Source organism: Astatotilapia calliptera, chromosome 7 (genome assembly GCF_900246225.1).
Source record: "Astatotilapia calliptera chromosome 7, fAstCal1.2, whole genome shotgun sequence".
Classification (NCBI taxonomy): Eukaryota; Metazoa; Chordata; class Actinopteri; order Cichliformes; family Cichlidae; genus Astatotilapia; species Astatotilapia calliptera.
Window position 1 is genome coordinate 4,039,654 of NC_039308.1, and position 218,274 is coordinate 4,257,927.

At 41.1% G+C, this 218,274-nt stretch overlaps 11 protein-coding genes and 1 long non-coding RNA gene across 17 annotated transcripts; 7 read left to right on the top strand and 5 right to left on the bottom strand.

Moving 5' to 3' along the window:
- The first annotated feature begins 1,321 nt into the window (after positions 1–1,321).
- On the top strand, positions 1,322–66,829 carry ndrg4 (NDRG family member 4). 5 transcript variants are annotated; one of them, XM_026172574.1, is made up of 19 exons: positions 1,322–1,385; positions 5,016–5,089; positions 37,478–37,568; positions 39,900–40,058; positions 45,448–45,486; positions 54,161–54,266; positions 56,858–56,978; positions 57,618–57,680; positions 58,095–58,155; positions 58,247–58,333; positions 58,439–58,495; positions 59,060–59,163; positions 59,294–59,350; positions 59,724–59,775; positions 63,674–63,721; positions 64,335–64,370; positions 64,518–64,569; positions 64,754–64,792; positions 66,127–66,829. In XM_026172574.1, the coding sequence occupies exons 2-19, from the start codon at positions 5,016–5,018 to the stop codon at positions 66,279–66,281; spliced, it is 1,401 nt and encodes a 466-aa protein (XP_026028359.1). In that variant the 5' UTR covers positions 1,322–1,385; the 3' UTR covers positions 66,282–66,829. The 5 variants fall into 5 exon arrangements, with proteins under 5 accessions (XP_026028359.1, XP_026028360.1, XP_026028361.1 ...); XM_026172575.1 differs by lacking the exon at positions 64,754–64,792; XM_026172576.1 differs by lacking the exon at positions 39,900–40,058.
- Positions 66,830–71,973: 5,144 nt separating this feature from the next.
- On the bottom strand, positions 71,974–94,436 carry LOC113025132 (olfactomedin-4-like). 2 transcript variants are annotated; one of them, XM_026172580.1, is made up of 8 exons: positions 94,273–94,436; positions 78,184–78,406; positions 77,969–78,091; positions 77,662–77,880; positions 76,872–77,025; positions 74,736–74,963; positions 72,780–72,948; positions 71,974–72,522 (listed from the first exon to the last, which is right to left on the bottom strand). In XM_026172580.1, the coding sequence occupies exons 2-8, from the start codon at positions 78,235–78,237 to the stop codon at positions 72,075–72,077; spliced, it is 1,395 nt and encodes a 464-aa protein (XP_026028365.1). In that variant the 5' UTR covers positions 78,238–78,406; positions 94,273–94,436; the 3' UTR covers positions 71,974–72,074. The 2 variants fall into 2 exon arrangements, with proteins under 2 accessions (XP_026028365.1, XP_026028364.1); XM_026172579.1 differs by lacking the exon at positions 94,273–94,436 and adding an exon at positions 88,092–88,150.
- A 10,180-nt stretch (positions 94,437–104,616) lies between these two features.
- On the top strand, positions 104,617–109,140 carry LOC113027222 (olfactomedin-like). The gene is made up of 5 exons (XM_026176842.1): positions 104,617–104,672; positions 104,784–104,942; positions 106,761–106,973; positions 107,206–107,338; positions 108,110–109,140. The coding sequence occupies exons 1-5, from the start codon at positions 104,637–104,639 to the stop codon at positions 108,955–108,957; spliced, it is 1,389 nt and encodes a 462-aa protein (XP_026032627.1). The 5' UTR covers positions 104,617–104,636; the 3' UTR covers positions 108,958–109,140.
- A 3,849-nt stretch (positions 109,141–112,989) lies between these two features.
- LOC113027260 (olfactomedin-4-like) lies at positions 112,990–116,099 on the bottom strand. The gene is made up of 7 exons (XM_026176881.1): positions 116,046–116,099; positions 115,804–115,926; positions 115,517–115,735; positions 115,120–115,273; positions 114,287–114,514; positions 113,558–113,726; positions 112,990–113,478 (listed from the first exon to the last, which is right to left on the bottom strand). The coding sequence occupies exons 1-7, from the start codon at positions 116,097–116,099 to the stop codon at positions 113,043–113,045; spliced, it is 1,383 nt and encodes a 460-aa protein (XP_026032666.1). The 3' UTR covers positions 112,990–113,042.
- Positions 116,100–119,246: 3,147 nt separating this feature from the next.
- On the bottom strand, positions 119,247–125,391 carry LOC113027254 (olfactomedin-4-like). Its single transcript, XM_026176876.1, has 6 exons — positions 125,270–125,391; positions 121,436–121,654; positions 121,039–121,192; positions 120,718–120,945; positions 119,925–120,093; positions 119,247–119,799 (listed from the first exon to the last, which is right to left on the bottom strand). Exons 1-6 carry the CDS (start codon positions 125,366–125,368, stop codon positions 119,364–119,366), a joined length of 1,305 nt encoding a protein of 434 aa, XP_026032661.1. The 5' UTR covers positions 125,369–125,391; the 3' UTR covers positions 119,247–119,363.
- A 2,723-nt stretch (positions 125,392–128,114) lies between these two features.
- LOC113025133 (uncharacterized) lies at positions 128,115–133,150 on the top strand. The gene is made up of 2 exons (XM_026172581.1): positions 128,115–128,872; positions 128,947–133,150. Exons 1-2 carry the CDS (start codon positions 128,702–128,704, stop codon positions 132,583–132,585), a joined length of 3,810 nt encoding a protein of 1,269 aa, XP_026028366.1. The 5' UTR covers positions 128,115–128,701; the 3' UTR covers positions 132,586–133,150.
- Positions 133,151–140,412: 7,262 nt separating this feature from the next.
- LOC113027340 (olfactomedin-like) lies at positions 140,413–143,323 on the top strand. Its single transcript, XM_026176959.1, has 5 exons — positions 140,413–140,451; positions 140,562–140,720; positions 141,377–141,589; positions 141,726–141,858; positions 142,476–143,323. The coding sequence occupies exons 1-5, from the start codon at positions 140,413–140,415 to the stop codon at positions 143,321–143,323; spliced, it is 1,392 nt and encodes a 463-aa protein (XP_026032744.1).
- Positions 143,324–150,752: 7,429 nt separating this feature from the next.
- Positions 150,753–153,353, bottom strand: LOC113027248 (olfactomedin-4-like). The gene is made up of 7 exons (XM_026176869.1): positions 153,294–153,353; positions 153,048–153,170; positions 152,761–152,979; positions 152,511–152,664; positions 152,166–152,393; positions 151,450–151,618; positions 150,753–151,370 (listed from the first exon to the last, which is right to left on the bottom strand). Exons 1-7 carry the CDS (start codon positions 153,345–153,347, stop codon positions 150,935–150,937), a joined length of 1,383 nt encoding a protein of 460 aa, XP_026032654.1. The 5' UTR covers positions 153,348–153,353; the 3' UTR covers positions 150,753–150,934.
- Positions 153,354–161,067: 7,714 nt separating this feature from the next.
- LOC113027245 (olfactomedin-like) lies at positions 161,068–165,092 on the top strand. The gene is made up of 5 exons (XM_026176865.1): positions 161,068–161,107; positions 161,222–161,380; positions 161,975–162,187; positions 162,324–162,456; positions 163,856–165,092. The coding sequence occupies exons 1-5, from the start codon at positions 161,069–161,071 to the stop codon at positions 164,716–164,718; spliced, it is 1,407 nt and encodes a 468-aa protein (XP_026032650.1). The 5' UTR covers position 161,068; the 3' UTR covers positions 164,719–165,092.
- Positions 165,093–167,817: 2,725 nt separating this feature from the next.
- LOC113027240 (olfactomedin-4-like) lies at positions 167,818–178,795 on the bottom strand. Its single transcript, XM_026176860.1, has 7 exons — positions 178,742–178,795; positions 178,496–178,618; positions 178,209–178,427; positions 174,054–174,207; positions 168,927–169,154; positions 168,338–168,506; positions 167,818–168,258 (listed from the first exon to the last, which is right to left on the bottom strand). The coding sequence occupies exons 1-7, from the start codon at positions 178,793–178,795 to the stop codon at positions 167,823–167,825; spliced, it is 1,383 nt and encodes a 460-aa protein (XP_026032645.1). The 3' UTR covers positions 167,818–167,822.
- Positions 178,796–185,960: 7,165 nt separating this feature from the next.
- On the top strand, positions 185,961–189,392 carry LOC113027339 (olfactomedin-like). The gene is made up of 5 exons (XM_026176957.1): positions 185,961–185,999; positions 186,096–186,254; positions 186,755–186,967; positions 187,104–187,236; positions 188,463–189,392. The coding sequence occupies exons 1-5, from the start codon at positions 185,961–185,963 to the stop codon at positions 189,308–189,310; spliced, it is 1,392 nt and encodes a 463-aa protein (XP_026032742.1). The 3' UTR covers positions 189,311–189,392.
- Positions 189,393–209,376: 19,984 nt separating this feature from the next.
- LOC113027351 (uncharacterized) lies at positions 209,377–211,504 on the top strand. Its single transcript, XR_003273029.1, has 3 exons — positions 209,377–209,485; positions 210,739–210,844; positions 210,935–211,504. It is a non-coding gene; the product is annotated as an uncharacterized LOC113027351 (long non-coding RNA).
- Positions 211,505–218,274: the final 6,770 nt, after the last annotated feature.

Below are 218,274 nucleotides of genomic sequence, written 5' to 3' on the forward strand. Positions count from 1 at the left end.
CAATATCAGGCTCTGTTTATTCTCGGGCCGGCAGCGATGTAAGGTGCCCAAAAAAGGGGATTATGTGACCGTCCCATATGCTCTCCAATCCTGTAAACAACACACTCCCATCTCTGGAACACGGGGTTACAGATGGAAGGTGGACAAGTTTAAATTGCAGGCCTAAACTTAATCTTTTCCTATAAACAAGTCTTACTGTATTCAAAGCAGAGCTGAAGTCAGTGCTCTGCCAGAGACACATGGATGATGCCGCTATCAGTGCCCCTATCACTTCATGCCCCAGTTGCCCAAACATGGTAAGCTCCTCTGACGCTTGCTTTACCCAGACAAAATAGCTCTTCTGTTTGCCTGTGGGCTGTTGGGTTGAGTGTGTGTGCGTTTGTGTGTGTCTGTGGGCGTGAAGACGTCTGAGAGCCGTGTCAGAATTGGGCGTTCAGAAAAGGATACGTTCTTCCAGATTTGGATGGATGTATTTTCATTGCTTGGTTTCAAAATCACGAGTAAATTCAAAGCTTGCCAGCTCAGGGCTGCAGAACGGCACCGGTGCAGAGCCTGGCTGGTTCTATAGGTACAACTTACACGTGTGTCACGTGTAGGCAAACAAAAACGAAACAATTACACATTTACAGACTCTTAGTAGTTCTCTCGAGAACCACTAATTGAAACAACATGAGTGAATTAAATCATTAATCACAGAACATTAAAGCCAGGAAACAGATCGTGCTGAGTAAAGACTTTACAGCTTTATCTTCACGAGGCTGAGATTTACAGTTAGAATAATGTTTGGCACTTATTTAAACTTAATGTCAATGAATGTCATTCAAACACGCTTGTGTTTATATATGCCCCTCCCCCTGCACACAGACACAGTAGAGCAGGCACTATAGTCATCCTTATGACCTCCGACTCTGCAGTGCACCTACTCGTGTGTCCTGCACACCTGGTGAGTTTGAAGCAGATCAGATGACTAGTTGTTGAAACTGGCGAGGAAAAAAAAAGACTTCTGGATTTTTGGTATGATGAACAAGATCGTTCCCACGCTTTCCTTCTAACCAGACTCACTTTGTTATACTTTTACCAGCGTCTTTCTCCTTCATCCTTCACTTCTCTCCTCGCTTCTCGGTGCTGTGATTGTCAGCGTGCTGCATCATTGGTGAAGCCACGTGCTCTGTGTTTATCATCAGGAAGGGGAGGGAGATAGAGGGAGGGAGAGAGAGAGAGCTCTTTCTCTCTCATTTCTAGTGCGACCACAGGAAGACACACACATTCACGCACAAACACTCTGAGACGTACACTCAGCCAGTCTGTAGCAGCCTGAGGGACGGACACAGAAAACACAGCTACACCAGACTTTGCGGCCACAGAAGCTCTGAACAACACCACAGGTACCGTAAAGCTTTGTCTGCCTGGATTGTGATATTGATTCAACAGTTTCTACCTAAGTGGCAAACAGTCATTTGCAGGTGAACTCTTTGAGAAGCTTCGTGTTTTGACTCTACCCTCAGCTTTGAGCTCGGATGCAGTGAGCCTGCTTTGTGTTTGAGGACTAGAGGAGGAGGATGTTAAAATGAGGACAGGAATTTTGGCACGGTGTATGTGAATGCTGCTGCTGGAGCTTTGTGCTTTTTACTTTTCCTCTCTCTCTCTCTCACAGACACACACACACACACACACACATATACACACCCCTGTTTCCAGCCTCTGCATTGGTGAGAACAGGATGTCAAGAGGTTGAATTTATTGACCCCACAGGAACAAAAGTGCGACATTTAGAAAACCAGACGGGATTATTATTATGTATTAAACCCAAAGCCTTTGCATTTATATTGTATTTCCCTGGTTTACAGTTGGATTATAAAGTTGTAGTTTAAAAAAGTCTTGATGCTTTTAATAATCGTCTCATTCTGATGTGTCTGACTTTGGCAATGGCAGGGGAGGGAGCGATGCGTGCTAAAGAAAACAATGCTGGATTTGAAGGAGATTGAGTCAGCTGGATGATGAATCGACAGTAGGTGGAAGTCATAAAAGTTGATTGAATCTGGTGCAGGCTTGTGATCGCATTTAAAAACTAAGAACCATATAAGACAACATTAATGTATATGCAGATTTTATCAGAACTCGGTGAGGTTTGCAGCGTCACACCAGCAGCAGAATGAACAGATGAACAGATTAAAGAGCATTTTTCATATCCTTGAAAAAGCAACAGTGTTGATGTCTCATTTTTATTTGCACCTCTTACATAATTTCTCTATCAGATCAGCAAATGCACTTCCCTTATCATTTTCTTGCAGTGCATCTTTTGCTATGTTCAGATTTCAAGCTACTACAAAACTTATTGACTCGTATTCTTCCTGCTGCTTCTTGAGAACATGAAACAGCCGCTGAATCCGAGCTGGCCTCCCCTTCGGGAGCGGGTCTGTTTCTCAGCTCACAGTTTATAAATAGATTTACAAAGAGCAATACGCTCCTGCTCTTGTTCATCACGAGCCACACAGCAATGCTAGCTCACACCTTATCGCCAATCCAGTTAGTCCATATTTGGCCAGAGGGGATTTTTGGGGATATAGATTTATCACATTATTCCAGAATTTTCTACAAGTATGAACAACATGAGTTAAAATCTTGCTTAATTTCCAGTGGAAGAGATGCAGTTTTGGGTTTTTCTTATAAATCATGTCACCTCCTGCTACTATGCTCCGATTAACAGCTCATAATTATCCGCAATTTTACTGCTCCCTACATCCAACTTACTATGTATTGCACTACAACTCAAAGTAAAAAGGTCACTATCCCCTATAAAAAGCACAATAAGGGTTACTACGTGTCCAAAATGGCAATAAGATACGAGCGATCCTGCTTCCATGTTTCACCTGCTGGTTCTAACCACAAGTTCAAGCTCTGACTTTACATCTTGTGGACTTCATGAAAATCAAAGGTATTGGGAAATTTCACAGCCACGCATCTGTGCAGATGAAAAATTTAAGACAACCTGTCAGATCAACAAAGCATATGAAGTAGTAGGAAAGTCCCAATACCAAGCCCCAAGTCAGAGGAGCTTTAAAAGCTAGCAAGCAGCCACTGCTTAGGAAGCTAAATGTAATTAGCACAGTTCTGACAGTTCACGACATCTGCATAGCAAACATACAATTGCACATGCATAAAGCACAGATATGAATCATTAAGGACTTAACACTGACCAGCCCATCCAGGGTTAGACTTAGTGTTGTTGATGTTATTGTTTAATTACATGCTAAATGGGGAAAATCCTTTATAAACTACAAGATGATAAATAGATAGAAGTCAGATAAAAAATGGACATTGCAGTCACATGACTCTTTTAATCTTTTCAATTTGTTCACCTTGAATTCATGATCAAGGTAGGAGGTGAAGTTTTCTAACAATCTTATGAAAACCCTAAATAGGAAAAGATCTCACGTAGAATTTTCCAATTGATTTGAAACGCGCATCTACTGGGAGGCTGATGGATAGCACTGGTGATATTTTTGCTATTGTCAGCATAAACTTCAAGAGTTTTCACACCTTAAAAACCTTTTAGCCACAATTTGATCTTCATAAAGCTCTGACTAGTTCAAATCACTTTACTTTGGTCACAAGTAAATTGCTTGAAACAAAGCAAAGAGAAAAGTTTGACTTTTGGATGGGGATCACTTTATTACTTTGAATTAACAGATAAGAAATAAGATAAGATAAGATAAAACTTTAATAATCCCTCGGGTGGGTTCCTCTGGGAAATTCGGTTTCCAAAAGCACAGCACTGACAGAAGTTACAGTTACAGAATATTATATATATATACACACACACACAAATATATAAATACAGAGACATATATAAATAAAATATACGAAGGGGATAAATAGAATAAATAGGAATAAAAATAAAAATACAAGTGAATTGCACATTTCAAGTATGGAGTCTATTGCACCGTTGACTATTAACAAAAGTATTGCACAAAAGGTATTGCACAGTGAGGTGAAGAGGCACTACAGCTTAGAAATAGAGTGCTGAAGTCAGAGGCTACATGTTGTGAGATTTGACAGTGTGGTTACGTGGTGATCTCCTCTCTAAAATACAAGACAAACACATGAAATCACATACTGTACTGTTGAAATTATGCTTCTAGAACATTTAACTATTTAGTAAGGAATGCTAAATGGCTAATTCCCCAACTTTAACCTCTGAGCAGAACTTAAGCTGACTGTGAGGTGCTTAGCAGTCACATCAGCTCTCAAGTTGGCTAAACACTTTTATTCTGTTAAGACATTTCCTTGTACAAAACAGCAAGATTAACCTAAATTTCAGATGGGGGTAACAAAACTATGCCTTAGAAGAGATGTCGGGTATGTGAAGCTTTCATTGCTCGCTTTCTTGTTCCTTCTGTTTGGAAACAACTCTTCTTGCTCTTTGGGTTCTTTGCACCACTCCATAGCCCCCATCTCCCTCCCCCCAGTGGCATTTTCAATAGCTAGACAATGAGGCTGGCACTGAGAGCGAGCCACTGCAAAAGCAAAACTGTTATTACCGTGTTTTGCATGCTGATACATTTCCCCTTTGCGTCCCCATTTGTGTTGGATCTTTGCTCTAACCCAGTAGCATCCTTGTGTCTCCTGGAAACTATATCTATATAAATTATAAAGGGTTGTTGCATGTCTTTCTGGCCACTATTAGAGGCCAGTAAAAGTCAGTTGATGTATTATTAGAAACCCCATGGCTTTTTTATTGATTTGAAAATCTGACTAATTAAATATCACTCACCTAATAACAGAAAAGTCCTTTTCTATCATTTAACCTTTACATTTTTCTCCCTAATTTTTTATGACCATTTTCTTACTGACCTCTGTCGCCTGTCTTATTATTCCTTCTGTCTGTTCTCTGTAGCTTTGCTGCATGACCTTTCCTCTTATAACCTGTGAATTTTATTATTGCCTTTGCACCTGCAATGCACCAACGCTAGTACAGTAGTTCTTGTCTCTTGTATTTTTATACCTGCTGCTAGATGGGGCCTGGATTGTTTTGGAACTTCCCTCCCAAGGCTGGCTGCACGGTTCCACAAAGCCTCCTGCAGACCATGTACGTAGGATCGTAAAGCCACTGTACCTACCTACCTACATAACCTACCATACTGTACCACATAGGTCTCTCCTTTATCCAACCCGAGTGGATATACATCTATGGCATTCTCTGTCCATTCGCCCCATTCTGTCAATCAGTCAGACCAGTGTTTCAAGCATTCATTCTGCAGCAGCCAGCAAATGCCCATAAATCCAATCAAAAATCATAATTCTGTTGTTAAACAAACATGCATTTGACAGGAGCAGTCCATCTGCCATATATATATATATATATATATATATATATATATATATATATATATATATATATATATATATATATATATATATATATAAAAAATTTTTAAATTTTATTTTTTATTTTTTTAAACTTTTTTTTTTTAAGAAGAAAAAAACCACACAACAGATACTGGAACAGATACTAGGAATTAGGCCGGGAATAACGCCAGACTCTTGAATTGAAAATTCTCTCTACAACCGTTGGCAAAAACCTCATCCAGGTGACACACCGCGTGGTATGAGCCTCTTCCAGCGTGTGCAGTTTGCTCATCCTTCAGCCTCTTCATCGCTTTAATATGCATATTTTTAAATGCATCACTCTATTTAATTCTGACTGTATAGAAAACACCCGAAGAGTTTAAATTCAACCTGTAGCTGGGCTTTTGCTAAGCTCGTGCTTACAGGATGCTAATACTACTGATTTAAATGACAGTGAATGATTTCCTATATACCATTATTTGTTATCTTACCACTGAATTCCCATACTGTTTTACATCCCATATTATTGTATCCTAGTTCTTATATGTAGGCTTGATATTTGGATTATATCATAAATTCTAAATAAAGAATCATAAATCAGTACAGAGATGTACGCAGGAATGCACTAATAGCTATGAACTTCTTCTTAAAGGCTGCTGTTGTTTAAGGATTGTAGTTTAACAGATTAGCAGCTTTTAGAAAACTTGGGTTGTACGTATTAACAGTTATTTATTTTGATGCTTGATAAGGAATCTTGGCTCTAAATAAATACACAATCCCAAAATTGTGGTGAAAAAACAAAAAACAAACACACAAGATGCTGGATTTCACCTTTCATAACATCAGCTGAAATTTGCTTGTACAGCTGATCCTAGCCTGGTCACTTTTGTCTTGTGTTTGGGCCTAACTGATTCAGTTTAATGTGATTAAATACTCCCGTCAGTTTTGTTGGTTCACACAACAATCCTTTGCACATTCATATTTCTGTAAAGTTTCAGTTCCATGTTGGAGTCTATGAGGCCTGACTGGAGATGAATCTTTCTCCAAACTGCTAATGTCACTAAAGCATATCAGCATGCCCCGTCATCGCACACATTGTTTTGTTTTTTCCCCTCGGTGTGTGTGTTATGTTTTGCTGTCACCCATTAATTTTGAAATGCCAGCCCTGGTGCTGACTATCCTGTGTGACTGACTCATTGTTGATGAAACTCCATGTTCCACACATCTCTGCATGCATATTAATGCCTCTTTGTTGCAGAGCTTCACCGTGTGCTCAAAATATAGTTTGCAAACAAAACCGAGTATGCTTCTAAGGAATATCCCTTTAATGTCAAATGATTCAAAGCTGTATCACCTCACGGTAACTGCAGGATTAGTTGAGTATTCTGTCTTGTGAACAACTGAAAAACCTTTTATTGAGAATATAGTACAAGGAGAAGCTTCATACAGTGAAAGTAAGTACATCTACATACAGCTAGAAACCTGTGGACTTGAATGAAGTACACTTGTAGGAACAATAATAGCACTTTTTCAACATAACAATCAGAATAAAATGAGTAAATGTTGCGATTTATCTTTTTTTTAATCTATTTTGCTGATATTTTTTATTCAAGAGCTACAATCATTAAATTAGCTAATGTATCTCATCAAACTATACTTCCCATTAATAGATTTTATTAGCTCAAAAATACATACGGATGAACACTGGTGGACTAAAAATGAATGGAAAAACAGCAGATGTATAGAATAAGTTTTCAGCAGCGATCACACCTTTTAAGCCCTGAAAATTTGATGCATGTCCTGTACTTAAGATGTTAAGAGGGCTCAAGCATGTTCGTAAAGTATCTAATTTCCCATGTATTTCTGGAAAATATTGGAAAATATTTATAGAACGGTACAATTTTCAGTTGAATTTATTAAATATACAAGAAGTATTATACAAAAAAAATAAATCAGCTGATTCCGAGAAGTGCAGGAGGAGGCACTGACGAGTGCCTTTCATGGAGTGCCTGTGGCTATATTGAAAAACTGGCTGAGAAGATGAATCCCAGTGTCCAGAAGCTTGGCAGCAGAGGAATATTCCAGCATGAGAGCAAACCCAAGAAAAAAGAGTTTTCTAAAGAAGCAAAAGTGACAACTGTGAGCTGGCTGAGCATGTTTTACCGAAGAAAGGAAGAATTCCTACTGTGTGACCTTTAATGTCACACAAGAACAAACACCAGAGACATTAAATTAGACAGACATGCCTCTCAATGCACCATGAATTAAAATCTATGGCAGAACTCTGTAACAGCAAACATGTTGTTCCAAAGGAAAAATGTGCCTTTTTAATGCCATTTTGAGACAAAGTCAGCAAACAGATTTGTCTGGTGATTCTATGCATGTAGTCTTTATGTTCCTTTGAAATGAATTAAAATAATTGTCATTTATTTTATTTGTAATCACTGCCCAAATACTCAAAGAGATCCTTCAAAATAGAGCCTAGGAGCTGAGATTTGCTTCTAGAAGGATTTCTTCTTGGAGGCAAGCAGTTACTGTGACAAGTTTGAAACATTTGATACCAAAGCAACATCACTCTGGGGTTTACTCACTTTTCCTCCTGACTGTAAGTCATCTTTTGTAAAGAGCAAAATTTGTGGGTTTTACGCTGCAGTATAAAACACAGAATGTTCATGGTGTATTAGAGTAAAAATGATCCGATCGATAAGAGAATGCTGCTGCTTACATACTGGCTATTGAATGCCAGCTCTGTGCTACTCTGTGGTCACTAATGGAGGGCATATATTAAAAATGGAGGCTGGCACAGCACAAGCAACAGCTTCATATAATATGCAGAAACATGACTTTGCCCTCAGGTTCAGATGTAAATCAGTAGAAAACTGGACACACCTCTCATCAGAAAAGCAGCAGGAGAAGTACGGAAATAGCGATGTGATCATTTCTTGATTACTGATTAAGCGTTAAGTGTTGGGTTATTTGTCTAGAATGAAAATAGTATCCTGACATATCAGGAAAATAATCCATCAAGCTAAAAATAAAACATGTGGCGTGTTTCTCTTGCACCTCCTCATATTTCCCTCAAATGGCTGTCAAGCAGCAACAAGAGGACAATTCAGTCTTCAGTTATTAACGCTACAATGTTACAGAACGAAAATGTGAATGTAGAAATATATTATTGAATATGCAACCTTTTTGTCATTAAAAATATGAGAAATGCATTGTTTAAATATATTTCTACATTTCTGTGCATTCTTTTTTATTTGGACGGTCTCTATCTCTCTACATATCTCCATGCACACTGCTCAAAAAAGTGAATCTGGACCAGAGCATCACTGAGCTCCTGAACACCTTCAGGTGCAACCTGGAATGATTGGATCAAAAGATGGATTGAACAATAATGTCCCACTGGTGTTCGATTGGCTTTAGGTCAGGCGAGCGTGGGGGGAGGTCAGAGGTATCAATTCCTTCATCCTCCAGGAGCTGCCTCATACTCTGGCAACATGAGGCTGGGATTGTCATGCACCCAGAGTAACTCAGCACCCTCTGTGCCAGCGTAGGGTCTGACACTGGGTCCAGTGATTTCATCTTGATATCTACCTGGCCTCTAGGGGCCTGTGAGTCCCTCTGTGGACTGTCTACAGGAATCTCCTCTGTGCTCTCGAAACTCTGCTGGGTGACAGAGCAAACCTTCTGGCAGTGGAAAGTTTTGATGTGGCATCCTGGAAGAGTGGACTACCTGTTGCACAGGTAGTTTGTATACCCTAACCCAGAGGTGTCCAAGTCCAGGCCTAAAGGGCTGGTATCCTGCAGGTTTTAGATCTCACCCTGGGTCAACAGACCTGAATCAAATGATTAGTTCATTACCAGGCCTCGAGGGCCGGTGTTCTGCAAGTTTTAGATGTCTTGATTTAACTGACCTGATTTAAATGGCTCAACATGTCTTGAAGTTCTCCAGAGGCCTGGTAATGAACTAATTGGACACCCCTGCCCTAACTAAATACAAGACCAGTGAAACAACAGTCAGACAAGATGAGGAGGTAAACATGTTAGTGGCCTCCACCTGTAAATTTCATGTTTTTGCTGGTTGTCTCATTGCTGCCCCTCTAGTTCACCTGTTTTTATTTAATTTAAGATCAAAACAGCTGAACATGATTAACAACCCTCTCTGTTATGTAACTGATAGGATCAATACCTCAGAGGCTTCACTGACTTGATGCTATAGCCTGACTAAAAGATATTCCTTTAATTTTTTTGAGCAGTGTATTTATTCCAGTATCAGTGGGCGTATGGTTCTACACTCAGTCTAAAGCAGGACCGGTCAGCTTAATGAGCAACAAATCGACACAACACAGACAAATGACGACACATCAGAGCACATTAAGTCCACACAACAACACGTGTATTAGGGCGATTGTGGCTTAAAGAGTTGGCAGTTTGTCTTGTAACCGGAAGGTTGTTGGTTCGAGCCCTGGCTCGGACAGTCTCGGTCATTGCGTTCTTGGGCAAGGCACTTCGCCTACTGGTGATGGCCAGAGGGGCTGATGGCGCAATATGGCAGCCTGCCATGTCAGTCTGCCCCAGGGCAGCTGTAGCTCACCTCCACCAGTATGCGAGAGTGAATAGTGGAATTGTAAAGCACTTTGAGGGTCTCGAAAAGCGCTATATAAATGCAGCCCATTAAATTGTTAGTGTTACCCAAGTCTTTAAATAATAGGCATGTACAACACTTCTAAGACTTTTATGTTTATGTAACTCTAAAATGATCTAAACATCTGAACATTAAATAGATTTAAATGTGACAAATATTGACAATTTAGCTCAGAATTTCCATCTCAATGCCTGTTTGGTGTAACACCTCCAGTCTCAGTGAGGTATAAAATGCAGGGCCAATCACTGCTGTTGGGGTTGTGGGTTATGGCCTGTCTTGCAGTGGTAGTGGCATTAAACCCATGCGTCTGTGGAGGAAGTGACTGCGGCTTGCTCAGGAAACATTCATCCCTTCACCGTGGGTCATTGGGCTTCGCTTCTTGACATCGGGTTCTCCGTTCGGTTCAGGAAAGAATCCACCGACCGCTCCCCTCCCCCATCAGTGTACTGCTGGTGACCACACGCTGTCTGCCCGTCTGTCCTGCTGGCGCTCGTCCTACAGCGCCGTGGGCGGACCATAGAAACACAATCACTAGAAGGGACATTTGGTTGCATTTTTCAGCGCCGCTGCCGGACGATCCAACTGTGCCATTCAGCATGAGCCAAATAAATTCAAGTCATGACGTGTGAATGTCGGTGACTAAAATACAGTGGATGATGATAGTGCTGGGCTGTTAGCAGGTTCTAAAAGTTCAGTTCTGCAGCATCATGACATAACTGCGAGGAGGATGAGACGCTTGCAATGTGAAGGAAATATTTTTTAGAAGAAGCCCCAGAAGAGCAAACGATGCAGAGCCACACTCAGTGAAAACCTTGAATCACGTCAGTCTCTTCATATAAGTTACACAAACAACTCTGGCAGCATTTTACAAGTCCTAGAACCTTTCTGTTTGGGGGAATTGTCACGCTGGAAAAGGAGAGGATTTTTTTTATCCAACACCAAAAGAACACAATGAAAAACAGCCCGGGGCCTTTATTCCTCAGTCACCGTGAACACCTGCCGCTGTGCATTCACGTAAAACTCCTGAGGCAGTGTCCCATCATCAGTGTCCATCAAAGTTTGCAGGTAAAGAAAGCAACGCATCACTGTCTGGGGAAATGTTTCCATAGCCTGCAGCGGGTCTCGCGCTGCAATGTGGCTCATCAGTTACACAGAAAACTCTTGTCTCGATGCATGCTGAGTCATCCCGGTATGAAAATCCCAGAAAGCTTCCTTCATCACACTGTAGCATTTTTATTGGGAGAAATACAAAGTGACTTCTTCAGTCTCAGACCAAATGTTCCTCCCACTGAAAATGCCACATCCAGGTGAACAGAGAAGGAAATTATAAACCACAGGACAAATCATTAAAACTAGGAAGTTCACAGATGTTCTACTGATGCTTTATGTTTTTCCTTTTCAATTCACTTCAATTCAATTTTATTTATATAAAAAAAACAGTCCTTCATGCATGTTCTCCTCAGCCTCTGACTTTGCAAAGACATGAAAACAGCAAAATCAGCAAACACTGAGAAGCGAGCTGTAAGACTTTAGTATTCAACACCTACGAGCTTTGGTTCAGTGTGAAGAGCTGCTCGCCCTTGGGCTGTTGTCCCTTTGGGAGTCTTTGTTTAAAACTTGTAGCAGTATAATGTTATTATTTAGGTCATGATTTTACACAGTGGTGGAGAATAACAGCTACAGGCAGCCGTATGTGTTGCCTCAGCTTTTTTTTTTTATTGCAGCTGTTCGACATCAGTTCAAGTTATCTTATTCAACTTTCTGCAAACTTGCTGAGTAAAGTTGCAGCTGTGAACACACCCCTGTGTGTGTGAAACAAGGTGATGATCAAAAACAAAATGTTTACTCAGCCAAAACTGCTGGAAGGAAAAGCTAAGGAGGACCCGGTACAGTGCCTCTGAACATGTCGTCGGTTCCATTACGGGGGAATTAATGAGGTGAATAACTGTATGTGCTGTGGGACTCAAGTGGGTTTCACTTTAATCACTGATCACACTTCAGGCAGTGCCAGCTCCTCATCCACCCAAGAAACTCCTTCAAAGCTGGGATCACATATCAGAATGTACATCAGTGTGGCATTTACTTAAGTTATGCGTAAAAATGATGGCATGCAGACAAAGTCAAAGTCTTGCATCCCTCAACTGATGAATAATAATGTCAGCTCTTAGATTGAGATGAATCAGAGATAAAGCTCATTCTCCTTCCCAGGCTGTGAATCTCATCACTTCCTGCAAATAGAAACTGAGAATTAATGGGTAAACATCCTGAATGGTGATTGCTGGAGGAGTTGAAACAGCAGGGCAGCAACAGTGCAGACATGTCACAGGGACGTGGTCACCAAAGTAGGAGGCTGAGTTCAGTGCATGACCTGAAAAGAGTGAAGCATGACACAGTGCAGCTCGAGTTGCCCATGCAAATGTACTGAGACATTCACCAGGGGGAAAAATACAACACAAAGTTAAATTGGTCTCGAACTGAATTCTGGTGCGAGCTGAAGATACTTTAAAGACGCTTAAATTTGTCTTCAGAAAGCTGCCAATAACCGGAGTGTTTCGTCCTCTTTGCAAATCTAAACTAATGTAAGCGTTATCATTTCACTGCTGCGGTAAGTCCAGCTCTCGGGAGCATGACCCTGTCACACCCTGACTCTGACGTTCCCGCTGAGAGATGAGGTGAAAATAGAGCTCTGAGCGAATGTGCTGTCAAACGTGTGAGCTCACCACTGTGCGGCCGGACCCTCCTTACATCCTCTATGCTGGTTTTCCATTTTAAACTCACCCTGTCTGATTCAGGTCACATTACGTTCTGAATATCCTGAGTATGAATGCACTTTACTTATTGTCTCTAAGCTGCTTTTCTGACTCCAGAGTGAAGCATTTTTTGCAGACGCAAAGCTTTCATCTGATTTCTCTGACGAGGAAACTTTTTCTGCCAGAACAGAAAGTGCCGCTGTGTGTTTGTCTGGAGCCGATAGCTGATATTTAATATTTAATCTTCCACTCCTTTTTTTTTTTTTTTTTTGCCTTTCCCGTTTGGCTCTTTTGCCATCAGAATTGTTGTCTAAAGGCAAAGAAAGATGCCCAACGGATTTACTTTACCAAACTGACCATCCCAGCCTTGCCGTAATGGTCCATTTGATTCACCTTTTATTGTTTATTTTATTTTCACTTACTGAATACGGGACAGACTTGACTGGGGGAAAGAAGGGGAGAAAGAAAGAGGGAAAGAGAAACAGCTGAGAAGAGGGACGGGGGAGAAGGGCAAAAGACAAAAACCAACAGAATGGGCAGAGAAAAAAAAATGCATATATCGATCACCTGGATCACCTGCTGAGAAAGAAAAAAGAAAGCAAGCAGAAGAGAACAAGAGTAATAGAATAAACAACATCACAATGATATATGGGAATATGACAGTAAATACTAAATGTTAAACATTATTGTGCAGCACATAAGATCAACAGAACACAGTGTGCTTTGAGGTAGGAGCCAAAAAGGGTGTAGTTTGTGGGTGTGATCACCCGTGTGTACACCTGTGAGCATGGACGCGCTTGTTTTTAAAAGGTTCCTTCATGTAATAATCTGCTAGAGGGTGTGGGGGGGCCACAGCCCCGTCCTCCAGGGCATGAAGCAGGTGTGGAGGAGATCAAAACTCCAGACATCCAGAGGCCCCCAGAACACAAGAGACCAAGGAAGACCAACAGAGGGGCAGCCGCGCCACTGTCCCGGAAAGAGCTGAGGAGAGTCCCAGATGAGGGCTCACTCAGCAGCCGCGGAGCAGAAGCCAGGGGGAGTTGCAGTGACGCGCCCATGAGCTCCGCCGGCAGCCAGCTGCGCCTGAGTGACCGAGCCCCAGGCCGAGAGGCCGGGGGCACCCCACCTCCGAAGTGGCCCCAGCGAGCCCCAGGCTCCAGGCCCCGATAAGCGGCCGCCAAGGAGTGAGCCGGTGTGTACCTGGACGCCCATCCCCGGACACAAAGAACCACCAACTGAGGGAGTCCGCCACTGGCAGGGGAAGTGGTGGTGGGTGGAGATAGGCCTCCAAACCTTGGAGGGCCTGAGGTGTCCCCAGAGAGGTGGCGTCTGATACCTAACCTGACATATAGACACAGACATACAGGCACACACAGACACAAACATCCATTCCCACCCTCATGCTCTCATATGCACTTACTCCACACTCAACCAACGTGGAGACAGACATAAAGAGACGTTGTACACACGATCACACTCCCCAAGCGTACTCTACAAACCGGGTCTAGGTACCCTTGCCCCTGGAGGGGGGAACTGCACCCAGACCCAGGTGGTGTTTCCCTTTTCCCTGCGGTGGGGAGAGGCAGACCACCCCGACTCCGCAGCAGCAGGGAGGCCCCACACTCCAGACCGCAGTCGGACGGCCAACTCCTCCTCCTAGTCCTAGCCCCCCTGCTCCAGCAGGTCGCAGAGAACGGGGGTGAGAGAAGACTCCAAACCTCCCTCCACCCGCTCATTGTAATGTTGATGCATGTGTGTTCTAAGGTGCATTTAAAACCCAGGAGGGCATGGAGCTACCTGCCAGAGAGCAGCAGGTAAGCGCATAGTCCCTCCTGCTAGCCCTCAATGTCTACGTGTATTTAAAATTGAGAGGTGGGCAACGATGCCAGGGGTGGGGTGTACACCCTGATGGTACTTTGGACTCCGTGTATCGTGCCCACCCCCAAGATCCTATATGTATGTGTAATGAGAGTGTGAGTAATGTGAATGTCTAAGTTGTGGGATAAAATTGAGGCAGAGGCAGCCAGAAGGGGACGGGGGACGGGGGGGGGGGGGGGGGGGGGTAGCCTCCTCTGCACCCTGGTGACATACCCCTACTCCAAGGCCCTGCATGTGTGGGTGGTTGTGGTGGAGCGGGAAGAGGGAGGCAGCTGGAGATGGGGAGGGAAGGAAGGGAGGGGCAAGTGACCCCTCCCTGGGGCCAGCTCCCCCGCTGACCCCAGTAGGCACCCCCATACTCCGCGACCCGCCAGGGAAAGGGGGCCCAGGCCCATCCAGACCGGGCCCAGTGCAGCAGCGCCGCTCGGCCCCACAGAGCCCGGGACAGTCCACCCAACCCCACCACAGAGAAAACTGCACCCACCCCACCATCCACTCATCTTCCAGACTACATAAGACAATAAACACCCAGGCTGAGATCTTCCTCCACCTCTCCTGTATCTCCCCCTCCTGCAGAGGGAGCTCCTGAGGAGAGGAAAGCTCCTGCAAGATGTGACAATCTCCCCCACCAGTTGAAGAGCCCCCCAGGTGGCTCGACGCACCGGCGGCACCCTGCTCCAGGGCTGGGCCCCCATGCACCCACCCGCCCACAACCCCGGCAACACACCAACCAGGACCCAAGCCCCCGAGGCCCGGTCCGGGTCCCAGCCCAGAGACGGAGCGCCCCCAGAACCTCACGCCCATCCCGGACCCACCCAGGGGCAGCCAGGCTACCAGGTCAGTAACCCACGTCCGTCAGCACAGACCCTCCCCTAGCCCCGCTGCACGCAGCCGCGAGGAAACAGTCACCGGAGAGCCAACAGAGCCCCTAACCGGACATGACCGCTACCCCGGGTAATCTTCCACTCCTACATTGATAGCTTGGCTCTGAGGTAGCTTCTCAGCCATCTCCAGACATTCAGCAGCTATAAATATTTAAAAGTCTCATTTCAAATAGTGGAAATAGCTCTGTTACTAATTGTGAGTTAAAAACAGTTTTAAGAAATGTTGAGATTTTTTTTTCTTTGCATTAAAAAGGAAGAAGATGCATGTGAAGGTGTGTTTCTCCACCCACAAGCCAACAGCATAGGTAATGGAGATGAAAGAGATGTTGTGAGTTGTAGGAGTGAATGCTGGGTTGTGTCAGCAAGGATTAACATCTGCTGGAAGCTCCTTTAGGAATTGCATCTACTTAGCTCAATATCATAAAAAAGACAAGATCAAGTGAACAAGGGATGAAACAAGGCAGCAGATACAGGACGAGATAGATGGCTGTTCGGGGACTGGGCTGTGCTGCTGTTTAACATTTTAAGTGGCTTCATTTCAAAATCTGAGACATGTTTAAGCATTTTGATAAATGACATACCAGTTAATCTGCCCCAGAGAGGTTTTTGGAATCAGGTAGTGAAGCAGTCGACAGTGTACTAATGCTCACATTCACTGAAGAACAAGGGATGCAAGATCCGGTGGAGCAAAGCTCAGTGAAGGTGACTTAAAGCAGAACACCAGGAACGAGACTTTTATTGATTCTAAGCTTAAAACAACTTGTTTTGTATCAGGACTGAAACACAGCTATACCATCTTTTTCTTCTTAAGCAGGCTGCCATTAGCGATGCTCCCACAGGCTCCTGATAGCTAGTTCTGGTACAGTGCCATGCAAAAGTGTACACAAGCCTGTTTTATATCAGGCTTTAAAAATGCTTTTTAATGTTTTAATTTTAACATTTTAACAAACTGAACTGCAAATTAATCTACTGACATATAAAAAATTATTTTCTCCTAACTTTTTTCTGCAAAAATCGACCACAAAGCCTCATTTTTAGCACTGCTAGCAAAATCTCCTGTGCTTTTCAGTCCTCATTGCTTTTAAAATGTTCAGTATAGAATATAAAACAGATGAAAATCCAGAGAATTTCATTAAATTCAAGCATAAATGGCTAACCAGCAATGTTCAGCAACACCCTGTGACTTCTTATATCCTCAAAAAGTCTAAATATGCCACAAAACCCTAATTTAAAGCTTGGCTGACATGGTTTAAATTTAAGGCAGTCAAAGTTAAACTGAAGCTTAGTGTTTGAGAGCAAGGAAGCTTAAGTCTATTCAGTTCATCATTAATTCCAGAGATACTTGTCAAATGTAAATAAATTCATAAATATTGGACAGATTTGAAGTTTTACAGATCTAAAAGTGAATAAATTCATCCTTGAGTCTAAGTGAAACTTTGTGCCAATCGAAGTCCTTCGGGAGTCCTAGAGATATTTCTTTTGCAAGAATGGGATATTTGGCAGAGTCAAAATGCAGCAGCTAGTTATGTGAAGCTCAGTGTGCTCATATTGAGGCTAGACAGGAAGCGGAACATCAGTTCTGTGAGGATTCTTGTTGGCAGTTACAGAATCACAGCAGAGCTCCTTTTGGACAGATTTCATCCCTGACTTCCACCTTTGTGACTGAGCGTCCTCATTTATTAGCAAACATTTTTTCTTCAAACTATTTACATTTTTTCCTCCTATATCTATCTGTCTATCTATAGATAGATGTGTGTGATCACAGTGAAAAAGGAGAAGGGTTAGAGACCCACATCCATATCCTTTGGTGGGCAGTGTGGCAGCCATATGTCTAATTAATACACTCGAGCAGAGTCGGTAACCTTGTATCCTCCGTGCAGGAGAGGAAGCTGAGCCTCAGCACTTTTGCTCAAAGTGTTGGAATCAGTGACCGAAAAGCCTTTAGGGCACGTTGAGCAAACTATAGCACTACAAGGCGGGGAGTACATATAATGTGACACTTGCACATCACACCAGTGTTTCTGCCTCACTGCTTTTTATTAAAGGGGCTTCTGCTGGTTTATGTTGGCCTTGTAAACATTTAAACATGGTTTTTGTGACACTATGTCGTCATATTTGTCCCTCTGCTGTCCTGTGCTGTCCCACTTTCCAAGCATCGATTGAGCGAGTGTCCGTCAGATCAGATGGTTCCCCTCCACATGGCAGTGCAATTGATTTCCTGACAGGAAGCGTCACTCTTAGCCTCTATACTGTAACTGCATCCACTTAAAGTGCTTCACTGTCACTGAATGACTAGACCTGCGACACAGTTTCCAACCTTCCCCTCAGAGTTGCATAACTAACACAGATACAGGAAATCCGTGTGTAGCTTTACTCTCATGACGGTTTGTTCCAACTGTAGCAGCAAAATGTCCAGTACCTGACAAACTTGAACTAACTGAGTTTTTAGCTGCCTCAGGCCTCATTCAGATGAGATTCACAAGGGTTTTATTGTTATGTTCTCTGATCACTTTCTATAAATATCAACAGCCAAGATTGACTCCTGGTTTTCTGTTCATGTAGTTTTTATCGCACCTATTTTCTGTTTTTTACCTACATTATATTAGTGTATCAATGCAGACAGTTTTCTCCAAGTTGAAAAACCACTATTACCACTGACGTCTAACCCAGACTTAGGAAATGATATGACAGGCAAAAGAAATAAAAGTTATCAAGAGAGCAAAAATAATTCAGAATCTTTGAAAATTAACAAAGTTAATTCATATACAATATATCAGGGAAATGCTGTACTTTGTGTAATACAAATTTGTACCAAAAGGTGTTGCAATAAATCATTGAAGATGCCATTGCTACAACGCTCCACACCACCATCTCTCACCTGGAAGTGCAGGGCCGTTACGCCAGGCTGCTCTTTGTTGACTTTAGCTCTGCTTTCAATACGATACTCCCGGACAGACTAATAGATAAACTGCTGGAAATTGGACTTCCTTCCACCACCTGCCGCTGGATCAGAGACTTCCTCTCAGACCGTGTACAGAGAGTTAGAGTGGGGCCTCATCTTTCCTCAGCCCTCAGCCTCAACACCGGCTCTCCACAAGGCTGTGTACTGAGTCCCCTACTGTACACTCTGTACACACATGACTGTGTTAGTTCCCACCCAGACAACACAGTCATCAAGTTTGTAGATGATACCACTGTGGTGGGGCTCATCTCAGGGGGAGATGAGACTGCATACAGAGCTGAAGTTCAGAGGCTGTCAGATTGGTGTGCAGACAACAACCTGGACCTCAATACCACCAAAACAAAAGAACTGGTAGTTGACTTCAGAAGGAGGAAGTCCGAGCTGCAGCCTGTCAGCATCAACGGGGAGTGCGTGGAAAGGGTCTCCAGTTTCAAGTTTCTGGGTGTGCACATAGACACAGACCTCCAATGGAGCTCTAACACCTCTGCGGTCTTAAAGAAGGCCCAACAGCGTCTCCACTTTCTGAGAATCCTCAGAAAAATGGACCTGAAGAAGGAGCTGCTGACCGTCTTCTACCGCTGCTCCATTGAAAGTGTGCTGACATATTGCATCGGTGTGTGGTTCTCCAGCTGCACCACAGCACACAGAAAGGCACTCCAGAGGGTCATCAACATGGCCCAAAAAATCATTGGACATCCTCTTCCCTCCCTGAAGGACCTGTACAGCACTCGCTGTCTCAAGAGGGCACGCAGCATCCTACGGGACTGCACACACCCAGGACACCGGGTGTTTAAGCTGCTGCCGTCTGGCAGGAGGTTCAGGCTGCTGAGGTCCCGAACAAATAGACTCAAGGACAGCTTTTACAACAGGGCAATAGCCCTGATCAATGTAAATAGCTGACCTGACTGGATACCTCCCTGGACTTTTTAGGGGGAGGTAACAATGTTTAAAACGATAACAATAATATTTATATTTATAACAAGGTGCAATAATAATTAATGTGCAATAATAACAGTGTGCAATACACATACACTTATTCTTCTTTTTTATACTAAGTTAATATACTGTGTTGTGTTGTTTGTTACGTTGTTATGTGTCATATCGTGTCGTGTTGTGTTATATGTAGTGCCGACGTAGGACAGTTTTTCCAATTTCATTGTACTACTGTACTATGTATGACTGTGCAATGACAATAAAGAGTTATCTTATCTTATCTTATCTTATCTTATTGTAGCCTGTATTTGGATTATGGATTAACAACACATTTTAATTACAACGGAGGCCTTCGCCTCGAGGAAATGGGGTAGAGGTAAAAAGAAGCAAAAAACCCCCATCAGAGCATAAAGGTTCAGCAGCACACAGCATTGCATGTGTACTGTGTGCTTACTTCTGATGTGCACCAATATTTCCTATAATTCATAGAACATCTTTTTTTATAAAGACTTATTAAAATCCCTCCACTAGTTCTCTAACCTGCCCTGAGTTCACCTGAACAGACACACAGTAACAATCCAAAGTGATACAAATGGTTTCATAACCCTACACAAATGAGCAGGGACAAGGAAGCAGTGTGAGAAAGGGTTACCATGGTGCGACACTGAGATGTGTAATTTGGCAAGAGGTCCTCGTGAATGAAGAACAAAAGAGGGCATTATGTGTAATTTTAAAGCAGGGCTAGGAGTGAGAGTGATAATAGAGTTAATACAATAATGGAATTCGTGCCACTATGTGCCTTCCTGGGAATCGTTCTGTCAGTAATGTTTAATTCAAGTCAGTTTTATTTATATCATACCAAATCACAACAACAGTGCTTTTGATTATAAGGTGAAACCCTGAAATAATAGAGACAAATATGTGTAACTTTACTCGTGAAGTCATGTGCAGATTGCAAGGAAAGTGACAGTTTCCTGTCACACCTGTATAATGTAAAATGATACCAGTTTTTAACTGAAGTCTTCCAGCTTTTCACTCACTGTTTCGTGTTGTTTTGTGGGTCACATGTATTATCATCATGTAAAGCAGGTTTTCCCTTCCAGCACATATTTTCTATAGAAAACACCCGACCATAATCCCACCGAATATTTTTGCACAGACCAGATTTTGTACAAAAAAAGTTTCACTTTCACCTTTGAACTTTAGTATATTTTGTTCCTGTTTCCTCTTTCTAGATTGATGACTACACTACTTCAAATTCGAGTTCTAATTCAGCTCAGCGATTGATTAATAAAGCAGTGAGGTGAAGTAAACAAACAAATATAAAGAAAAAAAAAAGAGAAGTCAAAAGAACAAAGACGAAGCTTTCATCAAAGCAGTAAACATTTAAAACGTAGAAAATGTGCAAATTTGCTAGTTTAGATTCATTAAAATAAGAAAATAAATGTTTAAAAGCGAAAAAGGTGAGCCATGCCTGGTGGGACTGAGCTTGGTTGTCATGGCAACCATTCCTAGGCAGAGCTAAAGAGAGAAACAGAAGCATCAGAGGCAGAGAAAAGAAAAGAGGACAGGTCCATTTTGTTCTCAAGAAACTGCTGTAGAGACTGACTGTTTCTCCCCAAACTCGAAAAGCTCACTGAAGGAAAAAAAGCTCTTTTTTTGTTGCTGTTTTCTGGGCAGCATTCCTCAGTGAAAGGGACACTGAAAACAGGTCTGTAAATAACTTCTCACCCACTGACACTTTGGCTGCCTGACCACAGTTAGTTAAGAGGATGAAGAGAGGCTTTGAAGTTAGGCCCTCCTCTGTGGCAAGTTGACTGTGATATCCACATGCCTCACTGGTCATCTCAGTAGCTTTGCCGACAGTGCTGTTTACCAGATCCTTCACACTGCTGAAGGAGAACTCAGCAGATACACGAGGGGTGGGGAAACAGGAATTTATTGCGTAGTAGAAAACCTGTACCAACTACAGTGATAATTATTAATCGGGTAGAGGTTCTCTGTGAAGACACAAAACAGCAGCAATAAGAAATAATACAAAAGACAAAAGAGGCGCAACTACAACGCCAAGACACAAAAACACAAAGAGACTCGAACTTACAAGAACAGAGATTAAAACAAGAACAGACTCTGATCAACGCCAAAACAACCGCAAAGAGATGCACGACATTCACAAAGAGGGCCAAAGCAACGACACATACACAAAATATCTACGGAGACGCAAAGCAAGCAAAAAAAAAAAAGAAGAAAGATATACTAAAGTAGCACAAAGACATTCAACCACAAAATGAGCTCAAAGAATATATGATGAGAAAGATTAATAACCCTGGCTCTTTCGCATGACATTTGAGAAATTGTTGTTAATATAAGGACCTAACAGTGTTTTACAAAAGCTCAGGTACATTTTTAATAACCTAATAATTCATTCTAGAAGATCCTAAAGCTTCCACGTTGCAGAGGAAATATGCTGACCTAATAACTTGCTTATGGGTTACGTCCAACTGTGTCCTAAACTATCTTAGAAAACATTTCTTGGGGCAATGTCGACACCAAATCCTACACACATCTAATGGAAAACACCTTCTCAATAGAAATTTAAAAATCATCTACAGATGATCCACAGTTACACACCACACAGACTTCATAGGAGACGATAATGGTATCTTTCCACTAGTAGCAATGGCGTCACAAGGACAAATATAGCCGATGTAATGCAACGGTAATTGATTTCACAACCAGCTGTCTTACATAAGCACGACAAAGTGAATAATAGAGCTGGTGAGAAAGAGCCTGGAAAAAGGCAGAGACGAGGGGATGAGACAACGGCGTGAAAGAAAGAAAAAAGGTTAAAGAGATGGGGTAGGCGTTCAACCACAGACATATGCAAGAGGGGCAAGAAGAGAACTAATGTGTCAAGTCTGTTTAGAAGAATGGACGAAAAACTAAGAGACAGAAAACTGTCAAACAGCTGTGACAAATCCTAAATTCAGAGAAACAAAAATATGCAGAGACAAAGTAAGTACCAGTAAAGAACACCACACAGACAGCTGCAGCCAGTGCTGGGAACATCACATTTATACTCAGACCCACAACAAACTGTTAACTAAAACTAAATATTCGAAGTTTAAAAGTCCACAATGTTTAACTCTTTTTAAGTTGAGCTAATACGTCTGAAAAAGGGATTCCTCTTTATGTTTTTAGTCTACTTGAATGAAAGAGATTGTTTAACAAGTTATTTCAAATACATACGTTACATTAATTTAAATGCAACTAAAATCAACAAACTCTACATTTCTGGAAACGTCTGAAAGAGCAGACGATACTCTGCTAAGAAGCTACACTATTTGTTGCAGTTATTTTCCCCCTGTAAGATTTTATTTTTCAATTATCAGTGGGCCAAAAATATAAAATTAGCTTTAACCAGAGCTAAGAACTAACCTTAATGAGCCTTATATGACTGGCTTTAGGTTTTTCTTCTTCTCTGTATTCTGGGTCCAGTCAAACTTGAATTTGAATCTCCATAATGATACATTTTTAAGCTAAGTTTTTACCATCTTGACATTTTCAAATCAATAGTAACCATATTTAGATGAAAGAGTGAAGATGGTGAGTGACACTTGCTCACACCTACTTTGAATGCCTAATATCAACTTAATGATGATATTATTTTAAAAAGGGGGCACCAGTAATCTCAAAATAAAGAGTGACTTTAGCTACGTGAGAAAATAATATAGATTTTTCAATCAGAGCCCAGCAAACAGAAATATTTTGGATAATGAACTATAAGCTATCCTTATATCTCAGATATATTATGATGACCCTGGAGGCAGGACTGCAACACTTTCTATGCAGACAAATGAGAAATTCATTCCAAGGATTTATTGAGGTGAAATCAGGATAAAGTGCTAATCCTTGAAGATTTATTTTTATCCGTTACATCTTTAAGGTTCAGAGCTCACAGATACTCTAAACATGTGCATAGTGTGGGTAAAGTTGTCATTTTCACTGGATTATTGGTCAGTGACGTTCGTGTCTCTGTACTAGGGTTTGTCTGTTCAGACATTAGACAGCTCACACATTCTGTGCGATACGAGTTGATCTCCACCAGACTGTGTTGGAGTCTGAAGACCCACAAAAGTGCATTCCCAGTTGACATAAGAATTTATAGTTTTATTCTTAGATTACGTTGAGCTGCAGTATCTGTGTCACATCCAAGCAGCTCTGCTATCTTCTGTGACTAAGTGCAATCTCTCAGCTTAACCAGTCACTTCCTTTGTTACTTTAATATGAAGGTAACATAAAGTAATCTATTACATATTACTGGTTATTTACTTAATGATACATTATTTCCATGTTACTCCATAACATGGCTAAACTGTTGCATAATTACCAATTAAAAATATAAACAAACTACAGCAGTGCTTCTCAATTATTTTCTCTTACGTCCCCATTAGGAAGAAGAAAACATTTTGAAAACACACATCCTGCTGTGTGCTGTGTGTGTGCACATGCTCGGTGCAAAAAACCCTGCCACCTACTGTAGTGGATGTGCAATTGCACTTTATTCTAGTATTTATTCTAGCACGGCGAAAAAAGCATGTTCCCTGGGGTCACATTGTTACATTAGTCCAAGACTACAGTCCATGGTGGCACAAATCCCGGTCCTATGAGGACAAACATGTGATCTTTATGTTAGTGTTTATGTTCAAATGCAAAGCCCACTACACGACAATTAATTGGGTATCATATAACTACTGAGATTACGCTTTTCAACAGGCAAACAAAAGCCTTCATATGAAACGGACAAAAAAGGCGTAAAAAATACTGGATTCCTTTGAAAAAAGAGACCCTGAAATGTAGAAACAGATGAATAGTTTTAACAGCTTTCAAAACATCCAGAATAGTTTGATGTTATTGAGTGGTCATACAGGGGTTTCCAGTGAGCAATCTAAAAAGAAAGCGTTAAAGGGGGGATTAGCTAAATTTAAACAGTTTCTGTTTCTATGGGCCTCGCTTTAATCACACCCTGTACAGCAAAACAATTTTCATGGTTTTTTAACTTCACTTCACAATTTATATAAACAAAAACACCTCGGTCATGGTCAGTGTTTGTTATACTATGAGCTCTGACATTTTATCAGCAAGACAGCTTAAGTACCTCTGAAGTGCAGCATTGATGAAAAATAACTATCGCTACGATTACAGTTTTTGTCTAATTCTGGTATTCATAGTGACAAATATGCCACCATTATTGTATTAACTGCATATAACTCAAACCCATTTTGACATATTTCTTCTCAGTTTAACAAACTGGAAAACTAAGTGTTGCTTTTCTATAAAGATGAAGGATGATGAAGATGAAATGGTGATAATGAGGCAAAGTGATTACAGAGGAAAAAGGAAGACAGGCAGCTATTCAGTGAGGAAGCAGGACGAAGGGAGGTGTTGTTGTCTGGTCTCTGTTCTCATATTAATGCCCCTCATGGCTCTGTTCCAGTGGCTCCAGAAAGGTCACATTCAGCCATTTAATAAACTAGACAGGAGGGGAAGGAAACAAGGAGGAAAGAGGTAAACAGACATGTGGTCTGGAAGAAGGCTTGACTGACGGTTGTGTGAATGTTGTTTTAAAAGAACTCAGTTTTTAATGTGAAGACAAGTAGTCAGAGATTCTTCTTCTGTTTTCTTTCCTCAGCGCTAATAACACCAAGCAACATGTAACTTTAATGAGCATAAACTCTTTGATATTGCTATTAAAGCCCAAGCTAACGAAACAAAGAAGAGTCTGGGTCTGTGTCCACTAAGGGGCGTTTTATTCTTTTGCCTTGAAGCACTAATGACCTCATTTTCAAAGTGTTCCTCTCAAGCACTTGCTAATGCTAGGTTACAAAAGACTTTCCTCCAGTACGCAACGAGTGTAGCTATGATCCAAAAGTTTAACTTCAACTGAGAGTCCTGTGGCACAGTGGAAAATAACCTCATTCTGATTTGTCCTTGTCTTCCTCTTTAACTCATATTAGTTGGACTGAGGGCAAGTGAAAAACTGTCCTGTGCCCTGACCCTTCTAAAAGCTGAAATTGGATGCCGTGTCCTACAGCCTAAAGAGACACTCTGTCACGTCTAGCTAGCTCAGAATACAGCACCTTAGCATCTTACTGGTTTTAGCAGATACAATCACTGTCTTTGTCACTCATTTCTTGAAAAAAACTATAGGCTATATGTTTTATTCTCAATATCAAACTTTATAATGAAGTGATATTTTTTTACTGCTGGTTTTGTTTTTATTGATCTAAACTAAAGAAAACATTGGGGTGAACTATGCTGCACATTTTGTAGCATAGTAGTCAATGCGGGACTATCACATTGTTAAGGTGTCCACTGTTAGTGCAGTCGTGGATCATGAGTTTATTATCTACACCTGCTTTCAGTTTGTTAAATCTTTTTCCATTGTGATTTTTTAAAAATTTCAGCCTTTTACTAATTAACTTATATTTGAGCTTTCTTTTTAAACCCCTTTGAATGCTGGTGGTCTGAGTACACCTACATTAGGAAAAAAGAGTCCAAAACAATAAAACTACATAGTTCAAAATTAATTAAACTATAATAAAATGCACATGGCTCGTCTCTATACAGTGATATTTGTTTCTCTATCAAGTTTTGACCTGATAGCATCTTTGCTATGGTGAGAACAAAGTGACTGAGGTGGCTAGCACATTTTTGTTTTCTAGTAATATTAGATGTTTTTGCAAAAGACTGAAACAAGAATTCTTACTTTAAAAGGCTGATGTGCAGCAGCGTATTCCTCTCTCTTCAGAGCCATGGCGGGGGGGGGGCACGGTATGACAGGCTTTTGATGGGGCTCCCACACAAACGCAAGGCAGGAGATGAAGCATCGCCAAATATGTTTCCAAACCAACTTCCTTCCATGCCAAAGACTAGAAAATATGGTGCAAAACCTTCCAAACATGTCTGTGTCTTGTGGCTGCACGTTACTATGCTATATCATATTTGGTGAAGACAGGACCCCAAAGAAAGACTCTTATTCAGGAAGATATCAAATGAAACAATCATTTATTGAAGGTCAAACCAAGTCCATAGAAATCGCAGTAAAATTAATCTGTAGAATGAAGGTAATTTCATCATGCCACCATATCTCCATCTAAAAATGAAAGGTTTGCTTAACGTATTTTGATTAAGTTTCATGAACAGGTCATAAATTTGTCAGTTAAATTTCATTCACTTGTGTAGTGTCAATTTATTAATAGTTCATTAAGTACAAATATTTGAATTTGGTAAACCAAACAAAATTCATGTTAATTTTCTCAGAGTTAAAATTAAGTAACGTGAACGTTTCATAGTTTGTGAGCACACAAAAACTAGAAAACGTCACCACATGTTGGATTTCACACACTCTGTTTGGAAAGCTCTTTTGAAACAACCAGTTAAAATTAATATTTGACTCAGTGTCCCATTAAATCTGTTTAACCTGATTTAATTGTAACAGACTCTAACAGTGATGTTAGTGCTGAATGTTGTAAAAATCCTAAGTGTAGCAACTTTTATACATAAGAAATTCCATACAGTACTGTAAAATTAAATACATTTGTTTTTTATAGTTAATATAAAAAGCTTACTGTTTAAAATTAACAGATATCTTAAATATATTTAAGATAAATTAAACAGTAAAAGGCAAAAATTGAGTTTAGTATTCGTGGGCGTTGCTATTTTGTTGTTCTGGCTGTAAAACTGCACGCTCATTTGGTAACAACTTTAATCATTTAAGTGTTAATCACCAGTCATTAGCCAATGATCACATCACACACTCACACATATGACCAAGAGTTGTTAAATTGACTTAAACTTTTTATTCAATATGACCTGAAATGACTGAATGACACCATAAACTCGATAGCAAAGTGTTTACAGAGGTCCAGTAGACTTGTGGTGTAATCTATATTGGTGAATATCATGCGCCACTAGGGGGCAGTACTTACCCTTCTAGACAGGAAGTGATGCTATGTCATGAACATAGAGTGAGCTGGAATAAAGATGGTGGGATTCCACGTTATCGCCTAAATGAGGAGTTTTATTAAAAGAGCCCAACGCAACATGGTGTCAGAAGTGCACTCGCTCTAGGCAGCGAAGAGAGACAGTGAAAAAAAAATAACCGTCACCTTGGCGAACGGCTAGTGACGAAAATGACGGAGCAAGCAGCAGCATTACCGGCGACTCCTGGCCCGGTTACGGCAGCTCCACCAGCGGCTACTTTCACCATCAAGCCACCGGAACCGTTCGACTTCACAAAGCCCCAAGAATGGGAGAAGTGGATCAGATGTTTCGAGCGTTTCAGAATGGCAAGTAATCTGAATGGTTCAACTGATGCTAACCAAGTGAACACATTAGTATACTGCATGGGAGACGAGGCTGACGACGTGCTAAGGGGACTAGACCTAACAGACGGGCAGCGCCAGCAGTACGATGCGGTCAGAAACGCATTTGACAGACATTTTGTCCCCAGAAAGAATGTGATTTATGAAAGAGCAAAGTTTAATAAGCGAGTACAACAGCCAGCGGAAACAGTTGACTCCTTCATAACAGCTCTATATGCTCTCGCTGAAAACTGTGAATATGGTGAACTCCACGATGAACTTTTGAGGGATAGGCTCGTTGTGGGTCTTAAAGATTCATCACTGTCGGAGAGAATGCAGCTCAACAAAGATTTGACGCTAACCAAAGCTATCACAATGGCGAGACAATCTGAGGAAATAAAAAGACAGCAAACTGACCTCAGAGGCGAAAGCAGCACAGGCAAAACAGCCATGGACGCCGTGCATGTCAGAAAGTCACAGCCCAATAAATTCAGAAGCAGAGAGCAAAAGCAGTTCAAGCCATGAAAACCACAAATAAAAAAACAAGAAAATAAAACGTGTTTTAAATGTGGAAAAACACAGATGCACCCAGCAGCACAGTGCCCAGCTAAAAATGCGGAATGCCACAACTGCGGGAAACGTGGACACTACGGGAGAGTTTGTAGGTCTACAGCTGTGCATGAGGTGGCAGACTGTGCAGATGGACTCTTCCTAGGTGAACTGGATTCAGGAGAAGACCCGTGGCTTGCTAACATCTGCGTGAGAGGCAAAAGCATGACCTTCAAATTAGACTCGGGGGCAGATGTCACAGCTATCTCAGAAGAGACATTCAAAGACATTAAGCACCCAAATGAGCATCTGCAAAAAGCTGAGAAGCCACTGTATGGACCAGGAGGTGCAGCACTGACCGTGCTTGGGTCCACAAAGGAGGACATTTCCTACAGTGACAGGAGCACTGCAGAGACAATCTATGTAGTCAGAAATCTGCGTGTAGCTCTCTTAAGCAGGACAGCTTCTGTGAGACTGAAACTAATTGCCCAAATGGACAATGTTGACCTTGAGACAGTGAAGAAAGCGTACCCGAAGCTATGGGATGGGCTCGGGCTTGTTCAAAAACCGTACACGATTAAGCTGAAGCCCGACGCTAAACCTTATTCACTGAAAGTGCCCAGGCGTGTTCCGCTCCCACTACTGGGCAAAGTCAAAGCAGAGCTACAGAGGATGGAACAGTTGGGGGTGATCAGTCGTGTGGAGGAGCCCACAGACTGGTGTTGCGGCATGGTCGTAGCCCCTAAAAAGGACAAAGAGACAGTCCGCATCTGCGTGGACATGACACCTTTAAATGGGTCGGTGTGTCGTGAAAGATATATTCTTCCCTCTGTCGACCAAACACTAGGCATGCTCACAGGGGCACAGTATTTCTCCAAGCTTGATGCTAACATGGGCTTTTGGCAAATACCGCTGTCCAAAGAATCTGCTCTCCTCACCACATTTATTACGCCATTTGGGAGGTACCATTTCAACCGTCTGCCATTTGGTATTTCCAGTGCACCAGAGCATTTCCAAAACATGATGGTGACGGAAGTGACAGCCGGCCTCGCGGGAGTCGTATGCCACATGGACGACATCCTGGTCTGGGGATCTACGAGAGAGGAGCACGACATGAGACTCCACGCTGTCCTCGACCGTGCAGAGAAGGCAGGCGTCACCCTGAACATGTCAAAATGTGAGTTTGGCAAAAGAGCAGTGAAATTCTTAGGATTCATTGTGTCATCTGAAGGCATGAGCCCCGACCCTGACAAAACTAGTGCGGTGCAGAAGATGAAAGAGCCAAGCACTGTGAGTGAGCTTAGGAGCTTCTTATGAATGGTGAACCAGCTGGGGAAATTCATCCCAAACCTTTCTGAAAAAGACAAACCACTGAGAGACTTGCTTTCAACTAAAAACATGTGGTACTGGGGGCATGAGCAACAAAACGCCTTTAACAGTTTAAAACAAGAACTGTCATCTGCACCAGTGCTACAGCTCTACAACCCAAACAAACCCCAGAAGATCTCAGCAGATGCTTCTTCATATGGGTTGGGGGCAGTCTTACTACAGAAAGACAATGATTGACATTGACAGCCACAGAGCAGCGCTACGCTCAGCTGGAAAAAGAAGCGCTAGCGCTCACCTGGGCCTGTGAAAGATTCAGTGACTTTATTCTAGGGCTACACTTTGAGCTTGAGACCGACCATAAGCCACTAGTGAGCCTACTCGGAGGACAAGCCCTGGATTTGCTTCCACCGCGGATACAGAGATTCCGCATGCGCCTGATGAGGTATTCTTACACTATAAGGCACATTCCAGGCAAAAGCCTCACCACGGCCGACACGCTGTCACGGTTGCTGTTGGCAGGCAACGTGATTCCCAGAGACAATGACCTTATGGAGGACACTGATATCTACGTTGACACAGTGCTGGAGGGCCTTCCTACTAGCAGCAAATACCTTTCAGATCTCCGTGAGCAGCTGCAGTCTGACAGCGTCTGTTCGCAAGTCATGAAGTACTGTGCAGAGGGCTGGCCGGACAGGAACCAGCTGCAGGGAGTGGTAAAGCACTACTGGTCTGAAAGAGCAGTTTTGAGTGTACACAATGGACTACTACTGAGAGGTACAAGGTTGGTCATACCTGCAAACATGCGAAACGCAGTTCTGGACAAAATACACGAGGGACACCAAGGAGTAGTCAAGTGTAGAGAACGTGCGCGACAAGCAGTGTGGTGGCCAGGCCTGAGTAACCAGATCGGTGAACTTGTCCTTAAGTGCAGGCTGTGCATTCAGGAGAGAGTTAATGTGAGGGAACCTCTTATGCCCACACGTTTACCTGAGAGGCCATGGCAGAACTTAGGAGCTGATCTGTTCACACTAAAAGACAAAAACTATCTGTTAGTAGTGGATTACTTCTCGAGATATGTCGAGATTGCTCAACTCAGTCCAACTCGTTCAGCCAATGTGATTGTGCATTTACAGTCAATATTTGCACGCCATGGAATCCCTGAAGTATCGATCACCGATAATGGGCCACAATTTGCATGTCAAGAAATGAGAGACTTTGCAAAGGACTACTGTTTTGAGCATGTTACCAGTAGTCCCAGGTACCCGCAGAGCAACGGCAAAGCGGAGAGAGGCGTCCAGACCATCAAGAATCTCCTCAAAAAGGTTAGCGATCCATACAAGGCGTTGCTGGCATACAGAACAACAGCACTGGCAAATGGCTACAGCCCGGCTCAACTTCTCATGGGGCGCAGGCTTCGTACTACCTTGCCAATGCTTCCTGAAACCTTACAGCCCCGTCTGCCTGATTTTCAGCAGGTTAGTTGTTCGGAGAGAGAGAAACGGCTGAGACAAACCGAAAGTTTTAACAAGAGACATAGAACAAGAGAACTGGATAAATTGGTGCCAGGACAACCAGTCTGGATCACGGATGCAAGAGCACAGGGCACAGTGACAGCAGTCCACCCGACTCCACGATCGTACGTCATCAGTGGGCCCCAAGGGACAATTAGAAGGAACCGCAGTCATCTTGTGCCGATCCCGCAAACAAAGGCTCAAACCGAAGCCACACAGATCCAAGCTACTCCTACAGAGACAGTTTCTGAGCCAAGCGCACCCCATACACCGGGTGTGGTTAGAACCCGGTCTGGTAGGGAGGTGATTAAACCGAAAAGACTTGATCTGTGAAGCTGATTGTTTGAAAACGGAAAAGTGTGTTTCAAATGCTAAGTTGTGGTTTTAAGAGTAGCATGTTGAAAAGAAAAAAGTGTTTATTCTGTTACAGGTTGAAAAGAAAAGAGAAAGTGTTTATTCTGTTACAGGAGGAAAAGAAAAAGTGTTTATGACAATACTGACTTTATGTTTCCTGAAATGTTGGGGTATGCCTGTATTGAAAAAACTATATGCAGTTATGTTTTGTTTGAAGAACAAAAGAATGTACCAGTCTGACTTCAGTAAAGGGGATGTGGTGTAATCTATATTGGTGAATATCATGCGCCACTAGGGGGCAGTACTTACCCTTCTAGACAGGAAGTGATGCTATGTCATGAACATAGAGTGAGCTGGAATAAAGATGGTGGGATTCCACGTTATCGCCTAAATGAGGAGTTTTATTAAAAGAGCCCAACGCAACAGACTAGGGCTGGGTGTCCTCACTGATTTCTAGAATCAGTTCGATTACAATTCACAAGACCTCGATTCGATCGATTTGATTTGAATCGGGGAAATTTTGCCTCAGACAGTCAGAAATATTATAATTCTCATCATTTATCAGTACATATCCATATTTTTATATCTAGAAAAAGAAAGGTGACAATTGTGAGACTTTATCAAAGGCGTAAGCATCACAGTGTTAAAGTAATGGACCAAAAAACACCGAAAAACATGGAGGAGATTTTCCTGGCCTGTCTTTTTATAGCAGGCGGTACAACAAAAACAGAAGAAAACCATGAATCAACATATTGCGGCGAGCTCAGACAAGGAGGAGACAGAGGTGTCATTTGGTCTTGCTTCCCGCAAGTTAGCCAGGGAGCACAGCCGTTATTTAGCATTCAACAGAAAACACAACAACAACAAAAAGGCGCTCTCTCTCCACCCAGAAACACACAGTCGCAGAGAGAGAGCGTCACCTGTAATCATAGCAACATAATGCTGCCGCCTGGAACAACAGAACGTAGCTGTCAAACGCCAAACACCCCTGACCCACTACATAGCCCACACCTAAGGGGTCAGTCGTCCCCGACAACCCCATTACCCAACACAAAGGCGATCTCGAATAGCAGGGGACCCCATCAGAACATGGGGTGCCACCAACATCCCCTGCCCCGGCGGCTGCTGGAGCGGGCGGTCGGTACGGTGTCTGTCCTGGTGCAACATTACCATGCGCCCCGGGCCTGGTATGCAGATACGGTAAACCAGTTCTGTTAGCCGCTCCACGACCTCTGCCGGTCCTTGCCAGTGACTGCACAGCCTGGGGGGCACTCCTCTCTTGCGAACCGGGCAGCACACCCAAACCTTGTCGCCAGGCATGAAAACTCCCCCTTGGCACCTGGTGTCGCAGGCTCTTTTCTAGGAGGCCGTCGTGGGTCTCCACATTGTTGTACTGGCAGTGGTAGACCTTCACTTCGAGCCCCTGTCCCGACACCCCCGTCCAACCTGGGCATTGTGCCGCCTCCAGCCAGGCCCTCACCTGAACCAACGTTGCGTCAGCCTCCTGCTCCAGCTTCAGCTGCTGCGTGGTCAACGGGAGCCATCCCCCTCGGCTGGCTGTGGCCTGAGCAGTAGCCATGCCCAGTGCCTCCTGGGCCCGGTTCTCCTGTCGTTTCGAGAGGGGCAGCCGGTGTGGGCGCAGACGGATGGGTTGAGCAGAGCCGGTGTCGATGGTGTGCTGAACCAGCCGCGTCTGCCTGCAGTCTTTGTCACTAGCGGCGATGATGTCCACATTCTCGTCCAGGAGGCACCTCAACCGCTGGCACTGGTCAACGGTGAGACCTACGCTGCTGCGCTGCCACAGGTCATCAACAGCTTGGGTTGTCTCGGTCGAGGGAGGTTTGTCTGGCCTAGAGGCTGGGGCTGAGGCGAGTAGAGATGGTCCAGAGCCACCGGCATCCGAAGTCTGTTGAGTGGCAGCTGCCTGAAGCCCGGCTTGTCTGTCTGTGGTCCCCTCCGTTCCCTGCTTTTGGCCGCACTGGAGGGCCAGAGTCTCTGTACCAAGAGTGATAGCCAGCTTTACGGTGTCAACACAGGCCCCCCAGCGGGTCAGTAGATCAAGGCTGATGATGCACTGGTCTTGGATGTCAGCAAGCCAGAAGTCATGCACCAGCTCCAGATCCTTCACTCGGATCCGCAATGGTTTCTTCCCCCGCATGTCAGTCCTATCCCCTGTCACCGTCATCAGCTGGGTGTCGGTGGGTGACCAACCCATCACAAGTGGCCCGGACGTCCCAGGGAGCACCCCAGGTCATATTAGGGAAATAGTAGACCCCGTATCCACCGGAGCCCGGCAGGGCTGGTCCTCAACACAGCAGCTCAGGTAGAGTCCCTTGATATGCCCGACTCGGCCCACCACCGTGCATTGTTCTTGGAGGGGGGCAGGAAGCTGGAGCGGTGGTCCCCTCGCTACACCGCTCCCCCTCTTGTTTCCCTGAGGCCGCATAGTTCTGGTCTTCGGGGCGGGCGCCAGGCAGTCGCGTGCCACATGGCCAGGCTCATCACACCGGTAGCAACGGTCGGTCTGTCGATGGGACGCCCAAGTTCGAGGCATGGCCAGGCGTCCGTGTTGGCGCAGTCACTCTGGAAAGAGTCCTCGCAGAAAAGCATGCAGGCTAAGCTCCTCACGGGCTGCTGCTGGGAAATCCGGGTAGCCACGACAAGCATACAGCAAAACATCCACTGCAAAGGTGCCCAGGCTCTCCCCCGGCCGGATGGTCAGATGCTCCCTGCTCTGATCAGTGGAGTGCCGCTGCCCAAATCGCCTCTTGATGCCATGGTGAGGGCCTGGAGCTCATGCTGCTCTGCCGGGGCTAGGTCAAGGAGTACCTGCAGTGCATCTCCTTCCAATGCTAGCGCTAGGTGCGTAGCAGCGCTCTCTCCACACAGAAACACCAGGGAACACAGCTGTAACTAATCAGGAAAACTAGACAGGGAAGGTAAAACTAAATACCAAACATACAAGAAAGGGCTTACCAAAATAAAACAGGAAATAAGTAAACTGGGGAAATCACTGATTGAGACTTTTACAATGGAAGGGTGACAGAAGGGAGGAAGGGTAAACTGAAAGAAGGAATACCAAAAATATAAACCAGCAATCAGCAGGACTTAGAAGTTCAGCACACAAAATACTGTGTTAGACATCCAAAACCACAACATACATTCTTAATTCTTGTTTTTAAAACATTAAAAATAAATTAACTTGTGATTCTATAAATGAAGTTTTTAGGTCCCAGTGACTTTCTATATATTCTGTGCCATGAAACACATGCCCAGCACTAAGTGACAGACTCAGTAAACTGACGTAGGCATTCAGCTCTGGAGAATTTAGTTGAGCACCAGACACAAAGGCTGCAGTCTACTCTGTGCTCAGAAAGTCACCTTCTGTCACTGCCACTAGCACAGACAGAGCAAGTCATATATTTGTTTTGACTGGTGAAGCTTTGCTTAAAAAACGCTGCTGCGATGATGTGTTTTGTTTCCTAGGGTGGAAGATTCTTTCCATGTTAAGTAGTAGTTCTGACATTGTAAGGTCACACACACCCACACAAACACACACTTCATCAGCGTCCAGGAGCAAGTGTAAGTGGCATCTGGGCTTTGTCTCTTTAAGGGTGTTGGATAAAACGCAGAGATTATGCTGCATGACTGCCAGAGAGAGGAGAGAGGCTGCAGTAGAGGACAAAAGAGGCTGGAGAGAACGAAAAATGAGACAGAAGGGATCAGACGCAGAGATGATGATGTCACGGTCAGGGTGGTGCTGAAGGGGATTTATCCAAATCTCATTAAACATTTTGGATATTTCATATAGTTTTGGTTTTATGTTATATTTTCAGTATCTATTGCTTTGATATTTAATCGATTCATGTAACTGAAATTTGAGAAAATTTGAAAAGGAAAATGTCAAATAACACCTGCTGCACATCTATTACTGAAAATATTAGGAGTTGGTTTGACAAGGCAGTTAGCTGGTGACCATACCTGCAGCTTTGTATGGTCACCTACAGAATCCATACATGCTTCACCAAAGCCTGAAAGTGGTTAGCATTTACAGACAGCAACACAGTGGCAATGTAATTACAGTGATCAAATCCTGGCTGGGGCCTTTCCTTTTTTGCTCTTTGCCTGCGTGGGCTTCCTCCGGGTGCTCTGGCTTTCTACTGCAGTCCAAAGATGTGCATGTTAGCCTAATTGGTGATGAAACTGGCCATAAATGTGAGGCAGAGAAAGTCCTTAAAGTGTATAGAGTGAAGTACTTTTTGAAATCAAACTGTAACACAATTCTGTCAGCCGTGCATGCAGCTGATTTGGGCTGATGGTTACCAGTGAAGGGCATTGCATCTCCTCAGTTTGTCTTGATAGTGCTATTTAATGTAAAATAAATGCAACAAAGCCTTCCAGTGCTGAGGCCTGCAGTATCAGCTAAATTAGCCCTGAGCCCTTTGAGCGTGGGCATGCTCCTCTGTGTTTCACTGTTGGTGGACTGATGTCAACATCTAGCACTGTTAATCTTCTGATGCTGGCTGAGCCCACTCGCAGGGTGTGTTCATGTGTCAGTGTCTGTTGGCTTCCTTGTGTGTAACTACGTGCTGTGGCCGTGTTGTAAAGCACAATAAGCCTGCTTGATCAGACCTTCACGTAGCCCTGTTTTTCTTGCAGCGTGTGTACTCCCAAGCTCCACTTTTAAAAGAGGAATCGCGGTCAGTAAGCATCTATGTCCACTCCAATTGTGAATGCGTTTTTGTTACTTTGCAAAGTATGATCATTACAGTGATGATCATACTTTTCCTCTTTATTCCTCTCCACTTTGGTTTACTCCTCGGGGACTGACATACAGAGTCTAGAATTGTGCAGAACCACACACTATGTAAAAGATGGACATAGTGTCTGTGCTTTAGCCCATATTTTATAGTGTGTGCATTTTAAGCCTCAGTGTTAGTATTTTGGCTACAGCCATGTTTTTGGAGCAAGCATTAGCCATATTTGAACAAGAGCATGGAGCGCTATCATACCTGCTAACTAACTTGTTAGAGAGCAGTTGGCATGTGTTTGGCTGCTGCAACATTTTCTAGTATTTACATGTTTACAGTAGCGTTTAAATACAGCATGTTTTTTTTTATATAAAAAGTGGGCATAATCATAGCAACATCACTCACGGATTTTGAACAAGAAGCTTTAACATTAGCATTTTGGTTGCTAGTATATTGTGCTTTCGAAGCCAGAAGCTAGTCTATGAAACATGCTTCAAAAGCTACCAACAAGCATTTACAGAAGTGTACATTGATGTTTAAGAAAAAGCATCACTTTAAATTTAGGGCTCAGGTTTAACATGAAATGCATTCTTGGAGTCATTTTTTGTTTAATTGTGCTCTTGAATTATTTTTGGATAAAACTGCCATGTTTTACCCTTTTGTTACAACCAATATCACAAAAAGAGAAGGCAAAAATATGCATCTACAAATGTCATAAATGCCTCCAGTGGATCGACTGACTCACTGTGGGGGATTTGCTCTTAGACATTTCTCCCAGGCTTTTTAAAATTCTGGTCATTACTGTGCTCTAGATTCTCTCCCCCACTGTATATGTAAATTTTGTCTCTATGTTTCCAAAAAGTGATAGAAATACATTTTTCATTGCTGTAAAATTTTTCAAAGGATGGCAGCAGGTTTGTAGCAAAGCTGTTTTGCATCATGATTCCGTCTCTGTTTCCAATCAGCTCCTCATCTGTGAGCAGCTCTGTTTATTCCAGGTCAGCAGAAACATTTAATCAGCGATCCGATTCCTCCCAGATTTCTGAAATCATCCGGTGAAGGACGTCACCGCTGCCGTCTTCTCACAGAGATGCGAATGATTGTTTTATTTTAACTGTTGTTTTAAGGTCAGCTCCACAGCGTGCTCTGTGTGATGAAATGCGAGCGTAACCTTAGATGTGTCTTTTTCTGCGTGTTGCCATGGTGATTGCAGGTTGCTGTCCAGGATGGCGGGGATGAAGGAGCAGCAGTTCACGGAGGAGAAGCCCCTGCTGCCGGAGCAGAGAGGAGTGGACTCAGACATGGTTAGTCGACCTGTTTATTTACCGTACGTTCTCTTTGTTGCCATTAACCTTCCTGTCTTGTAGCTGATTAGCGTGCGCAGGACGACGTCCTCAGAAACTCTTGGCATATTATAACGGAGATGTTTGTGCTCATTAGCTGTGATGACTTATAATTAGACAATGAGCTTGTTTACCAGTGGAGGAGGAAATTAATGAACTCCATCCAACCATGACTCTTTGATAGCAGCACTGTGAGAAGATGAAAGCTCATTTAAGAGGAGGGTAAGAGAGAGAGAGGGAGCGGTGCAGGACATAGAGTGAAAAACAGCGAATAGGCAGTAGGTGGTTAAATAAGAGCCACTTATTCCAGTCCACTTATCCATTAAATAAGCAACAGGTACAAGTTGTGGCTGAGTCAGGGGCGCTTGAATGCCTCTCATTGCAGTAATGATAAAAATGGTATAGACAATACCAAATGAAAAAGTTACTTGAAGAGGCCAGATATGAGCAATTTCCTGGTGAAGTGACTTTGTGTTAATGGAGAAGAAAGAAAAGAGATGAAGGATGCTTGAGCCAATACAGCAGGGCAAGTTCAGAGAAAGAAAATTGATTGCGCACCCTGATTGGGCAATTGTGACAAAGCTGTTGTGATCATCATAGAAACAAATTGGCAACAACATCAATCAAACCCAGAAGAACACGAAAACAAGCATAAATACATGTGGACAAGTCCTGTGCTTCAGACAGGCCTCTTATTTGTGCTGGAGGAATCAGAGAGGCGGCAAATAAAACCACATTAGGCGTGACTCACTTTACCAGTGCGTCAGAAATAAGACATCTAGTATATAGAGTAGGTCTTTTTTGTCTCAGTAGCTTATTTGAAGGAGCACAACATGCCACGCATCAATATGAACGACTAATTCTGCCATTGATCAGCTAAAGGTTGTTAGCCCTGCTCATTATGACTCTCTGCTTGTAAATAACGGAGCCATTGATCAAGCTACGTGTCTGCACGACTCAAGTTATCGTTCAGTCGAAGAGCACTTCACCCCAGACACACTCACACTTTTATCCCCCCCAGCTCTTTCAAAGTCTGTTGCTCCGGTGTTTGCAGTAGCATGTTAGTGACCTTTAAGAGCGGTTACTGAGTGATTACCTTCTGGAACCAAACACTGGTAAACTCGTCGTAAGGCATGTCGGACTAATGCTGCATTCAGTTCATATGGGGACAGCGGAGACGTCCTAAAATCCAGCGAAACAGAAACTGTAAGATTTTCATGTGTCTAAGCTTTTAAAACTAGAAATAAACTAACAGTGGTGCATTTAAATGGTAGAAAAAACTTAGAAGGTTCTCTAACTAATACGTCCCTATAGTGAAGCGCGGTGGTGGCAGCATTATGCTTTCTTTTTCTCAGCATAATATAATATTGCTGCGACATGAATAACCACAAGCCAAGGAAAAAACAACAACAGCTGTTGTTTCACACTAAAAGCCTCATAACAAATAAAAGATTTTTGTACACTAACTTACTAGTGCTTGAAATTTGAATTAGTTTAGATTTTAGGGGTACTAAGGCTAAAAGGACATCGCACAAAATGTTACTTATGTCTTATTATATCATATAACCTGTAATAATAATTCATTCTAACATGACATCTAGTATGTCTAAAAGCTGAGACACACTTTTCCGCTCTGAAGCTTCCCTTGTGATATGAATCCAGCATGGTCCTGGTTTTGAGTTGCATGTGGACAGTCTACTCCAGCAGGTCTCTGCCCACAACTTGTTCCTCAATAAAAGGAAGGCCACAGATCTTCAGCCTGACCTTTTGGGATGACACTGGAACAGAAACAAAGCAATTAAGTTACGCAAGAAATCTCCTTCCTTGGACATTTAAAGGCTTCGAGCAGGCGTGTCAAACTCATTATTTTTCACTGGCCTGATTTACAGCCCAGTGGTGCTTTGTTGGTAAGTCACAATATAAATGCCGGTTCATTCTAATTTGATTTAAAGTAATTAATATTAATAAACTCGGTCTTAGTAGAGAAGTAAAAGATCCTTCTGAAAATGTCCAAAACACATAGATAGTCAGAGTTGTGGGATTTTTTCCGCACATTCACTTTAAGGTTTACAGTTTTTACCCATCGAGGGACAAAAACATGCAGCGTATATGAATTTAGATCAGGCCTGTGAACCTTATGTTTGATGTTTGACACCCCTGGAGCTCATTTCTAAGCGTATTAGAAATAAACCATGAATGATTAGCATGTTTTCATGTTGACTGTATGTTGCTGCTATGTCTTCCCCAGATGTTTCCCAGTAACCACCTTGTTATGCTTGTTTCACAACACAGCAGGATAAAGGAGAGGAGGCATCAGGGGGGCTCCAGGGCCCCACCGCCCCCGCGCCTCTTAACAACCCCCCTCCCCCCAGTCGCTCCACTCACCGCTGGCATGTCTTCGCACGGCACTGGCTCCGCCAGACCCGCCGTCGGACCAGCGGGGTCCTCCCGGTAACTACCATAACAAGTAGAAACATCTGATCACTAGTACACTGATTCAAACACACACTAGACTAGACACTAAAGTAGATGTTTAATATTCTAAGGTGGATGACAAAGTCGGGAGCAATTATGGTAAAAAACAGTTCCTGTGTAGAAAATCTCACTTAAGTAATAAGATCAGTAAATTGTTCACAATATTTAGTTTTAAATTCAAAAATCTCAACACAAGTAAAGGTTTATGTAAAGATATTTGCCATTTTTGGCACCGGTAATTATGGTTATGATATTTTTTTAAACATAAATTGTGTTAAATTATAATAATAATAATAAAAATAATAAATTTTATTTATGAGCGCCTTTCAAGTCACCCAAGGACACTTTACAATAGGATAAAACACTTAGTAAAACAATGGCAGAATAAGAACAATAAAATAAAAGCACAAGATAAAATGAACAAACAGTGGATTCACAGTGAATATGCAGATTTGAACAGATGAGTTTTGAGTTGGGATTTAAACTGGGGGAGAGAACCAGTGCTTCTTATTTCTGGGGGCAGAGAGTTCCACAGCCTGGGAGCAGAGCAGCTGAAAGCTCTGCTTCCCATGGTGGTGAGGCGGAAGGAAGGTACAGCAAGCTGGATAGAAGAAGAAGAACAAAGTGAACGGGCAGAACAGGTGGTGGTTAACAGGTCAGAAAGGTAAGGAGGAGCGAGGTTATGAATGGCCTTGAAGGTGAGCAGAAGAAGTTTGAAAATTATCTGGAATTTCACAGGGAGCCAGTGAAGTTCCTGAAGAACAGGTGATGTGCTGGTAGGAGGGGGTTCTGGTGATAATGCGAGCAGCAGAGTTCTGAACCAGTTGAAGCTTATGGAGGGATTTTTGGGGGAGACCATGCAGAAGAGAATTGCAATAGTCAATACGGGAGGTAACAAGACTATGGACAAGAATGGACGTAGACTGGGTGGAAAGAGAAGGAAGCAATCTGTTAATGTTACATAGATGGAAGTAGGCAGAACAGGTGAGATTATTGATGTGAGATTTATAGGAAAGTGAACTGTCTAGGATGACACCAAGGCTCTTAACCTGAGGAGAAGGGAAAACTGTGGAGTTATCGATGGTGAGTGAGAAATGGTTTGCCTTCAAAAGGTTGGATTTGGTGCCAATAAGGAGGATCTCAGTTTTATCCTCATTGAGCTTTAGAAAATTAGACCTAAACCAGGATTTTAACTCGGATAGACATTCTGTAAGGGAAGAAGGTGGGAGGGAGGAATCAGGTTTGCAAGAGAGATATAACTGGGTGTCATCAGCAAATTGTCATTGTCACTATAGAAGAATGTAGCATTTAGTATCAGTATTAGCATGACAGTAGCTAGCATGACAGTTGTAGTGACGCATTGTAAACTTCTTGTCAGATTCAGAGTCAAACTCTATAAACAAACAAAAACTAGGTCCAATGACCGAGCATCAGTTTTTTCTCTTTCACCAAATGAATAAACAATAAAACTGAAGCGTTGTTACCATACGTAGTTTGTTATATCACATAAAAATATTATATCATATATCAATATAATCATATTACAAGAAAAAAGTAAAAAATGTGTCAAAAAAACAACCGACCTGGAAACTACCACAGCTTTGCAAATTAGCCTTTAACTCTGATCAAATGTAATTTTTTAGACTTCCAATTTTATTTTTCAATGTTTTATTCTTAAATGTTAAATATTTTAAATGTGTTAACAGCTGCAGAAGAAACATGTTTGGTTTGCAGTGCATATTTTCCTTTATACGTCAAATACTTTCACAATAAAATCCCCATATCTTACTCTTATATATAATCTATAAAACCACTTGCAGCACACAAACCTGTGACTAGGCCTACTATCTTGTAGAGTATTATTTATGCTGCTTTATACTTGTTGCCTCAATGACAACATTGTTTCCCCTCTCCGTTCTAAGATCAGACTTTATCACATCATTCCTCAGATCTTTCTCTACCTGATTAATTATACGTAGTCCTGCATTTCAACAAAAATATCTGGCGGGGAAGAAAAGAAAACCCCTAAAAATGAAGGCAAACATTCACTAAACCAGCTACTGACAGCGAGTCAGAGATGCCGGCAAAGAACCACAACATCTCCACAACAGCGTCACTATGCAGCCTTACAGAGTACACAGTCTGTGGGGATCACCTGCAGTAAAGGAAGCCTTACACCATCTCTAAGAGTTCATCCCTATTGGTTTCCATGAGCAGTGTGTTTGTGATCTTCCTTTTCCCTGAACTGAGATGCAGCACATCCCCTACTCTGCTGGGGATGGGAGTAATAAGAAAGAGAAGAGTGCCACCTGCTGGTCCGACCACCGTACTATCATCACTAACATTTTCCATCTGAGAACAATGCATGAAATCTGCGGGGACCGAAGTTGCCCTTTACGTTTCTGTGTCACCCTCACACCTTCACCTTCTCTAACAACCACACAGTTAGCTCATTCTGTTCTGCTGGGCAACTTCAGGTCCCGCTGTTTTTAGTGACATCTTTCTTTCTTTTTAGGTGTGTCCCTGATCTGACTCTGAGTGCCACTCCTTTCCTTTTTTTCAGTATTCATTGCTAATTACTTAAACTTCTATCATCCCTTATTCCAGCACTTTTTCTTTTGACTATGCATATGTGCAGATTCCATTTTTAATGTTGTCATATTTTCTTTCAGAAATGTTTCCAGAATCCCTCATATAAACTCACAACCTAAGACTCAAACTGTGCATGTTTAATAACGAAGCAGTGTGAAGACCATCTGTGTGATGTTCTGATTGGTGTCTAACCTCATGTGCATGCACTCACTTTTTTTTTTTTTTACCGGATTTCCAGATGTTCCTGCTCTGCTTTAAGCTTTCCAAAAGCAGCAGAGCAAGAATAAGTGATACATTCCAAAATAACACAGGTTAGGATGGGTGAAGTCACCGTTGTCATGACAAATGGCAACAAAATCCTTTTAAATGTTACTCCTAATCATGTGTTATTTTATTACACATTAGGATGCATTTATTTATGACAGAAAAGAAAAAAGCTTTTTATAAATACATCTGCTCTCAAACGATGGGCTCACTGTGTTTATTTGTGTCTTAAAACAAACATCAGTTTAGCTGAGCACTGAAACGTGATGAACTGTGGGATACTGTGGGACATAAATCAAGTGTCTGCCTGTATTTAAAACTGTGCACGTGTGTGATACTAATGACATCATTATGAAATTTAAAAAAGTAAAAATTCCTTAATAAATGGCTAAAAATGTACATTTAAATAGCTATTCCCTTTCTGATATAGCGTGCTTTCCAGTTAATATGTATGTCTCTAGATTGGACGCTGCCAGTGGAGGTAGGTCAGACATGACTAGAACCCCACCTGGATGCTTCCTTGGTGAGGTGTTTAGGGAATGGGAGGAGATCCCAGGGCAGACCTAACACATGCTGAGGGCTGAGGGTGGCACAATCTCTGCCTAGGTCGCTGCCTCTATGGCCCAGACCCCAATAAACACCAAAAAGATTGATTTTCTTATGTTACTTTTATGGAGCCGGATCAGTAGTTGTTGGGTTGTCCATTAAAACAGTGGTTTCACTGTAATATCAAAAAATATTGTCTGTTTGGACATATTTACTTAATTTTATTAGTTCGTATACCATCATAATAGCATTTTAGTTTTCTACCATTAACATAATGTTAATTAACATACCATTAACAGTATGTTTTATGATACTCGCCGTTTTTTGAGCTTGAAATGTCATTTTAACTTGTTACCATCAGGAATATAAAAAATATCACTTTAATATCAAAAGTGTTTTTTTTTAAAAAGTAGCATCATATCCTGGGATGATTTTTTTAATGGATATTAATATTATATTCTGCTTAATATTTTGTATTGTCGACTTAAACCTGTACATGTGTTACCATAACTTCAGCAGCAAGTACTTTTTTAAATGAAATTTTACTCTGGATGAGAGTCACTTGATTGAAATCTCAAACTGTGTCTCAGTGCACGTGTGAGCGTTGTTTTAAGACTTTAGAAAAGGTGAGCCCATCCTTTCAACTGTCAGTCGAGACCAGGTTCCCTAAAAAGTGAGCCCCTCGTGCAAGATTAAAAAATATCGACTGTCTGATTAATAATTTGTCTGGCAGAGCTGGAACGCTTTGACTGTCACAGCTGTCACGTTGACTCAAACCAGCTTGTCATCAATCAGTCTCTGAATTTGATTTGATTTTTCTTATTTTTGGCAGTGAAGGTGTCAGACTGGCCCAGAGGACGTGACTCATTTCACCGCTGAGGCCAGACGACAAAAGTGTTATTTTTATGCCTCGATCATTTACCTCAGCGTTACAGCTGCACACGCTGCTGAAGTGGCTCCTGTCAAGGGGATCTGGCTGTTTACTTCTTTTTTTTTTAAAAATCACCATTCTCCATCACTTTTTCTTTTCTTACTGCGGATTTGTTCCCAGTTTCCCACATGCGCTTTAATAAATCATCTTTGTTGAATGGGAATGCACATTACAGCACTAACCGCACACGCAGACGTTTGATAGACTGCAAACTATTAACTAGATGTAAAGTAAGAACACTTTTTTATCAGTGTTTATCTAGTATTGCATTGCATCAAGTATACTGTGGCTCAGGAATCAAAATGAAAAATAGTCAGTGCTGGAAAGAAAGCCTGCATTTCAGATTCTGCTGATTTTTACTGCTCTCTGCAGCACCGTCCTGTGTGTGTGGACGCAGGCGTCTTCAGTTTATTGTTTCCCTCTTTCTTTCTCAATAAGCAACATTTACGTTGTATGTAAAATATCAAATTGGGCATCCAAAATGGTACATTCATAAAGAAGAAGCACGATAACCATGAAATCAAAGCTGTGGTTTTATCCGGTTCTGTAATTTTACACAGTTCTTGAAGATTAATTCAGTTATTTCCGCATACAGTTTTAATGATATAATAATTCTATCTATCAAGAAGTTATTAAGCAATAACCAGATGAATGCAGAAACAGGTGACTGCAGAGAGGAGTTAAACACTGTGCTGATTTGCAGCTTCAGGTTGTCTTGCCCTCTGTTGAATCCATTCGGACTGTTGTGTAAAAACACATGTATATTTAGAGTCACAGAAATTACCATAATGACTGTAAAAGTCACAGACAGTACAGTGCATTTTGTGTGCTGTACTGCTGACGCGCCTCTGGGAAACTGTGTTGTTGTGTGTCTGTGGTTTGGACCTACAGTGCACAGTCTGTGCTGCTCTTCAGTTCCAACAGTGCATGTGTGAGGAATATTTCTTTGTGTGACTTCAGACTACTTCTTCTTCCAGTTTTAATTCTTTCTCTCTCTCTCTGTCTGTTATGTCTGCTTGTCTCTCTCTGCAGGATAGCTGTGAACAGCTGATGCCACCAGGTGACTGGAAGGTATGAGTAGATGTGTGAGAGAGGAAGCTCGACTTTCTCTCTCCGTTACCTTTTTTATCATGTGTTTTGTGGCCTTTTCATCTTTCTTTGTTATTACTTTGTGTCAGCTTACTTGGGTAAACAGTGATGTCTTCCTGAATCAAATGATCCCTTCAAGAGGGAGATGACAATGAAGTATGGAAGTGCCTTCTGGACACTGGCACCAATATATTGCTAAATATTGAAAAAAATCCAATGTATATTGAGCAGTATTGGAACTACTTAGAAGCTACATCTGGCGATGTAGTGTGCTTCTTGCTTGGACTGATCTTTTTCTCCTAATCCTGCTAAGTACTGTAAATCCACACTCAAACACACTGCTGCTTGTAAAACTTTTCAAGCTAACCCTTGTTGAAATCTCCCAATTCTTTTAATCTTTGGGCTGAAGGAAGGACAATACTCGGTGTATAAATGCTCAATCAACAATCATTTATTTCCATACAATTCAACAATCAGAGCATTACAGCGTCCGGACGGGAGAGATGCTTGCAGAGGGTCAACAGCATGTCTCAAAATGGTAGCAACTTTCACAGACTTTTATAGCTAGTAACAGCCCCCCTCCTTGTCATAAAAGCTGCATCTTCACATGTTTTCTAATTCCTTGACCTTGCCTCCCTGTCTTTCTGTGTGAAGTAGGAAGGGGGTTAAGGAATGTGGTTTTATCTCTTCTGCCCAGACACCTAGTCTACTTCACATGATTCAGCAATAAAACATTTCAAGAAAACAGTGTAAGACATTCACAGCTGATCAAGGATACAGAGTAATGCACACTTTATCTAATGAACTACAAAATGATTATGTTTCTTTTATTCAAGAGTATAATAGAGACTAAACTACATACATAGCACACCATCAGAACTAAAGGATAATATATGGCCTACATCTGTTAACCTAATTTACTACATTGACTACTGGTCATAAAATGGCATATGTTTAACTACTAGTCTCAACACCCTCTCTGTCCTTATGGCCAGTGCAATAGCTCAGTAGTTAGCACTAGGTTTGAATGCAGGCCAGAGTGGGACCCTTCTGTGTGTGTTCTCTTTATACTGGCACTGATTAATTCTCCCTGGACCAAGGCTTGCAGGTTCGAGTTGGTCCCCTGACACCTTATGATAGCTGCTAATTGCTCCTAATTCAGTAAATGAGTTTCCATATGGGGATCAGCAAAGAATATCTTATCCTCCTTCAACTCAGCCTGCTTCCTTGTGCAACCTTTGCTCTTAAATATTTGTGTCATTGGTGCTGACTTGGTTTAGCTGAGTAGTTTAGCTCTTAAAATGTGGCCTTGAATATATAAGTTACATTTTGGCTACTTGGTACATAGAACACAGAGCTGACCATAAAGAGGCATCACAGTGTCACAAACATCAAGTAAACAAATGTCTTTTATTTGCAACATATAGAATAACTGCTGTTATCTAAATTTGCACATTTTATGACCTGCATCACATTTGAAGTATTATCATTCCCGGAACGTTTAATTAAACTTTTATTTATACATGTAGTCCCATTGAGACTCAGAGAATACACATTAAAACACAGGAGGGAAGCAAAAGCTAGAATTACAACAGAGCCAACAATAAATCAATAAAACAAACTCACAACGAGGGCTTTTCACAGCAAAAACGACTTTGTCATCAACTTGACTATGAGTTGCTGGGCCATGATTTTTAACTGGACCCAGCTAATTAGCTAATAACACCTGAATAAACCTTCATGAACTGTTACATAATCTGGTGAATAAGCCTTGAGTGGAGCTTCACACTTCACCTCTGCTGGTTTATTTTAATCAAACGTGTGCTGAGCGTCAGACGTTTCACAGAACACGTCTGCTTTACACTTCCACCTGATGCTTCAGATGATAACGCTGCATTTTAAAGGTTTCTGCCTCACTTATAAAAGTCACTCTTTTCCACGTGATGTGCGATTTCTGTGAAAGTCTGTGTACGATGGGTAGGGTAGGGAAAGTTTTTACTACTTCCTCCATGATCCATCGTGATTGCTCAACTGATAAAGGAGCTCTCACACAGCTTTCTAGTGGTGACACAAAGTACGTCATTATTTTTAAAACATCAGCATTGATACTGGACTGTATGAACATGTGTGTGATCTAAAGATGAAAATGATTTTTAAAGGACTTTACAGTTTGTTATAAAACAGTTTGACTTCAACAAAAATATGAGTGACAGAATTCAGCATCTAAGATCAAAAGGAAAGCCCCGAAGTAGAGCAAGCCAGGAAAGGCCTCGACCCACTACACGCAGTAGATGTGGGGCAGAAAAACTTGTTGCAGTTCTTTGGCATCTCGTTTTGTGGTTTAGTGTTTTTGTGGTCTGTTTGGATCCTTGTCGGTTCACGTTTTAACTGTTTAAAGTCATTTTATGGCTGCTTTTGTGCTGTTGTTGGGTTTCTTTTTGTGTTTTTTTGTAGTAGTTTTGCATCCCTTTGTGATTTGTTTGCATAATGCAAACGATCTCCATTATATTGTTTAATTACAGCGCTCATTAATGTAATGGAGGCACATAGTGGCAGCTGATGGGCTGACTCTAATTACAAAACCCCAAGTCTTTCACATTCACAGCTCTGACTGCAGAAACACTGCTAATACACATGTTGTTTTAAATAAGCTTAGTTAATTATTCCCTGAGTAAAAGGAGCTTAAAAGCTTTATTTAAACAGGCTGTCGCAGTGAGATCTTTTTTTCTCAAGCGATAACTGTGCACGGTTTCACAAAAGACAAAATATACAGATGTTCAGAACTTCTTGCGCCTCTTCTTGTTCTTTGTGCTGCTCCCTTTAGGGGACAGGACTGTCTCACCAACCCTCTGCTTCTCACTACATTTATCAATCTTATCTGTCTTATCTTCCTCTTTTCCTCCTGCCTGGCAGCTCTGTTTTCACTGTCCAATATATCCACTATCCCTCCACTGCAAATGCCCAAAACAGTTTAAAGCATCTAATATCCAAGTGAAATAAAATAATGTTGCTTCATTCTGTTTATACGCAGCAAACATTTGAACTCCTTTTCTCCAGTTTCAGAGTGAACATGTTAAGAGGTACAGCTAGTATTACTGAATCCTTAGAGTTACCTGTAACTTTTGATAGAAGGCTCAGACACACATCAATATGGCTTTGCCTTATAGAATTCAGCATCTCCGTGCTGGGGAAATAGGTTTTGCAGCTGTTTGAGCTACTGTATTTTAATATAACCAGTGATCAGCTGTAACCCAGGAATCTACAGCCATAAATAAACACCATCTCTTCATCAACAGTTCTAATTTTACGATCGTAAGGTGTTTGGAGATGGACGATGAGCTAAAAAAATCTCTGCTGAATTTGTGAAAATGTGCAGTTGGTTTGATCAGAGTATCGAACAAAGCTTTGCCGGATGAGAGATTCCTGAAATGTGCCAAAAGCAGACTTTAGAATTGTAGGGAAGAGTCACTGGGATTTAAATTACTGTCATTTATGTACAAATGCAGATTATGGTTTTAATAGTAAACAAAATATCAGCGGGCATCTACTCCTTTTTGTCCAAGAAACAATTACAGTGCGTAGGCTGCTGTGAAATCACAATGTGCCATTTTTATTTTTGCACACAAACTAACAGTGGACACTGCGTCTGTAGTCACACAGTAAAGCTGCTCGTATTAAAGGGACGGAAATTTCAAAACGTTATTTTGGTCTATCGGGCTACGGTGTGAATAAGCTGTTGTTCTCTTTACAAATAAAAGATTGCATCATAAAAATTCTTCTAGCTGTTGGTAAAAGGAACATTTTCTTCCAGAGGACTGAGGTTTAATCCCAGTTGGTAACATTTTCTTTCTGTTCCCTTTGAGGCTTTTTTCATGTTCACTCACTCTTTGGTTAGGTCGAGGTACTAAAAGTAAGTGTACAAAAACATCATGATTTATATGTTTTGTATTAAAAAAAATTTTTTTTCTTTTCCTCTAAAGCTGGCAGACTGATTGACTGTAGACCTAATATAGGCGTATAAGAACTGACTGGGTTAAAATTTACATTCATCACATGATGTGAAAACATCAGTTTATTGTGAAATTTTTGGTAGAAATGCTCATAGACATTCAGATGATTATAGATCAGCACCAAATTTAAATTATGATCTGAAAAAAGACGTGAGGAATCAGAATAGTTGTGCCTGCGTGGGCCTACGAATTGCTGCTGAGATAAAAATGTTTGACATTTAATGATCAACATATTGTATTTCATTCCTGCGTTTGAATCCGTTTCTGCGTTGATTTTCCCATTGCTGCTCCTCGAAAGCTTGATGGCAGAGACTGTATGTTTAACGCAGACAGCATGATGCAGACTCAGCAGGGAGAGAGTTAATCTCCAGCAGGAAGGGAAAGGGGGGACAAAGTAAAAGAGAAAGGATGGGAAAGCAAAGAGTGGTGTTTACAGTTACTAAGTCAGCATGTCGAGCGCTCTCTCTCAACAGGAAAGGGGGATAGAGTGGGAAAGAAAAGAAGGCAGAAAGGGAGAGGAAAGAGGGAGAACTGAGAGACAGGACTAAATGCAGGGCTGCTAAATGAGAGCGCAGAGAGAAGAGGGGGAGGGCCTGCAGCCAGCTCGATAGTCACTCAGACACCATCCCAGCCATGAGAACATGCACGTATCCCTCGCTCTCTCCACCTTAGCATGCTTCCCTCAAAATGGAGAAATACAGCAACTGTACACAGTATTATTCATTAAAGATAAAGACTGATAACACCAACGATCCTGTTACAGAGCAATACCCTGCAGGGAAACATCAGGTACTAACATTCATGTGGATGTGACTTCGACACGTACCACACGTACTTCAGCAATGTTGCTGAGCATGCACGATTCCATCTATAACAAAAGCTACTCTGAGCTCCGGCAAGCTCTCACAGCAGGACACCACACTTCATCCACAGAGACCTAAAACTGCAGCTCGCAGGATCCAAATATTCTGCTGACAGTGTCCCAGGGCCAGACAGCACAGGACACCCTCAGAGAGTCTTTGTCCATGACCCAAATCTGCCACACCATGCTGGGCAGATGGCTGTATTATTGTAGCTGAGTTTTATGATACACAAGCACACGATTACAGTATCAATACTGTTTGTGCTATGCTACTTTATCCTGCTGATGTATATCATCTGCAACACACGCTGAGGTGTTGCCACTGATTGCTCGCTGTACTCTGTGTACATTGTCTTTACCAGTTCAATACCTGTCAGTACCTAAATGTCTGACCTCTTTGGCTTCATGTGGCTCACTCACCACTCATTCTTTGGCCCATGTGACTCCTTTGCTGTAAACCTCTGTCTAGTTAAATGCTCCTCGCTGGTACTTAACTTCCAGGAATGCAAACATACACTGAGTTTTGCTTGTTGCTTGCCCCAAAGGTTGGTGTCTGAAGCTCAGATTAAACATGAACAAAGTCTCACATACTCAGCTATACTCAGCTCAATCAGGTACAAGTAATCTCTGTGAGTCAAAAGCTCAGTTTTCTCCTTTTGGCTTTTTATGATATCCTTTAACTGCATAATAATCAATCTCATCACCACATTAAATGCCATGTCCAGTCTGGCACACAGTAAAGGCTTTTAACAAAACGTTTTCTATAATTCATGAAGAGGAAAAGGCTCAAAGGTAACTGGTTGCTGAGAAAAACAGCAAAGCAAAACAAGATCAAAAGTAGAGCAGTGGTGCTGATGCGAGAGCCACAGAAGACTCACAGGCCAGCGGACCAATCCAGGGGAGGGGAGGCAGCACGGTGAGCCAATTGTCTCCGGCCTGCCTCGGGTGCCTGCAGAATGTCAGAGAGAGAGAGTGGGAGTGGGGAGGGCGGCTCCAGCTCCTTGTTTAAGAGCGTGGCTGGGAGCGCAGCAAAGCAGACAAAGACTCTGCAGCATCCACTAGCCAACCCTTCGTCCTGCAGACCACCCTCACCAGGACCTAGTCCCGTAACACAGGAGAGGTCTGGCTGCTCGCTTGCCTGTCTGCACCCTCCTCTTCTTCTTCATCAGCTGAGCGTAGACTTGAGAGGGAGCCATGCCTGAGTGTTGGGACGGGGTGAGTGACTGATCAGGACCAATCCTGAGTGTCATCAACACCACAAACACTGCTTTTCCTGCTCTTTGCCAGTTCATTTTGTGATGCTTCTGTTTATTCTGAATCATATAGAACGCAGGTGTTGCTGCAGGAGATAAAAGCAGCGTGTTTTCTGTGTACTGCTGTGTGCTGCTGTTTTGTATTCAGCTGAAACTGCAGCGTCAGTGTCAGTTGATGGGCTGCTCTGACTCTGGCCCACTGACACACTTAAGCGCACTAACACAGATTCTGTGCAATGCTCTGATGCGCATACCTCTGCAGACGAGGGCGTGTGGGGCAAGTGTTAATCCTTCTGCAGTGTCATTTATGCAACCTTGAAGCAGACGAGTAAGGTTGGTGCATACTTGGGATGAGATGATGAGATGAGATAGCCTTTATTTGTCAGTTGCAGGTCTTTTGCCCACAACCGAGATGACAGACCTTGCCGACCGTACATACAATACACAAACATCACATTGGGGAGACAGGTCAGGCTAGGCAGCCTTCTCTTTCTGTTCACCTAGTTTTGTAATACAAACTAAATAACATAATTCGCTTTTGTCATGTTGCTGCACAGACGGTTATTGTTGGAAGCTTGGATTCTCTCTTAAAGATATCGCAATTATCTGAGGAGCTCATGTGTCTGTGTAATGTCACTACAACAGACTGCAAACAAAGCCTCTGATGCAGTAACTGCCTCAAATTAGAATGCTGATTGCAGATAACACTGATGTTAACGCTGAAATAATAGAGAGATAATCCGGCCGGATTAACTCCTAGCTGTTGGCTGCATGACTATTTGCTGCTAGAAGAGAGGATTATGTGGAATTTTGTCACTTGGCTGCATCCGTGGCACTGCTGTATTTCTGCACTGTGAGTCATTTGGGAGTTATTTAAATAACTCCACAATGATTGTGTGTTATTTTAGAAGAAGCAGGCAGGGCGTCGGAGATGCTGCAGATTGACAGCAGCAGGCTGACAGAGAATTTAAGGCAGTTGTTTCTCTGCATCTGAACAGTTTAAGGTGTGAACGGATGCTGAGGGGAGGACAGTAATGGCAGCCTGTCAGCGTGTGTTTGCTTCAGAGTGGAAAATATAGACCAGAGTGGGAGCAGCATCAATAAAGGCTTCAGTGCAGTTTACCGCCTGAACCTGGCATAATAATCCCAAAGCATCACTCTGCTGTGTGAAGAGTGTGTGTGTGTGTGTGTATTAGTTGCGCAGTTGATGGTTTCTCATTTTTCCTGCCTCCATTTTGAGTTTGGCTTTTTGTGGTCAGCAGATGCTGACAAAATGTGGGTCATAACTCGACACATTTGCACACATAAGTTATTTGATGATGTCACATCGGTAAAAAACACAGGACTCATATTCTCTGAAATATGATTTTTTTTTCCATATTTGCATATTTGGAGCTTTTAAATTGCCAAGGATTTTATACTAAGCATTCGTGCGAGTCTTTTTGCATACAAATAACGATTATTGTTTATTATTAATAACAACAATAATAAAAGAGCATCTCTAGTAGATTCTGCATTATTTCGATGTAAGTCGGGATGCGCAGATATACATCAGCATCGGCTCAAGGTGTTTATTTATATGACATATTATTTTTCCCTCGAGGTAAACATATCAACATTCCAACAAAAATATAAATGCAAACAATAAAGCTAACATAGATCAGCCCAAATCACAGATATGGATCGCTAATATTCATCTGTCATGTTTCTTATTCTGAATGTGAAACAGAGAGTTTGACAGTTTATTTTTAAACATTGTTTTCTGCCAAAATAAAATAAACATATAGAAAAAACTATCAGCATTTACTCTTTTTAAGCATCAGTTTCTGTTTCTGTAATAGCAGTGGTTTTATTTTAAAGTGTTACCAAAGGTGTACAAAGGTTATGAAGATTAGCTTAACCCTCATCAGAAGTGACAGTTTCCAGTTTAGAGACCGTTGAGCTGTTTTCAGAGTTGGAGCCTCAAACTCACAAGAACCACACATGGTGTCTCCCACTGGTGTAAGACTGGATGACAGTTTGTCAGTCAGTCCAAAGGGTGTCATGACTTTTACTGAAAGTCTCCACACAATTTGCAGCTGAATTATTTTAGTTGTTTTTGCAATTTCTAAACAGTAGTTAGCCACTGATACTGAAATTGTTTTCATATTTCATATTCCTGCTTTTTAAAATAGTCCATCAGAGTCTGGACTCTAGACCTTGAAAGCCACTGACTGTTGAATTATTTAAAACACGACCTTCTGAGTAAATTAACGTCCAATAGATCATCTGTAGGATTATCCACTAATTATCGCTGCACTTGCCTCTGTCATGGAAGATTAATGAGGAGCGTAGTGTGAACTGGCTGTTAATGAGAAAAGAGCAAGTTCAACAAAAAGCAGGTGAAATTATGAGTGTTTAATGTGTGCTGGCGCACAAAGGGAAACTCTTGCGATAACGGATTAATGAGGACATCTGTTCACCCTCGAAGGAGTTGTTTGGCGACTATGTGCGAACCACCAGGTAAATGTCTGCTTTTGTGTATTTCACAGGAACATGATGTTGAGACCCCTTATGGGATGCTGCATGTGGTGATCCGAGGGGCGCCCAAGGGAAACAAGCCCGCTATCCTCACCTACCACGATGTGGGACTGAACCGTGAGTATTGTGTTGGTGTCTTAACAGATGCTCCTGTTTCTGCACTTATCAAAGGTGATAATTGGCTTTCTACCTTTACTTTGCACGCTCACACACACATACACACACAAACACACACTTTTTCAGCCTGAGTCACATTTAAAAGAAGCACGTGTATTGGATTAGATTTTTATTAATTAATTTCTTTAAAAAAATGATTAAAGAAATCAGCTTGATATAAACTGAATGTGTCCCATTCAAGAAAATGTCTTTTGACCAGATTACATGAAATGAACATTTTACGTTGTAATCAATGACTTAGAGTCAGCAGTTTGGGGCATGTATACTATTTCAGTGGTGGACGGTCATCGTAACCATGGTCAAATATTTGTGAATCATGCTGACAGTTTTTTATAGTCTTGGCTCTCCATGATGTCAGCTCTCGCCATGAACACAGGAGAAGCCCACAACTAATGTTCAAACCTGCTGTTTACAAGAACCAGCCAATCAGAAGAAACTTGGCATGAACATGAAAGTGTCTCTGTGTTTCTGACAGACGATGTACTGAGTCACTGCACCAGAGTCCAGTACAACATAATTAAGGATTAATTTGAAGAGGGACTCATTCAAAGCTCCTTCAGTCATTTCCAATCACCAATATAAAGGTTTCCTCTAAAACTAGCACAGCAAAGACTTCATCATCTCACAGAAACAAATAAAAACCATTAAATTACTTAAAAAGCTGTGTGCATTTGGTGCTTGACAAGATTAATTATCTTTGACAAGAAAATATGTTGTCATCATTAGATAACATATCATCGCGACTTGATTTTCATTCCATGCACCAAGAGCTGGATGCTGTCATGACACTCCCATCATTGAGCAAAGGCACTGCTGCACTTAATTTAATTTAATGAGGCATATACATAGGTGGGGTAAAAATAAAAACAATGAAAAAAACCAAAGCATTTGTCTTAAATTGAGATGCTGAGAGGCATCGATGAAATGTAGGTCAGAAAAACATGGACATCCTGCAGAGGGAGGCGAGGCGGCGCCAGCGGCACTGCGGTGCTGCTTTGATGGGTGGAGGTGGGATAAGGAGGGTGGGGTGAATTAGGATGGTATGAGAGGAAGCGGAGGTGATATATGTATGACTGCAAATATCTGACTACATTTTTCTGCATCAGTCTGTCTCAGGTGGTAAAAAAAACCCACGTAAATCCACTCACTCCAGAAAAAAGTACACACAAATATTATGCATATAGAAAATGTTCTGCTGCTGCAGCAGAACCACAGGGCTATTAGTATTCACAGCTAGTCACTAAATCAGTTGACTGCAGCACACAATCACATAGGATGGAGCAAGAGCGAGGGATGAAAGGAGTCACAGTAAAAAATAGAAAGCATAAAGAAAAATTGGTGGGGGGCTTATTGTTCCATTAAAATGACTCCCAATCAGCAGATGGCACAGCAATCTGCCAGTTCCCTCTATTAAAAACACAGATCAAGAGAGAACAAGAGAACAGGAGGGGGCTGGGAAAAAATAGAAAGTGAAATAAAGATAAAGAGATTAGGAGTGCAGCAAAAAGAGAGAGAGGCCGAGGGAGAGAAGGGCTCATTTAAGAAGAAGAAATCAGGTCACGGAGTAGAAATTGTTAGGAAAGAAAACAAAGTGTGCATCTAATTGTACAGGATGCAGGGCATGGGAAATAAAAGGAGAGGAAGAACGAGAGGCAGATAAAGAAAGTACAGAGGGAGAAAGTAGGTCACGGAGTCAGTAGGAGTATAATGTGAAAGAGCTGAGCGGTGATTCAGCGTGTTGGTGATGAGAAACTTCTCACGTCAGTGGTCACGTAGCATTCATATTATTGCCCGCAAGCCGGCACTGCGGCAAAGTCAGAGCGTCCAGCTCCCCTCCCCTGATTTTCATCTCTAGCCTAGTTGTCTTGTTAATTGGTCCGTTTAATTAGCATTGCTCAGGCAGAGCCCAAGGAGGAAACAATGTTGCTGCATGGCTTCACTGAGTCTGACACACATGAGCAGAAAATAGGCCAACTGCAGAGCCGGTGGGAGGAGGGCATAAGAGAACTGACATCTTTTATACATGAAGCTATTTCAGAATTTAATGTTCTCTGTGGTGGTTCAGGAAATAGAGCTCTACAGTGAGGGAAATCCTCCGTGACCCTGGAAATAAATCAGACATTCCTTCCAAGAAAAGAATATGGATCCTCTCTTTTTTGTGCAATGAATGTCCCACTACTGCATATGCAGCATCTCCACGCAGCCCTTGGCTGTTCTCACTGTTTTCTCATCACCAAGCATCAGTGACATTTGAAGATCATTTTCAGACCATTTTGTAAAGTGTAAAAACCACATTAAAATAAAGAAATTCATCAGTTCAGTTAGAAACAAAGGTGAATAAAAGCTGTGTGTCAGATTTGCTAGAAGGAGACTTTGCCTTTCCTTGCTGGCAGAGGATGAGCTGCACAGATGGCCACCTTCAAGATCCTCTCAGAGTGTGGTGCACATTCAATGTGATCACGTTCCTCTGCTCCCAGCCCTCCGTCCTCTCACCCCGTGCTACCTCTGCTTATTTCCTCACTCTCCTACAGACAAGCTGTGCTTCAACACTTTCTTCAGTAATGAAGACATGCAGGAGATCACCAAGCATTTTGTGGTGTGCCACGTCGATGCCCCGGGACAGCAGACTGGAGCATCACAGTTCCCACAAGGGTACAAAAAACACATCTAATGAATGGAGAATTATTTATTCTTCCCTGATTAATTATCTCGTGTTTAGTGGAGTCATTTACAAACTGAGAAGTTTTATAGGTTTTTATGCCTTAAATCATTAATTGAATTAATTTCTTAAATTGTGATATTCCCTTTATTGATTATACTATAGAATAATTTTATTATCTAGTTTTATTGTATTTATTTATGGGGGTGTAATGGTTTTACATTTGAAAAGTCTTATTATGAGCTGGTCAGTCCAAAAATTATTATTATTCAAACTTGTGATTCCTATTAAGCAGTTTCCTTAATAGGAATCACAACAAACAGAAAGACAAAAAGGGTAATTTCATTCATCAATGGTCATCAATGATAGTGCATAATCTGTTTAAACATGAGTGCAGATAGTGCCATTATCTAGAACCATTAACTGAGGGGAACAGAGACGTCACTGAACCGTCCAGATCCTGCACATAGAACTCTATATAATTACTTTCACTTTAAACAGCGCCCATTTACACAGCATAACGGGTGGTTGACATTTGAAAGAAAAATGTTGGGAATAACTCATCTGAGTTCTGAATCTGATAGATTTTTAAATTGTTTCGAGTGAAATGAGTCATTACTTTCTCTCCATAGGTACCAGTACCCCACCATGGACCAGCTGGCTGGCATGCTGCCCACTGTTGTGGAGCACTTTGGGTGGGTGCTCTGTGCTTTGAATTTACAAAAATTCTGTATTTTTCTTGTATTTTCACGTTAAATTGTTCAAAATCAGAGAAAAATGTTTCTGCTCCCATTTGTGTTCTACACAAAATCACCTCACATGAAAACGAGTGTCATGCATTTTCAGTTCATTTAATGACAACTGTAGAAAATTAATTTATAGGACTAGAAAATATCAGATGTTGCCAGCTGGATATAATTTTAGTCTGAGCCTACAGTACCTTTCATGTCTGAGATATAGAACACTTGTTCTTTGCACGTATAAATTTCCCATCTGTGTGTCCTACAGTAGTTTTCTGTCATGTAGGCACTGCAGCAATACTTGTGGTATCCACACATATGAATTATTTAAACCATTGCATCCTTATTTGTCTCGTTGATCTTGTTTAGATTCAAGAGCATCGTTGGAATCGGTGTTGGAGCTGGAGCTTATATTCTGGCCAAATTTGCTGTAAGTCAAAAGTTATTCATTGTTATTTATGAAACAACAATAGCATTTCCATTTAGGTGTGCAAAAAGATTCTATTGTCTTTTACGCTCAGCTGATCTTCCCTGAGCTGGTAGAGGGTTTGGTTCTGCTCAACATCGACCCCAATGGCAAGGGATGGATTGACTGGGCTGCTACCAAGGTACCTCTCCTATACTGTGTCCATCCATTAATCCATCCATTTTCACATTTATCAGCCTACGTATGCCTTTTATATTTCTCATTGCAATAACTCTGTTTCCCTTAGCTGTCAGGTCTGACCAGCGCTCTGCCGGATACGGTGCTGCCACATCTTTTCAGCCAGGTAAACTCACCTTTAAACATAATGTTGTTTAATTTCCAGTGTGCTTAAGTTTCTGAGGTCAAAGTCATTGCAGGTGAAAACCATAGAAACCTAACCCTAATCCAAACCCCATTAGAATATGAGATTTTTGCTCTCTTCAAAAACTGTTTATGCCAGGGAAAAAACATTGTAATTGTCCAAAAAAATTACAGTTACAGTTATTGTTCAAGCATGACGGGAAAACAGGAAGAAAATATGTTTACTGTAACTCTTTGAAGTTTAATAACAGGTTCCTCATTCTAAGAAGCAATTATGGTTTTCTTTGTTCCTTGATTGACAAAACTTTGGGGAACAATTTCATCATAACACTGAAAACAAACATCAAGTATTCGGATTACCAAAGGTACAGGTACGGTTAGGGTTTGCATTCAGCACCAGTTCAGTGGGGGCTAAACCTCACAGAGCAGCACAAAAAAAAACAAAAAAACAATTTTAATAAAGTAATTTTGTCATCATCCAATTCGACTGATTATTTATTCTTGTATAACTGCGAGTACTACTGACCACAGCTGTATTTCTGTGCAGGAGGAGCTGGTGAGCAACACAGAGCTGGTGCAGAGCTACAGGCAGCAGATCAACAACAACATCAACCACTTCAACCTGCAGCTTTTCTGGAACATGTACAACAGGTGGAAGCTCAAACTCAGTGTATTTTTAAGTCATATAAATATATGTAATATGAATAATAAACGTAACAACAAACATAAACACGCAGCGTTTTTTTTTTTAAACTCGTCTATCTTGTCTTGCCCCTTTCAGTCGGAGGGACTTGGAGATGAACCGCAGTGGGACAGTGCTTAACGCCAAGACCCTGAAGTAAGTCTTCAGATGTGCCATCACAGCACAGTGTTATCTAAGGTTTAGTGGAGGTTAAAGCTTTTATTTTTGTTAATTTTGGACAGACTGACACACCACTGGAATCAGCTGACCAGCTGTTAGAATAATGAGTTTCTTGTGTTGAGTAAATACAGTCACATGATATTATAAACAGCTATAAAAGATTAGATAATATAATGTAAAAGATTCTCTTGTAAAAGGCATCTTCAAACATGTAGTCTGGACCCGACAGCAGAACAACAGACATATATTTAATCTGAGAGAGTTACGTGTGCTGTAAGTGATAATTAGCAAAATCATGTCAATGCTTAAAATTTTTAAGATGTTCACAAAGAATACTGATGGCCTCTAGGTGTCCTGTGATGTTGGTTGTTGGAGACAATGCGCCTGCAGAGGAAGGAGTGGTGAGTCATTGTTCTTTTTCTTTCTGTTTGTCTAAAGCCAGTTAAGACAAACAAAAAATCTTTCAGTTGGATTCATATTTTATATTCATTACTTGGATAGCTACACTGATCAAAATCTTCTCTTTCCTACTTGCAAAACATCAAAACTTTACATTTATTCCGACCAATGTTTCTGGCAATGTGACAAACATTAGTCTAGTTTACGCTCTTTTAGCTTCGCTTTTGGTCTCCACCAGCTCCTTAGAGAAAGATCTGGTTCTTTAGTTGCTAAATGCTCACGTGTTAATCACTAACTGTGTCTGTCTGGTGCCACCAATAAGGCCACCATGAATGCACTAAAGCTCCATAAAAACAACTGTAATGCTTGACCAATGCATTCATCAGGGTATTTAACAAAAACTCTCTCCCTGTTTAGGTACCAAACATGATCCCGCACAGGTTTTATATTGGTCACACCCCAAATGGCCTTAAACCACTAGTACCAGAACCTCTACTCTGTTACCATTAAAGCACTTTAATAACAGCTGAATAAGTAGCTGAAACCCCTAAATGCTCATTAAAGCTGAAGATTCAGTGGATAAGTCTCTGCAGGTTTTAAACATTTCTCACTTAATGAACTTATCTTTGAGAAAATGTGCAGAGTGGGATCACTTAGGCTTGTATGACTATTTTGAGGGGACTTGGAATTAGTCTGTGACCTTTTTGTCTCATCATGTAGTAGCCGTGCTTCATCAGTTTCTTTTCGTCTTTATGTTGCTTCTATAAATTCCCCACAGAGCTGACTCAGTTTGTCAGAGTAAATAAAAATTAGCTTACCAGCAGACCCTCCCCTCCTTCTTCCTCCACCTGTTCTCACTCTGTTCAGTATTTTGTTCTCACTCTGTGCTCATTTATGAATAAAGAAACAGGTCAGCCAGCAGAGACATCTCTACAAGCCTCCTTCTCCCCTGCCTGTCTGCATTACTATAGGTGTACTATAGGTGTGTGTGTCTATTTGTGTACGTGTTCTCCAGAGGCCAGATGGCCTCGTTCTCGCTCTGGGGCTGTCTGAAGTGGCCCAGATATGTGTGCTTCTGCACCAGTTAATCTGCCGCCTGTTCAAATTGATATCAAATCACTCCATCCTCTGTGAGATGGAGAACGAGATGCAGGGAGAGTGATGTTGTTGTTATAAAACCTCTTGAAAAGATAGAAGGATGGAGAGATGGAAGCAGGTATGGAGGGAAGGGAAGCGAGGAAGTGAGAGATGTGAACAGAGGTTAATTTATTGGATGTGACAGATGGAGGTCATATTAATATTTCATATCTGCTGATATGACCAGCTGAGGCTGCTGAGTATGCTCCACTTACTTTACGCTTTTCTTTCTTCCTTTTTTTAAGCATAAATATGCGGCACATTTTGTACATATTCTTACACATATTTCCTTTTACTTACTAATTTGCATGCTCCATCTGCCTGGCAATTTTCCAATAAAGGCAATAAAGGCTATTTCTATTCCATTCTATTCTGTTAATGCAGAGTGAGTGGAATATGGAGAGATGCATATTTATAAGAGTCACATTTGCATTTCCTGCAACTAATTTGCAACTGTTTTGTTGTAGCTGTGCAAATAATTTGTAATTGATATGCAGTTTTGTATCAGCAGATGAAGCTTGTCTAAAAAAATTTTTAAGAAAAATTCTTATTTTATTCAAAAAAGTGCAGATGTGCATTCATCTCACAGTTATACGTGTTTATTTTGTCAAGATTACCAAAAATGTATTTTTGGAATCTGTGTAAAGGATTAAAGATTAAATGCAGCAGAGAGCAAAAGCATGTTCTCGTTGGTTTCTGTGTGATGCCCTGAATGTGCTTTTGCATGTCCACATGTGAGCAGTTAGGCATCGTTTGTGTTTCTGTGCACATCTGTGTGTGCACACACTGCGGATGAATCTTATCCTGCTGGAGTGAGTCATCTCTGCAGCATACTGCAGTATCTGGGTCGTCTCCATATATGGACTATACATTCACCATCTCTGATAAAGTCCTGACACTGTTTATCTTGGAGTTGAAAGTTTTCCATCTATAGCAAGTGTTTCAGTGTGTGTTGAAAGCACGCCAGCACGCTATATGGGTTAGTAGTTTAAGGTGTGTCGTGTCTTTTTTAATTATAGCAAGCAGTTTCATTTGGCTTTATAGCTGTTGCTTGCTCACTGCAATTTGCATTTTTAGATCTTAGACTTGATTCTTGCACTGAAGTCTAAAATCAATAGAATTAGAATATCTTCATTAAGATAGGCCAACGGTGGATGTTAGTTATGAACTCACTGTCAGCTCACATTTCCCCAATCAACCTTTGAGTGTGTTCATATGTAAGGTTTGGCATAATATGGCCAATCACATGGACATGAACAACAGCAGAGCCCCAAATAGAAAACCAAGCAATATAGCCAAACAGATCTGAGGAATTAAAAAATATAATCCAAGCTAAAAGTGACACAGTAAAACCCGTATGGAAGTCTCCGCAGCATATGCAGTATATTAGGCATAACTGGTTAAATGGTACATGACATGTACCCTTGTAAGAGATGAGAAGTTTAACTCTTTTCCCTTTGGATTAGGGGTAAGTTTGATAATATCTGTGTCACGGTTCACGAGGCGAGCCGTATGGAATTATTAAAGGACCCAAGATGCAGCACAACTGAGGTGAGGAAGCTTTATTAAAGGAGCGTGCTCAAACAAAGGCGAGGGTGGCAAAAACAGAACTGAGTAAAACCTAAACTGGGAAAACTAAGCATAGAAAACAAACCTGAAACCTAGAGACACATGGAGATGCAGGAGACATGGAGAGACAACCAGCGACAACAGAGGAAGACACGCAGACAAACCAGCAACTAACAGAGGCAGACAGGTTTAAATACAGAGAAGGATAACGAGGGAATGAGACACAGAAGGCGGGCACAGCTGGGAGTAATCAGACATGACGGGACAGGGGAAACGTAAACTGAACATACTGAGATCACACACGGACCTTCAAAGTAAAACAGGAAAAACACACACACACATGCAAAGACACAGACTCAGAGACTTGGGCTAAACACAGAGACCTGACTACACTAGAGGTAATACACAGGCAGGGATGACACCAAACAGAGGGAGCACAAACTAAACCCTGGGAAACTAAAACACAACAGTCATAATACATAAAACTATCAAAAGTAAAAGTACAAAAAGTCACCGACCCAGGACCATGACAATCCGTCACATTTGCTCAGTCAGAAGAGGGTGAGCTCTGCCTATACAGCTTACCTATACAGGAAAAATCCAGAATCTGTTCTAATGGTCATCAAACCATGTTTTTATTGATTTATATTGAGGTTTCAAAACTCATCATAAAGGTACAGTGGAGGTCATCCAATGTCAACTTTATGGGGGAAAGAGTTAACTCTAAGAAGCCAGTGTTATCTTGTGTTGTCTTGTGTTATCTTGTTAATCTCTTTTAAGTGTTACTGTATTTGGTATGTGTGCAGAAAATTACATAGTTTGGGAAACATACTGATCATGGTGTCACCAATCTTGCTAGTGTGACTTTTGGCCCCCGGCTCTGTATTCTGCAACAATTTTTGACGTAACCAGTGAGGCCATGCAAACCACTACTATAAAAACAGTAGCTCACTTATTTTGCCTGAGAGTAAAGGAACGCCTTTCAACAATATATTTTTGTGTGTTATTACGTTTTTAGTAAAACACTCTGAATTTCCCTGTATCTAAATAAACGTGATTGTACTTGAATGTTATCTGTAAATGTGTGGACATTTATGTTATGTTGCCTGATGAAGTCATCAGAAAGCATGCAAAAAGATGTGATTGTTCTTGTTATCTGGCTTAGTCAGCTCAACCTGCTGTTTTGTCTTTAAGGTCGAGTGTAACTCCAAACTGGACCCGACCAACACCACCTTCCTGAAGGTAAACGTTTGCTCTCGTTTCACCTACTACTGCTGTAGATTCACTGAAGCAACATTTTAAAGTCAGACACACAAAGGAAAAGTAGACGTGTGATCATCAGCAATAAAACAACTTGTTTCAGTTTTCAGTAATTTTCTAAAAAGCTATTTTGACCCTTTTTACTTTAGTGTTGTGTTGTTCAAAGAAATATGTTTAATTTTGGTAAACATCCTAAATAGCTATTTCTTAATTACTCTACATTGGAAGTAATTCAGTGTGTAGAAGTTGAATAATAAATCTGAACACATTTATGAACATATTCACAAACAAGAAATACTGAACCCAAGCTTTAGAAATACTTGGGTCGATATATTCTGACAGAATGTTTCATAAAGAAGAAAATACAAGAAAAATAATAACATAGACATTGTTTACCTTGATGATAGACCACCAAAGACACCAAACAGACAGACAGACAGATAGATAGATAGATAGATAGATAGATAGATAGATAGATAGATAGATAGATAGATAGATAGATAGATAGATAGATAGATAGATCTGTCACACAGACAGAGATGGTTGATTGATCATATGCTAGTTGGCTGATGGCTGCTGTCTCCTCCCGTGGCAGATGGCTGACTCTGGTGGACTGCCCCAGCTCACACAGGTAACACAAACAAACCACTTTGCATCATGAAGATGCTGCTACACAAACAAATAAAAACACCACAGAGCACAAACTCACCATCCACATTTAAGACACTGTTTCCTCAGAATTGAGTGGAATAAAAACTCTGATGTGTTTTTTTTCCAGCCCGGCAAACTGACAGAAGCCTTCAAGTATTTCCTGCAGGGGATGGGCTACAGTAAGTCTCCAAACCGCCATAGTTAGTGAGACAGAGTGGGATTCAGTGTTTTTTGTTTTATTTTTAAAATTTACTTTCAGGTGTATTTTTGTAGTGTCGAGTGAGTGTGCTATGATGTATTTTATGCAGAGGGTTATGACCAATATTAATCTTGCCCTCTGTCTTCCTTGCCCCGTTCTTTCAGTCGCTAATGTGAAGGATCGGAGGTTGAGTGGAGGGCCAGGTACTTCCTCCTCCCCGTTCACCTCTGACCTGTTATTGCCCTATTCAATGACTGTGGTATTTTAGAATTTCTTTTGAATTTCATTTGGTTGTGAATATAATATTTTGGGCTGCAATTATTATTATTATTATTATGGTTATTTTTTTTTTTACTTTTGCTCTCATTTTTGGAGTTTCTTTTATCCTAAGGACATTAACCCCCCATCTTTGTTTTATCAAATATAATTTTTCCTCCAATGGAAAAATATACTGCCCTTACTTCCACTCCCCCCATTCCTTTACCATTGCATCTCCAGTCCTGCTCTTTGCATGGCGTTCAGCTAGCTTTGAGCAAAGACTTTCAGACCAAGTTAACAATAATTCACCATGTCTTTAAAAAACGTAAATAAACTGTTGACAAAACCAAGTTGTTTTTAGTTACACTGGTTAAAAATGTATTTTTCCCTTGTATCACAGAAAGATGGAATGAAATGAACTGAACTTTGTTTAGAAGATTTTAAAAAGCATAGCTTACCTGATAGGAGAATTTTAAGTCCAGAGCTTTGAGTGTTTTTCTGCAAATAGCCATGATTTTCTGACCTTATTTAAAACTCAGCTTTGATATTCAAATATCCCAGGGTTACCTTTGCATTCCAATTTATTACAAATTATGGATTTTTGCTCATTTTTCCTATCAGCAAATTTTAGTTTTATTTTCAGTGGGAAGCAAAACAAAATACCCAGGTAATAATGGAGGTCAAAGAAGAAATATTAAACTTTAATGTGCAAATTGGCTGAAAACAGGCTCCTGATGTTGGTCTTTGTCTACTGACTGTGTAAGTGAAAAACTGTAGGCTAACGTGTGTGGTGTTAAAACTGTCAGGGATGCTTTTCTGGGTTGTTTCACCTTCCTGAAGGAGCCATAATAAGTCAGTGAAGTGTGAATACAGGTTAACTTAATCCTGATTACTCTAAGGAAATCCAAAAATGTCTTTGCTCAACTTGTTATCTTTTTTCAGTGCAGTCATTTAATAATGACCAAACAAACCCAGTTCCACACTAATCATAGTCTGTTCCCATGAGAACAACTGAGCTTATTATATCACAGACTGAGTACATGGTGCTGTTAATGTGTCTCCAGGTAGACACATTAACAGCTTTAATTAACAAGCCTAACAATTCATGACTGTTGTATGAGCCAGTCAGCTGCCGTTTCTCACCTGCTATGAAGAAACATATTCTTCAGTTATCCACATTAGCATGTGCTCCCTACATCCCCCCAACATCTACTGATTGCACTTTTTTATTTATTTTTTCAAAAATGTAAGAAATTTGACATGTTGAAATTTCTCCCAGTGCCCTCAGCCAGTATGACCCGCCTAGCTCGCTCCAGGACGGCTTCCCTGACCAGCGGCGGCTCCGTGGAGGGATCCCGCTCACGAGCCTGCACCCACTCGGACAGCACTGAGGGAGTCGGCGCAGTCACCCATACCATGGAGGTGTCCTGCTGAGAAACCACAGGAAGAAAGAGGGAGGGAGGAAGTAGAGGGATGGAGAGAGAAACAGTGAGGCGGGCTGTGCAAACAAGAGGTGGAATTGAAGGTGTGAGAGAGGTAGTCAGGCTTGATGGACAGGGATAGTAATATTTGAAGACAGCTCTCTTTGTCTTCATCTACGTCCTCCTTATCCCTGTGTCTGCCATTTTCTTCCCTCCTCCACTGTAAAATTCCATATGTAACGCTACTTTAACACCCTAAACACATTTAAATATCCACCTCAATTTCCTTTCTCCCACCACTCAATGATTTAGCATTTACTCTTGAAGTGTCATTCTTGTGTTTGCTGAGTGTGGCCTCATTCTTTGCGTGCACCCTTTCTAACCTCCCACCCCCCAAACACACAAAACAGTAATTCTGTCAACAGTCCATACAGAAATATGCTGTAAAGAGCTAGTGATGAAATCTGATACGAGCTGGTAAAAGTGCAGGACATAGCAATGAGAGCCAGACCGTTCTCACTCCCGAGGCGTAACATCCCGACGTTTTGTCACGTCCCGCGGCGTTCCTGAGGAACGCGAAAGGTGACCTTCCGCGTTCTTATGGTACGCGCCGGGTTATGGCAGAAATCCAGTGGAATGACGGTCCCGCGGTAATAGACGTTCCAGCCCTGTATTCCAGCCCTAAACCTAACCTTCTCCCTAACCCTAACCATAACCTTGTTCCTAAGCTTAACCACCACTTTAATGACGTTAAATAGTGTTTTCCCAAGCGATTTGAAGGAGAAGAGTAAACATGTGTAGATTGAGTCCAAACGGTTGTCATAGGTCCTCAGTTTTCCGATGTCGTCATGTAGGAACGTGTTGGGTGCCCGAAAACGTAATATGTTGACGATTTGTCACCTAGCGTAAAATGTTACTGTTTGGGATGAGAACGTGTTGTGAGAGCAGTACTTTTATGGGGTGTTTTCTGTTTTTATGTGACAGATTGTGAGCATCTCTCTCTGTGAAGTTTGAGAATCATGCGGGTGGGGGGGGGGGTGTCCAGAATTAGGCAGACGGCAGAACACAGCATGTCGTAGCCGAGTGCACCTGTAGCGCTAGAGAGGATTTGTAAGCATAGTTAGAGCTCACAACGTTGCTATAAAGCTGCACTTGGTAAGACCTTATTTCAAATGGGTGAACTATAACTAGATTGAAACAGTGTGATATTGTCAGTATATGCTTCAACTTATCTCCATTGATGCATTTACATTAAAATATTAATAGTCCAGGTTTATAACAGCTCAAACTTTGAAATAATAAGCTATTTTTCAGGCTGTCTGTGCTTCTGCATGTGTAGTATCTGAGACATATTCTGAGGCTCATTACCTCAAAACAGGAAATTACACGCGGGCCGCCAGTCACAAGCGCACCAAAACCAAGCCACTACACCACCAGGGAGCTTTATCAGTTTATCTGCTTTACCTTCTTCTTTTTGCCACAATAATATTTACATTAACGTCTTTGAGTCATCTTGATTTTGCGTGAGAAGACAATCTGGAGCTGTTTGGTATCAAATGAGCCAAAAATTATTTAAAAACATCAAATCCAACGTAGCCAATGTAGCAGCAAAGTTGTTATGAAGCACTTGAAAAACACCTTCTGTGAAATCAAGTGAGCCTGAAACTATTAATATCTTACACTGCAAAACATGTAAATGCTTAATAAAGACGGTGGAAAATGCACCCATACGAGCAAAATACTTATATATAGTTTGCAAAGTGAGGAATATTAATGTAGCTATATGAGCTTGAAGTGCAGATTAACCTGTTTGTGTTAACGAGGAACTTGTCAGAAAGCTAGAATTTCAATTTCAATTGCATTTAAAAAATCGTTTATTCACAGAAAGCCCCTTTACATTCCCATCATGAGCAGGGCCGGCACAGGAACATGATGTTACAATGCATCAGCTCCAAAATTTCGCTTGGAGCTAAATTAGCGTAATACACCAGAGTGCAGCTTTAAGCCGCGTGTCATCTCACATTTCTCAGACAATCCACTGCATAATACTAGAATAGAAGAAGTATTTATTAACATGTATATGCATGTCAATGTGAAAGTAATCTTAGGGCATTCTAGTATGTAATTAGTTTCTAGTATTAGGGCATTCTTCATTAGCACCTTACTTGTGGCTAGTTAAATAGAGCCATGGATGCAAACACCTTCATTAGCCTGCAGCTGTAGTGCATGGATGTGGTTCTCGCCATAGGCAGCTCTTTGTGGTCTCTTAAGATGACAATCACAGCCTGACTCAAACCAAACTTGACCAGGGAGGGGAGCTGAGGCAGGACCAGGCCAGCCCGACAACCTCTCGCTTCTGGGTCGACGTCACAGAAACTTGCCTTCCGTTACAGCATCCAGCCCCTCTTTGTGGATATACCAAAGCTACCCACCCACACAAACACACACACACACATTTTCGCACATCTACTGAAGTGAAAGCTGCGTGGGCTGGATTTAGTAATGGAATAAAAGGAATACACAAAATTCACATGCAAGATGGAATCCATTGCTATGTGGTTAGTGGGTGTTTTGATGTGCCGTGAAGCCACGATCTCACTGGTGTAGTGCAACATAGTGAGTATATATGTGTAGTTTTAGACTAGTGCAACTGTGTGCTGCAATCTGCTGTAATCCTGGATCACCTTAATAGTGATCAGGGATGGGCTCCCTTGGATTTTAGCTCATTAATGTACAGTATTCATGTACCATAGTCACCTTCGTCTGCTTTCAGTTTTACAGGAAAACCCTTTGGTCCCCTGTCAGAAGGGGCGTAGCTACCAATTGCTGAGGTGTGCACTTCCCTGAGGCAGCCTGTAAGGGGCGGGGCTTTTTTGGCGCCATTTGGGCTCCAAGCTCGGAATGTAGGGTAACCCCCAGCCACTTAAAAAAACAAAAAACAAAACCCCTCCCTCTAAAAAAATAAAAATAAAATAAAACAAAAAAAAAAATCACAAGGTGCCCCGGTTCTCACAGGCAAACCCAGCTGCACCCTAAAGGGCTATCAGCTGAAGTCACTTTTTAAGATGTCGGTAGTGTTTTAGTCATAGTTGTGAGCACCAGGGGGCCCTAAAAAGCAACAGGCTGGGAATGAAAATGAGAAAATGCTATATTTGTGTAAAGAGGAAGGGAAAAGATCATTACCAAAACACAGAGAGAGATTCTGACCTGAAACATGGCTGAATGAATGTTAAAGGAAAAGAATGTGAATTCGTTTAAGCTGGAGAGATTGTTGAATTGCTTGAAATATTCAGTAATGGTCTCAAAACGCAGAAAACAGGGATCAGATCAAAGACGTTCTTATAGAACCTCATCGGCCAACTTCACAAAAACTCAAGGTTGCATGTAGCAGATTTTGTGATCATTTTCACTGTTTCTTCTGTTCACTAAGCTATTTTCTGCCATCCTCCTACATGACTCAAACTGCCTGGGGGGGCTCCTGAATGTATCTTGTCCCTTTTTGAAGTGCTGTACAGTATTGTCAACCCACACCTCATCCTCACTATGTTTTCCATTTCTTTTATCTTTGACATTTAACCATGTACATGAAAACCCATCTCCTATCTGCTCCTTCCTCTTCGAGGTCTTTAAATAGTGAAGTTGAATTGTGAAAGTCCACAGGTCCTGTAAGCTAGCGCTGGATCAGTTTGTATAGACCTTGGTCCTCCTTGCACTTGTAGATACTTTTTATTTACAGAGCGGGTTACCCCAACCAAGCACTCTAGCATTACTATATTGTGCGAAAATGTATCTCTTTTCCTCTTCTCTTAGAGATTTTTTTTAAAGACAACAATAGGTTGTAACCTCTTCATGGTATTTTATTGGTTTGTGTCCTAACACTATTTCTCTTCCTACTCCCATTATGACCAATTTGTATTGAGCAATAGGTTCTTTTTTCTCATTTGGATCGTTTCATATTGTGGGAATCTTCCCTCTGAGCTTGTTTCTATTCACAACAGTAGGACTCTTACCGACTTCGTTGTCATCCAGATGTGTACTGGAAAGTTTAACTTTAATATATAAATACATATACAAAGTAAACTGTCTCTGTCAATGTACTGATCAAGTAACAAGTGAGAAATAAAGACTTTACGTCAGAATTTGACGACTCAGGTGTTTTCTGTCACGTTTTGGGTGCATGGGAAGCCTAATAGAGAGATGCCCTTAGACACCAAAAATGTGGTTAATATAGAGCAGCTCAAGGTTCAAGGTTCTCTTCATAACCAGTGCGCAATATTGCGTTTATGATGCCAGAGGCCACAGGGTAAAGTGTGGTTTGAGGCCTGTTCTTATACAAGCTTGCTCTCTGTACGCAAGCTAGCTTTGGCTAGCAGTCTATGTACTGTACACCTGAGTAATGGGAACATATACCAGATACATACAATGTAGGCAAGTAATAAAATATTCAAAGTAGATCATCTCATTAAAACGCTTGAAAATAATGTGAACATACATTTGGAAACTGTTGGCTCTGTCTAGCACAGGCCCACCGCTGGAACGAGACAATTTAACTACACAGCAAAGGCATTGAACACCAAGTAGGCAAAGTTCTTTGTGTTACTCATGCATGAGGGAGACCTGCCTGGAGCCAAGTGTCGTTCCACCCACTTGACCTCCGTCAGACTCTCAGCCAGGTTCCCCATAGCACTCCTTTTATTGAGCTCACATGAATATACATAGGTTCATTAACATATGACGTCTACAAACACACAAAGAGTACCTTGCCTGTGCGTTGTGTAAGCATGTGTGTGTGTGTGTGTGTGTGTGTGGGGGGGGGGGTGTCAAGATGTGACCCTGTGAAGACTCCCCAAAGCTGGTGCCAGGAGTCTAGCGGTCCATCTAAACAAAAGGCACTTAGCCTAAAACTGATATAGCTACGTTTATCCTACCATAAAACAATAAGAGAAGGTACGACCTCTCCCATGCTCCCAAGATGTAGGTGTGAATGCCAGAACACTCTGGAATGTACACAAAGCCTTTGCAGACTATTAAGGATCAAACCTCTACCAACATGACATTGATTATAACACTCTAAGCATATATGAGTAGATATTTCTAAGCATAAATGACAATCAACAATACAAATCTAACAGAAACTTGTAGTTTGTAAACTTGTAAATCAAACATTTTGAAGGTGGCGAGAAGAAGGGTCAACATGTTTCAGCCAACTGATGTTGGAGATGAGGGAACTATTAGGCAAAATATCAGAAGTCATTTCTGGTACAGAAGGCAATACCCAGCACTGAGGCCTTGTCTGCTGAAGGATATTGCATCTTTTTATAATATTGTGGAAATACCATACCTTGTGGTCTTTAAATATTTCTAATTTTCAGAAGTGAGATGTGTTTGACAGTTGAACTGACTTCCTGATGGAGTCGTATAATATACCAATGATGTGGATTTGCTCAAGCTTTCCAAAGCTGTCCACATCTCTCTTTACGTCTGAGTTGCTCTTTACCCTTTTTGTAAAGCTGATGTCAGTTAAATTCTACACTTCCTATACAATTACTTGATCTAAATTTATACCAGTAGCTCCATGTTGACTTTTGAAACATAGCCTGAATATAACACTGAATAAAAGCATGCCAGAAGTGTATGATTTTAATTCATTGAAGGAAAACGGTAAAAAGAAAGAGACAACAGTTAACTGGTTTAGTATATAAATTAATAATGCATGCTTGTTTATAGTACGTGTCATTTTTCACAAAGTCAAAGCTTGTTTTTATTCTTTAGTAACTATTACTGGAGTCAGTATTTAGCTTCAGGACTAATTATCCAGTAACTCAAACTGCACCTTGTAAGAGACCATGTAGGAGTCACAGTAGGCATGAAGCATCTGGTCCACAGGGCTGTAGTTCAGGGCTTGAATGTTAGGAGCCAACTTCTTCATGAAGATGCCAACGTTGAACCTCTCCTGTCCCGTCACGGGGTTGAAGGAGTAAAAGATCTCCTCGACCTCTTGGTTGACGTAACGTGTGGCGTAGAGGACGCCGCAGGCCATGAAGGTGTTGGTCACTGCCTGCTTGTAGACTGAAGTGTGCCAGGTTTGTCCGAGCTTTGGTGGTTCACCCTCTTCCACCTTGGACAGAACCAAGTTGCCAAAGTCCTGGGTGGTGGTGTAGACCACCCAGATGCCAGACTCATCTGTTGCCAGGTCCAGGTCAGTGCATTGGTAGCATTCTTCAAGGTTGCAGAAGTTACCCTTTGCATTGTACCTGATTAACAGAGGACAGAAATGAATGTTTTACACCAAAAAATGTCATGTTTGCTTATCTCTTAAAGACCTGTACTTTATGGTTTCTCCTTTTTAAAAGAATATATTTCCCATGAGAGTGTTTGCAAAACTAATATTTATACTGAGTAAAATATGAGTAAAAAGAGTATTTGCTATTCTTGTTATAAAAATAAAAACTGTATTTATTATCTTTATTACAAAATAACCATTTTTAAAAACAGAGTTAAGTGAATCAACCTGGTTCCTTTGGGTAGATGTAAGGTGGTAACAATTTTGGAAGTGAGGTTGAAACGACAAACGGCATCCTTGTTGTAACAGTTGTAGTACAAAGCGCCTCCATACAGAACATTATTTGGACCTTGGATGGTGTTGGTAGTTGGATTTGAGGGACTGATCTGGACGTTGCCTGAAAAAGGAAGAAAAAGATAATAACTGACAAGCCTGATTAAAAAACAAAACCTATTACATTTTATAATACTGTTTTTATATTATCCACAAAAAAATAATTGTGCTTTTTTGGTGGGTACATCTTTTCATTGGTCTTTGATTATTGTTTAAATTATTTTCAGGATCACAAACATTCTCTTGTGTGTCAATCCTCTGCTGAAATTAGCCTTCAACAAATTTGAAGTGTATTCCCGTCTGACCCAATGTTGCTAAAACCAGCAGTGCCTAGCTTTTTAAAAAGTTTAAGGATTGACTGAATTTTCTTTAAAATTAGTTACACCTTCAGGGTGAACCTTTGGTGCTGAGATTGTCAGGAAGAGAGCCGGATTTTGAAAGTATCAGAAGATTTCGCATGATTCATGCTGTGTTTTTAAAAAAAAAAAAAAAAAAAAAACTACTGAGAGACTGGAGGAGTTTACTGGAGTCACTATCTACAACTTACTTTTAGACTGGCAGTATAGACAGAGCAAGGTGATTAGGGATGGGTATTGATAAGATTTTCATGATTCCGATTCCATTTTCGATTCTGTTTAACGATTCGATTCTTTATTGATTCTCTTATCGATTCTTTTTTTAAAAGGAGAACACTAAGGTCGATTAGCTTAGAACTTTGCTTTATATCTTCTCTTTGAACAAGATAGAAATTTAGAAGTAACATGGCCTTACAAACCCAACAGTGAGATCTTAAGAGATCCAACCTACGGCTCTTCAATGGGGTGTCACAGGGGCCCCAGGAAAAAAAATTGTAAATGTAAAATAATAAAATAAATATTCTCCTGTAGCAATAACAAAGTATAACATAAATTATTCTGTAGCAATTACACAAGAATATCCAGTAATGTCCCTGCCTACAATTAAACACATTCACTTAGCGAAAATCGGGGGCATCTGCTGTGGCAAATGGGTGCAAGCCTTTTACCACAAACTCAGTCACTGCTCGGTGACATTCGTCTATCCTGGCCTGAAAGGAGACGCTACCGGTAGACTGCAGTGAGAACTGCCAGCATCTGAGCCAGACTCTGTCTCTCTCATCACGGTCACCTAAATGCACAGTAATGGCAGGTTTTGTAATAAGGCAGATCGCGCTAACATAATATGCACTGTTGTTGATTATTTATCTGCCGCATTAACGGGAGAGGACGTGCAAACGTTACCGCTGCTGCTGGGTTGAGATTCACAAGTCCGGAGCGGAATTAAAAACACGACATTCATTTAAGGTTATCGCGTGTTTTGTGAGCAAATGTTTTTGCATATTTGTAGTGTGTCCTTCCTTAAATGAAATATCTACTTTGCAAGTTGCCGTGTTGTCATCAGTTCTTGTAAAGTATAACCACACTTTTGAGTGTTTGAGCCACCATGTTTCCTGCCAGGTAAATGACGCTCCGCAATGTGGTGACGTCATTCGGGGCGACTGGAATCGATATCGACAATTCCAAGGAATTTTGAAACAGTGGGAACCTCAACAACCTCAGCTGTTCTCAACAAGAACTGGTTTTTGATACTCATCCCTAAACATGATGCTGTTATAGAGCCAGTTCTGCTTTTGTGCCTTTTGTGAAACAACTTACATTTCCACAATTTTGGGAACTGACTCTGTAGTGTGACTAGCAGAAGTGTTTAGTTCTAGCTTACGTTTTTTTATTGGAGGAAAGTCAGTCTACACCTTGCCTTCCGTACTGTAAATAGTTTACACTTAAATGTTCCCCAGTATGCCACAAAAAATATTACAAAAGGACAGGTTCTTACCAGGGACGCTCACCCCAATGATGAGGGAGCTCAAGGTGGAATAGAAACGGACGTAGTGGGCATATCTGTTGCTGGAAGTCAATATTACCCGCCAATACCAACTCTCCTTCCCGGCTTCTGGTTTAGGATCCCGACCCCAGGCACCATACTTGTATGAACCAGGATACTCTCCTGCTGTGTAGACCCTCGGTTCACTTATATTCAGAAACTGACCATAGGGACAATTACCTGAGGATAAAATGTTAAAGGAAACAAAGCGAGAGTGTTAATTTGCATGGCCGATTTCTTCCCATATATGGCATTAGTAGTTCATTCAGCAGGATTATAGTCAAGGTAAGACTACTATTTATATCTGCAAGAGTTAATGTTTGGTTGCATTGCTCTGCTCCGGGCCTTTCATGGAAAGTGGAGAGCAGCAGCAAAACTCCAGTACAGAACACAGCAGGCATCATTGTCAACCGATATTGCAATGATTAATCAACATACAGAATGCAAGAAAGCTCTGTGCTGGAAGTTGGTTGCAAAGTTGTTGGTTACAAATGGAGAGTCCTCTTCGCACACTAAGGTTAATTTTGGAGTTTCACAGGGTTCAGTGCTAGGACCAATTCTGTTTACATTATACACGCTGCCTTTAGGCAGTATCATCAGAAGACACCGCATACATTTTCACTGCTAAGCTGATGACACCCAACTCTATCTACCCATAAAGCCATAAAACACACACCAATTAGTTAAACTGCAGGAATATTTTAAAGACATAAAGACCTGGATGGCCGCTAACTTTCTGCTTCTTAATTCAGATAAAACTGAGGTTATTGTACTCGGCCCTGAAAATCTTAGAAATATGATATCTAACCAGATTCTTACTCTGGATGGCATAACCTTGGCCTCCAGTAACGCTGTGAGGAACCTTGGAGTCATTTTTGACCAGGACATGTCCTTTGATGCCCATATTAAACAAATATGTAAGACTGCTTTCTTCCATTTGCACAGCATCTCTAAAATTAGAAATATCCTGTCTCAGAGTGACGCTGAAAAACTAGTTCATGCATTTATTACTTCCAGGCTGGACTACTGTAATTCATTATTATCAGGATGTCCTTAAACCTCCCTGAAAAACCTTCAGTTAATCCAAAATGCTGCAGCAAGAGTCCTGACAGGGACTAGAAAGAGAGAGCAGATTTCTCCTGTTTTGGCTTCCCTTCATTGGCTCCTTGTTAAATCCAGATTTCAAAATCCTGCTCCTCACATACAAGGTCTTAAATAATCAGGCCCCATCATATCTTAATGACCTTGTAGTACCATATCACCCTATTAGAGCACTTCACTCTCACACTGCAGGCCTACTTGTTGTTCCTTGAGTATTTAGAAGTAGAATGGGAGGCAGAGCCTTCAGTTTTCAGGCCCCTCTTCTGTGGAACCAGCTTCCAGTTTGGATTCAGGAGACAGACACTATCTCTACTTTCAAGATTAGGCTTAAAACTTTCCTTTTTGCTAAAGCATATAGTTAGGGCTGGACCAGGTGACCCTGAATCCTCCCTTAGTTATGCTGCAATAGGTGTACACTATTGGGGGATTCCCATGATGCATTGAGTATTTCTTCTTCAGTCACCTTGCTCAGTCGTTATGTGTTAATAGACCTCTCTGCATTAAATCATACTTATTATTAATTTCTGTCTCTCTTCCACAGCATGTCTTTATCCTGTTTCCTTATCTCACCCCAACTGGTTGCAGCAGATGGCCCCGCCCCTCCCTGAACCTGGTTCTGTTGGAGGTTTCTTCCTGTTAAAAGGGAGTTTTTCCTTCCCACTGTCGCCAAAGTGCTTGCTCATAGGGGGTCATTTGATTGTTGGGTTTTTCTTTGTATGTATTATTGTAGGGTCTACCTTACAATATAAAGCACCTTGATGCGACTGTTGTTGTGATTTGGCGCTATATAACTAAAACTGAAAGGTGAAAATTGAATTGAATTTAAAGTGGCTTGCAGAAATGTGGACATGCTAAAGCAGCTTAAATAGCACACTTTTTGATATCTGCCAAATTAATGTTGGGTATCTGTGCAGGTGTGGAGATATGCAAATGCTATGCTATAGTCAGATCGCTTTGAGCTGCATAAAGGAAGCTTTTGGGGATTACCATGTGGAGGCTCAGTGGGTTGGTGGGTGGGATGAAGCCCGTTCTTGCATTGTTGCAGGTCCCTCTTCAGGCGTTGGTTGGCTTGTTGTCTTTTCACCACTTGCATTGTGTCAAATGTCTCTAGCTCCTGCATCTCTTCTCTCAGGTCCTGAAGCTGACATCAGCAGACATCACAGATATCTGATCAAAATCTCATTTTATTTGCACGTAAAATATGGTAAGAGTTTTGAATGAGCATTTACTCAAAATACAAGCTGACACATGAAAATGGTGCATTAAGTAAGGCTGGGTTTATGCCTGACTGAAGACCTTGCCATGGATAAAAATTAGACAAAGCATTTATTCTACAGGTAGAAACAATGCTTTGTGTTGAGCCTTTAATTAGGAGCAGTCTTTGAGGAAAACAAGAGCAACCACTGAGCAGTCTGTGAAATAGAGAAGCAGACTACTTTTTGGGAAGGCTGCCAGGCTCGGCACATACAGTGAGAAGGCCAAGTCATAGCAGTACTGTGACTAAGCAGACTATAGTGTTGTTATGATGTATTTCTGTCATTGCAGAATTTATAGAATTCAGTAGCTTCAAAAACATCAATTTCAGTAACTCATTTTGAAAAGGTTCTAATGGGAATGTAAATTATTTTAGATGTGTGTAAGTCAGAGTGACCATTTTCTTTGTCTGCCAAGTACCAAGACTTCAGAGATCAAGTGAAAAAAGCATTCTACGTTAAAACGCGATCGAGACTTGAAAAGCAAGTTCTTAATATAATGCCTCATCTGTTTGTGAATTTACCTGTTGAGTTGTCGCAGCAGTAACACGCTCCTGTTCCAGACTGGTGCTGTTGAGCTTATCAATCAGCTCATTGATCTCAGTCATTTCGTTCTCTATGACGTAGAGGCTGAGAACACCGTAGAGCTCTCCATCATCTTCTTTCTCCAGCATCGATACATCCTTCTCCAGTACAGGCAGACGGCGATCCAAACCAAGGAGCAAACTCTCCAGCTTTATAATCTGCAGGCAGAGCAGTGGCTATAAAGTACTTAGCATGAATGCACACATACATACACACACACACACACACACATATACACACACATACCTTCTGTGGCATAAGGTTGCTGTTGCAGTCTAAGGCAGCACCTTGAACTCTTTCCAGTTTGTCATGAGGGAAACTTTTCTCAGATTGTGCAAATTCACAGACACAATTCTCAGACAAAGATATCTGAAATTTAAAATGTTAAACAAAGCAAAAATCAGTTAATAAAAAGCAGTTAATTTAATTAAAATATCACAATGTCTTCTGTGTTTTCTTACCTGCTGGGTGATGGTAAACAGCACACACAGTGGAACAATCACATACAGCTTCATGTTGGATCGCTCGGCAGAACTGCATGAAAGTGTCTTAGTGTGATTTTGGCATGTGTGTGACTGCAGCAGCTAACTTGTGTACACTCCCATTAAGCTCTACTGTGAGCGTGTGTTGAGTTTCACTTCCCCTCTTGTGGTTGGGATTGCAGCAACACATGAAATTTTCTACCTGATGAGGAAAAATTGAACGAGTGACAGATGGGGGTCCTGCTGCTCCATTACTGATGAGGAGTACAAACACTTTGTTTGGAGAAGCACAAAAAAGACTTTTTGGAAAAGGTCTGTCATCCACCAAACAGTTATTACTCATATTCCCAAAACACCAAAATGTTAGCATCAGATCCTTTAACTTCAGCATCCACCAGGAATCAGCCAGTGGCTTAGGAGTACTGCTAGGGTTGGGTTGCATTTGAGCTACATGCTGAACAAGCATATTTTCAGAAACTAGAAGATGTTGATTTCAAAATGAACTCTTATCTTTTGTACTTGGTCTTACGGACCTTGCACACATTTCCAGTTATGCATTTTACATAGAGAGGTTGGACCTCCTGCACATCCTCCAGATACTGAGTTGGAGATCCTGGTAGAGCTACTTTGTCAGAGTAACACTTTTATGACATCCCTAAAATATTATCATGCTCTGTGACACGTTTTCCTCCTGGGGCTCTTCACTTCAATACAGTTTAATTTATACAGCACCAGATCACAACAACAGTTGCATCAAGGCACTTTTTATTGCAAGCTAAACACACTACAGAAAAAAACAAAAAAATATTTGTTCTGGTTTATGGTTTATGTGTAAAAATGTGTAAAAATTACAATGTCGATTTTTTTTTTAACACCTGAAAAATTCTCAAAAGCCAAAAATATCACGTAGCACGGGATTGGAGTTATGTAGTACTTTGCCTTTTAAACACATTAGCTTTAGGCAGACTAAACCATCTGAGGTCTAAGCCATTGTCGGTGATGACCCCAACCATAACCCTCTGAACTCTGAACCTCTGCAATCAGAATATATCATTTTTGTTTTTATTAAATTTTTCTCCAAGACTTGCAATTGGGCAACACAGAAAATAACCATTCTAACTGCAACACATGGAAAACAAATTTTACCCCCCCAAAAAGGAAAAAAAAAATGTCTGCTTTGCTCTTCTCCAAAATACAGGGTTAGGGTGGGTTAAGGTCAGACCTCAGAGGGTTAATAGCAACACAACTTATACACTCAAAAGGACAGAGGTCCTTCAAAATGCAGTTCTGTGGCATGTTGTTGGGAAATCCTGTGAGGGAAGTGTGATTAACATGTATTTGAACCTTTCAGATTTCCTGAGATGTGCAAACAGCTTCTGTATTGAACCACTGAACTTAGGAAATATCACACCCATTAAGAGTGCTGACAACATTTAATTTCGGTAGCTTAAATTTCCAAATAATCCAGATGACCTGAGAATACATGTCAATTACACAGAACTCTAGTGTCATTTTATTGTCAATCATATAAACGTTATTAATTAACAGGCAAACCTGATTTAGGCAATGCAGTGGAAGAACTATTCTGAGTATTTTCCCCCTTCGTGCACTGCAAAATCTCCAGTGTTAAATTGACACTAGAAAGTGTCTATATGTGTCCGCTCTTTTGAGTGTTAAATTAACACTTTTGACAGTGTTATATTTCCAACAGTAAGCTAGTCACTGAGCAGTGCTGATTTTCTATCACTGGGAAATAACTAAAGATGCAAGTAATATTTCAGTGTTAGACAAACAACACTGCTAATGTTAGTCATTGTTAATCTTTAACACTGACTAGGTTACTGCAGAAATATAATGCTGTCAAAAGTGTTAATAAAACAGTGTCGAAATTGTTAATTTAACACTGGAGATTTTGCAGTGATGAGTTCATAGTTTTTGGATATTTGTCACATTTACATATTTCTATGAATTGCTTTGCAAGTTTGATACCAGCTCTGATGTGACTCCAAAGCCTTCCAAAAAGTGAAGCTTATGTTTCATGAGTCCACAAAATATTTTCCCAAATGCTTCGAGGATCATCAAGATGTTTTTTATAGCAAATCTGTGATAGCCATCTTGTTACATACTAACAGCCACTTGGTCACAAGCAAACCACTTAGGGTTAGGGTCAGTGTTGGGACTAACGCGTTATTAAGTAACGCGTTACAGTAACTACGTTATTATTGTGGTAACGAGCACGGTAACTAGTTATGCCAAAATCAGGAACGCGTTAATCGTTACTGGGATTTAGGGTCATTATTCGTTACTTTTTGAGGTGCCTATCACGGAGCTTCCACAGATTTAGTAGCATTAGCAAGTGGTGGAGGCCAGCAGGTGGAGGAGGGAAAGGGGACGGAGGAGGAGTAGAGACCCGAGGCAGCCGCCGGTCCGAGTGTCAGGTGAGCTGAACTTCAGGTAAGAAGTTATGACCTAGGCCCTATTTCAGGAAGCCGGTTTAGAAAACTCAGAGTGAAAAATGATACACAGGGTTGAGTAACCCCGAACTGTCCAACTCGGAATATTCGGTTTCACAAAGGCTGATAACAATTAGTTCAGTCAACGCGGAGTTGCTTTAACCCCAAGTTAAGCGCGCACACGAGGATACATAAAGCCCTGATTAGTGGAGCACAGATTAAGCGAGTCACCATGGAGACGGAGGGAAAGAAGGCGCGGTCAATGTATTTTACAGCGCTTGAGGCCGAAATTCTGATGGCAGCATATGCCGATAACATGCGAATTTGGGCTTCAACATCTACTGGCTCTTCAAGGAAGGAGCACGCCATGTCTGACACTTCCTACAGTCAGGTTTCTGACAAAGAGGCGGAGAAGGTCAGGGTTAGTTGAAGTAAACCTGCTAGGAGGCATTTTAGCTTCACGGAGTGTGTCGTCATAGTAACTCACTCAGAATTAATCTAAACTCGCTTTGTGAAACCGAAAACCCAGAGTTTTCGTTAACTCAGGGTATACTTACTCAGAGTTTGCACTAAACCGGCTTCTTGAAATAGGGCCCTGCAGTCTATCTGGGTCAGATATAAACCAAGTTTAGGTGGAGTTTATTTTCCTTGTGCTGACTTTTTCGTACTGTGTACTAGCTAGCATGACGGAGTTTCTATACATCTGGGTGGGTGCTATGATGTTACTGATGTTGAAATTTATTTTGTTCATAAGGTTGGTTAGTAGAGTTGCCAACCATCCTGTAAAAAAACGGAATCGTCTGGTATTCAGAGAAAATATTATACGTTTCTTATTGAGCTGAAAAGGAACAGTTTGTCCCGAACTTCAGCTACAATAAAAAAGACACAAAGCTGGTGTTATTCTGTGTCTTTGCTGCACAGCTGCCTCCTCTTCTCTCATTCTCCCCCTCCCTCTCCTGTTTCTACTTCAATCATGAAACTGATCAGCTGATCAGCTTTTCTCTCTTGTTTGTTTATCACCCACTTTGCCCCAGAAAGAAGAAACCAGCGGATGTCGCGCTAAACAACAGCGGCACGTTTAAGCTTGATCAGCTGTTGTTAGAATTTATTTAATATTATTCTCTAGTATCAGCTGATGTTTGCTGGAGCCACAGCTGTAAAAGCTGCTGGTCATGATATCGGTTTGTATATCTGGTGAGAGGGAAACATGAAGATGAAACCAGGAGATGTCCTTACTGAATCATCAGAGCTGAACAGGTGATGGAGAAACAGGTTTACCTTTTAGGTGACATGAATGAGTTGAAGGGAAGTTATGAACCGTTTCTGAGAGACAAATAACACCAGGATCCTTTTCTGTGTAGCTGACAGCTGGTAACTGTGCAGGGGCGGGTCTAGCAAAGTGTTGCCAGGGGGCAGGTAGGGCATTAACAGGAAAAGGGGGGCACAAAGAAATACTTTTCTTTCTTATTCTCATTTAAAATATCTAGCTTTTAAAAAATAATTATCTGAATCTTGCAACAAACAATTGATAGATTGATGCATATATACCATCAGAACAGTGAACATCACTGTCAGAACAGCGTTTGTTTTCATTCAAAGGCTTTATGATTTTTACTATAATGGCGGCCGGTCTCTAGTCAAAATGCCCGGGCCGATTTTTTGTCCCAGTCCAGCCCTGTATGCAGCTCATCTGCTGTCTGGTGTTACCTACATCTTCCTATTCAGAAGGCAGAATTTCCGAGTTCTGAGTACAATCGAAAGCACCACGACTGCAGTTTTTGTGTTAGATGTAAAAAGCGCACATGACGCTGTGACGTAGGCTAGAATCATGGCGGCGGTCAACAACGGTCCAGGCGTGGGGTTTCTCTCGTGGAAATGTGCACATTATCTTTTTCTTTCTATTGGTAGGTGGCACAGTGCACTTGTGGCAAGTAAGCAAGCTAGAAGACTGGCAAAGTTATGGAAGCAACACATTAACAAGAGAATTCTGAGTAAAACCAAAGTTACTTTCCCTAGTTACTAGTTACTTTGAAAGTAACGAGTAACTTGAAGTAACTGAGTTACTTTTGATAGAAGTAACTAGTAATGTAACTAAGTTGCTAATTTAAAGTAACTTACCCAACACTGGTTAGGGTTAGGTTGCATTTTAACCACATGCCATTTTTTTCTCTTTTTCTCTTTTGGCTCTCAGCGAAGGCGGTCGCACTTTTCTCCTCTCCTGCCCTTATCTTTCCTGCTTAGCTGCTTATGTCCTTGTCTTGTCTTGTGTTTTTACTTACTTTTCCCTGGAACACTCTCACAGTCTGTTCTCTAAAACCTAAAAGAGGAATTATGGATTTGATCAACTGGTCTCTGAATGCAATTGACACCCCTTCTCAACGAGAAGTCTGGGCTCGGGTGAGCCTGACTGCTGAAGATATCTACCTATTTGGAACCATGATAACAGGGTTCTTGCTGATCGGAGCTGGCTTGGCCCTGACTTATCGAAGAATTAAGGAAACGGAACCGACTGTTCAAACCCCCACAAGGCTGCCCGCTGGGATTGAAATGATGGGACGAGGCGTGAGTTTCTCAAAATGGGCTCATTGAGTGCAGCACGGAGAAGATCTTGGAGAACACACGGCTGCCGTGAATACTAAGAACAAGACCTCTGAGTGAAAAACTGGATTATATCTGGAGGGGCTAGCTCCAATAACACCTTTGAGCGCTAATTCAATCACATCTTGGGGAAGTGCACTGCGGTCGTGAGTTCTCAGAACCTGCTCTTTGAGCAAAAAGAATGACAACATCACGGAACGCAAGTTTGGATAACATCATAGAAAGCTCACGGCTCTCCAACAGGAGATTGAGAGACCAGTGTTGGACTGTTAGAACAGCTTTGAAATTCATATGAGTTGTTCGCTCTGAAGTAAAAACCATCATCACTTCATGCGCAGACCCCTTCGGCGCCAGCTGCGGCCTCAAGGCTGGAGCTGAACAAAACACCCTGATAACGACTGTGTTTAGACTAGAGATGGCACGATACCACTTTTTTATGTCCGATACCGATACCGATATCATAAATTTGGATATCTGCCGATACCGATATGAATCCGATATAATGTTTTTTAATCAACAAAACTGTTTTTTAAAATATCTTGCTGCATTTTGTATAAGTTCATACTCAAGTTTAAAACAACAACTACACTAAAGCTATTCTGTTATACCTGTATACAAAAAAAATATTTCATAGTTCAGCAATACTGATCAATCTAATAAACTTAGACCTACACCATCCTCCCTATTCTGGTATTTTAAAGAGTACTTAGCGTAAATATTAAGCAACCTAACTAATAGGGTTCCAACTCCCAGCAACAACAAAAATAAATAAATAAAAAATAGGGAACCACCCCTCACGCTCCACCTCATGATGCTTAATCAACGTAATCAACCTTAATTTGATGCAGTGTGAAAAAAAATGCACAGAAATCAATTATTTTTCAAGAAATATTAAATAGATTCAACATCTTTCTTCAACAAAATTGCAGACTGCACAGATGGTACCTTCCCAAAGGAAAATGTACTATAGCTTACTAGGGTATATATATTAGACTTAATAGTCACTATATACAGTAATTGACTTCTATTCATTTTACATCAAATTAAAACTTTGGGTGTCAGATAATTATTTATTAAAAGCTAGACATTTTAAATGAGAATAAGAAAGAAAAGTATGTCTTTGTGCCCCCTTTTCCCAGTTAATGCCCTATCGGCCCCCCTGGCTAAACTTTGCTAGATCCGCCCCTGCACAGTTACCAGCCGTCAGCTACGTAGAAAAAGATCCTCGAGTAGAAAGTAATATTAAATACATTCTAACAACAGCTGATCAAGCTTAAACGTGCTGCTGTTGTTCAGCCGCTGGTTTGCTCTTTCTGGCGCAAAGTGGACCAAAAACAAACAAGAGAGACTCACGACAGAAAAGCCGATCAGCTGATCATTAGCAGTTTCACGATTGAAGTAGCAGCCGGAGAGCAAGAGGCAGTCGCTCGTTAAGCTTAACGTGGGAATGCTTTACAAACATTCAGAGATGGACTTACACACTTGCTTTACTTCTCTCGGGGATAACTTTGTCGGAGATGAAATGCCAGGTTGCTAGCGAAGCTCCAAATGCTATCCAGACCACGGACAGGTCCCGCATGCCACAGCTGCTCTATCACGTGATGCATACTGCTCCGACGTTCTGAGGTGAGTTACGGCGTGTTGCAAGTTTTGTGAGGTGCTTTCGTGATATTTAATGGATCGGATTACATTTTTTATTTTTCTCCGATATCCGATCCAGTAATTTAGGTCAGTATCGGACCGATACCGATACGTAATATCGGATCGGTCCATCTCTAGTTTAGACTGTTCCCCCCATTCCATGCAAGGCCACCTGGGTTGGCTGGAAGACTGTTTACTTAGCCTGGCAGGGCAAAGGACACTGTCTCAGCTGAACTCTGGACACACACATACACTGATATGCACACACTGATCCACCCTCCCTTTCCAAACGCCTTCGATGCTTGTGCCCTACCGGGGAAGATGGCGGGTCGACTGGACCAGCGCAGACACGCTGCAGGACCGGATGCGCTGTCTACACCGGCTCTCTCTTACCCTTTACCCGCCCCTGTTGCTTGTCTTGTGTTTCTATGGTGTATTGATAGTGATGTGCTTTTTGTGCTGAGGTGTTTTTTCTGTTATCAAACTGTTCTCCCACTAGGAGCTTAGTCTGAGTGGAGTTTTTTTCTCCTCCTCTTACCTCATGTTATGTATTTTCGTTGTTTTTTTCCTATCAGCCTACTTTTCTGACATGTCTCCCCAATGTGTTGTTTGTGTAAAGTTTGGTCAGAAGGTTCCTTTGTAAGTGCGCATGCGCCATTAGCGTGCTGCCAGCTGTAACCCTAATTTCCTTCGGGATTAATAAAGTATTCTGATTCGGATGCCAAACAAAAATGTGGTTAAAATAGGTTGCAGTCCTGTTAAAAGATTTCCCTTTCAGTGGTGTGAGATGGTTAACAATTCCCAATAAAGAGGTAAATGTGAACCTAACCCTAAACAGGTCACTGTTGACTGGACCGATGTTAACAGCATTGCATACTTTAAATATCTTCATGGTTTCACCTGGAGCTTGCTTGACAGCTGTTTTCCCTTGACTTTGTACTCTAGCTCAGACCTTCCCAAAGTGTGGGGGCCACCCCCTAGGGGGGGTGCAGAGCCATTGCAGGGAGGACGCAGTATGTAAAGGGAAAAAAACAAAAAAACCAACGCTTGGACACTGGTAGCATGGGGCGCCTCCACAAACGCAAAGCAGGAGATGAAGCATCGCTGAATATGTTTCCAAGCCAACTTCATTCTAAGCCAAACACTAGAAAATATGGTGAAGCATATCTGCCCTTTGGTTTCACCTGCACAAGTGCCGAGGTAGGTCTCCCCTGCAGAATTGGTTTTCCCTTCGTCGGGAGCTCACACTGGGCTGTTCAAATCACGGACAAACAGTATCCCACATTCCTTATTTTTAGTTCACAAACACTTGTTGTTGGTTAAGGTCAGACCTCAGAGGGTTAATAGCAACACAACTTATACACTCAAAAGGACAGAGGTCCTTCAACATGCAGTTCTGTGGCATGTTGTTGGGAAATCCTGTGAGGGAAGTGTGATTAACATGTATTTGAACCTTTCAGATTTCCTGAGATGTGCAAACAGCTTCTGTATTGAACCACTGAACTTAGGAAATATCACACCCATTAAGAGTGCTGACAACATTTAATTTCGGTAGCTTAAATTTCCAAATAATCCAGATAACGTGAGAATACATGTCAATTACACAGAACTCTAGTGTCATTTTATTGTCAATTATATAAACGTTATTAATGAACAGGCAAACCTGATTTAGGCAATGCAGTGGAAGAACTATTCTGAGTATTTTCCCCCTTCATGCACTGCAAAATCTCCAGTGTTAAATTGACACTAGAAAGTGTCTATATGTGTCCGCTCTTTTGAGTGTTAAATTAACACTTTTGCCAGTGTTATATTTCCAACAGTAAGCTAGTCACTGAGCAGTGCTGATTTTCTATCACTGGAAAATAACTAAAGATGCTAGTAATATTTCAGTGTTAGACAAACAACACTGCTAATGTTAGTCATTGTTAATCTTTAACACTGACTAGGTTACTGGTAGAAATATAACGCTGTCAAAAGTGTTAATAAAACAGTGTCGAAATTGTTAATTTAACACTGGAGATTTTGCAGTGATGGGTTTATAGTTTTTGTATATTTGTCACATTTACATATTTCTATGAATTGCTTTGCAAGTAACAAGGCCGTAACACCCCTTCCCATAAATACAAACCTGTGGTTTGTCAAATGATTATGATAAACAAAACAATTAATCAAATCCATAACTGTTTCAACACCAAAACAGTAGGCTTTCCACCTACCAAACCCCATAGCAACGGTTAGGCATTTCCTGCGGAAGCTGCCAACCCCATCTCAGTGGGTTCACAACATTAACTGAGAGTGGCCCCAGACCCTCGAAACAGTGTCCCATGTGATAGCCAGGGCTTCGAACCATCACATGTGGAGAACCCAGCAGGCAGCTAGCAGGTTTTACTGAAACACAGACATGTTTGTTAGCAAGGGGTGCAGGTCTGAGTGGTGGTGTTATACATGATCTGTCCACCTTCAGGTAATCTTGAGGAACTGGGACACTGTCAACCAGCAGCACCTCAGGGCTAGTTGACCTCTTACACTGATTACAGGGTGCTACTGAGCAATTGTGCTCCAGGTTTAGCCTTTTAGTAGGCCTGGCAACCTTGTCAGTTTGAGAACCACGACTGACTTTTATCAAAGCAGTCACTTTTTGCTTTGAGTGTGCTTTCTGTTTGAGTTTCAGCTTCAAACAGTTAGCAACAAGGTGTCCAGGTTTGTGGCAGAAGAAACAAAGCTTCCTTTTGGGTCTTGAAACCACCAACTTTTTCACCCTTGTTAGCTGGCCCACTCTTACCTCTCCAAGATGTACTATGGCATAGAGGGGTATCACATTCAATAGCATTTATTTTATGACTTAGGGTGAACTCATCTGCCAGTGTGGCAGCCTGCTGTAATGTGGAAACCCTTTGTTCACTTAAATAAAGAGCAATACACTCAGGAACAGAGTTTTTAAAATCCTCCACAAGCATGCGCTCACGTAACGACCCCAAATTGTTAACCTGGCTTGCAGAGCACCACCTATCAAAAAGCTTTGCCTTCTCCCAAGCGAAGTCAAGGTAGGACTGACCCTGTGCCAACTCCAAACCTCGAAAATGCTGCCTATAGGCCTCAGGTACAAGTTCATAGGCTAGGAGGACGGCACTTTTAATCTTTTCATAAACTAGGCAGTCTCCCTAGACAGACCAGAACAAGCTTCCTGAGCCCTACCTGTGAATTTACACAGCAACACCACCCCCCACACGTCTTCAGGCCACTGTGATGCAGTTGCTATGCTTTCAAACACACTGAAGAAGCTCTTCTTCTTCTTCTTCTTCTTCTTCTTCTTCTTTGTGTTTAACGGCGGTTGGCAACCAACATAAAGGAGCATTACCGCCTCCTACTGTTCCGGAGTATGGGTCAGACAGTGAGTTTACAATTTGGATCAAAAAAGAACCAAAAAAAAAACCTACACTCTTTCATAAACACCTATATCCTTCAGAAACCCCACCAGTTCCCTCACCTGTGCCCTACTACCCTCCAACACACTCTTCAGATTAAATTCCCCAATTCCCCGCTCCATCAACCTATTCTGCAGAACTGTCCTCTCCACATCATAACCCTTGCACCGCAGTATTACATGCTCTACTGTCTCCACCTCCTCCTGGCACACTCCACAAAGCCCCGTCTCATGTTCTCCTATCATCTGTAGTGTTTTATTTAATGCACAATGTCCCAGTCTAAGCCTGGTAATGACCACCTCTTCTCTCCTATTACCCCTATACAACCTACTCTCTGCCACCTCCTTCTTAAGATGATACAATTGCCTGCCCTTACTCCCTGAATCCCACCGCTTCTGCCACTCCTGAACAACCTGCCTCCAAACAATACCTTTTGCTTCAGATCCGCTGCTTTTAATTTCCATCTCAGTCCTATTTTTAGTCAACGCTCTTTTTGCCAACCTATCCACCTTTTCATTTCCAGTGATCCCTACATGAGCTGGCACCCAAAGAAAGTGAATATTGCCACCACAACACCTTATCCTGCTTATAGTCTCCAGAATAGCATACAGCATGCCCTGCCTTGTCTTCGAACAAAATGATTGTAGACTTGAAAGAACAGCTGCCGAGTCAGAACACACTACCACCTGCCTGATTTTTGAACACTCTACCCATTTCAATGCTACCAAAATTGCTACCATTTCAACCGTTTACACTGCCAGTCCATCCGAAGTGCGTCCGTTTATTCCAATATTTTTTGACGGGACTGCTATTCCAAACCCTGTACTTCCAGTAACTGGACTTTTGGCACCATTCGTGAACACATGAACACATTCAGGGTATTCAGTCAAGCTGTGAAAATGAAATGCTGAAACAAGATTGACTCTGCCTTTCAATTTTCTCTTCAGATCCAGCAAGTACCAGTCCACAGGAGGGGTCTCCAATAACCATGGGGGAACCACAGAGAACACCACTGCAGGACATATTTTAAGTTCATACACCTGACATTCCTTAGCCCACTGATTCCCCACCTTTCCAAAATGATCCTTCTGACTTCTTCCATACTCCCAGCATTCCAGAAGTACCTCCTTTGTGGGATGTGCGTCACTATGACCACCAAGATGAACCCAGTAATTCACCAACACTTGCTTCCTCCTAAGATCTAGGGGCATTTCTCCCATCTCCACCTGTAGGGGACTGACTGGAAACGTTTTAAAAACTCCACAGCACACTCTAAGGGCTTCCGATTGCAGAACATCCAAATGTCTCAACACAGAAGGAGCTGCTGAACCATATGCCACACACCCATAATCAAAGACCGACCTAATTAATGCCTGGTAAAGTCTTTTCAAAGCAGAAGAGCTCGCTCCCCAACCCTTCCCAGCTACACACCTCATAACATTAATAACTTTTTTGCATTTGGTTTCAATCCGGTCAATATGCTCCCTCCATGTCAGTCTCGAATCAAACACAACACCTAAGTACTTAAAAGAGCTCACTTTCCCAATTACCTTTTCATACAGTTTCAATGTCAAAGTCTCACTCACTTTTCTTTTGGTAAAGAACATCATTTTTGTTTTTTCCACCGAAAACCTGAATCCCCAGTCAAATCCCCACTCAACCACCATATTTACAGCCTCCTGAACCTTGCCCACTAGGTGCTCAATATTTCTTCCTTTTTTCCATAACACACCATCATCAGCGAACAAAGACCTCCCAATTCCCTCAGGAACATCAGAAAAATCATCATTGATCATTATAACAAAAAGCAGGGTACTAATCGCACTGCCCTGTGGCGTTCCATTCTCAACTATGCACTGACTAGAAATTGTAGACCCAATTCGCACTTGGATCTTCCTACCAGATAAAAAGTCTTGGACCCAATTGAATGTCCTGCCACCAATACCCAACTTATGCAACTTGATTAAAAGCCCATCCCTCCACAACATATCATATGCCTTTTCTATGTCAAAAAACACTGCCAAAACAGACTCTTTAGTGGCCTGCGCTTTCCTAACAACATTCTCAAGTCTAATAATAGCATCAGTTGTGTTCCGAGCTGTCCTGAAACCACTTTGGTAATCGGCTAAAGCCCCTTTTCTTTCCAGCTCAAAAGACAGTCTTGCCATTATCATACGTTCCATTAACTTGCACACATTTGATGTAAGAGCAATTGGTCTGTAGCTAACTGGTTTAGATGGATCCTTCGCCTTTCGTACTAGAGCCTCCGAATACTGTGTTTTAGTGCGGCACATTCTGTGTTTTCCCAACACTGATATGTTATCAGAACTATGAATCTTAGCAAAAGTTTTCACCATAACCTCCACTTTTTCCTGAGCTGTTACAAAGTTCAGTTGGCCTGAAGATAGAACTGGGTAATCCCATTCCCGCCGGTCACCTCCCATTCTTCTGACCATGCCCCAGACCTCCCCCACTGGAGTGGTTCTTCCTATTTTAGAACAGAACAACCTCTAACCTCTAACCTCTAACCACCTGGTATGGCAACAGCACCGCCTACAACTGCAAAGCTCTCCAGCGAGTAGTGCGGTGCTCTGAACGGATAATTGGAGGTGAGCTTCCCTCCCTCCAAGACATCTACAGGAAGCGGTGCCTGAGGAAAGCGGGGAGGATCATCAAGGACTCCAGTCACCCCAGCCATAAACTGTTCAGACTGCTTCCATCAGGAAGGAGGTTCTGCAGCATCCGGTCCCGTACCAGCAGACTGAGAGACAGCTTTTTCCATCAGGCCATCAGTCTGCTGAACACGTCATAGACACCTCAGCTTCACTACTGGAACTTCAACATTATGCACTCCACACTGTATATAAATGCCACTTGTTTTGCACATATTCAACTCTTTATATTTTATATATTTTATTATTATTATTATTATTATTATTTTATTTTATTTTTTTACTATTTAATTTGTAAAAATGTGTATACACACACACACACACATACACACACACACACACGTAGGAAAATATTTAGTATACACATCCAGAAATGCATACACTATTATATATTGTACATATATTTATTAGTTTCAGGTTGGCCATTCTTGTATTTTGCTCGTTTGTGTTGTTGTGTTTGCACATCTCTGTTGCTTGTGGGGCTCGCACACAAGAATTTCACTCGCATGTGCTGTGCCAGTGTGCCTGCACATGTGATGTGACAATAAAAAAGTGATTTGATTTGATTTGATTTGATTTGAACTGCTCCGCTTTGCTTGTCTCACTGTCCTCCTGACCACTGCCACTGCTTTTCTGTATGCAATCAGAGCTTGTACAGTAAGGGTTCTTTGGAGAAATTTAAACGCCTTGTTTCTTTCCTTTACAGCAATTCGACATCCCTCTGTCCACCACGGCACCAAAGTCCTACTGACATTGCCTTTACTGGTCGGGATTGAGGCTTTGGTCGGCTACCACAAGTACTTCAGCAAACTGATTATTCATTTGATCAACGCTACCAGACTCATCAACCTTGTCAATCGTTTCCTCACATAATTTTTGGAATTTTGTCCAGTCCGCCCTATGAAAACTCCACTTCCTATTCACCTCTCCTAGAGATACTCGTATCTTCCCTCCAACATCACAGAAAACAGGATAATGGTCACTACCTATAGTAGTGTCTGTTCTGATGGTCCACTGACTTATGCCTGCAAGGACAGTTGAGACTAGAGTTTAATCCAAAACGGACTCTGTTCCATTAACAACATTACATCTGGTCCCCCTACCATCATTCAGGCACACCAAATTGCATGTATCCATCAATTCCTCAATTACCTTACCATTTTTATCTGTGTGCGTGCCTCCCCACACTCTGCCATGGGCATTAAAATCCCCACACCAAATAACTCTACGACAGTCACTGCCTTCAATTGAACGGAGACGCGGCAGCTCCCGTCTGGCGCAAGGACTGTAGAAATTCACAATAACATTTGGTTCATTCCTGTCCGAAACCTCAATAGCAATATACTCCAAATCATCGCCTTTACCCAGGAGTCTATATGGAATGTCTTGTTTGACAAACGTTGCACACCCTCCCCCTCCACCACGGTCCCTGTCATTTCTTATTATTTTGTACCCATACAACACAAAATCCAAATTAGACTTAAGCCAAGATTCCTGTACACAAATGACATCCGGTTTGACACCAAGTAGTTTGATGAAATGCTTCAACTCTTGGCCATTGACCAACAGACTCCTTGCATTCCATTGAAGAATAAGTACCATGCGTACAGAAAGGAACATCATGTTTCCTGACTTGACTGAAAATTGAGGTTGTCCCTCACTTCTTCCCATGTCAGTCCTACTAACCCCCAATGGTTAATCGCCGCCTTAACAATGAGCTGAATTTTCTCCTGCTTAGATCTCACATCAGCTGTGGTGTTTATCACTCCTGCAATGAATGTAACCAACGCCATCTTATCAATAACCACACCATTCGTGTTGATCCGAGTAACTTCTTGATCCCGAGATGCACCCCGTCCTGGGTTGACGTTGACCTTTTCACTCACTCTCATCACCCTCACTGCTTCAGCATAGGAGATCTTCTTCTCCACCCTCACTTTTTGAATACGAGTTTCTTGTTTCATTCTCTCACATCCAGCATACGCAACACTGTGACTCCCACCAAAACTACAACACTTGGGTTGAACTCCATCTCCACATTTCCCATATTCGTGATCTCCACCACACCGAGCACATCTCCTCTTTTCCTTACAGTTTTTCGCTAGGTGTCCAAACCTTTGACAGTTAAAGCACCTCAGAGTTCTGGGAACATAGGCTCGAACTGGATAAGTAATGAAACCCAAAAACACTTTCCTTGGCAGGTTTCCTTCTTCAAAGTGTACCAGGATACTTTCACTATCCTGTTATGTGACGGCTGTGTGCAGGCAGGAGAAGAACCCAAAGTGCAGACTCCGGACACAGAAAGTAACTCAAAACGGCTTTAATGCTGAACTCAAAAAGGTAACAAAAACTAAGAATACAAAATACACCTACGCAGACAAAACACACAGCAAGATAAAGGTGGATCGCGACAATGACAAACTGAAACACAGGGCTTAAATACATAGAGGGAGCAATCAGGGAATGGACAACAGGAGGGAAACACAGCTGGGGCAAATCAGAACTGACGAGACAAGGAAGCGTAAACTGCACACACTGAGATAAGACAGAGACCTTCAAAGTAAAACAGAAAACACATAGCACAGTCTGAACAAAGACACAGACTCACATGCAGGCACTACAACAGAGGGAACAGAGACGTGGGACCAGGGCAGACACAGACACTGACTGGACACGGGGATATACCGGACAGGGGAGACAGCAACTAAGGATTACACAGAGACAAACCATAAGACCTGACTCTAACAAAAACCCAAAGACTAGAAATTATAAATAATATAATAAACTCAAAAACCCTGGGTCAACGACCCAGGCATACTAACATATCCACCTTAAGTCCATCTTTTGTTGCTTTCAATCTGACCACAGAAATCACATTCCCTCCTTTGATTTTGCTTTTCAGATCATCCATTTTCACACTAATGGGCACCCCAGAAATTACCCCCTTGCACCCACCTCCCGTCTGTGCACCCACTTGCCCGGCATTTTCTACTTTAAACTTCCCCAATTGTTTTAAGGTCAAAGCCTTGTTGAGCTGCTCTTCATTCACACATTGCACAAGAAGATTTCCATCTGAGAGTACCTTAACAGAAACTATATCTCCCACTTTACTGTTAAGTTCAGCTGTCAACACGAACGGACTCAGTTTTTTAACATGTACTTGTGTTCTTTCATTGAATCTCAGAACAACAAACATTCTTGTTCTCTCTCTAGCTTCTAAAGAATCATCCCTACCACTACCGCTCCCACCTCTTTTACGCTTTTCCCTCCTCTGCTCACCTGGCGCTCACGGAACAGTCGTGCTCAACCGCCGCCACGGGTGGACTGCCAACCAGGTTTGAATTTTCGGCATCGCGCCAACCAGTTTTGCCAGCAGACGCCGCTGCCATCCATCCCGCTCTCCTCCCTGATTCTCAACGAGAGGTCTCGTGAGCTTCCCTGAAGAAGCTCTCAACACTGGATTCACAGAAAACGGGAACCAGGTGGATGTTATTACTTACAAACGAGCTTCTAAACACCTGTGCACTAATAGCTGCATCATCCATTTGGGGGGCGGAGAAGGCTTAGCAAACACACCCTAATTAGGACACCACCACACCTCTCTGCCAACTCACTCAGAAACTACCGAACAATTAACCAATTAATGGAGAACTACATTACTTACTTTAACTGACCAATTTACCTCTTTCTGCACACACGTTAACAAATACAACTTACCCAGTTCCTAAGCACACCAAACTATACCTACCTATCTTCTGGAGCGTGCTGGGCTCGAGGCAACTTGAAAGGCAAAGCTTCAGCGACCGGAGCCCTGAATTGCCTACCCCCAACAGGGAACTTATCCCCACCCAGGATTACTCTGAAAATAAGAAAGGCAAAACAACAAAAGAGTGCCAGAAGGAAGAACTTAATAAGCTCAGCTGGACACTCACCTAACTTAACTTGGTAGTTGGGGAAGTTGAATCTCTAAAGGTGAAAAAAAGCAAGATGATCAAAAACCAATTCAAACTCGAAACTCCCTTTTCAACAATCCCGGATGAGCCCCCACTTGTTACGTTCCCCTAAAGGGGTCCAGGCGATGGGGGGGGGGGGGGGGGGGGGAGAGTAACAAAAGGTGTCCGGGTCAGGAAAAGGAGACAGAGGCAAAATGGTTAAATCAAAGAGTTTTATTGAAGTTTCTATTAATACTAACTAAAAGAGACGGACAAGCCGCTATCACCGTTTAAAGAAACAAACAAAACTCAAGTGTTAGTCAATAAAGTACAAAGTAAGTCAAAAAGAGTGTAGCTCTCTAGCTGCAAACACAGACACGCAGCTCACTAGTTGTAAACCACAAAAACACAGCTTACTAGCTGCAAACACCGCAAACACTCAGCTCACTAGCTGTAAGCACACTAATGGCACTCTGGCCCAGAGCTCACCTTTCCCTAGGCTTAAATCTTAATTACTGACGAGAGTCACGAGTCCTGTCACGATTTGTTCCCTCGGTTTAAATCACGGACAAACAGTATCCCACAGTCGTTTATATTTTGAACCCATTTTGCCCAGAGAGGTATTTTTGAAAAATGTATTGATAGCAATGCTGAATATTATTACACAGGAAAAAAACAACTAAATGTAAAATAATCACACCGTGACGATTTGTCTTGTAAAACAAAAGGGGGGCCTAGCAAAAACAGTTTGGGAACCGCTGCTCTAGCTCATCCCAAACCATCTCAGCTGTGTTTAGGTCACTGATTGTAATGGTTGATGATCTGTTGCAGTACTCCACTGCTCTGCTGTTTGGGCAAACACAACATTGCAGAGTCATGGATTTTTCACCATGAAGACCACATTCACAGTCTTCTTCAGACAGCTATGACTGCTGATTGCACAGTCAGAGAAACAGTCATATGGGCTCCAGTGACATGATATGGGTGCTTTAAATTATAATTTCTCAGACAGGTAACTCTTGCAAAGGAAACTTGTCACGGCCACGGTGTTAGACGTGTGGAGAGATGCGAGAAGGCCCAAAGTGCAGGCACTGACTTTACTGAGAGTGAGCTTTATTTACAGTGGCCAAGCGAAATACAAACGGCAGCTGGCAGCGACTAGACTAACACAAAAACCTAAACTGAAAGCACCTACAAAAAGCCTCGAACTAGAAACCTAGAAATGAAACATAAAAACCTTAAAATGGGGAAACGTGCAGACCAACGATGAGAGACACGGGACCGGGGAACATGAAGAACTCAGCAGGTGATACACGGGAGAAATGCATGAGAACACGTAGACGAACCAGCAACAAGCAGAAAAAGACACAGGGCTATCTACAGAGGGATGACGAGGGAATGGGAAACATGAAGGAAAAACAACTGGGGCTATTCAGACATTACAAGACAGGGAAGAGACAAAGCTGAATATACAGCTATAAGACAGGGACTATCAAAGTAAAACAGGAAGCACGAGACAATCACAAAGACGTAGACTAGACATTGAGACAGAGACAGTAACCAAAAGACTAAGACCTCTAAATAACACTGAAACCAAAGACTAGCAATTCTAAATATAACAAAAGCAAAGACTATTAATAATAAACAACACAAAACACTGGGTCACAGACCCAAAACTAGACTTGCCTTTTTATTGTGCTGGCAACATTTGACATTTGATGGCATGATGCCTTGGAAATCTTTGCTCTCACATCTGCATTCATGGATGTATGGACTTTTCCTACTACTTTGTTCATTACCACAACTTCCCCACTCCAATCAGTGTCTGTTCCCCATTTTTTAAAATCTACTGCTCCTCTGTTATTCTGGCTTTCAGGTGGTCATTGTTGCTACCTGGTTTCCATCTTCACGTCATCCTGGACGTTAGAGAATGTACCATTTGCTCCAGGACCGTCACCATCTGCTCTGCTCTGGTCTTTGCTTTGAACTGACCTTAACTGCTTTGTCCAGCCATCCAGTTTCACTCAAAAGTGTTCATTGTTAAATACAAATAGATGCTTAACTTCTCTAACTGTGGTACCCCTACACTTAGTGTTACAGTTAGTTTCCCATGCTTACAGTATTTGGAGTATTTTGCACATCTTTAACTGGAAATTTAATGATGGATAGAGTCAACAGTTGGGTCCCAGATGAGATGAGCCTAATTTATGATGTTCATGTCTTAAAGTAATGCTGGATTTTCTTTTAGTTTGGTCGAAGAGCTCTTGCTGTAATATAGATCACAGTTTGCTACATATCAACACTAATTTAACACGATACACTAAGAAAACAAGAAATTCTACCTCCTAGCTTTGACAAGCTCACCTGCCACGCTGTCACCCCTGACGTCATCATTACTGATGACCAAAATCTATGTAGTCAGAAGACATGAATTTTGTTCTTTATCTTTTTTTTTTATTTATTTATTTTTAATTATATTTTTATTGAAGAAAAAAAGGGACTTGTTACAATAAAGTGCATTGACATTATTTAGTCAAAAAAAGAGAAAAAACAAAACAAAAAAACAAAACCCTTTTTCTTAGTCCTTTTGCTTTACATTCTGATAGCAAAAAAATAAAATTAACTCATTGGCTTGACAATGTGTTACATAATGCAGCATGTTTAACTTATTTACAAAAACTACATTAGGTACATATTATGAAGTTGAGGGTCAACCTGACATTGTACGATACATGGGAGATACACCAAGATACACCAATTCAGGGCTGGTCTTACCTAAATTCAGGGCGGATGGGGGACACAAAACTAATCCATTTATTCCATATTTTGTAGAATTTGTCTTTCCGAATTTTTAAAAAGAATGTCAATTTTTCCATTTTAAATATTTCGAAAACCACATTAAACCAATCCTCAAGTGTTGGTGGAGTTGGATTTAACCACTTTCTGGTTATTGATTTTTTGCTGGCCGCTAATAGCGCTTGTAAGAATTTTGTGTCCCCTCCCCGGACCGAGCCAGCAACCAAGTCCAAGTACAAATTTACAAAATTGATGTCAAATTTTATCTTAAAAACCTCACACAAAGTTTTATGGATTCCCAGCCAGTAATTTTTTAAGTTAGGGCAGTCCCAAAAGATATGATAATGATGTGCCTCTTCTGATCCACATCTTCTCCAGCATTCTGCTGTCCCATTTTTATATTTAGTTTGATGAGGGGTTTTGAAAAATCTAATAATGTTCTTCCAACAGTGGTCTCTCCAAGATAAAGAACTTGTTGAGTACCAATGAAAATTACAAATCCTCTCCCAGTTCCCGTTTGTTATACCCATCCCCGATTCCAATTCCCATTTAATCTTAACATTTTGAGTAGTATCCTTCCTTGCTTGAAGGAGCACATCATATAGTTTGGAGATTGCCTTTCTCAGAGAACTATCATATGCTAATTTAACCATCTTAAAAATTTCTGACTCAACCATATTTGGGTTTGGGATATTGCAGTGTTTATTAAAGTAATCCCTCATTTGAAGAAACCTGAAGAAATCTACTTGTCTTAAGCCATTTCTTATTTGTAAGGACTGGAAACTCTGTAGTGTCCCTTTATGTGTGAAGGAATGGAATGTTGTTAGTCCACTCTCTATCCAGGACTGAAATCTATTATCACTTTCATTTGGTTTAAAATCTGTGTCATAAGCACACCATCTAAATACTTTTAGTATTCGTTCACTACCACATATTTTAGTCACTTTATTCCATATTTTTAAAGTGTGGCTAATCCATGGTCCTTTATCTTTTAAACGGTCTGCCAATTTGGAATTCTATGGATTTCCACTTAGCTTTCAAATTCGGGTTACACCATTGCAGCAGGGGGATGACCTGAGATGCATAATAGTAGTATTGTAAGCATGGGAGCGTTGCCCCCCCTTTTGCCTTGCTTAACTGTAAAGATCTAAATTTAATTCTTGGTTTTTTCCCATGCCAAATAAAGCGCGAAATCCATTTGTCCCATTCCCCAAACTGTGTTTGACTTACTTCAACAGGCAAAGTTCTAAATAAATAGAGGAGTCTTGGGAGTACATTCATTTTCACTGCTAATATCCTTGAGTTTAAATTTAAGAAAGGCACCAGATTTCACCTATCTAAATCAAATTTTATGGCCTGTGACAAGGGACCATAATTTACTTGTGATAGATTAGAAATATTCTTAGTTAGAATTATTCCCAAGTATTTAAGTGTTTCAGCTTCCCAATTTATATTATAATTATCTCGTAAAGTGTTAGATGCTGTATAGTTTAGTGTCATTACCTGTGTTTTGTTTAGGTTTAATTTATAACCTGACAGTTCCCCAAAAACGGATAGAGAGGACATCAACTCCTCAAATGATTCTTCAGGTTCCTTCAAAAAGACCAAGACATCATCTGCAAACATTGCAACTTTTTGTTGTTTGTCCCACCAACATTGCCTGGACCCCATCTCTGTTCATTTGTTCAATAACATGTAGGGAACACCTTATGTTGTCCAGTGTTTGCCTTTGTTGGATGAAACCACACTGATCCAGGTCTATTATGTCAGGTAAGATTTTTTCTAACCTCCGTGCCAGAATTGCTGTAAATAGTTTATAGTCCAAATTTAATACACTAATCGGTCGATAACTCCTACATTCTGTCCTATCTTTACCCTCTTTGGGAATGATGGAAATAACTGCTTCCTTCCACGAAGGGGGTAATTTACCCTTTTGCATAATCCAGTTGAATGTATTCAATAGAATAGGAAGCAAGTCCTCTTTAAGGTTTTTATACCACTCTGCAGTGTACCCAGCCGAACCCGGGGTCTTGCCTACTTTTAATTTAGATATTGCCAGGTGAAGTTCTTTGGTTGTTATTGGTTGGAGTAAACTTTCGTTTTGGAGATTCGTTAAAGTTGGTAGTTTTAATTTGTTCAAAAAATTATCAAGTTTTATTTCATCCGTTGTTTGTGGTTGGGTATACAGTTCTTTATAGAACAACTCTAAGCTCTCTTGAATTTTCTCTAATTGATTTTCCATTATCTTTGTTTGAGGATTTTTTATTTTAAGAATTGTGTTTTCCAATCTCTGTTTACGCAGTTTATAGGCTAAGACTTTAGAAGATTTTCTTCCTATCTCATAATATTTCTGCTTTAAAAAAAGAATTTTCTTTTGAGTTTCTTGTGTATAAATTTCATCAATTTCGACCCGTATTTTTTTTATTTCTTTTTTTTAATCTCAGAATTACCTTTGTATCCATCTTCCCGTTGTAGTTGTTTTAACTTTGCCTGAACGACTGGCGACCTGTAGCCCTGACCCTCATCGTGAGCAAATGCTTCGAGAAGCTGGTCAGGGACTTCATCTGCTCTGCACTACCCGACTCACTGGACCCTCTACAGTTCGCATACCGCCACAACAGGTCCACTGATGATGCCATAGCCCTGACACTACACACTGCCCTGTCACACCTGGAGAAGAGAGACACGTATGTGAGAATGCTGTTTGTAGATTACAGCTCAGCATTCAATACCATCGTTCCCTCGAAGCTGGACAGGAAACTGCAGGATCTAGGACTGAGCAGCTCCCTCTGCAGCTGGATCCTTAGCTTCCTGTCTGACAGACGCCAAGTGGTCAGACTGGGCAGCATCACCTCATCCCCCATCACACTGAACACTGGTGCTCCACAGGGGTGTGTACTGAGCCCTCTCCTGTACTCACTCTACACCTACGACTGCACAGCCACTAACAACTCCAACATCATTGTGAAGTTTGCGGACGACACTACAGTGGTGGGTCTTATCACCAACGGTGATGAGACGGCTTACAGGGAGGAGGTCAGCGCCCTGACCCACTGGTGTCAAGACAACCATCTCACCCTCAACGTCGCAAAGACAAAGGAGTTGATAGTGGACTTCCGGAGGTGCAGAGAAGTACACACCCCCATCACCATCAACGGCGCTGCTGTGGAGAGAGTGAGCAGCTTCCGGTTCCTTGGTGTACATCTGGCTGAGGATCTTACGTGGTCAGTACACACAAACAAAACAGTGAAGAAGGCGCAGCAGCGCCTCTTCTTTCTCAGGAGACTGAAAAGATTCGGCATGAGCCCCCGCATCCTCAGGACCTTCTATCACTGTGCCATTGAGAGCATCCTCACTGGATGCATCACCACCTGGTATGGCAACAGCACCGCCTACAACCGCAAAGCTCTCCAGCGAGTAGTGCGGTGCTCTGAACGGATAATTGGAGGTGAGCTTCCCTCCCTCCAAGACATCTATAGGAAGCGGTGCCTGAGGAAAGCGGGGAGGATCATCAAGGACTCCAGTCACCCCAGCCATAAACTGTTCAGACTACTTCCATCAGGAAGGAGGTTCTGCAGCATCCGGTCCCCAACCAGCAGACTGAGAGACAGCTTCTTCCATCAGGCCATCAGACTGCTGAACACTTCATAGACACCTCACCTTCACTACTGGAACTTCAACATTATGCACTCCATACTGTACAGTAATGCCGCTGTTTTGCACATGTCTCAACTCTGTATATTTTATATATTTTATTTATTGACTCTATTTAATTTGTAAAATATGTGTATACACACACACACACACACATAGAAAAACATTTAGTATACACATCCAGAAATTTTTAAATTTTTTATTTTTTTTTGCATATACTATTATATATTGTACATATATTTATTAGTTTCAGATTTAGCCATTCGTATATTTTGCCTGTTTATGTTATTGTATTTTCACTCGCATGTGCTGTACCAATATACCTGCACATGTGATGTGACAATAAAAAGTGATTTGATTTGATTTGATTTGAAGGTTGACTAATTTTTGAAGCTTTATTTTTTTCAGATGGGAGGTCATTGAAATTATTTTTCCTCTCATTACTGCCTTTAAGGTATCCCATAATATGATTTGCGACACTTACCCGGTATCATTTAATTCAAGAAAAATCCTTTATTTCTTCTCTTAACTTTTGTCTTAGTATGGGATCGTTTAATATGGTTGAATTCAGTTTCCACAGCACCTTCCTTGCTTTCTTCTCTAAACTCAAAGACAGTGAAATAGGGCTATGATCTGAAAGATCTATCGTTTTAATTTGACATCCCTTTACTCTAGTACAATCATTACTGAACATAAAGAAATAGTCTATTCTAGAATAAGTCCTATGGGGACAGGAGTAGTGGGTATAGTCCCTGCTTTTAGGATGCAACTCTCTCCAAACATCAATTATCCCCAATTCCTGTCATGATCCTGGGTCGTTGACCCAGCGTTTTGTGTTTCTTTTTGGTTTCATCTCGTGTTTGGTGTTTCTTCTGATTCTGTATTAATTCTTTGGGTTGGTTGTCGTGTTTATTATCCCTACCTGTGTCTCCCTTCTGTGCTCCGTTCAGGTCCCTGTGTTTTGTTGTAAAACAGTCTGTGTTTCCGGTTTTACTTTGTAGGTCTGCTTCTCATCATGTCCATTAGTGTCAGCTGTGTCCACCCCTGCATGTCATCTCCTCATTACCTAGTGTGTATTTATAGTGTGTGTTGGCTTCTGTTCATCGTCGGATCGTCTGTGTTTCTCGGTGCAACGACGGCTCTCTGCATTTGCAGCCCACGTTTCATGCTTAGGTTTGTCATTTAGTTTTTCCAGTCTAGGTTTTTTCAGTCATTTGTCTTTTCTCACTGCCTGTTCGGTCGCTCCTCTTCTGTAAATAAAACATCACTCTCATCACCAGTCCACTGCCTGCATTTTGGGTCCTTTTTCTCCTACACCACACGGCTCACCCCGACAGCCATGATAATTCCTCCATCAATTGATTAAATTTTTTTTGTAAGAGCATTTGAGCTAATCGATGCTCCAGACACATCTAGTTTAGGATTCAATCTAATATTAAAATCACCTGTCAAAGGAGCTTGCAAAAAAAGCGTCTGGACTTCTTTAAGTTGCTTGAAGACGTTTCACCTCTCATCCGAGAAGCTTCTTCAGTTCTAAGGTCAAATGGTGGAGAGTCCCAGATATAAACCTAGTGGGAGTGACCCCCCCACAGAGGGACAAAAGGACCCCTGATGATCCTCTAATCGCCTGAGCCAAGGTGTGAAACTGGGCGTGGGTCCCAATCAGCCAGAGTTTCGGGTCTGTTCATTGTGAAACCTGGCCCCACCTTATCATGCGAATTCCTGAGGTCAGATGGCCCAGGATGTGAGTGGGCGTTAAGGCGTCTGGGAAGGGATCTCAGAACTGGATTATAGATGGCAGAGAGTTGGTGTCGTAAACCACCGCCTCTGTTCAAAGATGGTCGCTCACAGTGGACATAGATGGCTTCTTTCACTCCTCTTTCAAACCATCTGTCCTCTCTGTCCAAAATGTGAACATTGGCATCCTCGAAAAGTTGTTCACATTTTGGACAGAGTTTCACACCTTGGCTCAGGCGATTAGAGGATCATCAGGGGGTCCTTTTGTCCCTCACTCCCACTAGGTTTAAATCTGGGACTCCCCACCATTTGACCTTAGAACTGAAGAAGCTTCTCGGATGAGAGGTGAAATGTCTTCAAGCAACTTAAAGAAGTCCAGACGCTTTTCTTTGCAAGCTCCTTTTGACTACAATGACCTGGATGACTGAGAACCTTCACAGACATTAAAATCACCTCCACAGATTACCAGACCTTCTGAATTCACCATTAAATCAAATATTTGTTTATATATTGTCCAGTTACTTCCCGGAGGAATATACACATTTATAAACGTCATTTCCTGACCTTCAATTTTACCCGTAATTTTTATAAACCTTCCCTCCCCATCCTGTAGTTCTGATATATGTTCATAATTAATTGTATTTGAAATAACTATAGCAACTCCTCTCCTATGTCCTCCCTTGTATGAAGACAAAAGTACGTTTTTAAAACCTTGTCTTCTCAATTTATCATGTTCTGATTGACTCAGGTGGGTCTCCTGGTGGAAAACCACCTGTGCCTTTTCCCTTTTTAATTTAGACAAAATCTTACTACTTTTGACCGGATTTAGAACTCCATTTACATTGAAGGATATTAATTCAATTGGTTCTCCCTGCATTCTTACCTTACAATTTCCCCTTTTCTCCCCCACTTCATATAAGCTGCTGCCTCGTAAACACAGTAAAACAAAATTTGCCACCAACAAACTAACAAAAATAAACAAATAAAAATAAATAAAGTTGAATTTTGTTCTTTATCAAAATTGTTCTCCCAAATCTTGACAATTTTTTATTTTATTTTTTCCTACATGCAACAAAAAATATTTGCATTTGCATGACCGGTCACCACCAATCATCAAGTAGACCTCAGAAGGTTCAAATAACAACCTAATCTAAAGTATAAAACATGTTTGGGTTTGTTTGCCCAGGTGTTGAGTTTTTTCTGGCGTTATTGAGAACTGCGTGAGAAGTTTCATAAATGAGTTTGTAAACAGAGGTATAAGCAGAGGATATTGCAAAATCAAAAAAAAAGATATTGCATAAAAGAAGTGAGGAAGTGTAAAACTCCTGAGTTGACGATAGCTGTTGTGAAATTCTAGAGTTTGGCCTCTTTAGAGTTTCACATCTGTGCAGATGTTTTGAAGGCTCTGAAGTAGTGACGAAAACCAAACTTGGTAGGTGTGTCCATTCAGATCTGGTGTTTTAGCGAAAAGAGAAGCAGAAAGTTGCTGGTATCAGTTCTGGCTTCATTCCTCCAACTGTAAACATGGTGCTGCTGATTCTGCTGCTGTTCACGGTCACAGTGAGTTGTACCTGACATCCTACACTTGAAAACAGAACATAAAGTTGGAATGTATACTATTTTATGAATATCTATTGTATATTACATCAGTGTTACTGTGTGTGACTGCAGAGTGATGGCCAGGCTCAGCGGGTGCTCGGCCTGAAGAAGGACGACTCATGTGTGTGTGAGGTAAACTCCACCGTGTGGTCTTTCCCTGTTGTGAAGTATGAGACTGTGTTACAGCAGGTTCATACCTGTGAAGGATCTATGAACAGCCTGGCGGAACAGGTAGGAATTCGTTTATTTTAGTGTCATCATTTCTACTTCCATTTCAGATTATTGTTGTCGGTACATTTCTTGAATGTCAGACTGAAAATGTCAATCTATTCCACCCTGACTAACAAAAATATAAATAAAATGACCCCATTCTGTTCAATGTCAAGAGTTTCCATATACATCAGTGATGCATTCTTTATAATATATATTTTGTCTTTATTCTTTCCTCTATTATTTATTAAAATAATAAAGTGTAATAAAAAACATATGACACTGGAAGGCAGGACAGAGGAGGAGGTAAATGCATCAAAGTGTGGAAAGAGAGTGTGAAGGAGCAGGGGAGTATTTCTGGATAGCATAGAATGTCTAAGTATATATATACATGTATGTGTGTGTAGAGGTGTCATTTTGCGGTATCTGTGGTGCATGGAGGATTGATTGACAAGGAATTGCGGGGAGTTAAGGGAATAATGTACATAAAAGTTGGAAGTGAGTAGCGTGATGCCTTCCACAGGCTTTGGAAGAAGCCTGAGTGTTAGCGTTTTGGCCACAGGCATGTTAACTTTTTGGAACCACAAGTGACTCTGTTTGGATGACAGTTGTGAATGTTAATAGCTTATGCTAGTAAGCTGTATTAGCAAGAAAATGTATGAGTGTACTGCTGAGACTCATGTCTCAAAAAAAAAAGTACAACCTCTGTCATAATAAAAAAGAAATCTGGTCCTCAACCAATTATTTTAAGACAAAAATCAAATGAACTGCAACATGTCACATTACATCATTTTATTATTTATTTAACAAAAACAAAGTCAAAACGCAAAAACTAAGCACATGCCTTGACTTTATCAGCTTCATTGCGGAGGAATTTTGTCCCACTCTGTCTACAACGTTACTTCAGTTCAGACATTTATTTCTGCACAGATCTCTTGAGGTCCCACCACAACATTTCAATCAGGCTGAAGACAGGACTTTGGTGGATTACAAGACATTGATTCTTTTCTCTTTCAGCAACTTGAAGCAGCAAACCAGGCATAGTTTCCTGCTGTGCTTAGGATCATTGTATGCCCCAGTTTGGGCCAAGCTTTAGCTGCTGGACAAATGTCCTCACATCTGACTTTAGACTACTCTGCTATACAGAGAAGTTCATGGTTGACACCGCAATGCTGTGTTTGTTTTTCTCTAACTGTGGTGCTGTGGACTGTGGTCTGTCAAATGGAAAATGTTCCAGAAATCTTGTAGATTATTTGGATTTAACTTTGTAAATCTAAGCCACACTGCCATGTTATTTTTAGAGAGAAGAGGCTTTCTCCTGGCATCCCTTTCAAACAAGTCGTGCTAGTTCAATCTTTTTCTAATGGTCAGCCTCAAGTGGTCATTAGAGGAACTGCAGTTAGGCACTTAAGCACTGGCCTCAGTTTTAACCCTGAAATTTGCTGCATGAAGTAACTATTACTGTGAAAATGGTTTTATCATTGTTGTGCTTCACAGTTTTTTTTTTTTTTTAGTTGTACAATATGCTATTTTTTTTTTTACCCTAGCTAATTTAGCTAATTAAATATAATTTATTCAGGAAGATATTTTTCACATGTTCAGAACAGATAAAACACAAACAGCACTTCTTAAACACTTTTCAAGGTACACATCTGTAATCTCAATAAACAAGTCAACCAAAGTTTCCAGGCAGGTTGTGAAAACAAATTGTATTTTTATTTCACTAGTTATGAGATCGCACAAAATTGCTTGAGTTAAGCCTCTCACACGGTCTTTCTGGTCATTCAGTTATCAAGATGTGACACAGAAGTTTTTTTTATGCTTCTTTGTTCCTTGCAGCTGAAGATATCCAGCCAGCGTCTCCCTCAGATCCAGGCTCAGGTTACCTCCTTGACAGCCAGGCTGGGGCCTTACAAGTACCTGCACAACCAGGGCCTGTACTCTGCTCTGTCTCTGCGCCTTCTGGGCCAGCAGCTCAGCCAGCTAGAGACAGATGTTGGTGTTGTCCACAGCCAGCTGAACAATGCACAGACAAAGAAGCTCTCCAAAGAGGTATTGTGAAACTGCAAGTGGCAACACAATGCATTAAAAAAACAAAAACAAATCTGTAATACAAGAAATATGCTACAATATATCAGTCACAAGCTAGAACAAGAAAAAATATGAAGAATGAGAAAAAATGTATTACATTCGATTAGTCATGATAAAATGAAAATAAGTAAGTCTGTTTAAAAATGAAATGTAATGGGTGTTCCCATGAATTAACCTTCTGACCGTGTGGCAGGTGGTTAAACTGCGGACACATGTGGACAGGTTAGAAACAGCTGACTTAGTTAACATGAAGGCTGTAAAGGAGAAACTGCGCTACCTAAAGAATAATGTGGAGTCCTGCAAATCAATCCCCAAAGACTTCAGAGGTATGTGTGTGCGTACACCAACTGTAAGCATACTGTGGTTAGCTATCGTCTCTAATAAAGGACAGAAAAAAATCACTTGTTGAATGTGTGTGAATGGCTGAATGAGGTTTGTAATAAGAAAGCACTGTGACTGCTCAAATACAGCAGTATATATAAATATCAGAAAAACCTGGATTCTATCTGAAGGCCACCAGATCGTGAGGCTGTGGCTCCAAAAGGTGTTCTACTTTATTTAACTTATTTAACCTCTGTTAACACTTTACTGTTTATGGGCTCAGTCACCAATTTTGAATCATATTGAATACAAACTTAACTGTTTTGTATATTGTGTTTAAATGTTGAATGAAACCACACACTCATCACCAGCTTGTCAACCACAGAGTTCCTACAAGTCATTTTGCAACCAGAAGACACCCCCTGCTGGTCATTAAAGAGAATGCAGGTTTAAAACTGATGATATTAAAAATATGTTTTTCAGTCTGACAGTTTTTCCAGTGTTTTTTGCAAATATATTGCAATGCTTGTGTAGAGGGAGAAGAAAAAAGTTTCCAAAGCATGTACCCAGCCTTTTGATAACAATCTGACACTGTGTGGAAATAAAAAATCCTAATAGAGTGATTCACCTCTTTATCTGTTTTACACATACTAAAAATGTATTGACATCCAAGCATTTGGTTTTCCAGTAAATAATTCAGTCTATATAGAGGATGTTTCTTTTTTTAAATTTCTGATGTCATCACTTGGCATTCCTTCTGATTTCTCTGTTTCCAGGCCAGGACAGAAACTGCCTTAAGGGCTTGATCACCAGCATCAGTGACCCTGTAACAACCAAGCTCAGTCCTTTTGGTAAGAGCTACATCTCTGGTTCATGGGGCAAACAAGCCCAGATGGAGAACGAGGACCAGAAATACAGCTACTGGGTTCAGCCTCTGGCAACTAACCACATCTGGGGCACCACTCTACGTGTTTACCAAAATTATGAAGATTTCATGGCCTCAACAAACCACAAAGACTTTACATTTGCCTCATCGTACAGCCATCCCAACGCCATTGAGGGTCCCAGTGCTGTGCTGTACGGTAAGGCTCTGTACTATAACTGCTACCGCTCTGCAGACGTTTGCCGGTACGACCTGGAGACCAACAAGGTCAAACGGGTGACTCTTCCAGGCACCGGTGTGGGTTTCAACAACAAGTTCCCCTATTGTTACTACGATTGCCGGCTCAATAGTGATATTGATGTAGAGGCAGATGAAACAGGACTGTGGGCTCTCTATGCCACTCTGGGTAACCATGGAAACCTTGTGATCAGCCGGTTAGTTTGGGATGGTGAGACCAAGACTCTCAACGTGACACAGACGTGGGAAACAAGGCTGTTCAAGAAGGCAGTGAGCAACGCCTTCATGGTGTGCGGTGTTATGTACGCGACTCGTTATGTTAATGAGTACCAGGAGGAGGTGTTCTACGCCTTCGACACAGCCACAGGCAAAGAAGACAACTCACTAGCAAAACGACTGGAGAAGGTAGCTAAAGGAGTGGCTAGTCTGAGCTACAATCCCACCAACAAGCAGATCTACATGTACAACGATGGATACTTGCTGGCCTACCAGGTTTACTTCTGATCTTCTGATCAAACAGTTAATGAAATATGATACAGCAACAAAAAAGCAATGATTTATGATGCAAATGCTAAAGTTATATCATATAGACTATTAAGATTGTTCTTCTAACATAATGTACTTTAGTAACACTGAATGGAAACATCAGCTGAGATCATAATAAAGTCTTTGGTAACAATAAACTTAGATTGATCTTTTGCTGGCCTTATTTCACACAAAAAAATGTTTTTGTTGTTATTTGTGACACAATCACATATATATTGATTTTACTTGACAGCTTGCATCGTTTGAATAGTGAGTTTTGCTTTCTTCTTTGATCATTAACAACAAACTTCAAAAAAAGCTTGGTTCCAGCAACAACTTAAAGGGTGATAAACAGATCAAAGTCTTGTTCGTCTGCATAATGCTTTGTTCACTCTCTGTTATTATTCTCTGTGTCTGTGTTCCTCAAGCTTCGGTCCTCGAACAGATTCCTGGGATTTTGAGGGTTCTGCACATTATCTTAGTTGTTCCTAGGAGTGCACTCTGGACAGAGACCTACAGTGCTGTAGAGCCATTCTTCTAGTTTAAGAGTTACAGCTCATAATGTTCCTACTACCAATGGGACCATTTTGGACTTTACCTTTCACATCTGTTCCTGTTGTTCCTTCAGCCTCTCGTAATTCTCATTTTTCCCATGCTCCTTTTTTTCTCTCATGTTGTTGTCCTGTGGGATTGCTATATACACCTCAACTGTTGTTTTCTGCTTCTTTTCAACTACCACTATGTATGATTGGAGATGGCAAACGGGCAGATGTCTCATGTATGTGCTCTTCAAAACCTTAAGTTGTGTAGACAGTCAGTAGAAAATTGACATAAATGATCTGAATCAAGGTGCAGTATAAAACAAACAAAAAAAAGCAACCTTATTTAGACCTGAGACTCGTGAAAAGATAGACTTGATAATGATAATGATAATATGGAGCTTTAGGTAAAGATGATAGGGCTCCTTCATTTATAAGATCATAATATTTGAATAAGAAATTTGGTCATTCCTCTGAAATAAGCACAATTTTTAGAACATTTAGAACAGGCTGACATCCTCTGGTAGGCCCTGTGATCACTGCCCTGCACCATGGTCCACCATAGGGGCCCTGCATGTTCACCCTGAGCACATATAACAAATGTGAAAAGGTCTGGAGAAGCCGTGGAGAATGTTATGCTGCCTGTAACATTGTTCAGCATGACCGGTTTGGTGGTGGGTCAACTATGGTCCGGTAGGCATATTTATAGAGAGTTTTCAAGACCACTATAGGCTAGGCACTATTTTCATGCCATACCATTAGGACCGACTCTCAGACCCTTCGCTGGTGCACTGGATGTTGTTTTCCTTTCCCCTTATAGCGTCTTCCTTTCATTTTTAAGAAATGCACATAAGGCCTCTGTGCTCTTACTGCTATACTATTTCTGCTGTGGAAACACGATTGTCAGGTGACATTTGCAGAAGTGTCATTGTTCCTAAGAAGCCACCTGTAGATGGTGACATTATGCTGGGATTCCATGAACACACTCACATAACAAACTCACACCCTCCCATGTGACTCCTTGACCCCCTGGCACCCTTAGCATCATCCTTTTGTTTCTTAACATCGTCTTATTGACCTCGTCATCCCAGTTTTATAATACTTAATCGTTTTTTTGTTTTGTTTTGTGAGGGTGGGTGAGTGCTAGTGTCACTAGTGATGACACAGACCTTAGAGGATAAGAAAATGTACTTACCAAAAAAACTTCATGTGTCCATTTCATAAGTTCAAGCCACACTTCAACAGAACATTCATATAGTAGTCATCTAGTATTCACAGGTCATAGTTGCTACTTTTGTGCCTCACTTATTGTTTCTCCTTTTTATATTAGACATAGGAAAGGGTTATGGTGCTGCAGCAACTCCGAATGTAGTCATGGGAAAGAGAGAGTAAATTGTAACGGTCTTTTGCATATGATGGTTTGTTGAGCTTTATGTCCAGATTTTGCTCTTTTGTACCATCTGGTGGTGAACTATGGAGGGTACAGTTCTTTGCAGTTTGGGTCTCCACCCAGTGACCTTTTTGCTAGCGCACATAGTAGCTATGTCCCAAAACGTTGGCTGCATCCTTCGGAGGCCGCATTTGAAGGCCGATTACGTCACAGCCAGGCGTCGAAGGCTGTCCCAATTCGTCGACTCCTTCAAATGCGGCCGACAAATGCGTCCTTCATTTCCCCAAATTTGAAGGATGGGTTGGGTGTGTCCTTCGTGGCCCACCATATCCCAGAAATCATAGCGCGGCCCAGCCAAATTTCTGTTGCCAACAATGGCGGCCACTACTGAGTTTTAAAAGTAGTCTTATTAATCTTTCTGGGTCACAAAATAAACTTTTAGCATATGTTCAGGTGAGAAAGTAGCTGTGTAAATTACAAATATCTGCTTAGTTTATCAAGACATCGCATATTTGCAAAAGTGTGCCGACGTTTTCGGAGACGTCTGTTTCATTTCACAGTCTCGCACTTCCGGCCTTCTCGGTCTTCGAAGGACCTGGCCCACGTAGACTGCGAAGGCCGGGTCCTCCGAAGGATGCAGCCGACCTTTTGGGACACAGCTAGTGTCGGGACGCTGCAGCTCTCGGTTAGCTCCACATATGAATAAAGTAATGTTCAGAGTTAGATAAAGACAAGAAATAAGTGAGAAAAAAGATAGAAAAGAATATATTAAGGCCATAAAAGGCTAGTTACCCCCTCCTGGATGCCAACTCACGAGGTTTGTGTATTTGAAATGTTTGTTTCTGTGATTAATGACTTTTGATTGATTGAAACAAAGCACAAGAATGCATTCTGATGTGATGTTTTTTTTTAATTGTTTCGAACGTGAGCAGTTCTCACGGGTTGTCAAGACCAGAATAAACCCTGTTTAATAACTCTACATGGTGCTTACGTCAATCCTTGTGGTAGCTACATAAACCCTATTGCAATTCCAGGGTTTCGTATGTCAGAAAATAATAATAACAAAACCATCTGCTCCTTACCGGGAAATAATTTAAATACAACATCAGATGAACAACAACACATGACATATAATTTATTTAAGAAAAACTAAGCCAGATGTAGAAGCAGTGTGTAAAAAGATATAAAGCCCATAATTTTATAATCTGTAGAACCATCTTGCAATAACTTGCAGTAATCTTTCTGTATGACTTTACTGGTCTCTGAAATCATTATGGAGGAATTTTGTCTCCTTTACAACATTGCTTTGGTTCATTAAGCTATGGAGGTTTTTATGATGCACAGCTCTCACGGGATCTCAGCTGGGTTGAGAGCTGGACTGACTGTGCCATTGCAACACCCTGATTTTTTCTTTGCTTTTTTAATAATTCAGTTGTAGATTTGCTGCTGTGTGGCATCATTTTCCCATTGAATGACCCCATTTGGGCACCAGCTGTCAGACAATTGGATTCACTATTAACTCCAGAATACTTTGGTGTACAGAGGAGTTTACGGTTGATGCAAAGACTGCAACTTCTTTGTAAGAGCTATTCCACTTTCAGTGGTTTGCACTTAAATTGTGAGCTTTAAAATGTGGAAGATTTTCTATGATTCTTGAATGAGAATTTAAAATGGTGCACAAATTAAATTTAACTGTAAATGCATCGGAGAAAGCTTCGCAGATATCTCCTGTAGAATCAGCCACCTAAATGTGATCATGGCTCAAGAGTTGGCAGTTTGTCTTGTAATTGGAAGGTTGCTGGTTCGAGCCCCAGCTCTGACAGTCTCGGTCATTGTGTCCTAGGGCAAGACATTTCACCTGTTGCCTACTGGTGGTGGTCAGAGGGCCCGGTGGCGCCAGTTTCCTGCAGCCTCGCCTCTGTCAGTGCGTCCCAGGGCAGCTGTGGCTACAAAGTAGCTTGCCATCACCTGTGTGTGAATGTGTGTGTGAATGGGTGGATGACTGTGTGTAGTGTAAAGCGCTATACAAATACAGGCCATTTACCTAAATGGCAAATATCACAAGGAGGTAGTAGGGAGGTTTTAATGTTTATTTCATTTATGTGAAAATTGACTTTAAGCATCAACATATCAATTTACCCAAACAACGCCTTGTAGGAAACCATGTTGGAGTCACAGTAAGCATGCAGAATCTGGTCCACAGGGCTGTAATTTAGGCTTTGAATGTTGGTAGACATCTTGTTCATGAAGATGCCAATGTTGAACTTCTCCTGTCCCGTCACGGTGTTGAATGAGTAAAAGATCTCCTCGACCTCCCTGTTAATGTAACGTGTTGCATAGAGAACGCCACACGCCATGAAGGTGTTGGTCACTGCCCGCTTGTAGATTGAAGTGCGCCAGGTCTTTCCAAGCACCGGTGTTTCACCCTCCTCTAGCTTGGAGAGAACCAAATTGCCAAAGTCCTGAGTGGTGGTGTAGACCACCCAGACACCAGACTCATCTGTTGCCAGGTCCAGGTCAGTGTATGGGTAGCATTCCTCAAGATGGCAGAAGTTACCTTTTGAGTTGTACCTGGTTAACAGAGGATAGCAGTGAAAGTTTCTGTCATAGTTATTCAGCATTTCATCCAGTAATGAGGTCCAAGACAAACCTGGTGCCTTTTGGTAGTTGTAAGGTTGTGACACTTTTAGTGGTGAGATTGAATCGACAAACATAATCTTGGTTGTAACAGTTGTAGTACAAAGCCCCTCCATACAGAACATTATTTGGACCCTGGATAGTGTTGGTAGTTGGGTTTGAGGAGTGGATCTGGATGTTACCTGAAAAAGAAGAAGACAAACGATATGGAAGAATAAATGTGAGAAAATAGTTTAACAATTTCTAGTATGTAAAAAAATGTGTCATTAATAAAAAAGAACTGCAAAAAATTGTTCATAAGGACTTTCTAAATGTAGGTCTCAGAAGGAACCAAGGCAGAGCTGACTATGCACGTGTGCAGGACCAGCACTCATTGGTGAAAAAGAAAGATACTATCCTGCGCCAACAAGTACAGTAGTTGCTAGTCCACCAAATGCTTATCAGTCTCTCTCAGTCTTCATTTACAAATTAAAGTGCACATTAATCTTTGTAAAGATCTGCACAACTGTTGAGCTGAATGCCTCAAATAGTTAGGTATTGTGGATATGCCGAATAAAATTACTTTATATTCTCTATGCTTTCCTTCAAGTTTTACCACAAAATCTGGTAAACCTGCAGGGTGAATGATTTTTTTACATAAAATCAACAAACCACTTCAAAGTGATTGCAATAAAACCCAAAATGCTTTGTTACATAAATTGTACCTCTGACAATTAACCACAAGAAGAGAACAGTTCCTTACCTGGGACGCTCACTCCAATGATGAGAGAACTCAGACTGCTGTAAAGACGAACATAGTGGGCATATATATTACTGGAAGTCAACATGACCAGCCAGTACCAGCTTTCTTTGCCTTCCTCTGGTCTGGGATCACGACCCCAGGCTCCGTAAGCGTACGAGCCAGGATATTCTCCTGCTGTGTAGACCCTTGGTCCAGTGACATTAAGAAGCCGGCTGCGTGGACAGGTACCTGAGGGGAGAAGTGTGTAACAGTTGTTCTTTCTGCTGCTACTTTTATGGATGCAGTGCATAGTACAACCAGCTGTCAGACAAATGGCCTCCTACTTGTCTCTAGAATACTTTGTATACCGAGGCAACCCGATATCACAACGAAGCATGGAGTAGACACGCCGGTTCATTTCATGCTTTGCCTCTCCAAAATGTGAAATGTACACACATGCAGAAGTTGCAATAAGCTGCAGTAACAGTAGAGGGAGATATTTATTTTCAAGCCAACATCAAGATAATCACTGGAAAAGGTTTAAACAGACATTATTAACACATTTACATTTATAATAGATTCTGACAAGTAAGGATCCTGGAAAGTACTTAATACGTTTTTGGTAAATAAGGCAAATGTTGACCAAATGCCAATAATACTTCACATTATACAATAATGGCCTTCAAATAGTTTGGTAATGCCTTCATAACTCGTCTTTGTTTGATGGTTTTTAGTTTCATTGTATTGAGCTCAGTTTAGTTCATGTTTGGTCTTCTGTAAAACGGTTTATTAACCCCTTCAGGGCCTCAGTAGCAGCCATCCAACCCCCAACCCCACCTGGTTGTTAGACTCACCCTGTGGGGGCTCGGTTGGTGTGACGGTAGTGTTAATTTTTTTGTTGCACTTGAATAGATCTGCCTTCAGAGCAGAGTTGACTTGCTGTCCCTTTATCACCTGCATGGTGTCAAACCTCTCCAGCTCTTGCATCTCTGCTTTCAGGTTATCCAGCTTGGAGACAGCAGATGTTAAAAGATCAAGCGAAATAGAAAAATGAATACAACACACTTATCAATATCAAATACTTTTCAAAATGCTCTTTTGACCTAATTTCAAGACTTTTTGTTTCCATAACATAACATAACATAACCTAACATAACTGTGATGATGATTTTACAAGACAGTGCAAAAACAATAGTAAATATACTCTTTAGAGTGATGTCAGTGTTTTGCAGCATGTGGTTGTGAATCTACCTGTTCAGTGGCGTTAGCAGTGAGGATCTGGTGTTGCTGGGTGGTGCTGTTGAGCTTGTCAATCAGCTGCTTGATCTCAGTCATTTCATTCTCTATAACATACAAGCTGAGAACTCCATACAGCTCTCCGTCATCCTCCTTCTCCAGGATCTGCACATCTTTGTTCAGCTGGGTAAGACGACGCTCCAACCCCAGCAGCAGACTCTCCAGCTCCACAGTCTGCAGAGGCAGCAGTGATTAACCAGGAATGGAGACACACAGCATGAGAGCTTTAAAAGACTAGTTACCTTCCGTGGGGTGATGTTGCTGTTGCAGTCTGATACGTTGGTTTCAACTATCCTGAGTTTTTCATGAGGGAATGCCTTCTCTGAGTTATTCAGCTCGCATGCACACTTTTCTCGTGGAGGAGCCTGAAATTTAAATGTATTTTTAAGTGAAATAAGCAGCAGCATTTAGTGGTATTTGGTATTTGTCACTTCATTCAAAATGGATATTTTATCATTTAAAGGAAGTCTTCAGTATTTCTTACCTGATGGGTGAATGTGAGCAGAGCCCACAGTGAAATGATCACGTACAGCTTCATGGTGAATCACAGAGAGCAGAGCTGAACAAAACCATCTGTAAACTGCTGCAGCAGCTTGTGAACATTCCCGCTAACCTCCGTATGTGAGGAAGTGGATGTGGGTGTGTTTGTATTTCATGCATCATGCATCTCAGTGACATTTGTCACTGTTTTTCATGACATTTTTTGTTAATTACAAAAACTTTTTGAAGTTGTTTTCCCCTTTTCACTGCTGTTCAGCACAGGACATTTAATCATCTACGAATTTAATCAATATGGATTCTCAGAGCCAATGGCAGTAATGACTTACGAAACACAACACTGCATTCTTCAAGATATGATTTTTCTGTGTTTACTGACATGCACATATTTTAGCAAACCCACTGCATCAACAAGTTTCTTTGCAGATTTAAAACTGTCAGTGCAATCGGAGTCTTTGCAACAGTTTGCTCAAATGCACTCTTAAACACTATTAGAACACACAACAAAAAACATAATACAAAATAAACTTTATACAATATATTTACTGACTATAATTTTACTGTATTTGCTACATACAGTAAAGTTTATGCTGGGAACATTTTTTGTTTTATAATGTGTATGAGTCACAGCTAAACCTGCGGTGACTTGAAAATGAGACAAGTCGTAAAATAGCCAGAGACTAAAATCACAATGTGTCCAATTGCACCATTTGAATTTTATATTTCGTTCTGGTCTTTATTATTCGTGCAGTGTGTTAGCCACTACCTCATTTTGGTGCACGCTAAGCTCTTTTAACCGTATCACGTGAGCAGTCTGTGCTAAAATAATGCATAATTTATTTATGCCTCAGACTATACCAGACTTGGATTAGCAATACATATTTGTCCAAGAAATTCAAGAAATGTAAATTATTTTATTATTTTTATCTATTTAATTTTCCCAACACATAACATTTGTCACTCCCCTAAGCGTCTCATAGTAACGTAAAAGGTACCCTTTTGTCCTTATGAAACGCTCTGAACAGAAAGCCACTTAAGACACAGTGGTAAGACACACTTGAAGCACAGGCTCCAGCCATCCATTCCAGCCCTAACCCTAACCTTAACCATACACATAGTGTTTTCCAAAGTGATTCAGGATCTGAAAGTGAACAGATTTGATCTTCATGTCACACATAAAACACATTTATAGATTCAACCTGCTCTCATGCTGACGACTATGACAAATTGTGGCATGTTACGTGTTGAGATGAGAACGTGTTGAATAATATTACGAACTGCAGGTAGGTCAGTTTAACACCAGGACTTTTTCACAATATACTGTAGACAATTTATGATGTAACATATGTGATTTGGACCTTCCCTAAAAAATGTATCAAAGGAAGCTGTCATGAATTTACTAAAGAAATTAAAAATGTGTTCATACCACAGTTTTGTTCTGTGGAGTATGATAAAGACAGCTCTCAGGTGCTAGACACAGCTCCCGACTTCTCTGACAAAAACTAGAGACCACAAAGACAACAGGTGGAAAACCACAATGAAATGAATCAAACAAGAGTGGACAAAGAACATGAATCCAGATTCCAAGATGGGTATTTCACGGCCATTTGAAATTCTCCCTTATACAAGACTGAGGTCTCCAACTGGAAGCAGTCCATCTATTTTTTGCCACCATATTAAAGACATCAGATAAACAGAAGGTTAAGCAAACATAGCAACAGTAATGTTAGGCAGTGGATGTCAAGAACCAAGTACAGTCTATCTGACAACACAAAGATAATTGTCTGTTTTGATACAGACATCTCTTAAACCTTTATTTATTGAATAATCACCAGAGATAAAGTTTTGTGTACAGGCAGCAGTCTAAACCTGTTGTAATAACACTCTGTTAACACTATTACAGTCTGCTAGTCAATAAGCATTCATAGCTCAGTGCTGTGGCTGGATGATGCAATAAGACCCTGCATAAACGCAGACGGTGACTAATATGTACCCTTCTGCATGTAAATTCTGCATTTACATGCAGAATTTTTGTTGTAGATCCTGTAACAGTGAAGTTTTAGGAACAGAAAGTGCCCACTTTGCACTCAGACTGCAATAATAATTTTTTATTTTTATATTGTGGTTTGTGTTATGCATACAATGTCTTAGCAATGGTTGAATTTATTGTGTTCTAAGCCCTTTAACTGCTTTACATACACCAAGTCTCCGGTAATACCTTTAGCACAGAGTTTGATTATGTTTTAAAGTATTGCAAACACATTTTTAGAAATTAAAAGGTTTCTTTTAGATTTTCAAATGAAGTCTGAGTTGGTCACTGATATATTTTAGTGGAATATAAGCACTAAAAGAAAAGAATGGGCTTAAACTTAGTTATGCTTAGACTTAATAATCAATATGCTTTGTTCATATTTTCATTTTGAATTGGAAATGTTAAATTTGATTAATTTGCTGTGCAGATGTGCATTAGAAGATTTAATTTGTGTTCTGGTTCAAAAGTAGTTCACTTAGGTCTTGGCAATTAGAGGACAACACAAATGGTCATTTAAACTAACATCTACTGCACAGCTCATAACATGTTTTCCAAAGAAGTGCTCTTTTCTTAGGCCTTGGGGCCATTGTTGTGGTCAGCGCCAAAGATGATTTAGACTTTAGAGGGTAAAGGATCAGTTATTCATTTTGTAACAGCTGTAACAAAATAAGTAGTTTAAAGCAGGGGTCTCGGACTTCACAACTCAGATTTTAGATGTGTCCTTGATCCAACAAAGCTGATTTAAATGGCTAAATTACCTCCTCAGCATGTCTTGAAGCTCTCCAGAGGCCTGGTAATGAACTATTTAAGGTGTGTTGATCCACGGTGAGATCTACAACCTGCAGGACACCGGCCCTCAAGGCCTGGGGTTACGAGACCCCTGGTTTAAATCAAATACAGCTTAGATAAATTTGGCAATATTGCATTTCAGCAAATGGTTTAATGTAATTCATTAGAATGTTAGGGGGCAAAAACACAAAAGTATTTGTCACCTCAAACACAAAAATATTGACTCTCATTAGAATTTTTTTTTAACTTTTATATAAAGTCAGTTAAAGATGTCAATAAAAAATCTCTTAAGTCAGTAAAAGACAAAAACAAAAAAATTAGCAAACTAACTAATAAAATTAGCAAATTATTAAACACTGACCATTACTATGAAAATTAACCTTAAAAGTTACCCCATATATGAAGGTTTTTCAGCCCTTTTTTCTGACCTTCATAAATATTTATTTTACTGGAGCAGTTATTTGAATCGAATCTTTTATGAATTTACTCAAAAATCACTTTATAGTAAACCATGTTGGAGTCAGAGTAGACATGTAGTGTCTGGTCCACAGGGCTGTAGTTCAGGGCTTGAATGTTGGGAGAAATCTTGCTGATGAAGATGCCTAGGTTGAACCGCTCCTTCCCCGTCACGGTATTGAAGGAGTAAAAGATCTCCTCGAGCTCTTGGTTGACGTAACGTGTGGCGTAGAGAACACCGCAGGCCATGAAGGTGTTGGTCACCGCCTGCTTGTACACTGACGTTTGCCAGGTCTTTCCAAGTGCAGGTGGTTCACCCCCCTCCACCTTGGACAGGATCATGTTGCCAAAGTCCAGGGAGGTGGTGAAGACCACCCAGACACCAGATTCATCTGTTGCAAGATCCAGATCAGTGTATGGGTAACACTCCTCAAGGTGGCAGAAGTTAGCCTTTGAGTTATATCTGGTTAACAGAGGACAACAGTGAATGTTTTACACTTAAAAAGCAACTCTTATTCATAAATGAATGTTTCCATCATAGTTATGTTTCATATTCATGAGCTCAAATAAAAAGTTGTGGACAAAAACCTAGTGCCTTGGTGTAGTTCTAAGGTAGTAACGTGTTTGGTGGTGAGGTTGAAATGACAAACAGCATCTCGGTTGTAACAGTTGTAATACAAAGCCCCTCCATACAGAACATTATTTGGACCCTGGATGGTGTTGGTAGTTGGGTTAGAGGTGTGGATGTAGACATTTCCTGGCAGAAAAAGAAGTGAAAGGAGAAGAAGCAGTGTGATGGGGAAACTCAAATTTAAGTATCATTGGTTGTGTTTTTAGAGAACGAATAAGCAGTTTAGATCTACACAGTATGACACATTAAAATATGCACAGTTAGTAAAGCATCAATACATAACATTCTTTAATAGAACTTTATCAGGTAATGACTTAAATTATTCTCTTATGAGAACTATTTACTAGAATATCTCCTAGGAAGTCTTCCAGTGCAGGTGAAGTTGTTACTTTCTTGCAAACATTTTACAATTTATTTCAAAGAATATTCACAGTTTATTTAAACGTAATATTTGCTAGAAACTGCACCCGATGCTACTTTAGTAAGTTTTGTTGTTGTTGTTGTTGTTGTTGTTGTTGTTGTTGTTGTTGTTAAATTACAGTGCATGTTAACTTTCTAATGATCTGTATCACCGGACTTCAACATTTGTGAAGCTCTGCAGTCACTGTCATTCTCATTTATTTTCAGTAACACAAGTTAAAGGAAAACAGGTCTTCATTGTCTTTAAAAAATCTCAAAGGAATTCGATCCTGTCATCGGCCACTTCAAAGGGACGACTGGCACGTTTGACACTACACAGTAGTTCCTTACCTGGGGCACTCACCCCCCTAATGAGAGAGTTCAGGCTGGAGTAAAAACGAATGTAGTTGGAGTATCTGTTGTTGGAAGTCATCATCACCAACCAATACCAGTTCTCTTTCCCTTTCTCTGGTTTGGGATCACAGCCCCAGGCTCCATAAGAATACAAGCCAGGATACTCTCCTTCTGTGTAGAACACTGGCCCGGTAACACTAACAAGCCGGCTGCGAGGACAAGTACCTGAAGGAAAGTTAAAGTGTGTATTAACTGTGAGCCATACTAGTCCTATAGAGGTTTCAACCTCTTAACAATCGCAAGTGAGGCATAACTCACCCTGTGGAAGCTGTGGAAGCTGGGTGAGTGCCTTCACTTCCTTTTTGCAACTGTCCAGGTCTGTCCTCAGAACCTCGATGGTTTGTCGTCCCTTTATCACCTGCATGGTGTCGAACTTCTCCAGCGCTTTCATTTCTGTTTTCATGATCTCCAGCTGAGAGAAAGAAGACATTCAAATGTGGAGCCAAACAGAGAAAAATGTATTTCTTAACATGGCTTGATACTCCACAAATCAACAAAAGGGCACTCAAAACAATGAATATACAGAATATGTTTAACAGAATTAAATGTCACTGTTCTGTTAACACCATCTATAATATAGGATAGTGAAAACACAATAGTAGATGTACACTTCAGGGTGATGTCAGCGTTTTGCAGCATGTGGTTGTGAATGTACCTGGCGAGTGGCGCTAGCAGTGAGGATCTGGTGTTCCTGGGTGGTGCTGTTGAGCTTGTCAATCAGCTGCTTGATCTCATTCATTTCATTCTCTATAAGATACAGGCTGAGAATGCCATACAGCCCTCTGTCATCCTCTTTTTCCAGGATCAGCACATCTTTGCTCAGCTGGGTAAGACGTTGCTCCAACCCCTGCAGTAGACTCTTCAGCTCCACAGACTGCAGAGACAGCAGTGGTTAAACAAACAAACAGTATGACACTATGAGTCGCAGGGTAACTTACCTTCTGTGGGATCAGAATCAGAATCAGAATCAGAATACTTTATTGATCCCTGGGGGAAATTATTTTTTGTTACAGTGCTCCATTTTAAACCAACATTAAGACAAGACAGACAATATGCTAACTAAGAATAGTACAATATATACATATATATACATACATACATACATAAGTCACTTATAAATAAATAGTTGGAAAAGAAACATGTGTAGTTGTAGCAGCAAACAGTGTGTTAAGTGGATGCGTTGTACAGGGAGATGGCCACAGGCAGGAATGATTTCCTGTGTCGTTCAGTGGTGCTTTTCGGTAATCTCAGTCTCTCACTGAACGAGCTCCTGTGACTGACCAACATGTCATGGAGTGGGTGGGAGGTGTTATCCAACATTGTCTTTATCTTGGACAGCATCCGCCTCTCCGACACCACCTTGAGGGAGTCCAGCTCCATCCCCACAACATTGCTGGCCTTACGGATCAGTTTATTAAGTCTGTTGGCATCTGCGACCCTCAGCCTGCTCCCCCAGCATGCAACAGCATAGAGGATCGCACTGGCCACCACAGACTCATAGAAAATCCTCAGCATTTTCTGGCAGATGTTGAAGGACCTCAGTCGCCTCAAAAAATAGAGACGACTCTGGCCCTTCCTGTAAAGTGCTGTGGTGTTTTTAGCCCAGTCCAGTTTATTGTCAATGTGTACTCCAAGGTATTTATAGTCCTCCACAATGTCAACACTGACCCCCTGGATTGAAACAGGGGTCAAGTGTTTCCTGGTCTTCCTGAAGTCCACGATCAGTTCCTTGGTCTTTGCCACGTTGAGCTGCAGATGATTCTGCTCACACCACGTGACAAAGGAGTCGACCACAGCCCGGTACTCTGTCTCATCATCCCTGCTGATGCATCCAACCACCGCAGAGTCATCAGAAAACTTCTGAAGATGGCAGGTCTCTGTGCAGTGGCTGAAGTCTGTGGTGTAGAGGGTGAAGAGGAAGGGGGAGAGGACAGTCCCCTGTGGTGCCCCTGTGTTGCTGATCACCTTGTCAGACACACACTGTGGGAGACGTACATATTGTGGTCTTCCTGTCAGGTAATCAACAATCCAGGACACCAGAGAAGCATCCACCTGCATCGCTGCTAACTTATCACCCAGGAGGGTCGGCCTGATGGTGTTGAAAGCACTGGAAAAGTCAAAAAACATGACCCTCACAGTGCTCGCCGGCTGGTCCAGATGGGTGTAGACACGATTGAGCAGGTAGATGATGGCGTCCTCTGTTCCGAGACGAGGCTGATAAGCGAACTGAAGGGGATCCAGATGTGGTCTTACTATGGGTCGCAGCTGGTCCAGGATGAGCCTTTCCAGGGTCTTCATGATGTGGGAGGTCAGTGCCACGGGCCTGTAATCCTGGGGGCCACTGGGACGAGGCGTCTTTGGTACAGGGACGAGGCATGATGTCTTCCACATCACCGGGACCCTCTGCAGACTCAGACTCAGCATAAACAGTTTATGAAAGACTCCACACAGCTGGGGGGCACAGGCCTTGAGGACAAGGGGACTCACTCCGTCTGGTCCAGCAGACTTGCCTGAGTGAAGTCTCCTCATTTGCATCTCAACCTGGTATTGAGTGAAGGTGATGGGTGGGGGAGGGGTGTCAGGAATCTCACAGGAGGCAACATGTGAAGAGAGAGGCTGGCACAGTGGTGTGGCTCTGGATTCCAGGCTGACTACAGGTGAGGTTGTGGGGGTGGGAGCAGACACTGTGGTGTCGAATCTATTGAAAAACAGATTTAACTCGTCGGCTCTATTCTCACCTCCCTCAGCTCCCCTGCTGTTGGTTGGCCTGAATCCAGTGATGGTCTTCATGCCCCTCCACACCTCTCTCATGCTGTTCTGCTGGAGTTTCCACTCCAGCTTCCTCCTGTAATTGTCCTTAGCCTCTCTGATCTTGTCCTTTAGTAACACCTGGACCTTCCTCACCTCCTCTTTGTTGCCCCCTCTGAAAGCCCTCTTCTTGTTGTTGAGGAGGGCTTTGATGTCCTTAGTCACCCACGGCTTGTTATTTGGGTAACAATGAACAGTCTGAGCTGGAACAATGGAGTCGGTGCAGAAAGTTATGTAGTCTGTGATACACTCAGTAAGCCCATTGATGTCCTCAGCGTGAGGCTCACAGAGTGTTTCCCAGTCGGTCACCTCGAAACAGCCCTGTAGTTCCGCTATTGCCTCCTCTGACCACCTCCTAACAGTCCTGGTGGTCACAGGTTCCCTCCTCACAATTGGCACATAGCGGGGGGTGAGGTGAATCAGGTTATGATCTGACCTACCAAGTGGGGGGAGGGAGGAGGAGCTGTATGCATCCTTGACGTTAGCATACAGTAAGTCTAAAGTTTTCTCTCCCCTGGTGGGACAGTCCACATATTGTTTGAATGTTGGTAGTGTATTGTCCAGTGATACATGGTTGAAGTCACCCGAGATCACAATAAAGGCACTCGGGTGCTGAGTCTGTAGCCGAGCTATGGCAGAGTGGATAGTGTCACATGCAGCTGTGGGGTTAGCAGAGGGGGGAACATAAACAGCCACCAAGATGACGTGAGAGAATTCCCTGGGTAAATAATACGGCCTGAGTCCAACAGCACACAGTTCAGTGTCCGGGCAACAAATCCTTTCTTTGATTGTTATGTTGGCAGGGTTACACCACCGGTTGTTAACTAAAACAGCAAGCCCACCTCCTTTACGCTTACCGCTAGCGATGCTGTCCCTGTCCGCCCGAACAGTGTGGAAGCCTTCCACGGAAGCATTCTCATCGGGAATGACCTGGTGCAGCCATGATTCGGTGAAACACATCAGGCTACACTCTCGGTATTCCCTCTGACTCCGTACCAGTGCTGAGAGCTCGTCGATTTTACTTGCCAACGATCGCACATTTCCCATCACGATAGACGGCAGACACGGTTTAAACCTCCTCCTCGCTTCGAGCCTCCGCTGTCTCACCGTCACCTTTTTTCTTCTCTTCTGTCCTTGACCTCTGCATCCCCGATGTGTTTTCCTCCAAATTTCAGCTGGTACTTCTGCGGGCACTTCTGCGGGCCTGGCCAGCGAGCCAGCCGGCATCAGGGCGATCAGCTGATCTCTGGAGTAAACAGTCCGTGAGTGTAGGAGATGTGCCGCGGTCCCGTTCCATGATAAAAGTAACAGTTCCACGGCCACCAGAAGAACAAAAACTCTCTCAATCCACATGATTGAGTAAGAGATAGAAAACGGAGGAAAATACAAGTCAGAGAAAAAAAGAATACGTAAGAAAAAAGAGCTAAACTAAGAGAAAAGCAGGAGCGACTGTAACAGGCTGCACGCTGGTTGGCGCATGCGCACTGGGATGATGTTGCTTTTGCAGTCTGATGTACTGCTTTCAACTTTTCTGAGTTTTTCATGGGGGAATATTCTCTCTGAGTTATTCAGCTCGCATGTACACTCTGTATGCTCCTGAAAATGTAAGGGTGGTGTATTATGAATTGTACTAAAGTTTTAAAAAGATTTCTATATAACCTGAGGCTTCAGTGTTTCTTACCTGCTTGGTGACGGTGAGCAGAGCACACAGTGGAATGATCACATACAGCCTCATGTTGGACCAGAGAGAAAATTTTGTGTCTGACTGAAGCAGCAACATCAAACTTGTGAGGAATCGTGCGAACATCTAGAGAAGAAATAAAAAATGTTGACAATCACAGACACAGAACGAAAGCGAGAGAAAGCACGACACAAAGAGAGAAAGAGAACAACTTAAACAAGAAACAATAGCCACAAAGAGGAAAAAAGAAAAACACACTGTTACTACAGATACTGCAACACAGTGAAATAAAAGCAACAATAAAAAAATGCAGAAAACTATTACACCTTAACTGAATAAGCACATTCCTGTGCATCTGATAATAAAACTTGGAATACGTGGAATATACAAAGATAATCCAAACAACTGATTCATGCACCTTTTTTTGAGGATTTTAAGGACATTTCATATGCAGCTTCTCTCAATGGAAGATGTAGTAACAGGTTTCAGGAACAGGAAGTGAAAATTCTACATGAGTGCAAAAAATACCACAGAAAGAAAAATCATGTCATGTCCAATTATACCATTCACAATTAATTTTTAACTCTAGAGGTTGCTATCCATGCTATGTTTTTGTGCCTGTTAAGTGTTCAAATTGTGCAGTTGTTATCGTTACTCGTGCTACACAACTGGAATTGGTGATATCCTGTACGCTTGCTCAGTTCAGTTTAATTTAACTGATTTGAATTGTAATGTATTTTTATGGGTTGATTAACTCACCACCCAATAACATTTAGGATGTGAGGAAAACAATTTGTATAGTTTTGAAAAAATGTATCATGTTTTTCCTTTTTTATATATGAAATATCGATAAACATATCTGGTAAACGTTTGAGGTCTCCATTCTCATATGTTGTCTTTTATAATTATTGACAAAAACCAGCAAACAGAAATGAGTCAACTGGAGAAAAACTGAAAGATTTTAAAGCAACACATTCTCTTCCCAAAACGTAACATACCGACGCTATCGCCGTGTCTCAATTCCTAGGCTGCATCCTGCTGCATTTGTAGACCGATTAAGGCACAGCCAGGGGACAAAGGCTGTCCCAATTCGAAGGATACTACAAATGCGGCCGACAGATGTGTCCTTCATTTCGGGTGTATCCTTCGTGGCCCAACCTATCCCAGAACTCATAGTGCGGCCCCGCCAATTCCAGTTTCCAACAATCGTGGCAGCTCCTTAGTTTTAATATTACTCTTATTACTACTTTCTGCGTGACAAAATAAACCTTTAAGATCTTTTCAGACAAGAATGTAGCAGTGTACTGAAAATATAGTAAAACACAATTTACTTGTTTTTTAAATATATTTTTTGTACATATGCATATTTCAATTGTAAAAATACATTCAGAAATGTATCATAATTTCCCAAATATTTGTCTGTTATGTGAGAGAATGATCTGTTAAATTCAAATGTAATACTATGGAAAAATATATAAAATGATTGAAAATTAATGAGAATAATCAATAATTAAAAGAGTAATTTCAATAATTCAGAGGTAACAAGTGAAAATATAATTAATAGGAATAAAAACTAAAAAAAACATATAAAACATTGCACGGCCACGCTGTGCTAATTATATATTTTTAAAAATAAATGTAGAGTAGTGATGGTAAATTTGATTCTTTTTACTGAATCTGTCAGGATGCCTGGGTCGTCGACCCAGGGTTTTTGAGTTTATTATATTATTTATACTTTCTAGTCTTTGGTTTCTTTGAGTTCTGTCTTATGGTTTATGTCTCTGTCTTCTTTAGTTGCTCTGTCTCCCCTATCACCTGCATCCCCTTGTCTAGTTTGCGTCTCTGTGTATCCTTAGTTCCTATATCCCCGTGTTCAGTCAGTGTTTGTGTCTGCCCTGGTCCCACGTCTCTGTTCCCTCTGTAGTGCCTGCATGTGAGTCTGTGTTATGTGTTTCCTGTTTTACTTTGAAGGTCTCTGTCTTATCTCAGTGTGTGCAGTTTACGCTTCCTTGTCTCGTCAGTTCTGATTTGCCCCAGCTGTGTTTCCCTCCTGTTATTCATTCCCTGATTGCTCCCTCTTTGTATTTAAGCCCTGTGTTTCTCTGTGTCCGTGTCGCTGTGATGGCAGCAGCCACACAGGGGTAAATTAGTCCATTTTTCACTTTATTATTTTGCTTTGCAGTATTCTTCATTAATATAATTCATTAATCATTTGGTTAAACCTAACACTGGTATTATGAGGCGCGCACATAGTAGCATTGTATGGTTTTTCTAAAATGTTTTGTTATATTAATTATGTTTCTCTTTCTTTGAGTTACCTGGGTTTGGGCGGTGGCTGTTTCCTGTCTGGGCAAAAGGCGTGGCTGAGGACTCTGGGGACAAAATGCCTGCTCAGCAGGACCAACCATGGGCTTACCAGGAGCAGGGGTGTTTTAGGCTTAGTTAGTTATTCTGTGCTTAGTTAATATTAGTGTGTGTTTTTGTTTTCCCCCTATTGTGTTCAAATGGTTTGGCCAAATCATTATAAAAGCTACCCTCATGTGTCTTTTTAATTAGGTCAGTTTGGGAGTTAAGTTGTGTCTCACTTTGTTGTTTAGGTTTTGGAAATTACGTTTTGTAGAGTTATATTTAGTTGACCTGTTTTATGGGCCTGCTAAGTATGGTTTTGAATTTTGTTAATTTTGGACTTTTTGAGGGTTAAAATAAAGAAAACCCTTTTTGAAGATATTTTTGCTTGTGTCCTCTTTGCTTTGGCTGCTTGGTCCCTCACAATTGGTGGCAGCAGTGGGATCTGCCAGTTGAGGACACAGTATTTTTTTTCTTTGAGGCTTTTTCACCCCCAGAAAAAAAAAAGAAAAATGCATCGTGGAGGAAAGGTGGAAAAGAAGAAAGGAGTAACTGTTCAAAAGGAAGCTGATGCTGAGGAGGAAATTGGAGTCTCTGAAATGGTGGAGAGCACTGAGGTTGAAGAAAGGGAGCCATCTCTGTCAGATCTGATGTCAATATTGCAAGCTCATATGGGTCAACAGGAGGCTCGGGAAGCAAGGCAAGAAGAGGTAACTGCACGACAAGAACAAAAATTCAAAGCATTGCAACATCAGTTTCAGCTTTTACAGTTAGAGGTGCAGTCCCGGACATCACCAGTACCAGAGCTACCATTACCTACCACAGAGTCACCAGAGTCAAGGGAGCTACCTCACATTCCTAGTTCTCCTCAAGCTCAAGCTGAATCCAGTCAGTCATTATCAGGTCAGTTTTCATTGCATGAACCCAGACTGGAAAAGTTGACTGATAGTGATGATATTGAGCATTTTTTGACTACATTTGAACGGATTGCCTTAGCATATCGTTGGGAAAAAACAGACTGGGTTTTTCGATTAATACCACTGCTAACGGGCAAGGCAAGAGGGGCATACGTTCATATGGATATTGATGACTCTCTCAGCTATGACAAAGTTAAAGCTGCAATTTTGTCCAAGTATGATGTTAACCCGGAGACCTACAGGCAGCGATTCCGTTCACTGGAAGTCAGGCTTGATGAGAACCCTAAGGAGTTGTATGCTCGACTTAAAGATCTGTACGGGAAATGGATTCAGCCAAAAGGTAAAACGAACCAAGAAATTGGTGAAATAATCATCCTTGAACAATATTTGAGAATGTTGTCCCCTGAGCTACAGGTTTGGATTCGAGAGCACAATCCGTCTTCTGCAGCGAAGGCAGCTGAGCTGGCAGAAGTGTTTGTAGCTGCCAGGAGGAAAGGGCAACCTTGGACCTGTAATGCAAATAAAATGCCAAAGGAAGGCCCCAAATCAGCCCAGATGTATCATCAAAGGCCATTGTCAGCAGAAAAAACTCCTGTGGGTGAGAACCAGTTTGCTGGCAGACCATTAAAAAATTCAAAAAAGATTGTTTGTTACCTCTGTGGGTTAGAGGGCCACACAAAGCCAATGTGCCCAAAAACCTCAGCTAAGATGGTTCAAATGTGTTTCATGCCACGTTCACATGCTGAACATGGGCTCCAGTGTGACCAGACTGTTAAAATGATAAAAATTGAAGCTAATGGAACAACTTTAAGAGCTTTGCTTGATTCTGGCAGTTCTCGTACACTGATACACAGAGATTTTGTGCCCCCCAATATTGTCCGTGTCAGTGATACCATCCCCATTTGTTGTGTGCACGGAGATGAGAAGATGTACTCAACAGCTGACATGTACATTAAAGTGAATGGACAGACTTACCTTTTAAATGTTGGGGTGGTTGATAACCTGCCTTATTCAGCTATTCTGGGACGAGATTTTCCAGTGCTTTTTGATTTGTTGGAGTCAGACCAGAATCATCAATGCAATGTGGCTGTTACTAGAGCCCAAGCTCAAAAATCTAGTGAAACCTCAGAAGTTTTCAGTGCCTTGCCATTTTTTGATGAGGAATGGGAAGTTGCACTTGTGAAGCCTCGGAAAAGTCGCAGACAGAGGAGACAGGAGAAGTTCCAGCATACTATAGTACACCCAGAAATGCATACTGACCCAGACTTGCCTTTGGGACTTCAAATTCCTGGCAATATAATAGAGTTGCAAAAAACTGATCCTAGTTTAGCTTCCTGTTTTCAGCGAGCAATAGACAAGGACCAAGTAGAGGAGGCAGGCATTAACAAAAGTGACTATGTCTTGCAAAATGGCATACTTTACCATCAGATGGGCTCACTTCTGAAGCTAGTGGTCCCCCAAGAGGTTAGAGAAACTGTGCTTAATTTGGGACACTCTATTCCCTGGTCTGGCCACCTTGGTAAGCACAAAACCACAGCTCGTATTAAACAACATTTTTTCTGGCCTGGCCTCCATAGAGATGTAGCCTACTTCTGTAAGAGCTGTCCTCAGTGCCAGATGACATCCTCCAAAGTCCCTTCCAAAGCTCCACTCCAACCACTGCCTATTATTGGTACCCCATTTGAGCGCCTCGGAATGGATATTGTTGGACCTGTTGAGAAGAGTAAGTCAGGGAATCGCTATATGCTTGTAATCACTGATTACGCAACTAAATATCCAGAGGTCTTCCCACTGAAATCCATCAAGGCAAAATCAGTAGCTTTCTGCCTTGTACAGCTCTTCGCAAGAGTAGGGTTCCCACAGGAAATACTGACTGATCAGGGGAGTAACTTTATGTCCAACTTACTAAAACAGGTGTACAAGCTGCTGGGCATTAGAAGCCTGAGGACCACCCCATACCATCCTCAGACTGATGGGCTAACAGAACGGTTCAATCAGACTCTGAAGCAGATGCTCCGGAAGGTGGTAGATAAGAATGGTGCTGATTGGGATCAGTGGCTTCCTTATCTTCTCTTTGCCTACAGGGAAGTGCCACAAGCCTCCACTGGTTTCTCTCCGTTCGAACTTTTGTATGGGTATGAGGTACAAGGACCTCTAGCCCTCCTAAGAAACATCTGGGAGGGAGGCAAGGAAAAGATGGACTCTGTTAACATTGTTTCCTATGTTGTGCAGATGAGGGAGCGACTGCAGAAAATGAGTGAGCTTGCTCAGTCAAATATGACCAAAATCCAGCAGAAGCAGAAGTTTTGGTATGACCGAGCAGCTCGTCAGAGGTCTTTTAGTCCTGGACAAAAGGTGTTGGTGCTCCTCCCCACTGACAACAACAAGCTATTGGCTAAGTGGCAAGGGCCCTTTGAGGTTCAGAAGAAATTGGGGTCCACTACTTACCAAGTGTTCATCCCTGGAAAGCCACGCTCCAGCAGGGTTCTGCACATAAATCTATTGAAGGAATGGGCGCAGCGCCCTGAAAAGACAGCAGAGGTGATGCTCATAAGGGGTGTGCCAGAGGAAGAAGAGGTTGGTGAGCAATACTTGCCTTCTGCTGATGTGGTAGATTTTGACCTTAGTCATCTGCCAGATGATAAACAGCTTCAGGTGAGAGCTGCATGCAACTCTGAGGTGCTTCAAGTGAATCCTGGCCGAACAGATATTGTTGAGCATGACATTGTCATTAAAGAGGGCGTCGCAGTAAAGCGTTTGAGCTACAGGATCCCTGAACGTCTGCTAATATCCCTGAAGAAGGAAATCGACCTCATGTTGTCCTTGGGGATCATTGAGCCATCAAAGAGTGAGTGGTGTAATCCAGTGGTCCTGGTGCCAAAGAAGGATGAAAGCATGAGGTTCTGTATAGACTTCAGGTACCTAAACTCAATATCACTGTTTGATTCATACCCCACACCACGCATTGATGATTTGCTGGAACGGCTGGGGAAGGCAAAGTACTTGACCACACTTGACCTGTGCAAGGGATATTGGCAGGTGCCACTAACGGAGCGATCAAAGAAGTTGACTGCCTTTCGAACACCTTGGGGTCTCTTCCAATTTACAGTGATGCCATTCGGGCTGCATGGGGCTCCAGCAACCTTTCAGAGATTAATGGACCAAGTACTATGTGGTTTCTCAGATTTTGCATCTGCATATCTTGATGATATTGTCATCTACAGCACCACATGGGAGGAACACTTGGAACATCTGCATGCTGTCTTCGACCGTCTTGGCACTGCTGGGTTGACGGTGAACCCCTCTAAGTGTGTTTTTGCCTCTGCTGAGACTGCGTACCTGGGCCATGTGATCGGGAATGGGGTGATCAAGCCTCAGGTCAGTAAGATCCAAGCCATTGAGTCTTGTCCTCTCCCACAGACAAGGAAGCAATTAAGATCCTTTTTGGGCATGGCAGGCTTTTATCGTCGGTTCATACCACGATTCTCCACCAGGGCAGCTCTGCTAACGGACTTGATAGGCATCAAGTGTCCTAATCAGATTAACTGGACAGAGGAGGCTATAGCAGCTTTCAAGGACATCAGTCAATCACTGAGTAGCGAACCAGTTTTGTACAGTCCAGACTTTAATGAGCACTTTTTCCTTCAAACGGATGCATCTCATAGGGGTCTGGGAGCAGTGCTACTTCAAGGTTTGGAAGGAGAACGTCATCCTGTTGCTTATATCAGCCGAAAGCTGTTCCCGAGAGAGGTTCGATATTCAACAGTGGAAAAGGAGGCCCTTGCAATCAAGTGGGCCCTTGATTCCTTCAGGTACTACCTTCTTGGAAGAGAATTCACCCTGGAGACGGATCACAGTGCACTTCAGTGGATGGAAAAGATGAAAGATAAGAACGGAAGGATCACAAGATGGTACCTTGCTCTGCAACCTTTCCGGTTTGTCATCAAGCACATTCCTGGGAAGAACAACGTTACCGCCGACTTCCTCTCTCGCTGTACCAGCGAGAGTCCTGAAGAGGGGGGGTGTGTGATGGCAGCAGCCACACAGGGGTAAATTAGTCCATTTTTCACTTTATTATTTTGCTTTGCAGTATTCTTCATTAATATAATTCATTAATCATTTGGTTAAACCTAACACTGGTATTATGAGGCGCGCACATAGTAGCATTGTATGGTTTTTCTAAAATGTTTTGTTATATTAATTATGTTTCTCTTTCTTTGAGTTACCTGGGTTTGGGCGGTGGCTGTTTCCTGTCTGGGCAAAAGGCGTGGCTGAGGACTCTGGGGACAAAATGCCTGCTCAGCAGGACCAACCATGGGCTTACCAGGAGCAGGGGTGTTTTAGGCTTAGTTAGTTATTCTGTGCTTAGTTAATATTAGTGTGTGTTTTTGTTTTCCCCCTATTGTGTTCAAATGGTTTGGCCAAATCATTATAAAAGCTACCCTCATGTGTCTTTTTAATTAGGTCAGTTTGGGAGTTAAGTTGTGTCTCACTTTGTTGTTTAGGTTTTGGAAATTACGTTTTGTAGAGTTATATTTAGTTGACCTGTTTTATGGGCCTGCTAAGTATGGTTTTGAATTTTGTTAATTTTGGACTTTTTGAGGGTTAAAATAAAGAAAACCCTTTTTGAAGATATTTTTGCTTGTGTCCTCTTTGCTTTGGCTGCTTGGTCCCTCACAGTCGCGATCTACCGTTTATTTTGCTGTGTGTTTTGCCCATCCACCGGTGTTAGTTTATTTTGAGTTTTTTTCTAGTTATGTGATGTTTGTGTTCAGCATTAAAGCTGTTTTGGTTTAAGTTCTGTCTCCGGAGTCTGCACCTTGGGTCCTATCCCTGTCCGCACACAGCCGTAACCTAACAGAAGATCGTGACCAGAACATGGACCCAGCAGACTCCGTGTGGTATCGGCGACCCGCAGTTTCTGCCTTCCTCAAGGAGAGCATGAGGCAGGAGGCTAGGCATGCCCAGGAGCTCCAGTCACCCTTCTATGGGTCACGTTTGGGTTTGGGAGGGCCCCGCAGCCTCCAAACTGCCATGGCTACGGCCGAGCCAGCGCCTATGCCTTGGGCGATCAGGTTGAGCACGTGCTCAATCTCTCCAGTCGCTATACCTCCGCCTTCACCCCTGGATTACCAGTCCGACAAGAGGGTTAAGCGGCGGAGGAAGAAAGATTATGTGACGCCGGACGTTAGACTCACTCCACTGCAGTCCTTTGCTCTGTTTTTGGGACTGCAGCGTTCTGAGCTTCATAAACTCTCTGATTCCTCATCGCAGCCCGGTCCGTTGGAGGATTTACAGCCCAGTTTGCCACCCCCCACTTCCCGGAGGAGGCGACGCTCACACCGTCACCACTCTTTTTCTGCAGAGCAACTCCCGGTGGTGAGTTATGATTGCTTTCGTTCCTCTGAGCTGGAAAAAAACAATCATATGAACACTGCTAAGACTGAGACTATTAAGACTGTTAGACGTGGTGGTGGTAGGAAGCTAAAAAACATTTTAGAGGAGTCTGTGTTTACTGAGCCTGCTCCTTCGCACCATTGTGTTCCTGCTCCCAGGGCAGCTCGGGCCCAGCATCCCCCTGCACCTGTTTCAGTGTTTCAGGTGAGGGAGGCTGAGGTCCAGCTGGTCCCTGCTCTGGTGTCTAGGCTGGCTGAGCCTCTGCCTGTCGCTGCACCCGTACCAGCTCCTCGGGTGGGGACAGCAGCTGCCCAGCCGTTGACGGTGCCTGTCCCGGCTCCCAGGGTGAGGATGACCGGGAACCAGTTAGCTCCGGCACCCGTACCTTCTCCTCGGGTGGGAGTGGCTGGTGTTCAGCAGGTACCCGCACCTGTTTCTGACCTCGCTGGAGGCTCAGGTGAGCCCGTCCAGCAGTTTTCTTCAGGTTCTGGAGGCTCAGGGGAACTAGCTCAGCTTACTGCTAATCCACCGCCTTACCCACCATTACTACCATCTTTACAACAGTCGATACATATTAAACTTCTCTCCATAGCTCAGACATTAGCTCACCTATCGGCTCAGTCACCTGCTCAGTTACCGCCTCAGTTGTTTGCTCAGCCACCTGTCTCTGCTGGAGGGTCCGAGGAACCGCTTCAGCCGTCTCTTCCTGCTGGAGGGTCCGAGGGGCCCGTTCAGCCTCCTGACTCCGCTGGAGGGTCCGAGGGGCCCGTTCAGCTTCCTGTCTCCGCTGGAGGGTCCGAGGGGCCCGTTCAGCCACCTGTCTCCGCTGGAGGGTCCGAGGAACTGCTTCAGCCGTCTCTTCCTGCTGGAAGATCCAAGGGGCCAGTTCAGCCTCCTTTCTCTGCTGGAGGGTCCGAGGGGCCCGTTCAGCTTCCTGTCTCCGCTGGAGGGTCCGAGGGGCCCGTTCAGCCACCTGTCTCCGCTGGAGGGTCCGAGGAACTGCTTCAGCCGTCTCTTCCTGCTGGAAGATCCAAGGGGCCAGTTCAGCCTCCTGTCTCTGCTGGAGGATCCGAGGGGCCCGTTCAGCCACCTGTCTCCGCTGGAGGGTCCGAGGAACCGCTTCAGCTGTCTCTTCCTGCTGGAGGGTCCGAGGAACCGCTTCAGCTGTTTCTTCCTGCTGGAGGGTCCGAGGGGCCCGTTCAGCCATCCGTCTCCGCTGGAGGGTCCGAGGGGCCCGTTCAGCCATCCGTCTCCGCTGGAGGGTCCGAGGGGCCCGTTCAGCCACCCGTCTCCGCTGGAGGGTCCGAGAGGCCCGTTCAGCCACTTGCCTCGTCAGCTGGGGGTTTGGGAGGACCCAGTCAGCACGTCCCAGTGTCTGCTGATGGTTCTGGCGAGGCCGTTCAGCCACCACCGGCCTCCGAGTCTGCAGCTCCGCCTGGTCCGGCCTCCGAGTGTTCAGCTTCGTCTGCGCCTGGGGTCCCCATGCCGTCTGGTCCTGCTCGTCCTGCACGTCCTGTCCGGCCTGCTCGTCCTGCACGTCGTTGCCGTCATGGCCGGCTCCTTGACCTACGCCGCCGTCATGGACGGCCCCCTGAACTACGCCGCCGTCATGGACGGCCCCCTGAACTACGTCGCCACCAGTGCCACCCGCCCGGCCGGCCTCCTGATCTGCTCCGTCGCCACCAGTGCCTCCCGCCCGGCCGGCCTCCTGATCTGCTCCGTCGCCGCCGGTGCCTCCCGTCTGGCCGGCCTCCTGACCTGTTTTCTGGGCTCTTGGACCATCAGCCTCCGGGCCGCCCCCCTGACCTGCCCGGGTTTGGACTGTTGTGCCGTCAGCCTCCAGGCCGGCCCCCTGAACTTTTTCGAGACTGTTGCCTGGGCCTCTGCGCCTTTCATGGGCTCTTTTGTTTGTTTGCTTTTGGACTATGCCTGGGCCTTTGTGCTGTTGTTTTGGACATTGTTCCTGTGTTTTGTTCTGTTGCTTTCCGAGCTCCATTGTTTGTTCTTTTTTTTGTTTCTGGCTCCTTGTTTGGTTTTGTTTCGAGCCCTCCATCCTGTTTCCACTGCCGCCCACCCTGGTTGGGTTGTTTATGTTTTTTTTGTTTTGGTGTTTTGGTTTGGGCTGTCTGGAAGCCAGCCCTTAAGGGTGGGGTACTGTCAGGATGCCTGGGTTGTTGACCCAGGGTTTTTGAGTTTATTATATTATTTATACTTTCTAGTCTTTGGTTTCTTTGAGTTCTGTCTTATGGTTTATGTCTCTGTCTTCTATAGTTGCTCTGTCTCCCCTATCACCTGTATCCCCTTGTCTAGTTCGCGTCTCTGTGTATCCTTAGTTCCTATATCCCCGTGTTCAGTCAGTGTTTGTGTCTGCCCTGGTCCCACGTCTCTGTTCCCTCTGTAGTGCCTGCATGTGAGTCTGTGTTATGTGTTTCCTGTTTTACTTTGACGGTCTCTGTCTTATCTCAGTGTGTTCAGTTTACGCTTCCTTTGGTCTCGTCAGTTCTGATTTGCCCCAGCTGTGTTTCCCTCCTGTTATTCATTCCCTGATTGCTCCCTCTTTGTATTTAAGCCCTGTGTTTCTCTGTGTCCGTGTCGCGATCTACCGTTTATTTTGCTGTGTGTTTTGCCCATCCACCGGTGTTAGTTTATTTTGAGTTTTTTTTCTAGTTATGTGATGTTTGTGTTCAGCATTAAAGCTGTTTTGGTTTAAGTTCTGTCTCCGGAGTCTGCACCTTGGGTCCTATCCCTGTCCGCACACAGCCGTCACCTAACAGAATCGAGTTTTAATGAGTCACTCACCAAAGTGAATCGGATTTTTTGGAGTCATTTGATTCACTGAGTCAGTCGACCAGAGAGTGCAAAAAATGTGAAGATGAATGATTCTAAAAGAAAACGACTATTTTATAGAGCAAAAAAGAGCAAAAACATTTCTAAAATTAAGCAATTTCCTATCAAAATTGCTTAATAAACATTTATTTATTTTTATTTTATTTTAATATATTTTTATTTTTTATTTTATTAGTATTTTCCTTAAATGTGTTAAATATATATTTTCTCATCTAAATGTTCACTGAGCTGTGAGCCAGGGGGAGGTAATGCGCCTTAACATTGGTTGCCAACCAAGAGGAAGAAGAAGCTGTGAGCCAGGAGGGAGGAGGTGAGTGAGTCCTGAGTGATTCGCTTACGATTCAGCACAGGAGGGAGGGGGTTAATGAGTGAGTGAATCGTTCGCTCTATGGCTACGTTCACACTGCAGGCGAAAGCGCATCAAATCCGATTTTTTTGACCCTATGCGACCCATATCCGATCATGCTATGACAGTGTGAACGGCGCAAATCCGATATTTTCAAATCCGATCTGGGTCACTTTCGTATGTGGTACTGAATCCGATACATATCCGATGTTTTAGAAAGCGACTGCTGTTTGAACGGTCAAGTCGCATTAAATCCGCCTTTTACGTCACCGACACAAGACTGAAGCCAATTATCAGCGCCAGAGAAGCGCCCGAGAAGACATCGCGAACGCTTCCTGGCCATCCAGTGTGGATGTCAGTGAAACTGTTGGGAAGACAACGTAAACATTTTATTTGTACTGTATAATCTGCAGATTCTGACAGAAATCTACAGCTATCCTTTGAAGCACCGCTCCTCTCTTAAACGGCAATAAGGATCATTATTAGGTTATTTACATTATTATGTAAATAACAAAATAACTTAAAGCAAAAATTGGGAAACGTGAAGACCGAAGTCTTTATATTAAGGGCCATCAGTCAAACAATACTGTTGCTCTGGGTCTAAACAGAGCGCGTTGTGTGTGACATCTTCTTTTGCGCATGCGGGCCGCTTTGAGCGTTCACACTAGAGCACGTTTGCTGTTGCATTTTATTTGTAGTGTGAACGAGCAGACAAAAAAATCGGATTTGATCAAAAAATCGGAATTGAGCATTAAGACCTGCAGTGTGAACGTAGCCTAAGATTCAGCACAGGAGGGAGGGGGTGAGCGAGTCCTGAGTGATTCGCTTACGCTTACAATTCAGCACAAGCTCTTGATGTGAGCTTCTACTCAGGGTTTTTTCTTCCAGTTCAGAGCAGAAATTTTTTTGTTATGATACTGGATGTTGTGTTTTTCTCCACAACTTTAATTATAACCTAGATACATTGCTGCTAACAGCAACAGGGATGAGTCAGTGAGTCAGTTGGGCTTGTGAATCATGATTCATTAGTCAGTAAAGTGATTCTCGAGTATTGAACGATTCGTTCATGATTCGCGCATCACTAATGTAGAGGTAGGAATTGCAATTAATATGAATCTCAAAGTATTCACAACATTCCTGAACAGAAATAGGCTACTGCACCTGGGGTGAGGGTGTGGCCATGAAAACAATGTGACATGCCATTGGATGTTGGGACACATAATAACATGACACTAAGCATCGGCCAATGAATGTGAACTAGCAACCACAAGGCCGCGGGTATCGGTGTACTGTAGGAATATCCTAATATAAAAGTATTTTACTGTGCATTTTACAGTTTTGTTCTGTTCTTGTAGAATATCATTAAAGTTACGTAAATAGACTGTGATTTCGCATTTCAAATGTAAATTAACGTTAAATCACTGTAATGTAATAAAACATGATTTTCATGATTATTAAATGTATCTGTCTGTACATATGTATATTTAGATTGTTAAAATACATTCACAAATGTATCATGATTTCACAAATATCTGTCCGTTATTTGAAAGATTGAATCGTTGAATTCAAATGTAATGCTATGGAAAAGTATATAACATGATTCCTATAAGCTTGTGTTACGTCACATAAGTATTATTATCATTGCTATTTAGGGCAATTGTGGCTCAAGAGTTGGCAGTTTGCCTTGTGGTCAGAAGGTTGCCGGTTTGAGCCCCAGCTCGGACACTCTCGGTATTGTGTCAAGACTCTTCACCTACCGCCTACTGGTGATGGCCAGAGGGGCCGATGGTGCAATATGGCAGCCTCGCCCCTGTCAGTCTGTCCCAGGGTATCATATCCATTATTATTTAAACCAACTGTTAACTGTATATTTCTGTACATTTACGTATTATGATTCATATTGCCACATTCATTGACCTTGTTTATAGGTCATTTCTTCAGAAAGTTATTTTCTGTTATTTTCTGGTAGTATTTTGGTGCACCAGCTGCCGAAATATTGCTGTTTTTTTAAGATTTGTTTTTTTTTTTCTAGTTATAGATAATTTCATTGTTTAATCACGTCAAAATGTTCCTAATTTAATGTCTAAAAGCACTTGGAAAGGCAAGATCCCTATGTAAAATTAGCGCAACAAACTGTATTGTCATTACTGGAAATAAGCATATTTTTATGAGGAAGTTATTTTCTGTTATTTTACGGTAGTATTTTGTCGCCCCAGCTGCCGGAATATTACCGATTTTTTTAAGATGTTTTTTTTAACAGTGCACATAAAGGCAGACAGTGACTAATACGTGCATCTATTTTGAAGATTTAGAGAGTCATACATGCTGAATCTTAGTTGTAGATCCTGTAATGGTAAAGTTTCAGGAACTGAAAGTGTCCACTTTGAGTCAGACCGCAATAATAATTAGATTTTTTTTTTAAATTCTGTGGTTTGTGTTATGCATGCAACATCTTACAGTAAATCATTTATTGTGCTCTTTTAACAGTCTCCAAGTTTCCAATGATGATTTATGATAACGTATAAGGTTTCGTTGCTAAGCAAGTACATGTTTAGAAGTTGCTACTTTTCATTACATATTAATATGTCAATGTAAATACCTACCTTTTAGGGTACGTAACAGAGATTAGAAGGGCTTAATTTTTTACTTTTTTATTCAGAACTGATAAAAATAGTTTAACATAAAAAAGGTGATAGAATTTAAAAAGTGTCTCTTGTTATTTAGCTTCTAAGAGTGTATCACTTTTATCTAAGTTCACCCTTGCAAAAATCAGATTAATTTGTTACAATATGCTAAAAGCGTCGTTTCCATTGGCTACAGGTTTTAACATTTTAACGTTAAAGTAAATGTATAACATCTGCCAGCAGTATTTAGTACTTATATTACATAGATACGCAGTTCTGTAGTTGTATTACGATATTAAGATTTTGTTGATTAATTGTTTTGGTCATGTTTTAGTAAAAAAAAAAATACAAAAATCTATAATAATTAAAAAAATTAATAAAGTAGGAAATAATCCTGTTAGGAAGGAATGAAAACATTTGGAAATGAGAGCTGATAAATTAACAATACATGAAGGAAGTGGGAGGGGTCCTACAGAAGTCCAGCTAGATGCTTTTAGTTGTGTCATCCAATTGCTTTTAAGTCTGTGACGCAACCCATCAGTGACAGGAAACAGGCCAGCAGGCTGTGTGTTTGTTGTCAGTGAGTTTATTAGAGAAAACAGAAGAGCACTGTGTGTGTGTGTGTGTGCATCTTTGTTGGTCCAGTCTCAGTTTTTCCAGCTAAACATGCTGCAGATACTTCTATTGCTACTGCTGTCATCCACGGTAAGTTACACTTCAAAGCTAATGATTTAATATAGTATTTTAGGAGAAAAAGTTATTTGAGTAGCCCGTGAACAGTTCCTCAGGATTTAACCTGCTGTACCCACAATCAGGCTGACAGCCGGAGTCAGCGAGTGTCGGGCTACAAGAAGGCAAATGCATGTGTGTGCCAGCTAAACTCCACCATGTGGCTGTTCCCTGCTCAGAAGTTTAAGTACGTGTTGGAGGAAGTTCACACCTGTGAAGGATCTCTGAATAACCTACAAGAAGAGGTAAGAACTCATGTAGCATTATTTTACTCACCTCTGCTACTTAAGCATAAGTACCAATTGCAATATTATTGCTTCATTATTTATAATTTTTTTTATTATCACATATACTATATATTGGTATGTAATTTTTAAATGTATGTGTTACTGAAGTTTATATTTTCATATCATTCCTCTGCCACCTTCAACAGATTTATTTTTGAACAACAAAAAGATTTGTAGGATTCATATTGAAAACTAGAAAACCTATGGCTTGTTTTTGTTCTTGTTAAACTTACATTGTCAGTTGGGATTTAAATACACAGCCGGCGTCCACGGTGTTTTATTTTTCAGTTATATTCCACATTGGCCTTTTGGAATCTCTATTCTATAAGTACCTCCTCGTTTATTATACTCTTATACTGAAATTTGATATGATATGAGAAAGTATGCACAGTAAAATTTGTAAAATAATATAATGTAAAATAATCACTTTTCATAACCATTTCAATGTTTGATATTAAATACTTTAAAAAAGTTTAAAAAGCAAAAACACTGAAATACCCACAGAATTGATTTCCTGTTACCATTAATTTTATGTTATTGTCTGCCAGATAATATTTCAACTTCAGTCTGGGATCAGAATATCACAGGATTTTTTTTGTCTGCATTTCTTGCAGCTGACGTTCTCCAGCCAACGTCTTCCACTGATCCAGGATCAGTTTTCCAACTTTACGGCTCGGCTGGAACCCTACAACTACCTGCATTTCAGGGGCCTGTATACAGAACTGTCCCTGCGCCAGCTGGGCCAGGAGCTCAGCCAGTTACAGGTGGACATCGATGTGGTCCACAGCCAGCTTAACAACTCCGAGACACAGAAACTCTCCAAAGAGGTAGAGCTAAAATAGCAAATGGCAGCAAAATACAACAGAAAGAAAAGATTTAATGTTATATTATGTCAGGTCACATGTGACCTGTTGTGATGTAACAGAATTATCAATGGAATAATATTATATCCATTTCTGATAGGCTGATAGACTACATAAACATGTAAACAAGATGCAAACAATAGACACGCTTAACATGAAGACTGTGAAGGAGAAACTGCGCTACCTAAAGAATAATGTGGAGACCTGCAAGTCAATCCCCAAAGACTTCAGAGGTATGTGTGTGTGTGTGTGTGTGTGTGTGTGTGTGTGTGTGTGTGTGTGTGTGTGTGGTGTACATGTTTAGATATCTTTGTGAGGACAGAAAATTAACATGCTGCTATACTTATGCGGACGAAATGCCCGTTCACACGAGTTTGAGGCTCAAAATGTGATTTTAGTGTCAGGGTTACAACAGGGTTAGGGTTAGGCATTATTTTTGATGGTTAGGTTTAGACTAGGTGGCTGGGGAAAGCATTATGTCAATTAGATGTCCTCACTATGATATGAAAAAATTGTGGGTGTGTGGGATTGTCAGTGAGAGACAATTATCAATTAATTTGTAATAATCAATTATTCCTGAACACAATATTTCTCAGTGATTGGGGTATTGGACTTTCTTTGTATTTTGATTCTACCTATGCACAAGGAATGGTGAAGAAGACCCAGTACAAAGTCGTGTCACTCAAGAACTACAAGAACTAGCTTATTTTCCCTGATCCTGTCTGAAAATAATATTTGAGCCAAACAGACACTCTCACGGGATCATAAATAAATGATCCCGATAGGTGACAATGATTGACTGTATCTTATTATCTCCTTCAGAAACCTCCTGATCTTTCTGCCTTTCCAGGTCATGACAGGCACTGCCTCAGAGGTCTGATCACCAACATCAGTGACCCTATCACAGCTAAAGTCAGTCCTCATGGTAAGAGCTATATCTCTGGTTCGTGGGGAAAACAAGCCCAGAAAGAGAGCGAGGGGCAGAAGAACAGTTACTGGGTTCAACCTCTGCTAAGCAGCCACATCTGGGGCAACACTGTGCGCCTTTACCAAACCTATGAAGACTTCATGGCCTCAACAAACCACAGAGAATTTACCTTTGCTTCATCTTACAGTCATCCCAGCACAAATGAAGGTCCGAACGCCGTCCTGTATGGCGAGGCTCTGTATTATCACTGCTACCGCTCTGCAGACATTTGCCGGTATGACCTGGAGACCAACGAGGTCAAACGGGTGACTCTTCCAGGCACCGGTGTGGGTTTCAACAACAAGTTCCCCTATTGTTACTACGATTGCCGGCTCAATAGTGATGTTGATGTAGAGGCAGATGAAACAGGACTGTGGGCTCTCTATGCCACTATAGGTAACCATGGTAACCTCGTGATCAGCCGCTTAGTTTGGGACAGCGAGGTGAAGAGTCTCAACGTGACACAGACGTGGGAAACGAGGTTGTTCAAGAAGGCAGTAAGTAACGCCTTCATGGTGTGCGGTGTTATGTATGCGACTCGTTACGTTAATGAGTACCGGGAGGAGGTGTTCTACGCCTTCGACACAGCCACAGGCAAAGAAGACAACTCACTAGCAATACCACTGGAGAAGGTAGCTAAAGCAGTGGCTAGTCTAAGCTACAATCCCACCAACAAGCAGATCTACATGTACAACGATGGATACTTGCTGGCCTACCAGGTTTACTTCTGATCTAAAGCTTGTTAAACAGTTAGAAAAAAGCAATGATTTAAAGTTCAGTTTGAGGACTATTTTATGCAAGCAATACAAATATCACAAATATGTCATGTATGCTGTAAAAAATTAAAAAAATCTATCTATCTATCTATCTATCTATCTATCTATCTATCTATCTATCTATCTATCTATCTATCTATCCATCTATCCATCTATCTATCTATCTAGGCCTAGCTTGAGGGTACACGTTAATATTTTAGCTGTTATGGGGCTACAACTCTTGATGCTTCCTCTACCATGGGGGCTGCTTTGGACTTTATCTTCCATATCTGCTTCCATTGCTGCACATGGACGTCCCTCTCCTGTCCTGGTTCTGCTGGAGGTTCCTTCCTGTTAAAAAGGAGTTTTTCCTTACCACTGTCGTCAAATCACTTGCTCATTGGAGTGATATGATTGTTGGGTTTTCTCTGTTTTTTTATATTATTATAGGGTTTTTACAATATAAAATGCCTTGAGGGAAGTGTTGTTGTGACTTAGTGCTATATAAATAAAACTGAACTGAATTCAAATTTAGGGTTTTGGTGTTGCAGAAACTATGTAATGTAAATGAGAAAGTAAACACTATTTCAAATTTAGGGTTTTGCATATTAGCAAATATTAACAAAAATCATTGGAACCTTAAAAGAAAATTATTTAAATACAAACTCAGATAAAAACATGACATATTTCATCATGTCACTTATTTAACAAAATATATAATCAATGTGAAAAATTAAGTGCAGTGTACTCTATGATTCAGTAAATTGTAGAGACACGTGTATAATCTTTTTGAGAAACTTTATCAGTCAGTCAGATTATTATTGACACATTTTGACTCTCTTTTCTTTACAAAAATTGTTCATTCGATTAAGGTTCTCAGGCATTGATTTGTGCACTTGTATTATGAACCATAAATGTGTAACATTTTATCTGATACTTGAAGGAGAAACGAAAATGTTATCCATTGTAAATTTCAGTCATTGTAAATGCACTGCAAAAAATTAAATTAAATTAAAAAAACTTTTTCTACTCACATTTTATGTTTTTTGTTAATACAGTATGTCAAAATGAAAACATAACTATAAATTCAGACACGTGAGGTCGTGCTGAAAACAATGATACCAAACAAAAATAGTTTTTAAAGGTGAAATGTAGAGGAAACATCAAAAGTAGTTAAAAATGTCCAATTATACCCTGGACCCCAGAGGGTTAAAAAAATGTTTAACCCTCTGGGGTCCAGGCCCAGTAAGGCAATAGTTACTTTTCAAGTAATTAATTACTTTTAGAATCTTGTAACTCAGTTACTAACTCAGTTACTTTTTGAAGAAGTAACTATAATTAATTACTTAAAGTAACTTGCCCAACACTGCATATTAAAAAAAAGCTAGTAAATGTTGTGATATTTTGATACCATGGTAGCATTAACAGGATATTGTTTTATAGTGATATTATACAGGAAAACTGTTACTCAATAAGGCCCATTTACTAGTTGTTTTTCTCTTTCTCTGTAACCTAAGAATTAATGTGTAAGAATCACAGGATGGTACCTCAAGGTTGAAAACACCACAGAGATCACTTCCTTACTCCCATCCTCCCTTCCTTATCTCTTAGAAAGGAGCTTGTTAAAGGCCAGGTGGTTCGTTTCAGAATTCACTAATGAAAGAACTCTGTATTCTATGTCTAGGAGTGTATTTTGCTGGGATAATCATAAATTGTAGCTGAACTGATAAACTACACAAAGGATACTTCTTTGCTCACAAGGCAGGAAGACGTTCCCTTATTTGGTCTGTACCGGTTTGAACTGAGAATCTGTTGACACACGAACCTTTTTCCTCTATATATACTGTTGTAAGATGAATAAACCTTTGTACAAATAAACCGTACAGTTTCTGTGTCGTTTTGTTCTCCCAGTTGCTCCCGACGTCGTAACTAACACGCTGAATGGCATATTTGACTGTTACTTGAGAATATTTCTTTGAGTTCTATAGGTTATGGACAATCTCTGCTGATAGGTGCTCACGCCTCGGAGGAAACCCGATCCACGGAGAAACCCGGGACGGAGATTTCTTTCAATTTGGTGTCAGAAGTGGGATTTGCTGACGAAGGTAAATACGTGTCTTTTTTTTATTTATAAGACTGTGTTATACCTTTCTCAGTGATCCATAAAGAAACGGGATACACTGACGAAGTTTTCCTTAGTGGCCCAGATAAATGGGGTACACTGACGACTTCCTTAGCCCCGATTAAAGTAAATTAAAAGCAGAGAGATACAGGAGGTTGCCTGTTGTTTTGAAAACGAAAATTGCTAGCAATAAAATCGAAAGTAACCTCAACTTTGCCTCAGCAAAAATACTAACATAAATCCTTCAAGCGTGTAAACCCCTCTGGAAATCACTGAACATGGGTCAGAATAATTCAAAGACCTCAGACAGGTCCGAAAAAAAAATCGAAATTAACTGCAAAACAAAATAAAATAAAATATAAAGTCACAAATAACGGCTCAGTACGACTACCACTTCCGGTCACGTGTAATCCACGTCCGTGAATCGGTGAAGACTTTCATGATTACGTATCCAGAACATGTGGAAGTGCTTATGTGACTGACTTTGTCTACAACTTAAGAACTGTAAGTTCAATGCATTCTAATTTATTTCCGGAGCCCTATCCCGAACGATTATCGCCAGAAAACAGGTCAGTAGAAATGTTGAATATCATTTGCGATAAGAAAAGTAGTCTGCTTAAAAAATCCTGTAGAAAATATATGATAGAATGTCGTGACGTGATACATCGAATATTACCACTATGGAAAAAGGGACCGGAACCAGGTATAGATGCTTTAACATCAAATAAAACTAGTGCAGGCTCTAGCATAGAAAATAAATCTACCACAGGAAAAGCTAGTCTTGCATGTCCAGCCGTTCTGCCTACGGCCCCACCCCCTTACGAAGATGAGACCAAATTAATAGTCGCTGTAGCAGCTGCACGCACACAACGTCAACATTCTGATCTAACCAGCTTAAAAGAAAGTGACAAAAAACCTGAATCAGATGCAACGAATCTTAGCCATCTCCTTGAACAGGACCAGGAAAATCAATATATACGCCGCGAGGAAGAATTAGCAGAACATAGGAAAAGAGAAAAACTTTTGAAAGAAGAATGTGAGGAACTTATGAAAAGCAATTTAGACGACTGTGAAGAAAAACTTTTGCATCAGGCAGTGTCCATAATTGACACCCACATGAAACGCCACGATATCGTGGCTAGAGGTTTAGAGGTAGCTAAAGAAATACCTATTACCAGAACTTTAATAAAGACTTATCTAAAAGGAAAAAAGGAAAAACAAAGCCAGAATGACAAAGGTCCTTACACCAACACTCGCAAACAATCAGAATTAAAATCTAGTGACGTCAATGACACTTACCCCTTTATGATAATAGGAGATCAGTGTTGTATTCAGCCCCCTAAAATCTCAGAATTAGTGGTAACTATTAAAGAGCTTCCTGATCCTCTTAAAAATCCTACAGCCTTTGTCTTTGCATTACAGAGAAGTACCAGATATCACCATTTGGGTGGTCCGGATTACAGGTACATATTGTGTCAATGCATTCCTGGAGTAACCGAGTCACAACTCATAGGAGAGATAGGTGAATTAGATCCAAAGCATGATAAAGCATCCACAACTGCAGAGTTCTTGTGGGTAAATGATGACAAAATCACCGGTTTCTTCAGGAATCTAAAGAGATTCCTGTTAACAATGTCCAGAGACAAAATTGACTTAAATGCAGTAACAATGTGTAAACAGAAGCCTGATGAATCTATCCTAGTATTCATAAAACGCTTTATGCACTGTTGGGCTAATGAGGCATGCATGCCAGAGGATGGAAATGATCAGATTTTCATTACTACCTTTTTGAACAATATCCACCCTGAATGCTCTCAGTTGCTAAAAGTGACAGCTACTGATAATCTCTACGAACTGAGTAAAGATGCTTTCTTAAAGCTTGTAAAACTGAAGGCCAGTGAATTTTAATCCACAAGGTAGACAAGCTAGAGGTGCAAATTTGGCTCCGTTTTCCAGCAGCCGCAGACACCCAGAGCAAAAATGAATTTGTGTATTTCATTTAACACAAAGGGTGAAATGTTTGCTGACACTGATAACAGCTTATGTTTTTTCGGCCCTATGCACCGACATCATGGAGAAGGAACAGCCTCTGTGTCAGCTGGACGCCTCAGCAGAGAATGAAATCAACATCTTTTTGTCCGGTACTCCACGTCACACACTGTGTCAAACACGTGTACAGATGCCACTACCAGGATGGCTCAGACAGGCTTGACGTTCATGACTGCATGACACGCATACAGGAATCCACAGCACCACGTCCAGATCTAGAGCAAACACCTATCCCAGACTCAGCCACGGTTTATGTGGACGGGTCCTGTTCAAGGCCGAATGACAACTCATTTCTTTGTGGCTATTCAGTGGTGACATTGCCTGACATCATACTAGAGGCTCACTCATTACCATTTCACTCAGCACAAAAAGTAGAGCTCATGGCTTTAATACGCGCCTGTGAGCTACATGTGGATAAGCGTGTGACAATTTACACAGACAGCCGCTATGCGTTTGGCGTCGTACACGACTTTGGCACATTGTGGAGACAAAGAGGATTTAGATCGGCTGACGGAAAACCGATCGCTAATTCTGATCTTGTGCAAAGACTTTTGCAGGCTATACAACTACCATCGGCCGTTGCAGTTGTGAAAACGAGAGGACACAGTACAGCTGACACAGACGAAGCAACAGATAATGCCCTAGCAGACGTGACAGCCAAGGCTGCAGCTGCATCGCAGCTCCCACCTCCGCAGGAAGTATTATCTGTGCCCCTACAGCTGCCACTTGTTACACTCCCAGACTATTTAGACACAAATGTTGATTTAAAATTCATACAAGAGCAGGCCTCTGCATCTGATTACACCTATTGGGAGAATAATGACTGTACCTTAGATGACAGAGATGGCTTATACAAAAATCTTGAGGGTTTGATTGCCCTCCCATCTTCCCTGCTGCCAGTCCTTATCCGACATTTTCACGGTGTGAGTCATGTCGGACAAAGTGGGGTAATAGATGCAATAAAATCAAGATTTGTAATTGAAAAAAACATTGCATGCAGTAAAAAGCATATTAGCAACCTGCCTAACATGTGCACGAACTAATGTAGGGAGACCAAAAGCAAAACATCAGCATTTATCACAACCAGATTTTCCATTTCATACATTACAAATTGATTTTACACACATGCCAGCACAAGGAAGCATCAAGTACTTACTGGTAATAGTGGATCAATTTAGTAAATGGGTAGAAGCTTATCCAACATCAAAAGAAACTGCAGAAGTAGTCTGTCAAAAGTTGAGCAATGAAATAATACCCAGATTCGGGATACCTCACCAAATTAACAGTGATAGAGGACCTTCATTCACATCAGAAGTAATTCAAAAGTGTGCTAAAACTTTAGGAATAGACTGGAAATATCATGTGCCATACCACCCTCAGAGTTCAGGAGTTGTAGAAAGAATGAATAGGACCATAAAAAATCGCCTGACTAAAGCAATGATAGAAACAGGAATGACCTGGGTCAAATTACTTCCTCAAGTCCTCTGTAAAATTAGAATGACTCCATCCGCAGCAACCAAATTATCTCCATTTGAAATAATCATGGGAAGACCGTTTCCAACACCATGGTCAGCTTCCAGAGGGGCACCGCTATTGGAAGGGGACATAGACACTGCATTGTCCGACTATGTTCACAATCTGGTAGAAACACTGAATAATAACTATCAGAAAGTTTGTCTCTCTCAGCCTCTCCCCTCCACAGCTCCAACTCATCAGTGGAGGCCAGGAGACGCGGTGTTGGTGAAGTTGCTAAAACCAAGGACACTCGGGGAGGCCGCGTTTTCCAGCCCCCAGACTGTACTGGCAGTGACGAGAACCAGCATCCTCACAGACGGACAACCTCAGTGGATTCATGCCAGCAGGGTTAAGACCAGCCCAACCAGACCATCTCAGGCGTCGGATCAAGCAGACGACGTCTCCGGCGAGCCAGCGCCCGGATCTAATACACCTACACACACGCAATCACTGATTAACACACAACGCCTGAAAGAGCCACAACAAGGTACTCGAACATCCAGCAGGAACAGAAAGCCGAGAGTACCACATGATGTCTAATCTGATAAAGCTAGACTCATTCCATCCTGATAATGGAGAAAATGAAATGCCCATTGTCATCATACAGCGCTTATTCTATGTCTCTCGAACCTGGGACCAGGCCAGGAGACGACTGAAGAACTGTGTTTTTTCTTATATATTTAGGTTATTTCACATTTATGATTTGTCTTTAGATTATGTTATTACATTCTGTCTTTATACTATGTTATCATTTCATGATAAAAGGAGGGAACTGTTGTGATATTTTGATACCATGGTAGCATTTACAGGATATTGTTTTATAGTGATATTATACAGGAAAACTGTTACTCAATAAGGCCCATTTACTAGTTGTTTTTCTCTTTCTCTGTAACCTAAGAATTAATGTGTAAGAATCACAGGATGGTACCTCAAGGTTGAAAACACCACAGAGATCACTTCCTTACTCCCATCCTCCCTTCCTTATCTCTTAGAAAGGAGCTTGTTAAAGGCCAGGTGGTTCGTTTCAGAATTCACTAATGAAAGAACTCTGTATTCTATGTCTAGGAGTGTATTTTGCTGGGATAATCATAAATTGTAGCTGAACTGATAAACTACACAAAGGATACTTCTTTGCTCACAAGGCAGGAAGACGTTCCCTTATTTGGTCTGTACCGGTTTAAACTGAGAATCTGTTGACACACGAACCTTTTTCCTCTATATATACTGTTGTAAGATGAATAAACCTTTGAGTTGATTTTGGGAAAGCAACCCGTACAGTTTCTGTGTCGTTTTGTTCTCCCAGTTGCTCCCGACGTCGTAACTAACACGCTGAATGGCATATTTGACTGTTACTTGAGAATATTTCTTTGAGTTCTATAGGTTATGGACAATCTCTGCTGATAGGTGCTCACGCCTCGGAGGAAACCCGATCCACAGACGGAGATTTCTTTCAGTAAATACGTTGTACTAACAAGTTGACAATCTGTTTGAATTTAATTTACTTATTTAGATAACTGCTACTCTAATGTCACTGCAAGGATTTCTCCACAAATCTCAAAACAACAATCTTGTGACTTTTATGAGAATATGACATTTGTATGTTTACATAAAAAAAGATATAATAACAAAGTTAGACTGACTCTGAACATTAAAACCACTACACTGGAAATTATTGATTTTATTAAATAAAGAGAGTACAAGGCAAAGATGAACCTTTTATTTGCACTGGTTGAATTAGCTTAATGGAGAAATACATTGTTTATGAAATGTGATGCATTAAACATGAAACATCTTGAGGAAAAACGGTGTTGGCTATACCATGTTTTACTCGAGCACCTATTTGAATTTCAGACTTTTATAGAAATCAATCAATTTTGCAGAAATGAAACAACAACATCAATTTACCCAAACAACACCTTGTAGGAAACCATGTTGGAGTCACAGTAAGCATGCAGCATCTGGTCCACAGGGCTGTAATTTAGGCTTTGAATGTTGGTAGACATCTTGTTCATGAAGATGCCAATGTTAAACCTCTCCTGTCCCGTCACGGTGTTGAATGAGTAAAAGATCTCCTCGACCTCCCTGTTAATGTAACGTGTTGCATAGAGAACGCCACACGCTATGAAGGTGTTGGTCACTGACTGTTTGTAGACTGAAGTGCGCCAGGTCTTTCCAAGCACTGGTGTTTCACCCTCCTCTAGCTTGGAGAGAACCAAGTTGCCAAAGTCCTGAGTGGTGGTGTAGACCACCCAGACACCAGACTCATCTGTTGCCAGGTCCAGGTCAGTGTATGGGTAGCATTCCTCAAGATGGCAGAAGTTACCTTTTGAGTTGTACCTGGTTAACAGAGGATAGCAGTGAAAGTTTCTGTCATAGTTATTCAGCATTTCATCCAGTAATGAGGTCCAAGACAAACCTGGTGCCTTTTGGTAGTTGTAAGGTTGTGACACTTTTAGTGGTGAGATTGAATCGACAAACATAATCTTGGTTGTAACAGTTGTAGTACAAAGCCCCTCCATACAGAACATTATTTGGACCCTGGATAGTGTTGGTAGTTGGGTTTGAGGAGTGGATCTGGACGTTACCTGAAGATGAAAAAGAAGGAATAAACATATGTTAATAGTTTAAAACTATAATTTGCTTCACAAAAATGTATCAGTAATTAAGACAAACTGCAAAACATTGTTCTTAAGAACTATGGCAGGTGAGTATTATTTAGTAAAAACACTCCAGGATAACATGGGCTGGGAACCAATGCAGAACTGTCTATGCACCTGTACAGGACCAGCACTGGAACAAGGGCTGCTTGTTGAAAACACGTAATACTGATACTTGGTATCAGTATAACTTGCTACCAAATGTTAAAGCCACTTTTATAAAGGGTTGCATAACTCGATTTTAGGTACAGTTAGGTAGTTACCTAACAAACTCACTGTACATGGTCCTTTCCAAACATCTTCAGTAACCCAAAGTACAGCAAACCTCTAGGGTTAATTATTTCATCTTTAAAAATTCAAACAATGTAATAAGCTACTTTATTACCAACTTCAGAGTGATCCCAGTAAAAACAGTAAGGGTTTTTTTGCATTATGTGGGAGGGAAAAAAACAACAAGAAGAGAGGAGTTCCTTACCTGGGACGCTCACTCCAATGATGAGAGAACTCAGACTGCTGTAAAAACGAACATAGTTGGAGTATCTGTTACTCGAAGTCATCATCACCAGCCAGTACCAGCTCTCTTTGCCTTCCTCTGGTCTGGGATCACGACCCCAGGCTCCGTAAGCGTACGAGCCAGGATATTCTCCTGCTGTGTAGACCCTTGGTCCAGTGACATTCAGAAGCCGGCTGCGTTGACAGGTACCTGATGGGATAAAAATAAAAAGGATTATTAACTGCTCCAATCCCCTAAGAACAGACTCCCACTGCCACCAGAAGAGAAATAAACAAACAAACACATAAAAAAAAAGAACAAACTCACCCTGTGGGGGCTCGGTGGGTGTGACGGTAGTGTTCATTTTTTTGTTGCACTTGAATACATCTGCCTTCAGAGCAGAGTTGACTTGTTGTCCCTTTATCACCTGCATGGTGTCGAACTTCTCCAGCTCTTGCATCTCTGCTTTAAAGTTCCCCAGCTGAGACAAATTTTGATTGTTTACAAGATCGTAAACAGAGTGAGGGACAAAGATACAGTGATGTCAGTGTTTTGCAGCATGTGGTTGTGAATCTACCTGTTCAGTGGCGTTAGCAGTGAGGATCTGGTGTTGCTGGGTGGTGCTGTTGAGCTTGTCAATCAGCTGCTTGATCTCAGTCATTTCATTCTCTATAACATACAAGCTGAGAACTCCATACAGCTCTCCGTCATCCTCCTTCTCAAGGATCAGCACGTCTTTGTTCAGCTGGGAAAGACGACGCTCCAACCCCAGCAGCAGACTCTCCAGCTCCACAGTCTGCAGAGGCAGCAGTGATTAACCAGGAATGGAGACACACAGCATGAGAGCTTTAAAAGACTAGTTACCTTCTGCGGGGTGATGTTGCTGTTGCAGTCTGATACGTTGGTTTCAACTATCCTGAGTTTTTCATGAGGGAATGCCTTCTCTGAGTTATTCAGCTCGCATGCACACTTTTCTCGTGGAGGAGCCTGAAATTTAAATGTATTTTCAAGTGAAATAAGCAGAACATCACATTTAGTGGTATTTGGTATTTGTCGCTTTATTCAAAATGGATATTTACCCATTGAAATGAAGTCTTCAGTATTTCTTACCTGCTGGGTGAATGTGAGCAGAGCACACAGTGGAATAATCACGTACAGCTTCATGGTGAATCAGAGAGCAGAGCTGAAGAAAACTCTCTCTAAAGTGTTTGATTGTGGCACTGGGACTGCAGCAGCACCCTCTAATTTGCGAACACTCCCATTATCCTGTGGATGTGAGGAATTGGATGTGGGTGTGTTTGTAGATTATGTATCACTTTGTTTTCTCTATTTTCTGATTTGGATTACAGCAACACAGAGAATTTGCACCCAATCATGGGAAATGACAGTAAAAGCATCTTCGGCTGTACAAAATAAATATCTCACATTTAATAAAGTACCAAATAAGAATTAAAGTACTGAAACCTAAAACTCTGTTAAAAAAAAATCTGGAACACAGACTTCTGTCACTGTTTTTACAATTTTTTAAACTACAAACTCTTTTTAAAAGAAATGTTTTCTCTCTTTTTTTTTTAAATTATTTCAACTCATCAGCACTAGCAGTTGGAGGGCATGCACATTTTATCATATATCAATTTAATCAATAATGTGGATTATCAAAGGCTGTGAAAGTAAAAATTTGGAAACTACCACACAAAAATACACTGTGTATGTGATATTATATCCTACATGTGGTAAAGTTTATGCTAAATAATACAATGTCATAATGTTGCCTCTGAATCACTGTTAAACCCATGGTCTATGTTGTGAAGCTGAGAACAGTGACTAATACATCTATTTTAATTTTTTTTTTCATGAAATTGATTCAGGAACAGAAAGTGACCCTTTTGCATGAAATGCAAAAAATAGCCACAAAGCAGCCACGATGTGTCCAATTGCACTATTTGAAATTTAATATTTAATTTTGGGCTCTGTTATTCATGCAGTGTGTTAGCCACTACCGCATTTTGGTGCACAGTAAGCTCTTTTAACCGTATCACATGTAAATGTACAGTCTAGTGCAGACTTTCTTCTCGTCCCAGACAGGCCCACATACTGGGACAATCCCAGTCCTATTTAGGACACATAAGATCTCTCTTTTAGTGCTTGTGTTTGAACATAAAGCCATTAACACGAAGAAGAGATGGAAACCAGTCCAAAGACATTTCAAACCACCTGCCACAGCAATTCTTAGAGTTTTATTAGAAACAGGTCCAGGTAGAAATTGGGCTACAAGACTACAATACTGATATGTCTACCATGTTACATGATGAAGATCAGGCTCTGGCAGCTTTGCTGGGGTCAGCCAACACAAACAGCTTTGTATTAGCATTTTGTCTGTGCAGATGCTTGACAAGAGCCATACAATAAAGTTGTTTCTTTTCACACAGTTTGCACTTTACTATCATGCTCTTGTTCACTTGTGCAATAGAAAGAAAAAGTAATGTCCGCATCTTTACTCCTTTGTGGACATCACATTTTGGGTTGTCTAGACCAAAATACTAAATTTTGCTCTACAATGGCCTGATATCCACCTATGAGGACTTGTACTGCCACTGTTCTATCAAAATTTAAAACGAATGTCCGCATGTGGATCAAATTTTTCGTAGAAAGAAAAATCAGGTAAAAATAAATAATTGGTAATTCTTTGCTTTTTCATTGATCAGGTCCAAATCAGCCCAAATAGCAAAGAGAAATTAAAAATGCATGCCATGAAAGATTTCGGGAGGTTAAAGCTGCAGATTTCGCCGCTATGTTATTCCTCTCTGCATACAAACTGAAATCAGCTGATAGCAGGGCAGGTGTGCAAGAAGAAAAAAGCATGTTTTTTAAATTGTTTTTTATCACTATAGGAGTAATGGAAGATGCAGGTTTTGGGAACAGAAAGTAAAAATTCTGCACTGTGCGCGTAAAATAAGCCACAGGGGAAAAAAACATATTATGTCTAATTGAACCACTTGGAACAGATTTTTAATTCTGAGGTTTTGTACTTGTGCAATGTGTTAGCTGCTACCACATTTTTGTGCACAGTAAGCTTTTTTTAACTTCACTATGTTAAAATAATACAGTCTTCAGAGCTACTTGTCCTATAGTTGGAAAAAATAACTGATATGTTTTCCCAAAAAGTTCAAGCTATTTAATTAGAATAGAATAGAATAGAATAGAATAGAATAGAATAGAATAGAATAGGGGATCAGGACCGTCCGACCTTCGGTTAGCCATTCCGGGTGTCTCTCGTTAACTAGCAGCTGGTTCATTTGTGCTGCCAGACGCTCGTGGAGTGCAGTCGGCTTCTTTAGCCAGTAGGCGTGGACCATGTCGGGCCCTGGTGCTGTCCAACTCTTCATACTGGAGACCCTTTCTTGGATATCTGCCACTGTGATGGTTACTGGACCCTGTTCAGGGAGGTCGCTGTGGTCTGCCCTCAGATCCACTAGCCACTGAGCATTGCCGTTATGGGTTGCGTCCTTCTCCCATATGCTCTTCCAGTATTGCTCCATCTCCAGCCTTGGTGGTGCTGTTCTCTTATTATTATTGTTCCCTTGCCACTGAGAGTACACCTTTGCTGGTTCTGTGGAGAACAGCTGGTTTATTTTCCTGCGTTCTATCTCTCTGTGTACCTCCTCAAGCGGCTGGCCAAGGCTATGAGTCTTTGCTTGGCAGTTTCCAAGGCCTCAGGTATGGACAGCTTGCTGTATTTCTTATGCACCTTCTTTGTCGCACCTTTCTGCAACTCCGTTAGTTGGCTAACCTCACTCCGTGCTACTTTGATCTTGCCCCCTAGCCTCCTTCTCTATGGAGGGTACTGGAGAGTTTTCTCCAAGCATGACATCCCAGTGTATTTCAGACCCAGCAACACACTCAGACAGAAACTGGTTCACCCGAAAGACAAAACGCCAAAACACATACTTAACAATGTGGTGTATGCTGTACAGTGCAGCGAGGAATGCTCAGACCTCTACATTGGAGAGACCAAACAGCCACTTCACAAGCGCATGGCACAACACAGAAGAGCCACCTCCACAGGACAAGACTCAGCAGTCCATCTGCATCTTAAGGATAAAGGACACTCTTTCGAGGATGCCAATGTTCACATTTTGGACAGAGAGGACAGATGGTTTGAAAGAGGAGTGAAAGAAGCCATCTATGTCCACTGTGAGTGACCATCTTTGAACAGAGGCGGGGGTTTACGACACCAACTCTCTGCCATCTATAATCCAGTTTTGAGATCCCTTCCCAGACGCCTTAATGCCCACTCACATCCTGGGCCATCTGACCTCAGGAATTCGCATGATAAGGTGGGGCCAGGTTTCACAATGAACACACCCGAAACTCTGGCTGATTGGGACCCACGCCCAGTTTCACACCTTGGCTCAGGCGATTAGAGGATCATCAGGGGGTCCTTTTGTCCCTCTGTGGGGGGTCACTCCCACTAGGTTTATATCTGGGACTCTCCACCATTTGACCTTAGAACTGAAGAAGCTTCTCGGATGAGAGGTGAAACGTCTTCAAGCAACTTAAAGAAGTCCAGACGCTTTTCTTTGCAAGCTCCTTTGAGTCCAGGTTAAATACACCTTTCTAGCCGGGAGGAATGATTACCAACGGCTGGTCAGGTAATCAGTTGCAGGTGGGCCAGCAACAGCGAAGAGGGACTCTTGTCCTCTCCTCTCTTCCTTTCCTCCCTTTATTTCTCGTTGGTACATGGGGTTCTGCCTGGCCCGAAAGCCGTCGCCAGTCCCCTTCAAGGCCTTCCCCAAACTGCAGCACTATTCATACTTCCTCATCCCTCATCACCCATCGTTACCAAGGAAGTGGTCCCTGATAGTGAATAATAATTGTAAAAAATAAAGTTGGCTACTTTGTGGATTTCACCTATCGCGGGTTATTTTTAGAACGTAACTCCCACAGTAAACAAGGAATCACTGTAATTATTTCTTTGTCACCTGATTGCTAAACGACAATTGAAAAAAACAAGAATAAGCAAAAACACAAACTAAAAATTAGCAATTTTTTTTTTACTTAAACAAGACTTTTTGTTCTTGGTTCCAGACCGAGTTTCCTAAACAAAACCACTCCAATAATGTGTGATTTTAACCAAGGCTACATTCAGTTCAATTCAGTTTATACAGCATCAAATCACAATAACTGCCTCAAGACACTAAATATTGTAAGAATAAGAAGAATGGAAAGAAAAGCGTCTGTACTTCTTTAAGTTGCTTGAAGACGTTTCACCTCTCGTCCAAGAAGCTTCTTCAATTCTAAGGGTCAAATGGTGGAGAGTCCCAGATTTAAACCTAGTGGGAGTAACCCACCGAGAGGGACAAAGGACCCCCTAATGATCCTCTACGTAATCACATGACCCAAGGTGTGAAAATGGGTGTAGGTCACAATCAGCCAAGGTTTCAGGTGAGCTCATTGTGAAACCTGGCCCCACCCTATCATGTGATTTCCTGAGGTCAGATGGCCCAGGATGTGAGTGGGTGTTAAGGCATCTGGGAGGGGATCTCAAAACTGGATTATAGATGGCAGAGAGTTGGTGTCGTAAACCACCGCCTCTGCTCAAAGATGGTCGCTCACAGTGGACATAAATGGCTTCTTTTACTCCTCTTTAAAACCATCTGTCCTCTCTGTCCAAAATGTGAACATTGGCATACTCGAAAGAGTGACCTTTGTCCTTTAGATGCAGATTGACTGCCGAGTCATGTACCATGGAGGTGGCTCTTCTATGTTGTGCAATACGTTTATGAAGTGGCTGTTTGGTCTCTCCAATGTAGAGGTCTGGGCATTCCTCACTACACTGTACAGAATACACATTGTTAATTTTGTGTTTAGGAGTCTTTTCTTTGGGATGGACCAGTTTTTGTCTGTGTGTGTTGCTGTGTCTGAAGTACACTGGGATGTCATGCTTGGAGAAGACTCTCCTGAGTTTTTTTGATACATCGGCTACCATCCTAGCACCTCTTATGGGGAACACCCCACATCCCATCAATCAGCCAAAATGTGTGCGCGATCCAACGTGAGGCACACATGAAGCGGTTCAAAGATAAAATAGCAGAATTGTTACGAGAATTTGAGCTATGATTTCAGATTTTTGGTGAACTGGAGTAAGACTTCAAAGTGTTTTGCTCGCCGTCCACCTTGAATCCCTCTGATCTGCCTGTCAGCATCCACCTTGAAATAATAGACTTGCAGTGTGACCCGGATTTGAAGGGCAGAGGCGACATTAAGTTGCCGTTAGTAGGATAAGGAGTTGGTAAGCCAGAGCAAGGAGAACATATTGTGCAAAGAAGTGGGCTGCAAGGTCACGAGATTGGGAGGCAGGAGATAGAGAGGGGGTTAGCAGGCATCTAGTTTTGAGAGACAAAGGTTGTTGATGTCTATGTTGTAAAATCATTAAGCTGTTTTATGTCACATTATACCTCTGATTAAAGATTGCGGAATCATTATAGTGTTTTATGATGCATTATACTGCTGATTTATAAGAAATGCTGTCTGTGTAGAATCGTGGCCTTATTTCTGTCATTAGGGAGAACAAAACTATACTGCACAGGAAACCAAGGTCGTAACTGAAGCTCACTGAGAGGGAGAGAAAGAATATGAATGTTTAGGTTTTATGACTTTGGGGGTGGATGGGAAGCTATAAGAATGTGTGAAATGGTCAGACACTTCGAGATCTGTCGGACCCCCTCCCGTGTATATCTCCTGGACATTTGTATTGCTCAAAGTGTTTGTATGGAACAAAGAGAATTGTATTGATTACAGTGATTATTGACTGAGCATTAAACACCGTTGTTCTTCCTTCAGCCTGAAGATCAAAGAATTGTTGTTTTTTTTTACAGGCCCCTGAACTAAAATGAGTTTGATACCCCTGGTCTATACCAAAATTATTATTATTTTTAATTATGTTGATAAATACATGTCTTACATGTGTCTTTATTAATTTTTGTCCAGCACTAACAGTCTTAACCTATTGTGATAACAAGCTATAGTCTGCTACAATCTGCTGGTCATGTTTCAGAGATGGATATTCCAATAGTAACCCATATAAATGACTAATACGTGCACTATTTTGAAGCTTTACAAGGATGTTGTGGTTGCAGAGCCTGGAATGGTGAAATTTCAGGAACAGAAAGTGTCCACTTTGAGTCAGACTGATATTTTATTTTTTTAATTCTTTTTTTATTCTGTGGTTTTGTTATGCACACCATGTCTCACCACCGATGATTCATTTTGCATTCTAAGCTCTTTTAACTTCCCTAAATCTGCCAAGTTTCCAAATATACATTTTTGGCAAATATATAGTTTTACCAACATGAAGCACATTTTTAGAAAGTAGAAGTTCCTATTTTTTATGTGAGGTGTCATATATGCAGCGACTATGACATAAGTGTTCCCATTTGGGCATTCGAAATCAGCAAAATTCCAAAACTATACCTGTAAAAATAAGTGGGCCAATGGCAGTGGATGTTAAAAAGTTAACTGTAGTGTGAGAACTGAAAAAGCTTACTTTAGAAATATCAGGTGCTCTTAATTGATTGCATGTCTTAACACTGCAGTCTTTCATCAAATTAATTAAATGATAGTATATTTTGTAATATTCTGAAAAGATTGTTATTAACCCTATGAGGTCTTCCATCATTGTTGATGAGCCCAAAAACCAATATGATTACTAAGTCATATACTATATTTTCAGAGAATAGTGACCTTTTTTTTCTTTTTGAAGAAACTGAAAGTGTTATAATATTGCATTGTATACCCTCTCCCTGGTTGTGAATATATAATGAGATTAAAGAATAAAACATATTAATAATAATAATAATAATAATAATAATAATAATAATAATAATAATAATAATAATAATAAATAAATAAAAATATACTGATCGGATTGTCACTGACCTTGATAGGTTAAACTGCAGTAGTAAGCAAGGTGAAAGCAGATGTAGCAGAAATCATAGTTTGTCAGGGTTTTTTTTTTAATGTAAAATAAATAAAAAGTAAGCAAAAATAATTGAGAATTAAGATTAGCAGCTCATGGTTGTTTGCAATTTTGGCAATTCCAGGCTTCAGTTCCAGTTTAATTTATTAATGGGATTCTTTAATCCCATTAGTATCCTCTTCAGCACAGAGATGTTGACTCAATACAGGTTGTAGCCTCATTACACAGAGAAGCCTGTGCTTCCTTGAGCTTTACTCTATACTGTAGACTACATCAGCTGTTAATGCAATGGAATTAACAGCTGGATTTCTGAACAAGCATGGCATTATATCATAGTAATACATCACTGTAAATGCCCACTTTTTAAAGTTTAACTTTTTTCATTAATCATAAAAATGTTCACTATAAAAAAAAAGCTAACGACTACAACCTGCAAAGGTATATATTATTTTTGAGTGTCTTTTTTAAGCAGCGTTTCAAAATTAGATTTTCATACTAACATATGATGAAAACTTAATTTCTACTGGATTTGTTGTTTTAAACATGAATTTAGCTTTAAAATCAGTGGGCAGTTCATTCCACTTTTATTATATAGTTAAAAATAAATAAATGAATGAAAAATCAACAGTTGAATGAAAAAAACGAAATAATCGTCTAAGGAAGACTGAAAAGGGGAAATGAGAGCCAGTAAACTAACAATGCATAAAGAAAGCGGGAGGGGTCGTACAAAACGCCAGTTTGATGTTCTTAGTTGTGTCATTTGTCCAAGTGGTTTTAAGGCTGTGGAGCAACTTATCAGTGACAGGAAGCAAACCGGCAAATTCTGTGTTTGTTGTGAGTGAGTTTTTCTAAAGAAAACAGAAGAAGACTGTGTGTCAGTGTTGGTCCAGTCTCAGTTTCTCTAAAAATGCTGCAGCTGCTTCTATTGCTGCTGCTGTCATCCACAGTAAGTCACACTTCTAGTCGATAAATTTAAAAAAGTATTATATGTAGTATTTTTTGTTGTTTGTTTACCATGTAAATAGACTTTAAGAATTTGTGCTCCTATTTGCAAAATCAGGCTGACAGCCAGAGTCAGCGAGTGTCGGGCTACAAGAAGGCAAATGCATGTGTGTGCCAGCTAAACTCCACCATGTGGGTGTTTCCTGCTCAGAAGTTTAAGTACGTGTTGGAGGAAGTTCACACCTGTGAAGAATCTCTGAATAACCTACAAGAAGAGGTAAGAACTCATCTATATGCTTTATTGTACTGAAGTAAGCTCTCAGGAACTAACGTTGTACTATTAAACAACTAAAATACAAGTAAAAATGAATCAATAATCAAGAAAACATTATTTAATAATTCATTAATTATTATTATCATAATGAATACTAAGTATGGGTATAATCAATCAATTGATATTTCATTATTTAAAGATAAACACTGTATCAAAGTTTTTTCATAACATTCATATATTATTTTATATGCTGCTTGCAAAAGACTTGTCTTTGAAAATAAAATAAAAAGCTTGGCTTCACTGGCCTTTCTTACATATATCTTATCATTTGGGGATTCAAATGTTTAAAATTATTGTTGTTATTCTTAATAATATGAGACTACACAGCTGAGGTCCATGATCTCTTATCTTTCAACAGATGGATATCTATCTATAATAGAAAATATGTACAGTATTTTATAATATAGGGTAACCACTTTTTCTTTCCCCTCAAAATATTAACTTTTTAAAATTTGGATGTATTTTTTACATAGCTCGTATAGGAAAAAAAAGCCATGTCTTTGAACAAAGGATTTTTTTTGTCTGCATTTCTTGCAGCTGACGTTCTCTAGCCAACGTCTCCCTCTGATCCAGGATCAGTTTACCAACTTTACGGCTCGGCTGGAGCCCTACAACTACCTGCACTCCCAGGGCCTGTATACAGAACTGTCCCTGCGCCAGCTGGGCCAGGAGCTCAGCCAGTTACAGGTGGACATCGATGTGGTCCACAGCCAGCTTAACAACTCCGAGACACAGAAACTCTCCAAAGAGGTAGAGCTAAAATAGCAAATGGCAGCAAAAAACAACAGAAAGAAAAGATTTAATGTTATACTATGTCAGGTCACATGTGACCTGTTGTGATGTAACAGAATTATCAATAGAATAATATTATATCCATTTCTGATAGGCTGATAGACTACATAAACATGTAAACAAGATGCAAACAATAGACACGCTTAACATGAAGACTGTGAAGGAGAAACTGCGCTACCTAAAGAATAATGTGGAGACCTGCAAGTCAATCCCCAAAGACTTCAGAGGTATGTGAGGTGTGTGTGTGGTGTGTGTGTGTGTGTGTGTGTGTGTGTGTGTGTGTGTGTGTGTGTGTGTGTGTGTGTGTGTGTGTGTGTGCGTGCACATGTTTAGATATCTTTGTGATGACAGAAAATTGGCATGCTACTATATTTGTGAGGACCAACAGTCACTTATGGGAACAGAATGCCTGTTTGGCATTTTTGAGGTGCAAAATGTGATTTTAGTATCAGGGTTACAGTTCACACTCTGGGTCCACACACCTGAATCAAATGATTAGTTAATTACCAGGCCTCTGGTTGAGGAGGTAATTTAGCCATTTGACTCAGCTGTGTTGGATCAAGGACACATCTAAAACCTGCAGGACACCGGCACTTGAGGCCTGGAGTTCCATACCCCCAGTTTAGGCTATGGCTTAGGGTGAACGTGAGTGAGGGCCCTTTGGTGGCTTGGTTGATTTCCATGGACGGGCTGGCTTGGCAGGCACCTGATGCGCTGGTTGGGGCTTGGAAGGTGGTTGTGGACTGGCAGGCCGCGCAGGGCATTGACAGGCGAGACCAGGCTACTTTGAGATGAGACTAGATGAGACGTCAACCTCTGGCTGAATCGTGGCTGGACCATATATGCTCGGCTGAGCATACAGCTGGCACAAGAGGCTGCTGGCTAGGGTCTCCTGAACCCCCAGCTGGAGCATAAAGTTGGAGGCTGGGCTCTCATGTACCCCCAGCTCAAACATGAAGTTGCTGACTAGCCCTGTCTGACCCTCCAGCTGGCACAGCGGACCTGGGCAACCTCTGCTGAGCCCCCAAGTGGGAGTAGAAACAAGTACTTCTGGGGACCCAGAGCACACTGAGTCCTTCGACTCTGCCTCTGGATCCGACCCGGCCCATATTTTAGACCCACAGGAGTCTAGTTTGGTCTCACAGCAACCTGTCTCACAACAAACAGTTCTAGCTGGCATTAGAGCTGAAAATCCAGTCTCTACATTGTCTATAGTAACAGAATTCCCAGAAAGTGAGAGAGGACAAAGACACAAGGGGAACCTACACAGACAAGGAGATTACACATTTTAAACAGAAAAAGGCTTATAAGCAAGGAGACATGGACGATAACGAGTCTAATATACTAGACTCAACTTCAACTAATACCAACTAATAATAACCCGAGAACTTTATATTATTTCATAAATAAGAAAAAATACAAAATAACTCAAAATGCTGGGTCACCGACCCAGCCCTCTGTCAGACCCAGTGCAGAGCCATCCCAGTCTAGAAATAAAAAGCTTCCCCTTTTCAAAGCAAGGATACACCTTAAGGGGATGATAAGTAATGATGATAAATGACAACAATTGACTGTATCTATATCATCATCTGCTTCAAAAACCTTCTGATCTTTCTATCTTTCCAGTTCAGGACAAGCACTGCGTCAGAGGTCTGATCACCAACATCAGTGACCCTATCACGACCAAAGTCAGTCCTCATGGTAAGAGCTATATCTCTGGTTCGTGGGGAAAACAAGCCCAGAACGAGAGCGAGGGGCAGAAGAACAGTTACTGGGTTCAACCTCTGCTCAGCAGCCACATCTGGGGCAACACTGTGCGCCTTTACCAAACCTACGAAGACTTCATGGCCTCAACAAACCACAGAGAATTTACCTTTGCTTCATCTTACAGTCATCCCAGCACAAATGAAGGTCCGAACGCCGTCCTGTATGGCGAGGCTCTGTATTATCACTGCTACCGCTCTGCAGACATTTGCCGGTACGACCTTGAGGCCAACGAGGTCAAACGGGTGACTCTTCCAGGCACTGGTGTGGGTTTCAACAACAAGTTCCCCTATTGTTATTACGATTGCCGGCTCAATAGTGATGTTGATGTAGAGGCAGATGAAACAGGACTGTGGGCTCTCTATGCCACTATAGGTAACCATGGTAACCTTGTGATCAGCCGGTTAGTTTGGGACAGCGAGGTGAAGAGTCTCAACGTGACACAGACGTGGGAAACGAGGTTGTTCAAGAAGGCAACGAGCAACGCCTTCATGGTGTGCGGTGTGATGTACGCAACTCGTTACGTTAATGAGTACCGGGAGGAGGTGTTCTACGCCTTCGACACAGCCACAGGCAAAGAAGACAACTCACTAGCAATACCACTGGAGAAGGTAGCTAAAGCAGTGGCTAGTCTGAGCTACAATCCCACCAACAAGCAGATCTACATGTACAACGATGGATACTTGCTGGCCTACCAGGCCCACTTCAGATCTGAAGCTTTGTAGCTAGTTATTGTCACATGACCAAGCCCCCCCCCCCCCCAAAAAAAAAGGCAATGGCTTTTTCTGTGCAACAGCAATCTTAGCAGATGTTGCAAATGCTGAAGATATATCATGTATGCTGCATGCATGCTGCAAGAAAAAAAAGCAATGATTTAAAAAGTGCAGTTTAAGGACTATTTTATGCAACAGTGATGTTAGCTACAAATACCACAGATATGTCATGTATGCTGTAAAAACTGTTCTTATACTAATAATGTCATTTGGTTAAACTGAATGCAAACACCGGTTAGAACCATAATAAAGTCTTCAGTACCAAAAACATCAAGATTTTAACTATTTTGGGTTTACAGCTTCTAACATTACTGCTAACACTGTAGGGGTAGGTTTAAAAAATTGATTTTATCATAGAAATTGATTTTAGTTTGAATAATGTGATATTGATACCCAAAATCGATTTTTAAATGTAAATGTATTTTGCTAGAAACGGCAGAGTCTGAGGTTAAAGCTCACAAAACTGTTTCAATCATCAAACAGCTAATGATGTAAACGGATTTTGCAAAAAGATGTAAATGCAAAGCATGCCCCCCCCCCCCCCCCCCCCCCATTCACCCAACGGGGACATGCCACTGGGTGCTGAAAGGCAACATCTCACAGATTCTGAAGCTGCAGGTTTCATCACTCTCCGACCAAAATTCACTGAACCAGCAGCAAAAGAAGATCAAGACTACGCTTCACGTTTGAAAAGGATTGTCACGAATTCTATCTTCCTCTTGCTGTTTTGCTTCCACCATGAGAAAATCACACTTCATGCACAGCTTTCTCTCTCTGAATGTACTAAAATTTCTGTTTTTTGCATTATTCACTTGCTTATTACGCACCAGTCTACCGTTGTGTAAAGTGCTGCTGCCCGCTACTTTTTTCTCCAAAACAGACTTCTGAAAAGAAGGGCCAATTTCTGCTGTTCAATACCAAAAAAAATTAAACTTTAATAATTATGCCAAATTATAAAACGCTTAGCTGTAGTCGCTAATAAAACCTCCTTAACTTTGCTCTGCTTCACTTCAGCATTAGGTAATGTTTATATGCTGATTCATGGTTTTCTTCAGTTTTTGATGTACTGCAAAATATTTTTAAGGTGTTTATCTGCTATAAAAAGCCAGCCAGAAAAATCTCCTTCATATTTGTTTGTGTTTTATTCTTAGGTACAATAATGGATTGCATTTATATAGCACTTTTCTAGACACTCAGGCCCCTCTGGCCAACACCAGTAGGCGGTAGGTGAAGCGTCTTGCCCAAGGACACAACGACCAGGACAGATAGAGCTGGGGATCGGACCGGCAACCTTCCAGTTACAAGATGTGACCTCTAAGGTCTCACAAGTGTTAGATTTATTTTTATATATATATAGATATGCATAGATATAAAATAATGGATTTGTACTGATAAGATAAGATAAGATAAGATAAGATAAGATAAGATAAGATAAGATAAGATAAGATAAGATAAGATAAACCTTTATTAGTCCCACAAATGGGAAATATTTGGGTCACGGCAGAAAGTACAAATTTAAGAGCAGGTAATACTGCACATCAGGGAGACAGTTACAGTTGTGTATGGGATGTGTGTGTGTCTGTCTGCACGTGTGTGGCCATCTTCAGAGACCATGTTGTAGAGTCTGACATTAAGTTGGGAGGAAAGTCCTGCAAAATCTCTCCATCCCAGCCTGGGTGCCGCAGCCTGCCACTGAAGGAGCTGCTCAATGCTGTCAGAGTCTCTTGAATGGGGTGGGAAATGTTGTCCGACAGGGACGACAGCTTAACCACCATTCTCCTGTCACTCACCACCGCCACTGGGTCCAGAGGGCATCCTAGAACAGAGCTGGCTCTCCGGATCAGCCTGTTCAGTCTCTTCTCTTCCAGCAGAGATGCTGCCGCCTTGGCAGACCTCACAGTAAAAGATGGCTGAGGCCACCACAGAGTCATAGGTCTTTCAGGAGTGGGCCCTTCACTCCAAAAGACCTGAGTCTCCCCAGTAGGTACAGCCTGCTCTGCCCTTTCCTGTAGATAAATGATCAGAATTATAATATTTCCGTGAATATTGACTGTGTCAAAATTGAATCGAATCACTGGTGGAAATCAAAATACATTGCCCTATACCATTGGGACCACTTTGGATTTTACCTTCCATATCTGCTTCCATTGCTGCACATGGACATCCTTCTCCTGTCCTGGTTCTGCTGGAAGTTCCTTCCTGTTAAAAAGGAGTTTTTCCTTTCCACTGTCGCCAAATCACCTGCTCATGGGAGCGATATGATTGTTGGGGTTTCTCTGGGTTTTTTTTATATTATTATAGGGTTTTTACTTTACAATATAAACACAACAGCGTATCAGTTGAGTGTAGGCCATTGCACCTTGGTGGTCTGCGCTTGAATTATGAACTATAAAATGTGTAATATCAGATACTTGAAGGATAATTTTTAAATGTTACACAATGTTAAGGTTAGTCAGTGTAAATGCTGGAGAATATTTCACAAATATCTCCATAAACAATGTAAATGGTAGATACCATTAGAAAGTAGGAATGTTTTTATTCATGTGGCCATTTCAAAAAAAATTAATCATAGATTAGTTTTCTGCATTCAGAAAAAAGAGGATTTTTATGTCACGCATGGAAAGAGCCAGTACTTAGAGTAATACACTGGTACAACAACTAACGAGTTGATAATCAGTTTGAATTTAATTTACTTATTTAGATAAATGCTACGCTAATGTCACTGCAAGGATTTCTCCACAAATGTCAGAACAACAATCGTGTAACTTTTATGAGAATATGACATTTGTATGTTTACATAAAAAAAAAATATAATAACATAGTTAGACTGACTCTGAACATTAAAACCACTACACTGGAAATATTGATTTTATTGAATAAAGAGAGTACAAGGCAACAATGAACTATTTATTTACACTGGTAGAATTAGATTAATGGAGAAATACATTGTTTATGAAATGTGATGCATTAAACATGAAACATCTTGAGAAAAAACTGTTTTGAATTCAGACTTTTATAGAGATCAATCAATTTTGCAGAAATGAAACAACATCAATTTACCCAAACAACACCTTGTAGGAAACCATGTTGGAGTCACAGTAAGCATGCAGCATCTGGTCCACAGGGCTGTAATTTAGGCTTTGAATGTTGGTAGACATTTTGTTCATGAAGATGCCAATGTTGAACTTCTCCTGTCCCGTCACGGTGTTGAATGAGTAAAAGATCTCCTCGACCTCCCTGTTAATGTAACGTGTCGCATAGAGAACGCCACACGCCATGAAGGTGTTGGTCACTGCCCGCTTGTAGACTGAAGTGCGCCAGGTACGCCTAAGTGTTGGTGTTTCACCCTCCTCTAGCTTGGAGAGAACCAAGTTGCCAAAGTCCTGAGTGGTGGTGTAGACCACCCAGACACCAGACTCATCTGTTGCCAGGTCCAGGTCAGTGTATGGGTAGCATTCCTCAAGATGGCAGAAGTTACCTTTTGAGTTGTACCTGGTTAACAGAGGATAGCAGTGAAAGTTTCTGTCATAGTTATTCTTTAAACTAACATTTTCAAAGTTGAGTAACAAACCTGGTGCCTTTTGGTAGTTGTAAGGTTGTGACACTTTTAGTGGTGAGATTAAATCGACAAACATAATCTTGGTTGTAACAGTTGTAGTACAAAGCCCCTCCATACAGAACATTATTTGGACCCTGGATAGTGTTGGTAGTTGGGTTTGAGGAGTGGATCTGGACGTTACCTGAAGAAGAAAAAGGAGGAATAAACGTATGTTAATAGTTTAAAACTATAATTTGCTTCACAGAAATGTGCCAGTAATTAAAACAATCGTGCACTTTACTTTATTCCACTTTAAGTAAGGAAAATGTCAGTGTTCTCTTATAATATTAAAGAGTAAAGTCACTTTTATTGTGGTCTGCATAATTCAATTTTAGGTACAGTTGGGTATTGTAGTTACCTAGCAAACTTTAAACGGTCCTTTCCATACACATTCAGTAACCCAACGTACAACAAACCTCCAGGTTAATTTCTTTCTTTCTTGGAAATTCAAATGATTCAATAAACTACTAATTTACCAACTTCAGTGTGATCCCAGTGTAAACAGTAAGGGTTTTTTACATTTCGTAGGGGAATAAACAAAGAGAAGCGAGCAGTTCCTTACCTGGGACGCTCACTCCAATGATGAGAGAACTCAGACTGCTGTAAAGACGAACATAGTGGGCATATATATTACTGGAAGTCAACATGACCAGCCAATACCAGCTCTCTTTGCCTTTCTCTGGTCTGGGATCACGACCCCAGGCTCCGTAAGCATACGAGCCAGGATATTCTCCTTTTGTGTAGACCTTTGGCTCAGTAACATTAACAAGCCGGCTGCGTGCACAGGTACCTGAGGGGAAATGTATAGTGTGTATTAGCTGTTCTCCGTGAGGCTACTTTTATGGAGGAAATGCATATTATAACAGGCCTTTTAAATTTATTTGTATGACAAACTAGAAATTCTTTTATCAATGCATGCTGGGGTTTATTCATCATATAACGATTGAGCTTTCTTTTACTGCAACTACTTTAAAGTAATAATTGTTATTATTATATTATTTATTAAATGAATTCGGTTCAATTCATGATAGCTTGTGTAACTACCTTTTGAACAAATAACTTGAATTAATGATTTTCTGTATGACATTATGTGTTTCTTTCATCTTGTCGACTTCTTCTTTGCAATGTTGCAAAGCTCTCTGAAGGACCCAGCCAAGCATCTAAGTTCGGTTGAGGTTGGGACCTAGCCTTTTACTTCACATATTTTTATTTGAGGTTGTATTTACCTAATTTTAAAGCTTATTGATAGCCATGTTTATCAGTGCAAGTGATTCCTTGTTGCTATTTGAATCCAATTTCAATGCACTGATTGGATTCTTTCATCAGCTGACACAGGCGATCGAGATGATTGATTACTCTAGTGAAAGGCAATGGATAATTAATGGATCCTCACCACAATTTAAACCACATGCAGCTGAGCACTTTTTCTCACATTTGTTTCAGCTTTTCTGACTCAATGACAGATCAAGATTTGGTCTTATTAAGAACTTCACCTATTTTGTATTTTCTATTCAACTGAGTCCTTAATTTTTGTCATCTTTAGAAGTTTAAGGAGCTTGGAAAGAAAAGCGTCTGGACTTCTTTGAGTTGCTTGAAGACGTTTCACCTCTCATCCGAGAAGCTTCTTCAGTTCTAAGGGTTAAATGGTGGAGAGTCCCAGATTTAAACCCAGTGGGAGTTTCCCCCCACAGAGGGACAAAAGGACCCCCTGATGATCCTCTACCTAATCACATGAGCGAAGGTGTGAAAGCAGGTGTGGGTCACAATCAGCCAGGGTTTTGGGTGAGCTCATTGTGAAACCTGGGCCCACCTTATCATGTGATTTCCTGAGGTCAGATGGCCCAGGATGTGAGTGGGCGTTAAGGCGTCTGGGAAGGGATCTCAAAACTGGATTATAGATGGCAGAGAGTTGGTGTCGTAAACCACCGCCTCTGTTCAAAGATGGTCACTCACAGTGGACGTAAATGGCTTCTTTCACTCCTCTTTCAGACCATCTGTCCTCTCTGTCCAAAATGTGAACGTTTGCATCCTCGAAAGAGTGACCTTTGTACTTAAGATGCAGATGAACTGCTGCGTCTTGTCCCGTGGAGGTGGCTCTTCTATGTTGTGCCATGAGCTTGTGAAGTGGCTGTTTGGTCTCTCCGATGTAGAGCTCTGGGTATTCCTCGCTGCACTGTACAGCAAACACCACATTGTTAAGTTTTTGTTTAGGAGTTTTGTCTTTCGGGTGAACCAGTTTCTCTCTGTGTGTGTTGCTGGGTCTGAAGTACACCGGGATGTCATGCTTGGAGAAAACTCTCCTGAGTTTCTCTGATACACCGGCTACATAGAGGATGACAATGTTGTTGCGTCTGTCCTTCTTATCCTCCCTCCCTGGTGTCTGATCTTCTTTCCTGTGCCTCTTTGCTGACTTTATAAACGCCCAATTAGGATAACCGCATGTTTTAAGTGCTTCCTTTACATGTGTGTGTTCCTTCTTTTTCCCTTCAGGCTTAGAGGGAACATGTTCTGCCCGATGGTGTAGGGTCCTGATTACCCCAAGTTTGTGTTGCAGAGGGTGATGGGAGTCAAAGAGGAGGTACTGGTCCGTGTGTGTGAGCTTCCGGTAAACTTCAATGTTGAGGTTGCCATTCTCTTCAATGTGCACAGCGCAGTCCAGGAAAGGCAAACAGTTATCCTTTGTGTCTTCCCTGGTGAACTTGATGTTTTTATCCACGGCGTTAATGTGCGCAGTGAAGGATTCCACTTCTTGTCTTTTGATTTTGACGCAGGTGTTGTCTACATATCTGTACCAGAGGCTGGGTACTCTCCAGAGGTGGGTAGTAACGAGTTACATTTACTCCGTTACATTTACTTGAGTACGTTTTTGAAAAAAATGTACTTTTAAAGTACCTTTTTTGCACGATACTTTTTACTTTTACTTGAGCACATTTGTGAAGAAGAAACGGTACTTTTACTCGGTACATTAACGGTACATTTGCACAATTCGAGTCGTTACTTTAAAACAAAAATAAAAATTTGTTTAACACATTAGATAACATGCTGCCAGTGGAGTTTTTACCAATGAGATGTGGCCATGTAGTCACATGACCAGTTTGAAACTGTGGCGGGCAGAGCGGCCCAAGCGTTTCAAAGTAGCGGACACAAGGAAAGAAGAAACATGAAAACATGGCAGAGTCTACGCTAGAGCTGAAGAGAACACCCTTGGCCTCATATACAAAGAATGTTTTGCTTAAAAGCAGAACAAAGGAACAGCTATGTCTTCAGTGTCGGTGTCTTCAGTGAGAGCCAAAACAAACCAACTTTTCAGCGTGAAACAACTCAACTCGTGTAACCTGAGGAAACGGTAAGTTTTCTCTAAATATATTTTTAGCTCTGGTTAGCTGGATGTCAGTCTTATGTTACAGCAGCTGTCATATTTTCGGCGCTACGTTGTAGTGAGATAAGTTTGTGGGTGTTTTGTGCAGCTTCGGCTGTCCTGTTAACTGCTCGCTGGTTAGCTAACATGAACTATAAGCTAACAGCTAGCCTGGTTAATGATGCTAGAGTTCAACGCGCATGCAAACAGCTCGTCTCTACTGCTTTAACTGTTAAAACAGAAGGCAATACTGCGGCTGACAGGGTTTAATATGTGAAACAGCAGCTTGTTTAGTTTAAACGGTCTACATTAAGCTGGGCAAACACTGTGCGATTTTTTTCAGTCACGTTATTCAGCTCCTGCTCAAACTGTACAATTGAATCTCAGGGGTTAGAAGTTCATAGGTCACGATGCAGGGCCTGACACTCTGATGCGACCTGAGTGCTCAAACTGTGCGTCCATAACATGAAGCTTATCATACAAAACCTGTCACTCGCTCTCCCTCTCTCTGTCTTTTACTCACACAGACACACACACACACACACCATCAACTTTGCTAAATTACTAATGAAAAACATTGACAAGGCAGCTGTGATTGAGCAGCAATGTTCATCCAACTCTTTTCATGGTTGTTGTAGTCGTGATAATTTTGTGAGGCCACATTGAAAAGCCTCAGATACGTAAGCGTAGAGCTGCCACCCAGGCAAAAGAAAAATAGAGCTATATCACGTTATAACGTGAAAAGTATATTGTTCTAACAACCTCACAACCAATGTGATATTATGTGATATTATATTGTTCAGATATAATATGAATGTGATATTATATTGTTCAATAGAGCTATATCATGCTATAACGTGAAAAGTTTATTGTTCTAACAATATACTTTTCACGTTATAACGTGATATAGCTATAGTTTTCTTTTGCCTGGGTGGCAGCTCTACGCTTACGTACTCGGATGAGCTTGCCTCATCCTATAAGTTGTGCCTCCATCTCTTGTGTCCAGATCACATGCTGCACTGCCGTGCTGCTCCACCTTTTCTCTTTCATTTCTGTGTTTGTGCGTGCGCAGTGTGGGAGGCTGCGTTGAGGGGCTACAGGATTTCAAACAGGTTTGATTATCATGCGACCATACGATTGATGATTGGGAGCTGGTTGTGAGGTGTTAAGTGCTTTTTGTTACTCCATGTATACTACACGATGCACGCACGATTAAGGCAAAACACGGGCCGATCCCCAAAACGGTTGCGCGACTGAAAAATCGGTTCAAAATGGGCCAAAAATTGCACAGTGTATGGCCAGCTTTTGGAGGCTAGCTCCAAACAAACATCTGCAGCTTGGCAGCACAATAAGCCCCGACCTAATTCTTTTGCAAACGTTACATCTTTCCACAGGTCTCCACTTCATCAGACATCACCTAGACTCAGAGCTGGATGAGGCCAGCACAAACAGCGGCCTATTCGACGAAGATGATGGATCCATGGGGTCAGGAAAACCAGAAAAGGCGGGTAAAGGCGGTGATATGTAACGCGGTCAGTGATTTTGTCCCTTTCAAGGTCTTGAAAACTTTCTTTTTGTAGCTGCTTGTGGGGTCTCGCTTTAAGGCTTCGTAGGTATTGTTGTCACTGATATAGTGATGTTGTGGTCTTTGCTCAGGAAAGCAACGGCCTTCTTTTCTTGTAACGTGAGTTTAGACGGAGGGACTTTGGCACTGGAGAGGGTGGCGGAGACTTTCATCCTGATTTGCTCTGCTTCTGTCTGTGATGATTTGTTAATCTGTATGGCAGTTTCTGTGGCTGTGATGAGGTCCACTATGGGCAACTGTTGCAGAACAATGGCAAAATTGAGTCCTTTGGCTAATACTTTGTTTTCAGGTTCAGTGAGATTCCGGTCTGAAAAGTTCTTCTCCCATTTTTCCTGACTGTCCTCAGGTGTGTGTTCTTCTCTGAGTTGTGTAGATTCAGACTGAGGAGTGGGTGTTCAAGCAACTCAAAGAAGTCCAGACGCTTTTCTTTCCAAGCTCCTTAGACTACGATGACCTGGATGACTGAGAACCTTCACAGACATCTTTAGAAGTTATTTTCTTCAGTGATCTTCTCCATATTTATCTTATCTTACATTAGCTTAGTTAAGCTTACCTTGGCTTAATGTAAAGATCAGTCAAGTTGGTATGGACACAAATGATTTCATGCTACTAGGCAATATGAATTTACAAGAAAAGATTATTAATTGCTCCAACCCCCAATAATTGGTTCCCACCCCCACCAGGAAAAGAGAAACAAATAAACAATCTTTTTTTTTTTTTTTTTTTAAACTGCGTGATTGACTCACCCTGTGGAGGCTCAGTGGGTGCGACAGTAGTGTTCAGTTTTTCGCTGCACTTGCGTAGATCAACCTTCAGAGCAGCAATGGCTTGTTGTCCCTTTATCACCTGCATGGTGTCGAACTTCTCCAGCTCTTGCATCTCTGTTTTCAAATTCTCCAGCTGAGACAATTTTGGATTGTTTACAAAATCATGAAAAGAGTAACAGGCATCAGTTAAAAATCTATTTCTATATCTATTTTACAATTTTTTTGTACAATTTATTTAAACAATTACTAAATGCAACAACAAATGAATGTCTGTTTAGCTTGCATTTAATCCCAAAAATTTTAAATGTATCAGATATAGATTTGTGGGGTGTAGAATTAATGTTTTATCTTTAAGGCTCATGTACACCCATTATCTTATATTACACAATTACCTCATAATTTGTATCATGCATTTATGTTGTATCCTTCATCGCAAACCGATATGCATTGCAGAGTAATTTGGGATTTAGACTGCTACACTCAGATACTAAGACATAAACAGAGTGAAGCCTTCTTCTCTGAGGAATGTGTGAGGGCGATGGTCTACCTGGACTGGTGGCCCTAATTGAAAGGTAGTCACAATTGCGGTTACTGAGGCTACAGTCTCCACTGCCTCCGTGGTGGGTATGCATGTGAAGCGAGAGACTACATCAAAGAACACCATGGTTTCATCTGGATCCAGGGTAAATTTCTGGACCTTGTCGGTGTAATCGGTGGAGTTCTTGATGTGATACAGGGTGTTCTCCCCACACAACACAATGCACTACCAGATGAGCTGAATGAGTTCTACGCTTGTTTCAATACCCTAAACACCAACCAACACAGAGGGATTCTACCAGTAGAGGCAGCTCTTCACTCACTGTGACTTTGACTGAAGTATGCAAGGTTCTGAGGAGGACTAACCCCCGAAAAGCAGCCGGTCGTGACAACATCCTAAGCCATGCTTTGAGGGTCTGCTCTTCGGTGAGGTGTTTACAGACATTTTTAATTTATCCCTCATCCAGTCAGCTGTGCCCACATGCTTCAAGTCAACCACCTCCCCAAGAAAAACAACATAACCTGTCTGAACCTGTAATGAAGTGTTTTGAGAGGATAGTCATGTCCCATATCAAAGATACCATCCCGGACACACTAGATCCTCTGCAATCCTCTGCATATGGTAAGAACCTTTCTACCGAAGATGCCGTTAATGCAACCATCCAAACAGCCCTTTCAGACCTCCAAAATAAGGACACCTACATTCAAATGCTGTTTACAGACTAGAGTTTTGCATTCAACACCATCATTCCAAACAGACCGTTGGGAAAGCTCTCCACTCTTGGACTGACACCCTCCCTCTGTCGCTGGGTCCTGGACTTCCTCACTAAGATACTCAATGGTGTAAAGATAGTGAGCACAGGGATCCCCCAAGGCTATGTGGTCAATCCACTCCTGGACACCCTTTTCACCCAGAACTGTGTCTCTTCCCAGTACAACACCTCCATCATTAATTTTGTTGATGGGAGATGATCATCATGATGACTAAGGAGATGATTGTTGACCCGAGGATGAGGAGAGACCAGCACGCCTCACTATACATCAACGGGACTCAGGTGGAGACTGTTGTGTGATACCCTGTGTACGCTCAATGATAACCCGTATAGCTAGTAGTACAGCTACTTCAATGTATTTGCAATTGGCACAAATTGACCCAGATTATGTGCCAGATGTCATCAATGATGATCCTGATGTATGTATTGAGCATTAGGTTGTGAATTACTCGATTGTCCAAGAAGAGAATGAAGTTTTCTTCTTTCTCTTTTCTTCTTTTAAAAAAAATTTTGATATTAAGCTTACTCGAAGGACTAGTTACATTTATGATTTGTTTCACATTTATGATTTGTCTTTATATTATGTTATTACATTCTGTCTTTATACTATGTTATCATTTCATGATAAAAGGGGGGAACTGTTGTGATATTTTGATACCATGGTAGCATTTACAGGATATTGTTTTATAGTGATATTATACAGGAAAACTGTTACTCAATAAGGCCCATTTACTAGTTGTTTTTCTCTTTCTCTGTGACCCAAGAATTAATGTGTAAGACTCACAGGCTGGTACCCCAAGGTCGAAAATACCACAGAGACGAGACCACTTCCTTACTCCCATCCTCCCTTCCTTATCCTTTAGAAAAGAGCTTGTTAAAGGCCAGGTGGTTTGTTTCAGAATTCACTAATGAAAGAACTCTGTATTCTATGTCTAGGAGTGTATTTTGCTGGAATGATCATAAATTGTAGCTGAACTGATAAACTACACAAAGGATACTTCTTTGCTCAGAAGGCAGGAAGACGTTTCCTTATTTGGTCTGTACCGGTTTGAACTGAGAACCTGCTGACACACGAACCTTTTTTTCCTCTATATAAACTGTTGTATACTGAATAAACCTTTGAGTTGATTGTGGGAGAGCAACCTGAACAGTCTCTGTATCATTTTGTTCTCCTAACTGCTCCCGACGTCGTAACTAACCTGCTGAACGGCATACCTGAGTGTTACTTTGAATAATTAGGAATCTTATAAGGAAAGGACAAAACTCTGCTTATCGGTGCTCACGCCTTGGAGGAAACCCGATCCACGGAGAAACCCGGGACGGAGATTTCTTTCAGAGACGGTGAAGACATTCAAATCTCTTTGTACCCACATCAGTGAGGATCTCACCTGGACCCATAACACACAGCAGATCATCAAGAAGGTTCAACAACAACTCTTTTATCTAAGAAAGCTGAAAAAATTTGGATTACCCTCCAAACTGCTCAGCAACTTTTACAGATGCACAGTGGAGAGTATTCTGACAAACTCCGGGAATGGAAATAACACCATTCAGGAAAGGAAGGCTCTCCAGCGTGTCTCTAAAATGGCGCAATTCATCTGCGGAGTACCCTTGCCATGCTTAGAGTCAGTTGGGGTTTATTCTAACTTATTTCAGTTATTTTTTTATTTAGTTGTTTGTAGGGAACTTGCAAAATGACAATTTCATTGCTCAGCGTAAGCATTTGTGTTTTGCAGTGTATATGACAATAAACTTCTTAAATCTTGAATAATTCTTTGATAGCCCATGTGTTTAAAGCTGTTTGAGATATTGTACTACCCATAAAAACAATAACCTGGGTTAAATGTATGTCTTTGTTCATTGTTGTTCTTGCACTTTCTTTCTGATTTTCCTCCTTAAGTCTTTGTCTGAGAATTGCACACCTCCGGTAAACTGGAAGTGAACAGCGCAGAGGAAAAGTGAAGACAAAGTAGTAAGAAATGGTCTATTCATTAGAGTGCGACACCGTTTGTGCAAAGAGGATATTACAGGTAAAAAAAATTAGTGCCAACTAGTGGCAGGACTGAGCTCAAGTGCTATCTGGCTCCATCTGGTGGAAGGAGGGGGGGTCTGCAGAATCTTGGAATCTTCTGGTGACAATAACAACAATGTTTAAAACGATGATTAAAGGGAAGCTAAGCTCCTTAGACTACGATGACCTGGATGACTGAGAACCTTCACAGACATTGTGTTGTGTAAAATCTTAAATAAAATTGCAACCACCAGCTGAGCTCGTCTTTTGAAGTGAGATTTATCAAAAGAAAAAGAAAAACACTGCAGAAAACGTTTTTTAGGAAGGACACCGCCCTGAACTATTTTATACCTCCCCAAACACTCTCAAACAAAGAACATTCCTCATTCTCAAGGTAACTGAGGCCAGAAAAGCAGCTCTAGATGGCTCCACTCTGGTCCACCTTTGCTGGCAAGCTCACCTCCACCATATCAAGGCACAATTCTTGAGCAACCACCCATGCAAGCCTCACTCATGGTGGACAGATGTGGAGTTTTAGAAGAGAAGGCAGCTGCACTACCACATTGTTTTTACTGCATTTTTTTTTTACCAGATTCAATAAAAGTGTTTACTGCTTTTCTCTTTGAGCCACAGGTCCATGGTGCCATGTAAGCCAAATTTGAAATTGCAACCGTCTAATAATAAATTGTGAAAACGTATAATATGAGTGTTTTTCACTTTTCTCATGAAAACACTCAGCTGGGACAAAGATACAGTGATGTAGTAATCTTTAGAATGATGTCAGCATTTTGCAGCATGTGGTTGTGAATCTACCTGTTTAGTGGCGTTAGCAGTGAGGATCTGGTGTTTCTGGGTGGTGCTGTTGAGCTTGTCAATCAGCTGCTTGATCTCAGTCATTTCATTCTCTATAACATACAAGCTGAGAACTCCATACAGCTCTCCGTCATCCTCCTTCTCCAGGATCAGCACATCTTTGTTCAGCTGGGAGAGGCGATGCTCCAACCCCAGCAGCAGACTCTCCAGCTCCACAGTCTGCAGAGGCAGCAGTGATTAACCAGGAATGGAGACAAACAGTATGAGAGCTTTAAAAGACTAGTTACCTTCTCTGGGGTGATGTTGCTGTTGCAGTCTGATACATTGGTTTCAACTATCCTGAGTTTTTCATGAGGGAATGCCTTCTCTGAGTTATTCAGCTCACATGCACATGTTTCTAGTGGAGACACCTGAAAGATAGATTAACTGGCAAGTGAAATAAGCAGAACATCACATTTAGTGGTATTTTACATTTTTTACTTAATAGAAAATAGATATTTTTTCATTGAAATGAAGTCTTCAGTATTTCTTACCTGTTGGGTGAATGTGAGCAGAGCCCACAGTGGAATGATCATGTACAGCTTCATGGTGAATCAGAGAGCAGAGCTGAACAAAACCCTCTCTAAAGTGTTTGATTGTGGCACTGGGACTGCAGCAGCACCTTCTAACTTGCAAACACTCCCACTATCCTGTGGATATGAGGAAGTGGATGTGGGTGTGTTTGCATTTTTATCCATCGCTTTGTTTTCTCTATTTTCTGATTTGGATTACAGCAACACCGAGAATTTGCACTTAAGCATGGGAAATGACAGTAAAAGCATCTTCAGCTATACAAAATAAATATCTCACATTTAATAAAGTACCAAATAACAGCTAAAGGATTCAAACTCTGAGTCACTGTTAAACCTATGGTCTATGTGTGATGAGAGGAAGATGCAAACCAATCCAAAAGCTGTGAACAGTGACTAATGGATGTATTTTATTCATTTTTTTTTTTTTTGTTATTTTTTCATGAAATTCTATCAGGAAAAGAAAGTCATGGTCATACACTAAATGAACTATTTGAATTTTATAGTTAATTCTGGGTTTTGTTATTCATACAGTGTGTTAGCCACTACCACATTTTGGTGCACACTAAGCTCTTTTAACTGTATCACATATAAATGTACAGTCTTGTGCAGACTTTCTTCTCGTCTCAGACAGTCCCAGACACTGACACGGTCACTGTCCTAATGAGGACACGGATAAGATATATCTTTTAGTGCATGTGTTTGAACATAAAGCCAATAACACAAGAGCTCTAAGAAGAGCTGGAAACAAGCCCAAAGACATTTTTAACCACCTGCCAGCGCCATTCTCCTGTCAAAACTGGTCCATTTAGAAATTAGGCTGGAAGATCAGACTACAAGACTACAATGCTGAATGTCTATGGTTACATGTTGAAGGTAAGGCTCTGGCAGCTTTGCTGGGGTCAGCTAACACAAATAGCTTTGTGCAGATCTGAAAAAGAAACAAAGTTGTGTTAGCAATATAGAAGAGTTTTGTTTCTTTCCTGGACACAGTTTGTACTTTCCTATCATGCTCTTGTTTTCTTGTGCAATAAAGCAGTGCTATTTTATTCCTCTCAGCATACAAACTGAAATCAGCTGATGGTAGGGCAGGTGTGCAAGAAGAAAAAAACATTTTTGTTTGTTTGTTTGTTTTTTTGTTTGTTTTGCATCACTCTAGGAGTAATGGAAGGTGCAGATTTTAGGAACAGAAAGTGAATAACTTTATGCAAAGTTTAACTGAATGAAACTTGGCTTAAAGATGACATTGCACAGTTTTTCTCATTACTTCAATATAATGTACATCTATGTAGAGAAAACAAAATGTGGAAGGTGTTTCTATTTCTATTCATAACAACGTTGATTTTGTTGATAATAAGGATGTTACTATTCACCTTACTCTAAAATGTCTTCCTTTAGTATTTCATATTATAAAAAATATAAAAATCAGTTTACTAAAAGATTAAAACTAGCCAAGAAAATTTTTGTTCTGAAAAGTCAGGGGAATCATGTAAAAATGTTCAAAACACATGGAATGTCATTAATGAAATGCTAAATAAAGAACACTCTGGAAGTATTCCATCTCAACTATCCAATGGCATTAAGAATTTCAGTATTTTGCTTGATACTTTTTTGGTAATGTTGACCCTTCATTAGCTAAAAACATTGTAATATCACACAATGCCATTTACAAAAAAGTTTAGCACAATTATTGTAAAGGTTTGGAGATGAGAGGTGTGGACCCAAGCGCAGACAATGATGCAGGAGAGAGTGTCTCAAACGGAAAACAAGCCTTTACTTTGCCTGATGAAACACTACAGAAACAAAAGCAGAGGAAAACTGAAGGAAGCAAACTAAACCTAAACTGGGTAAAGCTAAGTATAACAACATGGGGAACATAGAAAACAGAACCTTACAACCGGGAATGTGGCACATGAAACACTGGGGATGACAGACAGGCATGATACACAGACACTCCGACGAAGAACAGAGGAAACAACGCACTAAATAGACACACAAGGTAAGAAGGAAATGGCACACAGGAGGGAGACACAGCTGAACGTGGGACTCTCCAAAGTAAAACAGGAAATACAAGACAGAAAACCACAATTCCCAGAATGAAACTTAAACTAGAAACACAAAACACTGGGTTGCAGACACATGACAATGACACCTATTCTTGTTTAGGTGTGTTTGACCGTCCAACTCCTAAAAAGATTTTGCAAATAATACTAAAATGAAAGACGTTGCTCCAGGCCACATCGAGATAAGAGCTAGTCTTATTAAGAAAGTAGATCCTCTTATTGTTGAACCCTTTACACACGTTCTTTCTTTGTTCTTAAAAATAGGTATTGTACCAAGGGATTTAAAAGTAGTTAAAGTAATTCCTTTATTCAAACTTGGAATATACTAGTTTCTTTAGTAACTATCGGCCTATTTCCATGTTACCTGTTCTCTTCAAAGTACTTGAAAAATTAGTTCACACAAGAATTTCAAAACATCTGTCTGATAGTAATATATTGTATAATCACCAGTATGGATTCAGAGAAAAAAATGCCTATGGCTCTTCTACAGGTCTACAGTAGTTAAAATTACAACAGATTTAGATGACGAAAAATATTTTCTGGGTATATTCCTAGATGTGCCAAAGGCGTTTGACACAGTTAATTTTTAAATTCTCTTAATAAAATTTAATAACATTGGAATATTGTTCTTGAATGGTTTCATAGTTACCTTTTTAAAAGAGAACAATATGTCTCTATTAATAACCAGAATTCCAATAGACTTAAACTTGTATGTGGGGTTCCCCAAGGTTCCATTTTGGACCCTCTCTTATTTTTAATTTAAATTAATGACTTTAAAAAATGTCTGTAAAAATGTACTCCCTATTATGTTTGCAGAAGACAATTCTCTTCTGTTGTTGGTTGGAGCAGATCATCGCGTGGCTTCCCACAGACCCAAGTGTGGGTCCAGTGCACCTTCCAGCCAGCTTGCCAAGGCTCGGGGGCTGGCCCGTTCCAGCTACGAGAGGGAGACTCCAGGGCATGAGCAGACATTAACCCATTTCCATTTGCATTTCTCCACAGGTCTCGGCGACTGCAGACATTGTGCCTTACTAGCCGAGACCCGCACGAGCGCCAGTGCAGGCATGTTGGAGGTGCGAGTGACTGGGACATGTCCGCTGGGAGACCCAGGGTGACCCAGGAAAAAACACTGGAAGCCCCAAAGATACACCCACCACTCACGTGGATCATGACAGAAACCACTTCTCTGGTGAGCACCATTTTGATATGCGGCCTGGCGTGATGGCGCATTGACGGCCCTAGGGGTTACCTGAGCATAAGAGGCAAATTGTTCAAAATAATTGACTATAAAATAATTGTCACACTTTCGTTTGGCTTGTTCTGAGCCCCTGATACTTTCCAGCGCCTCATGGACCAGGTGCTGTGTCCACACGCTGCATATGGTGCCGCCTATTTGGATGACAACAAAAGAATACACTTTATATAAGATATTACATCCTACATGTTGTAAAGTTTATGCTATGTGATATAATGTCATAATGTTGCTTTTTAGGCTGTGAAACCCACGGTCTGTGTGTGGTGACCGGAAGATGCAAAACCAATCCAAAAGCTGGGAACAGTGACTAATACATCTACTTTTTTCATTTAAAAAAAATCATGAAATTCCTTCAGGAACAAAAAGTGACTCTTGTACACTGAATGCAACGAACTGCCACAAAACAGCCACAGTGTGACCAATTGCACCATTTGAATTTTATATTTAAATCTGGCTTTTGTTATCACATTTTGGTACACACCATGCTCTTTGACCATATCACATGTAGATGTATAGTCCAGTGCAGACTTTATCTTTGTCTCAGACAGTCCCACACACTCACACAGTTCTTGTTCTAATGAGAACATAGATAAGACCTATCTTTTAGTGTTTGTGTTTGTATATGAAGACAATAAGACAAAAAAAGAGCTGTAAACCAGCCGAAAGACATTTTAAACCACTTGCTACGGGAATTCTTTTGTTGAAGAAAAATTCCTGGTCCAGGTAGAAATCCCACTACAAGATCGAACTACAAGACTACAATACTGAATGTCTTTGGTTACATGTCGAAGATCAGGCTCCGACAGCTTGGATCGGGTCAGCCAACACAAACAACTTTGTGCAGATGCTTGAAAAGGAACAAGGAACTTAGTTAATAGAGTTTTGTTTCTTTCCTGGACACCGTTTGCACTTTCCCATCATGCTCTTGTTTTCTTGTGCAATAAAAAGAAAAAGTAATACCCACATCTTCACCAGAAGAAAAAAAACATGTTTATTTGATTGTTTTTCATCACTCTAAGAGTAATCGATGCAGGTTTTGGGAACAGAAAGTGAACATTCTGCACTGAGAGTGTAAAATAGCCACGTGGTACAACTGAACCATTTGAAATAGATTTTAATTTCTGGGGTTTTCTACCTGTGCAGTGTGTTAGCTACTACCACATTTTTGTGCATGGTAAGCTTTGTGACTTTCATAATGTGTAAAGATTTGTTAAAATAATGCAGTCTTCACATCTACTTGTCCACACAAACTGATATGTTCCCCAAAAGGTTCAAGCTATTTAATTTATTTGTACTTTTTTATTGATTGATTAACTGTACTAAATTGGATATCCTTTATCATATTCTCTTTCTTAATTATTGGCAAAAATTAAGAAATACAGAGAAGCCGAGAAAAACAACTAGAAATCAACAACTACGAAACCCAACAGGAGGGAAAACAGAAGAGGAACTGTGTTCCTTCTTTCCGATATTGCTATCGCTCTGTACAGTTACATCTAAAATTTCTTCAACTAGACTGACAGGCATTTTTTTCTGGTTTAAATACACATATATTACATGATTGTATATATGAAATCTGCCACCCAGCTGGGGTCTTTCTCTGTTGGGTTTACATGCTGCAGATGCTGAGTGGGTTTTGTCTGGACACCCAGCATCCTCCCACAGTCCAAAAATATGCATGTGGGTCTATTTCTCTAGTAGTACCTCATCTCTTAGCTTAACTCCAGCCTCCTACTGAACATGAATTAGTAAGCAGTTAACCTTGTGAGGCCTGAGTCGTCATCAACCCAAACCCTGGCTCTGATAAGCAAAAAAAGACCTTATAGGAAAAAATGTAAAAAGTTTTTAGATGTTTCCAAATAATTATTTGTTTGTCACCTGAGTGACAAACAAATAATTAGACAGTTGAAAAGTAAATTAAATGAAAAAAATCACAAACTAACCATAGGCCAAATTTCAGTTACTAAAACAAAACTGTTGATTCTTTGTTCTCCAACAAAAGCAGTCCAATCATTTTCTGCTACCACTTCAAAAACAGCTTCATGACTTTAAAAAATGTTAAGTTTACAGTACATACTAATGGTAATATTGGATAATGTGTGATATTAACCAAGACTACATTCACTTCAATTCAATTTTATTTATACAGCACATTCATTTATAAATCACTTTTGCACTAAATATTGTAAGGTAAAGATCCTACAACATTGAAAAGATAATAGAGAAAACCCTACAATCATAGGACCCCCACGAGCAAAGTGCTTTTGTTAGGGTACCTGGGTCTGGTGATCCAGTGGTTTTGATTTTGTTCATCTATATTCTGTTATATTCTGTTTATTTCTTGCTCCCCAAGTTCTTTAGTGTCTCCTTATTTCCAGTCTTAGGTTTTGTTTATATGCCTTCCCTGTGTTCAGTGTTATGCTTTTGTCATGTCTGTCTCAGTGTCATGTCCACGTTACTGCGTTATATTTCCTGTTTTACGTTGACAGTCTGTGTCCCATGTTAATGTTTTCAGGTTTGCTCCCCCTCGGTCTCGTTATGTCTGATGACTCCCAGCTGTGCTCTCCTCTTGTGTGTCATTCCTTCGTTATCCCTCTGTGTATTGAAGCCTTAGGTTTTCCTTGGTCTGTGTCATGATCTCCCTTTCTTTTCAGTTTAGTTACGTTCGTGTTGAGCAATAAAACTGTTTTGAGTGCACTTTTTACCTCCTGGTGTCTGCACATTGGGTCCTCCATTCCTGCCTAGTGCACACAGTCCAGCTTTGGCAACGATGGGAACAAAAACTCCCTTTTAACAGGAAGAAACCTCCAGCAGAACCATTCTCATGGTGGGGAGGGGAGGCCTCTGCCGTGACCGGCTTGGGTTAGGGGAGGAACACAGGACGAAGAAACGCTGTGGAGAGCCAGATATCAATAATAACTAATAATTAAATACAGAGAGGTGTATAAATACATAGTTAGTGAAAAAGGTGACTCAAAATAATTGGTACCGTCTATTTCAAAAGGTTTTTTTTAATTATGTTGATAAATACATGTCTTAGATGTTTCTTTATTATATTTTGTTTATCGATAGCAGTCTAAACCTGTTGTAATTACAAGCTACAGCCATCTACAATCTGCTGGTGATGTTTCAGAGCTAGATAATGCAATAATACTACATCCTTACTGTGCATTCTAAGCTCTGTATTGTGAGATGTGTGTGTGTATGTGTATGTATACATATATATATACATATATATATATCACTTTATTTACAAACATAAGCTTTAACATCTACCAATACAAAGTAATACCTCTCTGCAGATGCCCATTTTTTAAAGCTTAACTTTATTTATTAATCATAAAAAAATGTTGACCATAAAACAGCTAATGACTACAAACGTCAACACTACAAGGTAAATTGTTTGAATCATTTTCTTCTGCAAGCAGCTTTTTCAGGAATCTGATTTTCATACTAACATATGATAAAAACTCAATTGCTATTGGATATAGTTTTTTTTTTCATGTGAATTTAGCTTTAAAATCAGTGAGCAGTTCATTAGACTTGCTTTACATAGTTAAAAATAGATAAATAAATGAGAAATAAACAACAACATTTTAAAAAAATGCAATACTCCTCTAGAACAAAAAAGTGAAAATGAGAGCCAATAAACTAACAATGCATAAAGAAAGTGGGCGGGGTCTTACAAACCACCAGTTTGATGTTCTTAGTTGTGTCATTTGTCCAAGTGGTTTTAAGGCTGTGGAGCAACTCATCAGTGACAGGAAGCAAACCGGCAAATTCTGTGTTTGTTGTGAGTGAGTTTTTCTAAAGAAAACAGAAGAAGACTGTGTGTCAGTGTTGGTCCATCTCAGTTTCTCTAAAAATGCTGCAGCTGCTTCTATTGCTCCTGCTGTCATCCACAGTAAGTCACACAGTATTATATGTAGTATTGTTCTGTTATTGTTTGTTTACCATGTATATAAGTCTTAAGAATTTATGCTCCTATTTGCAAAATCAGGCTGACAGCCAGAGTCAGCAAGTGTCGGGCTACAAGAAGGCAAATGCATGTGTGTGCCAGCTAAACTCCACCATGTGGCTGTTCCCTGCTCAGAAGTTTAAGTACGTGTTGGAGGAAGTTCACACCTGTGAAGGATCTCTGAATAACCTACAAGAAGAGGTAAGAACTCATCTATATGCTTTATTGTACTGAAGTAAGCTCTCAGGAACTAACGTTGTACTATTAAACAACTAAAATACAAGTAAAAATGAATCAATAATCAAGAAAACATTATTTAATAATTCATTAATTATTATTACCATAATGAATACTGAGTATGGGTATAATCAATTAATCAATTTGTTTTTTTTATTTTTATTTTATTGCTATGTCTAGTTTTATTACTATGTGCATATTAGTATTGTACAGCACTTTGGTCTACCAGGTGTGTTTTTAAATAAATAAATGATGATGATGATGAATCAATCAATCAATGTTTCAATATTTAAAGATGAACAGTTTATCAAAGTTACTTTATTTTTTATATCATTTCTCCAACCACTTTTTCTTTCCCCTCGAAACAATAACTTTTTAAAATTTGGGTTTATTTTTACATTGTTCCTATGGAAAAAAAAGCCATGTCTTTGAACAAAGATTTTTTTTGTCTGCATTTCTTGCAGCTGACGTTCTCCAGCCAACGTCTTCCTCTGATCCAGGATCAGTTTACCAAATTTACAGTCCGGCTGGAGCCCTACAACTACCTGCACTCCCAGGGCCTGTATACAGAACTGTCCCTGCACCAGCTGGGCCAGGTGCTCAGCCAGTTACAGGTGGACATCGATGTGGTCCACAGCCAGCTTAACAACTCCGAGACACAGAAACTCTCCAAAGAGGTAGAGCTAAAATAGCAAATGGCAGCAAAATACAACAGAAAGAAATAAGTTGATGTTATACTATGTCAGGTCACAAGTGAACTGTTGTGATGTAACATAATTATAAATAGAATAATATTATATCTGTCTTTGAAAGGCTGAGAAACTACATAAACATGTAAACAAGATGCAAACAATAGACACGGTTAACATGAAGACTGTGAAGGAGAAACTGCGCTACCTAAAGAATAAGTTGGAGACCTGCAAGTCAATCCCCAAAGACTTCAGAGGTATGTGTGTGTGTGTGTGTGTGTGTGTGTGTGTGTGTGTGTGTGTGTGTGTGTGTGTGTGTGTGTGTGTGTGTGTGTGTGTGTGTGTGTGTGTGTGTGTGTGACATAGAGAGACAAGGGAATAAATCAGTTATCAGTTAATATGTTGCAATCAATGATCCCTTGTGACAGTGATTCTTAAATGAGATGGCAGGAGTGTATTTGTATTTTGGCTCTAACAAACTGAAACTAATGAGAAACACAATTTTTGTTTTTAAGATTTATGTGTGCATTCATCAGTTAGAAAAACGGAGTTTAGAAAATTCTGTGGCAGAAAAGAAAACAATTAAGAGCTGATGGTCAGGTTATATCCACATTCCAAAAGAAGCATAATGTTTTTCAGTCAAATTGAGTTGCATTCCCATGACGGCAGTACCAGCCAACTTAAGTTGATAAGTCAACTGATGTCCTTTTATGCTCCCAGTTGTTAAATAAATGGGGTACTTTTCAAAGTACCTTAACATGAATAGCATCTACAAGACCCTTTGCCACATACGTCCATGGCAACTCCACCTTATCTGATTTAACCTCCTAAGACCCGAACTCTTTATTTGGTGTCTGAACACAGCAGTATTTTTCCTCAGTACAAAAACAAAATGAGAAACAACAATTGTGCCCCTTTTAGCAAAATTTCTGTAACAAAGCAAAAAAAGTAAAAGATTTCTGAGCACTGAATGAAAAACAAAACATTTCTCTCCCAAACTGCTACTTCAAACATGTTTACACCTACTGTATGTGTGTAAAATTTTGTATTGTGGTCTAGACAAGCCAAAATGTGATGTCCACATATGTGGACACCAGGTCCTAGGAGTTTAATCATTGTCATATCTGTCATGAGTTATTCCTGTTCTGTTCTGTGCTGAGCCTTGATGTTGTTCTGCTGAACCTGCCTTGGGTTTTCAACATGTGGAATAAATAATATGTTTTCACCGATCCTCACAGAATTCAGATTTGGATTTTTGGCTCTAACTACGCATGGAGGGGTGGAGAGAACCCAATACAGAGCCATGCCACTCTAGAAATAAAAGCTTATTTTCACTGATCGTGACTGAAATCAGATTTGAGCTCCTTCCCCTTTTCAAAGCAAACACACACCCTCAGGGGATGATTAACAGCTGATGTTGATAAATGACTGACTGTATCTTATAATATGCTTCAGAAATCTTCTGATCTTTCTGTCTTTCCAGGTCAGGACAGGCACTGTCTCAAAGGTCTGATCACCAACATCAGTGACCCTATCACAGCTAAAGTCAGCCCTTTTGGTAAGAGCTGTGTCTCTGGTTCGTGGGGAAAACAAGCCCAGAAAGAGAGCGATGGGCAGAAGAACAGTTACTGGGTTCAACCTCTGCTCAGCAGCTACATCTGGGGCAACACTGTGCGCCTTTACCAAACCTATGAAGACCTCATGGCCTCAACAAACCACAGGGACTTTACATTTGCCTCATCGTACAGCCATCCCAACGCCATTGAGGGTCCCAGTGCTGTGCTGTACGGTAAGGCTCTGTACTATAACTGCTACCGCTCTGCAGACGTTTGCCGGTACGACCTGGAGACCAACGAGGTCAAACGGGTGACTCTTCCAGGCACCGGTGTGGGTTTCAACAACAAGTTCCCCTATTGTTACTACGATTGCCAGCTCAATAGTGATATTGATGTAGAGGCAGATGAAACAGGACTGTGGGCTCTCTATGCCACTCTAGGTAACCATGGTAACCTCGTGATCAGCCGCTTAGTTTGGGACAGCGAGGTGAAGAGTCTCAACGTGACACAGACGTGGGAAACGAGGCTGTTCAAGAAGGCAGTAAGTAACGCCTTCATGGTGTGCGGTGTGATGTACGCGACTCGTTACGTTAATGAGTACCGGGAGGAGGTGTTCTACGCCTTCGACACAGCCACAGGCAAAGAAGACAACTCACTAGCAATACCACTGGAGAAGGTAGCTAAAGCAGTGGCTAGTCTGAGCTACAATCCCACCAACAAGCAGATCTACATGTACAACGATGGATACTTGCTGGCCTACCAGGTTTACTTCTGATCTGAAGCTTTGTAGCTAGTTATTGTCACATGACCAAGCAAAACAAAACAAAAAAGGCAATGGCTGTTTTGTGCAGCAGCAATTTTATTCGGTCTTGCAAATGCTGAAGATAAATCATGTATGATGTACAAAAGAACAACCATAATAAAGAGTTAAGTAACAATGAGATGAAAACTCTTTATGCCCTTTTTTGCTCTCTTTACTAGTATTTTTTTTAAAACACACAAAAAAACACACACACATAGACACACACACAGAGACAGACACGCACATTTTTCTTGTTGACTGTGACCAGCTAGTTAATGTATTAATGTTTAGCAGGTGACAAAAAGACATGTTAACATTTCCAAATCTTAAAAATTCCCTTAGAGTGCTGTTACTATGTAAAATGTAAATAAACCCAGGTTTGATTGCCAATACAACATAGAAAACAAATCAACAGCTTAAACTAAGAAAATGTATCATTTTTAAAAAATTGGCTCATAGTAAGGGAACAAATTGCAGTTGTACCAGGTGTCTACAGTAGGTGGCAGTGTGATCCCACTCTGGAGTGGATGAGGACAGATGTTTCCACTGCTGAGCCACGGTTTCCAGTTTCTGGCTGGCTGCCTCTTAGACACACCCAAAGCTCTGCTCCCATAATGACAGAAGCCAAACAGCAGCCTGCTGGCTCAAGACGAAACTCTGCGGTCTGCTTTTTACCATGTATGCGGTGGGACCGAGCTCATGTTTCTGTGCAGTTAAAATAGGCTGGGCAGAATCTACATGTTCTGTAATGACATGCTGGATCCTGAACATTTTGGTAACCTTTACAGATTAAGTTTGTGTTTCTTTCTGAAATCCACCCTTTCATTGTTGGTCTACTAACACTGTCACACACATATGGGAAATAATAAATGACTAAAAACGATCTAATTGCACACATAATGCTAATATCTATATATCACAGTGGAGGCCTCCAACCCTTTCAACAATTTTCCCTTTTTTGTATATCTGTGGAAAATCGCTGCATCAGATAAAAATTACAATTTTGCGTAGGAGTGCACAGCAATTTCACACTACCTTGTTCTAGTAGTGTGCTTAATAATAATTAATATCAAAATGAAATTGAGGTGGTGAAGCATAATTTTTCAAAATTACAAATGAATGCAGGAGCCAAGCGTCCAGGCACAACTGTTTAATTTGCTATTTGATGCCCTCTGAGTTTCTGTGGGCATTAAAGCTGGTATATTTTTATGCTTTTTAACGCCTGTGTTTTTTGCCGTTGCGGTTGTTTTTGTTGTTGTTTTAAATATAAATGAAATTATTTTGTTTTCCATTTGTTGCCAGAATCAGGTGACCACGTTTTCATTAAAACTAACTTTATTGTTAAGGCAAAGTGTAAGTGTTACTTATGAATCAGTAAAAAACAATCCTCTCTTGTTATATTACTTTAATGATCTTGTTATAAAATGATAACTGACGTAGAGAGATTCGAAAGCTATAACACAGCATCTTTCAGATATTGTATTAATAAGAATTTACAGGCATATTTTAAGACACCTTTAGCCAAACCAACCTTAAAATAAAGCTAAAAGTTTTACTCTCAGTCTCTTATTTGAAAGACAGCAAACTGTCATGAATCATTGCTCCTTTTTCACAGCTTTTTGATTCAGTTTTGCGAATTACCATGCTAAACATGAGCGTGTTACCATTTACATTGGCGCTTATAATCCTCTGAACACAGAGCAACAGGCATGGCTTTAGAGCTGCAGAATCCAATTGGAGAAACAGTCGCATGAGCATTGCAGATTGCATGAATACACCAATGTCACTACCTTCAGCTTGGCTATTCATACCACAGCTTTTCCTGTAGAAAGGCAAACACTGACTCAATCGATTCCAGCAAATAAGGTGAAGATCTTGTGGAAGCAGGAAGTGAAGCTGAAGTTCTTGAATCCTGGTTTCATTACATTGTCACTAATTGTTTTGGGCTGAGGCTTAATTGATCACTTACAGAGCGTGCTCATCTATATGCCAGGAAGTTCTCATTGTGTCCACAAGGCACGATGATTGCCTGTCAGTTTCACCTTAAGTCATCATCGCATTATTACTCATAAATATGTAATGTTGCATTAAAGAGTCCATCTGATGTGCACAGCCATTATAACTTGCTACCGGTATCAAGTACAGATGATTACCAGCAAACACTGACATTGGCTGATCCTGAGCTACCGGATGATCTTCCTTACAGCACCACCAGGCAATGTTTTCAGCTTAAATCACAGGCTGGTACAAAATACAGCCCACGCATGGCTGCTTTTTCACCTTTTGGTTTCCTTTGGACTTCCTTTGCAGACAGACTGGGTTAGTGAACATGAGCTGTGTCCTGTTTGCTGGCAGAGTCTGGGAGAACTTTGAGGTACTGGGTTTGAAATATGTTAACCTTTTGTTACTTGAGTCTGCCACAACAAAGCTTTTCAAAAGTGTGTAGACACGACTCAACAGTTTCTGTTTCAAACAAACACTGGCCACAAAGGCACTGTGGTGCCAGTATCACGTTTCACAAGTGATTGTTTTTACTTGCAAATTGCTGATAAATTTGCAAACCCTAGAGAGCCCTTTTGTGATCATGCATAGGTCACATAAGCACATAATGGAGATTAATTAGAAACATCTGTGTTACAAACTGCATTAAAAAGTTGTATTAAAAACTGAGAACGTGTTTACTACTTACATAGGAAATATGAAGGTAAGAGCCACTAAGGTACTGTTAATCCAATGCATCTGATTTAGTGATCGTCAGCAGACATATAAAAGCAGACATTGTGCAGTTTGCTTGTTCCTGAAAATTCATCCCAGGGTCAGACGTGTTGCCAATCCTCGGACTCTCAGACCTCAGTTAACATGTTAAATGCTAAAGTTCATAATTAGAAAATGACTGAACAAGTGTGGCTTGTCTGGAAGGATTGCCAGAATATAAAACAACAATCAAAAAAACTTCTCTCTAAAAGGAACATGGCTTAGTTTTGCAAAGTTGCATCTGGACAAACCACAACACTACTGGAACAATGCTTTTTTTGACAGACGAGACCAAAGTGGAGATGTTTGACTATAATCAATGGCCCCGCATTTAGAGAAACCCAAACACAGCATATCAGCAAAAAACACAAAAACAACCTACTAACTTACTAACTGACAGCATGGCAGTGGAGGGCTGATGAATTGAGTTTCTTTTGCAGCCACACGACCCAGCTGTCTTTCAGTTACCGAGTTGACCATGAAATCTTTTGTATACCAGTAAATTCTAGAGTCAAATGTGAAGCCATCTGTCTGACAACCAAAGCCCAAATTGGTCTTTCAACAGGACAATGAAATAAGTGCCAAAGAGTTATTGCCCTTTCGGTGTGTTTGCTGTGAATTTATGGCTCCTGTTTTCACCCTTGAACTGTTTGACTTTTAATTTTTTTGGGCCAGTTATGTTATTTTTTTGTCTTGTCATTAGTTAATTAATTTATGTGACACCAAAACACAAAACCAGTTTCCCCAAGGTGCTTTATATTGTAAAGCAAAGACTTGAGCGTAATACGTATTTGAATTTTAACAAACTTATGGCCTCTTATCTACTGCTGCTACTACTACTGATATTACAAAGAATGACAAATATATAAATATTTTCTACATTGTGCAAAGCACTTTATGATTTATGAAACAACATGCATTGTTCACATAAATTAAAAAGTAGTAATATTTTTCACTAATTATTACATTTTTTTTTATCTTACAAGGTTTAGAAATGCAAACACTTGGCATAAAATCTGACCGTTCCTGTCCCTGGAAGTTTCCATGTCTTAGCTTAAGTGTAAGGAAATGCCATCACTTATGGAGTAGCTTTTGAAAGAATGCTGAGCAGAGTTTTCCACAGGCAGGTCTGTATTACAGCACATACATGATGTCTCAGGAGTATTAATCCCTCCAGCACCCCCCCCCCCCTCCCATCAGCATTAGTACCAAGGTTCTGCTTCCATCCTGTGATCAGCAAACGCTGTCTCCATTATTGTTGTTAATAGGGACTGTAGTAGGACTAGATGATACTCTAGTCCTAATACTAAACTTTAAAAAGTTGAATAAGTAACAACGGTGAAATGTTATTAATGAAGAGTATGGAGCTTCAGAATAGACAGGTGGAGTACAGTAAGACTATGAGAAGTTAATCAGATTATGGTAGCACTGCACTGGATTATTGTGTGAATGAAGACTGCTGTAGTGTGTATGCCCACAACTGTGAGTGCATTCCAGTTCAATTCACAACAACAACGACAACAACAGGGCCTTTTGTATGATAAAGACTCTGCAATATTAGAGACAGAACCCCAAAGAGCAGAGGATCCTTTATCATACCTTTAACACTTGGCAATGGTAGGAAGGAAGAACTGTTTTTTTTAACAGGGAGAGACGCGCAGGAGAAGGAAGCTCAGGGAGGGGAGGCCATCTGCTACAAGTGGTTGATGGTAAAGGAAAAGGGAAGTTCCAAATGTTCAACTTCAAGTATTTTTTTGAGCCTGGTACAAAAGACGGTTTTCAGAATCACAATATTTTGTGATCTGAGAGGATGTGCACTATATAGCTACTTCCCCCCCTTATAAGCGAATTTGCTCTTAATGGGCAAACAAGCATGAATAGCAAACTTCAGTATCAAGCAGTCCAATCTAGTTGTGAAGGCATCATTTGTTTGATCATTTTAATGGCTACTCACAGCAAAGCAGTTTGTTGCTTCTCCAATACCAGTAAAAAAACAAACAAACCCAACTTAAATCTGAGCTCTGCTCTGACTTGTTCAGGTTGTACTGATAGCAAACTTTATAGTGCAAAATCTTATCTAGTAGTTCTTCAAATACACATATTTCATCAGTGACAGTTTCTTCCCATCCAGTGGTTTTGTCAGCCAAATGTAAGATGGGGCCCTTCTGCTGTGTGAAACTTTAATTAACCAAAAAGATATTTCTTCTGCCTCAAAAGAGACTCTGCCTTCAAGTATTATTTGTGAAGCAAAAATATCCAGTCTGCCAGAAGCTGGGGAGTGAAAACAGAGCTGCACACACTGTACCAAAAGAGGATCACGAAAATGAGTTTTCCTCTTCACTAGCTCAACATCCTGCCTTTGCCATTGTTGCTGTGTTTGCACAGTAAAATATTCTGAAAGAAATGTGTAATCTTAACAAATTTCCCGGCAAGAAACAAACTGACCAAGACTAGATGTTAGCTTTGCAAGCTTTTATATGCTTACATATACTATATAACGTGGAGGCAGTCATCTGTAGTAATAACTGTGGATGTGATTGAAATGTGAGAAACACTAGACACTCCAACGTGAGGAGTGCGTGATGTGTGAAGAAGCAGTGGACAATACATGAGGGAGGAAAGAGAAATGTATTGCTTCCATGTGTTGGACAAATCACAATGAATCACTTCAGATTTGTGCTGTTCTGCACTATTTGTCAAGCTTATTTGCAGACAGAGTAACACTGGTTTGTTCCAACACCAATGATGGAAGCATCTAGAGCTGCATTGCTCCATATTATATATTATATTAATAAGATAATGATGTGATGTGTAAAAGGGGCTGTTGGTGGTGCATGTGACCACTAACAGCCCCTTTTACTTTTTTTTGCTTTAGACTTGGTCCTTTGGACTTGAATCCCAGAAAGAAAAACTTAGTAGTCCATAACTTAGAATGGTAGTGAATAACACGAACAGCTAAAAGATTAAAGGTGACAGAGCAGGTAGATTTATCTAAAGCTGTTAAGAACCAAAGCGGAGCTCAAAACAGTGAACTGGTCTTGATTTAAATTGTTAGCCAAAAACACAAGAAAATGCTGTTCCACATTTGTTTTTGCTTGTGCATAAGGTCATCCATCCATTTTCTTCTGCTTATCCAATTCAGGGGGCTGGAGGCTATCACAGCTGCCATTGGCAGTGTTGGGAAGGTTACTTTTAAAATGTATTCCATTACAGAATACAGAATACATGCCCCAAAATGTATTCTGTAACGTATTCCGTTACGTTACTCAATGACAGTAACGTATACTGAATACTTTGGATTACTTAATATATTATCATGCTTTTTACAACAACGTGAATGTACTATTGCTGTGTGATTTATTACTATTACTGAAGGTCCGCGACTCCGAGCTGTAGTAAAGGGACCTCTGACTAATACGGCGGGGTCCCTGTCGGCTCGTAGCCGAAAAATAGCTTTACTTTGTTGTGTGGGTCAACTTTTCTTGCGAGGGACAGAGAGAGGCGTTGAAAGACTGCTCCAACGGAACTTATTGTTTTCGGAGGAAAACACGAACACGGTGTACAGTCGAGTCCTAATAGCTTACTTACAACTGGGCTCGTCAGGCACTCTTCTTGGCTGAAGTGGCTATTATTATATTTACATGCTTCCAGCTCCCGTTTTTCCTCGATGACAAATCGTACCTTTCCATTCCCCTTTTTCTCCCTCCTCGCGCTCACAGACCCATAACGCGTATGGCAGTCCATTCTCCCTGCAGCACGGACTACACTACCCTACAACAACAACGAAAAGGCGCTCTCTCACCCAGGACCCGCGACAAAATGAAACAGGAAAGTACCGCAGTGTAATCCATTTATTTCAACAAAGTAACTGTATTCTGAATACCACCTTTTTAAACGGTAACTGTAACGGAATACAGTTACTCATATTTTGTATTTTAAATATGTAACGGCGGTACATGTATTCCGTTACTCCCCAACACTGGCCATTGGGCACCCTTAGCTGCCAGGTTAGGTGATAAATACATCAAAATAATGTTTATATCTTACTGCATTACCCCAAATTTTGTCGCTCCATTTATAAAATAATAATTACAATCTGCTGCACTAGAACAACCCAGTTCTTGAGGTTTCGCCAAATTCCATTATAACCCCTGAGTTTAGCCCAGTGTTTTGTCATGTAGGAGTTTGTGAACCTGTAAAGAAATTTAAATTTTAAATCTCTGCCCGAAAGTTTACTAATAAAATACATTCATAAAAATCAATTCCACTTTATTCCCTCATCCTGTTGGTATCAGAGACTTTATTTTCTTTGAGATACAGTTGTGAATCACTTGAGTACATAACCCGTTTGTGCATAATGACTGGCAGTTTATGGATTCATTCCCATAGTAATATGATATGCTGAGAGCAAACTCCTTCTGATTCTCCAGATGGGTGGAACTGAGGAATAAAAATGAAAGAAGCGGAGAAGCAGCGCCAGTGCAGACATCAGGCACCAGTAGAAGGTCAGTAGAAATGTCCTCCCCTCTAATTTCAGAGGGTAGGAGAGTAATTACACACCAATTTTACCTCTACCTCCTCCCTCAATGCATTCAACTCCTCCCAGCCTCCCTCTTCTGCCTTCTTCCCTTCACCCCAACCCATCCCTATCCTTCTCATATTGCCTCCTTACCCACACTGTACCTTCCTGTATATCAAAGATAGATACAGTCATGTGAAAATAAAGTTTTCACAGGACCCTGTACAGTCCTGTGAAAACCTAAGTGCATGCTAGCACCTTTAGCAGCAATAACCTGAAGTAAATGTTTTCTGTTTGACTTTTTCAGTTCTTCACATCATTGTGGGGGAATTGTGTCCCACTATTCCTTACAACATTGCTTCAGTTCATTGAGATTTGTGGGCATTGTTTATGAATAGCTTTCAACCACAGCACTTCAGTATGGTGGAAATCTGGACTACGGCTCTGAAATTTCAACACCTTGATTCTTTAGCTGTTGTACAAATGGCCTCACATTTGATTCTTGAATACTTCCGGATATAGAGGAATTCATGGTCGCGTCACTGACTGCAAGCTGCCCAGGTCCTGTGGCTGCAAAACAGGACCAAACCAGTAGGTCTATATTAGCCTGCTGACAGTTAGCATGAAGCGTATGAACTGATATGTTATGTTTAGCTTTCACTACATGTGGTGCTATGCATCGGTCTTGTTGGTCCAATTTGGCATTGTTCCAGAAGTCTTGTGATATGTTCAGATCACCCGGGTGGTCAAACAAAAACAAGACCAGGAACATGAATGAGTGGAGAAAATTTTGTGACTATTTCACTGTGGCTGTAGCTCAGGTGGCAGAGCAGGTCAGCCACTAATCAGAAGGTTGGTGGTTCATGTCCTTGGGCAAGATACTAACCCCATGTTTGCCTACTGGTGGTGGCCAGTGTCCGGCAGCCTCGCCTCTGTCAGTGTGCCCCAGGGCAGCTGTGGCTACAATGTAGCTTGCCATCACCAGTGTGTGAATGTGTGTGTGAATGGGTGAATGACTGAATGTAGTGTAAAGCACTTTGGGGTCCTTAGGGACTGAGTAAAGCGCTATACAAATGCAGACCATTTACCATTCAAATGTTCCTGAGACTGCTTCTTGTAATACTGAGTTCTTTCTAATGATTACCTCAAAGTGGGTAGCCAGCTAGTAACATTCCTAGCACTAGTGAATCAAAATAGCCCACAAAGAGACCAACCATGCTGGGCGATTATTTGTTATTTTGGTACCTAGAAAAGCCTAGATATCTAGGCTTTGAGATAGCAAAATTAAATATAAAGAAATATTAAATATAAAGACTCAAACTCCAAGTTTAGGGTGTTTTTTGTTGTTGTTGTTGTTTTAAATCACGTTATTATATCGCTTATGTCAATTTTGACATTACTTCGAAGCTTAAATTTAGACTATTGTGAAAAAACAACAAACAACCCTAATCTTAAACCGGTTAACCAGTTACATGGTGCATGTTCAGAAGCTAAGACTCCCTGAGGGGAATCAAAAAGGAGAAAGCAGGAACTCAGTGGAAAAGTTGGCCACCTATTATCTTACAGTGGCACAGCCAGATGTTTGCTCCTGCTAAAAATGTTCTGAGACTTTTTTGCTCGTCCTGTTAAACTAAAACCACAAAGGTGCCGGCCTTGATGAGAAATGGAGATATAAAAAAGTGGTGTGGGAGTAGAGCTGCGATGGGTGGAACCATCCTCGCAGCTATATAAAGCGGTCTAATGACAAGGCATCCGAGAGTTTGAAGATATAAATACGTTTCTTAAAGAGCTGTTCAGTCCACCACCCTGTCCTGAAATGACAGGGTGGATGGAAAGGGAGTGTGGGTGGGAGTGTGTGTTTGTGTGTTTCAGAGCCAGTTAATTCACACACTCGGTGGACAGTTTTACTGTTGAACTTGTTCTTTGCTCCACATTGTACTACTGTGTCACAGATGTTTCTCATGTTGAACACCCATTAAACACACACACGATCCCATACTGTATAATTGCACTTGATTTATGTTCAGAATGTGTTGTCTTACATGTCTTGTAAGGAGCTACAGTAGTCTCAAACACTGAGTTTAGCCCATAAGTCAAAGCCAGCATTTCTGCTGACCAAATGTTGGCCCCTGATGTTGGTCTTATGTTGACACAAGACTGGGCAGGGCTCGCAGTAAATTAGTAAAATAACATACACCACATTTAGACAGAGGAGCCGTTTTACTGAGTCACAAGACTTCCCATTTATTTATTTATTTACCTTGGTGTGACAGAACTTCCTTCAGCAAACATCTTTTTTTGTGTTTATATTCTTGAATTTTGCAGATTCATAAATGTGCAGTCTTTTTCACTCTTTACCAGAAACTATTTGCCTGTTGGCACAAATATTTCTGTTCATTTTGTATGGTCACATTCACCCCTGCTTTCGGTCTGCTTCTCTTGATTTTCCTCTAGACTTCAGACTTACGTTATCTTGAAACTGTCTCAGTGATGCTGAAGGTAAGCATCGTACTGCAATGATGACATTTAGCAGATTCACATTAGCATTTCTATTTGTAGTTTTAACATTTGTAGTTTTGACATTTGTTATCCACAATGACACAATTTCTACCAATTACAGTGAGGGGACGATCGTGGCTCAAGAGTTGACAGTTCATCTTGTAATCGGAAGGTTGCCGGTTCGAGCCCCGGTTCCAACAGTCTTGGTCGTTGTGTCCTTGGGAAAGACACTTCACCCGTTGCCTACTGGTGGTGGTCAGAGGGCCCGGTGGCGCCAGTGTCCGGCAGCCTCGCCTCTGTCAGTGCGCCAGGGCAGCTGTGGCTACAATATAGCTTGCCATAACCAGTGTGTGAATGTGTGGATGACTGAATGTAGTGTAAAACGCTTTGGGGTCCATAGGGACTGAGTAAAGCGCTATACAAATACAGGTCATTTACCATTTGCATCATTGCTAGTGGCCTTCTCCTACTCCAGAGGATTTCTGCAGCATGAATAGCTATTTCAGCTGTTCGAGGTTTAAAAAGTAACAGAAATCTACACGCGTTATTCAGGAATTCAGGATGATCATCATTTATAAAGATGTCTTATACAAAAGGCAACTAAAATACAAATTATTAAACTCTTAAGTAAGGTTTAAATGAATCAAAGCTAGAATACTGTTCACAGACTGTTGATTAAACCAACAGTGGCATCGCTTTGACATCTGTTTGTTTTAACCAGATGTGACCATATTTGGTGAGTTTAAGGTACTTCTGATTTTGCTTCACCGAAGGTTCTCTACACTCTGTAAATGTGGTGCTATGGATCGTTCTTGTCTGTCCAGTTTTACATTCTTCCAGATGTCTTGTGATTTGTTTGGATCACCCAGGTCGTTCAAAAAATAAATAAATAAAAAGGACCAGGAACATGAATGAGCAGAGAAAAGTTGGGAACTATTTCACAGATGTCCCTGAGACTGTTCCTTGTGATGATTAACTCAAAGTGGTTAGCTAGCTAGTAACATTCCTAGCACTAGCGAATCCAAATAGCCCGCGAGGAGACCAGCCATGCTGGGTGATTATTTGGGCAGTTATTTTGATACCTAGAAAAGCCTACACCAGCCTTTTGATATCTAATTTTGAGATATCAAAATTAAGTATTATTATTAATGTTATTAGAGTTCCTGGCACAGACTGCTTGAGGGTAATACATGTAGCACCTGTGCTAGTAATTAAAATCCTCTTAATCGTTGTATTCAGGTATTTTCAGTCCCACTGTGACAGTTATATATAAACTTAAGCTCCTCTCCATTCAGTCTGCTTTTACAAAAAATTGTGAAAGAATAGATCATTATAGAGAGCTCACTGAAGTCGAGTTTGGTAATAGGATGTCACTGGTACAATGTTAGTTTGTGAAATATTCCATGATCATATGTAAGTAGTGATATTTCAAAATGAAAATGTTTAGAAACCACAGCCATTCAAACACTAAGTGGCAGGCCACGCAAAGTTACAGACCGAGGTGCTGAGGCACACAGTGCACAAGAGTTGTGAACGCTCTGCTGACTCATTAACTGCGGCGCTCCAGCAGGAGAAAGAAGGAGGAACTGTCATGGAGGACCAAGCCCCTGCATGGGCTGTATCATGTGTTACTCATCAGCAGGTCAGTGGACTGATCTCCTGTCCCTGTATGCTTGGGAAAGATACCAAACCAGCTGCCCCCAATGTATCCATTGGAGCGTGAGAGTTTATATGAATTAATGTAAGATATCAAATACTGAATCCGACCAGTGGCTAGAAAAGGCCAGCTGGAGGAGCTGATCATGGCAGCATAAGATCACAAGACCAGATCAGTAAATCTGTGTAAAGGTGAAAGAAGTCCAGCACATAGTAACAGGATATAAGAATAAAGTTGGGACCACATACTGTATACTGAAAAGCTCATCCAAGTGCCTGGCACAGTGTACAGGAACATCTCTGCCACACACAGACTAGAAGTCCCCAAGTCCTGATGGGAGACACCAACAAAGGCTACAGGCTAAGTTCCTGCAGCACTCCAAGGTTAAAACAGACAAGCACCTGCTGAAGAAACCACACAAGCTTTTTGGTGGTTGACAAAATGCAGAAGAGGGCAGTTTTATAGATGTAGCAATCCCAGAAAAAAGAAACATCAGAAGCACAAGACAATCGAGACATACCAGAGGCTGAAGGACAACTGGAGCAGAATGTAAAGTCCACAGTGGTAAACAACAGAGGAGCTAAAACCCTGAAGCTGGAAGAGTGGCTCCAGGAAACATATTAATCACCATATTATTGGTATTAGATAATATACAGTAATATACAGTATTATGTCATGGTATGTAATCATTTAGTATCTTATTATAACAAAACCATATTGCAGTAATTTGTGGTTGTCTGGTGGGCTGGAAGTGGGCATTTAAAGGTCACACCATTTCCAAAACTGGGAATGGCTGACAGACAGTTTGATAGCACTGTGTGATGCAAAAAGCAGTGTATAAAGCATAGATAATTAGGCAGATGAGAAACCATTAACAATGTAGTAAATATGCAGTATAATCAGCATTCAAAATACTGTCAGCATCCATTGCCAAAGGCTTTTCAAACCAGCGAGGGTCAGTTATGCATGATAAGCTAAAGCAGGCAGAAGAGTGAAAGCACTTAGGGAGTGGATCAGCTCAAAGCCTCTTTAATCTTATAATCTTTAATAGAGTAGCTCTTGTTAGCTGGTTTTAGCCCTAGAGGAAAACGCCACGCTGCCCCTGCTCCTTTCTGCCTATTACAATCACTCCAACATGCATCGACAGTTAGTTGACAGCAGTGATCACACATGTGCACTTTACACAAAATGATGCGCTAGGCTGACAGAAAAAGCCAAATATCAGCCAACAACCTCCAGCTGGATTCCTCATCAAAAATGAATTGTGTTGGACTTAATTAAACCATTTAGGCGACTAACGCAGAGAACATGTTTCTCTTGTTTCTGTCGTGTCTCATGACCGTCAATCCCCGGCTCTGCTTTCTAATAAGAAAACAGTTAAACACAATCCAATCCTATCCAATCAAATTACAGTCACCATTTGGTCCTATTAGAAGTCTGCAGCACCCCCGAGGTCAGCGGCATATCATTGCTCTCATTGATGAGGACATCTATCAGCCAATAGCTAGTCTGTGGTAATCGGTGAAGATGATTACCACAGACCCATTGTTCATTCACAGATTTAGTCTGAGTGAGACAGACTGTATGTTCATTATTATTATTATTATTATTATTATTATTATTATTATTATTATTATTATTATTATTATTATTATTATTATTATTATTATTATTCATGGTAATAGCAACAGTATTATTATGGATGAAGAGCATATGCCACTTTCTTTTGTTTTCCTATGTTTAGCACTAAATCTTTAAATCAATTCAATTTTAGTTTTTTATTCCATTCATTCTCAAATTACATAATCTTAGACAAGCTTTTGCAGTCTTTAACTGCACTTTTCTAACTGTTTGAACCCCCAGTTTATACATATGATAAGACAATATGTGAAGTGAAGACCTGATTGAATTAAAGTAAGCAGGAAGCGCAATGGTGTAGGGCTGGGCAATGTGTAAAGATTAGAGCTACTGAGAGAAGTAACTTCAGGTCAGCCTGTGGGTTTTCACAATTACAAAGGTGGTTCGATTCTTAACTAAATACATCACCATGGTAACCTGTACTACAGAAGTAACCTGTTCCAGAGCAGGTGATGTTCTAGATAAGGTATTAACAAAACCACCACTTACTTAGTTTCTGGTTAAAGCATTCCTGTAGTTTTTAGAGAAACCCAACAATTGTACTTCTTCCTTTTTTTTTCTCCATTATGGGTTTGAGCAACTTAAAAACTTTTAAAGTTAAACCAAAGCCTTGTGTTTGTTGACTTTTTATGACATTTGCCAGTATGCCTATTTACTGGTCTGAAACACTATATATCTTATTTTATATATTATTGTCTCTCTTAATCTCAGACCGAAAGAGAACCAACAGGACTGGACCTAAAACAAAGTGGCTGAAACTGTCTTACACACCATGAACACATGTAAGTTAATTGGACTGAGTACTCACGAACTGTCCTCATAGAACTGACAACTCTATTATCTTGCACAGCTTAGTGTAGCACTTTGCACTGTTTAGATTGCAGTGGTGCATGAATGTGCAGTTAAAATATCACAAGTCATTGAAGTCCTTTGACTGATCATTAAGACTAGAAAAGCACTATGTAAATAAATACAATGCATGTCCAGTCAAAGTGCATAAAGTTCACTTTTATGCATCATTAAAAAAACATTACAGTAGCTTCATTCACCCGTCTCCTCCCTGGTGCAAGGAATGAAAAACCTGTATTACTGAACCTTGTTACGTGTAAATCTTTTCATATTTTTCTAATAATATAGTTTAATCTGATATAAATTATACCACTTTTCTGCTAGCAGACGTGCTTGTGGATTGTTTTTATGCCGCAGACTCTGCCGCTTTCATGTGAACTGGCCATTGGGAAAGTCTTTGTTGACTTACTGAGTTGATAACCACCTTTGTGCGATCGCTCAGTCTGATTGCTGATGTTAGGTTCAGAGAAGCCAGATCTGGAAACGATTACCTGAGTATGTTGAACTTGCTTTGTAGTGCAGGCCACAGCCTAAATATAAAATTTCCTAATGAAAGTGTGTGTTTGAGCACCTCAAATTTTAAACGTCTCTGTATGTATGTATGTAAACCTTTGTAGTGTCCTCTGAAGTGAAGGAAAAACAGCTGCTTGTATGTGTAGTCAAGTTTGTGTATAAGAGGATCAACGGGCCTCATTAAGGAGAGCAGCCAGCAGCCGGGCACTGACAGCAGCTTTGTGGACCAAATGACTGCCTGGAGAGATAAGAGCACATCAGGTAGACAGACTTCACAGAGACAAACTCCTGCGTAACTGCAGCTCAGTCTTTTCTGCCGACAAACACACTTCTGTTCTTAACAGCTGAGAGCTGATGTAAGTCTGAACTGCTGAAATGGTGCTGAGGGGATAACTGCCTTTCATTCCTGCTGAGTTGGAGCTTAGTGTGCTGAGAGGTGCAAAGGAGCATCACATTTTTATTGACCTGTTGCTCAAAAATTCTGAAATCATCCATCAAATCCTCTTACTCTCGACACAGAGTCAGAATTTCATGCCAGCCCAATTGACTTTTAGCTTAAGCTGAAGCATTGTAACGGTGGGAAAACGTGACATCGGAGTTTATTATCGGTCTTGCCATCAAACTGTATTTCGACTGCAGGTTTCTAAACACTCTAAAACATTTGAATACTTGTAATGAAAGAGATCTTGAGATGATGAAATATTACATTGGCTTACAGAAGGCATTTGAACAGGAGCTAGTGAGGACTCATGGTTTCTGCTTTAGGTCTTAACTGGAGGAGAATATGAAAGCTCCCAAAGAGTTAGGACAAACTTTCTCAATAGAAGAAGGGGAAATGGAAAGAAGTGCAGAACAAATGATGGAGTGAAGCAAAGTAAAGCTGAGTGTTTAGGGGAAGAAGAGAAATAGATACAGACAAAGGAAACCAGAGGCACTGCTATTGCCAGTAATGAGAAGTGACGTGAGATAGACAATACAGTAAGTGTAGTTTTGGCTCCAGTCAGCTCACATAGCACATGAGACAAGACAAGGTGATACTGTTTGTGCAAGCTTGTGTGTATCTGTTCTTCACAAGCATGTCTTCATGTTTGCATCTCTCAGGAAAGTCATAGCAGTAATGAACAGTAATGAAGGACTAATGACAGTCTAAGACCAAGTGAAAGAGCTCATTAGTCATAACCTGATGGTTATTACCATGACAGATGATTTGTCATAAGAACCATGTGTAAATCGCCCTGGAAACTGTTTGGAAAAAGGCAAGAAATTTCAAAAGAAGTACACCTGGCTGGTGATTGGATGAACCATCCACCGATCACCATGTATCGCAGACTCATGTCATGTTCTTAGGAGAACATCAAAGTTATGAAGAACCACTAACGTCATTCATTGTTTCTCTTTTAGTAAATAAATACTTTATTGAGATTTCTCATGTGATGTCATGCACACTTTTCCGAAATCCCAAACATTCAACTTTTTCAGATTTTCTCACCTGGATGATTGAGCATGCATCAAGACACAAAATGCTGGAGTTGATACAATGAGTATTCCTCAACCAACTGGGGAAAACACGTTAGGCAGATTAATACCTGCACATTTGGAAGGCAAAATTAGGTCATACCCAATACAAGCACTCCTGGAACACTGTTATATAATCAAATTATCTGGCTGGTATAGCTGTTGTATAAGGAGCCTTTTAATTGTAGCTATCCATTTCTTAGCCAAACATTTCACCTGCTATTTTAGTTCATTATATTGAACCTCCTGCTAAGCAGCTGAACCGAACCTTTATGTTTGGTAACCTTTGAAACATTTTTACAGAATTATGTAACAGCTCATATATGTCTTGATGAATATGAACATGGCAGTACAAAACATTTTAATGAGTAAAATTCCTCTTATTTACCTTTATATAACAGATATTTGTATCTTTGCACTGCATCTCAATATGGCTGCAGCTTGACTACCAAGCTGCTAACAGTAGTAAATAACTTAGCACTTTGCTCTCTCATCTGAATATGTTCATATCTGGTTACCATATACACTGCATATTAAATTTATTAAATCTCCTGTCTTTTAAAAAAAAAGATAGTAACACAGTTTTGATCCTTTTCTTGTTTTAAAAATCTGTTAAAAACAAAAAAACTTGTTTGAAATAATTCACATTTTCATAAGTAATTCATATGTATTTGATCGGCACACTGCCGTTCCTTGACTAATCACAAATTAATAAAGCATACCATTCAAATGAGAAAATAAGCAGAAAAAGTAAATAATTATAATTTGTCATCTTAAAACATTATAATGTGCTTTATTATATTTATGTACCTTATTTGAAAAACCATACATTTGGAAATTCGTGGATAACAACAATAATGATATTTTTGCATTAAACATATACAGGGAGTGCAGAATTATTAGGCAAATGAGTATTTTGTCCACAGCATCCTCTTCATGCATGTTGTCTTACTCCAAGCTGTATAGGCTCGAAAGCCTACTACCAATTAAGCATATTAGGTGATGTGCATCTCTGTAATGAGAAGGGGTGTGGTCTAATGACATCAACACCCTATATCAGGTGTGCATAATTATTAGGCAACGTCCTTTCCTTTGGCAAAATGGGTCAAAAGAAGGACTTGACAGGCTCAGAAAAGTCAAAAATAGTGAGATATCTTGCAGAGGGATGCAGCAGTCTCAAAATTGCAACGCTTCTGAAGCGTGATCATCGAACAATCAAGCGTTTCATTCCAAATAGTCAACAGGGTCGCAAGAAGCGTGTGGAAAAACCAAGGCGCAAAATAACTGCCCATGAACTGAGAAAAGTCAAGCGTGCAGCTGCCAAGATGCCACTTGCCACCAGTTTGGCCATATTTCAGAGCTGCAACATCACTGGAGTGCCCAAAAGCACAAGGTGTGCAATACTCAGAGACATGGCCAAGGTAAGAAAGGCTGAAAGACGACCACCACTGAACAAGACACACAAGCTGAAACGTCAAGACTGGGCCAAGAAATATCTCAAGACTGATTTTTCTAAGGTTTTATGGACTGATGAAATGAGAGTGAGTCTTGATGGGCCAGATGGATGGGCCCGTGGCTGGATTGGTAAAGGGCAGAGAGCTCCAGTCCCACTCAGACGCCAGCAAGGTGGAGGTGGAGTACTGGTTTGGGCTGGTATCATCAAAGATGAGCTTGTGGGGCCTTTTCGGGTTGAGGATGGAGTCAAGCTCAACTCCCAGTCCTACTGCCAGTTTCTGGAAGACACCTTCTTCAAGCAGTGGTACAGGAAGAAGTCTGCATCCTTCAAGAAAAACATGATTTTCATGCAGGACAATGCTCCATCACACGCGTCCAAGTACTCCACAGCGTGGCTGGCAAGAAAGGGTATAAAAGAAGAAAAACTAATGACATGGCCTCCTCGTTCACCTGATCTGAACCCCATTGAGAACCTGTGGTCCATCATCAAATGTGAGATTTACAAGGAGGGAAAACAGTACACCTGTCTGAACAGTGTCTGGGAGGCTGTGGTTGCTGCTGCACGCAATGTTGATGGTGAACAGATCAAAACACTGACAGAATCCATGGATGGCAGGCTTTTGAGTGTCCTTGCAAAGAAAGGTGGCTATATTGGTAGCTGATTTGTTTTTGTTTTGTTTTTGAATGTCAGAAATGTATATTTGTGAATGTGGAGATGTTATATTGGTGTCACTGGTAAAAATAAATAATTGAAATGGGTATATATTTGTTTTTTGTTAAGTTGCCTAATAATTATGCACAGTAATAGTCACCTGCACACACAGATATCCCCCTAAAATAGCTAAAACTAAAAACAAACTAAAAACTACTTCCAAAAACATTCAGCTTTGATATTAATGAGTTTTTTGGGTTCACTGAGAACATGGTTGTTGTTCAATAATAAAATTATTCCTCAAAAATACAACTTGCCTAATAATTCTGCACTCCCTGTAATTTCAGTTAATGACCTTGTACATGCTGGTGGATTAACCAGAAACATGAAACTGTTATTTTCATCATTACCAGTAATTTTATTACTTTTAATTTAGGGCAGCTTTGGAATAAAACTTGCCTTGGATCATGGTAAATAAATTTGTGAAGCACTGTAATTGTATATGTGCACTGCACCTGTACAGTTTAACGGCTGCAGTTTGACAACCGAGTTTGCTAACGTTAGAAAGTAACTTAACACTCTGCCCTTTCATCTGAATACATTAACATCTGATTCTATTGCAAAAAATGACAGTTGTTGCAGCAACGAGTGGTTTGTCTTTTCCAAATGATCCATTTGTTTGTTTCAAATCAGAAACCTTTCAAACCTTGTCAAGCATTGCTTGCTGCAAAAGTAAGCATTGGAGTACATTTACATGCTCTGATGATTTTGTTGGACAAAAAAGTTATTATCTATCAACAATAGATTAAAAAGAGTATCTAAAGTTCTTGTGGTTTGGAGGTGTAGTAAAAAATGTGCTGTACTTGAGGCATTGGCTCAACCCTGTGATTTAGAGTGATTCACAGTACTTCTCTGTACAGCATCTGCTGCAGCCAGTGTTGATGTCCAGTTTTATTTCTGCCTCTGCAGCACCTCACTTCTAATTCTACCATTTTGCCCTTGTTGATAGTCTGACAAGCTGCACTCCTCATTCTTTAAAAGTCAAGCTGGTTCTTACAATGCCAGCTATACAAGACTGTGCACGCGCACACGTACAAAACAAAGCAGAGTCTCCAAGCAGTTAAATTTAAATCCCTCATTTTGATTCTGCGCTGCTCTTCTTCTGATCATCAATCAGAGAGTAACAGGCCTCCTTCTGGTGTCCTGAATATGACCTACTCAGCAAATATGGGCTTGCCAACTTTATCCCCACTCAGACACACCAAGGAGCTGGTCTTGGCAGCAGTAGGAATTACTGTCATGGATAATGGGCTCACGGGACAAGAGGCTGCTTTTGGACTACTTTACGTAATTCATCTGAACGCCTGTAACTGGAGTTCATCATCATTCAGCTCGCACCTGCGCCTCTGTCCGGTCTCTTCAAAGAGTATTTGCATTTAAAAAACAATGATAAAGTCATCTAAAAGCACTCTGTGGTGCTCCCCCAGTTGGAACGCCACATGAACACAGCTGCAAAATACTGTTTTGAGCTAGACGTCATGCTGGGTGGAGGATTTGTAAATTAACTGGAAGTGTCAGTTTGATTCTGAGCCAGATGGATGCTTTAAACAGTAAAGAGCTTCCCATCAGACAATACCTACACTCTCACTGGCCAGAGCTGTGCAGGAGTGGGCAGGTGACTGATGTTGAACTGTAACCTCCCAACACATAAAAGAAAAGAGCTCCCAGTCATCATCATGTTGCACATAGTCTGACATTTACAAATCCTCCCGCCCCCACAAATAATTTTGAACTTTGCACTACGCATGCTGAATGAAGTACCCAGCATGCATCATTGTCAGGTCACTCAGGTGACTCCCCAGCTTTGTTTTGTCGTCACATCTAATAGTGTTTCTTGTTTTAGCAGTGGGTTTATTTTCAGACTTTAATCTCTGGCTGCTGCAAATGTTCCTGTACAGAAAGCTGCGCACAGCAGGTTGTGTCTCATGCCAAAGACAGCAGCAGGCTGACACAGAGCGATGAAGATGCTGTTACACTGTTAGCCTGAAAAAAAGATTCTGATTAGACTCATTGACACGATTGATTCTGCAAAAGTATGTAAGTATCTGATATCGGAGAAAGTAATCTGTTTGGTTGAAACTGTGACAGACTGAAAGAATCTATTTAGTTTTAATGCATTTGTGAAATGCAGCATGTTAGCGACTCGGGTCCAGGACTTTTTAAAGCAATAGGCAGGATCAAGAAAAATATCTGGTTCTTCTTCTTTGTACTGTATTATCGTTTGGCTTCTTCTTTTTATTTACTGTTAAATGGAAACAGAGAGTGGTGGGAGACGTTTTAAAACAATACCTGTCAGAACAGCTGTTTGAACTTTGCAGACATGATTTCTCGCAGATGCTAATCTAAATGTTAGGGTGCCTGGGTCGTCGACCCATAGTTTTCAGTTTTACATTATTATTGAACGTTGATTTTGTCTCTGTGTTCCATGGTTGCTCTGTCTCCCCTGTCAGCTGTATCCCCTTGTCAAGTCCGCATGCCTGTGTTATGTTTCTTTTTTTACTTTGAAAGTCTCTGTCTCTTGTTAATGTATCTGGTTTTGCTTCCCTCGTCTTGTTAGCCCTGATTTGTTCCAGCTGTGTTTCCCTCCTGTCTCCCATTCCCCGATCACTCCCTCTGTGCATTTAAGCCCTGGGTTTTCTTCGGTCTGTGTTGTGATCTCCCTCATCTTACGCTGTGTGTTCTGCCTGCCTGCCTGCCTGCCTGCCTGCCTAAATTGATTTTGGATTTTCAGTTTTACTTTTGAGTTCACATTTTGCCTCAGAGTGTCTGCAACTTTGGGTCCTCCATACTGCCTGCCTGCACACAGCCACGTGACACTAAAAAGTGATAACTGCACCTGTTCCACTGCGTGTGTCATTAAACCAAATCTGTCTCCTCTCTATCATGAAGATAGAGACTAAGAAATTTCAGAATCACTCTTAAAAATGTCATATTTTATTATTCCTGTTCAGGAACCTATATATAACCAAAAACTGACTAATAATCCTGACTAATGATCAAGTTATATCCACTTAGAGGCCAAAACATTCTGGTGACCCCTCAACACTATTCTTAAAGAGTTTTGACCAGTACTCAAACAAGAAGTAATGGTAACCTCGTGTTTTGGAGGAAAATAAACGTAATTCTTCGTTGGAACAAATGTAAATGATTTTCATGTGCTTCCCTCTGTCAAGAAATAAAATACTGTGGTGTCCTAAAAATTGAATGTTTGATCATGTGTAACATCTTTTCCTTGCTCAGTAATTTCTATCAAAATGATTTTCACTAGCAAAATGAATTCTGTTGCAAAGGATTATTGTGCCCTCCGCCATTGACTGAAGCCAGGTGCGGCTCGCATACCGCATGGCAAATCACTTTAGATGCTATCTGACTCACAGATCGCCCAACCACCCTGATGTAAGCTCCCACAATCCCCCATGTCCCAAATTCATTGTTACAGCTCTCTTCCTCAGCCTTCTCTAATCTCCCTTGCTTCTGTCTCTGCAGGCCTGCTGAGGACTCGAGAGGTCACGCTCTGAGCTCACAGCTCAAATATCACGTAGCAACAAAGTCTTAAGGCTTCTGTCTTCTCCTCTCTGTATGTAACCAATAAATCCTCACTTCATTCAGACGTCAGAGCCGGGCCCGTCTAACCTCTCAAGCGAACACGCTTCATCCCGAGTTAAGACAGATCGTTTGGGTTTGAAATAAATGTGAGATGTACAGCAAAGCCAACCAGTCAGAACATTTTGATTAACATGTGTTCATTTTCATTGCCAGATCGCATGTGGAAGTAATTATGTCCCATTCATGCCACATTAGATTCACTGAAAAGAGTTTTAAATATATCATTGACTACACATTAACGGTGAACTCACATTAATGAGCCTTACTTGAAAAAGCTGAGCAATAACATCTGTGCTTCATCTGATAGAAATGCAGATTCAGCAAGTGAGCCATTATAAGAAGTAAGAAGTGGCACATTTAAAGTTGTTAAACCTTCACTGAGATTTCTGTTGTTTCTTTATTGAGGTGAACGCTTTATTAGAAGCCATCTATTCATTTATCAACAGTTAATTATGCTTCACTAAAGTTAATAAATCTATTAATACTTTCACTTTTAACTACTATTAGGATTCAACTGTAGGCAAGTTAACAGTTTGTTATACTTTTGCAGATGCAGATACACTAAAACAAGCACAATTTCTTATTGAGTTTAAGAAATCCATGTTATCAAACACTTATTCATGATTAACTATCCTTTTTTCATCTATTGGATCTGAAGCATAAAGAAAACCACATCAGGATTATTGAATGTATTATTATAAACAATGACTAACTGTGCATTTTAAATATGCATGTTATCAAAGTTGATAAATTGTGAATCATACAAAAAGAGTATTTTATGTGAAGCACAAAAAAAGTAAGCTCTTTTTTTCTTTTTTCCTTTCTAGCATTAATAATAATAATATTGGATTGCATTTATGTGGCGCTTTTCAAGGAACCCAAAGGGCTTTTTACAATGCCACTATTCATTCACTCTCACATTCACACACTGGTGGAGGCAGCTACAGTTGTAGCCACAGCTGCCCTGGGGCAGACTGACAGAAGCGAGGCTGCCATATCGCGCCATCGGCCCCTCTGGCCAACACCAGTAGGCGGTAGGTGAAGCGTCTTGCCCAAGGACACAACAACCAGGACAACAGATAGAGCTGGGGATCGAACCGGCAACCTTCCAGTTACAAGATGTGACCTCTGACCTCCCAACCATGAACTGATGCACAGATTTGGTGCATTAAATAAAAAATTTAAGTCAAGAATTTCAGTTTAATTACTTTGTTACCACATAACTTGTAACCACAGGCAATTGTGATACATTAATAAGAGAATGTAGCCTTTAAAATAATTATAATAAAGCTTTTAACACTGACAGTGACAGAATGATTATATATAATGTATGAAAGATTATTATTATTAAACTTACTTCGATATTTTCAGTAACATTATTGGCAGAGAGGAGACTCCCCACAAACAGCCCTGCAAAGTCTGTGTTCAGTACAAAGGACCAAAAAGAAAGGATGGCATGGCGCCAGTAGTTATGTTGAGCATTACTAAAGTACTAATTGAAAAAAAGGTGTCATCCTCTCATCACAATGAGCACGTTGAGTAACCTAAATTAAGCACACCACTCATGACCCACAAGTGCATGCTAATCTAGTTAGCATGCTTGTGGTGGATCCTGGTTATATATGAATGTGCAAATAAGATGAGCCTGGTGGTGGACTGAGGACACTCAAAGAGCCGAGTACCACAACACACTCAGGCCCAATTCCAATATGGCCTATACGCCGCTTTACTCCCTGTGCAGGTACGCTTGCTGTTGTGGAGGGTCTCTTAAGCCCCTTTGATACTCAACAAAAAAAGGCCACCAGCACATGCTAACATCGCTAGGCTTTTGCCTCAGTAGTGGGAAAGGGTACAGTCATTGTTCATTCCCAGGTTAAATGACTCAGTGACTTCACCTGTCACTGGCTCCAGTGCCAATTTGCAATGATGTAAGCATGAAAACAAAGTAGATATGGTCATTTTTATCATGTTTCCAGTACAGTAAGTGGTAAGCTACAGTATATAAAATCAAAGTGAATGAAAGGAGTCAGTGGCCTTCTTTCAAAACTGATCTGTCCTGGTCATGGTGTCAACAAATGTGTCAAAAGAATTTGGGTCAGCTCTTTGTTCAAATCTTTATTCATAATGCACTTTTCCACAAAGAGGGGTCAAACTGTTTTTTTAAGATTCATATAAAACATATCAGCACAATAAAATTCCATTTATCCATCCACCCCTGCTCCTCATCTGAGCCCAGGCTGTGAGGTATCAGTCCAACCGTTACTATACCTCCTTCTCCCCAGCTCTTCTGTGGGAATGCTGAAGGCAGCCAAGAGCCTCAATCTCTCCAAGGATGTCTGCTCTGAGGTGGACGTACCAGAAACACATTACCTCAGTAGCTTGCAGGACGCTTCCTTAATAAATGCCGAACCACCTCAGCTGGCTCTTTTCATTGGAGTAGCAGCGACTCTACACTCAGCCTTTCCCTGGCACACAATAAAACTGCTGAATTTTTTGTTGTTGTATTTTTATGTGTTAAACCTGGAAGCTAACATTTGTTATCTATAGCAGTTAGTCTGGCCTTGAGAAAAGGAAGTCCAGAAATCTAGAGGGTTTTAAACAACTAATGTCTTTGTTTTGTTTTGTTTTCCCCTGATGCTGTCTTTCTGTCCTTAAAAAATGTCATTCATGACATTTTAAACATGTGACAACTTTCAGTAAGGGGAAATGAAGGCACCTGTGGGAGTATCTAACGCTGTCTGATGGCCAGTGATTTTACTGGCGGCAACTGCATCTCATTTGGGGATAAACCTGACAGTGTGTAGGAGGCTCACACACTCATTCCTACAGCCACTGGAGTGGAAAACAACACAACACAAAGATCTGTTTTTGGGCTTTTCCCTCCTTCCCTGTTATCCTCACCTGCATCTCACAGCTTGTTTCGTAGGTTTCTTTTTTTGGCATAAAATGAACGAGATGAGAAAAACAGAATTCAGTTCAGTGAATCAAAGAAGAACAACAACAAAATGAAAGACAACACATAATTGATGTTGTAGTACAAAAACCCCACCATCAGGCACTTTCTATGAAAGTTTTGAGTGGTTTTTTTTTTTTGATTAGTCAGTTCTCATTGCTGCTGTTTTTCTAACAGATAAACGTGAACTATCTCCACAAAGATATTTTTACAGAAGTGCACGATTCTGTCTGAGAAATGCTTCTCCATTTTTGATATCTGTGTTTTTATTTAATGTATAAGCTCATGGTGAGGATTTTGTTTCTGTACATGTATCTGACTAAAATAGGAAAATACCATTTAATATAAAAAAAAAACCCCAGAATATTTGATAAAGTTTTGCATTTTGATGTGAAATATCTCATGTAATATGCTTCTGTAAGTAGCTCTTGGATGATGATGATGAACAGTTCCTAAATAACTTGCTTGTTCTTGGTGAAATAGTGTATTTATAAACAGTGAATTTGTCATTAATGAAGTATAAATGTGGTAACACTACTCACATACAGGGAGTGCAGAATTATTAGGCAAATGAGTATTTTGTCCACATCATCCTCTTCATGCATGTTGTCTTACTCCAAGCTGTATAGGCTCGAAAGCCTACTACCAATTAAGCATATTAGGTGATGTGCATCTCTGTAATGAGAAGGGGTGTGGTCTAATGACATCAACACCCTATATCAGGTGTGCATAATTATTAGGCAACGTCCTTTCCTTTGGCAAAATGGGTCAAAAGAAGGACTTGACAGGCTCAGAAAAGTCAAAAATAGTGAGATATCTTGCAGAGGGATGCAGCAGTCTCAAAATTGCAAAGCTTCTGAAGCGTGATCATCGAACAATCAAGTGTTTCATTCAAAATAATCAACAGGGTCACAAGAAGCGTGTGGAAAAACCAAGGCGCAAAATAACTGCCCATGAACTGAGAAAAGTCAAGCGTGCAGCTGCCAAGATGCCACTTGCCACCAGTTTGGCCATATTTCAGAGCTGCAACATCACTGGAGTGCCCAAAAGCACAAGGTGTGCAATACTCAGAGACATGGCCAAGGTAAGAAAGGCTGAAAGACAACCACCACTGAACAAGACACACAAGCTGAAACGTCAAGACTGGGCCAAGAAATATCTCAAGACTGGTTTTTCTAAGGTTTTATGGACTGATGTAATGAGAGTGAGTCTTGATGGGCCAGATGGATGGGCCCGTGGCTGGATTGGTAAAGGGCAGAGAGCTCCAGTCCCACTCAGACACCAGCAAGGTGGAGGTGGAGTACTGGTTTGGGCTGGTATCATCAAAGATGAGCTTGTGGGGCCTTTTCGGGTTGAGGATGGAGTCTAGCTCAACTCCCAGTCCTACTGCCAGTTTCTGCAAGACACCTTCTTCAAGCAGTGGTACAGGAAGAAGTCTGCATCCTTCAAGAAAAACATGATTTTCATGCAGGACAATGCTCCATCACACGCGTCCAAGTACTCCACAGCGTGGCTGGCAAGAAAGGGTATAAAAGAAGAAAAACTAATGACATGGCCTCCTTGTTCACCTGATCTGAACCCCATTGAGAACCTGTGGTCCATCATCAAATGTGAGATTTACAAGGAGGGAAAACAGTACACCTCTCTGAACAGTGTCTGGGAGGCTGTGGTTGCTGCTGCACGCAATGTTGATGGTGAACAGATCAAAACACTGACAGAATCCATGGATGGCAGGCTTTTGAGTGTCCTTGCAAAGAAAGGTGGCTATATTGGTCGCTGATTTGTTTTTGTTTTGTTTTTGAATGTCAGAAATGTATATTTGTGAATGTGGAGATGTTATATTGGTGTCACTGGTAAAAATAAATAATTGAAATGGGTATATATTTGTTTTTTGTTAAGTTGCCTAATAATTATGCACAGCAATAGTCACCTGCACACACAGATATCCCCCTAAAATAGCTAAAACTAAAAACTAACTAAAAACTACTTCCAAAAACATTCAGCTTTGATATTAATGAGTTTTTTTGGGTTCATTGAGAACATGGTTGATGTTCAATAATAAAATTATTCCTCAAAAATACAACTTGCCTAATAATTCTGCACTCCCTGTATATATGACCCTGTTAATCAAGAATAAAAAATTTATGTCTGTGTTTAAAAGTAATTGCTTGGTTTTTAGTAAAACCAAAGAAAGGAAGAATACAGAGGTCAGTGAACAAAGACTGTCTTGAGACTGGGATGAAGGTTTCCTGTGACCAAATGCAAACAGTTGTGTTGCTCACTGGTGTTCACTCGGTCGGCTACATTTGAACCTCATCTGGAACATCTGGAGAAACTTTAATGTGCCAACTGTCAGTGCTGATAGACTTAGAGTGATAATAAATTACTGCAGGTGTATGAAGCCTGTGGTGTGCTGCGTTAGAAGACCAAAAATTTGGGAATGTTCAGCTCTGCATTTCTTGCACAAATGCCAGTGTTTTCCAAAAACTGTGGAAAAGTGTGTTTTCAGCTTGCTCGAGCATGTATTTGCATCAGATTTTGGATCAATTTTTGTCTTTTCCACAAACGTTCTTGATGTTTTAAAGTGCCAGTGAAGTTGAAACCCTGTGGCGATGCAAAGTGTCTATGCGGTGTACTTACAGAGGGCCAAATGCATAAATGTGAGAGATGTCAAGCAGTCTTTTTGACTTGTGTTATAAATATATAATTTTAAGGCTGCATGTCCAAATCATGTCTCTGAAGCACAGGTTTGTGCTTTGGATACAACCAATCCAGAGCTGTAGACGTGCATGTACTGCCTCCAGCCATGATTTCATGCTAAGAAAGGCATCTTTACTCAGAGTAACAGTCTTTTAATATTACACAAAGATACAATAATGCATTTCAAATTGATATTTCATTTATTAGGGGAAAAAAACTATCCACACCTACCTGTGCGCTCCCTGATCCTAATAACTGGTCGAGCTATACTCTACTTGCAAGAACGACAATCGGTTTAGACTCAGAGATGGACTTACTGGTGTGTCTCTGGTCATTTTCTTGATGCATAACCCAAGTGTGTTTTAGCACCAGGGCTTGAGCTGATGTCCATACATTCTCCTAAACAAAATTAATGGTTCCACCAATTGAGGCCAATCATCCCAGTCCTGAAGCAGCAACGCAGCCCCAGACCATCACACTACCACCATCATATTTGACTGCTGGTCTGATGTTCTCGTAATGAAATGTTGTGTTAGTTTTACGGTGGAAGGAATCAGACCTTCCAAAAAGTGCAACCTTTGTCTTGACATCCAAAAAAAATATCTTCTCAAAAGAGTTGTGGATTACGAAGATGTTTTGTGAAAACGTGAGACGAGACACGGAGTTATTTTTGTCAGCAATGGTTTTCTCCCTGAACTCTCCCATTAATGCTATTTTAGCCCCGTCTCTGACTAATTGTTGAATCATGAACTCAAAGTTTCCAGGGTTTATTTTTATCTTGGGGTTATTATTTTTAGTAATCCTGTATTTGAGTTTATTAGTTTTGCCACCTAGTTTCTGTTTAGTGATGCATTCTTTCTTTTAGTTGTCCTTCTCACTCACTCATTATTGTGTGTATAAGTGGCCTTAGTTTACCTTTGTGCTCCTTGTTGTGTCATACAGTTTTTAAGCCCGTCTGCTCTCCAGTGTTGTTCTGCATTTGGGTTCTCATTTTTGTTACATTCCTAAATATGACACTGGCTTCTTTTGAGACCTCCTGGATTAGTCGTCTGTGTGCTTTTTGAGGAATGTTGGTAGACTGGAAAGATTCACCACTGTTCCAAGCTTTCTCCATTTGTGGATAACGGCTCCTATTTAAGGCTTTTGAACTCCTAAAGCCTTAGAAATAGTGTTGTACCCCTTTCCAGATAGATGTCATTGACTTTTCAGGTATTTCCTTAGATCGTGGCATGAGCTGTTGCTTTTTGAGATTTTTTTTGCTTCACTTAGTCGACAGGTTGTATTTAAGTGATTTCTTGTACTCAGCATGTCTGGCAGTAATCAGGTTTGAGGCACAAAGTCCTTTTACCAGTGCAGACTACATATGCAAAAATACACATGCATAGATTCAACAAATGAAATCTTTCAAAAATTGCTGACTTTATGCCAAAATATGATATAAACATATCTGAATATTGCGGTTGTACCCCATCTTTGCTATTGCAGAATTCTCACATAGATTTTACTTCAGAAACTGTCCAACGTCACCTTGACTGTGATTTGCTCCTGTAATAAAACAAACAATAAA

Excerpts from the sequence above, each read along its gene's own strand:
- ndrg4 (XM_026172574.1), top strand. The coding sequence starts at position 5,016 with ATGGGGCCTGGATTGTTTTGGAACTTCCCTCCCAAGGCTGGCTGCACG. Across the intron at positions 59,164-59,293 it reads TTCTGGAACATGTACAACAG|TCGGAGGGACTTGGAGATGA; the intron begins GTGGAAGCTCAA and ends TGCCCCTTTCAG. Across the intron at positions 64,570-64,753 it reads CCTGCAGGGGATGGGCTACA|TCGCTAATGTGAAGGATCGG; the intron begins GTAAGTCTCCAA and ends CCGTTCTTTCAG.
- LOC113025132 (XM_026172580.1), bottom strand. The coding sequence starts at position 78,237 with ATGAAGCTGTATGTGATTGTTCCACTGTGTGTGCTGTTTACCATCACC. Across the intron at positions 77,881-77,968 it reads GCAACCTTATGCCACAGAAG|ATTATAAAGCTGGAGAGTTT; the intron begins GTATGTGTGTGT and ends CTCTGCCTGCAG. Across the intron at positions 74,964-76,871 it reads ACCCACTGAGCCTCCACATG|GTAATTGTCCCTATGGTCAG; the intron begins GTAATCCCCAAA and ends TTTTATCCTCAG.
- LOC113027222 (XM_026176842.1), top strand. The coding sequence starts at position 104,637 with ATGGTGCTGCTGATTCTGCTGCTGTTCACGGTCACA. Across the intron at positions 104,673-104,783 it reads TGCTGCTGTTCACGGTCACA|AGTGATGGCCAGGCTCAGCG; the intron begins GTGAGTTGTACC and ends GTGTGACTGCAG. Across the intron at positions 107,339-108,109 it reads AATCCCCAAAGACTTCAGAG|GCCAGGACAGAAACTGCCTT; the intron begins GTATGTGTGTGC and ends CTCTGTTTCCAG.
- LOC113027260 (XM_026176881.1), bottom strand. The coding sequence starts at position 116,099 with ATGAAGCTGTACGTGATCATTTCACTGTGGGCTCTGCTCACATTCACC. Across the intron at positions 114,515-115,119 it reads ACCAACCGAGCCCCCACAGG|GTACCTGTCCACGCAGCCGG; the intron begins GTGAGTCTAACA and ends TTCTCCCCTCAG. Across the intron at positions 113,727-114,286 it reads CATTGGAGTGAGCGTCCCAG|GTAACATCCAGATCCACTCC; the intron begins GTAAGGAACTGT and ends CTTCTTTTTCAG.
- LOC113027254 (XM_026176876.1), bottom strand. The coding sequence starts at position 125,368 with ATGTTGCTGCTTCAGTCAGACACAAAATTTTCTCTCTGGTCCAACATG. Across the intron at positions 120,094-120,717 it reads TAGGGGGGTGAGTGCCCCAG|GAAATGTCTACATCCACACC; the intron begins GTAAGGAACTAC and ends TTTTTCTGCCAG. Across the intron at positions 119,800-119,924 it reads GAACTACACCAAGGCACTAG|ATATAACTCAAAGGCTAACT; the intron begins GTTTTTGTCCAC and ends TCTGTTAACCAG.
- LOC113025133 (XM_026172581.1), top strand. The coding sequence starts at position 128,702 with ATGACTCTCTCAGCTATGACAAAGTTAAAGCTGCAATTTTGTCCAAGT. Across the intron at positions 128,873-128,946 it reads GAAATGGATTCAGCCAAAAG|GTTTGGATTCGAGAGCACAA; the intron begins GTAAAACGAACC and ends CCTGAGCTACAG.
- LOC113027340 (XM_026176959.1), top strand. The coding sequence starts at position 140,413 with ATGCTGCAGATACTTCTATTGCTACTGCTGTCATCCACG. Across the intron at positions 140,721-141,376 it reads TGAATAACCTACAAGAAGAG|CTGACGTTCTCCAGCCAACG; the intron begins GTAAGAACTCAT and ends CATTTCTTGCAG. Across the intron at positions 141,859-142,475 it reads AATCCCCAAAGACTTCAGAG|GTCATGACAGGCACTGCCTC; the intron begins GTATGTGTGTGT and ends CTGCCTTTCCAG.
- LOC113027248 (XM_026176869.1), bottom strand. The coding sequence starts at position 153,347 with ATGAAGCTGTACGTGATTATTCCACTGTGTGCTCTGCTCACATTCACC. Across the intron at positions 152,394-152,510 it reads ACCCACCGAGCCCCCACAGG|GTACCTGTCAACGCAGCCGG; the intron begins GTGAGTTTGTTC and ends TTATCCCATCAG. Across the intron at positions 151,619-152,165 it reads CATTGGAGTGAGCGTCCCAG|GTAACGTCCAGATCCACTCC; the intron begins GTAAGGAACTCC and ends TTTCATCTTCAG.
- LOC113027245 (XM_026176865.1), top strand. The coding sequence starts at position 161,069 with ATGCTGCAGCTGCTTCTATTGCTGCTGCTGTCATCCACA. Across the intron at positions 161,381-161,974 it reads TGAATAACCTACAAGAAGAG|CTGACGTTCTCTAGCCAACG; the intron begins GTAAGAACTCAT and ends CATTTCTTGCAG. Across the intron at positions 162,457-163,855 it reads AATCCCCAAAGACTTCAGAG|TTCAGGACAAGCACTGCGTC; the intron begins GTATGTGAGGTG and ends CTATCTTTCCAG.
- LOC113027240 (XM_026176860.1), bottom strand. The coding sequence starts at position 178,795 with ATGAAGCTGTACATGATCATTCCACTGTGGGCTCTGCTCACATTCACC. Across the intron at positions 178,619-178,741 it reads TGCTCACATTCACCCAACAG|GTGTCTCCACTAGAAACATG; the intron begins GTAAGAAATACT and ends TCTATCTTTCAG. Across the intron at positions 174,208-178,208 it reads CTGCTAACGCCACTAAACAG|CTGGAGAATTTGAAAACAGA; the intron begins GTAGATTCACAA and ends AAATTGTCTCAG.
- LOC113027339 (XM_026176957.1), top strand. The coding sequence starts at position 185,961 with ATGCTGCAGCTGCTTCTATTGCTCCTGCTGTCATCCACA. Across the intron at positions 186,255-186,754 it reads TGAATAACCTACAAGAAGAG|CTGACGTTCTCCAGCCAACG; the intron begins GTAAGAACTCAT and ends CATTTCTTGCAG. Across the intron at positions 186,968-187,103 it reads CACAGAAACTCTCCAAAGAG|GCTGAGAAACTACATAAACA; the intron begins GTAGAGCTAAAA and ends TGTCTTTGAAAG.